This window comes from Amblyomma americanum, chromosome 10 (genome assembly GCF_052857255.1).
Source record: "Amblyomma americanum isolate KBUSLIRL-KWMA chromosome 10, ASM5285725v1, whole genome shotgun sequence".
NCBI lineage: Eukaryota > Metazoa > Arthropoda > Arachnida > Ixodida > Ixodidae > Amblyomma > Amblyomma americanum.
The window spans coordinates 27,892,555-28,180,912 of NC_135506.1; the positions used below are offsets into that span (position 1 = coordinate 27,892,555).

The window sequence follows — 288,358 nt, forward strand, 5'->3', positions numbered from 1 at the left end:
GCCCGTCGGCAGTCCTTTACACTGCTGTGCGCAAGGCGGAAGTTTTGAAGGCTATAGTTCCAGTCCCATGTGCATAGAATGAATGAAAGCTCATCGTCGAGTCACTGGAACAGGTGAATGTGTGGTCCAGCACGTAGCAGTCAATAGATGGATCGAAGTGGAAGATTAATAGCTGTTAATGGAGCCGAAAAGCATCAGGATAACATTTAAATATGAGCGCGCGTGCTAGCTGTTGACGACTCCAATCCTGTACTGCCACCCAGCAACTCTTTTTTACACTCCTGTGCATGCAGCGCGAATTTTTAAGCTCAAGTTCTGCAAGGTTGGTGTGCGTGTAATGAATGAAAACTCTGTGTCGCGTCGCTGAAGAACGTTTATGGCTGGGCCTGTCCCGAACGTTGGAATAGACGAATTGAAAGGCAAAGTTAACAGCTGTTACTTTGACTAGAAATCGGCTTTGATATTTCTGAGGAAATGAAGGGAAGGGCCGCTAAACTTCCGCGTACGTGCTGACGGAAGTGGTTAACAAATTGTGCTGCGGCCCATCGGCTGTCTATTTAGAATGTTGGGGGCGAGGCGCGAATTTTGAATGCGAAATTTTTGGAAGGTTGGCGAGGAAGTAATGTGCAAAAAGTCTACGTCGGGTCTAGTCGCTGAAAGAAAAACAAGTAAAACAATAATTTCTTGGCAAAAGATTATATCATCCTTGTTGTGCTGTGTGCTCTGTCTCCTAGTATTTTACTTTGAATGTTGATTCTGAAGCTAAGAAATAATAGAACTAGCAAGCTGTCACAAGACGGCAGACTAAATTGGACTGTACCCGCTTCTCTCTACCTTTGCTGCGATACACAGGGCGTCCCAGCTAATTTTAGCCACGGTTTAAAATTATAGCGAGGCAATCTGGGACGACACGACCATAAGCATGTTGTTGGCTATCCTATGAAGCAGTTAACATTATTTTTGTATTCTGCTTATTGCGAAATTAGTCAAGGTTAGCCATTACGGAATCAGGAAGGAGGGGGGTCTTATGTGAAAATACTGGAATATAGCTATAACGACCGCGCAACTACCATAGTCCTCCGTAAAGTCAGCAATGAAATTCCAATAGGGAAGGGTGTTAATCAAGGATACCTCAATAATCTACGATTCGCAGAGGACATTGCCTTGCTAAGTCACTCAGGAGATGAACTGGAAAGCATGATCAATGAGTTAAGAAGAGCAGAAGAGCGGGTCTAAAAATTAACATGCAGAAAACCAGAATCAGTTAGCAGCCTCGCAAGCGAACAGAAGTTCACAATTGGCAGCGAGGTGCTGGAAGTGGTAAATGAATACGTCTACTTAGGGCAGGTAGTGACAGCTGGTCCAGATCATCAGAGGGGATTAACTAGATGGATGAGAATGGGGTGGAGCGCATATGAAAGGTGCTCTAAATTATGAATAGCAGTATACCAGTATTCCTGAAAAGAAAAGTACACAACATCTGTATCTTACTGGTACTCACCTATATGGGATAGAAACGTGGAGGCTAACGAGAAGTTTCCGGCTTAAGTTAAGGGCAACGCAGTGAGCTATGGAAGGAAAGATGATAGGTGTAACCTAAAGAGACCGGAAGAGTGGGTGAGGGAACAAACGCGGGTTAATAACATCCTAGTCTGAAATCAAGAAGAAGAAATGGGCTTCAGCAATTAAGGCATGTAATGGAAAGGCAAGATAACCGCTGGTCCTTTAGGGTAACGGAGTGGATTCTAAGAGAAGGCAAGCGTAGCAGGGGGCGGAAGAAAGTTAGGTGGGCGGATGAGATTAAAAAGTCTGCGGAGATACAGTAGCCACAGCTGGCAAATGACAGGGTTAATTGGAGAGACATGGGAGAGGCCTTCGCGCGTAAGGGGTCAGACCCTTCTGCTAGGTCTCCCCCGGGTGCCCCCGTGATTGAATATAATAAGGCGCTTGTCTTCGGTGGCAAGAGTGCGAAATTAGGACGAAATCTGTCTCATGTATTGGCAGGAACTAGTTTTAAAACCTCAAAAACATAGATATGCCTAATAGCTGTCATGAATACCGGCATGGGAATCGTCCTCTTAACGCCAAGCCGTCATGAGCAAGATCAGTATCTTGAATTCCGACGGCAGTGTCTCACGACGATCTTAGCATAGGGCTGAGAGTGCTCTCTGTGCGTACGCAACGTGTTGGATGAAACCAGAGACGACAGGGGACCAGTGTAAATGATCACTGCGTCTCCGTTCTCACAGGGAGCAATAAATGCTGCAATCGAGTCAAGCACAGCCTGCTCTGCGCTGTGCCTTTGCATAAAGACAATCATGGTTGGTGTGTTTTGCCAAATCATAATCCTCTTAAAACGAGACACGTCGGTAGCGGCCCTAGTATCGACCGCAGCTTCGCTTACGAAAACACCGAAAAGCAGCGCGAAAAGAAAAGCTCGAAAAATTGCTGTGCATATCTAGCAGCCGTCCAAGTCGACACGACATGGGACCACTCCGCGGGCTTAGAAGCAAGTGACGGTGGAATCATCAGTGAAGCCTCAGTGTCCTCATACCAGGCGAGGGTTCCTTCTTGTCCCGTTTTTCTATGGAATCGATATTTCCTTCTGTCATAGGCTCTGATCGCGATGACATTACTAGTAAATATTTCAAGGACAAACTATGTGCGAAAGAAGCAGAGCAGAAAAGGAGGGTATAAGTGAAAGGTCATATACAAGGTGAGCTGGGCATCGCATTCCGTTCTTGCTTCATGCAGCTCGACAGACTTCTTCCCTACTTGCTCCAGATGACTAGAGTACAGGAATCTTCCTTATTCGCACCTTTATAGATTTGAGAACCAGAACGTTTATTTACACAGAAGATATTGCAAAAAATGCTGAGTAGCCATCTGGATCCTTAGGCGCTATGGCCGGTGATGAATCCGCATGTCCAGCATTCTCGGAAAATTTTTTTTTATAATTAGAAAATTGTAAGACAATCTTGTGGAAATATGGAATGCAACGGTCCATTCTTCTGATATGTAGCAAAATCTTTCTTTTAAAAAGTTTCCATCGATCGCAATGAACAGTTAAGACCCCCCTAGAGAACCAATGGGGAACGCTTTTGACTGCAGCAAAAACGTTAGTAGAAAAAAATATACAAGCCTACCGTGAAGTGATCTGTGGATATACGGATCGCTGTAGTGAAATCTTACATTATATGAAAAAAAAAGTGCTCTCATAAACGGTTTCCCGCTCAAAAACGCTTTTGTTCAGAATTGCTGAGTGAGTACGAACGTTATCAAGCACAAAACAGTCACTTCGTGGAGGATTGCTATGAACAACAACGACATGTATTTAATAGCAATTTGCCGCCATCAGTCAGTCTCCGTCTAAGGCGTCTTTCACGCTGTTCGCAGCGTCAGCAACTTTTCCCACAAGGTCGGCGCCCTTCTCCACCACTTGGACTCCTGTCTTGACCAAGTCAGGTATTCCTCGTTCTCCCTCCGCTGCAGTCCCTTCTACTGCAAGGGCGTCAGCGCAGCACCGCAGGCCTTCTGCATGGATTAGCATAATAGGGATTAGCATTAGCATATAGTTTCTTTTCACGGAGTGAGCTGCAGGAAGCAGTATCCCTGTCGCGTAAGTTCCGTCTCCAAATATCTTTCCCCCAACCCCAAGGGGACACCAGTCGTGGGACTGAAGTATAAGCTAGGGTATAGGCGCTGTGAGTGAATGTAGTTCCGAGTAAACCGTTATGTTCACAGAGTGCGTGCTTGTACGACATTCTTTTTCGTGAACGACTTTTTTTTTTACGGTGGTGTTACGTCCCTGGAGTTCAATAAACAGTTTTGAGCGAAGCGTGCTTTATTTTTTCTTTATGTTCGCACTGAGGAAGCCAAATTTTTTTGTTAGAAAAGCTGTTCTTACAACCACAATTTTTTGTTTATGTTCGTACTTGCGCTGTACTTCCATTGCCGTTGCGCGGCTCACTGGCTCTATTCTACTGCTTACTGGCTCTTACTTCCAACTTGGATTCGAAGAAAAAGCAGCTTGCATTAACCAGGCAAAGCTGCAATTGTTCTCCTACTGCCTAGAAGCTGTGGCGGTCAGCACTTGAGCCGCCATAAACGCGAGACAACATTTAGAAAGATTCGAGGTGGGAGTTTGGCCGATAAGATCAATTGCCAAGGTGTTTTTCACGTAGCGCAAAGCTCACACAGAACACGCGTGACTTCTGCGTAGTCCCAAACCTCGGCTTATTAGCGCAGAAAGGCTGCATGTGAAAACACCACAGTTCCAGCTAAAAATGCTTTATTCTCTCGCTAGGTGGTGCGTTGGGGCCTTGCGATTGACGCGGCAAACTTCATCTCAAGCTGCCTGCACCTCTCGCGCAGTTTTTTTTTTCCATAATGAAATCAGTGCAGGCTGCTGATATTTTACGTCCGATTCCCAATATGCGCACTCGTACCGCCAGGAATCGCCACAATGTCAAGAGGAAAGACGGTCCCGAGTCAGTGCAGAGAAAACAGGGTCGTGATTCCTCCTCAAGGAAAAGTTTCGATCGTGCTATCCCAAGCAGCAGAACTATTGGGCAAAATGTTGGAAATGGATGGTTTTTCCGGCATTTGCCAATATATAGGGCCGTCATTTGCCAATACATTTCCGATATTGGGCCGATTGCCTGTGCTGCTTGGGATACTCTCGCCTTTTGTGACACAATGTTAAAGTTTCCTGTGGTGTAACCTGGTGACAGCCAACCAGGTGAAGACAACAGAAAGAAATGTTTTACTGTCTGCCTGAATTGAGTCCTGTGGATTGTACGTCAGGCCTGGAGTCTCGCCATGAAATCACGGCATATATAAACAATACACACCGTATTAATAAGACCACAATATATAATGCATTGACTATTGGTGACCGCATATGACGTCTATATACGGGGTGTTTTCTTAACCTTTACAGATTATTTTAAAATGTGTTCGAGGTGTAATAAGGGAGTAATTACTGATTGGCATCCACCAAAGCGCAGCCATACAGCTACAAACGAAAGCTATGTAGCATTCTCAGGAACTTCGCAGTTGAAGAAAAATTCGTCCTGGTCCGGGTCCTGTAGCCGTATCGCTGCGCTTGGGTGGATGAAAATGAGTAATTACCCCTTTATTACAAATTTACTCCACCCTGGGTGCTTCCCCTAAACATCTGATGAACACTGTTAGAAGTCGGTTGGTGCGGTCTGTTGAGCTGGACTGTACAGGAAGGTTGACATTAGATCCCTCATATGAATAAATAAATAGACTACGAATAATTAACCTAAATTAACTAATTATTATGTTTAAGGACAACATTAAATTGCGAAATTAATGACCGTCAACATCGCGAAGGTGAGTGCAGTTCATAAATTTATTAATAGGCAATGCGGCTGGAATTGTCGAGCTTCGAAAATGCATTTGAAAGCTTGTTAAGTTCACTTTTTTGTATTACCTGATTATCAAATGGCGTCGCTGCGCGTTGTATCACCGCCGAAAGCAAGTTAAATTCTTCTACATCATCAAATACAGCAGCTTCTTCTGTATTTGATGCTTAAGAAATGTGAAAGAGGCCGATTTACAAATTTGCAATTCGTGAAAGCAAACTCAGGGAGCTCTGAAATGTGTATTTTTGATTGGGGTTTAACGTCCCAAAGCAACTCAGACTATGAGGGACGCCGTAGTGAAGGGATTCGGAAATTTCGACCACCTGTGGTTTTTTAACGTGCACTGACATCGCACAGTACACGGGCCTCTAGAATTTGACCTCCATCGAAATTCGACCGCCGCAGCCGGGATCGGAGCCGCGACTTTCGGGTCAGCAACCGAGCGCCATAACCACTGAGCCACCGCGGCGCCGTTTATCCGTTGTTTAATTAATTACTCGTTTAATTATTAATCAATATGAAGTATAGCCTCTCTCAAAAAGTATACAGCCCAATGAGTTTTCTTCTGAGGCCTGCAGCGCGGCTACTCTTGCATACACAGGGACCCTAATCTCGCGAAGCCAGGAGTAACTTAAGTCCTCAACCGTTCCAAGCTTAGGGCTGTCAGATGTGTTTAAGAGCCCTGCTGCACGCCTTGGAAGCAAACCCGTTGACCTGTATATATTTAACAAAGACTGTGCATAATGTACACCTTTCTGTACAATTCACCTCAACAGATCACGCCGACATATCGCTCAAAGTTTATAATTCAAAATTCTGTAAAGGTTCCAACAAAAAAATCAGGTATAATCGGGACTTCGTGAACTGTTATGAACTAGGGAGGTGAAGAAATAAAGGGGATATATACACTCTAAACACAAATACGCCTAAATGAGAGCAAGAAAGGGAGTAAACTCTCCTCTAGCGCACACCGTTTTATGAAAGATCGAGCGCTAGAGGACAGCTTACTTCCTTTTTTTACTACATTTACTGAAAAAGGTTTTGCGTGTTGTTCTAATTTTATGGTTCAAGACACGAAATAAGAGATGCACTCCATGAAAAAAAATGCCCAGACAAAATGGACTTCCTGCGGCCTTTTCTGCTGAAGAAAACACATTTTCCCCTTTCCATATGAGGTGAAGGAGTTTCCAAGCGCCTTTACGCATCCACGCAAACTGTCTCAACATTGGGGTATCAATACGAGATAGAAAGTAAGGTCTTACCGCAAGTCACCAAGGCAAAGAGGACAGCGACCACAACCGCTCTTCCCATCTTGCTCTGGTTTAAAAAGCGAAGCAAACATAAAAAAATTTGACCTAATAATAAAAAAATCGTTTTCCTCGTAGCATACAAACCGAAGCGGCAGTTGAAGCACCGAAAGCGATCAAGCTGAAATAATTCTCTGTTACTGCCTTAATCCTGGTCCACTAACATCAGTAACATCTTATAAGTACCTCGGCGTTATTCTGACATCGAACCTGACATGGAATGAACACATTATTTCTATTATCACAAATGCTAACCGCATGCTAGGCTATATTAAACGCAACTTTCCTATCACACCGTCATCTGTGAAACTATTTCCTAATAAAACACTTATTCGCTCTAAACTCTAATACGCGTCATCAGTATGGGACCCACATACCGACGAATTAACCAATGCCCTTGTAGCAATCCAAAATCGCTCCGCACGTTTTATTCTTGGTGACTATAGTCGTCTATCAAGCGTCACACTCATGAAAGAAACTTTATTAATAGCACCCTTGTCGATGCGCCGAAGAATTCCCAGTTTGTGCTTTTTCTTTAAAATTTACCACACCAATCCAATTCCAAAGAATGAACTGATCACGTCCCCCACATATGTATCGTCGCGCATCGATAATGCGTGCAAAGTAGGCATCCCCCACTTCCACTCTACATCCTGTCAATATTCATTCATTCCTAAAGCAGCAACAGAGTGGAATCGTCTGCCTGCCGCGCTGGTGATTAATAACAATATCGAGGTATTCAGGAAAAACCTATGCTTGCATTATAACGCATAAAAGTGTTCTTCTAACTCCTTTAGTTTCACCGTTTTTAGTTATATTGTTGTGTGTTTTATGTGGTTTCATGTTGTGTTCTACTCTCTTCGTTTCTAACGGCAAACATTTACGAGTGTTGCCACTTATTAGCCATGTTTACCATGCGATATTAGTGTTTTTTGTTACCTCGCCTTGCCGTGTGCTTTTCAAACGAGATTATTCCCCACTTCTCTCATGTATTCCAATTTGGCTGTTCTTTTCTTCTTTTTTTGTTGTTTTGTACTGTATCACTCTCCTCTATAATGCCCTCTAGGCCAAGAGGGTAACCGAAATAAATAAATTTTTCGAATATAAATAAGTGGAAGTTCCAGTGTCGGGTTCATGAACACTCGAGCCCATCAGTCGCACACGAAAACTCTCGGCAATGATGGACGCAACAAATAAAACAAAAATATCGCCACTGCCGTCATTTTCACTACTTCCTTGCATGCTTCAGCGCGCAACGCCAAAACATCGAACAACGCGAAGAAACAACGAAAATACGAAACATGCGCTAAGGTCTAGCTGCCTGCTTGACTGTCGCGCGGCTACTGCTATACGGTGGCATATATTATTTGCAGCTTGGCACCCCGGGGCTTGCTTAGTGCACCCCGCCACACGCTTAGGAACCGAGAAATTTACAAACATGCACAAAAAAGTATATAAAAGGATGCCTAATTTATGAATAAATTACTCAAGATTGTTTTTTGTTACTTTAAGTTTGTTAGATTCTCATCCGGAATTAGATTATCCGCACACTTCCGTTGAACACTCCTTGTTCCTTGTGCAAAGCGCCTACAGCGGTTGAACGCCAAGGTCACGTTACAGGTTCAATGCCGATGCTTCCACACACAAACATCGACCACTGAATTATTTCAGACTTCTCACTCACAGCTTCTTGATACACAGGGTCTAACTAACGTCCCATAGTCTACCTACTTCACTGTGCGAATATTGTTGACGTAAAATAAAGTTTTCCAAAAAAAATTTTTAAGCATTGCAAGAATTCACTTATTGTCTTCTGCGATAGCTTCATTTCATCGGTAATGCTGTAAATAACACACTCGTACACTTAGAGTGCAAATCAAAGCCGTACCTGGGCAGGTTCAGCCAGCGAAGCGTTTGTCTCACTCTCGTCCTGTGATCATCGCATAGGTACTGCGCAGCTTTTAAACCGCCACTTTCAATACCGGCGTAACGCGTCACAAGCTCCTGCACGCGTACTTAAAATTCGTTTGACTTTATTTCTTCGTTATTTTTTTTTCGTAATGAGCCCGCTGACGCACAACTAAGCCGGAGCGCTAGCAGGAAGTAAAGCAGCCAGATGGAAGTATTCGCGAACAGAGCAACGCGAGCTCGTGCGCACTCGCTTTTAGCGAAAACAGAGACACGTACCACCGCAAATGAGTTACAGTCAGTCACCTGCCCATCACACACGTGCCGCTTTTTTTTTTCCGGGGAAATATATCCGCACTTGAGGCCCAGTAGCAGTTCGCTTCCATAAAAACATTTTCTAACGTGAACACACTTAGACGGGCTGTGGCATAGACTTTTCGAACATAAACAGGCTGCTGCACTTTTTTTACATCTTGTTCAAACCACAAGGTCTTACAATTTCAGTTCTCTTCAGGCGGCCGGAATTTTAAAAATTATTGTTTTTTGTTTCTTCGAAATGAATATCGTCTCCCAGGGAGTAAATACATTGCTCTAGTGGTACAACGCAGCTGCTTAACCCGAGGCGAAAATAATATAGGCACCTTAGTTACATAATCATCATGAGCCTGACTATGCCCACTACACCACAAAGGCCTCTTCCATAACTCCACCCCGTGCCAGCTCCTGCGACCCTATCCCCGCAAATTTCTTAATCTCATTTGCATACCGAACTTTCTCCCGTCCCCTTCTATGCTTGCATTCTCTTCGAATCCAGTGCGTTGCTCTTGAAGACCACAGGTCCTCTTGCCTTTGCATTAAAAGCCCTGCCCAAGCCAATTTCTTTGTCTTGATTTCGATCTCATCTACAGCTGTCAGAAAAACAATGCGCCTGCTTCTTACAGCAAATATTACGGCTACCGCCTTCGTTGTTTACTTGCCTTCAAAGTGCAGTGTACCAGGAACCGAAAATGCAATTCTAAATTTCGCTTTCTGCATGATAATTTTGACGGTGTGAGAGAGATCCTTCGAGTTTAGAAACACGACCATATAGTTGGCTGGTGGTCAATGTTCACTTCGATCTTTAATTTGCCTAAGGAAACAGTTGGCTGTGTTTGGAAGCGTGCGCTGTTGAAACCCAGCGCTGAGTTGGAAATCAGTTACCGAGTACACACCGGTTTCCAAAAGGTAGAAATTCTTGTAAAATGGGTATTTGACCCCATCTTGCGTAGGCAAAAAAAAAAACACTTTCCAACATTCGTCATCATCGCCATCAGGATTCCACTTTGAAGACCGGTCAGCAGCTCAATGTGCAAAAGGGAAGAACTCAAACCCGATCCCATTATGACCTTTTCAAATTTTTCAAGTCGGCTTGACAGCCGGAGGAACAATTTTTTGGCGGAGCAATTTATTTATAGTTTTTCAAGCGTCGGGAATTAGGATGACGTCTCAGTTTGAGTTACTTGAGAATGACAAGATCTGCCCTTCACTCGACAACATACGTTTCTGCAGAATCCAACCGATTCAACCATTCTAGGAATAAAAACCACGTTTAAGTAGTGTTGTATAGGCTTGTAATGTTCGCTATGAAATTTAGCCTTTAATTTACGATATATGTTTACTTACCCAATACATAAGTTACACAAAAAGAAGCCAAAATCACCTTCAAGTCCTAAATACAGTTTCAGGCGAGAGGCCTGGGCGATTGGAGCGGGATGATTGCGTGAACGAAAGCTAAAAAAAGAGAGCCTCACCCAGCCGTATGTACAATACAGCGCGTAGCGGCTGCAAGTGCAGGTTTTTTTCTTGTTGGCTTTTTTGCATTAGTGCATTTCCTTGAGGAGATATTGTTGGGGTTTTGGCGATGAGTGCCAGTCAATAAGATTTAAGAGTTTTAGAAGCACATGGGGGCTTTATACGTTTATGAAGAAAGTACAAAATAACAACAAAAGAAAACGTTGAAGAGGGAATAAAAAATACCGGAATTCCTTCAAAATCATAACGAGACACAAAAAAAAACCTCGTAGAACTTTCAACAGTCTTGAGTCGGTAATAAGTGAATCAGCCAGTTGTAATGATGAAGTACTCGAGATATTCACAAACCTGATTCGAAGTATGATAATTTCGAGGTGTTTCGGTATATCGAGGAAAGTACTCCTCTGAAATGCGAACCGTCGGCAAGAGAGTGTCTAATGCTGTACGGGTTCCAATTCGGCGCATGGTGTTGTTGATGGGAATCGAGATCTGTATCAATACAGTTTAAGCGAGTTATTGAGCACCGCACAAGGTTTATCGACCTTTCACACTGCCTGCTCCGCGTGAACGGACATTTCAAGGGTATGTAAAGACGCAAATCAAGGAATAAATGTGGACGGCCACAATCTGTTAGCACACCGAAGCTCAGTATTCAAGCGTTCGTGAGCGCCAAACTGAACTTTGTCAGCTTCGTCTTCCGTCGGCTTTCTCTCCTTTGTCGGTACTGACCGCTGGGGCATCAAACCCCAATTGTCTGTCTTACAGGTATAATAAATACCTGTGAAATGTGACCATGCGAAGGGTAACGTATATAGGCAGGTGCTTGTGAGCAAGAAACCACGGCGCTCGTAGGCACCACTCCTTTTCTTAATGACACATGCAGGAATCTTCCTACGCGTTTAAATCACCCTGCATCAGTACACAATGGGCACAATGTATTTTAATGTAACGTTTCGTGTTTTTAAATAAAGTGCCTGACAAATTTCCCGTGATTGCTCGCTCACAACACTGATGCAGAATTTCTGCGTAATTGGGGCCTTTAACGCTATAGCGTTAATAAGGTTCATGGTTGAAGAAACGGTTACAAAAGTATACTGCGTTCGTCGACAGAATTATTTGTGAGTAGATCCCAGAGGCTAGGCTGTACTGCGATTCACTTCAAATGGGTGATGACAGGGTCCTTTAATGTGTAGACGTCACCTATTTGAATTCAGCGGGGGAAAGCCTTTGAACTCCGATTTTCTCAGCAAAGAATTGGTCTTTTGCTGCCGGTCAGATGTCAACATATTAAGAACAAGCCATAGAATGATGTTTACTGTGTAAGGAGGGCTGCTCCGAGACCCCGAAAATTTGAGGTCTGTTCAAGTAGTTTTCAGCTCAGGCAAGGAGCCCGCGCCTTCTACCTACACTCACCACCCCGCAGAAGCACCACTCACTACCCATCAGCCACCTCCTTCCCTCCACCCCCCACTTCCAACCTAGCGGGCTGTCCATCCAACCACTGCCATGTTCCCTCTCCAAAACCGTTTGTCGCGTGTGTAAAGCCTCAGCTGAGAGAAAAGCATTCAGTAGAGAATGAGCATCGAAGTTGTGACGGGTGGTAACTTCAGCTGTTAACGCCAATCTCTGAGCTGTCTTATCGCCCCGTAAATTTTTTCCTAAGATCCAAATCTCAATGGAGTTGTCCTTGGGTCCCTTCAACGTTTATCCTCGTGCGGCATTTTCGCTGTCAACATAGCGGCATTGCGGCTGAAAAGAGCGTTGATTTTTCGAAACACGCAACGGCTTTTTTTCTCAGATCGAAAGCACTCACGACTTGTGCATATGCTTGACATGCAATCACAGATAGGCCATTGTAAAAGCGTTTTTTTTTTCATTCCACGGAAACGAGGTCAAGCGCGATGTTTACTTTTACCCTACAGCAATGGCCGCAGTGGTTTGAATTTTTTTTTATATCAAAGACGGGCCTAACTCGAATCGGCTTTTCCGTCTTATCAGCTGATTGCACCAAAGTCATTGGTTATTCAAAATTTAAAATGGTAGACACCTGGGCTTATAGCTGCTTGAGACGAAGAAGCAGTTAGCGTGACCTTAAACTGGAAATGAGCGCTCTGTACGCGTGTCCTGTCTACAACGTTGAAATTTAGCTCGGTGCACGTGTCTATTCTCGGTCCCTATCTTGGCCGCACGTATTTATTCGGTCCTTATCACCATAGGAGAAGGGGGGGGGGGGTTGCAAAGTTTTTTCGGATCGGTACCTGAAATCAATAGGTTCCTCAAGCGTGCAGTGGAGTTCTCGGCAGTTTCTCACCCGAAAACAGACGCGGTCGCTCTTCACGTATTGCAGACACTACACGAATAGAGACATGCGTGTACAGGAGCTCTCGTCGGCTTCGGCTTGTATACCGTTTATCGCGCTGCTTAAAAAGCGGAACCACGTCAGTATATTTCGTTGAAGCTGAGTTCCCCGCGACGCCAGCCATTGTTAAGTCACCGTATTTGCTGCTAAGTCCTTCGTATTGATTTGCTAAGGAATGAAATTTGCTTTTTCAACGCACACTCTGTTCTTAAAATGAACCTAAAAGGCACGAAGAAAAACTGCGCAAAGCACAGCTGTAAAATATTGCCTTAAAGTTTGAAAGCTTCGAGACACAAATATGATAAGAGAGAAGCGAAAAATAGCCGCGAATAGATATTCTGTTCATAAAAGACAGTAATGCCGAACTGCTTAGTATTTAGTGACTATCTAGCATGGCGGTCATCATTCCACTTTTGGTGTCATCTTTTCGCCATCATTCCATCAGCTGGCTTAAATTCTAATATGCTAAGCGTTATGCAAGCATCAGAAGCCTCCAATGTGAGAACTGTCCTCACTTACACTCCGGATCACTTGCAAGAGCTCAAAGCAAGCCTGAATGACCTGCCCATTCCAGTGAAGTTCGTAAAGGCTTCGCGCCGAGACATAGCGTGCAAATTTGCACTCTTTCCGGAGAAATACGCCGAAGGATGCGACACAAAGGGCGAAAATGCAGTGTCTTTCACACTTCAGAAAAGGTTTGTATTTGCGCCTTGGTACTTCAGCCACAGCCTTGATGTACAGAACCTATCTTTGCGCTTGGTCGAAAAGCTGGTGCACGTGCATTGGTTTATTTCGACCGAATACCACAATCATGCTAAAATTCAATTTCCCAGTGGACTTTGCCAGATCACGGCCGTCACTGCCGAGTATATTAGCGTTCCGGCAGACCCGATCAAAAGATGTCGAGTTGGAGAGACAGTCGATGTCCCTCGGGTATTTGTTCGTCGTGGTGGACCAGATAACTAATTTCCGAAGGACAGCGAACTTTTCATAGGCACGGACGTTTTCGGCACAAAAATAGAAGACGCTTTGAAGGTACAGGAACCTGCTGCGCTTATAGACGCATACAGGACACTGAATAACACCCTGCAACACATCAGAACCTTGAGTTACAAAAAAATTAAAACCGGAAACGTAGACATTATGCTCCTTCCGGTTCACAGCTGCAGCCTTGAGGCTCGAACCGTGTTTAAAGACGCCCAGTATTCTCCTAGAGGACTGCGTTTTTTCAGTCGGCGTGGCACTGTTCTCCAAATGCCTTCATCGAATTATGGATTTCGTTTACCTGGTCTTTGATCAATTTAACATCTTTAGGGACTTCGGTTTCATTGGGCATGTGGGTAGCAGGAAGTTTTTTGTAAGGTAAGTTCACTTTTCCTTATCTGACATTTGCTTTTCTTTACTTTCTAGCCTCTTACGTAAGGGTCGGCCAAACACGCAGATGAAGTTCAGCTTTCTACTCGTTGTCTGGTCCTTTGGAGCATTCTTCCTTAGGAACTACATTCAGACCACCATCACTGCGATTCGAAGCTTCCCGGGCATTTCAAGGAGCATCGGAAGTGTAATAGACTTTAAACTCTTAATCGAGAAGGGTTCAGTGCGTCGTGTTGGAATATTGTGCCCGCGGAGCGCATCTTTATGGAGCATATGGCCATTGTCATGCACGATACGAATCCACTCAGATAAGTGCACTATTTTTGTCATGATATATCACGCGGCCACTCTGAATGTTCATAGCGGCTCCATAGCTTCCATAGATAAAGTGATAAAAACAAACATTAATAGTGTCGGTAAGGGTACACGATAACTTAAATACAATGCACCGCGTGTTTACAAAAGGTATTCATGGATCTGAATAGGACAGAACTCGTGATAAATGCTAATGGAAAATAGCATAGCAATCTGGCCTCGGCTGATCATATTTCCTTGCTGAGTTATTCAGGAGGCGATTTACAAAGCGTGATGGAGGACCTCTCTCGGTGACCTCGCTGACCGCTGCCGCTAAAATGTGATTAACTTATCTCAGTCTAATTGAATAGCCACGAGAGACTCAATGCGTCTGCCTTGTTGAGAACGCGAATGATTGTATATTTCGTCTTGCGCACGCTGCTTCCATCGTCGGCCTCCATCTCTTGTCGTCGGCAGGACCAAGGCTCTCATATCTCATGATCAGTTAAAGTTTTTAAAATGCAGGTTCTTGGTTTGCTAGATAGATGTCAGTTATATTCTTTTGTTATGTCAGAAAATATGTCAACGATACAGACCCATGCACGCCCTGAAGACGGCGGTCTCTCATTATTCTCTTTTTTTTTCTTACATCTTCTCTGAAACTGGTATTGAAATGCCCATGTTAAACTACACTAAAGCACCTTTGATATCTTGAGACTGTTGTCGAACTCGTCCTTGATTTTCGAGTACTTAAACCCTCGAGCATCCGTCGTTCAGAGAGTGCGTGTTCATGGTATGAGGCGAAAAGTGCTCGACTGTTCTCACTACTTGAAATTATGTTCTTTCAGAGAACAAAATAGGCAGTTTTCTTCTATCGGTGTGGTTCCGCAGGCCGAATCCTCCTAAACTAGTTCGCAGCCATACCGAAGTGTGGTGTTGATTTCGCGAAAAATCTCCACTCGAGCGTCAAGCGTAATTAGTCTGTCAATGAATGCACATCAGAGTGCGGATCAAATAGAATCAGGAAACAGATTTGCGCCTACATTAATCCGGTTAAGCACATCAGCCGCAAAGAGAAACAGCATTTTCAAACAAAAGAAGAATGAAAAAAGACAGTTTTGAGAGAGGGAACCTATCAAGGATGCTGCGTTAGTGTGCGCAGAAGGTGTATGCCTTGGTTCACCGGGTCCCAACGCAATAATAACAAGCTGCAGACACAGCGTTCAACTTGCGATTCTCGTATTCCGGGAACTGTACGAATATTATTCCGTGTCCACATTATCTTGCAAATGCAGGATTTATGTCCAACATTCTCGTGAAAAACTCTAACACCTCTTTGCACCGTTATGGGCGCGAAACAACTAGAGGCAGGCTCACATTCAAGCCTAGTCACACTAAACAAACTGCACCCTACGATATTCCCGGGCCAATATCCCGGATGCGACCAAAACCCCTCACTGTATCACATCACATGTGCCTGTCAAAAAATGCACTTGGTCCCCAAAATACAAAACCCGAGTGCGGAGCAATGGGCGACTGTGCTGTCCAGCGACCGCTGCGAAAACCAACAAGGTCTGGTAATGCGAGCTCCACGGGCGGCAGTGGCCAGCGGAGCACTGGACGGAGGGCAACCGACCATTGGTTAAAAGTTGACGAGGTCGAAAGAGAACTCTCCTGTGGATACAACCAAGGAGAGAGCACCTCTGAAGATGCCGAAAAACAGCAGAATAGAAAAAGCACTAGAGTACAATAAATTTTTCCTTCCTGCCTGCCTTCTCGCGAGCAGATGCCCGTTCTTCTCTGAAAACACTATCGACCGCTTCTCTTTCCTGCGTGGTGTTAAAGGACCACAAACAAAATCTTTCCATTAATTTTTTCCTCTTGGAAGTGATGCGCGTTAACCATTAGAATACATGGTTCACCATATGGACGAAGGAAACAGGTCAGGAGAGAAGGTTATGTCAATTTCTGAAGCCGGGCGTGAAGGCTCCCCCTGCTATTCCCCTTGGATTGCATAGTGCACAAAAAGGATGCAACCGGGCAAGAGCGCTCGTGTTGTGTCCCTTCCTTCCTTGTTGTGCGCTTTGCAACAGAATGTCCATTACTCACTTGCCCGATCCGTAACCCTTCTATGCTATTCCCCCGTATGCTATGCTATCCACGCTACCCCGCGCAAGCTGGGCAACCTTTTGTAACGACCTCAAGGGTACATTAAGCACTAAACGCACATGGTCCCTCCTAAGCGGTGTCTTACATCCAAAAACCACTAAATCTAAGAGAAAAGCAAGCGCACAACGTCTAATACAACTAGAGCTCCAAAAGGGCACAGGCGTAATTGGCCAACTACGGGACACTTACATACCCACATCCCTTCAGTCAGCGGATCCGCCCAATCTTTCTCCACCTAACCCGGAACTTGATGCCGACATCACCTTACACTATGTCCGCAGAACGCTCTTTAGTATTCGCCGTTCTACGGCGCCGGTGCCGGATGACATAACGTACAAGACACTATTCAGTCAGGACGAAGTCTCGCTCCAGGAACTCACAGAGCTCTTTAATAACCACTGGCACGCTGGGACACACCCATCAGTCTGGACCCATGCCAGCATGCGATTTATATCCAAACCGGGCAAAGCTTTGCGCCCCATCTCCTTAACGAGCTCTGTCGGCAAGCTCTTGGAGTTGTCATTTTCAATCCTCTACAACCGTTCCTGGAAACAATAGGCTTTCTCTCCAACGTTTAATTTGGTTTCCGTTGAAATATCTCGGCGCAAGGCGTACTTCTCGCCCTTAAGGAATCTATTTTTTACACTAAGCGCCGTACAGCCGCTACGGGAGCCATACAAGCCCTGCATATTTATTCATAAGGCTTCCAACACAATAAGCCATCACCACATCCAGACGACATCAGCCCCCACGGGCTGCGGCACTCGCATATTACAATATGTTCGGGCCTTTCTTCAGGGACGCACGGCAGAACTCCACTATAGGAATATCGCCTCCCAGCCTTTCTCCTTGCCTAACCCGAAAACCCCACAAGGGGCGGTCCTATCACCTTTACTTTTTAACATTGCCCTAGCGCCACTGGCAAAGGCACTTGCTGCTATACCAGGGCTCCACACAGCCATATACGCAGGAGATATACCCTCTGGACAACGAGAGGATTCTTTGGAACAGCCCACGATATCCTGCAATCTGCCATAGACATCACCACCACCATTTAGCAAACACAGGCCTCCGTTGCTATTCAAATAAATCGGAACTCTTACAGCTGAAACCCCTCCACAGTGACCCCCCTCCTCCCTCCCCCCATTGAGCTGCACATGTGCGGTAATCGAGTGCACATTGTGCCCCAGGTGAGGATTCTTGGTCTTCTCACTAAGAGCAAACTCGATGCAACCGCCACCCTTCAGCTCTTGCAAAGACAGACCAAACAGGTCGCTGCACTAATAAGGCGGGTGGCAGCACGCAACCATGGACTGTCTGAACATTGAGACCTTAAATATGAAAATTGCATTAATCATTAGTAATGATACCACCTCCTATACCACATACTCACTCAGCGCCAAACACACCAGGCAGACATCCTAATACGCACGGCTGTCACCTCCGCCCTACGTCTTCCGCGGACGGTTAGCACGAAACGTCTCCTGGCCACTGGCACCACAATACCATGATCGAATTAATAGAGGCTCAACGCACCAACCAATTAGTCCGCTTGAGTCGCACGGAAACAGGACAACGCCTACTGCAACATTTCTGTCTCAATCCACCCATTCCCACCTCAACGATTCCTTCACCTTACATGACTTCTCTGCGCACGCAGGATAACATATATCAGAAGCCCCTACCGCGAAATATGAGGGCTAGCCTCCACCAGGGTAGGCGGCAGGCTCGGGCGAGCTATTACACCGAAACATACTGCAACCGCTCCGATATCCTTTATGTCGACGCGGCAGAAAATTCTAAAGTAGGATTTTTCACTGCAGTCGCAGCCTATGAAGACGGCACAGTGGGGGCCGCCGCCACTATCCGAACTAATTCGCCCGCAGAGGTGGAAGGATCCCCCATCGCACTTGCCCTGGCCCACTCTACCATTAACAAAAAATGGCGGTGGTTTAGCACTGGCTAAACCTGGAGTGACGCGAGAGCTACAGCTGGCCGAGTGGAACTTGCTCAGTTGAATTGCAAAGTAAGCCTTTCACCGCTCCGTTTCGCCAGGCGTTACTTCTTCATCTTCGTCCCAGTTGACACGGCGCATGTGCACAGCTTTGGCAGCTCGGTTTCGCCGGCGCGCAGCGCCGCCGGCAGCAGCAGCTGCTCCGCACCACGTGGCTGATCGCGTGACCAACCACGTGATCAGCCACGGCGCCGTGCCGCCTGCAGCTGCCCTGCACCAAAGTGACCAACCGCGTGACAGCGTGGCGGCGCCGCCACCGCCACGCTGAAAGCTCGAAATGTTACCGCAAATTAGCTATCGTTACAAGAATAACCGAAATTTGCACAGATTCCCAGGCCTCATACCGCCACTACCTAAAGGGCACATCGACGCCGGACACACACCCTATTCTTGCCTCAGCCACCTCTCTCGACCGAACGGTTACTTTGTCGTGGATCCCTGGGCATGCCTCGATCCCCGGTAATGAGCGCGTTCATGCGCTGGCCCAAGATCTCTCCTCCCGGACCCCGGACGATCAGGCACCAACCCTGCGCAAGAGGCCCCATTTGTCCTTTATACATACCATCAGATCACCACATTCTACAAACTCAGCCGCATGACATTACCACCACTCCACAATACCTTGTCGCCCTTATCCAGCGCCAGATGGCGCAATTACAGACGGGCAGTTTTATTTCATCTCAGCGTCTCTAATGCCTTCACCCCACCTTTCCTCCTCATTGTAACACCTGCGGCGTGCCCAGATGCAGACTTTTCCACTACATTTGGGAATGTCCTTCCCCACAGACAGTACCCCGATCCTCAATCCCACTGATTATTTCTGAGAGGCTGCTTTACGGACCACTCAGCCCACCAGCCGGAAATTATTGGTGGATCGGGCTTAGTGTGAAGCCCGTGGACTCCTGTACCAGTAGGGGACCACCCTGGAAGATTTTTTTCGTCTAATAAAAGTTGTTTCCATTCATCCATCCGTCCGCCCGTCCGTCCGCCCGTCCGTCCGTCCGTCCCTCCATCCATCCATCCATCCATCCATCCATCCATCCATCCATCCATCCATCCATCCATCCATCCATCCATCCATCCATCCATCCATCCATCCAATTCAATTCAATTCAATTCAATTCAATTCAATTCAATTCAATTCAATTCAATCCAATCCAATCCAATCCAATCCAATCCAATCCATTCCATTCCATTCCATTCCATTCCATTCCATTCATCCATCCATCCATCCAATCCAATCCAATCCAATCCAATCCAATCCAATCCAATCCAATCCAATCCAATCCAATCCAATCCATCCATCCATCCATCCATCCATCCATCCATCCATCCATCCATCCATCCATCCATCCATCCATCCATCCATTCATTCATTCATTCATTCATTCATCCATCCATCCATCCATCCATCCATCCATCCATCCATCCATCCATCCATCCATCCATCCATCCATCCGGCCGTCCGTCCAACAGCTGTATCTTACCAGTACTCACATACTGGGCCAGAAACGTGAAGGCTAACGAAAAGGGTTCTGCTCAAGTTAAGATCAACGCAGCCAGCTATAGAAAGGAAAGAAAAATGATAGGCGTAATGTTAAGAGACCGAAAGCAGGCAGAGTTGGTGCGGGAGCAAGCACAAATGAGCGACATCCTTGTCGAAATGACGAGGAAGAAATGGGCTTGGGCTAGGCATCCAATATGAAGGCAAGATAACCTCTGGTTCTTAAGGGTTAAGGGTAACGGAGTGGATTCCAAGAGAAGGCAAGCGTAGCAGGGGGCGACAGAAAGTTAGGTGGGCAGATGGGATTAAGAAGTTTGCGGGCATTAGGTGGGCGCAAATGGCAAAAGACACGGTTAATTGGAGAGACATTTGCCCTACAGTGGGCGTGGTCAGGATGACTGTGATGATGTGTATGCACGCGAGCGGCGCCTTCTTCCTTTTGAAGTAAACGGTGAGTCAATGTGGTACGTCACGTGGCTGACACACACTTGGTAGAATGTACCGCGCCGATGACTTTGGCTCGGCGGGGCTAGCAAAGCTTTCACATTAGAAACTACGCTTTCACAGAGTGTTTTATAGAAAGCAATCCTACTCCACCAGCCATGTTTTTTCAGTTTGGTTGGCTCGTCGTGGCACCATTGTCTACAGACATGCTTGTACCAAGGCTAACGTCCTCGTTCTTTACATCCGCCTGACTAACCTCATTTGGGACACGTCACACCGTTGGGAACCAAGTGACATTGAAAACAAATGCTTCTCGCCTAGATGCGGACAACAAGTGAAATTTATACTTCGTACACGCTCCGTCATCGCTGCGGCCATGTCGGTGCAAAAAAAGGACATAACGAGGAGAGTGCGTAGAGTTTTCTTTGGAAAAACCCTTTCCAGTTCTGCTGCATCAATGATAAAAAAAATTGCTGGTGGTTTAGCTCTGGTTAACCCTGGTCGAAAGCGAAAAGCTGCATCTCCCTGGCTATGTTTGTGAACGAGCGACTGGCGGTACACCATTTCGGGTGTCCACTGAGATATGTAAGACAGGCGCAATTTTATTTCCTTAAAACCAACTTTCACTTCTTTTCTTCCCTTACAGCGCTTCGGGTGTCCACCGAGATATACGGGACAGGCGTAATTTCCTTTCCATAAAGCTACTTTATTTCACTTTCCTTCCATTACGGCGCGGTTCAGATGCCCACCGAGGTACAGGTGGCATTTCCTTGTTTCACCTCTAGCTACATTCAAGGTCGCACTTATGATCCCAATGACGGCTTTTCGCGTGGTTCGAGTGTCCACCGAGATATGCGACACAAGTGTAAATTTCCTTTCTTTAAAACAATCTTTCATTTCACTTTCCTTCCCTTACGGTACGGCTCTGGTGTCCACCGATATATGCGAAACAGGTGTAATTTCTCCTCGTTAAAACACTTTCATTTTACTTTCCTTCCCTAATTACGGCTCGGTTCGGGTGTCCACCTAGATTGGCGAGAAAGGCGTCATTTTCTTTCCTTAAAAAGCAATTTTCATTTCATTTTCCTTCCTTTTCGGACGCGGTTCGGGAGTCCACCGAAATATGCGAGGCAGGACTTCTGAAGTCAATGCCACCACCAGAAAGCGCATTCCAGTAGATAGGTATGAACCTCTTCGGCACTTTCCCAAAGCCGATATCAGAACAACAAAAGGATAATGCGAGGCCAAAGCAAGAGCCATACCAAAATGAACAGCAGCAGGGCGATAGCTTTCGCATAATGCATGCTGCTGTGACTGCGCTCCCGCAGTGCTCCTCACGGACAAGCCAATAGTGTTCACGGCAGAGCTGATGCAAGGTATCCTACGCTAAACTCAGCATAGGCCTCCATACAAATTTATATGAAGCTTCCAAGCTTATCGCAATACCCTATCCCCCCCCCCTTCCCAAGGAAAAAAATAATCGAGTAATGCGATAAGCGGCAGGTGGGCGAAAAATTGTGCAAAGCGTAATTCCAATTGGCTATTCTTGCTGCTGAGCGTAGATGTAGCCTTTAGCGATACGATATTCGGCAATTTTTTCACACGGTCGGGGTTGTATACGATTTCAACCTGCCTCAGCATAGGGTCAATTTAAGAGGGAAAAAGCATCAGGTCTAACTACACGCCATCATGGCAAACAGAAGAGTCATCGCAAGGAATCTTGCAAACATAACAGAGCAAACATAAAATTAGCTTAGAACGGTAACGAAGGAAAGTTTAAACTTAAGGAATACAGGTTGTACTATCTGTGCCGGCAATTGCGATCTAAAGGAAGCAGTTTCGAGCAGAAAAAAATTATGGGAGCACTTTGGCCATCTAAAGTGCGGCAAGGCGAAAGCCTTTGGCCTTGCCGTCTGCGATTCTAGCTTCGCAGGTTCCCATAGCAGTGGCACTCCCAAAGGCTTCTACCTTGCCACGCTTTCGATATAGACGACGTTGTTGGCACTTGCAGTCTGCTTTTCTGGCCTCTTTTTTCTGGCTTAGGGCTTCTCTGGTGGTGGCGTGCAGGTGGCGCCACCAGCGCGCGCGCCGTTACCATGGCGTTACGTGTGACGTCACCCTCTTCCGTCGCTGACTATCAACCTGCGAGGACGTCTCGCATGGGCATCTCAGTCCGTTACACCCTTACCTTCGCCTATCGCACATCCACTGCGTCGTTGCATGGGCACCGAACACCAGATCATCGAGCTGCTTCCCTCAAACGCAGTGACGCAATCTAATTTACTACCTGTTAATGTATACAATCCACCCAAAGACAAGGGCAAAAACATGCCAGGGGCCGCATTGCGGAACGATCCCAAATTTCGTCAAAAGTGGTTGAAAGTGACGTTAAAACGACGAAACGATGAGGCGTCGCCGCTTGATGCAACGAGGAATCAGCGAGGATTTATTTGCACGGCAAAGAACTGGACCGTCTGCTAAGTTTTTGTAAAAAGACAAGAAATATGCGACGATGAAAATAACCAATATTTTATTTTGTCTAAACTTTGCGTTTGGAGTCGGAAAACGTTAATCAAAACAAAAAAACATACGAAGTTGTGCTATTAGGTTTGCTGGTGGGTAGCTTTTGCTGCCGCGGGGATGCGCTGACGGCGCTAAGTCGTCAAGCTCCTTTGCACGAAAGCAGCAGATTCCACGCCGTGTTCTTGTTTTTTACGCGGCGTCTGAAATCAACTTGCTGTGCGGTTGTTTAAGTGCGCAGAAAAATTTGAACGAAGGCAGTGAAGGCTACGTGCCTGCCGAGCGAACTTGGAAGAAGCGCATGGAACAAAATCGACGAAGACAACTTGTCGGAGTCCGTGTTGTCCGGCCCTTTTGATCGCAGACAAAAACGTCAAAAGGTGAAGTGTTGCAGTGTGTGATGTGTGTTTTCTTTTTTTTTTTTCTCTAAGGAAACAGAAGACGACCGCGAAGTGCTATTTGCCGGGAAAAATAAAGTACTTTGCGAGCATAAGCCCGTTTTGTTATATTTATATGTAGCCGTGCACGGAAGTGACCGCGGGAGCTCACACTTTCTGCGTGTTAGCTTTGCAGATTGCCTCCAACACCTGCCGCAAGCATTTGGTTATCATCGGCTGTACGATGCCGATGTGCGCCTCGGTACCAACGCCAGGTTGAAAGCCGCCCGTGGCAAATAAACGCAGCGGCAAATAACCGCACCGACAACGCGCTCGCACGCGCACCTCAAAGTTTATCGGCGACTTCGTCGCCAGCCACTCAATGGTCTGCTTCTGCCCAGAACCCTTGCCTGATCCCTCCAAAGAAGCATTGGATGAGCTAAGATCCAGCGATGACCCCGACATTCAGTCCAAGGCTGTCGAATGGGCAGGCGTCACCAAAGGTCTCCATGGCCCGGCCTGCGCCACGCTAGCTCGTCCGGCAAGACAAATGCGTCTTCGTGCGCCCTCCTTCGCGGTTACTCGCGCCGGCGCACCCGTCTCAGTCTTATCGCCGCGTACACTGTTGCCATTTTCTGTCACAAACTTAACGGCCAAATTGTCCGCCTCGTGGCGATCACAAAAACTGTCTATTTGCGCCTTCATAATTAGGTGTGGAACGTCATAACTTCTGCCACATCCGTGACGTAATCTGCAGCCACACATGACAAAAAAAGAAAGATATTGCCGCCGGCCGCGACCAACCAATGGAAGTGGGGCTAATTGATCCATTATTGACAACTTTGCGATTTAATCGATCCGTATAATAGCCCCAGATCTCGTAGCGCGAGCCTCACACACTAAGCGTGTAAGGGGATTTTTTAAGCGATGTTTATTGCCTCAGGCAATTATGTAATGGTGGATGGCAAGGATCCTCAAATAAAGGGAAAAAAAGGTTCGCTGATCTAATGAAGCCAAGGAGTGAACGATGATGTGGTCCCGGCATTTAAGCGGTATGTGAATCAGGATTGTTCGGCGAGAGACCCGCTGCCGCAATGGGCCGAATTCTCGTCAGATTCAGCGCCGGGCAAACCCACAGCCGCTGGCGAATATCAACCTGATCATTTTTGTTCTTGCAGACTGAACAAGTGGGGCGGGGATATAAACCTTGAAATTGCGGCCACTTTCGTCTCGCGGCTGGAGTTAGGGCAATCGTGAGCAGAATCCTCCGAAGCGCAACCTCCTCTGCACAGGTATGACCGCGGGGGAAGATTACCGCGCACGGAGGGATTAGAGCACATGTGCGGCGCCTGAGGTGTCACTTTCTTGTTAAAAGGAGGGTGGTGTCATCCAGAGTGAGGACTCAGGGCAAAGACGAGGTTGGGGTCGCAAGGCGGGACGCAGAATCTGCACGGCTTTGTAGGCTCAGGTGGTCACGTGGGGCACACTCAATACGGATTGGCTGCGGGATGCGTTCGGCAAAACGATGGGTGTTTTTGCAAATTTTTTGGCGGCGACTGACGCGTCGTAGTAGACGCGTGACGTGAAGGGCATCGGTACGAATGAAAATGCGGGCCGAAGGTAGCATGGGAAAGGCAGCCACAGAGAAAAGTGCCTCTTGAACCACAAACATCTCCGCACGAGAGGAGGAAGGAGGTTCTGGGAGGTGAAACCTGGGGATCTCAACGCGGGGCACAGAGCTTGGCTCTACCCATCCAACGCCCTTAACGGAAATATTATCCAGAACACATTCTCATGACACGCACTATCTCTTGTGAAGGACACCACCGTGCACACCCAAATCGGCACAAGCATCACACGTGACACGACACCCGATCTGACGGCCGTCAGTCAGGCTGTGATCATGGCCTTGCACAAAGTATTGAGGGATAAGCTAGGCAGTGACCATAACATCACTTACACGCGGCTCACACGCGATACGAAAATATCCTCGCTCAAAAGACAAGCGATTAACAGTGACTGCAACGTTTTCCAGGTGGCGATGGCAGCTGCGGGATTGGTCCCGGCGACGATAGACGAATGGGCGGAATATCTTCGTAAGGCTGTACACGACACTATGACACACGTGCAAGACACTATAAATGCACCGCAGGTCGATCCGCAACTGTGCTCCACATGTGAGAGGCGAAACGCTCCCTTATCCGACGCTGGAAACGCCAGGGTTTGAACCGTAAACTTCGCCTTCGCATCGCTGTAATCACTCAAAGAACAGCTGACTACGCTGCGCAGCTCACCATGTCCAACAGGTCGAGCATGTGCAACACGTTACGCGGAACGCTGGGGACGAAGCGCACCTGGACCCACCTCAGGACACCGCCTCTGCAGTCCCCGACTCCGAACACGGACATAGACGTGGACATTAGGCCCACGGAATTCAGAAAGATCCTTTCTCACAGTGAGGTCCGGCGGTGGCGGTCCATCAGAGTATATTCAAGACGCTTCGAAACCTGCATGATATATACGCACCTCACGAAGCTGACCGGCTTGTTCAATGAGTACTGGAGGGCGGGTACGCTTCGCGGAGCCTGGAAACGCTCACCCATCAGTCAAATCCCAAAGGCGGCCAAGGCACTACAACTCGAGAACCTCTGACCCATCTCGCTTACGAGCCGAGTAGGTAAATTATTTGAACACGTTGTGCACCGCCGCCTGAAACCGCACCTCGAATTTGGGGGGTTCTTTGCCCCGACCAATCCGGTTTTCGACCAAAATTTTCGGTGCAGGACATCCTGTTTAAGCTAAAACAAACAATTCTCCACACGCGCAAGCGTGCGACAAATATCCAGGCCATATTGACATTAGATGTGCACAACTCCTTCGACAACGTCGGGCACGAGCATGTCCTACGCATATTCGCCAGCGCCAGATATGGCAGGCTAATCTTGAAAAAAAAAAACTAGCTGTGGCTTAACTACTGTTGAACTTGGTTAAGAGAGCGAAAGTTCTAGTGTGTCGGGCGACTATAGACGAGGCTTGGCGTCTGTAGCGTTGAATGTGCTCCGGACAACTGCTAGCACTGCAGCTCGTCGAAGCGAATACGTCTTCTTTCCCGTGATTGTAGCCGCCATCTGTGATGAGAGCAGCCTCGGTAGGCGCCTTTTCAACGCGCCGATTAACGTCTTGCTAAGTCGCATGACTTACATGGCGTTATGCCGCATGACATCGTCCGTTCATGCCGCGTTATTCCTACATGGCACTTGTAGTTATCTGTTGCTATTGCAACATAGATATCATTTGATTCTGCAGTATTGAACCTAATTAGTGTGAATTAAGCTAATCTACCTTTTTCCAATGATATAATACATGCGAACATTCTTGTGTTTGCATCCAATTATGGTAGTGACTATACTATGACGTCATCACGGTTAGCCTCATTAGCTTGTACGCGCCCATAAACTATACTGAAAAAAAAACTAGCTGTGGTTTAACTACGCAGACGCAGATGCTGTTGCTAGGGGTGCCGTTGCTAACCACCGGCAACAGGCAGCGATTCTTTGGTTCAGACTAGCATATTAAAGCTCTCGCTCAAATACGTGGACGCTTTGCCTCCATGCCGCACGGCACAATTCAACGTCGTCACCCCAACGTTCTTCCTTCGTAAAGCGAAGCACCCCGCAAGGAGCTGTAATTTCTACTTTGTTTTTACACTCGCAATGGTGCCGCTACCGCGGGTGCTGCGTGACATTCCCAGCCTGCATCATCCACTGTACGCTAACGACATCATCGTCTGGATCACAAGAGGGTCGGATCGGCGCGGCACAGGACGGCCTTCAAATCGCAGAGGCTCATGTGCGAGATGGGCCTGGGCTGCTCAACCCACAAATAAGAACTACTCGGCAGCAACCACATGATCCCCACATCGATATCACCGTCAACGGCCAACCCAATCCCTTGGTAAAGCGCCTCTCAGTGCTCGGACTCCACGTCAAATGTACCATGCACCTGGAGAAGATAGCACAAATAGTCAATATGATCAGCATGAAAAAAATGAAATTCAAAAATGGTTTTCGGGGAAAGGAAATGGCGCAGTATCTGTCTAATATATGGACGGACTCCCGAACGGTGCCCGCCGTAAGGGAAGGTATAAAAGGAGGGAGGTAAAGAAGGGAGAAAGAGGTGGCGTAGTGGAGGGCTGCCGAATAATTTCGACCACCTGGGGATCTTAATCGAGCACTCGCATCACACAGTGCACGGGCGCCTTCGTGTTTCGCCTCCGTCGAAGCGGGACCGCCTGCCGCGCAGCCTAAATCGGGACCTGCACCTGAGCAGAACTCGCTTGTCAATTTGGGAACCAGCAGGGTGTTTTTTACACGGACACGGCACTCCACCTTGATAGTGGGGTAGCCATCACTGCTTTGGCCTCCTCACACAATGCTGTGGCCTCCTCCCACACAGGAGTCCGCACAGGGCGCCGAATGAGGTAAGATCGGCCCTGCTCGAGAGCCCAGCCTGCGGGCAGCTCCGGACCAACTCTTATGCCTCATCGGTAATAGTGAGCCGCACGTACCCGGCCTGATACCCACTACTGCTCTGTTCTACCTTTAAGGCCCCATGCGGCCTACCTCTACATTATCTGCGAGCCTGCCCGAAACCGCGAGCCGACGGGCCCGTCCTGACCCCGTCTCGCCCGTCCTCAGAAGACGCTCTGATTGCTGCCGACCTGGAGAACAAGCGCAGACTGGTCATTCGGGCGAGGTGGAGGTTAGAGGGCTCCTTAGGAGTTAGGAGCCCTCCTAAGGCGCAAAAGGTGCGTTTTTTTAGTCTTCATTTATTTTTGAAAAAAAAAACAGTGTATGGCTCCTCCTGCTCCCTGCGGTTCAGTATCCCCAATACCGCGACCACGATGGCAATCACGGTGACCGATGCGATGCAGGAAAGCGCCACCCAGAACAAGGGGGACGCGAAGAAATCCGACTTCTGCTGTGTACTTTCCTTTGGTGCTTCGTCTGTGGTCGGGGGCCCTGTGGTGGTGGTGGTGGTGGCCATTGTTGTTGTAACAGGCGAAGGGTCGTAAAGAACTTCAACAACTGTCGAAATGTCGGACTTTAGCCCTTGGCTGTTAACTACTTGAGCTGCCAGGTAAGCTTGCCACTTCAGTGCACCATCTTGCCGGAGAGATGAAAAAGGGCGGGGAATGGATAAAGTGACATTGTGCCGACTACGAGATGGCTGTGGGTCCAGGTTGCCTTCGACCACGTCGGCTTCCGTGATCTTAGCCTGGTTTCCGAAGTCGACTTCGAGGCCAGCGTAGTGTTTGGACACTCGAATCTCCAGGCCGGAAGCTGCGAAAAAGTAACGTCGTTGAAGGGGAAACAGGACACCGTCCAGTGTGACGTCATCCTAAGCTGTGCCACTGATATGCGCTGAGATAAGCGCTGTGCTTTTGTTTTCCTCGCCCTGTTTCCACAAAAGCCATGCGACCGTTCTGGATCTATATATTTCACGATGGAACATTAAAAGGGGTCATTGCTGGTCAGGATGCCACGAGCGTCTGTCGGTCCCTGTGACATCTAGTAGTCGTGTTTGGTCAAAACGTGAAGTAACTATTAAAAAAGAGTTGGCTTAACATGAATTACATACTTATGTCGATGAAAAATATGCGCTGAATAGAGTGCCGAATATAGAGGGATGTGTTTCCTCACTCCTGTAACGTGAGCCAGATAACGCCTAGAAATATCACATGTTGAAACAACTGATTCGCAGAAGATTGAAACGATCATCTATACCGAGCTCGTTTACTCTGGCACCTTTTCCAATGATACGTCTGTTCTTATAAAACGGAAATAGTTGCGAAGTTAAAATTCTCTCCACTGTGCTAGCGATTTCGCACACCATGTCTGTCATAGCCTAAGGGTTCAACTCTTTTTTTTTTTTACTTTGCAACTTGTATATACCAGAAATGTAAAATTCCCGGGCACCGTTTCTTTATTCCTCGATGTTGGTTGCGTTTTTTATTGCAGCTAGGCTTGGTGTAAAAACGGTCTGAGAACGTAAGTACAAGTAATAATAACAATATTCCTTACGCTGCCGAAAACACAAGGCGCAGTACATCACAGCAATTTCCGGCATCCCGTAACTGCACACATATGCGCCTCGTTGTAGTGGCAGCTGGCTAGCTCAACGGAAACTTGTCTTTACTGGTAAGCTGCAGGCGAAATTTCGGATACATTGGGATATTTTATTTATTGTAGGTAGGGTGACATCAGGCGGTTTTCTGAGGAGCTCGCAACACAACCAAACGTTTTATTTGCTTCTTTAAATGTTCCTAAAGTTCCTAAAAATAAGTTAAATACTCCCAATAATCTGCGATTCGGTGATGACATTGCCTCAATGAGTCACTTGGCAGTTGAACTGCAAATCATGATAATTGAGTTAGGCAGAGCAGAACGGTGGGTCTAGAAATTAACACCCAGAAAACAAGCAATGTTGAACACTGTCTAGCAAGGGAACAGCAGCACACAATTGGCAGCGAGGTGTTGGAAGTGGTAAAGGAATACGTCTACTTTCGGCTCGTAGTGACAGCCTATCCGGATCATGAGATTGAAATACTAGAAGGATAAGAATGGGGTGGAGCGCATATGGCAGGTTCTCTAAGATCATAAAAGAGAGTTTACCAATATCCCTCAAAAGAAGTGTACAACAGCTGTATGTTACCGGTACTCACCTACGGGGCAGAAACGTGGAGGCAAACGAAAAGGGTTCAGCTAAAGTTAACGACAATGCAGCAAGCCATGGAAAGAAATATGATAGGTGCAACGTTAAGAGACCGGAAGCGGGCAGAGTGGGTGAGGGAACAAATGCAGGTTAATGACATCCTAGCCGAAATCAAGAAATGGTCTTGGGAAGGGCATGTAATGCGAAGGCAAGATAACCGCTGGTCCTTAAGGGTAGCGGAGTGGATTACAAGAAAAGGAAAGCGTAGCAGGGTAGGCGGAAATTTAGGTGGGCGGAGGAAATTTTGAGGTTTGCAGGCATAGGGTGGAATAAGCTGGCAAGCACAGTGTTAATTGCAGAGACATGGGGGCGGCCTTTTCCCTGCAGTGGGTGCAGTCAGGCTGATGATGATCATAATTATGATGAAAGTTTTCCACAGCACTACTCGATAACCATACTGTGGAGACAGTGGATAGCAATACTGTGGATAAAGCGGTGGGTGTATGTTAGCTTCAGTTAAGTAAAATTCACCATTATATTTATCTAAAAGAATACAACTGTGTTTAGAGAACGTGTATTTGCGGTGGGTAGTAATCTAACATAATGTAGCAAGCGCGGAAAGAAACCCAAATTTTACCGAGTATTCATGAATGCTACGTAAACATAGCGCGAACATTACCACAGCAATAGAAAAACCTTTAAAATGTATTCCCCTCCCTCTCGCATCTGCGGTCGTCACACCATCGATTGGACTGTCCCATGGTTCAATGCCAACTTGCCAGTTTTTCATACAGGATTTCTGCACCTAATAAGTGAATTATGCCCCTCTGAGCTCCACAGTACACGTCTCTTCTTGAAGTACTTACCCATTCCAGAAGTCAGATGAGCTCCTGGCCACGTCCACGTCAGCTCCACCAGGAGCTTGAGGTACTCTCCCGGACGCACATCCTCCACGGCCAGGTCCCAGATTCTTCCCGGAGGCACGTCCTCTTCCACAATATGTTCCGTGACCTGGAAGCACCCTCCGGACGCCACCCTCTGGAAATCGTCCACTCTATCGGCAGTGGTGTCTTCTGTGGTGCCGTCGATGATCTCGAACATGGAGACCTGGAACTTGGAAGCCGATTCAAAGCTCGTTCCCGTGGCAGCTTCTGCGTCAGGCACAGTCGGAAAAGTGGCATAAGAACGAGGAGGAGAATTCAGACGACCAATTAGTTCACAAGCGCATTACAAAAAATTACAAGGATGATTACGGAACTTTAAAATTTTAAATTTAAGCGCAGCACTGTACGTGTTTTGATTTTTCGATATGCTGAGGTAATGATTTTGAGAGATATCTTTATTTTCCACACACACTCTTTCTTGATGTGACACTCCTCTCCCAGTCTTTGACTGCCATGAAGGTGATTTTGCGGTCAGAGAAATGAATGAAGGTATGTTCAGCCTGTTGCGCCAATGCCTGGTTCATAAGCAGACGGATTACAATAGGAAGACAACGCTGTGAGCAGTTGGTGACGTGGACAGCAGCAAATCTGACAGCACTGCCCCATCACGGAGAGGAGCGTGCTGCCTTGTGCGCGTGGTGCGCGCACCGCCGAAGACACGGGAAGGGATTAAGAATGCGAGGACTGTCGAGGTACACAAAGGATTAAGGCAAGGCTGTCCTCTGCCATCGGTGCGGTTCATGCTTTATATGATAAGTATGGAAAGAAGGCCACAAGGAAGAAATCTAGGTTACACTCTGTCGTACAGATCAGGTGGAAAGGTTGCTCAGCAGCGACTACCTAATAAGTGGATTATGCCATGAAACTGGTTCTTTGCTGTGGAGACGAAGGGGACAGTCTAGGCTTCAGTTTTAGCGCAACTAAGTCAGGTGTGATGATTTTCAAAGATACAACTGATCAGTTGCTTACAATACAAGGCCATGAAATACCGCGAGTGGCCGAATAGAAATATCTGGGGGTATGGGTAAACGAAGGGCAGATGTACACGGTAAAGCATGAACAGTCTCTTATAGAAAAAGGGCGAAGAGATGGCACGATAATGAAACAGGGCATTATGGGGTTACAACAAATATGGAGTACTGGGAGGTATTTGGAAAGGATTAATGGTGCCGGAGCTTACTTTGGGGAATGCAGTTCTTTGCTTAAGAGCAGAAGTTCATTCGAGATGAGAAGTAAATCAGAGAGCTGTTGGAAGATTAGCGCTAGGTGCCCACGGAAAAACCACAAACGAGCCAGTACAGGGAATATGGGCTGGGCCTCGTTCGAAGCACGTGAAGTTCAGAGTAAAATACTATATGAAGAACGCCCGATGAAATTGGACGATAATAAGTGGGCAGCTAAGGTATTTAAATACCTATACAGAAAGAGCGTTGAATCACAGTGGCAGAAAAGAATTAGGAAACTAACCAGTAAGTATGCCAGGCACGAGGACAGAGAAAGATAGGGCATAAAACGACAGGTTAAAAACGCGGAAAGCAAAAATGGGATAAAGAAAATGGAAAATAAGCATAGCGTAGAACAACATTGATACTGGAAAAGGCAGATGAGGAAGGAAGCGTTTTATGATAACTGAAGAGTTAGTGCCCCACTCTTTGATGCTATGTCAGCGTGTCTTAGAACGCGTCGCTACAAAAAGAAATTTAACGAAGAAGATGACACATGTGCTGTGTGTGGTAAATCTGTATACACAATAGAACACCTCATACTAGAATGTGATGGAATCCATCCCGATGTCGATGCAGGCACAGTCACTCTTCCTGAGGTCGTGTTGTTTAGAGATAACGATGGCCATGTAAATCAATCTGCGGTGGAAATTAATAACAACTTATAACACAACAACAACAACTTACAACTGCCTTTCTCCCTTTTCAGAGGGGGCGCTCTTACCTTCCATCCATCCATACACCCATCCCCCCTTTCCATACCCACCCTATCTCCACACATGCAGCGGCCATGGACGACTGCGCGCTTGACGGCTTGAGGGGCGATACACTGCGCGTCACCTTGGAGCTACTTATGATGGAGCAGCGGTTTCGTTGCTTGGATTGGACTGTTTCGAGGGGAGCGCGCTCGAGGTCCCCTCGTTCTCCACCACCCATCTCGCTGCCCTTGTGCTCGGTTACAGCGTTCTAGAAGGCATTGTAGTGGCAAGAGATACGAGGTTTTGATATGAGGCACTGAAGCAAGAAAAAAAAAAGCGGTCGACCGCACACGGCGTTGTCGTCGAATACTGCAGGAGAAAAGCTAGCCGACTGCGTTGATGCGTCACTGAATTCAGCGAGTTTGGGAGTTGCCTCTGGAAAGAGGTGGCGGTTTAAGATCGTTGTGGTAATAAAAGTGGATAAGAGACATATAAATATGCAAAATGTTTACAAAACGCACTGCGAAGGCCTCATGCGTATGGTGCCACTCCACGCAGAGTTGACCACAAACACGTCTCCAGAGTGGAACACCCTGAGGATGCACTGCCAGCCAAAGGCACATAGAGCTAAAATTATTTGTGACGGGGAAAGTGCACAGCATAGAAAGTAGGTGGCCAGTGAACGGGGCGAAGTTGACAAGAAATTACATGAAAGAAGCAATGAAGCTCGAGAAGGAGGTGACCGAAGGATGACTTAAGTGAAGCGGAGGTGAAACCGCACGGGAAAAGCGCGAAACGAGGGAAAATCAAGAGAGAAAGGGTGCAGATGAAGAGTAAAAGGGACGAACGGAGGTGAGGGAAAAGTTAAGTGAACGGTTTTGTTCAGTTTTATGAGGTTTAACTTCTCAATGCGACTCAGGTTACGACCGAGCGGTGCTATAGCGGAGGGCTTATGATAATTTCTAGCACCTGGCGTTCTTTAATGTGCACTGACATCGCATAGTACGCAGACCTCTAGCCCTTCGCCTCCATCTAAATGCGACCACTGCGAAACACGCGTATTTCGGGTCAGCAACCGAGCACTAAATATAGAGAGCCACTGAGCAACTGGGCGGTGAAACTGGAGAGAAAAGTGAGAAAAAACATATTAAAAGAAGTGGTCATTAAACAGAAAAAAAAAGACAATAAATAAAATTATAGGAAGCGACAAACCTGACAACCATTGGTTCGCGGAAAGAACCGATCATTTCCGTTTCCGTAAAAATGAGAGAGGAAGTGCTGAATTTGAAAGGTTTTGTTATCTCTAGTAAGACATGGCCACAATTCATGATAGCTGAGCAGTTTCCAAAGAATGGCCGGCAGCCGAAATCCTTGCAGTGGATCCGCCACGATCCCTTAAATCCCTCTTACTATCGCTTGACCCCCAGTACAAAGTGAAAACGGGGGATTGTTTTCTACATATGTATAATGAGAACATAAGAGCTGTTATTTTATAAGAGATTTTGCCTGGTCATAGGGGTCAGTGTTTTTAAAATTTCAAAACTTTTCAAAACTTGCAGTTTGCATAGGTCATTCCTTTCAGGATTCAATGTACGTTCTCAGATAAGCCTTATCTGAGAATGTACGTCGAAGCCCAAGAGGAATGACCAATGCCAAGTAGAAGTTTGGAATACCTTTTGAAATTTTGAGAAACAGTGACCGTTAAGACGAGACAATCAAACGCAAATATAAGGTCCAAATTCTTAGTTAAAACCAAAGCTTTTAGAAGCCAGCAATAGAAGAAGCAGCAGCAGTATGGGTTGTACCACAATAATTAATGGCCTAAACCATTTTAGTGAAATCGAACAAGGAATGAGTGTTGAGACTGGGTAGAAATTGGCGCACTTGACGCGATTGTCGTGAATGTCCTTCATTTGGACAATATCATTGGTGTCGTACTCCGAGCTGATACTACACTCTCCACCAGCCATGAGATGTATAACTATATGGAAGTCTTGGTAGCTATAGAATCTCTTGTAGGAGCGTTAAATAACATTTTTGGGTGCATTATATTTTAATAGCATCATACACTTATCGCTAATAAAACTAAAATGCAAACGGTGGTGGATTAATATTGAAGAGCAAATTATCAAGAATCCGATGTACTGTGTGTGAGGTGTAGAAGTCGTCAGGGTATTTTTGAGTGTGGTGCGTCGACAGTGGTGCGTCGACGGTGGAGCGCTGCATGTGCCAGCCCAGCGTTGCGCGTGTGCACGTGCGAATGGTATGTGCGAGGCGACGGCGACAGGGAGCGTGCCGAGCACGACGAGCGGAAAGGAGACGTGTGAGGAAATCGAAGTATGATGGGAGACAGCGCAGCGTAAGTCGTGTCATTGAAGCGTGGAGGTGGCAGCCGTCGGACATTGGGTCCGTGCAGCCGTGGACCCCCTTCGGATCACTGACGCAAGCTTCCTGCGTCTCATTCACGCGTGGAGGTGGCAGCCGATCAACAGTGGGTGCGTGCTGCCGGGAGGCACCCCTTGGATCTCCAGCATTAAGCCTAGGGCGTTTCGTGACGCCGTCGATCCTTCTCCTGCTGCTGCCTCCTGCTGCTGCCAAGTTCCTTGGGCCGTTTTCGGGAGTCCACCGGTGTATTCCTGTCGTCCTCTCCGCTCCTGGTACCATCTGGATTCCTTCTGTCGCTTACTTCGGTGCAACGCCAGCGAAGCGTCGTAGTTCATCCACCCGCGTCCCCCTGTCTGCATGGCATCCCCGCTTTACTTGGGACGCTGACGATATGGTGAACGCTTTTCTTTAACCTGTAGTGTTGTGCACGTGTTGAGGTTCTTCACTCCATCTTCGAGCCATGGGAACGCGCACAGTATCGCTACCACGGCGAAATTAAAACAGCGCATCGAACCAAGATTGGTACCAAACGAAGCGGAACACTATCCGGATTGAATGGATACCTTTCGCTACCAGGCAAGTGGGTCTTTTGCTGAATTATCGACAGAACCATTTTTCGAACGCCGTGTTGGCAGCTAGGCATAGCTACGACTACGGCACCGACCGCGCCGGCTAGGCCTAACTGCCACGCCGGTTACGTGTACGATCACACATGACGATCCATGCCGTAGAACGCGAAGCTATAACGGACGCAGAGCTTCAGGATGACGGATGAATCCCCGCAGCCCTCGCCCCACAAAAGAAATAGAGGAAAAATAAGCAAGCCGCAGACGGAACGCCAGCCGTACATGCTGACGGGCCGGGGCGTCGCTCGGATTACAGCAAGGCGTCCAAGGATGGAAAACCTGTTACACACAGGGCGCACCCGCCGCCTCTATTTCGAGGCAACCCGCTGCCGAAACTCCCGCAAGACGACTACATAATCGTCGTACGACGGCGAACGCCAATCGATCTGGAGACGGCATCCAGATTGGAGATTGTCTAACCGATTTACACTGCGCTAAAACTGCCTCCAGCGTAGACAGTCAAGAATGATAGGTTCAGTGGGAATCTGTCGAACAACACTGACCATCTGCACGCCAAATATACAACGTCCCGAAGCTTAAATTTGCCTGACTTCTATCGCGATGGCGGGCCTATTTTTAGCAGCTACGCCGTATATACCAAAGCCAGAAGATTCCGTCAGAAGTATCGTCTTCAACGCTTACACTAGAGAATCGGACGAGGAGATCCTGGCGGAAGTTCGAGCCCGAAATCCTGACATGGACATCATACACGCGCGAAGAATGGGGCAGGCCAAGCTCTTCACCATATTTGCGTGGAATCAGCTCCCGAGTTCCACCAGATATCTGATGTTCGATGGTTTATCCCTTCCACGAAAGAGTGGAAGCTTGTTTCAACTGTAGGAAACTGGACACCGCATGGACTCCTGCCCGCCGCCATTCCGCGAACTCTGCCGCACGTGTGGAGTGAACCACGCTCAACCCAAGTAGGAAGAACAACATATGTGCAACTCCATTTGCATCATCTTAAGGGGCCATCACTTCACTGGCAGCCGCAACTACAATTTCCGCTTTCAAAAGAGGGCCAACAATAGCGAGGGCCAAAAAAAAACCGACGAGAGACAATCGCGATCCAGGAGCAACTATCCACCCGGGGGACGCTACCGCAGCGGATCGTCATCCTTCCCTCCCTCAAACAGCGGCGCCTCGTCGAGAAGATCCAGCAGATCCGCCAGCCGCGCGGCATCGCGACCGCCGCGAAAGCCTGGGACGCAAGAGTGTGACCTAGGACACATACCCCAATAAAGAAGCCCTTTAGAAACGGGTAAAGGAGCTTCGTAAACGTAACCAGAGCTTGCAGTCCCAAATAGACGAACTGAGGAAGCAGATAGGCAAGCATGCCGTCACTCCTTCTAATCCACCCAAATCTTACAAGGCGGTGTTGCAAATGTCCGCTACGACAGTATTGCACCTAAACCAAAATCACCCCCTCCCCCCCAAATATGCACCTCAGTCATCAAACAACCACCCCTACTTTTCTCAAGCAAAGAGAAGGTTATGGACGTGTAGGTGGCACCTAGACCTAAAAGGCCGGCCAATTCGTTGGCAGATACTGCCCTCGCACCCCCTCCCCTCCCCCGCAAAAAAAAACAGAAATGACGGTGGCAGATTTGCCCGAATGTGAACCTCAGATTTGCCGAAATGAAGGTAAAATGTCTAGTTGCCAAATTCGCGGCTACACTGGCAGAATTGAAAACCTTTATCATAGACGACGCTAATGAAATGGCCAACTTCTCAACCAGGAACCCGCCGTGGTTGCTCAGTGGTTAGGGCGCTCAGCTACTGATCCGGAGTTCCCGGGTTCGAACCTGACCGCGGCGGCTGCGTTTTTATGTAGGCAAAACCCTAAGGCTCTCCACTACGGCACCTCTTTCTTCCTTTCTTCTTTCACTCTCTCCTTTATCCCTTCCCTTACGGCGCGGTTCAGGTGTCTAACGATCTATGAGATAGATACTGCGCCATTTCCTTTCCCGAAAAACCAATTTTTATTGTCGAAACCAGGATAATTATGCACGGAGCGCAACCAGTTCACGGGAAATATGCCCCCCCCCCCCCCCCAACCGCAGGGAATTAGCGTATGGCAGTGGAACGGCATGCACCTCCAAAGAAGGATCACTTGCACCTTCTAATCTAGAATATTGAGGAAAATCCGGAAACGATAGCTCTCCAGGAGAATAGGGGACAAACGAAATTAGCGGGATTCATAAGCTTTATGCAGAAAGGCGCGCATAAATTAACCCTTTTTCTAGTACACAGAAACATTACGGCTATTCAGCACGATTTCAATGGCGCAACCGCGAATTTCATCCTGATAGAGGTTGTCCCTCAGGAAAGAGGATATAGAACTCTTTTCATACTGTGTACAGCTCTCGCCAAGATAAAGGGCTTGCCGTTCCAAATTTATTGCGTAAAACTCTGCACTTCACTAAAGGAGCGCAACTCCTCGTAGTCGAGGACTTTAACGCACACCATGCTGAATGGGGATACGTTAAATCCACCAAGAAAAGCCGGAAGTTATGGGAAACTTCACGTGATCTCGGCCTCACTTACTAAATAATCCGCACTCCAATACGCGGATAGGCAAAAGCATCAGCAGGGATACCAGACCCGACCTGACCTTCACCAAGAATAGGACTCTAGCCAAATGGCGTAACACCCGAAATACGGCACGCAGTGATCCCTGTATCATAACCATCTCGTTTCATACGTCCGCACTCAAGTCAATTGAAACAAGCACTACGCTCACGGATTGGGATAACTTAGAATGCTAAGTTCAGAGAAGAGACCGCTCCCGCTAACATGGAAAACTTGGACAGTTGGGTAGAGCAGCTTAAAAATGAAGCGCGCAAGACGACCAGGGAGGTGGAAGCGATGGAAGATCAGCCAACGGCTGACTCCAAGCTTCTAGATCTCTGGGATGCGCACAAAAGCATCCTCAATAGATGGCAAAAAACACAACAGGACACTTAAGCTAAAGGCATCCAGGCTACAGAGACAGATCGAAGCCCATATGTCCGAACTAGGGAGGCAACAATGGGGCCAGATATGCGACAACCTAAATGGTTAATTAGGCAACAAAAGGGCCTGGCTCTTCTTAAGACACCACTTAGATCCCACTCAAATAAAATATACTACCAGATCTCACATGAGCGAAATAATACACAGATTCCCCAAAACAGATGCGGAGTTCCTGGACGAACTTCGCGAGAGATACCTAAACACGTCTATAAGCGCTGCTCTAAACACCTACACTGGTGCTTCCAATCGCACATCAGCCGCGGGACCGGACGAAGTCACGAATAAGGTGTTGCGATATGTAGATCGTAAATATATCTCGGTAGTTACCGATTTAATGAAGGGATATTGGCGTAAAGGAGAACTTCCTCAGTCGTGGAAACACGCGAGAGTCACTTTTACTCTTAAACCAAACAAGAGGCACTGCATTGACAACCTCATACTCGTATCCCCTGGAGAAACAGAATAAACAGGTTACTCAGGCATGCTTATAAAGCTCGTCTAGGGCTTCGTACAAAAAAAAACAACCGCAGATAGATTTATATCCTTGGGTATACACAAGTCTGTAGAAGAACTTATCACTGCACACAAGGCAATGCACATCCAAAAACTGGAAAAGACTACAGCGGGAAGAGAGATTCCAGGTTGAATAGGCATAAACGCTGAACCCATGTCTAACCGACCAGGCCCTCCACTACGTAGAGTGTGCGCCAAACTAGTCATCAAACTGCTCCCCAAAATATGCTACAGGGCTTCCAGGAGGGCAGAAGGCGAGTCAGAGCACGGGCCCTGCATATAAAGTACCTCAATCATCCTGGAGCAGTATACACCGATGCAGCCGATTATGATTTCAACCAAAGGGCCTTCGCAATCTGTGCGCATCGAAATTCATAGCAGGAAGAAGCGAGTGAATCTCTGCGTCCTCGATATCAGTCAAATACTCGGATCAAGCAGAAGTGGCCATAGCCAATACTGACGCTGACATCATTGTCAGTGATTCTAAGACTGCCATACGCAACTTCTCGCGCAGTAGAATATCCCTAACTGCTAGAAAAATTCTCACACATATTAGACTAGAACAAGAGATAGAACTATAGTATGGACTCCTGACCATTCAGGGAACCCAGGGAACGAAGCAGCCCACCAACACGCTCTAGATTTTGTTGGCCGAGCGGTGGGCTCTCGTTCCGGGGGACCCGAGATGGAGGCAGTGATTTGGTACCACGTATGTTGCAGCCGCGGTGAGCGAAGCGGAGGCAGTATGACTTAGCAACATGTTTATCCGGCATGCTTGGCCGTACAGAAGACCGAGCGGTCTGCTCGCTCGCCTTTTTAACAAGAGAGCAACGCCCTCTCAGCATTGCATCCTTACACGTCACAGTCAATCGTGTAACACTACATTCCAGTCGGTCATAATGCGATCGTATGATACTTCAATTACCAAATTACCAATGCATCTTCGCACATCACAGTCGATCTTGCGACACTATTATTTATTATTTACAGATACTGCAGGCCCTTCTCGGGCCCATGCAGGAGTGGTTACAAGGAGGGAATATAAAACAAAGGGAATACGTAAAGTACAAGGGTACAAAAATAACATTTCATCGCTATAGTGGCACAGGGTACTAATGACGTCAAAGCCAGGAGAAGAAACTAGCGGGTTGAAAAGGAAACACATGTAATTGCAAAGAAAATACAAATGGAAATTGGGCGACATAGGTTCATCACGGTGGTACTGACAGTGATTCAACTCTGTTAACATGCTCTATGAATGATTCGATTGAGTTGCAGTTTACAGCAGCCGGTGGTAGTTTATTCCAGCAAAAAATAGCCGATGGGAATAAAGAATATTTATGAGCATTAATGTGGCTTATGGGTTGATGAAGTGCTTTTTCATGGTTATTTCTTGAAGAGTGACGGAATGGTTCCTGGAGGTATGTTTCTCTTGAGATGTTCAAATGACCGTAATAAAGTAAGTACAGAAATTTAAGCCTTGATGTTATTCTGCGCTGTGCTAAGGTGTGAAGATCTGCTTTGTGAAGTAGGTTTTTTCCAGTCGGGAAAAATGCGATCAATGACACTTGAATAATCTATCCTCCCTTGCACAAGTGACTCTCCAAATACCAAGAGGTGGCTTGGAGAAGTCTTCAAACCCATTCTTACCCGAACCAGTACATTTACACCCACATCTCCCCCGACCTCATAGACCCCACCTGCATGCACTGCGGCAGCACTGCCACTCTCCATCATATACTGCCTGGAGGATCCTCCTCCGGAAGCTCTTATAGAAGCTCCCTCGCCAGAATCCTGGGAAGAAGTGCTGCGTAGCTCGAACCCCGCTGTCCAAGCGGGAGCCATCGAGAGCGCCGAATAGGTCGCCGCCAGTTATCAGAAAACGGCCACCTGGCCCTTCTGCTAAGAATCCAGGAACACTTCTTTTCCGGCAAGTTTTTCTCTGTGTGTGTGTTGAGCGTGCGTGTTTTGAGTTTATTTCCATATTGGCTGTCTACCTTTAAATTGTAAACACGTCTTAGTTTTGTTTTGTTTGATCTGACTGTTGTATCGTACGCACCTGCACGAGAGAGTGTTCCCTTTCTGCAGTTGGGGACGCGTTATCAAATTCGCGACAATTAGCGTCTGCGACAGTACGAAGCCGTTTACCTTCCACTGCGGTTTTCTTTTCAAAGAATAAAAAAAAACCATGAACACGGCAGAGGGTTTAATTGAATATGCAAAGAGAAGGGGTTGAGAAATGCCGAGCTGCGTTTGTGGGTTGCCGCTGAATAGGAGAAGGAAAGCTCTGCACGTGCAGCCGAACGCGAGCATGCCAAGGCGCAAGCAGAGACTAAGGATCTTAAAGCAGAAGCTGAACGCGAGCATGCAAAGTCGCTAGCAGCGCAAGAGCGCAGATTAAACTCCAATTAAACTTCGCAGAAGCTGGTGGGGGCTATCTAGAACCCACACTGGGGCCCTCAGCAGCGGTTAACCCACATAAGTTGATCCCGCCTTTCGAAGATCGAAGGGATGACTTCGATGCATACCTCATACGTTTTGGATGTATCGCATAAGGGCACAGCTGGCCCAAGGAAAAACGGGCTACATCACTCAATATGTCTTTGACTGGGCAGGCTATCCGTGTGCTCGGTCGACTGTCTCCAACAGGTTCAGGGGATTCTAAGAGAAAGCTAGCCGTGCTCCGGCATTTTAGGTTCACATCAGAGGGTTGTCGTGAAAAGCATCGTGAAAGTAAGCCCCATGACAAAGAAACAGGGAAGCAATAGGTGGCACGCTTGCTCAGCCTTTGTGATCGATGGGTTAAGGTGTCGAGTACGGCCACAGCGTTCAATGATTTGCGCGACCTGGCGGTGGCTGAACTGTTCATGAGTAACTGTCATAGTCGTCCGGCAATTATCCTTCGTGAAAGAGAGTTCAAGACGCTGGATAAAATGGCTGATGCAGCAAACAGTTTTCTAGAAGCCCAGTGGCAAAGAAACTTGTTTTTGTTCAAAGAATCGTTCGAGGTGGGCATCCCAAGAGAGAAGGATGTTCCATCAAGCAGACAGCCAGGAAGGTGCCTCATTTGTAACCGACCAAAACAGCATTATCGTTTTTATAGTCGAAAAACAGGGCATGATGTAAGTTCCTGCTCAAGGAAGCACGAGAACCAGAAGCAATCATCCTGTTGTTTTCAGCCAGAGTATGTAGCGCGATAAATGGTGTTCACAATAGCAGGTAGGCTTGAACCAGCTGAGGACAAAGTGATGGTCGGACATGTCCGCAAAAAGCCTACAGACGCACAAAACATGCTGTCCTTAATGAGGAGCTCCGAGGCCTGCCCATGCGTGTTTTACGAAACACGGGGAGCAATACAGTGGTTTTGTGCGGAAAGCCCTAGTCCCTTACACAGCTCTCACCGGCTCGAGATCCACGGTGTTCCTTGTTGATGGCAGTAGTCGAAGTTCCCGACACAGAAGTCAATATAGCGTCCCCTTATTTCACTGGCACGGCCATGCTGAAATGCATGGAGACACTATTGCACGATGTCATATTTGGGAAAATACCGGATGCCCGTGAGCCGTCAAATGAAGATATTAATAGAAGAGACCTAAGTGCACTGCAAAATTATCTCCTAGCATAGACAACGACAAGTTTGCCAACGAAAATGGCAAAGATTAGGCCCCAACAGTGGTATTAGCTGGAAAAAAACTTTCCGATCGAACAGTGCACACGGTCACGACAAACTGCGCCAATTTTGCAGCCATTGCAACAAGCGCGCGAGCTAAGGAGCACTGCAGCGACAGCTAGAATCTACACCCACCAGAGGTCTACCACGTGCCCGCCATTGCTATGCGAAATCACCACAACAAAGATCTTAGCTCACGAAAGGTCTACCACGTGATGGACATTGCTGCTCAAAATCGCCAAACCTTCCTAGCAATCTATGGGCTTAAACATAGTCTCTCAGCCCAGGCATCCTGTTTGGCAGGGGCCCTTCGAACAGTGCACACGCTCACGACAAACTGCACCTTGTTTGCAGCCATTGGAAGAAGCGCGCGAGATCAGGAGCACTGTACCGAAAACAACGATCTGCGACCACCAAAGTTCTACCACTTGCCTTACAATGGGGCGGAAAATAATCGTACCATCCTGGCGATCAACGGTTTAAATACGCTCCCCTGAGCCCAGGTGTCCATCTCGGCAGCCGCACTTCGAACAGTGCAAGCGTTCACGAAAAACTTGAACTTTTTTGCAGCCATTGGAAGAAGCGCGCGAGATCAGGAGCACTGTACCGAAAGTAGTAGTATAGAAAACATTTATTCCAAAAAGGTAGGATAGAGAGGCGAAAACACAGATTTTCGGTGGAGTCCTTATTTCACGACCCCAATGTCGACTGCAGTTGCTCTTGCTTGGGATATCAGCTTTCGCTGCGACGCCAAGTCAGAGCTGAGCAGGGCAGACTCCCACTGTTCCTCGGAGTGATGTTGGTCTGGTTCGGGGGGCTTGGGACCGAAGCAGCCCCATGTTACATGGTATGTTGTTGGAATTCCGCCACACCAGGGGCAGATTCTGGCATATCCATCGGGGAAGATGATGTGGTACTTGTGTAGGTTAGGAAAGGTGTTCGTCTGTAGTTATCGCCATTCCCTCGCCTCTGCCGCCGTTAGCTTACTGTGTGGTGGGGGATAGACTTGTCTTTGTGTTCGGAGAAGGAGGAGGCGCTCGCCGTACGTAGAGGGGAGAGGGGTGAGGTCGGGGAGGTTAGTCGCTCGGTTAGTATATGCTCGAGCTAGACTGTCCGCGGCCTCGTTTCCCTCGAGCCCCTCGTGCCCAGTAGTCCAAGTGATTTTGTGCTTGCATGTGGAATTTTGAACTTGTGGGGTAGTCAGAATGGGAGCGACGGAGTGTGGAAGTCTGCCAGAGAGGAAGAGGCGACACGCGGACTGGCAGTCTGTAATAATTTTTAACTCATTTCCCGTAGCATCGCCGTGCTGGATTGCGAGGGCAATTACAGCAGTTTCTGCTACTGTGGGAGAGCAGTTTCGTAGGGAGGCGCTGGCGATTTCCTTGAAATTTGTGTCCAAGACGACCGCCACCGCCTTTGTTGAATCGGGGTACATGGCTACGTCGACGTATACAGCATTTTGTGCCTGTCGATGTGTGCGGCGCAGATAGTCCACTCGCACCTGTCGTCGTCCCTTTTGTGAGTCCGAGTGCATATTCTTCGGGAGTGGAGCTACATACACGCAAGTTCGCAGAGTTGAGCGTAGGTCTCGATTTTACTGGACGGCGCGTATGTGAGCCGGGGAACCCACTCTTTCAAAGATTGCGCATCCAGCTTTGGTGGTGAGGCGGCGTTCCTTTTGCGATGCTAGGACGGCTTCTCGAATTTCATCTATTGCGGTAGTCAGATCCAGGTCCTCGAGGTGGCAGCTGGCCGTGTACATCGGGAGGCCTAACGCATGTTTGTAGGCGGTACGGATGATGGCATCTGCTTTGTCTCGCTCATTCCCCAGAAGTGGTAGGAATGGGAGACCGTATGACAGGCGGCTCATAACTAGAGCCTGTATCAGTCGAATTGTATCCTCCTCTCTCATGCCTTTTCGGTTGCGGGTGATGCGCCGAATCATGCGGGAGATCTGGAGGGCAGTTGTCCGGAGACGCTGTAACGTGTGGTTGGCTTTCCTGTCGCTCTGAAGCCAAAGGCCCAGGATGCGGATGAGAGGGACTTCCTTTATTCTCGTGCCTTCGAGGTAAACCTCGATGTCGCCGGGATATTTCAAGGCATAGCCCTGAATGCGGATAATTTCGGATTTGTCGGGTGCGCAGCGGAGGCCGCAATTTGCTGCTCGTCTTTCTACGCAATTGACTGCCTCTTGTAGGGTGTTTTATTTGTCGGCAAGAGAACCCCAGGTTGACCAGATGGTAATATCATCGGCGTTGATGGTATAGCCGATGCCTTAAATAGCCTCGAGTGCTTTTGCCATACCGATCATAGCTATATTGAAGAGGAGAGGAGAGATGATAGAGCTTTGGCGAGTGCCTTTGTTGGGTGTCTGCTCTGTGCCAGAGCGGACATCTCCCATGTCAGTCGTGGCCGTGCGGTTACTGAGAAAGTTTTTGATGTAGTTGAAGGTCTTGGGTCCTCAATCGAGGGCGTTGAGCTCTTTCAAGATGGCGTCATGAGAAACATTGTCAAAAGCGCCTTTCAGATCAAGTGCCATAATTAGGTGCTCGCCGCCTCTCGGGATGTTACTGAGTACTTCTTCCTTGAGAAGGAGGAAAGCGCCTTGCGTCGAAAGACCTTTCCTGAAGCCAATCATAGTGGGTGGAAAGAGGTTGTCCTCTATGTAGTTTTGGAGGCGGGTCTGGATAACGCGCTCGTACAGTTTGCCCAGGCAAGAGGTGAGGGAGATGGGTCGTAATGCTTCCAGGCTTGGTGGTTTGCCTGGTTTTGGGATAGTAACGATTTCGGAGTGTTTCCACTCTGCAGGGAGTTCTCCCGCCTCCCATAATGTTTCATTTATGTAGGTAGTGAGGACCTCGATCTGCGACTTGCCAGGTTTCGAATCGTCCCATTTGTGATCTTGTCCGCGCCAGCTGCCGTGTTGCGTGTGGCAGATCGAGCCGCGGCGTAAACCTCGGCAGTGGTGATGGGGGCGTCCAGCCTCTCGTGGGCCTCCCGTATACGGATTGTGCTGGGAGGATGGGGGGTGCCTATGTATTTGGTTGTGAGGGCGGTGAGGAGGGCCGCGTCGTCTCCGGGGTACAGATGGGCGATTTTCTTGATTGTACGGTTAGTGGCAGACCGCAATTTTTGCGGATCGACATCGACGAGGCTGTGGAGGATCGCCCAGGTGCGGGAGGCCCCCGCGTGCCGCGTAGTGACTCGCAAAATTCCTGCCAATTATGTTGAGAGAGGTGTTGTGCATACTCTTGTGCTTCTGCCATGATCTATGATATGCGGAGTCTCAGGGGACGATTGATGCGTTGGCGTTTCCATCTGCGAACCAGAGTCCGTCGGTTTTGCCACCACTTCAGAAGCTGACGATCGACCGCCGGATTATCGGGTGTGCATTGTACTTCGGTGGTGGCCTCCTTGTGTGCTTTCCGAATCTGTTCACTCCATTCGCTGATTGATTGAATGGGGTCTTCCGGAACGAGCTGTGCTCGGTATTTAGTCCAGTCCGTGATTTTGGCTGTTCCCAGGGGGCGACGAATGTTTGCGGAGGTGATAGACGTGCTTACGATGTAGTGGTCGCTACCTAAGCTATCTCCGAGATTTGTCCACGTAGCGTTATGGATGTTCTTGACGATTGTAAGGTTAGGGCATGAATCGAGCGTGACGCTGTTTCCTTCGCAGGTTGGGTATAAAGGATCAGTAAGTATTTCCAGGCCCAGGGCATCTCGAGCTCGTACCACGCTCACACAACGCAGCGAGTTCGTTTTGTAGCCCCATTCCCTGTGGGGGGCGTTAAAGTCACCGAGTGCGATAAGCTGATGCGAAGCAGCCAGCTGATCTGCCTCTTGAAATATGTCAGAGAAATCGGCCTTGGTTGCTCGTGGGGAGTTATACACGTTCAGAACGAAGGTTCTCTTGCGGCCCCTCTTGCTGGGGATTGCCTACGCTGGCTGATTGCCTACGGCTACCTTCCCCGGGGACCAGGCCGCACCCGGACTGTCGTGTGCTTCCTCGCCGACAACTACCATCCACAGTCGTCTACTTACAGCACACGGTGGCAGGACGACGGAGGAGCGCGCTCCGGAACCCAGAGTAGGACTTTGGTGTTCCTCTTGTCGAACCCCTCTAGGTTGTTTTAAGTGCCCCGTAGTGTATGTGTGTGTGTGTGTGTGTGTGTGTGTGTGTGTGTGTGTGTGTGTGTGTGTGTGTGTGTGTGTGTGTGTGTGTGTGTGTGTGTGTGTGTGTGTGTGTGTGTGTGTGTGTGTGTGTGTGTGTGTGTGTGTGTGTGTGTGTGTGTGTGTGTGTGTGTGTGTGTGTGTGTGTGTGTGTGTGTGTGTGTGTGTGTGTGTGTGTGTGTGTGTGTGTGTGTGTGTGTGTGTGTGTGTGTGTGTGTGTGTGTGTGTGTGTGTGTGTGTGTGTGTGTGTGTGTGTGTGTGTGTGTGTGTGTGTGTGTGTGTGTGTGTGTGTGTGTGTGTGTGTGTGTGTGTGTGTGTGTGTGTGTGTGTGTGTGTGTGTGTGTGTGTGTGTGTGTGTGTGTGTGTGTGTGTGTGTGTGTGTGTGTGTGTGTGTGTGTGTGTGTGTGTGTGTGTGTGTGTGTGTGTGTGTGTGTGTGTGTGTGTGTGTGTGTGTGTGTGTGTGTGTGTTAGCGTGCTATAGCGGTCTACATGCGTCGAATTTTCTTCTTGTTGCTCAAGAAAACACTCTCGTGATGCTGAATGCGGCCTGTGTATTGCCCAGAGGTCTTGAACGGACCTGGGCCCATTAACTGCATCACAACTTGGAGAGAGGGCCAGGACAGCAGCGACAGGGCCGATGAACATACCAGTATTCACGCAGAGTGCGAAGCTTGAGCGACGATGAACAAAGTGTGTCTAGCCGCGTTGGGGGTGCGCCTGAATTTCTCGAGTGCACAGCTGAGGGAGTGGATAGACAATGAACGTGCAGCACAGAGGGCGGAACGGGCCACGGAAAGAGAGGAAAGTAGTGCGACCGCTGCGAGAGTGGAACCGATTCTGGAATTGAGAATGAATAAATGAATGAATGAAAAACTTTATTGTATAAGGGTTGTCTCTCGCAGCGCAGGTGGAGCCCTCAGTCCAGGGCCCCAGCGGCCTTTGCAGTCTTGCGAGCCCTGTCGATCAGCTTGAGCTGCTCTTCAGGCTTCGAGCTGGACAGCGCAGCCTCCCACTGCTCCGGTGTAGGTGTGTTGTTTATCGGCGCTGCCTGCATTTTCTGACAGGCCCATGTAACGTGGTAAAGCGTTGCGTGTTCACCGCATAGCGGGCATTTGTTTTCATAAGTGGATGGATAGATTTTGCTGAGTAAACTCAGATTGGGGTATGTATTAGTCTGTAGTTGTCTCCAGGCAACCGACTGCTGTTTACTAAGGTCTTTGTGGGGAGGCGGGTAGGTCCTCCGGAGGGCTCGTTGGTGTTCTAAGATGGCTCCATACCGTCTAGTGACTGCGTCCAGTTCCCCTTCGGTGCGCGCCTCCCGGTTGGCGTATGCTCGGGCATTGGCGTCCGCACATTGGTTCCCTTTGACAGCCTCATGGCCTGGTGTCCACGTGATGAAGCATCTCGTAAAAGTGATTGTCCTCGCCTTGAGTATGTGAATGGCTGCAGTGGATATGCGTCCACTGCTGTATCTTCTGCACGCCTCTTGCGAGTCTGTAATGATGTGTGCATGGGGCTCGTCACTCTGCTGGGTGATGGCGAGTGCAATAGCTGCTTCCTCAGCCTCGAGTATGTTGTTGGTTTTTATCGAAGCGCAGTTGATTTCCCTGAGCTGGTGATCCACCACGCTGGCTACCGAGCCATATCGGTGTCTGTATGTTGTTGCGTAAACATATAATACGTCTTTTGCCCCGGCGAAGCTTCTTTCATGGAATTCAGATCTTGCCTTTCTTATCGCCTTATGTATATCTGGATGCATGTTTTTTTGGAATCGGACTGATCTCAATGATCCTCCTGATTTCATTTGGAACGCTCGCTGTGCTATTGATTTCTTTCAAAGCCTCATGCCCAGCAACCGCAGCGTGTTTCTTCCTGTTGCGGACAGCATCAGTCTTGTTTTCTGCGCGATAAGGTGGGCCTCGATATGTTCTTGTACTGTGTTGTTTATGCCCAGTTTAAGGAATTTCTCCGTCGAAGTGCTGACCGGCAGTCCGAGAGCGCATTTGTATGCTTTTCTAAGAATTGCCTCCAACTGCTCCTTTTCTTGCTCGAGCGGTGTTTGGTAGGGGACGCCGTATAAGATCCTACTGACCACGAGGGCCTGTACTAGCCTACATGTGTCTTCCTCCTTCATACCTCTTCTTCTGTTGGAAATTCTTGCAATCATCCTGGTGATCTGTGCTGTGGTATTTGCTAGCTGTCTGATCGTGTGATCAATACGACGGTTGCTTTGGACCCACATGCCGAGGATCCTAACTTTCGATACTTCTGGAACCTTCGTTTCCCCTATGTAGATATCTATGGAGTTTTGCAGATCATACCCTTGTCTGTAGACTCTGAGCACCTCGGATTTTTCAGAGGAGCATGCAAGTCCACAGTGTCGGGCTTGAGACTCGGCGAGGAAAGTCGGTAGTCGGTAGACAGCGAAACAGTTAGCAGTCAGGATTCCTAATTACTTCTACCAGTGGATTGAAACGGCGATTGTTGCCGCGACTCTGAAGGCCTACGCGAACATGATTACTGGGCAGTTCCTCCGATGCTGCCATCCGAAGCTCGTTGTCTTCTTAAAAGAACAGGAGTGCAAAACACACTCTATTGAATGGCTGACTCAACTGATTGCTTCCTAAAAGCACAGAACTTTTCTAATTCCGGAAAAGTGCCTGATGTAGCAAAACAACCCTGCATGAACTCCGTCGACTCACTGAAGAGGGCAGAATTAAGGTGCATGCTCTGCAATCGTCCTGGGCATAGGGCTTTCAATTGTCACACCACCACTAAAGAGGCGCCCAGGTGCAATTCTTGCGGCAAGATCGGGCACAGGGCAGAGAATTGCAGAAGTCGACACCAAGAGAAAGAGCAGAGTGCCGTCTGTTATGTTACTTGCGCTTTTCTACCTGCTCCGCCTGCCACCACTAAGCATCTAAAACATGTACAACAAAACACTCCACTCCTAGCGGTCATGACCAAAACATGGGGAATGCGCTTCAGTCTACAGCGGGTGGTGCGAGTGGCTTTTTATTAAAAAATAGTAAAAAGGAAGGAAAAGATTTTTGCTAGCCCCGGCATCTGCCATCGATACTGAAGCACCTGAGCTGGGGCAGCGGAAATAAAGGATAGGGCAGCGGGAAGGATGCCAGTTGCGGAAGGATTATCAGCGGGAAAACCTGTTCGCGTTTTTTGAGACACTGGCAGTAATGCTGTCATTATCCGCCGGGGTTCGGTTTCTTAGAACCGCTTGACAGGACGCACAGGGACACTGTATATCCTGAATGGTACCGTCACCCATTTAGCCAAGGCAAGAGTGCAATGCATATGCCATACTTCTCTGGTGGCATGACGAAAATTTCCATGAAACACCCCTTGTACGATTTCGTATTCGGAAACATCCCTGCTGTCAGGAAGCCACATGGCCCTAAACCAGTTTGGATGAGCGCGCGTGTTAGGGAGCATGACATGGCACCAGTTCCCCAGGAACACCTCCCGCCCGGAAAATCGGGGCGTTGTGTTACCGCCTTGGCCGAGAGACAAGATGACAAGTCATCCCCGTTGCACGTGCCACCAATACAGTGCTGTTACGTCACAAAAGAGCAGTGTAATCCGGACCCCGCTTCTGAGGAGCGCGCAAGCGCCCGAGTGCAGGCGCGGATATCTGACATGTACATATATCTGTGCCCCGCTCGCGCCTGGTCGCACCTCGCGCGTGCGCAGACAGGCACCAGCGTATGCCCGTGTGTGTAGGCGCTTCGCCCGTACACATATAATGTGTTCATCGAGTTAGGGATCGATAGTACACGATGCGAGAGACGGCGTCCAACAGAACGTTCAGTCAGTGCTCAGAATGCATAGGAGTGTCTCACTACCGTCACAGAAAAACCTTGAATGCGCCGCTATTCGTTGTCGCGCCAGTGGATGTTAGATACGCTGAGTTCCGGATACGAAGTCCTTTATTTATTTATTTATTTCCTTATTGCAAGTGCAATCGTTCAGGGATAAAAGCGTGCCTTTAGAAAATCACCAACGGATATAACACCCTCAGGGAGGTTTATTCACAGGAAGCAAGGAACATAAAGAGCGCGAACAAGATAGTAAAGCAAACAGACGTGTAGCTACGTGGAATCGAGGAAACGAACTTCACTGTCATGCAGGCAAACCGACGGGCTGCTAACGCACAATCTAGTTTTTTTCTTTATGTAGAAAGCCTCCACAATCTCCCTAGTTAAACTGCGTTGGGTGACTGTCCAATACATCACTGTGATGAAAAGTAGGGATGGAAAGTCTGCAGTATTTAACATGCTCGACTAGATTAGAAGGTTTATTAGCCTCCAATGTACAACATGCTCAGTTAGGCGCGTGGTGTTAATACAACGACCAGTCTGGCCAATATACACTTGTCCGCAGGAAAAAGGAATTTTATAAACGACTCCTTCGGAGCATGGAACATACTTAGTTTCATGTTTAATTCCATGGATACTTTGGGATTCAGTTTGCTTTTCAGCCTGTCTTTTCACCATTGCACACTGCCTTTTAAGTCTTTTAGGAGCTGAAAAGACAACCCCTAATTTATACTTGTTCGCAACTCTCTTTAGGTTAGGCGAAAGGCGGTGTACGTATACGGGAGAACTGCAACATTACTCGTTTCCTTCACTCTGTCTGACCCAGGCAGAGCAGCCGAAGTCGAAGTTTTTTTGGCTATCTTGTTGCAGCCCAACAAGATGGCATCATTAGAGCAACCTGCTTCTTTTAATCTTAACCTGTTCGCTTAAGCTCTTATTAATCAAATGGTCAAAAGATTTAGACAAAGCAGAAAACAACGATGAGACAACAATGCCGGTTTTTACTGTTTTAGAATGATGTGGCTGTAGTTAAACAACGGCTTGCCGGCCCTTGGCAAGTATTCCCAACAAATATGCCCGTCTGAATTTGCAGGCTCAAATCTAAAAACTGCAGCTTGTTGTCGGCCGTGACCTCTGTGCTGAATTGCCGACCTTGAGCATTTTCTTGAAACACTTTCAGAACACCAGTCATATGTCTAGAAAAGTTATTTTTATCTACAAAGTTTAAGAAGTCGTCAAAGCAACGGAAAATCTGCGACGCTCAGGGGGACCATTTCAGTCGGTAATCGTCCTCGGAAAAAAAAAATTAGAAACGTTAGTTTGCGTCAAATATGGCACGAAACGATTATCGGGGGGACGAGTTCGACGCGTTTATGAAAACTGTACATAGCATTACGGCGATAAAGGAGCCGATTCCCTGATACGCCGCAAAGACAGGCGACAGCAAGTACAGAACCAAGACGGCACCTTGCAACTCTCCAAATGATTGTTGAGATAGACATTTTGGACGCTTTCATTGCGTTCGCCCAAAAAATTTGTCTCCAAGCATCCGGTATCCTTGCCTTCGACCTACTTGACTGATTGTTTGTTTTTTATAGACTTTAATTAAGCTTCTAATCACGAGTCTAATCCTGGAGTTTCTTCAGGTGCTACTTTGGGCTAGTTAGCATGAGAGCCAACAGATACGGCGCTGGAGAGACATGGCACAGAGTGTATCACCACGCCCTGTTATTCCCGGGATGTATCTTTCTTCTACCTTACAACTCGTCAAAAAGGAACACGGACTGCATTGTCGCATCCGTCTCAAGAGCCGCTGTCTTATCATCGTTTTCAATCGACACAGCTTCCTTGACTGCCCCTCCCACAACAAGCCATTACACCATCTTGCCTTTTCTGTCCCTTTTTCTCTTCTCACTGGGCGACTTTCTGAATATTCTACTACTGAACATGCCTTCCTCAGGCACACAGAAGGCTTCACGCCGCATTGATAGTTTTCTTTCGCCCACAAAAGCCCTTCCTGCTCCCCCCTCTTCCCGCAGTGTGGAAGCTAATCCGAACAATGGTTAACCCCACAGCCCAACACCGCCGCTGTGTGCCCTCCCGTCTGCCTGCGTGGAGCTATGCGAGGCAGGAAAAGAAAAAAAAAAGAAAAAAGGAGTTCAGGTTGAAGCGGCCCGCGGTGGCAGTTTGCATATCTAAACGGCCATGTCCCGTAAAGCTGGTTTTGTCACGAACTTGCTGGTTCGTGGCGGGATCGTTATGTGGTCGTCACATACGCTCAACTTTGGTCTGCGGAGCTCGGTGTTGGTGTCAACGGGTTGCTGGGCGGTAAAAGATAGCATGACTTCCCGAATTTCGATGACCGCACCATACCATTGAAGGAAATCCATGCCCAGAATAAGATCTTTTGAACAGTGACGTAATACGGCAAAGGGAACAGTCAAAGTAAGACCGCCGATCTGGATGCGGCAGGTGCACACGCCGATCGGCGTCATTACATGACTACCGGCAGTGCGGATCACGGGTCCACGCCAAGGCGTCAGACCCTGTTACGTTTCGCCTACGACGCGCGGTATAGCCGGCGCGGATGCAACGGACGCCGGGGCTTCGTTCAAAGTGGCGGTCATTTTGGCCCGTTCAGTGCTGCCGCAACGCCTCCCGCCAAGCGCGTCCAAAGCAGGTTTCAATGCCACGTGTCTTCGTGTGTGCGTGTGTGTGTGTGCATGTTGGTGCCCACGCTTGTCAAAGCGCGGCAGCCGGGGAGAGGAGCTCCCCAACTGGGAGGCGAGGAGGTCTGACCGGCGCCGGCCCGGCGGACGCGTCGCGTCACGTCTCAACATGTCCGTGCGTCGCCGTCTCGTGCGCCTCATCCCGAGCCGTTCCTTCTTGCCCTCGACTCCGAGGGTATAAAGGCAGCTGCCCCGGACGCCAAAGAGAGGCTTCGATTTCTTCCGTCGAGTAACGTGGTCGCCCTGACCGGCTGCTCTTCTGCGATGCTAAAATAAACAAGTTGTTCTGTTGGCAGTCGACTCATCCTTTGCCAGGACCTTAGGATGTTTCCAGCTGTGCCCCAGGCCGCCAGGCCAACGCCACCCTTGGGGCTTGCGACCCATTTGCAACAACTGGTTGCCAGCGGTGAGATCGCGACAACGGAGGCCAGCAGCGAAGATATGCGGTCAACTGTATCCTGAGCAGCACAACGACCATCCGGGAGCAGTGCAACCAGCCCTGTGTGATGACTGGTTGCCTGCAGCGGAACGACTGCGCTGAATTCTTGGCTGCGAGGTTTGGTGAGTGCGGGACTTTATTCTTCTGAGTTTTGCCAGGCTTTTGTTAGTGTCAGAAACAGAGCTGGTAATTGTGGTTGTCGTTGCTGCCGGGTTAGTTTGCGGCAAGACAATAGTAGGCAGTAGAGAAAGCAGCATTCGGAGCAGCCATGGATTTGAAGTCGTTGCGCAAACCGAAATTGCTGGAGCTTGCAAGAGAGTTGGGTCTGGATGTCTCAGACAAACTCAGAAAACCAGAACTGCTAAGGGCTATTCTTGAGTTGGAGGCTGAGGATGACGAGCTGTCGGAATGCCTTGAGACCATTGAGGAGAGGGAGCAAAAAGAGAAAGACGAGCGCAAACGTAAAGAGCAAAAAGAGAAAGACGAGCGCGAACGTAAAGAGCAAAAAGAGAAAGACGAGTGCGAACGTAAAGAGCAAAAAGAGAAATACGAGCGCGAACGTAAGAGCAAAAAGAGAAAGACGAGCGCGAACGTAAAGAACAAAAAGATAAAGAGAAAGAAGAGCGCGACCGTCAACACGCTTTGGAAATGAAGCGTCTCGAGGTAGAGATGGAACGCGCTCGTAATGGAAGTCAGGCACACGGTGCAGGAGAACGAGTATCGTTCAAAATGACTGACCTGATGCGGCCGTTTAAGCTTGGAGAGGACATTGGTTTGTTCCTGGTTAACTTTGAGCGAACGTGCGAGAAGCAGGGGTTCTCTCGGGAAACGTGGCCACAGCGCTTGCTCACTTTGTTACCCGGCGAGGCGGCCGACGTAGTCGCTCGCTTGAAGAGAGAGGAGGCAGAGGATTTCGACCAAGTGAAATCGAGTCTGCTAAAAAAGTACAGGCTGTCAGCGGAGGCGTTCCGTCGGAAGTTTCGGGAAAATGAAAAAGGCAGAAGTCTGTCATATACAGAGTTTGCCTACAGGCTTATGTCAAACATGCAGGAGTGGCTCAAAGAAGAGAAAGCATCTGGTGACCACGAGAAAATTCTGCAGTGTTTCGGGCTGGAACAGTTGTATAGTCGGTTACCTGAGAACGTGCGGTACTGTGTCTTGGATAGGCCAGACGTTAGTACAGTGGCTAAAGCCGCCGAGCTAGCCGAGGAGTTTGTGACGCGTCGGGCTCGCGGAGCTAATGACGGTCAAAAGGGTGAATTTGGCTCCAAGTCTGAGAGGCCGAAGTTCACACCCATGAGAGCAAGGGGGGACACACGTAGTGCGGATGCGAGTAAAAGCAGTCCGACCGAACGTAAGGAGACGGCGGCAGCCGAAGCCGACCGCAGAAAGCGGTTCGAGACGAGGCAAGCGCGCGTGTGCTATACGTGCCAGAAGCCGGGTCACTTTTCGGCGCAGTGTCCAGAAACAAAAACAAAAGTCGTGTTTTGTCATTATGCAGCACTGACGAGATAATGAAGCTTCTCGAGCCTTACATGCGAGACTTCCTCGTGAACGGGAAAGAGTGCCGCGTGCTTCGTGATTCCGCAGCTACAATGGATGTAGTTCACCCCTCTTACGTAGAACCCGATATGTTCACGGGCGAGTGTGCATGGATCAAGCAAGTCGTGGAAGCTCATAGCGCGTGTCTGCCCGTAGCAAAAGTGCTTATTGAAGGACCTTTCGGAGCAATTGAGACGGAGGCCGCAGTGTCATCTATGCTGCCCCCCCCAGTACCCGTACCTATTTTCGAACAGGTCCGATCACCTCCTGCGCGAGAAGGGGCTTTTGTTTGGTGAGGCTAGCGTTCAGGCCTTAACCAGATCGAGAGTTCGGGAGCTCGCTGCAAAGGCGGTAGTTGCGGGGCCGACGTTGTCGAACAATGAAAAAGGGTCTGAGGCGCAGCAAGCTGATATTCAGAGCACGTCCGAACTGAATAAAATTGAGCCTGTAGCGTTGAAGGCACCAGGTACTGGAGAGGAAACGCCCGACACGGGAAATTTAGAAGAGCTATCTGCAGATTTGCTCATCGCGCCTACGTAAGAAGGACTTAATAGGTTGCTAAAAGTCAGCCGGTCGGCTTTGATAGCCGAGCAAAAAAAGGATGGCAGCCTAGAAAACATGCGCTGCAATGTCAAGGAAGGTATCGCCAAGAAAAATGCTCGTTTTGTGGAAAGAGGTGGGGTCCTGTACCGGAAGTATCTAGACCGCAGGGGAGTGGAGTTCGATCAGCTGATCGTGCCTCAGTGCTACCGTCAGGATCTGTTGCGCTTGTCGCATGGCGGTTCGTGGTCCGGACACCTAGGAGTTAAGAAGACTAAGGACCGTCTCTTGCAAGAGTACTATTGGCCAGGGTGTTTTCGTGACGCAGAACACTTTGTGAGGACATGTGACACCTGTCAGCGGGTTGGCAAACCAGGGGACAAATCGAGGGCGCCGTTGAAGTTGGTACCTATCATTACGGAGCCTTTTAGACGGCTCGTTGTGGATACAGTGGGACCTCTGCCGGTAACAGCCACGGGGTACAGACACATTTTGACTGTGATCTGCCCAGCGACAAAGTTCCCTGAAGCAGTGCCGCTTAAATAACTCAGCTCAGTTGAGATAGTCAATGCACTACTGTCCTTATTTGCGCGAGTTGTTTTTCCTGCGGAAATCCAGTCAGATCAGGGCACAGTGTTTACTAGCGCTTTGACGACAGCCTTTCTCGAAAGGTGTGGGGTAAAGCTGTTACACAGCTCAGTGTACCACCCACAGTGGAATTCCGTTGAGAAGCTCCATTCCGTCATGAAGCGCGTGTTGAGAGCATTGTGTTTTGAACAACAAAGTGATTGGGAGCTGTGTCTGCCTGGGGTGATGTTTGCATTAAGGACCGCGCCGCATGCGGCTACGGGGTTTTCGCCAGCTGAGCTGGTGTACGGTCGCTCGCTGCGGTCTCCGCTTCGCATGCTTCGAGATTCGTGGGAAGGCAGGGGCGACGACCCAGTCGTGGTCGAGTACGTGCTTAGGCTCCTCGAACGCTTAAGAAGGGCACAGGAGTTGTCAGGTGAAGCAATGGAAAAGGCCCAGCAGAGGGCCAAGGTTTATTATGATCGGACAGCCAGGGCCCGTCGTGTTGAGGTGGGCGATGAGGTAATGATATTGCGCACATCGCTAAAAAACAAACTCGACGTGCAGTGGGAGGGCCCAGCACGGATTGTTCAAAAACTGTCGGACGTTAACCACGTGGTGAGTCTGCCAGGAAAACGGAAAGCACAGCAAGTTTACCACTGTAATCTGCTCAAACCCTATAGACAACGGGAAGCAGTGGTGTGTATGATGGTAAACGTTCCCGAAGAGCTTCCGGTCGAGCTTCCGGGACTAGGCTCAGTGAAGAACAGGGAAGACACCGATCAGGTCATTAGTGACTTACTCAGTAAAGCACCGCTGTCGCCTGAGCAGAAAGCCGAACTACACCAACTCTTACAAGAGTTTCAAGGTCAGTTCTCTGAGAGGCCGGGTAGGACTTCTGTCCTTACTCATGAAATAGAACTTACCTCCCCAGAGCCAGTACGATCCAAGGCGTACCGGGTGTCACCCCGCCAGCGCGATATTATGGAGGCTGAGGTAGAGAAAATGCTACAGCTCGGTGTTATTGAGGCGGGTGAGAGTGATTATACCTCCCCTTTGATTTTAGTTGAGGTACCGGGCAAGAAACCTCGTCCTTGCGTCGACTACCGCAGGCTTAATTCCATCACTAAGGAACCAATTTATCCGATCCCTAACATCGAGGAGCGCCTTGAGAAAGTTAGTAGCGCTCAGTTTATTTCCACCCTAGATCTTGTCAGGGGTTATTGGCAGGTTCCACTTACAGAAGAGGCTAGTAGGTATGCGGCGTTCATTTCACCAATGGTAACATTCCGTCCTAAAGTTTTGAGTTTTGGTTTGAAGAACGCGCCATACTGCTTTTCAAGCCTCATGGACAAAGTGTTGCGGGGACAGGAAGAATTTGCTTTACCGTATTTAGACAACGTAGCGATATTCTCCGCATCCTGGTCGGAGCATATGGCACACTTGAGGGCAGTGCTAACCCGCCTGCGCGAAGCGGGCTTGACAGTCAATGCTCCCAAGTGCCAATTAGCACAGGCCGAGGTTGTCTACCTCGGTCACGTGATTGACAGGGTCGCCGCCGCCCCTCTGAAATAAAGGTGGCCGCTGTGCGAGACTTCCCGCAACCGCGTACGAAGACCGATATTCGGTCGTTCTTAGGTGTCGCCGGCTACTATCAGAGGTACATCCCCAGGTACTCCGATATCGCGGCTCCCCTGACGGATGCTCTAAGAAAAACAGAGCCCCAAAACAGTCGTCTGGCGCGAGACAAAGGAAAGAGCTTTTAGCGCCCTAAAGAGCGCCCTAACAAGCCAGCCTGTGCTACGATCGCCAGACTACACAAAAGGGTTCGTTGTTCAGTGCGATGCTAGTGAGCGAGGCATGGGCATTGTACTGTGCCAACGGGAAAATGGAGAAGTGGAACACCCCGTCCTGTATGCTAGTCGTAAGCTGACCTGTCGTGAGCAGGCGTACAGCGCCACCGAGAAAGAGTGTGCGTGTATCGTGTGGGCCGTTCAGAAATTGTCATGCTACCTAGCCAGCTCGAGGTTTATCATTGAGACGGATCACTGCCCTCTCCAATGGCAGCAGACCATCTCTCCCAAAAATGGCCGCCTCCTGCGCTGGAGCCTCGCTTTGCAACAATATTCCTTTGAGGTGCGTTACAAAAAGGGGAGTCTCAACGGTAACGCCGATGGGTTAAGTCGAGGCCCCTAACGTAGGAATCCGCCTCAAAGTTGTTTGTTACTGATGTTTTCTTCCTGAGGCAGGATTTTTAACATATTGCTTTTGTTTAGTGTTTCAAAGTGATGACGTGCTTGCTAGTGCAATTTTCCCATTTGTGGACGCGTTCTGAGTGCTGCTTGACTACTGTAAGGAACTAGGCAGTAGGATAAAAGGGGAAAGAGCCTGGCAGAGCTTAGTGAGGGTTGTCTCGTGCTTGCTGACTGAGCGGTTGCGTTTCGGCGTAGTTCTAACGCTTGCTGGGTACGAGAACAAAAAATGGCCCCTCTCCCGAAGTCACTTTGCAGTGTCCTGTGTGAACCTGAACCTGAGAACGAGGCCTTCTCTGTGCGCTGCGCTCAAGCAACGCCGAGGGACGACCGATTTCGATTCCGAGCTTCATCGAGCTACATCCCTTCGGACAGCGGATGCAGTTCCCTGACCATCGGGATCTCCTTCTCCCGGCGGGGCGGTCTGTTACGTTTCGCCTACGACGCTCGGTATAGCCGGCGCGGATGCAACGGACGCCGGGGCTTCGTTCAAAGTGGCGGTCATTTTGGCCCGTTCAGTGCTGCCGCAACGCCTCCCGCCAAGCGCGTCCAAAGCAGGTTTCAATGCCACGTATCTTCGTGTGTGCGTGTGTGTGTGTGCATGTTGGTGCCCACGCTTGTCAAAGCACGGCAGCCGGGGAGAGGAGCTCCCCAACTAGGAGGCGAGGAGGTCTGACCGGCGCCGGCCCGGCGGACGCGTCGCGTCACGTCTCAACATGTCCGTGCGTCGCCGTCTCGTGCGCCTCATCACGAGCCGTTCCTTCTTGCCCTCGACTCCGAGGGTATAAAGGCAGCTGCCCCGGACGCCAAAGAGAGGCTTCGATTTCTTCCGTCGAGTAACGTGGTCGCCCTGACCGGCTGCTCTTCTGCGATGCTAAAATAAACAAGTTGTTCTGTTGGCCGTCGACTCATCCTTTGCCAGGACCTTCGGATGTTTCCAGCTGTGCCCCAGGCCGCCAGGCCAACGCTACCCTTGGGGCTTGCGACCCATTTGCAACAACCCCTACAGAGAATCGTGGCGAGCTGACTCCTCACCGCAGAAAAATCAGCGCCGGTATTGAGTGCGGTCACTTCATAACTGTCGGCGGTTACTAAAATTTCAGCGGACACCAGTCGTTCGCCGCACGTCGGCGAGGTCGCCGAATCGGGTCGTCGCTTCAAATCGTCGGGTGGAGGCTGCTGATTCTGTGCAGTGCCGGCGGCCCTACCACCGGAGGACGCCGTCTTCAACTTTCCCGGCGAGGGGACGTGACTCTGAACTGACCAGAGGATGAGGGCCGACTGAGCGAAGCAAAGAGCCTCGGAGATGGCGATCGCAATTGACACTGCTACGAGGTCGGGGCAGCACGTGAGCAGCCAGGTCTCCTCTATGTCCTGCGGTCTTTCACCATAGCGAGGTCGAGGTGCGTCCGGCGGGAATCCTCTGAAACCCATCCGCCTTTACGGGCAATTCCGCAGATTATTGCCCAGCTCCCTACACTGGTAGCAGAGCGGGCGATTGTTGGACGTTCGCCTCAAGTGCGTTTTGCTGAAAGGAGGGCACAGATTCTGCTGCTGCTCGACGAGGCGCAGGTAACGGTGGGGTGGTCGTGGCCCGGAAACCGGGGCGAAACGCTTGCGGCGCGTAGGCAGCTCGGTGCAGGGCATCGCTGTAAGGCATGACGTGCGGCTCCTGTAGTGGTGCTGGTGGTGGCTGCACCGCTCGCCGGATTTCATCGCGGAGGGCATCCCCTGTAGACTATATGCTTGCCCACGGAGCATCCAAGTCGAGATGTTGCAGTTCTTCGCGGACAATGCTCCGAACAAGCTCTCGCAGCGCTTCGTCCCCGTCGACTGGAAAGGACGCCCAGTAGTGAGCGGACGCTACATTTGCCTGACGGCCGTAGTGGGCACTCCGTTCCCGCAATGAACGTTCCATGCTCGTCGCTTCCTTCGCGAAGGCGGCGACGGTTCTCGGAGGGTCGCGCATCAGGCCAGCAAACAGCTGCTTCTTCACCGCACGCATAGAGTGCCGTACCATTGTGGCTTCTGGCATGGCAGGGTCGGCCCTATTGAAGAGGTGGGTCATGTCTTCTATAAACATGGCCACGCTCTCGTTGGACTGCTGTGACCTGGAAAAAAGGGCAATTTCAGCAGTCTCCCTTCACTCGCTCAAGCTAAATGTGGCCAGCAACTCACGGCGAAAAGCCGCCCAGTTGAAGGACGCCTCGTGGTTCTCAAACCACGTTTCCGCCGAGACTTGCAGTGCGAAATACATATTCATCAGCTTCCGCTCGTCGTCCCTTTGGTTGATCTGCGCCGTCAACTTAGAACGCGCCGGGTGTGGAACCATGTTGTGCATCCAGCGCCCGAGCACGCGCGGCTCTCCGGCCTTCGTGTGTGGGTGGAGCCATATTGTGTGGTACTGGTTCGACCCATAACCTGTGCCACCACAGCTCCGGGATGCGGAGTGCTTCCTCCGGGGCACAGGGTATGCTTATTTTGAGGCGACTTAGCACGCGGCGTTCTGGCCCCGTCTGCTGCAGTCTCGTGTACTGACTCCTGAGATGAACCTCTCGCAACTCCGAGTAGGTGCTAAGCACCCCCAGGGCCGTGTTGTGACTTTGAGGTGGTCCCGCAACGCTCGCCACCCGTTTTGTGACAGAGCGTTGCCAGCTCTCAGTCGGTAGCGAAGACTCCGAGTCAGGCGTCGATGAGAACGAAAGGGATGTTATACATTATGTACAGAGCATTATACAGGACGAGATCGGCACAGGGGCCGAGAGCTAGCAGCAAACGCGACTGTTTTCGCACGGTGACGTCCGGCGAGGCTCCAACGCGTCACACATCACACTCCACTCGGGAGCGGCACACTCAGCACGAGCTCGGAAGATCGGAGTCCGGAGGTCTCTCCAGGCGGCAGCGTTGGGGCTTATATAGCCTCGAGAAACGGTCGTCACACAAACGGACCAATAAAAATCCAGCACTTAACAGCCGTCCGAGAGGTCCAACCAGCGACCGCGCTGGCCACGCGCTTCAAGTTTGCCGCGCGCGGTGACTCCCAGGGCGAAAGGGTACCGGGGCCTGGCTGTCTAGCAATGCTGCAAACGTTTGGACATGTTGCTCGCCGATGCTTCTCCACAAGGCGGCGCTGTCCAGCGGCGCAGCATCATAGCTTGTCCAGGGGGTGTTAGGGCGCTCTTGCCTCGCGGCGCAGCACCGGGCTAGTCCAAGGGGCCTGTCCAAGGGCGTTGGCAGGAGAATTTGTGAAACTTGTAAATGTGGAATCCGGGCTGGTTGTCCGGGCAAAACAGCATCCCCGCCCTCAGATAAGGCGCCGGGAAGACGAGCTGCTTCCACGTGGCTCGGATGCCAGGCGCGCACGTTCGTCAGGCTCTTCGAAATTCACGTCCAGTGTCCGGACGCCAGTCTGCTTCACGTGCCCAGATCCCACTCGCCGGGCCAGGATCGCTGCTCACAGCGTTGTCGCCAAGGCACCTCGACCAGCTTCGCTCGGATTGTTCCGATGCCCTCTCTTCTCGCCACAGGTTGTGGTTGGTCATTCTGCAGCTTGCAAATCCGACCGGCAAAAGGCAACACCCAACACAAGCAAGTGCCCTCTGTCTCCTGTCAAACACCAGACAAGGCCATAATCCAAATCAACCTAACTAAATTGCTGTCCCCTTTTTGATCCCGCTGCAACAAGAGGCAGGTGTACGATCTGGTACACAAGGTTCAAACAACAATTTTGCAAAACAACAAAACGCCAAAATATTAGGAACCATCATAATCATGAATACTAATGAATATAGAATGATCCCCTTGAAATGACTTGGACCGAAAACACACTACTGAGGAAGCAAATGAGGTCATTCATTTTTGCCCCGATCTTCCTGCGAACATGACAGGTTGTCGCGAAGCGAAATAAGGTAAGTAACGAGGAGGTCACTGAAAGAAGCGAGGCCTAGAATGCACGACTTAGAGCATCTGCTTTCGCGTTCAACCTTCCCTTCTTATAACGGATGACGAGGTTGTGCTGCTGGAGGGTCATGCTCCACCTCAGCAAACGGCCACTTTTAGACATGTTACTTAACCAAGTGAGAGGGCAATGGTTCGTTTCCACAATAAACATAACAAGCCAGCTTCTGCACTGCCCACAGAACGCAGGCGCACTCTTTCTCAGAGGTACTGTATGCCTCTTCCCTACAACTTAGTTTGCGACTCAAATACAAAATTGGTCGTTCATGACCACTAGCATCTTCTTGGCATAGCACCGCTCCCATTCCGTGACCACTCGCGCCACATTGAATGATGAAACTTTTCGAAAAGTCTGGCGGCTCAATGCTCGCTTCAGCATTTGGAACGCATTTTGTTTCTTCGGGTCCCACGTCACCTTAACGGGCTCAGACTTCCGAAGCGCGTCCGTTAGCGGGCTGGCAAGGTCAGAGAAGTCTCTCACATAGTGTTGGTAATATCCAGCTAAACCTAAAAAGGCCCTTATATCCGTCTTAGTGGTTGGCCGGGGATAGTTCACAATAGCGGCTACTTTGATATCGGAAGGTCTACGACGGCCGCGCCCTACCACATGGCCCAAGTCAGTCACTTCACCTCAACCTAGGTGACATTTAGCTGGTTTCACCGTAAGGCCTGCCTCTTTCAACCTGCTCAATACGACACGCAAGTGCTCCAGATGTGCTTCCCAAGTGTCCGAAAATATGGCAATATCATCGAGGTACAGTAAGGCGAACTCGCCCAAACCATAAAGCACTCTGTCCATCAGGCTAGAAAAACAGTACGGCGCGTTTTTGAGTCCGAAGCTCAACATGAGTGGGCGGAACGTTCCAAACGGGGAAACGAACGCGGCGCAGCGGCTAGCCCGTTCCGTAAGGGGTACTTGCCAATAGCCTCGCACGAGGTCCAGGGTAGATATATAATTTTATTTCGACACCGTCTCTACCCTTTCTTTCAGGTTCGGTATCGGGTATGTCTGATCTCGGGTTATAGCGTTCAGACGCTGATAATCGACGCATGGCCTCGGATCTTTTCCCCGAACCTGGACGAGTATCAGGGGCGATGTGCAATCGCTCTCACTTGGGACAATAACCCCCAAGTCAGGCATGCGCTGAATCTCCTCAGCCATGATTTTTTTCTGCGCGGGTGAACAGCGATACGGTTTACTGCGGATCGGTTGCTCAGATGTTAACTCGATGTCGTGCTCTAGGACCGTGGCCCTTCCCGGACGGTTCGAAAAAACCTCCTTAAACTCTGCAACGATTCCCTTTAAGTCCTCCTTTTGGCCGACATTTAGACGCGCGTCCAACGTAAGGTGTTCCAACATTAGCTCTAAACCACATTCTTTCATGTCAGCCGTCGTCAGGATTTCGGCCCCTTCCTCATCGGCAGCATTTATCGTCATGCTTACAATCGAGTGACGCTGAATGTATGGTTTCATCAAATTGCTGTGATAAATTTTGTTGGGCCTTCTCCCTAATTTAATTTCGAAGTTGGTATCGGAAAGCTTCGATACAACCTTTGCGGGACCCTCCCAGTGAACCTCGAGCTTGTTTTTCTTCGACGGTCGCAGCAATATCACTTGGCTACCCACTTCAAAAGTGCGTTTTTTTGCTGACTTGTCGTAGTATTCCTTTGACAAGGTTTGCGCCGCCTTCATGTGGTTCTCTACAATATCTTTTGTTTTCCCGAGCCTCTGGAGGAGGTCGAGGATGTAGGAGACTACATTTGGGTCGTCGTCACTGCCCTCCCAAGACTCTCGTAGCATGCGCAGCGGAGTTCTTAGGCTCCAGCCATATACAAGCTCCGCGGGGCTAAAGCCTGTGCTCTCATGGGGAGCAGATCTCAAGGTGAACATAGCTGCGGGAATGCAGGCCTCCCAATCACAATGACGCTCAAAGCACAGGGCTCTCAATATTCGCTTCAGCACCGAGTGCATTCGCTCTAATGGGTTAGACTGTGGGTGATGGATAGAACTGTGCACCATTTTAATGCCGCATCTTTCCAGAAAAGTAGAAGTTAGGAAGCTGGTGAAGACGCTGCCGTTGTCGCACTGAATCTCGGAAGGGAACCCGATGCGTGCGAACATTGAGAGCAGAGCGTCTACGACCTGTGAGGAATTTAGCTCCTTAAGAGGTACTGCCTCTGGGAACTTTGTCGCGGCACACAGGGCGGTCAGAACATACCTACAACCGTTCGTTGACTCTGGCAGAGGACCTACAATGTCGATTACCAGTCGCCGAAAAGGTTGTTATGACTGGCAGCAATTTCATCGGTGCCTTCCACTTGTCAGTGGATTTGCCGACTCTCTGGCAGGTGTCGCAAGAGCGCACGAATTGTTCGATATCCTTCAAACAATACGGCCAATAAAACTCCTGAGCCATTCTAGCCTTGGTCTTTTTTAAGCCAAGGTGCCCGGCCCACGCATTTTCGTGCGCGAGTTCCAGTAACTGACGGCGATATTTCCGAGGAATCAGAAGCTGCTCATATTTGCGACCCGGCTTATCCGTGTATCAGCGGTACAATAAGCCAGATTTCTCGTAAAATGAAACCCTCTTTTTCTCCAGCCCCAGTCTGACGCTCTTCATCAGATCGGCTATGGAGCAATCTTCCTGCTGCTCGCGAATCAGAGTTGCCTTTTCAACTGCAGCTAGCTCCTGCCAGCTGGCGGAAACTGGAGCAAGTGTGGAGCCCGCGTCACCTAACTGCGGCGTCATGTCTACATCGCGACTAGCACTGCACGTGTCACTCCCAGTAACTTCCAGGCCACGCTCGCCCAGGCCAGCCTCCGAGCTCTGCATCTCCCGTGCCTGCTCGCCACTCAAATTACCTTGATCGCTCCGTGTGCCGCCCCGCTGTTCGCTCACCGCCGCCAAGTCAAGTTCCTTCGACAGCTGACGCGCTTTGAATCGCGTGAGGGCCATGTACGCCACGTCGGCGAAGAATGATTTGCCCTGATCCTTCAGCAGCTGCTCCCAGCTATTTGAGAAGAGGTAGGGAAAATGCTCCGGGAGGGCGGCAGACACAGCGGCTTCTGTGTTAAGTTTTCCGAACACTCCTTCAACGATAACTGTTGCGATCGGCAAACAGACACTCTCCTCCTCGGCCACTTGCCGTATCCAAGCGCATTCTCCCGTAAAATCACTCGAGGAGACGAAAGACGGGTGGACAACGTCCATAGTTGCTGCCGAGTCCCGAAGTACTGTGCACTTCTTGCCATTTACCATAATTTCCTGCATATATGGCTCCAATAGTCGCGTGTTTTTGTTTGTTTCCCGTATTGTTGCAAAAGCAATTTTCTCTTGGCAGTTCGCCGCGATGTGCCCTTGCTTTTGGCAGTTGTAGCAGGTTAACGGCTTCCGTTTTTCAAAAGAACGCGTCGCATCGTTTCGCTGCTTGGGACCATCGTTAGCCTTCTGAGATGCATTCTGTCCTTCCCTTACCGTTTCTTTGGTAAGGGACTCGTCTTTCCGAGACTCGCGACGGGTGATTTGCTTCCGTTCGTCGGACTTCCTGGAAAAACCATCTCTTCTATCTTTTTTTTTCTACTCGCACTGCCCTGCTGTGCAAGCTGCGGCGGGTGTAATACTCTTCCGCTAACTCTGCTGCCTTGCTTAGCTTAACCTCCTTTAGCCTATCTTGCAGCCAGAGCCTGGCATCCTCATCAATGGAACGGTAGAACTGCTCTAGCGTGATGCATTCGACGATTTTATCGCGGTCGTCGAAAACCTCTTCGCCCTTCAGCCATTCCACCAGGTCGGCTTTTAGACGAAACGCGAAGTCAACATTCGACTCCCTGCCCTTTTTTGCATACCGGAACCTCTGCCGGAAAGCTTCGGGCGACAATTTGTACTTCCGCAGTAGCGCTTCCTTGACGTCACTGTAGCTTTTGAACGCCTCTTTCGATAAGCAAGTTATTACGTCAGATGCCTCCCCAGGAAGCAAAGATAAGATTCTGTGCCCAGAGGGATCGCTCAATGCCATTCCGTTCGCAGACATGCTCAAATTTTACGAGGTATTTGGCCATATCGCCTCCGACGACAAAGGGTGGAAGTTGATCGCGTATTCTTGGACCGTTAGAAGCGAGACTAGGCGCCGGCGAGCTAATTCGGGCCTCCAACTCTTTCATTTTAAATTCGTGCTCGCGACGTTTTTCTTCCTTTTCCTCCTCGCGACGTTTTTCTTCCCTTTCCTCCTCGCGACGTTTTTCTTTCTCTTCCTCCTCGCGACGTTTTTCCTGCTGCTCCCATCGTTCATTGATATCCGCCCAGGCCTCTTCGGCTTCCTCAGCCGTTATGTCCCCAGTCCTCATGACCTCAAGGATCGCATTCTTTCTTTTTGCTGAGCCCAACTCAATGCCCAACTCCTCACAAATTTGGAGAAGTTCTTTGACCTTGTACTTCTCCATCGTTCACACTGTCCTCTTGCTGTTTACCCTTTTTGAATATACTTGCCGACGCTGCTATAACGTTACTAGTAAGACACGCGCAAGTATTTCACACACTGCCCTGTTTACACCCTCAGCATCTCTTGGTTTTCAAAACACTCTTACTAGGCTTGAAACAAACAAGGTTAACGCAATGCTACACCAAGTCCTTCTCTAAGCTACTATAACCTGTGTCAGAGAAAGTCTGGTGTTTGAGGTAAACTTCAGGCACTCACCGCGCCGAGGTAGCTGATGCCGGTCAATCCCGTAGCTGCCATCCAGTGTTGTGACTTTGAGGTGGTCCCGTAACGCTCGCCACCCGTTTTGGGACAGAGCGTTGCCAGCTCTCAGCCGGTAGCGAAGACTCCGAGTCAGTCGTCGATGAGAACGACGAAAGGGATTTTATACATTATGTACAGAGCATTATACAGGACGAGATCGGCACAGGGGCCGAGAGCTAGCAGCAAACGCGACTGTTCTCGCACGGTGACGTCCGGCGAGGCTCCAACGCGTCACACATCACACTCCACTCGGGAGCGGCACACTCAGCACGAGCTCGGAAGATCGGAATCCGGAGTTCTCTCCAGGCGGCAGCGTTGGGGCTTATATAGCCTCTAGAAACGGTCGTCACACAAACGGACCAATAAAAATCCAGCACTTAACAGCCGTCCGAGAGGTCCAACCAGCGACCGCGCTGGCCACGCGCTTCAAGTTTGCCGCGCGCGGTGACTCCCAGGGCGAAAGGGTACCGGGGCCTGGCCGTCTAGCAATGCTGCAACACGTTTGGACATGTTGCTCGCCGATGCTTCTCCACAAGCCGTTGCTGTTTAGCGGCGCAGCATCATAGCTTGTCCAGGGGGTGTTAGGGCGCTGTCGCTTCGCGGCGCAGCACCGGGCTAGTCCAAGGGGCCTGTCCAAGGGCGTTGGCAGGAGAATTTGTGAAACTTGTAAATGTGGAATCCGGGCTGGTTGTCCGGGCACAACAGCCGTGAGGCAGACCGTGGAGGTGGTAATCGGGAGGTCCAGAGCTCGTTTCACGATTGCGAATAATGACGTCCAACTGCTTTATGTTAGCTTCATTAAGGCGGAAGTACGGCGTGGAGTACATGATAAGACTAGTGACATATGCTTGAGCGAGGGGGAGCGCATCGCGTCCGCGCAAGCCACCGCACCGGTTAGACACGCGTCGTAGCATACGGCCTACCATTTCCCCCACGCGCTTGATTTTGGCGATGGTAGTGTCGGTCTTTAGCCACCGATGAATGCGTAATTCCAAGATTCTGATTTCTTCAATCTCGCGGACAGGACCCTCGCGGAGGGTAACGCACATTGGAGTCGATCTTCGATGAACGAATGTGCAGTAGCTCGGACTTGGCTGGGGCAAGAGCAAGCCCGCATGAGTTGGCGGAAGTCTCGACAATGGTCGTGGCTTGCTCGAGGTTTTCCTCCATTTCACTGACACTGCCTTGGATAACCCAAAGTATTACGACGTCGACATATACTGCGTGGTGCACCCTCCCAGCCCGCTGCAGGAAGGAAGGTAGTTCCATCATTGCGATGTTGAACAGCAAAGGCGAGAGCACAGCGCCCTGACGAGCGCCCCTAGCTCCCTTGCGGTAAGGTCCGTGCTCCTGATCATCGATCCGGAGCAGGGCCTGCCGCTGGGAGAGGAAGTCCTGAACATAGCTGAGCGCTTTTGCACCGCAATTTGTGCGGCTGAGGTTGGAAAGTATGCTGCCGTGCTTGACGTTATCGAAAGCACCCTTAAGGACTTATGCCAGAATAGCGCGGTCTCTGCGTGTGATCGTCCGAGGAGCGATGATGTCCTCACGGAATTGTAAGAGTACGTCTTGGGCCGACATGTGCGGGCGGAATCCGTACATAGTGCCTGGAGACAGATGCTTGGATTCGATATACTAGAAAGACAACCGGTATCGATCCATCGTATTCATGAGTTTCCCGAACGCATGAGGTTAGCGAAATGGGTCTCAAGTTGTCAAAGCGTACTGTCTTTCCGTTCTTAGGAATGAAAAATGTTAGGGATGTTATCTATGCCCTAGGGAGGGGAGTTGAAGATACGCCCGATCAGGCAGGTTCTCAAGCAGCGTAATTGTAATGCCACCACGACCCGGAGCCGTTCCCGTTCTCATTTTGTCTATGGCTGCCTTCAAGTCAGAGCGCAAAAGGAGCGTTCAGGTCCTTGTAGGGTTGCCCTGCATACTGGAACCCAGGACCTTTTGGGTCCTTTGTGTGGCATAGGTAGCGCTCACACAGATCCTCAGCTAGCTGTGCATTGGTGCCCGAGTAGCTGTGTAGAACCCTCTTTAGGTTGAGTTGTATTTCACCGCGCCTGTCGGACGGCTCGAAGAGAGCGCGAAAAAGGTGCCAGGTGCTCTGCGTACTGAGGTATGTGCGCATCTTGAGACGGCGGGCTTTCTAGTGTGTGCGCTTCCATCGACGGATCAGACCGCGGCGGGCCTCCCACAGATGGAGCAGGTGTTGTTCACCACCGGCCTGTCTTCCTTTAGAGGAAGGGTCTGAGTGTCATCGCACTGCATTGAAGTGATGTCTCTGGCCCAAACGTCGTACCCCTTCGTTAGTCAGGTGTTTGGGTCGGAGACGTGCGGAATTGGTGCCACTGTGTAAGTTGGGCTTGACCATATCGTTTACGGGACGCGTTTGTGCGACACGGAGTGTGCAGTGGTCGCTACCTAGATTATCATTAAATTCTCCCAAGTTGCGTGTGCAATGGATATGGTGAGGCTGAGTTCGGGGCATGTGTCTCGTGTTATGGACGTACCGAACCGAGTGGAGAAGGTGAGGTCCGTAAGGAGCGTGAGTTGCAGCCGGGAAATGAGTTCGGCCAAGCGTATACTTCTAGCGTCGTCCTCGCGGTAGTCCCACTGGATACTGTGGCCGTTGAAATCGCCCACAATAAAAAGTGGAGCCTTGCCTGCCGCCCGGATCGCCTTGACGATCTTGTCAAATGCGACCCAAGTCTGTCTGTGCTCGATGTACACGTTGAGCACGAACATGGAGAGGTCCTGGCGTCATAAAGGAAGGATTTCGACCAAAGAATATTCAATGTAGTCGTCTTTGATTTTGAGGCCGCGTGAAAATCCGGTGTGTGATTTGTGAAAGAAAATGCGTGCTCGGCTGTTTGTTTGGTACGCCCAGCACACCGAGAGACGGAATTCGTCGCCTGTTTCCTGAAGGGCGAGAACAGCCGGAGGTGCCCGTAGAGTGGCCAGAAAGGACTGGAGCGCACCTGACGGCCACCGCGGAAGAAAGTCCGAGTGGTCCACTGTGTTCAAACGGCTCCAGGGACCTCACGTTGTAGGCAGCAACTATTAGCCTTGGAGACCGTCCAGTATTGCGGTAAATAAAGAATTGAACTGCATTAATCTATAACGGCTCGGCTTGAAGGGAACGGTTATGTGTGCTGGAACTAGCTGCACCAGATCGGGCATTTTTTTCGTTGGAGTTTTATAACGGCGCCAGCAAACTACCCTTACCCTCACGCGAATACGCGTCCATATATAATCCTGCTATGTGTTTTCGTTTTATATCATCAGGGACACTGTATTCTCTTTGCATTCGATACCAACCTGGCTATCTGTTCGCTGCTGTCGTCGATAGCGCGCACCGCTCGACCTACTTGGCAGTGCATAAAATGCGCTCGACAGCCGCTATTATCGGCTAGCAGAGGTGTGTTGCAAGCTTGAGAACCTGTTGCATATATTAAGGAGCCTAAATTAAATTTTAAAGGATAATGGCGTGAAGAAGACGACGTGAATTAACCGAAGAATAAAGAAGAGGAAGAAGAAGCATTCGGTGAGGTGGAGAGAGATGATTGTTGGAGAAGCATTCGGCGAGGTGGAGAAAGATGATTGGTGGAGAAGAGAAAAAGACGACGACAACCCTTACGTGGACTAACAGCGAGGCTATAAAAGGGCGAGTGAGAGCGAGGCACTGGGGGGAACAGCAGAGAAGCGGAGGCTCCGGCGGGTCAGGGACACATCGGCTGGAAGAGAGCGACGCCGGCTACTGCTCCTTTGAGCTCGCGTTCTACGACATCGCATCGTGGACTTCCTGCCGTGCCTGAGCCCGTTCCGGGTAGTCAACAGAGAACGCTACCACCTGCTATGGCCAGGGGTGTCTCCAGCGCTGTTGCCACCCATCCGGGTGGTGCCCCGACGCCAACAACACCGGCATCACCTCCACGGGCGCTTGGACCGGGAGCTTGTACGACACAGCCAGCGACGCCGCCAGCGACGCCAGCCCAAGCACGCCGAACGCAGCCTCGACGCCGGTTACGGGATCCACACAACGCCGCAGCTACACCGAACCAACCGTGAGCACGAACGCCGACCGCTAATAGTAGAACACTAGTAGTAGACGCTAGTAGCAGTGTGCCCGGGTCGCGTGTATTTATAGTCTTTGTGCTTTGTGTTTTTTGTTAGTTTTGTGTTCTAGTGTGTGTGCCACGTAGGGTGTATTAAATGTGCGTTTGTGTGGGTACACCCGTCGCCTAGTCCATTCTTTCGGTCCGAGTGTTCTCCGGCCGTGACAAAGTTATACAAAAGCAAAAGAGTATATCAGGCATACATGAGGAAAGCTGCGCACCAACAGAACAAAGAGGCTGTCTCAAGCAGCTGAAAACGAAGTTATATGAATCGTGACTATATAAATGACGTGCTAAGCGTTATCAATGACCTGCTGTTTGCGAAAGGTGTCATGGTTTCCCTGCAGGGCGATGCAGTCCGGAAGATCGTTCCAGAGGCGGATGGCACATGGGAGTGACGAGAAGTTGAAAACATGAGTGCTGCCGTAAATGCGAGCATAGCTGTAGTTAATATGTAATCTATGTGACAAGTAGGAGGGACGTTGTAGATGTGCTGGCGGTGAATCAGTGGCATGGACGTATTTGTGAAAGATAGATAAAAGGGCAATGTCACGACGAATTTGTAACGGATGGAGCGAAATTTCGATCTTTAGTTGGGATACACTGGAATGATAATTGTAATTTTGCGAAATGAAACGACAAGCGGGTAAATGTGCCGAGAACACGGAAGCTCACCGCTCATCCCATGAAGGAAAGACGTAGTGAAGAAAGTACCCAAGCCACCCAACGGCTTGGCCAGGCGAGTCGTTTCCTGGGTAGAGACCACCGCCATGACGGTGTACCGACCCCTGCCGGTGAACTGGGTGAAATAGCCACTGTAGGTGCCGTCGTTTTTGCCAACGTCGGGCACTGGAAAAAAAGTTTAAGAAAGGCAGATGATGACAGAAAGGAGCAAGCAAGCAAGCAAGCAAGAAAGCAGAGGAAGGAAGGAAGGAAGGAAGGAAGGAAGGAAGAGTGGAGGGAGGAAGCAGTCAAAGAAAGAAAGAAGAAAAAAAAGCGATATAGTAGAAGGAAGAATGAGAAGGGGGGGGGGGGCAAAAAAGACGCGAACACAGGAAACATCCACATAACAGACGTAACTGTGTTACTGATGGATCAGAAGATTCAGTGCTTTTTGTTATGCGAAAAATCCGCATCATGTGCCTCGTGCTTTTCAGATACTATCATTAGATAATTGACAGAAACGTTGGGCACCTAAGGAAGGCATTCGATAATCTCGCATTCTTCCCTTATCGCGGTTTGTAATATTTCGCTTGTAAAATATTCCGCTACAATTATTGATAAAGATTTGGTCGAGCTGTTTGGCAATACCTTCAACTTCCTTCTGTGGCGCACCAGAAACAAGGATGACAAAAACATGCGCAGAAAAAGGCCTGAGCACAGCCCTTGTTTAAAAGGCAAGTCCAGCTTTTTCACTGTTTGTGATACCCTGCAGAAGAGCGTCGAATGTTTATTACCATACACTGGTTCTTACTTTCTGCGTCGTCATAAAGGGGGATATTTATCGCGTGCGGAGTATCCCCCGGGCGGTAAACAGTGGCGACGACCACGGCGTCTACAACCGGCTTCGACCCCTTGGTGACCTTGGCGTAGATGACCGCTTTGTCGAACTTGTCCACGATCAAGTAGCTCATCTCGCAGGAGACTCGTATCACCTCTTCGTCTTTTCCTCTGCGTTTGGTCTCTGCCCGGACGTTGACCTCCACTGGGGACGGGCTGGGACTCGTCAGGCGTAGTGTCCAGTTTCCAACCTTGTGGGCAGGAAAAAGTGTCAGTGAGCCTTGGTAATGCTCCGCCACTAGACAGCCGCCATTCACTGCATTCAGAAAGCAGCTACGCGCTTGAACCAGCACTTACAAAAGGAGCAGATGTGGCGTAACGGTAATCAGAGCGCTAAAAGTTGGATACTTCTCCCAGCATTGATTTAAAGGCTGCGATTTTTATTTTGAGAGTGGAGAGTGCATGACGGTGGTGTGCTCAGGTACAGCAAACAACTTCATGCTCTCTTCTATTTCCAAACTAATGCTAGTGTCGATTAAAAAAAGGCAATTTCTTTGTCAAATGGGCTCCGGGAGAATTAATTCTTTGGGTAATTTTAAACTTGGGAAGATTTTTATAACGGTGCTTTCATCTGGACCTTTCATCCGGCACATTAGGTTCTCCCCTCGACAGGGCTGACGAAGAAAACGCCACACTAGCGTCACGTGAGGAAACTAGACATAGAAATACAAGGAAAATTGGCGGACACCGCCATCGAAAACTGCAAGGGCGGACATTCCAGTGCGAGGCCAGTACTTGCGTGGGCAATGAACGTAAGGTAGGTCAAGCAGGCTTGGACAAGGACAGCTATTCACAGGTGGCAGCAAAGACGTCTAGAGACAATAGAGACGAAGGAAACAAAAGAAATCCCAGACAGGAGGTCGGAGTCAGAGCCAACAGGTGGAGAGAAAGCGCCTTGGCAGTGTCCGGCAATTTTTTTTTATTTCTACTGCTAGTTTTCTTAGCATTGTATTCTCACCTGAGGATGATGTGGCATTTTCTTCGTCAACCCTGTCGAGGCGAGAACGTAATGTGGAACCTTTCCGCAATAAACGAACTTAAGAATAAAATAAACGAAGAATGAGAAATTATTCTTAACTGGTTCACTAACAATCTCTCCGTCAACATTCAGAAAATAAATACGCTGAATTTCGTTAAAGGCGAAAAGGTTAAATTAGAAGGATATTGCCTTGTACTTAAATTGTGTGCCACCACAAAGAGTAAATAATTTCAAAAATCTTGCTGCACACTGACTCTGACATGCACTGGAAAAATCAAATAAAACAGGTTTCCATAAGGTTAGCTTATAGATGCCGTATTTTATTGCAAGCGCGAGAATGTTTCAATTTTTCAATGCTTCGCATGCTCTACTTCGATTTTATAGAGATTTTATATTCAAAATCACCTCACTCTAGCAAACCACTCTAAGTCAACCTGTATTATGCCTTTTCACTAAATATACACTTTAAAGGTAGCCCAGACTATTCACCAAATCTTAGAAACGCACCCACTTCCCCAGAGCATAAAGACCTAAAAGGGAAACTAGATCAGCTTGTGCCAAACATTTTAACTTACTAGTATGCCGCAATGCTTACAGACAAATACTAATAGAGTTCAGCGGTGTTTTGATTTGGAATAGTATACCGGATGACATTAAACTCAAAACAATATTTGTGCAATCATTCAAAACATTCATGATGAATAAATGAAGTTATGGTGTTTTGTTTGTTTTTCTGAGGTTGTGTGTATTGTGTTACGCGTACTTTTTTTTTGTCGCTAAACTGTTGAGAATCTGACTTTTATTTTATGAACGCAATGTGTCCACTTCGCGTGCTGCATTTATAATGTAGATTATTGGGATGGACCCGGAACTAGCCTTCGGTTCTGTGTCGAGTAGCAATGTGCATAATGTACACTTGTAAATTCTTCTTTAAAATAAAACAAACGCTCCCATAGGAAGCTATAACAGGCTGCGGAAACCTGAAGTTGGGAGGGAGGGAGAGTGCCCATCAGATAAGAAAGTCAAGCAGGAATAAAGATTTCCAAACGGACTAAATAAACAGCGAAGTGCGTGCAAACCGGCGTTGGCAGAGGATATGGACGCGACGGTAATTATTTCAGTGGATGGGTGGGAGCAGAGATCTGCTGGTGGGTCATGCAGTAGCTTTTTTAGGGCCTCCGCGGGGACTTTAGCTGGCGGCGAAGAAGTAAGCGTACAATGGAGGCTGTTCCCAATAAAGCAGCCATTCGGAGGTCAAGGAAGAAAACTCTAAAAGAAGTTTATCACCAGGATCAGTTTTATAAACATACTAAGGGGTAGAAAGAGAGCGAATAGGTTAGAAACAGCACAGTGCTTCGAGGACGATGAATAGGCGTGTATGCTCTATGCGCGACGCAACTGAGGGATCTGGAAAATCCTCCGCTTATCAGGGGATATGCCTTGGAAGGGTGCAACAGAAAAGCAACGATAAAAAGAGGTAGGGGTACGTATGCCGATGCATCGAGGAACAAATTGAGAGAGATTAAGATCAACTTTCAAAGAACATGTCTGTGTATCACGAATAATTGATGGTAAAAGAACATTGATCCATGTTCTTTATTTATGAACCGCAGGCAAATGCAGGGCAATGAAGCAATGCTCTAATTAAGTGTCTCAATGGCGATATTAAACAGTTTCAAGGCGGTGCAGTTATAATCCTATTTTGGGGACTGATGGTCAAATCGATGATTTGGATGGATACAGAAATCAAACGAGAAGTTAATGCTAGACCTCTGCAAGCAGCCCAAACTAGTTGTCTTAAAATGAGAAGCTAAATGAGAGGAACAAATTGCGTAGGAATTCCGGAACATGCAAACGACCGTTGAATACTGCCTTATGTTGCAGGGAAGCTGTAAGAAGCTCGCAAAAATGGAAACAAACAAGGCGAGGGAGCACAGTCCGGGAACTGATAATAAACGTATTAGTCTGCAGATGGGATCCCCGATGATTGCAAAAATGCATAAAACACAAAAAGGGAACGGAAAATAAACGACGAACAAACAGCTCTGGTAGCACCATGCTTTGAAGAACCAATAGAGAATCGCCTGATGCAAAATTGGGATTATAAGCAGTTAGAACATCTCGTCAGCACGAAAGTCAAACATGTAAAAGTCGCAAAATGCTGGAAAAGAAAAAGGGAGACACGATAGTTGTGAAATAAGGAAACCAATGAGGCCCTCGGACAAGGATGAGAGGATTGGTAGCAACACAGACGCAAAGAAGGCGCAGTTATCTCAAGAGGAAATAGAAGAAAATGAGTATCTATCGACAAAAAAAAATCTAGGAATACTGGCCCTCGTATAGGGAAAGGTAAAGCAGTCGACCGATCGCAGGATAGTTGAAGTTGGCGATGCAACTAAAGGTGGTTCAAGAAAATTCTGGAACCGTATGAGCTGTCTGGGTAAAAAGAGTCAAAGAAAAACAGGAATGATTTCAGAATACCGAGAGAAAATGCTTAGAGGAGAGGAAATGCTTTTAGGGTAACGATGGTTGTAACTAGATTTAATTAAATATAGCTTGGTCATTTAGGAGCGACAATACGCCATGAGCGCAGCCTGTAGGGTCGCCACTGAAATCCCTCTCGCGGCCGATGCTGACAACAGCGGCGGGGTCCGCCGGCCGCGCTCCCCCGCGTTGGCAGGCGCTTGCCGGCCTCGTTGCCTGCTTGTCGCGGGCACCGTGGTTCTGGTTAGATGCTGAGAATTTATCTTAGTTTTTCCAGCATCGATTTTCTTAACGAGCATCAGGCGATCATCAACCTGCGTTCCAAGCTCATCACGCTATCGCCGGACGAAGCCATCCCTTCGATGACAATCATAGAACAGCATGTTGTTCTGAGTGTCCTAGATGAATAACTGAGAGTCCTGCCACGTCCAAGCGTAACTGACGCAAGACATCCTGCGTGACAGGCAAACAAGCCACCGGAGGACAACTTCATATCATCCGTAGACCAACGGACTGACGGAGCAACGAAACCAAACCATTGCTGACATACTCGCCATATATGTCGATGGCGAACACGAGACTTGGGACGTTATCCTCCTTTACTTTTTCTTTGCCTACAACAACGCAGTGCAGGAGACCACCCAGATGACGCCGTTTAGGCTTGTTCATGGCAGTGAGGCCACGACCACACTGGACGCCATGTTGCCCAAAGTTACCGAAGAAGAAAACGTTGACGCCGCCGAAGCCCGAAGATTTTCTCTGTTACGGATCAACATCAGAGGCCACAACCTAGGAAGATGGAACGCGGAATGCAAGCAAGGAGACCAAATCCGGGTTTAGACGCCCATTGGTTGCCGCGGAGTGAAAAAATTCACCCACCCACCCAACCGTTCGCCTGTCCGTAGGGCAGTGACGTAAGGATACATGTTCGGGACTAAAAGAACTCGTCAAGCGTATAAATGCAATACTTTATATTTAAGGAAATATGGTAAATTTAGAGATAATACCGTTATGCTTGTCGGTACGAATGAACCCTGCAATTTCAGAGGAACCGAAGAAAACATACAGGCAGCTTTCACTCTGCCAGGCTAAGGGGTACGGACAGCCATGGTCGAAAGTTTACAGGATGTGAATTCGCAGATTGGATTGTTGTCAGGAAGGCGAACTTGTTCCGACCAAACATGCTAAACACGGCGGAGGCGGCCGAATGCTTATGGTTTGCAGTTCACATGACAAGTCGCAAAAAAATATTTAGTTTTTCTTTGTCTCGCTAGCCAGTCTGCTCATATGAGTTCTAGAATGTGGAGGATGCGTGTCTCTTTATGATTCTATGCATTTAATTGGCCCGCCTTGCTTGATCGCGCAGAAATAAATGTTCTTCAGCAAAACTGCTTCCAACAAACTTTAGCTCATGACTGCACATAATATTCTATATTCTTATCTGCTTGTTTTCTTCCGGCAGTAAAGGAGCACTAGTGAAATGACAATGACTCTAAGCTCATGTTAAAACCAAGCTTTCGCGTAGCAAAGTCGAGAGACGGCAGAAATAGTAACATACGCTTCTCAAAGTGCCGCTCGTTATACAGCTGCTGCAGTCTCAAATTCAGTTGCACGTGGCCGACGTCTCGTCTCATCGATGACAGGTCTTGCTTATCGCTTCAGGACGTCATTTACTTCCAAGACTTTCTTTTAGTCTAACTCCATAGACCGGCCACTTTTTACAATAGCACAGTGCGAAAGAAACTGTCGAGAAAGATGAATGCTGCAGCACGTGCCTTTTTCGATATCCACAGCGCGAGAGAAATTGTCGAGGAGGAAAAAAAAAACGGAGGACAACCGCTGTTAGAGGCAGCAAGCATCACGAAAAAAGCCCACTCAGACATAATCTGGTGCAGTACGAATGAGTATTTATTACACAGAGCTGCAGCACCATGCCTTTTGGAGGCGCGTCTCTCATAGCCTGAGTCGCTTTGGGACGTTAAGCCCTTAAAAACCAAACTAAACCAAAACCTTTTTGAGGCGCCGAATATAGTAACACTGGTTCTGTTCAAACATATCTCGGTAAAGTTGTGATCGCAATGTCAGGCGCCTCGTGAAGGTTTCGAGCTTTTCCTGATTAAATTTATCCCCCAATTATCACATGACTTGAGTTCAGAGAGCGGGAACGTGTTAACGCAATAAATTGAAGAGTTAGCGATCCTAGAAAAACGCGACGACAGAGCTGATAAGACAATGCTCTGTAGCATTTCCGTCCGTGCTGTGTTTACCGACGTCCTATTATGCAATGGACCCTTATTTTCGAAATGTCTTTATCGGCGCAAAAGGTAGGCATTGTCGTCTGCGGTTACTCTGTATAAAAGGCGCTAACCTAGCATTGTGGGCTGCGGGTAGGCATCTGAGAGGTTTTAATATAAGCAAGCTGTTCTGTTGTTTTATTTTTAAGCAGCTTAATTCACTTTGTGCAATGAGCAATCTAAGCCGGATGTGAGTCGCTGAGCCCCGGCAGTGATTTTTACACTAGAAAGAGAAGTGCTTTGGCAACCAGAAAGTGCGTGAGCTAGTTAGAGGTCAGTGTGCCTGGCAGTTCACTGGTTAATATCAAATTCGGTGCGGACAGTGGGGCAAGCAGTGTGATGGAAATTCCAGTGTGCAAGAAGGGTATACGATTCAGGCAGCGTTTGATTATCTGCTCAAATCCAGTCTTTTCCCTCCCCACATTAATGGTACAATAATACATGCGAAAATAAGCCGTACGCATTTTCGCTCTGTTCACTCTGATCAGCAAAGTTTCCATGTTAAAGCGTAAGTGCACTGAAAAAAGTTTTTTCCCCATGAATACTCCCAATAGCTTAAGTCCATATTAACGAATCCTGTACTAATGAGGAATGGCTGTACGTATGAAATTATGGTTAATTTTTAGTTCTGTTGACAGAAGCAATTAATCTGTGTTATTTTGACAATGTGACTAATGAACTATATTTATCTTGCAAATTATGAAGATGATTGGAAGGATGTGTTGTATGGCAAAGCAGTTTGTTGGTTGAAGAATAGCGATTGGCTCTACCTGTCACAACTTTAAATAGCACACTGCAAGATGAGCCCTGCGAAGCTGGAAAAGATATGTTAGGAACAAAGACGACGGAAAACAACACTGCACAGAGCAGCAATTCTTGCTCCGTTGTCCTCGTCCATTAGCGCAGTTTCAGCATGCAAACCTATTACCGGTTCACACGACAGTACACTCGTATCAAGTTTTGTGAAATTTGCGCAACCATCAACAGTACAGAAAGCACAGTGTATGCATATCTGGTGCGTACTGTGCAGATAGCTTTCTACCTCATCGTAGCTTCGCCCCTCTATGTTTGTTACCTATCATTACCCACCACCTATGGCCCTATTTATGCCATTACCATGTGCTGCAAATCACCAAACACATTATGTACTCTTGCCCTGCTAGATTGTTCTGGCCCATTAAGTTGTTTCATCTAAATTGGCAAGCTTTTAGAAAACATTCCCGCAATAGCCAACTTGCTCTTGTTCTTCACGACATGCACGTTGACTGCAATATCTCCCTCGATGCTTTATTTCGTCGCTTTGAAAAAGCATGTTATTCGCTTATTTATGTATTGCTTTTTTGCCATGCTATTCAATAGCTTTAAACTGGATGCAAGCTTAAACAGCCAACCGTCGGCAGATTTCCCTTGCCAATTCTTAAGCCTTTTCCTGCAACCTTGGACGCCCCCCAAAGCATTGCCCTTGGGTCTCAGCTTTTTATTACCTGAATTATGATTTTCCCTTCAGTGTTTGTTACATGCCTTCACGGATGGCTATATGAGGTCTGCCATCTTGCAATAAATACCCGTGTCTTAGGTCTCCAAAACAACATTTTGCATGCTCTAGAATGGCCTGTTTGCTAATGTTACTAAGAATGCACTGATATTTTTTTATTATCATCAAAACTACATTTTGCATACTTATAAGGCCTTATCGAGAAAGGTATAATCACTGTATACTGGTTCAAACCCTCAGTCATTCATATGGCTCGCAATGTAGCATGGTCTCACCTCATAATCCTTATACGCCCTCACACAACCTAGGATATTTACACCATAGCATGCACTTAGCATCGCCGTCTTCCAAGTTACTTGCGTTCAGACGCCCGGTGTGGCATCACCTTGGGAGTTCTAATGGCACATGACATAAAATGTAACTTAACTAAAATCCTAGACCCGCTGCGGTGGCTCAGTGGTTAGCGCGCTCGACTACTGATCCGGAGTTCCCGGGCTCGAATCCGACAGCGGCGGCTTCGTTTTTATGGAGGCAAAACGGTAAGGCGAACGTGTGATGTTCGATGTCTGTGCACGTTAAAGATCCCCAGGTGGACGAAATTATTCCGGAGCCCTCCACTATGGCAACTCTTTCTTCCTTTCTTCACTCGCTCCTTCATCCCTTCCCTTACGGCGCGGTTCAGGTGTCCGCCGATATATGAGAGATACTGCGCTATTTCGTTCCTAGAATGAGTTCTGACCTCAGCTCTTGTTTTATTTTCTCAGACTTTTGTTGAAGCTCCAGTGTCACAGCACCGAAGGTGAATCTTGAATGCCGTCACATAACCAAAAAATCTGTTCTGACTCTTGGTTCCTTCTGCACTAGCCGCATAAGTACTTTTGTGCCTCAGCTCATGCCACTCCAATTCAAGATTGATTTTTGTTTTGAATTTTTGTTTTTTTTTGCTGGAATGTCCTTCCACCTCACAAAGCTTACTAACCTCTTGACCTTTGAGCTGGTCAGTGCAGAAATCCACGCAGTAAAATGTTCATCCACTGATTAAACTAATCCCCCCAGGGTAGAGAGTATTTGTAATGAGGGAGTAATTACTCCTTAAAATCCAACCATGTGCAGCCATAAGGCAACAAAAAAGAGCTACAAAGCTTTCCTTTGTAGCTGTATGGCTGTGCTTGGATGCTAATGGTTAATTACTTCTTATTAGTAAATTACAAACTCATCAAGTTCCTACTTGACACATCATATCAAAGCTCACCAGTCAAGTATTGTCATTTAGTACTGTTGACGTATAATTAATGTTAAAATAAATTGTTCTTGAAGTGCTTAATTGCTTGCTCAGCTCGGCAAAACAATACAATGTTCTCTTATGCGTAAGAACTTTTCTCACAATCTATTTCAAGTAAGTTTTGTCGGACGGTATACAGGGGCATTTATGTTAACTTGCACACCGTGTACAAGCTAGGTCTAGCCAGCAGACCTCATGCACTTTAAAGCTAAGCATGCATTATTGTGCCTATCTATGTCAGATTTTTCTTGGTGTTTCTTCTTACCGTCTCTTCAGCTAAGCAACACACCGCCTTCATAATGTGGCTCATCACAACATAGCTCAGTGAGAATGCTACGAATGCATATTTATTGTGTGACTTTTATTTATTCAGGGTAGTGTTAACAGGGCCATTTGTTCATCTTAAACACAAAAGCCGTCAACTTCAAATTGCAGCCAAGGGACATCAGTAAAGACAAAAGCTATCACTGCTTTTCTGCTTTTTTTTCGGCATTCTTCGGCCTACTTTGAATTGGTCTTTTCAAAATTTCTGATACCTATCGATGCCTCGGTTAATATCGTTCTTTGAAAACCAGACTGTCAGTGAAGTAGGTATATTTTGCTGAAGATGTTGATAGTAAGCAACTAATAGCGCACTCTAAAACTGAAGACGTGTGGAGTGGTTTACACATCAGTTAATAGTTAGCAGTGTTCAATTTCACTGACCAGATTGGAAACTGGTCGCCTTTACATCCTGTCTGTCTGCGTTTTACTAATGAGTGAAAATAACTCTTAAACGTTGCTTTGAAGTTGTATCACAGAACATACGCATATATGCCTGTCACATACTTTAATGTCTGTTTTTATTTCATTTTATTGTGCGACATCATAGCTATTGTACTGTAAATCCATTGTTACAAATTCTGCTTGTGATGTTGGTGTTGGCTCGAAATAATCACATTATATGGTCATAGTCAGACAGGTTCTTCCTAACTCTTGCACGCTCCTCCCGACGAAGCCGGACCACCACAGAATGAACAATGCGGGAGAATTTACATTATTTACATTTTTGGGCCCTTTTCTGCCGTCGGGATGCGGCCTCTCGTCTCGGCAACCACGACCCGTCAGTCCCGTCCTTCTTGTTCGTCTCTCCTCTCTTCCCGGTCCTCCTTTCCAGCTTCCCCTCTCTCGTCCTTGCTTTCCCGCTGCTCCCTTCGGTCGGCTCCTTGTGAAGGCATCTTCAGCTGGTTCCCGGCGTTACGGAGGTGGCACGCAGACCTTGAAGTTATCGGGCAACACCCTTCTCCGGCGTATTTCGCAGGGGCCGGCATCTCGCCCCGCCTCACCCCCCCCCCCCCCCCTTACATCCCTTTATCCCTTCCCCTGGTCACCAAGAGTGATGCCCTAAGGGCCAACATACGTCGGGACCAGTACCCCCCCTCCCCTGAATAACCCATAGCATCAACCACCACCATCTCGCCCCGGCCGTCAACCGCGTAGTCGGCGCCAACTGCCGCCAACCTCGGTCAGTGCACGCGGCCATTTCTTGGGCGCGCGGATCGCCGGCGCGTACACGCACATAACCGGGGCGTCCTTGTGGCTGCCGTTCATCTTCGGGCCTTCGCCGTCCGCCAGGCTCCGGCTTCCGGCCCCCTTTCACGCCGCTCTGGGGTGTCTCCCATCCGTCGTCCGAGCCGCGCGAACCTCTACAAAAACCACCGCTTGTTTCACTCGCGTTCGGGGCGAGCCAGCACATGCCCGACAGTCATCGTATCCTGTTTCCCTGACTATACAAATTATTCTTTCCCAGCCTAAGCCAGGAGCCGTTGCCATGTAAACCCCCCAAATTGGTTCTTGCATTTCCTCTACCTTTAATCCAGTTTACTGGCTTCCATATCTCGTTGTGTTTACAGTAATGAGAAAGGCATGTGCAGACGTTTATGGAAGACAAAGGCACCGACTTTGTTTTGCATTCACAGCGACATTGAGAATGCTTTATAGTTGCACATAGTATATGCCAGCTTGTTTTGCACATGGCAACAATGACATGGTCTTCAGCAGAACTTCCCGTACTTGTTTTCAATGCTGTAGTCTGGCTTGTGCAACGGCAATATGAGCTCATGAAGGAATGCTAAATGACTACCTGATGGCCAGCTGGCACTGCAGGTGCAGAAGAAAGCCTTGCACTATAGCCAAGTGATGCACGCCTAAGCCCCTTTGCAGCCACACAGCGCTATTTATATTTTGGCCTTAATAATGGCCTGAAAAACAACAAAGAATAAGTGACTATTGTTTCATTGTCACTGTTATGTGAAATGCAGAACTGCTTTAATTACAACTGATTTTACCTTGTCCAGATGGCTAGAAACGTCATCATTTCCCATGTGCATTTGCATTTGTGTTTTACAGCAGTGTGCTAAAATGTGAATTTTAATGCATGCAAATCGTCGACCGTTGTGAAAACAAAGCGATCGAATTAATCGATTGCGATGTGATGCGTTTTTCGGTCTCTTGGGTAGAAATAGTCCACATGTCGTTTCCCACAGCATCACTTCAGATGATCAAGCTCTCCTGCGATGTTGCAAAGTTTTGTCACGAATCGGTTCGCGGCCGTTGGAGTCGGCCGCACCGGGATCCATGCCATATCGCAGCCGACCACGATTATACCTTCGACGAAAATCCCACAAAAAAAATTGTCGGTGGTTTAGCTCTGGTTAACCCAAGTCGAATTGCGGAAGCTTCGTTTTCTCGGCACGTCGTCTACGCAGCGTTTCATTCCGACGCTCTCGAGAATTCAAAGCGGTATCTTCCGCAGTTGAAGAGTCACTAAGGGAGGTGTCACTTCTAGCCGCATCTGTGTTACGACGCTTCTCGAGTCTTGCGGCGCGTTCTTCTGGCGTCTCTTGAGCGCGTTGTCTCTTGCTCGCTTCGTTCTGTCGTTGTTGAGTCTCTTTCGCGCTCTCCATAACGACTACAATATGCACGCCGTTTAGCTAAACGTTGTTCCCGGTCTTCATGCGTTTCTTCCGCACGCCGCCGCTTCTTAGCTGCAGCACATCGTTGCAGCTTCACCTTATACACATCATCCGACATACCGTGGAGAATTCGCTGGGACGACTGCGACGAGCCGATTAGGGGGGCCGCTTTTCCACAGCTGGTATGACGTCACACAGGTCACGCTAAAGGTAAATTCTGGATTCTCCGGGACGACGGCCAAGAGCGGAAACCTCGAGCAGTATTGCTTTCGCAATAAAAAAACGTTGACGCAACGGATGTCTCGAGTACGCCACAATTAATACGGCCATTTTCTGCTGCAATATATCTGCATGTTTTGCTGGAAGGATGCATGCCTGTCCCGCCGCACGTGATTAGACGACAGGCACTGCCGGGTGCGCCAATCGGAATGCTGGGACCATCCGCCTTGCTTGCACGCGCCAAAGTGATCCTACAACACATTTTCGCCCCACGTCCGCCTGGAGGCCGAGAACGGGCGGCCCGCTCGCCAAGCGGACCTGGCGGAAGCCGCTCAAAAACGATCGTACGACGGCCCTAAGCAGGCTCTTACCATTGCCGTACTCGGTATAGTGATGGTTATTTCTTTCCCTTTAGTCGTTTTCTGACAACCCTGGCACGGCTGATTCTCGGGGTCGATAAGGCTGGCATCGATTCGCAACTGTTCGGGGTGGTTTTGACTCACGTACACCACCGTCGAGTTACCAACTGTGGCATCCACATGGAACTTCGTTTCAAGCTCGTCCGTGAATTTTTCATCGGCAGCCAGCAGCTGTTACGGGAAAAGAAAGTTGCGAAGAATTAAATGAATGCAGTCAGTCTCAGCAGTGAAACTAGAACTCACGCATGACTGAAAAAAAACAAAGGAAAAGAAGATGCAGCGAAGATTTCGCTGCATTTCTTACAGGCAGATACGACAAAACCGTCTGTTAGAAGCTTAGATAAGATTCGTTCCTCGCGCCAGCTGAGAGAACAAAAAACTTTGAAAGGATTGGCTTCGTCTTTATCACCATGCTGGACCTCCTTTGCTTCGTAACCGCCAAATTTCTTTAAGGTCTTCGACATGTATAGCTGCAACAGGCGTTTGTTAAGGAACATGATACAGTCGAGCACTGAAAATTTGTGGCTGTGCAAGCCTCTACCAAGAAATTCTTAATTTCGCTAACGTTTCATCATCATCATCATCATCAACCATGTTCTTTGCCAGCTGCATCAACCCTTTGCCTGCAAACTTGTTAATCACATCCACCCACCTAACCTTCTGCCGCCCCTGCTACGCTTACTTTCCCTTGGAATCCACTCTGTTACCCGTAAGGGCCGGCCGTTATCTTGCCTTCGCAGTATATGCCCTGCCCAAGACCATTTCTTCCTCTTGATTTTGACTAAGATATCACTAACACGCGTTTGTTCCCTCACCCACTGTGCCCGCTTCCGGTCCCTTAACGTTACACCTATCATTTTCCTTTCCATGGCTCACTGTGCTGTCCTTAAGCTGAACGCCTTTCGTTAGCCTCCACGTTTCTGCCCCGTAGGCGAGTAGAGGTAATATACAGCTGCTGTACATTTTTATCTTGAGGGATATTGGTAACCTGCTATTCATGATCCGAGAGAACCCGCCATATGCGCTCCACCCAATTCTTATCTTTCTAGTTATTTCCCTCTAATGATCCGGATCAGCTGTCACTACATGCCTTAAGTGGATGCATTTCTTTACCACTTACACCACCTCGTGGCCAATTGTGAACTGCTGTATCCTTGATAGACTGTTGAACATCACTTTGGTTTTCTGAATGTTAATTTTTAGACCCACTGTACTGCTCTGTCTGTCTAACTCATTGATCATGATTTTCAGTTCATTTCCAGAGTGACTCAGCAAGATAATCTCATCAGCGAATCGCAGATGATTTAGGCGTTCTACATTAATTCTTATCTCCAACTGTTCCCAATTCAGGCCTAGGAATACCTTCTGTAAACAGGCGGTGAGCAGCATTACCGAGATCATGTCTCCTTGCTTGACGCGCTTCCTTTTTGTAATTTTATTGCTGACTTTATGGAGGACTATGGTTGCTGTACAGTTCCTATGTATATCTTCCAGTATTTTGACACAAGGCACATCTACACCCTGATTCCACAATGCCTGTATGGCTGCTGGGGTTTCGACTGAGTCAAATGCTTTCTAATAGTCAATGAAGGCTATATATTGGGGCTGGTTATATTCTGCGCAATTCGCTATCATCTGATAGTGTGAATATGATCTATTGTGGAATATCCTTTACGAAAGCATGCCTGACCATTTGGTTAATAAAAGTCTAAGGTTGCCTTGAGTCTATTAGCGATTACCTTAGTAAATACCTAGTAGGCAACGGACAGTAAACTGATCGGTCTGTAATTTTTCAAGTCTTTGGCATCTCCTTTTTTAAGAATTAAGATTATATTTGCGTTCTTCCAAGCTTCTGGTACGGTTGAAGTCATAAGTCATTGCGTATACAGGGTGGCTAGTTTTTCTAGCAGAATCTCCCCTCTGTTTTTCAACAGATCTGCTGTTACCTGATCCTCATCAGCTGCTTTTCTCCTTGCATTGCTCCTAAGGCTTTCTTTATTTCCTCTTTCGCTACTGGCGCAATGACGCATTGTGGTGATCTACTGTCTCTAGCATCAACGTTCTGATTACACTGTCTACTGTATAGATTGGTGTAGAACTCTTCGGCTACTTCAACTATCTTATCCATACTGCCAATGACATTGCCCTCCTTTTCTCTTAACGCATACATCTGGCTTTTACCTATGATAGTTTCCTCTTCACCGCTTTTAGGCTACCTCCGGTCTTTAGTGCGTGACCGATTCTCTCCGTATTAAACTTCCTGATGTCGGCTACCTTGCGCTTATTTATTAACTTCGATAGCTCTGCTAGTTCTATTCTGTCTGTAGGGTTAGACGCCCTCTTGTTTTGCCGTTTCTTAATCATACCTTTTGTCTCCTGAGATAGCTTGCCGGTATCGAACCACCCTACCACTTACTTCTACTGCGCACTTCGTAATGATAGCTGTCAGATCATCGTTCATTGTATTAAGATTGAGATCGCCTTCCTCAGTTAAAGCTGAATATCTGTTCTGCAGCGATATCCTGAATTCCTCAATTTCCTTTCTTACCGCTAGCTTATTAATGGACTAACTCGGCACTAGCTTCTTCCGTTCCCTCTTCGAGTTTAAGCTATTTTGAGAGCTTACCATTTATGGTCGCTACAACGCACCTTTCTGAGACCTCCACATACTGCACGATACCAGCGTGAGCGCATAGTATGAACTCAATTTCATTTTTAGTCTCACTATAGGGCTCTTATAGGTCCACTTCCTGTTCTCTCGCTTGCGGAAGAACGTATTCATGATGTGTAAATTATTTCTATCTGCGAACTCTATTCATAGCTCTCCCCTGCTATTCCTAGAACCTATCCCATAGTCGCCTACTGCCTGGCCGCCAGCTTGCTTCTTGTTCTGTGTTCATTGCAGATTCCACGTCTTCATAGAAGCATTCAACAGTCTAGTCATCGTGACTAGATGTAGGCGCGTAGGCCTGCGCCACCTTCAGCTTGTACCTCTTATTAAACCAAATTACGATAGCTGCCACCCTTTCGTTAATACTAAAGAACTCCTCTATGTTGGCAGCTATATACTGATTAATGAGGAATCCCACAGCTAGTTATCGTCTATCCGCTAATCCGCCATAGCACAGTATGTGCCCGTCTTTTAGTACTGTATACGCCTCACCTGTCCTCCTAACTTCACTGAGCTCTATGACATCTGATTTAATGCCTGTTAGTTCCTCAAACAACACTGCTAGGCTAGCCTCACTAGATAAGGTTCTAGCGTAAAATGTTGCCAGCTTCAGATTTCAATTGCGGCCTGTCCGGAGCGAGAGATTATTAGTACCCTCCACTACAAAAGACGAAAAAATAATTAATCTCTTCACAAAGATCTTATATTATTTGACGGTCCATGGGCATAAAAAGAGGAAACTAGTAAGGCAGAATAAGAAGGAGCAAATTGTGGAAAACAAATACAGTGAGCCACCTACATTGCTTATCTAAACACCCAAGCCAGAGCAAATAGCCTAATTGGTGTCGTGGACGCCTCGTGTAATTCCTAAGCTCTAGGCAACGAAAATTGTTGCTGTGCATCAAAAGCGCCCCAAGTACTAAAACACTTCAGCGCATCAATCTGCGGCCGTTCTGGCTACGCCTGTATGGCCTTGCGAGGCATACCGATCCTTGCTGCAGCTCTATCAGACGATAATTATAGTATAGTGAGCACTGCCACTGCTACCGCACGACGTTAGTGCGAACTCAGGCGGTTCGATGGCGCCACGTTTCCGCACGTGGCACAGGGGCGACCGCGGATGCGCACTGGAGACAGTAAGTGGTGAAGGCGGCGCCCTGTGTGCTTCGTTGCGCACAGAGGCACGTGATGCAACTCTGTGCATGTTCAAGCTGCATTGAATGGAATATATGGCTATTTCGATTGCTCAACAATTACGAGTTAGATCCTGATTTTTGTTCTTAAAGCATAAAAGGGCTAATATTGTGTCGCTTCGGCTTTTGTGTGCCCGATCCTTCTTGTCAACTCATCCGCGTCTACCCGGATTCGGAAAGCCCAAAAAAGGGCCAGCGTCCCTTATACACCTTGCGCTTGAATATATTGGCTTCGATGAGAGCTCGGATGAACAATACACGTCTAAGGTGCTATAGGCAAACAGCAGCAGCCATTTATTTGAAGCCCTAGCTGAGAGCTTCGTAGTATACACAGGCCCCTGCGTGAGCTCTCCTAAAGGAAATGCAAGAGGATGTATGCCCTATAACTTAAAGGGTTGCCCTATAGTTGATGAAGTGCAAGGGTTTACCGCGGAAAAGCTTTTGCAGTTGCATTTTTACAGGTACGTGATACCTTTGATCTCGTTTTAAGATCTAGGCAGAAGAAAAAATAAATTAGCTTTTTGTGGACATGAGCGAAATGTTCCCATATACACTAAGGGAACATTTACACATTTCCCGTATACACATACGGGAGCCGCTACACAGGTCCCAACTGCTGAGACCACGATAAAACTGTACCGGCCATCTTATGGAGCGTACCGTGTAGGTTCGAGCAATGTGGTCGGCCTGTGTCGTGGTTGAAGAAACGAAGGCTCTTTCGAGTTCGAGTCGCACATTTCCCCGGAGGTCGCTGATGGCGAACGCCTTTCCGCGCGTCAGTGTGGGGACAACCTCGAGCATGCTGGCGGCCTGGTCCCCCAGCGCCATGGTGCTGACGACCGCCTTGGACGCGACGATCTCTGGCACCATGTGTGCGATGAACGGGGCTCTATTCTCTTCCCCGTCAGTCAAGAGTGCGATGAAAGCGCCTTCTGGCGTTTCAGTACCGCTTCTTAGGAGCTGAAAATAAACAATAATCGGTGAATAACTTGCCAAAACTTTCTTTGACTGACGCCACCTGGTGTTGCTATGGTAAAAAGCGGAGTTCTGCAGCATTGCTTTTTATAGATGCTGTGCTAACGCTTGTGCTTAACTGGGTTGCTTTTTGTTAACTCGTTTTGATCTGACAGGTTTTTGTACATGTGGAGCTCATATGGCTCTCAGCAATATGCAATATCTTTTCACGCGTACTTCATCAATGCCTTGCTAATTTTGCTAAGATACACAATTTAAGAATCCTATATTACTAGTTCAAGTAAATGGTTTACGCAACTGCGGCAATATACGATTCGTCTAAGCACTGAGCAGGCAGTCTATTGCATTATAGCACTTTTTGTTCCAGGCGACTGCCGCAACCGCTTGAGGGCGCAATGAATTTGTTCACTGAAAACCCCCCCCCAAAAATGGGGGCAGTGCACTTGTTCCATAGAAAACTACTCGCTTGGTGGCGGTGGAGGCGCTTGTTTCCCCTTGCATCCATCTCGTGTATATCTTACACCGCTAGTTGCATCATGCCTGGGTACCCGACGTTTTGCACTGCTGTCATACAGTCCGCATGCCCGATCCCGGAGTTGGTATACAGCGTGTTCAAAATAGATTTTACTGATTAAAAAAAAATGTGAAACGCCGTACGCTAATGCCGCTTTTGCACATTGGTAATGCGGCCAGGCGGACCCCAGTTGGGGTAATAACTGTCCCCGTAAATTCAGTCATTAACTAAAATTCATTAATCAACTTTTCATTGGCTATTTATTAAATTAGCGTGCATGCTTATATTGAGAACTTAGAGGCACTTGCTTTGAGAGCTATTCCATTCCGTACAGTTTTAGTAACGCGCCTGTTTCCTGAGATATGCACGTCTAAAATTTCGTCCCAGATCGTCTAATTACTCATGTGAGACAGCGCCACTCAGCGTGAAGGACAAAAGCGGGCAGCGAGCGGCGACCCGCATGACTTTTCGTTCTGGACCAGCGTTTTCCTTCTTGGCGATCGAAACCGATGAACCACTGTTGAGTCAGCGATGAGGCAGAGTTATTTCTTTAAGCGATCGGATCTTCAGCCGGTAGTGAGACGCGATGCCGCTCGCTGACCACTCCTGCAAGACGGCGTGCCATACGCAATAGGCGCGTCACACGAGGGAGGTGCTTCACGCTGAGAGCCGCCGTCTCCCATGCGTAATTAGACGAAATGGGACGAAATTTTAGACGTGCGCATCACAGGACACAGGCGCGTGACTAAAATCGTACAAAATTGAATAGCCCTCGAAAGGGACTGCCTCCAAGTTCCCAATATACACATGCACGCTAACTTCAGCCCATAAATAGTTAAGAGCGGCATTAGCGTACGATGTTTCACATATTAAAAAAACAGTAAAATCTAACTTTGAACACGCTGTAGAATACTATACCCATACACGTATACATGAAGTTGCCGGCTCGGAGACACGGCCACTCTAGCTTGTTCCCTTCTCCACCGGCGACGGCAATCATGGCCAATCGAATTCGAACCGAAGACCCTAAACCTGATCGCGATGCAAAGTATCCTACCCTCAGCCGGGTATCCGCCCGCTCATCCGTGGGTACTGTGATTATTGCTTTTATACGCTTGAGTTCAATTGCAATCATATTTCTACCCTCCCATAAATTACACAATTGTCGTAGCGTCACGCGTGGCGTCATCATTGGGTTAATAATACCGCAAACTAGACAGCACCAATCACTTGATCTATCCTCAGGGCTACGACGAGTGACCAATGCTCAGTCATTTGTTGCGTCTTATGATCATGGCACGACGAGTGGTCATGGCTCGGTGCATAGCTTCGTCGCGGCGTCCGGTCACGAGAGCCACGAGGTATCAGTGCGGTCATTCCGTGTGTCCTGCGCTCACCTAATTCACTAATTCCCAAGGACTTCCGCCAAATAAGACAAAGCAGAAAACAGGGACCAGTTGTTGCAAGAAATATGGGCGCCTTTATATGAACTAACCGCTCTTCCACCATATCAACTACATTCGATGCATGTAACTGTATGCAAGGAAAGATGATATCCTTTCTCGGCGACGTAATAATGCACGTGATGCTACGCAGACTCTTAATTGCATTATGAACAGATTTCAACCAAACATTCAAAGCAATGCTTTTGAAGGAAAATAAAAAAAATGATTGAGAAAGAGATAGGAAAGATGGCCTTTAGTCAGTGCATTCTCCTGGCCACATCCGATCCTGGGGACTCCATCGTCGTAGAGCCGGACATACAAGTAATGATAATACCCTGCCACGGCCATGTAATCACGCAGGTCATGCAGGGTTGCGATACTTAATGGCGTTCTAAGTACAACCTGAGAAGACAAAAGAACATACACACGCAAAATAAAAATAAGAACCTGCCCCGAGAGCCGTTTCGAGACCGCATCCGATGCAGGTGGCTCCGGAAGCTTCAAAATTCTTGATAGCATTCACGAACTCTTGCTTGGTGTTCACATTTACAGTCTTCAGCGTGTGGACCACCGTGGATACGGAGCTGAATGTAACGATGGCAAGTCTTCGGGAGCCATCCGTGATGTCTGCTATGTACCGCTCTGTCGCTTCTTTCAAAAAGTCGATGCGGCTTCCCTGCGATGTGCGAAAAGTTTTCCTGAAAACTTTTGGCAAACGAGACCTCATCACATAACATCGTGTAGCTCACGGCAATTTTTCCACATAATTTAGTGTGCTTTTTGTTTGTCTAAGAGACTCTAACAGATAGCCGCAAGTGGTTCTGTGAATATTATTTTCTGTTAGAGTAACTAAACGGAACATTTTTATTTCAGCAAAGCGGAAATTTGGGCGAGTTGGTAAGTGTTCATTTTCGCTCTCAGCGCAACACGAACGGGACACAAGACGAAGGACTAGCACAAACAGCGCCTGTTTGTGCTAGTCCTTCGTCTTGTGTCCCGTTCGTGTTGCGCTGAGAGCGAAAATGAACATTTTTATTTTTCAACTTCGGTTCATATTAGATAACATTAGTTCGAAATATATAGCTTAATTTACGCTGCATTTTCAAGAATGGGAAAAATACGGCGACTGCCATATGCAAAACACAAATTTTTTTGTTGCGTGACAGGTTTTCGGTATGTGCTGAAGACATTAACAAACGTAAGCCTCATGTGCAAACACTTAGCAGCCGAACAGTGGATATGACGTCATAGGTAGAGCGGATATTAAGTAGAGCTGATATTTAGTAAGTCGTAAAAGAGCTCCAATACAATCGCTCGGCCCATATAATCGCTAGCCTCTTCCAGCTGTCGGAATGAAATGGAGTGAACTCACAGCTATTACACAGTTTTACTCACACGTACCAAAAAGGCTTTGCATTCGTAGAGCTCTTAAGGGTTAGCAGCGCGCAACCACAGAATGCAACGGGCCTGCGTGAGTCTCATGGACGTAGGCGAGATTCTGCAGCATATGTGTGTGCCTTGCGCACGAAGGGAGCTCTGCGGGATGATGTTGCACGTTCTCCAACAAGTAACAGTGCCAAATGCAAGACTACCGCTAGAACGCACTGATAGGGTGCGGTCGGCAGCTCCGTGTCCTCATATTCAAAACTTGCCGAATTAGCTTCGTTGCGACGCGTAAAGAAATGCAAACCCGCCGAGGCAGGCACGCGAGATGCAGTTGCGATGGACGGACATTGCAGTGTGCTTTTAAGAAATGAAATAGTGCTCAGCGCCCGCACTGTTCGCCACCGCACGGACCTGCTGCTCTGCTGGCCCAAGCGCATCGTTGGAGGACTTTGAGCGTCCGTTGGAGGTTGAGGCACTTGCAAGACACGCTGCATGAAGGCGTACGCGGGAGAGAGCCTCGGCACCAACAACGAATTAGGCGCAGAATGGCACCAAGAAATGATTACACGAGTCACCTCAAGCATAGCGGACCTTTGATCGGCACAAAAGCTGCATTTTTTTTTGGAAGCTCAAGCACCTCGGCTGGCTTGGCTTAAATACTCGCCTTGGATGACATTAGCCACTGCAGCGGCCATACTAGGCGAGACACAGCCAGAAATTCTAGACAAAAGCATTTTTGAGCTAAAAACCTTTGATAAATGCCATTTTTTCATAAAATTTAATTTCGCAATAACAATAAATGTACCCTACGATTACCCAACGGCAGTCTTACATTGTTGTAGCGATAGCTACATTACGGTAGCATTTCGAGCCTTCAGCGTGGCGGCGCCGCCACGCTGTCACGTGGTTGGTCACGAGGTGCGGAGCGGCTGCCGGCGGCCCGTAGCCGTTGCTGATCACATGGTTCGTCACGTAACCAGCCACGTGGTGCGGAGCAGGAGCAGCTGCTGCGGCCGGCGGCACGGCGCGCCGGCAAAACCGAGCTGCCACAGCTGTGCGCATGCGCCTTGCCAAGTGGGACGAAGATGACGAAGGAACGCCCAGCGAAACGGAGCAGCGAAAGACTGACTTTGCAATTCAACTGAGCAAGTTCCACTCGGCCAGCTGTTGCTATCGCGTCACTAAAGGTTTAACCAGAGGTAAACCAACGGCGATTTTTTTCTATTAACGTTTTTTCTATCGTCCAAAGCGTTCCCCATTGGTTTTCTATGGCAGTCGATGGAAACACTTTGAAAGAAAGATTGTGCTACCTATTTGAAGTATGGACCGTTACCTCCGATATTTCCATAACAGTATTATTACAAGTTTCCAATTTTCAAAATCTTTGCCCCAAAAAGTTGGACTTTGATGACACAGAGAAGCATACGCGAGAAGTACCAATTCAGTGCAATACGCCCACATGGCCGCGTTCGGTGTGCCTCACGTATGGTTAACTAAACGCGTCTTAGAGGACGTGCGCATAGCGCCCGTAAAGTCGTCACGTTTCCGGCGGTGAAGTCTCTACGAACGATTGCTAAACTGTACTATACTGTGATTCTTCATGGTATTGTGTGAAACCGTCTACTTCTGATGAACGTAACCGCCGTCTGCGTGGCGGAATCGAAGCGCAACTAAATTATACTTAGTCGTAAATCCTTTGTCAAGCGCAGCCTAATTTCACATCTCAGTGCATGACTACGGCTTTACGTGCTATTCCGAAGAAAGAACCCGGTACGAAAAATTTGCTTTGCAACGGTTCACTGAAATTATAAGCGAACTGAATGCTTACAGGGGGAGCTGTGGACGCACTGTCTTCGTTACAAGGGCGCCATGCATCTTTTGACACCCACGCAAATGACCGCCAAAAGATTTTGCTCACCTCCATGCTTGTTGAAGTGTCCAGCACCAGCACCACGCGCTCCGGGAGGTCTTTGTCCCTTTGTACTTCGTCGAAAGTCATCTCAATTCGCTTGGACATGTCTGGCCTTGGGAGGCTGGAATAAGAAAACAATTTGCATTCGTTCGTTCCTTCGTTCGCTAGCTCACTAGGTCATTCTATAATTTGCACAGATTCGGTATTCGTTAACCTAGAAAGAATAACAACAGCCGCAAAATTTGGGCAGGCATGTTTAATAGAAATAGGTTATCATAGCCATTGAACTCGCGTCTGGATTGGTACTTTCTTTCACACGTATTGCAGCCGTTTTTTAAATCTCCATGAATATCAATGACAAATCTGAAGGTACCAGCAATGGGCTACAAAACAAGTGGCGCCAAATAACTAAATTTGTTTTAATATCATCGAGAAATTTTCAAAATATTTAAACGAACACATATTAAGAAAAAATATTCTTCGAACAAACATTCGCGCACGCCGCTCGATTGTGCAGTTGGAGAAGAATACTTTACTACTTGATCTCGTCACATTAAAACCTACAACTTCACTCAGCTACCTCACTGAGATTTCACATTCTATCCGCTCTCTTAATGGCGCTCACAGCAGTTGGACCAATCAGACTGCCGCGTGCGCCACACATGAACACGTGTGGCCGTTCAGATCTTGAAAGTACACGCTCATCCAGCGAGAGTCCATTCGGGGGAGCGTTGAAGTAAAACGTTGAGTTAGAAGAGATGTGCCCTCGCCGGCTACCCTGACCCACAGAATAGCGTCGAAGTTAAGGCGCTAAGTGCCGCCAATTGGCACCGAAGTGGCACAATGCGAAGCAACAGCGCCTACAGCAGATACACAGAGTGGGCGGCACCAATGCGCTGCGAACGCCGAGTAAGAAGGGCGCCCAGAACAGACGCCCGCGAAACCAGAGTCGGCATCAGTCAGAACAAAATCACTGTGGGGTCGATGCCTACTATACACAGCACAGAACAAGTGGGGGGTTTACTGCAACGTGTGCGAAAAACATGCGTTTACGTCGGGCCTCACATGTGTACACGAACGGCACCAAACCGTACTCTTAATTACTTCGTGTTCAAAGTGAGTTGCGTCTTGAGGTCATGACTATAGCTCTCACGCTTCATAGACAAACAGCATATTGGTTTCTGCAACATTTGTATATTGCTCCGGCATGTGCATTCAACAAGCCTGCCTACCTGGGAGTCAAAAACATCTTGGGCAAAAGCAATACCTCACGAGGGCTAACCGGCTCCTCAAGTTTGTGTGAGGCTTGACCCTGAAGGTGACCTTGGCAAAGATATCATACAAAGACCCAATGGGTAAATAAAATGACAATGCCGCGACCGTGTTTCGAACCCGCGGCCATTGCGCGAGCGCACTATGCTATCGACGCCGCCGATGACGCCTCGCGTCAAACTGCAACACACTCTCGCGCTTCTTCTTCTTCTCTTTCGTAAACATGGCACATACCCACGCTGGGGGATTGGCCAAGGTTCTGTAGATAATCCCAATGAGGTATTTGCGCGGGGAAAAAAAGGCGTGAGAAGACTAAATCAACATAAATATTGAAACAGTCAAATGAATTAAAGAAATATGAATTACCAGGAATAGAATCAAGCATTTTTGGACATGGGACAAAATCTTGTATACAGCTAAAAAGGTAATCGATCAGTTGCCCTTATGTAATCATGAAGGTAGCCGCAGACACTGCTTAACAGGAATAACTTTACGCTCGTACCGAACTAAAGAAAAACCGGAAAAGACGGAGGGATTCCTAACGTCGGAAGAGGGACCTCCAAATACCGTTTTCTCTAAACTGCGAACTGCCGGCAAGAGAGGAGAAAAAGATCTATTGTTTCAACTTGCCCACATGATACGCAAAGGGTTGTCGCAGCGAACCCACATCTGCATAAGTACAAATTTAACTGAGGGATTCTGCATCGCAGAAGTGTCATTGACACCTCACAAAGTCATGATTTGCATCACCGGATATTACATGGGAACTTTAAGCGGCTAAAATCCACTGTATTGAGCAATGGATTACTCAGGTTGGCTGAAATATGTTGGAAGTGCTGGAAACGTGAAGTTTCTAACAGAATTAGGTGAGGGACGAGATAGATTACAGGAGCGCAAAGAGCTGACCTTGCCAGTAAATCAGCCACCTCATTAAAATAGACGCCCGAATGCCCAGGTACCCATACAAAGCGGATCTCACGCACTATGCGCGGAACAAAAAACCTAAGCGAACGATTCAATAAAGATTGTACGGAATTTTGGAGAGAGACAAGAACTGAAAGGCAGTCTGCAAGAATAAGAACCCGTGCTACATGCCTAGGTAGTTTGAGAAAAGCCAAACCAATGGCCAGAAACTCTGCGAAGAATTTAGGAGTATAATTTTGGATACGAACGGAATAGCTCCAAGCCAGCACCTGCTAATATATCCCAACCGCCGCCTTCTCACAGCTGCCGGAGGCATCAGTGGAGATAACAGTATGAAGAGAAAAATTCGGTAGGTGTTCTGAAAGGAGACCATTTAGGATATTTGCGGGCATATGTTTCGCATGGGACGGGAAAATATGGTCAGAATAGAAGACGGGGTCCGCCTGCATATCTGAAACTTGTTGCAAGGAGATCAGATGAACCTGAAGCGGGGCTAACAGATTCAGCGTGAACCTAACTTGCGGAAGCTGATAGCGTGGCCAATGATTAGTGAAAAACAGGTGTGGTTCGAATAGAAAAATGGGACCCCGGGGGCCTGGTCAAAGGACCTGAGGAAAGTGCGCAGTGTTATAAGTTGGAAGCGGGAAAAGAGATCAGGGATACGAGCTTCCAGATAAAGGACAGCGTTTGAAACAGATTTTGGGAGCCCGAGGCATAGCTTAGGGCACGCCTTTCCAGTAAAGCTAATGGTTGCAGCTTGTTTGCACTACCAGAGAACAAAACACAACCAAATTTCAGAATCGGTCTCATATAAGCCTTATAGAGAAACAGTAACGTGTCACGACTCATGCCAAACTTTTTATTGCCAACTCGTGACAACCGGCCCAGAGCACGTTCCCCTTTAATAACATTATTCTTAATATGGTGTCGCCAGTCCAAGCTTTGATCATAAGTAACGCCTAGGTATTTAACCGACTCCACCTGCGGAATTGGAGTGGAGCGGTATACTAGCGAAATGTTCAAGGAGTGTCGGGCGGAAATGCCAGCACGCCACATTTGCTGACATTAAGTGATAAATGAATTTGGTTCAACCAGACTTCAATAGCTGTCAGGTATGCCTGCAAACACTCGTATAGTGCATGAACATCATTAGCTGATGCGAAAAAAGCGATGTCATCTGCCTATACACAAACTGCAATGTTTGGATGAATGGGTATGTCCCGAACCAATATGTTGAAAAGCAGTGGAGACAAAACAGATCCTTGCGGCACACCTCTTGATTGAACATAGACATTAAAACAGAAAGATCCGTCTGTACAGAAGAAAAATCTATCTCTTAAAAATTCACAAATCCAAATATAGATGTAGTGCGGTGGATGTAGCTGAGCAAGATTGTTAATAAGGACCGTGTGTTCAACGCTGTCATAGGCTTTAGCAACATGAAGTGTCACCAAGGCCGCAACTTCTCTCTTGCGCATTGAGAGCCGTATTCGGCTCTCGAGATCCACATGCGCGGACCATATGGAACAACCGCGACGGAAGCCAATCTGTGCGGAGCTGAGGCCGTTAACGTGATGAACATGCTCTGTGAGGCGACTGTGTACTACTCTTTCTATTAGCTTTACTAAATTTGAGGTTAAATCAATCCTCCGCATATTGTCTAAATGAAATCCACTCTCTGCATCTTTCAAAAGTAAAAATATTTTCGCAATTATCCAACTGTAAGGAATCCAAGAGTTTTTCAATGATGCATTTACAATAACATTTACAGTAACCCCATCAGAGCCCGGGGCAGCAGACTGCATCAAGGAAACAATTGGGAGGAGTTCCGACACGTCCACCTCGGGATAGTACAAGCTGGGGGTGTGAGTGTGCAAAGGTTCCGTTTTCTGCACTTGGAAACGTAAAGCCAGCCCCTGAGCGATACGTTCAAGGTGTTGCTTAGCTTCCTGCGGAGACAATACCATTGACTTTATGCGGTTGGAGGCCGGAGAGTTGTTATTCTGCGCCATGAATCTATATAGAGCCTTCTTATTCTGAGGTTTAGAGAGATATGTGTTTAAATTTTGATTATAATCCTCCTTTGCTTTTTTAACAGTTATTTTGAAAGATGCAGAGTAGAACTTATGATTTCTCCAATTAGCTGGGCTCTGATTATAGGAAATGCTTTTCCATGCTACTTTTCTAAGGCGATAAGCTTTCTAACACTCCTCCGCCCACCAAGGAGACGGCTGTCTGGCAGGGGCAGTAGCGCACACAGAGAATACAGAGCTCTCAGCAGCATCTTGCAGAAAGGAAATTGTCCGCTGAACTCTATCTGCTCGACCTCAGCTTACTATGGAGGGAAGCGAGGCAGATATCAATTTTTTATACGTAATGTGATTTACAAATTTCATCGTTGCACCTCCTTTTCTGATAGGAGAAGACATAAGAGTAAAGGTTATTGGAAACTGGTCATTAGATTTGCCGAAAGTCTACTGTTGACCATGCAGATATTCCAACCCCACGAGATGCTAATGTTAAATCTATGACTGAACGAGAAACTCCACGCATAAAGGTTACTGGTCCAGAATTGCAGCAGCGCACTGCATTCATAGACGTCCATGACCAGAGAAACTGGCCGCAGGAGTCAGAGCGACTACCCCAGACACTGTGGTGCGAATTGAAATCAACTGCGATGTCTGTGTTGTTTGACCCGCTCAGTAAGGTAGCCAAACAGTCTGTCCAGTGAACACCTACAGGAAAGTAGACGTTAGCAATAATTTGTGGCGGACTGTTGAAGGGAGATTTTAACCGCCAACAACTCACAGTCAGCGAGCATAACTTCCTGCGAGATTGATGCCCGGTGACATATTTTTGTAGAGATCATAGTTATTAACCCACCACCCTGTCATTAATGCGGTCTACCCTGAAAACACGGAATTTTTTCATTGAAAATGATTTAAGTGGAGAGAGCTACGCTTTTTGCAAAATCACAATATCTGGATTATGTTTATGAACAAGTATTTCAATATCCGTGAGAGAAGAAAGTACGGAACGACAATTCCATTGCAGAACTCTTAGACCCGCCATGATTATTGACTGATGAAAGAGGCAGCAACAGCCTCCTTAAGCACGTCAGTCTGGGGGATTAGTTTGGGGGGTCCTTTCTTTGCATTTATTTGCGGAACAGCTGACTTCGAGGGTGAGGAAGACGCTCGACGCTTCTGGGAAGGACAGAGCACTTCAACATCCGTGCTACAGATATCTACGTGAGAGACACTGCCAGCAGCGCTGTTGGCAGACGGGACTTGGAATGCGTCAGGAGGCGACATGGAGTCACTCTTACTAGCAGCACAATTTAGGAGCGATGCAGGCGTCGCCGCCGAAACAGATGATTGAGAAGGCAGAGACAGGCCTGCAACAAGTTGAGATAAAGCCTCGGTGAAGATGCACAACATTCGCTCGAACACCACAGAAAGAGCCTGTTCTACTGAGGACACTATCGAAGTAGTCAAACTTGACTCTATATCTGCAACAGAGCTTCGCGCACGGCTGGTATATGTATTATTCTTCCGATCCAGAATTGCATACGCATCTGCTCTCGAGCATCGCTTCGCTTGAATTATATCTAGCAGGCTTTGTTCGTCAGCTCGCTTCGAGCAGTTAGCATCATCAGTTGAGTGGTTACACTTGCAGAGGCAACACTGGGGCTGATCAGAGGAGCAGCTGTCATACGAATGCCCTTCTCCAAAAACACGGCAGCGTGTCGCCGGTTTACACGCTTTACCACTGTGACCGAGCCGCCAAGAGTTGGTGCATTGAAGTGGACGGGGTTGCAGAGGATCCACACGATACACTATTGGCCACACCTTGAGCTCAGAAGGACAGGAGGAGTCAGCAAAAGTAGTTATAACTGGTTCTGTCGCTACACGCGCACCATTTAATTCTTTACTGCACCAGTAGACAGAAAGAACCCCAACACCTGCATCCTGAAACTCCTCCAATATTTCCTGTGGGGAAGATGCTGGGTCCACTCCACGAACAATACCTTTGGAGCGTGCGAGCTGTTCAGGGATGAATGCTTTCACCGCTAATGACTGAAAAATTTTGCACTGGAGCAGGTATCCGACCCAAGCAATGTCAGAGGACTTGAAAACAATGCCTCTACGGCCGAACGGTCGCACCTAAGAGATCTGTAGGTAGTGGGTAGTGAGAGACCTTAGCTCCTCCTGAAGAACTTTAGAGGTTTTCATCTTGATCCTTCTTTCACCGATCGGTACGACCGCCACAAGAATGACGTGAATTCCATTTTTACGAAAATTTTCTAGCGGAAAGCTTTGGGTGGGCAAGCTGGCAAACCAGATTGCCGACCCTCCACCCGGGGAGGTCAGCGACATACCTGAGCCAAACGCTCCCTCAAGTGCACTTTAACCGCGCCCACAGACTTAGCCTTACACCTGGCCAAATCCCCCACGCAAAACGGCCCCACCAGAGATGAGCACGCAGACACAACCAGGACACCACAGGCATCACAGGAAATAGCCGTTCAGCACCGTCCAGGTGGCTCGAAATCCGCTGTTCCGCTCTTCGACGACGGTTCTTTGTGGCGCGATGCTTCTTCCGTAAAAGTTATAAGAGGCGCTTCTTCGTGGTGTCTTCTTTCTTCTGGCTAACGTCCTTTCGCGCTTCTTCTTCTTCACCCCAGGTATATGGCACATACCCACACGGGGGGATTGGCCAAGGTGTAGTTGAATAAACAAAGAAGTTTCCATGGAAGATGACGACAAAATTGTAGCACCAATTGTGAATTTCGAAAAATCAATGAATAAAAACAACAGAACAATATCGACAGTTAAATAACAGACAGCATTTTGGTGAAAAGAGAAGAGCTCGTAGAACTATAAAAGAATTAGCACATCAACCTACCAGTTGCAATTATGTAATCGTGTAGAAACCCACAAATAGAACCCTATGCAAATCCCTTGGCGTTCGCACCAAACGATAATAATACTGGCAAAGATAAAGGGAGCCCTAACCTGGAGAGAGGGACCTCCAGGTAAATCTTTCTCTGAAGTGCGAACCTTGGGCAGTAGAGGAGAAAATGGTCTAAAGATTAAACTTTCCCACATGCGTCACATAGGTTCGTCGGTGTCAACCAACACCTGCATAGATATAAATTCAAACTTGAAATCCTGCACCGCAACCGCGTCATTGGTACCTCACACAGCCTGGATTTACACGAACGGACGTTCCAATTATAAGCTAAGTGCTGATAGTCAGTGGTATTTTGTAAGGGATCTCGTAACCTGGCTGATATATGTAGGAACCGCTGAAACCCGGAAATCGCCAGCAGGCTGAAATTCGGGACGGGATGTGTCACTGACCCGTCAAGAGCCGACCTTGCTAAGTAATCATGCAGCCACCTCATTTGAATGAATACCAGCATGACCAGGGACCCAGACAAAACGGACCACCTTCGAAGTGCATCGGACAAAAAATCGCAGGATACGGCGCAAAAAATCTTCTTGTGAAGTGTCCAGGGAGACTAATACCGACAATCAGCGAGAATAATAACATGAGACACATGGCATGAAATTTTGTGAAGGGCCATTCCAAGAGCCAAAAATTCCGCAAAGAATATAGGAATATAATCTGGGATGCGGACATAATAGCTCCATGCCAAATGCTGCGAAAAGGTGCCAACTGCAGCTTTTTGGCAGTTGACAGAGCATCGGTAGCAAGCACAATATGATGGGGGTATTCCTATATGTGATCCGAGAGAATACCGTTTAAAATGTTTGCGGGCATGGGTTTCGCATGAGATGGGAAGATGTGGTCGAAATGGAATTCCACTGCTGCCGGCGTGTCATCAACCCACTGCAAAGAACTGAGATCAACCTTTCACGCTGTGCGCAGCACATCGTCGTATTCACCGACTTCCACGAGTACAAGGGGGGGCGATCTTTGAAAAGGCAGTGCCGAAGACGTCTTTAGCTTTCACATCACCAAAGAAAACCTTGCCCTTGCTGCGGAATTAATGCAATATATTTGGGCATTTGAGCTACTAAAGCCGCTGCTGATTTCGAACAAATTTGGTCCGCTATCGATTTTCACTAGTGTCGCCAGCGTCGACCTTCAGGGATCAGGGAATGTCGCCTCAGTGGTTCGGCGCATCATGCGTGAGGAATCGATCTCTGAGCTGCAAGATGTCACATACAATCCCGCGTGGTACCCGGGCTCCCTGCTTCGGCCACATAAGGAGCAGCCCAACAACTGGCAATCGACGCGAGTATCAGGAGCCGCGCAACAGCTATGGGCAGGAGATAGGAGTCTCTCTTCCGAACCACGACTTCATCCTGGCCAGCTCCCACCAGGTGACCTGCCCGAGTCCATGCCTTCTGAAACACCTCGACGCCCAACTGCAGGGTATTTTCTGTCGGCGGTGCCTCCTGTCTACTCCCGCGATAAACGAGACGCGCTGGCTTTAGAATTGCAGCCGCAGCCGACACGTGTCCCGCTATTGTCCGCGCCGTCGATCTGTGCGTCCTTCCGATCGACGCCCTTCCGCTTCACTACGCCAGCCGCCTTTTCCCGACCGTGCCAAATCTCCCGCCTCCGAGCGCAGCAGCACAGTGCCTACACTGCGATCCGGCCGTTCCCTGCCACTCATCACCGTTCCACTCCTCGCCAAACGGAAACTAAAGCTGACACGACCGATGGAGGTAAGGTTCAAGGTCGGTCAACTTCGCCCATACCTCTTCCCAATCTCATGCTGCAGAAAAAAAGTGTCTGTTTGTGTGCGTGTGTGTGTGTGTGCGTGTGTATGTGTGTGTGTGTTTATTTATTTATTTATTTTATATGGGTTTAACGTCCCAATGCGACTCAGGCTATGAGAGACGCCGTAGTGGAGGGCTCCGGAAATTTCGACCACCTGGGGTTCTTTAACGTGCACTGACATCGCACAGTACACGGGCCTCTAGAATTTCGCCTCCATCGAAATTCGACCGCCGCGGCCGGGATCGAACCCGCGTATTTCGGGCCAGCAGCCGAGCGCCATAACCACTCAGCCACCGCGGCGGCCTGTGTGTGTGTGTGTGTGTGTGTGTGTGTGTGTGTGTGTGTGTGTGTGTGTGTGTGTGTGTGTGTGTGTGTGTGTGTGTGTGTGTGTGCGTGTGCGTGTGCGTGTGCGTGTGCGTGTGCGTGTGCGTGTGCGTGTGTGTGTGTGTGTGTGTGTGTGTGTGCGTGTGCGTGTGCGTGTGTGTGAACAATGATAGAAGAATTGCTTTGGTAGACACTGGTGCCGCTGTGTCTGTGATGATACGTTCGTGTATACATCGTCTTGGGAAAAAGTTGTTTGCTTGGAACCGAGCCACCACTTTGCCGGCTTAAGGGGTGAAAATTTACTCCCTGTCAGGCTTTGCACTGCGTCTGTAGCACTAAGTAGTGAAAGTTTCAGGACAGATTTTATTGTTTTCGAATGACAACGGATGATAAAATCCTGGGCATTGACATTCTGACTACTCGTGGATCCGCACTAAACAATGGAGCCGGCGAAATTTACGCGCGACGACACTTGCTGTGTGCATTAGGCAAAGATTCGGCCCGGAGTCGAGAAGATTTGCATTTCCTCACGCAAGACGGGGCCTCCAGCTCAGACAGCTGCTTTCGTCCCCGTTAAATTTCCGGCATTCGAATGGGACCTTCCCACATATTTAACCGGAGATATCCAGATATCCGGCCAGAACACTCATGGACCAGCGCTCATTACCCCATCGTCTCATCTAACGTGGCTGCAAACCCTTCACCTCTTTCTACATTCAACCATTTTCTAAGCACATAGTCATCTACATTGCCACGCATTGCTGACGCTCTGGAGGGTCTTAAACAGGCCTTATAGTTATCGTCATTTGGTCACCGATCTGGCTGCTGGAAATTACCATATGTATCCAACCGAGAAAAAACAGCCTTTATGACCCGCATGGCTTCTTCGAATTCAACGTAATACCATTCGGCTTGTGTAATGCGCCTGCGACCTTGGAGCGTTTTGTGGATACGGTCCTCCGTGTACTGAAATGGGATATATGCATGCGTATTTGGATGACGTCGTTATTTTTGGCAAGACCTATCAAAAGCGCAGTGATGCGCCTCGCCGTCGTTCTCAACTACATCGGCAAGGCTGGACTGTTCCTAAATTCCCCAAAGTGTCACTTCAGAGAGCGGCAAACTCTCGTTCGTTGATTCCTTGTGGGTAGAGGACAATGCAGTCTGATGCACGGAAGCTTGCTGCAGTTCGGCATTTTGAAAAAAAACCACACAAACCCTGTCCAGTTTCCTCGTACTGTCGTCATATTTCCGGCACTTTTTTTGTGGTTTAGCATACCTTGCTCACCAGCTGACTTCTCTTCCAAAAAAGGATTCGCAGTTTGCGTGGACATCCGAATGTGATTCGCCTTTTAACCAGCTGAAAATTGCAGTCACTTCGGAACCCCTTTTGCACCACTTTGATCCCACCACTCCCATCGAGATCCACACTGATGCCAGTCGTGTTGCTCTCGGAGCGGTGTATGTCCATATTCACACTGGTGACGGAGACGTTACTGTGAATGCCAGTCGCATCCTATATTTTTATGGGTTTAAGACCCATAAACCCGAATGCTTCTGGCTCACTCAGCCATAAACTCAGGCTATGAGGGAGGCCGTAGTGAAGGGCACCGCAAATATCGACAACCTGGGCTTGCACGGACATTGCACAGAATACGGGCCTCTAGAATTTCGCCTCCATCTAAATTCAGCCGCCGCGGCGGCGATGGAAGCCGCGTCTTTCGGGCCAGCAGCCGAGTGCCTTAATCACTATGCCACCGCCGCGACACATCGCATGTTAATAAAGTCCGAAAGCGATTGCACTGCAGCTGAATTGGAATGCTTGGCTGTTGTGTTCGCTGTTCGGAAGTTCCACCCGCACCTGTATCGATGTGCATTTACGATCGTGACCGATCATCATTTTCTACGATGGCTCATAGGCCTGCGCGATCCGTCTGGCGAGTTGGGCTCTACGCCTGCAGGAATACGACTTTTATCTCGCCTACAAAAGTGGTTGACACCCCACTGATGCAGATTGCGTCTATCCGTTGCCACCTACATGAAGCTGGGAGGAGGACTTCGAGGCGTGCTTTTCTTCGGTCTCCCCACCTTTCCAAAATAGAGAAGCTTTTTAACGAGAGGGACTGATCTACCTCGCATTGCAGCATTTTCTTGTTGAGGCCCACACGACAGCACAGTCTACGCCGTTCACCCTTGAAGACGGATTCGTGGGTTCTCCCGTACAGTGCACAGACCTCGTGAATGCTTCTACTGGTCCAGCATGTATAAGAACGCTAAGCAATATGTCGCAAGCTGTCCCCAATGTCAACGTCTAAAGCCAAACAGAGCCCCACCTGCAGGCCTTCTGCCAGTCAAGCCAACACCGGCGCCTTTTTAAGAAAAAACTGGCGTCGACCTGATTGACCCCTTTCCCCAGTCTTCAGATGGACGTCGCTGGGCCTCTGTGTCTCTGTGTCGACTCTTTGACAAGATACGTGAAAACTGTAGCGCTTGTGTCAGCGAATGCAAGAGATGTCTTTTCTGCAGTACTTTCTTATCCTACGTCATGTTTCACCCAGTGCTATCATCGGCGTCAGTGGACGACAGTTTAATGCTGACGTCATGGAAGAGCTACTTCGTCGTTGCGGATCTAACTGCCGCCACTCCACGCCCTGCCAACCATAGACCAACGTGTTTACAGAGCGCACAAACAGCGCCCTCACTAACGTGGCGTCCGTGGAAGTGGCATGAGATTATCGAAACTGGGACGCCATGGTACCGTTCGTGACTTACTCATACAACGCAGCGAAGCATGAAGTCGCGGGATATTCTCCTTTCTGCCAGCTCCACGTCAGGATGCCACGCGCGTTTCTGGACACCATCTTTTCCTTCTCGTTTCACGAAAACATTTACACGCACTAGTTATTATATCGCGCTTAAGAAGCTCAGAGAATAGACCGCTTGCGCACTTTGTCTTGTCCACTCGAATAGGAAGAACGCCATGACGAGTTTCACCTTGCGGCTACGTCCCACTCAGGAGATTTCGTTTAGCGCTCGACACCATTGCGCAAGCTTTGTCTGTGCCATAAGTTTTTGCTTGTGTATTCTGGCCCTTTCGTCGCTGTGAGTCGCTTGAGCTATGTAAACTACGTAACTGCCAAAGTTACCGCCAACCATCGCCGTTTCAGCAAGAACCAAGTAGCCCATTTGGCTGGTCTGAAGCGCTGCCAACGGGGAAATTGTCACTCGCCACCTCGTTATCACAGAAGCCACGCGGCCACCGTGTGAGAACTCCGGCCGAGAACAACTCATACTGTTAACTACTTCGACAAGCCCCGGTGATATTAGTTCTGACCGGCATCCTCTAGTGCCACCCTACTCACTTCTTGAAGTCCTCGTGCTTGCTGATAACGTCCCAAGTGGGCCGTCTATTGCAGTACTCGTTCTGCTTGTTCGGGGCGAACGTGTTGTGGGAGCGGCGTCCGTGCATGCCTTCACAGAACTGGCTGACCTGCAACGGCGGAGAATGCGTTGATGCACAGCAGCGTGGGTTGCGATGTTTCAAAGAAGGAAAGGGGGGGGGGGGGGGGGGAGGTAGAAACTTTATGACCCCGATTTGCCAGCCAGCGGATGGGAAGTTATGTACCTCACCAAGAAGCGATAACCACTGCGAGAGATTTAAAGATGAACAGGAATGTAGGCAGGTTAACAAGGAGGGTGCTCTCGTCGGCTAACTTGCGCTGAGGAAGAGAGACAATAAGAAAATCACCGAAGACGTATTTTGACCCCAGGGGCTTAGTCACTGGTACACGAAATCGGGGGAAAATTCTGTCCGCTATCGAGAGCACAGCTTGTGTGGCACACTGTTTTTCGAACAAGACAAACTGCAACAAAGACGGCAGACCTATCGACTGGTACTAGCTTTATATTTTGACAGCATGATCACGATATAGGCGCCTTAGCCACCGCCCCCTTACTTATCTTTGCTTCAGACACTAAACCAGTTTTTGCAACCTCTAAGCTCCTTCAAACGGAGCGGATGATGTCGCACTTGGGCACCAGAGGAAGTGAATACTTCTTACTTTGTCGACGTAGGGCATGAACATGATGGAAGACTCGACGGGGTCTCTTGTCGGCTGCTGGATAGTAATGTTGCAATTGCCTAGAATGTTGCAGCGTGTGTCTATCGTGCATGGTTTTCCGTTGTTCACCATTTCTAAGACGATTCGACTTGAGCATGCATTCAGCACAACCTGAGAAAAGAATTCGCACGCACATATACGAAGTAATGAACGCATCTGATACGTCAACAATGCAGCGCAAATAAAAAAAAAAACATTGGTACTCTACTTTAATTTCTGCTGCTTACTAACCATCACTAAACACTGTGAAGATCAGCCGTTACTGAATTGTCTGGGTGAGAACCCTGGTCAAAGAAATAGCTCAACTGATTTGATTGCTGGGTCTGTTTATTTCTCCCCTCACCATTAAATCTGATATGTTTACCAGCAAACACAACTTCCAGAATTTAAGTGCAACAAGTACAGCACATGGCAAGGAGAATGACGGGTCATGCGCTACTTGCAACACATTTATTCACTTCAGAATCAGGTGCTGAAATAGCCTAGGGTGAGGGTGGGAAACGACAGGTGATAGCTCATGAGCATGATCTCGAAGGCTGCAAAAAAAAGGGGGGGGGGGGCAGGTGTATCAGCGGAAACAACGCATATCTAAAGACTTAAAATTTCTTACACATCATGATAGAGGCGATGCTGGCAAAAGCACTCCCACTATTTCTATTTGGTGAGCCTCTATCAGTTCACGCACGATTCTGTCTTTGCTCTTCTTAACAACGCTGGTTTCTTCTAGCCTTGGCTCACAGGCCTTCAGTAAATTCAAAGATGGTTCTTAGCGTTTCTTCGGAGGTGCACAGGACCTCTCCAAACGTGAATTCGACGGTGTTGAAGGAGCAGACGATGATTGATGCCAGATGATGAAGGCAAAGAGAAAATATATTTACACGAAGTACAAGGGCAAACTGCGTTACAAGTTGAGTCACACAGACAATCAAACTTAAAAGAAAAGATCTCACAACACCTTACTCATCGACCCGAGGTTAGAGTCTAGGTCTGTACAATTACGTGCCACTGCACGGAGCCTCTAGCTCAACTAGACAAGACCACTCTCCAATGACTTTACATGCAATTTTAAAGCTTTTGCAAAGAAAGAAGTTAGGGCGGTCATATTTCGAGGCCCGCCTTAAGCTTCGATAACCAATGGAGGTAGCCACAGCCCCTGAATGTTGGACCCAACTTCGAGCCCGGGGCTTGGCTAAAAAAAAAAGAAACACATACAGAAAACATTCTGAAATCCTCTCCCGGGGGGAGTTCTCGCCCTTATTGCTTGATGCTTTCCCCTTCCCTGCCGCACCCGCGCGTCGCCTCTCGAAGGTTGAAAAGTTTCTTTTCAGCTAATTGGCGGGACCTCTAATCCACTGGCTCGCCGCAGAAATGTCAGACGGCGGAGAACCGCGACGCTTCGGTGCCATCGAAAATGCAAGAAAAAGAAAAAAAGGGGCCCATCGCGGAATGCGAGGTGGTTCGCATTTTGCCGCAGTGGGAATGCTGCCTAAGACCAAGCGGCCCCACGTGCTCGTTGTGCGCGCCTCGCATGGTTTCTTGGCGGCAGGTGTCTTCGGCCGTCACAGTCGTGCTGTCAAGCAGCCAGTGCCTCCGCTTTTGCCGCTGCTAGCGGGGGTGGGGCACGCGGGTAGGGGGGGGGGGGGGGACCGTAAACCGGAGGCCCACAGTGACCACAAGCTAAAGGAAAAAAAAAATGTACGCGTTGATGAAGCGCGGCCTTACACCTTCTTTTGTGATTTCCCACATTACTTACAGTGAAGCGGCAGGTTTAAACCAGTTACGTTCTTCATTGACAGTATGTGCTCTCTCAAGCGATCATTAATACAACGGCCTGTTTGTACGATGTAAATTTTTCCACACGTCAGTGGGATGCTCTACACAACACCGACCGCACGCTCCACAAAAGGATTAGCATGTTTTGTTTCGAAAACTTATTATCGATTCCCGAGCCAGTCAATCGGCACATTGAAGCGAGTTTCCTGGGGGCACAAAAAAAAACGACAGGGACTTTATTCTTGACTGCAACATATTTCAGATTTTGTGCCACTTTATGGGTGTACGGAACTACCACTGGTATAATTCTCTTTCTTGAGAATTTATCTTTATCACACTTTTTTTCCTCCACGTTCATCTTTCATCGCTTGTTGCACTTGAATTCTGGAAGATTTTACTGTGCTGAATGACTTCCAGAAACGACTAAACTCGTTCCTGCCTTGATTGCTAATTATCGTCCCATATCAATAACTTCGACATGTTGCAAACTTGCTGAGCATATCATAGCTAACTACATAACTACATTTCTAAACGATAACAAGGTACTTACCCCCCATCAGCACGCGTTTCGAAAAGGCTTTTCCACTGTCACTCAGCTAACTTCTGTCATTCATACTTTTGCAAGTGTACTAAATAGCGCTGGTCAAATGGATGTTATTTTTTTAGACTTCAGCAAAGCCTTTGATGTTATTTCTCATGCCAAACTATTTTACAAACTTGAACTTATTGGTCTTCCTAATTTCATAATTCGTTGGATTTCCTCATACCTTTCACACCGCACACAATTTGTTTGTATTGATGATTGCTATTCAAACCACCTGGCGGTCACTTCAGGTGTCCCACAGGGAAGCGTCCTCGGACCTCTCCTCTTTTTGATATATATCAATGACATTACTAACGTTATAACTACCCCTGTTCAAATTAGATTATTTGCAGATGACTGCGTTTTATTTCACCAAATTACTTGCCAAGATGATCAAGTTTTACTAAACTCCAATCTTCAGAACATACATACATGGTGTAATAAATGGGACATGAAGCTAAATTTAGAGAAAACAGTATACATGACGATAACTAACAAAAAGGCTTCCTTCTCATTTCCTTACAATATTTCATCTCACCTTCTGACCGAAGTCAGCGAGTACAAGTATCTAGGAGTTACAATAACGAAAAACCTTAGCTGGAATAAAGAAACGTATGCTCCTCCGCCTTTCGTAAACTCTGCTTTCTTAGACATAAACTAAAACTTGCCCCACCTGAACATAAAAAATTGACCTACTTTTCAATAATAAGGCCATCACTAGAATATGCGTGCACCGTCTGGGATCCCTACACTAAACGTAACATCGAGGCCCTTGAAATGATTCAACGCAAAGCCGTCCGTTTTATTTTTTCAAAGTATCGTGTAGCTGACTCACCAACGACCCTCATGCAAACTCACGGTATTGAAACATTACAGCTGCGCCGGAAAATTCAAAGACTGAAACTACTTTTCTTACTAAAAAACCATAAACTGTCTATGAATGCAGACCCCTTCCTCTTCCTCAAACCTAACACTACGCGCCAAACACGAAATCATCATACACAATCATTAACCCCTTACAGTGCTAGGATTAACGCCTTTAAATACTCATTTTTTCCACGCACCATTGAGGAGTGGAACAGGTGTTCGCCAGATCTCTTAACCAGAGCTGATTCTTTTGACTCAATGTTTTCTTCACAGCATTTAATTTGAAAGCCGTTTTTTTCGTTCACTTTTTGTATTTTGCATCTGAGCCTTGTATTTATTGCTGTATTTTGTGTTACAACTTGTATTTAATATTTTTTTCAATTTTGCTAAACCTGTTCTTTTTGCATATATTATGTACTCGCCCCTCCTGCTTGGGCCTACTGTACGCCTGCAGTATGTTCTAAATAAATGAAAAATAAACAATCATCCGTGAAGTGTTGTTAAGGCTGTTCTAAACTAACACACTTTGCGCTCGCCGCCTGCACTACCATCATCACTATCATCACCAGCAGTCTGAATAAGTCCTTTGCTGCTGCTGGTGCTAAAGCCAGGAGGAATTAAAAATTATTCTTTTGATATAGAGACTATAGCTGCATTGCAGATAGCAGATTCGAGCGCCCTTTTTCAAGGGATTATGCTCTGCTTCATGTCTCTAAGATTTTTCCTCCGTCTCCGCCTGGTCATAAAAATTAGCAGGAAGACTAGCTAAATGGACTTTTTTTCAACAGTTGCTGCTAAAGTGTACTAGAAGCATTCAAACTGAGTCATTCTAGGGAGCTATCGACTCACAAAATCTCGCTACTAACGAGGCGGCCTCGAGCACGTGCCGAAGCTCTTACACCTGTCGCAAATCTCTTCATCGCTCATACAGATTGCGGTGCTTCGAGCAGACGGCTAGTGTTCCTGCATACGCTTTGGAAACACTACGGAGCTCTAAAGCCAATGTTAGACAGCACGTCTCTGCCCCTCTTAGCGTTTAATTTATGGCGTTTAAATTTATTCCTGGCTAGTGGTCCAAAACCTGGAGCGACGTTTGTGACTGCCGAGAATAATGGCACGCCCACATCAACCACTACCGCATAAAGTGGGCAACTTCAAGCCGCATTACTACCTGTCACATGCAGCCAATGTTAGCAAGGTCTAAGACTTTGCCATAAAAGCTTTAAGTTGAGTCTCCAGTTCTCTATAGCTGTTAGCAGCGCGAACATCATTACGAAAGTATGTCTGGTTGGATTTGTAACAGTGATTGAGTCTCCGGAGAGAATTAAGCACCGGAAAACTAGACTCAATCTTCACGCATTAGCTCGGTTCTGCACAAAAATAACAATAACATCTGCTTGGAATAGGTGCCTTCTGTAAACATCCTACGTCAATGTTAGCCCCCTTTCAGGAATTCAATGACCGAGTTGGCCAAAACGCTGGCAATAAATTTCAACTATTGGTTGACGACAGAATCTCCTATGTGTATAATTGTTTTCCTACCTCCTCTTAATATCTATTTTTAATTGTTTTTTGTACAACTCTCTGCCGGCAAACGTGAATCACTCCCATTGTTTTTTTGTCTCATGCAATATTTACCGTGCGACTCCTATCCTCCCTGCGGCAGTAGGTGAAGGGGAACTTGCTGTCGTTGAGGCTGCCATACTCGTCGAACACGCCGTACCTGAAGTGGGCCCACTCGTGCACGAACACGTACGCTGCGAATGTGAGTGGGTTTCTTATTAGCACTTTGAAGCATTAAATGCTTTCAGCCCCCTCTGTCGGCGCCAAGGCTGACGTTGGCGCCAGAACGGAAGAGAACACAGAGCCGCACCTAAACTAGCTCTCGTGAAACTCATTTCACCCGCTCCTGGTGGCTACGTGCTGCGCTGTCACCGGAGCAGCGCATGCGTCAAAGGCAGCGTGGTAATTGCCCCTTGGTGTTAAAAGTAAGCGCGCGACGCGAAGGAACTTCTCCCCTACAGCCCAAGAAGCGCACCCGCAGTCCTGGTGGCACTTGAGGTGTGAGGAAAGCGGACTTGAGAGAAGCGCTGGTCGCAGCCCTTACGTAAGGCGCACGGCTGCGACAAGGGTACCCGTGGCGCCATCCATTAGCACTTCCAGTAATCAGTTCTGGTTAACGCGGGTCGCCATACGTAAAAATTTACAAATGATAGAAAAAAACTATCACGTTGTATCTCTAGAAGGAAAGCTGACTTCGGTGCCAGAACGAAGGAGAACACATATCGGCACCTAAATCAGCATTCGTGAAACTCTGTTCACCCGCTCCTGGTGCCTAAGTCCTGCGCTGCCGCCGGACAAGCGCATGCGTCAACAAGAGCGTGGCAATATTCCCTTGGTGGTAAAAGTGAGCGCGCGCCCGCAGTCCTGGTGACACTTGAGGTTCGAGGCAAGCGGACTTGAGAGAAGCGCTAGTCGCAGTCCTTACGTAAGGCACACAGCGGCGACACAGGTACCCGTGGCACCATCCCTTAGCCCGTCCAGTAATTAGTTCTGGTTACGTGGGTCGCCATATATAAAAAAATCACAAAAAATTGATAAAAAGCCTAACACGTTGTTTCTCAAGCAGAATTGACAGCTGAGCTAGTTGGTTTTTCATTTTCAAAAATTATATAAAGCGCACTTAGGACAACAGACAAGGGAGACCAAACAACACAAGCGCTTACTCGCAACTGCGCGTTTATTCGAGAAACACACAAAAGGAAGAACAATCACAAACAAAACAAAAGCCATCGCGCAGGCGTGACAGGAAAAGTGCTCATACAGGTGCGTGAAGATAACAAAACTCTCTTTCATGCAAAACCACCATAGGGTCGGCAACACGTGTGCTGATTCTTACGGATGTGATAGGCCTCTGAAATCTCTCTGGTTAGCTTATTAGGGTGTCGGAACAAGATTTTAGTTTGGTCAAGCAAAGGCTTGCAGCCGCTGCATTTTGAACAGTGCTTAGCGAGATTAGATGAAGGCGACTTATTCAATGACAAAAAATGCTCTTGCAAGCGCACATTAAGGCAGCGGACCGTTTGACCGATATAGGTCCGGCCACAAGAAAAGGGAATGTGATACACCACAGCTATCTAACTTTTAGTCTGTTCAGTTTGCAAAGTTTCTCTTCTTGGAACAGGAAAAGGCTCGCAATGCCCTCACCCTAATTATTGGCAATCACGGATGAAATTTCTTCAACGGAGTGTTGATGTGCTTTAACGTCTTGCCACTAGGTGGCGCTACTGTTTACGCGTGCGCCAGAGGGACGATAAGGCACCGCCAACTAAAAGTCGTGTTTTACACTATTCACAGGGTACGCAACGCTGTAAGGGATGCGTACGCAAGCTTACTGCGTACGCCCCTACTAAAGGCGTCTAATGCCAGCCGCATCGCCCACTTTGCAATTGGACCCGCGGGTACACCTCACTTCAGTTGGTGCGCTGCGGCGCTACCCAGAGGGTTGGACTGGTTGCGTCATGCTTGCCAACGGTCGTGCGGTGCTGGCGTTTTCTGTCCTACTCCCATACTACAGACCTACACCACGCGTCTGTCAGATTCCTGCTTCGTAGCCCTTCTTGCGTAGCTCTCGATTCATCCGCGGCGTAGCGCTTTTTCCAACGAAAATCGGCTGGAGCAGCAGCTTTGCTCGCCGTTTGCTGAGGTGGGCTCAGGCCTTCGCTCCGCCTATCGCTTGAGGATGCTGTTCTTTGCCAGACGAATAGACCTTTGCAAGTTGTTACGTTTGTTCGTTTCGTGGCACCATGAATAACGAAAAATTTTGTGCTCATAAATGGTGTGGTCCGCGACGCTGACGAGGTGTCCTCGCAGCAGCATTAAAATGGCGCCAGTTAATTACGGCAAGCACGGCTGCTGCTTTCAGTTTTCTGTGAACCTTGGGAAATTTTAAGCGCGTTTGTAGAAAAGAAGGGGACGTTCACGTGCATTTATTTACATATATTTCCAACTCTTAACAGCAATAGCATATACAATACTTTGCATGTGTCTGCTGCTATATACATTACCCCTCTGTGTTTATAGCCATTTACATTTCTAGAATTTCTGTATTTGCTTGTATTGACACTTATTTACAGACATAAGAAATATGCATTGTAGCGCAACCACATTTGTACGCTCGAGGAGGACAAAGCATCTCGTGCGCGATCGGAACAAAACCGTGAACGAAACAAAACACATCTAACGCCCGCCTGGACAACCGGTTTCTACGCCCTCGTGTGTTTGATCGCCCTCTCCTACGGCCTGAAGCGACAACGACGGTAGAATAAACGCTGATGCTGCACCGAAGAAACGCTGCCTTGTGGTTCGGCCTTTACGCTGACTGTGCCTGAAGACGTGCTCACGTGGACTTGATTTCGAGTTTCTCTGCCTTCTTTGCTTCAAGCGCTTTTTTTAGTTTTGCATCGTTTTATTAGCGCCTGGTTGTAGTCAAGACCAGGCAGAGCGTCCGAAATGCTTCGGCGTCAGCTGCTGCGCCGCGCATTTGCGACAGGAGTTCTTTTCGCTTCTTAAAACAATCGTAGCTGCAGCCTGCAGTCTGTGCGCATGTGGTTTCTCTTGTTAGTGTCGTTGTTTGCGCCGCCGTTCATTTAATCATGCATCAACTCGCCCCTCAGGCTTTTATTCTGCAGTCTGCCACGCACACAGAAAAATCTTTATGTAGTTGTCGTAACGATAACAGCTTTTCCTGCAAAAAGTAGAGATACAACTTGAAAGCTACTTCGACTTGGCAGTTACGAAAAATGCCTTCCCGGGAATATTCATTCCTTCTGTATTTCATTCTCCCATTTTCCTTATTCAACATGAGAGAATCGCAAATCAATGGAGTAAAAGGTATTACTAACTACCTTTAACCTCTGATTTCATATTTCTGCCAAGCAATTTCAGTACCTCTCCCGGAATTTTTCAGCGTTGTAGCTAAAAGATAAACATGATTTGAACAAGTCGCCACAGCGTTTCGTTACAATGCCAACGCCGCCGCACCGCACGCTCTGTGGCTCCTTTTAAAACCAGCACCTGCAGCGGCTCCACGGTGACCAGAGCCCCAAACGGCGCGCTCTATGACCCGTCAATACCTGATAGGCAGCGCAATTCCTATGAGTAGGGTGCCTGGATGCCCGCTCGCATCAGCTTTCAGGGTGGAGACACCCTTTGTACTATCCCGCGCCGTCGTTTCCTCTCGCAGGGGCATGTTGGGTCCCACGCGTCAGTTGCGTGCAGTGCGCTATACGTCTGGCACGGTTTCTGTGCGGCCGCGTGGCGACTGTAATAATGCTACTGATCTGAACATAGACAGCACATATTTCTTTCACTCGTGGCAGTAGTGTTTTGAGAGTTTTAAGAGTGTTTTATGCGTGACGCACTCGCTATGACTACACGCTTAACGAAAAAGTATGACAGACTGTGTTTCCCAGTCAACGGCAGTACTTTAAAATGACATCAGTTATTTGGTGTTCCTCGATAGTGATAACATGAACTATATTAAGGTCAACGAATTCCATAAAATTACGCTGCTTTTGTTGTTTTGAACGTAAAAACTCTTCACAAGGCTCCTAGTTTCTCTTATATACCAGCAGCGCGAAGCATGCATGACCTGCCAAATCTAATATTTTAAAACGAAAGCTTTATTACTACAGCCACAGAGCCATTTCGGCTCGTAACGCACTTAGCCGTAACCTCGTGACCTGACCTTGAGCCGCTGTTGCCTAGCAACGCAGCAGCCGCGCTTCAACAGATGGCGCGGCCGTCGACGCCGCTGACGTCGCCGCTCGCACCACCAGATGTGCTCCGCTGGGGTAGAGGGAGAGGAAGTGTCGCCTTCACGTATATATATATATATATATATATATATATATATATATATATATATATATATATATATATATATATATATATATATATATATATATATATATATACACTTATGAAGGGAGCCAACAGTCACCGAAACCAAGGTGCATAGGGTCATAGGGGAACGTTGTCTTTTTTTTAATGTATGGTGCTTATCAGTGGGATAATATTACTTAGATTAATAAATCGCTTAAAGAAAATTATTATAAAACAGCAGAAAAAACAACCATGCCGCCGGTGGGATCCGAACCCACGACCTCCGAATATCGCGTTCGGAACATTAGCAACACACACACACACACACACACACACACACACACACACACACACACACACACACACACACACACACACACACACATATATATATATATATATATATATATATATATATATATATATATATATATATGTGTGTGTTGCTAATGTTCCGAACGCGATATATAAATATATATATATATATATATATATATATATATATATATATATATATATATATATATATATATATATATATATATATATAATTGTCACCGACAAACAGGCGAAGCATTCAAACGTGGTTTAATTAGACGTGCTGGGAGAGCAAGACAGCAGGGAGCTCGAGCAAGGAAGAAGAAGAATCCCCTAGCCCCTCGAGTGCGCACGGCATGGCAAATCCCCACTAAAACAGTTCGGCCGCGGTATGGCGCCACTGGATTCCTTAGTATAGGGAGCCTACATACCTGCCGCCTGGCGGGAGGGGGCGCGACATGTAGGCTCCCTACCTTAGTACGGTGGCATTACTCCCCCTCTCTGAAGGGCAACGACTCGGCTCCGCAACAATGCGAAGCAGGAAGGCAAGGGACGGCAAATGTTCCGGCGAATGGTGTAGACACGCCTGAAGCGCTAGCGGGCGTGGTACGGCTTCATCCGTGCGACATGGACGACTTCGGGGGTCGGCCGTCTAGAGAAACGAACTGTTCCCTGGGGGAGAACATAGTTCACCTCACTGACTTGGCGGAGTACCTCGTAGGGGCCAAAATATTGGCGCAGAAGCTTTTCGGAGCGCCCACGCATGCGGACTGGGCTCCAAACCCAGACTTGTTCGCCGGGCTGGTAACTAACAGCTCGGTGGCGGAGGTTATAGCGGCGAGCGTCGAGGGCTTGCTGATGTCGGATGCGCTGTCGGGCGAGTTGGCGGGTAGCCTCGGCGTGACGAACGAATTGGGCAGCACTCATAAGAAATGAGGTACTACTAGTCGGAAGTAACATGGCGTCCAGTATGGTTGTGGCTTCGCGACCACGCACTAAACGAAATGGAGTGAAGCGTGTCGTTTCTTGTAGCGCAGTGTTATAGGCAAATAGTACGTAAGGGAGTATGGCGTCCCTGTTGCGGTGGTCTGCGACAACATACATAGAAATCATGTCGGCGATCGTCTTGTTGAGCCGTTCGGTGAGTCCGTTCGTTTGAGGGTGGTAAGCTGTTGTTTTGCGGTGACTTGTGCCGCTCAGGCGCATAACTTCCTGCGTAAGGGCCGAGATGAACGCCGTTCCCCTGTCAGTTACAACGATGATGGGTGCACCGTGACGAAGCACAATATTTTGAACGAAAAAGTTCGCAATTTCGTCAGCGGTACCACGAGGGAGAGCTTTAGTTTTACAGTACCGGCTGAGGTAATCGGTGGCGACCACAATGTAGCGGTTACCCAGCGAGGACACCGGAAATGGGCGGAGCAAGTCCATGCCGACTTGGTGGAAGGGGACCTGTGGCGGATCAATAGACTGCAGTAGTCTGGCTGGCTTAGTGGGCGGCGTCTTGCGACGTTGGCACTCGCGGCAAGTTCTGACGTAACGCTGGACAATTGCAGCAACCCTGGGCCAGTAGTAGTTTTGGCGTATCCGCGCCAAATTGCGGGAAAAACCCAGGTAACTAGAAGATGGGTCATCATGGCACGCCTGCAGGACTTCGTCGCACAAGGCCGCAGGCACGACGAGCAGATAGGCAGCTTCCGTCGGGTTGTAGTTTTTCTTATACAGAACGCCATCGCGCAAAAAGAATGACGACAGTCCTCGTGAGAAGATTCGCGGGGGCGACGCAGCGCTTCCTTCAAGACACTCAATGAGAGGCAATAGTTCACTGTCGTCCCTTTGGTGTTGAGTGAGGACGGACGTGGAGATGGCGCCGAGAAAAATAGAATCGTCGTCGGGATCAGCTCGGTTATCCTCGATAGGAGCACGAGACAGACAGTCGGCATCACAGTGCTTCCTACCGGACTTATAAACGATGGTGACATCGAACTCTTGAAGGCGAAGGCTCCAGCGTGCAAGCCGTCCCGAGGGATCTTTGAGGTTTTGAGGTTCGCCAGCCAATAAAGCGAATGGTAATCACTGACGACTCTAAAACGGCGGCCGTATAAACACGGGCGAAATTTGGTCACTGCCCACAGAATTGCCAGGCATTCTTCTTCAGTAGTGGAGTAGTTCGCCCCCGAGCGTGACAAGGTGCGGCTTGCGTATGCGATGACACGATCGATACCATCCTGCCACTGCACAAGGACTGCACCGAGGCCGATGTTGCTGGCGTCGATGTGCAGTTCAGTGTCGGCTGACTCATCGAAGTGGCCAAGGATGGGCGTGCTCTGGAGACGAGTGCGGAGGTCTTCGAAGGCCTGTTGTTACTCCTGGCCCCAGAGGAACGGTTCGGCATCTTTCGTGAGGCGGGTGAGGGGCTCATCGATCTGGGAGAATTTTGGCACAAAACGCCGATAATAGGCGCAGAGACCCAGAAAGCGGCGCACACTGCGCTTATCGGTTGGCAAGGGAAAAGCAGCGACGGCGGCTGTCTAGTCAGGGTCAGGGCTGACTCCTTTAGCGCTCACGATGTGGCCGGGAAACTTCAACTCCTGGAAGGCGAAGTGACACTTCTCGGGCTTGAGGGAAAGACCGGCTGACAGAATTGCTTCGAACACAGCGCGCAGGTTCCGAAACGCTAGGACAGGGGAGGTCAGCCTCCAGCAGCACGGGCTCCCTCCTCGCAGTCACGCCATTCTCCACTGCGGTGGCGGGCGGAGCTGTGAAATGTGCCATAGATAATCTTTTTTGCACACGCCGGTCGCTGCGTTGTCTTCCGCTATAAACCGGGAGGACGGACAAAGGAGTTAGCGGCTTCGAAGCAGACGCTAAGTGGCGCATTATAGAGGACCCCGGCGTTCGTGCCACCGAAACAGACAGAGCTGCGCTCAAATTTCGCATCGCGGGGTATAGTAATCACCTCAAAATTTCTTCTTTGAGGATTTGCCGCATAGACTCAACGAGGAGAGTGCACGCGCAGCCTTCAGCGTAACAAGGCGAAGGCTGTGTCTTGCACAGGTCATGTGACGAGTCCTCACTCGAAGTAAAACACGCTAATTCCTCGTGTTTGATAGTTTGCTATTACTGGTACTAAGCTAATATATCTCACCAAAAACAAGGCCGTCTATTTGATAATGTTCAGGGTGTTTGTGTCTTGTACTTCAAGAGCATATTGCACGCCCTGACAAATTGACTCGCACCTGGGTTATTGCAGAATATTATATATCAAATACCAGGAGTTCTGAAACAAAGCACTAATTTTTACTTCATCAAAAGAGTCCCGGTCCCTTGCCATATTATGCTAAGGAGCATCGCTGACACCTGATGGCCTGTAGGATGTGCTGCACACAGGTTTTAACAGAGCCACTCTCACAGCAAGCAAGCTCAGGAATATTCGAAATTTATTCCCGTGGGGCACTGCGCGCATTGCAGCCGCTTTGTGCTGTCCAGCTATAGAGCGTTGTTCCCGAGATTTACTGAAGCGTCGCAATCTAATCGTCTCGGTTGCTGCGCCTTTCCTATCGTCATTTAACAATAATTGAATTTGTGGAAAGGAAATGGCGCAGTACCTGTCTCATATATCGTTGAACACCTCAACCGCGCTGTAATAATAATAATAGTAATAATTGGTTTTTTGGGGAAAGGAAATGGCGCAGTATCTGTCTCATATATCTTTGGACACCTGAACCGCGCCGTAAGGGAAAGGATAAATGAGGGAGTGAAAAAAAGGAAGAAAGAGGTGCCGTAGTGGAGGGCTCCGGAATAATTTCGACCACCTGGGGATCTTTAACGTGCACTGACATCGCACAGCACACGGGCGCCTTAGCGTTTTGTCGCCATAAAAACGCAGCCGCCGCGGTCGGGTTCGAACCCGGGAGCTCCGGATCAGTATCCGAGCGCCCTAACCACTGAGCCACCGCGGCGGGTTCCTATCGTCATTTCGCTGGCCGCATCAGTTCACCGCTTTCTGAAGCTCCATCTGTTCGATCCAGTAGAGAAGGATAGCGCGCTTGCGAGTGAATTCTTCATTGCTGTGTAACACTCCTTTCGGCGGGATGACGGCTGTTTTCTGACGGCGGCTTCCTACACTGTCCTGACTGCACGTACACACGAGTGTGCTATGAGAAGCGTCCTAGCGACTCGCCTCATATCGGAGAATGTGGACGCTGGCCAAGGCCAACGCGACCACGTCATACTAAGCACATTGCGGTCCCGAGGTTGCAGGGAGTTTTAGAACTGATCGACGAATTAGGTAGCATTTTAAGGAAATAGCGGGCCGCCCCATGCGCACAACACAGAGCTATGGGGAAGTGACTGACTCTGCGCTATGAGTGCTCTGGGGTTTAGTGTTCTGCGCACGCGGCACGCCACCCGGTTTTTCTTGTCCCCCTACCCGACAGGGTTCCCCTGCTCTAAAATGCCCTGATGTAGCCACCCCATCGAGCGGTTCTATATGCGTCCTTGCCGCCTCCATATCAGTTTATGGTGCACTTACCTTCTTTTTCCTTCTAGTCTCTCCTGATTATCCCTGGCACCATGGCTGCATTGTTCTTACCCTTCTTTACGCCTCCCTCTCTGCATTCACACTAAAACAAAACGTTAATCACATGCTACCGGGAGTGTCGAGAAGACCAACCCGCTCTACGCCTCCATATCGCAAAACAAAGCCACTGGGAGACTGCGCTGCTCAGCTCTCAGCCGGAGGTTTAACTCCGGATTGTCTGTTGGGCCCTGGAGGTCGCCAAGAGAGGGCCCACGCGTTTGTCTAAACCTCAACCCTAACCACTACCCTCTACCCCTACCCTCTTTCTCATACGACCAATAGAAGTTTTTTCATCCCTCTCCCTTTCCCAAGTCCCGGATGCTGCTACGCGGAAAGAGGCGCCTCCGCTGGACTTCCTGTGTAGTTATGGCTGTCACCGTAAAATAATTAAAAACGAAAATATTGTGCAGGCAACTACTCGCTATACCTGGCTTAAGCCATCTCTTACCCGCAGACTTGTCAAGTGTGGCCAGAAATCTGGGAGTGAGGTGGATGAACCCTCCCGACTGACCGCATGACCTCATATGTGCTGTGAACGGCTTGTCTCCGTGCTGCTCCTCGGGCACGTCGCTCCTGTAGAAGGCGCTCGACGAAACTGCCCGTGCGCTCCTTCTCTTCGGCCACGTCATGGGTACCTCGATGGTGGCGTGTTTGAAGTACACACGCCCGTAGGTGGCTTTGTGAAGGAACTCGGAGGCGGATCGCAGCAGGGTCTGTGCATTTTAATCACCATTTTAAAAATTTGTACTCATTGCGTCCCAAAAAATTAAAATACACGGTCCGTTGTTGCTCAGCACATACGCTCGTAGTATCTCGCTTACTAAGAGCGTTGCGTGCACCGTGCCTCTACATATTCCTTATCTTTCCTTTGCTCCTGTTTCATGCATCTGGCGCATTTGTTCCTCGGTTGCCTGGCTTGTAACGTCTATTACCTCGACCAGTATCATTGAGTGACGTGCCCGACTTAATGCAGTTGTCGAGCAAGACTCTAACGGCTATTATTAACCACTGATGAGCAGTCTTTGGATATTAGTCTGATTTGCCTGATTACCCTGGTAGTCATAAAGGTAATTATTTATTTGCTCGCAATGCCTTATAAGCCTTTACACAAAACTGGAAAGAAGGTCTTACAAAACGTAAGAAAAAAAGCAATAACAATAGCGACACAAACACCTGTTTACGAGTAAAATTAACGCAAGAAGAAAAAAGAGCAGCGAATTCTGGAACAGCGCATGAAAATAGGAGGATCTGGGCAAATCAGATCAAACATCTAGATCTGTATCCGCCTACTTTATCGTCATGACCAAGGGTAGCTGAAAAATCAATTTTTGTTTTGGAACGCCAATTCTATTATATTAAATATCAGAAACATTTATGAACGTTAACTTTTTCCTCCCTCTAAAAGGCTGCCATTCAAATACTTGTTGGACTCTAGCATGCGTTAGCTTGCTGTAATTTCCTTACACATAGATAGCGGCTGCGTCTGATCTCTTCTAATATAGTTTTTCAACACTTGTTGGAGCGTTTCACGCTGTGCAAGTAACTTCCCAGTAGAGGACTAATTTATCTGCATTAAATACTGGGAATTTTAAGGGAACATCTCAGCATTACGACGAAGAAAAGGAAAACATTTTCCAAGACTTAGCAGAAACTTTCGCAACACCTAAATGCATTCCAGTTTTGAATGACCACGCCTAAAGGATTTTATTCAGTACCAGTTTTTTAATAAGCGCCAGTTTATATCGCAGGCATAGTGAGGTACGTGCTTTTCTGTTATTTTCACATGTACACTGTTTTCTGAAAGTTAGTTCCATAATCCACTGTTCGTGCAACTGGTGCACTGTATCAAGACCGTCCTGTAAAGGAAGTGGATATTGGCTATTTTCACTTCCCTATTAACAAAGAATCATCGGTGAATAATCAAACGCTAGAAGTAGTATTCTTCAGATATTATTATATACCCCAGAAAAAGCAGAATTAGCTCTATTTACAATTGAAAATTGGTATCTTAAATGTAAACATCCGAAGTCAATTATCCAACTTATTGTTAATATGTACACAAATGAAAGAAAGAGCCATGGTCCACCGCATCAAAAGCGTAGGAATGCGAAAATTATGATGCTCTACCGAAGGCTTCAGGTATAGCCGCGGGCAGAATAAAATGCGCCACGCTTCCGCGTTCAATCTGCACGGTAACTTTGCATATCTGAAATAGAAGTGATTGCAGGTTTTCTATGCAAAAAACAATAAATTTCACTACAATACGCGTCAACCATTCGTTAAGTATTCGTAGGTAATGCGTCATAAGACTTTAACCTCCAAAGCGTGGCTCATATTCTTCTGAGCGAGACTGAGCTTAGTAAACAAACTCGGCTTTTTAAGATGCGCTATGCGCGAAGCCATGCTCGGTTGCATTTACGGAAGAATTCGCCTTGAGCAAATCGTACTAAGTCATTTCGTTCTTGAAGGCGATTTTTTTTTCCTGACGCTGGGAAGATAGCAGCCTCTGCACAACCATGCATACATGTGCGTCATATTTGTTCGCAGACTGCTTTATACGCTGTATAGGTGCACTTCCAGACTTCAGGAACCAGAAACAATAAATGTCACGGACGACCATTGCGACTCACGCCGCAGACTACGCGTTAGCATTAGTGAGCCAATCTGACGGCGGCGGGTGACAATCACATTGGAAAACTCCTTACCCCGACCACGCGGTTTGCCTGTCGGCTTCCATTGACTTGCCTTCTCTCCACATAGCCCGCCCCCTCCCTTTTCTGCTTCCCTCTCCCTATCTCCGTCTTGCCTCCTCTCAACAGGCAGCACACGCCGCAGTCAATACCGATAACTTTTTCCGATAATGGAGATTTTAATGCTTACGGATTAAAAAGAAAGCTGGAAGGTCGTAACGGTCGCCGTAAAAACTTCCGAGCCTACAAAATTAACCTGACCAGCAGAGCGTGTCAAAGATTGAAACTGCGACGCCGCCGTGAAGAGCTCTTAAACTGAGGCGCCGTAGTGAATAATAATAATTATAATTAGTTTTGGGGGAAAGGAAATGGCGCAGTATCTGTCTCACATATCTTTGGAAACCTGAACCGCGCGGTAAAGGAAGGTGTAAAGGAGGGAGAGAAAGAAGAAAGGAAGAAAGAGGTGCCGTATTGGAGGGCTCCGGAATAATTTCGTGCACTGACATCGCACAGGACAAGGGCGCTTTAGCGTTTTGCCTCCATAAAATCACAGGTCGGGTTCGAACCCTGCAACTCCGGATCAGTAGTCGAGCAGTGGGCCTTCTGCGGCCCAGGTTACTCTTTCCTAATGAGAGCTCATTAGTTGAGCAGCCACCTGCCACTGTGGGAAGCTTGCTGATAACCCGGTGGGGAAGTTGTGACGACGCCGCAAGGTCACGTGACTTAGGTGGCCCTCTTGCTGTCTATGTTTCTCTCTGGGCATCACTTGGCAGAGTTATACTCTTGATTTCTCGCTCGCAACGTCGACAAAGGCGACGCCGACAACTCCGACTCCGGATTTTCAGGGAAACGGACCTTTAGCGCTAATGCGTTAAAACATAGGCGGCGCTTAACCTACCCTTGCGAGGACAATGCGAAGCCATTAGAGATCCTTCCCGTGCAAGTATTTTTCCTTTTCGCAATTTCACAGAACGCGGGCAGTCCTCGTACCGCTACTGGCTCAGTGCATGGTAAAGCGGTTGACCGATGCGCCACAGCCCCGGCAGGTGGCTCTATAAAACAGCCACCGGTGGGGCTTTCGGGGCTCAGGTTTGTCTTTGCGAGCTCCCGTCAGGCTTAATTTTGCACAGAGAGCTCTTCTCGACGCAGTCTACCCTTCGACCAATGACCTAATGCGCAGTGGCAGGCTGTTGAAATAATCTCCTTGCCACCTGTCATGGTGGGCAGCTTACCCACAGCCCACTGGGCTGGATGCTTTCAGACGGCTGAATATAGATGAGTTGAACACATGTTGACAGCCTGGCCGACCTGCACTCTTGACTTGGTTGGACGGACGGCAGCCTTTTCTGTGAACGGGACCTCTAATGGTATCGCAATATTATGATTATCACAAAAAGTCGAACCATGCTGCGTATTGAAGGATAACGAGCCGACAAAAATTTACTGAAACACGCATATGTAATTCAAAAGCGCGCTATAAGAACTTCTACAGAGGACTCGCCGCAGGACACCTGAGAGAGGTGTGGTAGAGAAATAGCAGGGAGGTTGACCTGAAGGATGTTCCGGTCGCTAAGCTGCACTGGAGGTGAGAGATGAGGGTGAAGAAAGAGAACAGGAAGTAGAGAATTGCGAATCGTAGCAAGCACACGAGACAATGACGCACACGATAAATTTCACAGAACGCCACTGCTGTATCCTGGACACCACAACGGCTGCCGAGCGCTATGAACTCAGTAGAACAAATGACCGCATTTCATTCCTCAACACGGGGCAGTCACGCCGCGCAGGTGTTCCACCATGAAGAAACGCTGCTTGCCATTACGGTTGATGATGTGGATGACAAAGTGAGATATCCACACTTCTCGCAGCGATGAGACTGGAAAAGCTATTGTGGCAGCTGCTGGAGAGCTGCGAGGACTCAGCTAAAGATATCAAGCACCTGCAGTGCATTTTGTGCAGCTGTAGCGTAACGTCTCAAAAGCAGTCGACGCAAGGTGTTGACGGAAGTTTTCAGCACTGCACTCATGTTCGACTTGCATTGGTGCCTGGCCTAGTGCTCGTCCATCAGTAGGCTCAGCACGCTGCGACTGTTCCATAACAGAGTGAGCACTGCTTCAGGAGGGGTGGCCAAGTAACTTGCTGGTCGCGCCCTCGGACCAGACTTGGGCATTGTGCTTCCAGTGATAGACTCGGGACTTTTGGCGGCGCAATGCCTGCTTGGTGTCTGCCGATGTGCGTAGCTCCGGCAGGAATAGCCCAGGCCCATCTGCCACCAATGTCCCTGCATAGGCGGCCAGTTATATGGCTCTCGTTTTTAAGAGTGCTATACGGAGGAGAGGTCAAGTTGAAGAAATTCTCGGACCATAATTCCCTACGGCCATGCACTCTTAGAAGACCCTTGACGAGGGTGACGATGTCGTCGCTCTTTAGCAGCGGCCTCTTCGGGTGTGCAATTGTGTCTTGTCATATGTTTAAGCATCGTGCCTTCCCTTTTCAGGCGAGGACAATATTTTGAGGCGCCGCATGACCACCGCGCCATTTGGCACACTTCAGCACTATTGCCAGGCAATCAATAGAGCTGTGTCGCCGAGAACAGTGTGGGCACACGATCGAGAAATTGCACACACTACTCACGTTTCCGAAGATCATGCCTTTACGGCACTGGAGAATCATCGGGATGAAAGGCCTAAACACGTGCCGGAAGTTCCCAGAGTTCACGTACGTTTGAATGCAGTTCGCTTGGAAAGTGAACTTGACGCACTTTGTCCTCAGCGCTGATCGAGCTAGCACTATTGGTGCGCCGTCGGTATCTAGTCGGATCACAATGGGCAGGTTAGAGTAGCATATGACGACGTCGAAGTCCTAAATGACGCCTGCCGTGGTGCCGCTGCGCTGAACAACACGGGAACGAACGCTGTTGGCGCCCAGAGTTTTGGTCTCGCTCAGATATTTTAGCGCTTTCCGCTTCGTGACGTCATTGCTATAACGGTTGATCCTGCGTGTTTAATTGTTGAAAGGACACGAGTGTCTGGGAACACTGACGTACGTGGCTTGCGTGTTCATGTGGATGAGATTGTCGGAAGGAGTGCCAGGCATAAACATTACAGTATGTAAGGACGATCCTCGCTGCGTGGTGATCGTGGACGAACTCGACGACGGAGATTCCTCACCCCTGCGCAGTCTTCGTTTAACCTTCTTGCTTATAAAAAACTGCACATCTCCAGCCAAAAATTTTAACTTTAACCCAACGTTTCGAAGCCGACTCGGCTCCTTCATCAGGGGTGACTGAGGGCAGTAGCTAGCGTCTTTTAAGTATGGAGGGCAGGGGGTGGGGGGGGGGGGGGGGTCAAAGGAACGAGAGCTGTGATGCGAAAGGCGTGGGGGAGAGGAAGGGGGCTTTAGGCTGTTAGTCACGCTGGCGCACTGGAGAGAGAGGTGGTGATTGGCGACATTTTTTCGTTGCGTTGAAGAGCGAAGTCCCTGGGCATATACTGGGGGCAGGTTTCCTTCCGAGCTGTTGATGTTGTTCGGGTGGTTTGGATGTGCCAGGATTCCAGTAAGAGCCTTTTCAGGTAATTTGGTTTGGTTCCTAGAATTCGGATTTCTTCGAAGTTGATTCTATAATCGGAGTCCTCGGAATGTTCGGCTACTGGATTGCGCTCTCTTGCGAATTAGTGGATGTCGGTTTTATGTTATCGAATTCTTTCTTTGAAATTTTTGGTTTCGCCTATGTAGCTTGCGTCGCAGTCGGCGCATGGAATTTTGTAGACAATGCCTTGGGTTTTTTCTCTCCGCGGCTGATCTTTGGGAACAGGTAGGCAAAGCGCAACTTGTTTGTGGGCTTGTGCGCAATCTGGAGACCCGCTTTTTTCAGGATTCGGGCGATGGTTTCACTGACACCTACGACATAAGGTAAAGTGACGTATTTTGGTGGTGACGTTGGTCTTTGTGCGTTGATTTCTTTGCGAATGTTGTGCTTTTGACGTCGAATAGTTTTTTAATAAAGTCTTTCGGGTAGCTGTTCATGATGAGTTCTTTGAATATCGTGCGTTTGTCTTCTTTTCCGTCAAGTTCTGTTCTGCAGTGTGTCTCAACCCTTCTGAACAGCGTCTTCACCACTGATGCTTCTAAGAAAAGTAGAGATACCGGCTTGAGCGAGTTGGTTTGCGGTATACGGAAAATTGAAGGGCACTGTGGTTTCGGGACACGAGGACGTCCAAAAACGGCAGGGAGTTTTCTTGTTCCACCTCTAGCGTGGACTGAATGCCAGGTTCTACGGAGTTTAAATGACGAAGGAAATTTTGAGTCTCAGATCTTTTGATGACGGCGAAGCAGCCGTCCACATACCTGAGGAAAATCTTTGGTTTCAGGTGTTTCAGGTGAGGTGTTGCAGGACTGCTCAGAAAGGTGGATATTATCTCTTCGTAGTCCCGTCGTCCAGAACGACTCTTGTGTTGCCCTTGTCCGCTGGGAGGATCACTATGTTGGTGTCTGTCTTGAGGTGTTGCAGGGCTTGCCTTTCATCCGGTGGTAGGTGTGATTGTTTTCGATGTGCTTGCACTGAATTGAGCACACCTATTGTTTTGAGCCTGACCTCTTCTCGTACACCAGGTTCCAGTTGCCGGATACCGACTTCAAGCGCAGATACGATTGCTGTAAGGGAAGGGGTCTGTTCACCTGGAGGTTGAATTTGTGTCCCTTCGCAAGGATTGACGTTTCGGCGGTTGTGGGCTTCCTGGGGAGAAGTTGGCGACCAGGAGAGGATGGTCCGGCGGGGATTGTTCGGGCTGGCGTCGAAGTTTCGACAACTTCTCTGTCTGCTTGGTGCGGTGTTTGTCGGCTTCTGATGATGCGGTTCCTTTGGGAAATGCCTCGATTGACGCCACTAGGTTGGACATCTTGTGCTAGAGTTGTCGGCGGGCGAAGAAGGCGTCGATTTCTTTCTTCCTAATCACGCTACGGCACCTATGTACCCGTTCTATCATTAGGTGCTGTTCTGACTTGTTGATGATGCTTCGTCCTTCCGGTGTTGGGACCAGGCGTCGTAGTCGTAGGCTCTGCGGTACAACCTTGGTTTCCTTGCATTTCTTGGTGAATTCCAGGGGTTGAGCACCGAGATGCCTTGCATGGTCTTGATGTACTTCTTGGCAAGCTGCATAGCTTCTAGCCCGAAGCCAGCATGAATAGATAGAAAACTAAACATTCCACCCTAAACCAAAGATTTTCCTCAGCTATGTCCACGACCGCTTCGCCGTTATCAAAAGATCTAAGATTCAAAATTTCCTTTGTCATTTAAACTTCGTAGAACCTGACATTTATTTCATGCTAGAGGTGGAACAAGAAAACCCCCTGCCGTTTTTGGACGTCCTCGTGTCACGAAACCACAATACCCTTCCATTCTCCGTATACCGCAAACCAAACCACTCAGGCCGGTATCTCCACTTCTCTTCGAACCACCCGACAGTACATAAAGCATCAGTGGCGAAGAGGTGAAGACGCTGTTCAGAAAAGTTGAGACACACTGCAGCACAGAAGTTGTCAGAAAAAAAGAACAACGCACGATATTCAATGAACTCATCATGAACGGCTACCCAAAAGACTTTATGCAAAAACCATTCGACTTCAAAAACAACATTCGTCAAGAAATCAACACACAAAGACCAACGCCACCACCAAAATACGTCACTTTACCTTATGGCGGAGGTGTCAGTGAAACCGTCGGCCGAATCCTAAAAAAAAGCGGGTCTCCTGGTTGCGCACAAGCCCACAAACACTGTTGCGCTTTACCTACCTGTTCTCAATGACCAGCCGCGGAGAGAAAGAGACCAAGGCATTGTCTACAAAATTCCATGCGCCGACTGCGACGCAAGCTACATCGGCGAAACCAAAAAATTCAAGAAAGAATTTCGAAACATAAAAACGACGTCCGCAAATTGGCAAAAGAACGCAATCCAGTAGCAGAGCATTCCGAGGATTGCGACCATAGAATAAACTTCGGAGAAACACGCATCCTAGGAACCGAAACAAATTACCACAAGAGGCTCCTTCCGGAATCCTGGCAGATCCAAACCACCCCGAACAACATCAAGAGCACGAAAGGAAGTCTGCCCCCAGTATATATATGTCCAGGGACTTCGCTCTTCAACGCAACAAAAAAAGTCGCCAATCGCCACCTCCCTGCAATGTGCCAGCGTGACTAACAGCCTTAAGCACCCCCCCCCCCTTCCTTGCTCTCGCCCACGCCTTTCGCATCAGAGCTGTCGTTCATTTGACCCCCACCTCCCCTCCATACTTAAAAGACGCTAGCTACTGCCCTCAGTCACCCCTAATGAAGGAGCCGTGTCGGCTTCGAAACGTTGGGTTAAAGTTAAAATTTTTGTTTGGAGATATGCAGTTAATTATGCCTTCAAGCCCAACCAGACAGGCAAATCTGCCAAAATGTTAAGTTTTCAAGCCTTCTTGCTGAAGACTCTCATGAAGCGGTCATCAGCTGAAGATATCAAAATAGCGGCTGAGCACAGCACGGTGGTGTGGCTGCTTGCGTCACTCGGGAATCCGAGAAGTTTACTATGGCCGGCAGCACCTGACCCACGGTGTTCCTCAGGAGGTCTGGCTGTGTTCACTTCCATCACCGTCACCAAAAAGGGAACAGTGTCTCCAGGACTGCAATATAAACTAGGATAAAAACCAAAGGGGCGAAGGGACGGCGTTGTTGTGTAGCACTAGTTCGTCGCCTCCATCCCACGCTTCTCTTATAATGCATTCTGCCTTCACTTGTGCCTTTTATCGGCCCTTGACAATTGTTGTGTTTACTCGTTAGCCCAAGACAAAAACAAAGGGCTGTACAAAACAGGAACACATGACAGGGGGCGGGAGGGGGGGGGAGAGGGAACGCTGCTTACCTTGATGTTAGCAATGATGGTGTCGTCGTGAGGCACGTTCTCGCTGATGGATACTCGTAGATCGTTGTAGCCTCCATCCGACTCATCCAGCTCGACACATGCCCCAGTCGTTAGCACGAGCAGCAGAACCGCCGTAAAACAGAACATCCCGCTCATTTTGACGTCGGTCTTAGTGGGTCTGGGAAGCATTGAAAAGAAATTAATGAAGATGGAAGAACCGCAGCCGTCCTGGTGGAACTCGGTAGCTAATATTGTAAGAATGGGGAGAGCTCTTAATTCTTCTGTGTTGTTAACTGGTGTGACAAACTGACATCCTTTGTGCTCTGTTCTCCTGCTATGAAGATAAAAAGAAATGGCAATGCTGAAAAAAAGCTGAATAATGTTTCTCCTCAATTTATTTCTCTGGTATAAGATCGAAGCTTAGTTTCCACTGTTTGTGCTCATGGCTTCCTAGGTAGCACTTGCATCAAACCTATGCATGAAACACTTCACTAACAAAAGTGTGAGGGCTCCGAGCTTTGTATATTGATGCCATCCTCTGAATTCACCAATTTATCGATCGTTTTTCTCTTTACCGTTTTTTTCTATCTGCAGGGAATAAGAGTAAGTGATTCGGTCAGAAAAATTCTTTACCGGGGATTAACCTTCCTTATCAAATTTAAGGCAGATATCTTTTACAACACAAGCCGTCAGATGGGCAAACTTTGAAATACCTGCTTCCGCTATCCTATTTAAAGACTGCAGGATGCTATCCTGCATTCTAGCTAATTTTCAGAGAGCTTCGGAAAACATTTTTTCGTTATATCAGCCACTAAGCACTTAGCAGGCAAATATGCAGGTCTGAGTCGACAACAGGTACTATTTTTAATGGTCACCTTTCGAAAACTATTGCCCTTATCTGGGTGACTGCTGCATACAAACGGTGGATTCAGGATTTCTATTCCAGATTACCGTGGCTATTGAGTTTCAAAGACTAGTGGCGTTATAAATTTATGTGTGCTCTGCCAAAAGATTATACATGACGTTTAATGTGGCTACTTAATGTTACAACCATAAAACGTACAATTAAACGTGGTACCTCGCGGTCTGATTGGCCCGAAATTTGGAAGTTAGGTGTTGCTCCTCCTGTGGGCTGTAAAATATCTCGTGTACCGTTAAAACTGACATGGATGATAACCATAGTGCCACATGAAAAAAAGATCAGTGAAACAGATGCGGGCACAAAAATTCAGAAATACAATATGCCGACAAAACTTTAAGCTAAGGAATAAATGCATATGCGCTGTTTTTAGGCACTGACACCGAACTGCTAGAGTTTTTTGCCTGCTGCTCCTTATAGCTGGCTCATCAGTCAGCTCATTTCTGCTAAATCTGGTGAATTTAAAACACGAAGCTCGAAGTAAATCGATGAAATCACAAACAATTTACGTTGATACAGAAAGAGAACTTAGGAAATTAATCCAGGATATGATAAAGTGTAACAATTGGGCTGAAAGGTTGAAGAGCAGCAGTTTTCAAGTTTAATCTTTGATGTCTATATTCTATCATTAGCCGAAAGCAAATGAGATTTACAAACTGTAGTTAATATTTTCGGAGACAAAAGAGACGCCCTACGCTTCGCTTTCAGCGCAAATAGTTTGAGCTTGACAAATGTCAAATGTGCCACTGACAAGGGGCTCACAAGAATTTCAATGCCATAAGGTGCCCAGGCTGGTAAGTTGCAAATATCTCAAGTTATGGGCAGATGAAGGACACAATTACGTGGGAAAGCACGAAGGTAGTACTACAGAGGCGAAATAGCAGAGATGCCCTATAATGAAGCATGTATAATTATCGGCGAACAAGAGACATGGTGCCAGGCCATACTTTTCAGAACGCAGTATTGTGTCTGATGGCAGGTCAGTAGAAGTATAGAAATAAACAAGAAAACGTTTGGAAAACTAGCATCAGAGGTCCTCAGCAAAATCACAAATGAGGCGGAAGAGGGGTCACGAGCTCAGCATTGTTCGAAGAGCGGAAAATACGGAGTAAAATATTGTGATAAGTCCGCAGGACTTATTAGATGCAAACCAACTGGCACCTAGTGCGTTTGAGAAATCGTTGACTCACTTTAGCGGCAAAGGCATTGAAAACTTGCAGGTAGTTATGCAAGAACCCATAAGCCGGAAATAAAGACCTTTTAAACGCCGTGTCTACAAAGCGGAGATTCAGGACTGCATTGATTCAGGATTGATTGATTGAAAAACGACAAGACACTGGGCCTGCATAAAAATGCGAAAAAAGCAAGTCAGGAAGGAATCGTGCCATGATAATTAGAGAGGAAGGGCTCTGCTATTTGAAGGTAAATTCCGTTGGCTTATATCACAGCCACATGGCCGCTTTAAACCGTATTGAGCTGAGTTGAGAGTGCTCGAAATTATCAATCGCTATCGAACTCGAAGGAGCTGTGTCACTGCTAAACAAAGAAACCGATTACCGCCCGGTACCTTCCCGATTTCACTCCACGGTGTTATGGCGCCACCGACGCCGCCAATAATTTGCAGTCATGTAAGCAATCAGCATGCAGGAGTGGAAGTAAATCAGACCTGGAATGGTTAAAACGAAGTGTTCATATGTTACTGTGATATTTTTTACTCTTCAGATTTCTTCCGTTCTTTCGGGCAAGCTGTGCACTAGGATTCTTGATCTGATGAAGAAATTGGAGCTGGTTATTTTAGTTTCGTTGGTAGCTAGCAAATCACGTTCTGCTTGTTGCAGTTTTATGTATGCCGGCCTCTCTTATTTTCTCAAAAAGAAGTTCTAAATTTTGATGTTTCCAATTCTTCAAACATGATACTGCTACGATTCGTTTCCCAGTGCCTCACTGAGTGCTGCTCTGCGTCCGCGAATGCCCAATCAGGCTGCTCGAAGGCCTTCGAGATCCCGATAGAGTTCAAGAGCGGTCCGTTGACGCGACAGACTGCTAACCCGGTGACCGTCGGAGCCGCCCTTGCAGCAGCGCTCGGTTGGCATTTGAGGTGACAGACTATCCTTTCGAGGGCATTCGAAATGATCCTGTGATAGGGGGTTCACAATGCGAACCTACCATTAGAAATTTATTCAGGTTGATAGCGCATGTGGACTGCGTGGTAAATAAGCTGTAGCTATAATGGGGCAACATATATCCACATGATGCAGGCACAGTCCCTGTCCCGAGGTCAGTGCTTAAGGAGGGTAATGGCAATATATATTTGCTGCAGATGGTAAACAGTGATCGAGGGAGTGGTGCCTTAAAAGGAGGGCAGATACTTAATGATAGAAGTTCGCGACTTTGAATTGGCCAAGCGTGGATGTGAAAAATTTTTAGAAATAAATGTTATCATTCCTATTTTTGAATATGCCAGATTAAGTAGAGATATGTTAATAAAGCAATAACGTGCATGGCATTCCCCGCCACTGCCTTGTTTCAAAAGCGACACTCCTTACTTCAATCCAACCCCATGCTGCGCGACGTGACCACAAGGAATAGCCAGGTTTTCCAATAAGAGGTTATTGACTGGTTTTGTCAAAGAGCTCTTGGTCATTTATCCACAGCGCGGGAGGCCTTCAGCGGTGATGTGCACCGGACAATCCGTGTAGGAAACAACGCTGCAAAAATTTCGTCCACCTGCGTTTCATTTGAAATCCCGATAGAGGGCATTTCTTTTGTTGCTATTAATCGTTTCTAAAATGCGGTTGTTGCCTAAAAAATATCGAAGGGCGATTTCAAAAAGCAACGCACGAGCATGGCAGCGCATGGCATGGGAGTCATTTCTTCTCTCAATGAAACTTCAAATAGCGGAAAGCACATTCCTATTGCTGGCCCCAGAGGTAAAAGCCCCAAGAGACAGACACAACCTCGAAAGACAAACTTACACCGTGCTGTCGCAACACGTTCTGTAGCAGGCGCCTCCGTACAAAGGAGAAATAGTGGCAGGTCACCAAGAAATGATCGATCGTTCCGGGTTAAGTGCACAGCGGGCGCAGTGGGGAGACCACCAGACCAGACCTACGCGGGTAGAACACATGTAGCAAGTACGTAAGCGACAACGCCGACGCATGAAAGAAACGTCAATATTCCGCGATCGCCAATCTTTTACTACACCACGTAAAGAGAAGGTGCGGGAAATCGGGATAGGAGGTAAGTGTTGAGGCTAACAATTCCTTCAACAGCAGACACCTGCGAACCTGGCTGCTGTAATACATGCGCAACGCGGAAGCATAGTCATGACTGGGCCCTGATGAGGGGCCCTCGCCAAGGTATCAATAAACACACGGAGGGTACCAAAATTTTGAGCGAGCGGTGTGCCTGTGCCTCTGCAGACGCAGTTAGAGAAGAACACAGGGGCAATGAATTCGTCAAAATTACAGCAGAAGAAATAAAAGCTGTGCAACTTACGCAAAACCAGGACTACTGCTAAATATTCACCCAAATAAATGGGGAAGTTGGGAGGCGGGAGTGAGAAAGACAAATCGAGGAAGAGAAAAATACGGACACCGGTCTTTTGCAAGCAGTAAGACATCTCCGCAATGAGAACATTAGAGTGACAGGTCTAGATTTGGAGGCATTGGCACTACGGCTAAAGCTCCATTAATTACGGCACTGTAGACGCCCAGATGTGAACCAATCAGCGAGAAAGACCAATGGCCACAACTCGGCTCCAGATTGGCAAGTGGGCCCCATAAACGCGTCGATGAATATGTTGGTGGGCGTGTCCCTCCTGTCCTCTACGCGACTGCAGCGGTGAATGGCAATTCAAAGTTAGTTTCCCTAGCGTCTCGGACGGCCTCAGTCGTGGGTCTACAGCGCGGACTAACCCTTCTGAACGCGCTAGATGAGGAGTTACAAACGCGCTCACCGGGTGATTGGCGAAGGAGGCAGACGTGAGTGAGGCGGCACACATGCCTAGTCTGGTGGTCTGCAAACTATTCCGCGAGTGCCGATCTGTCATCCATCAGTGCGCCTCATGTAGGGCGGGGTAGTGGATCTCAGAGCTGCCTGTACCGCATCCAAGTAATTTCCCCGGAGACAAAAGCAACGGGGATGCAGCTTACTGCGCGACCCAAGAAGCAGCCAAGTAACAACTGATCAGGGCAAAGATGACGACCAGGGGGAGCTCCCGTGGCCAGGAGACCTTGTGGTCACCAGCCGATGTTCACGCTTTCAGCCACCCCGGAAAACAAGAAGAGAATGCAGGAAACGTACCAGAAATTGAAGAGCTAGCGTAGCAGTACCCGGTAGTCAGCCGGAAGCAACGGGCGCACCGAGATCGCAGGGCAGCTCGAGAGTCAGCACGCGTTCGAAGCGCAGGGAGACGGGTAACGGTTGTTGTCACTTCATCTACGTCTTCCCTCCTCCTGCTGGCCACGGGAGACTGGCAGAAGCACGCGCTCTGTCGGATTTGTGCTACGTAGAAGACGAAGATTCACGGGCAGTGCCGTGGGAGGAAGCAGATGGAAATATGTTGAGGAACGCGACGCTCTGCAATGCACGGCGCGAGATTGTGGTTCAGCTTAACTCAAGGCTGAGGACATCAACATCATCATCTGCGGCGATAGCGTAGTCTATTTTTGAAGCTGATACTTAAGAGTAACCCTTTCAAATGTTCGGACGGCCTGTGTACGAACTCACACCAATCGTGCTTTATTTGCACTACGACACCGCAGCGGTGGCCAAGTGGTTGAGCATCCGCCTCGTATGCGGGAGGTGCGGGGTTCGATCCCCAGTGCCGCCGGGTACCCACCGGTGATACAATGGGTACAAGCTTTCCCCTGGTCTGGTGCTCGGCTTATTTAGGGTGAAATGCTTGGGAAATGGGTCTTTGACCCCACCTTGAGAAAAAGAAAAAAATACCTTGTGACATGGCGCTCTTTGGCCATAGCTGCCCTTGCGCCATAAAAATCCATCATCATCATCATTATTTGCACTACGAGGTGCCGCCACGTGGCTGCCAAACGAGTCTCTCAGCTTTATTCTGGAGGCGTGCTGGTCAAGTACAGATGTAATAGTTAATGAGTTTTCAAATCACTACCCCGTTTTTTCTCCCACTGCAAGCAAGGTTGATGGTGTTCATGTTGCACGCTGGATGTGCCATTAATTTTTTTTCTGTTTTGAATCAAGTTGATAATGGTTCAGTTTTCTTCTGGGATGCGTCTTTGTTACAGAAACGGTTCCACACGCTTTGTTGTAAATGGCTGTCTCTCACAACCAGTCAGCATGAGTCATGTGTGAAACACGGCTGCCCACTGCCCCCGCTCTTCTGCGCAGTTTACTTGGAGCCACTTTGCTTTAATGTTATCAAGAGTAGAGCCGTCAGCGGTTTCCGTATTATGGGTCACGAACTGAAGGTATTAGCTTTTTCGGTGACCTCGCGTTCTTTGCACTGATAAGCCAAGCATTGATGTGGTTATTAGTTTATCGGAGAAGTTTGGTTCAGTGTCACGGGAGCTCACATTATTCCCGCTAAAAGTTGAGATCTCTTGTTTGGAATTCGGGGGTATACACCTGTTGATTATGCAGCGCTATGCTCAAATTTGTCCCCCATGGTCTCTCAATTTTGTGCAGAGCGATGCATGTAATCCGTTTCTCTCTACTCAACTTCATTACGCACTTGAAATTATTCATTGCACAAGAGTCTATATCCAGCGTTTTCACATGATTTTAGCCTCTTTTGTGTGGGATTCGTCTTTTGAACCTTTGAGACGTGATAACATATTCCAACCTGTAAGTTCTGGCGGCCTTGGTTTAGTGTACCAACTGATGTTCTTCTTTGACAGTATACACCAAATAGTCTGGGCATTGTTGCAAGTTAATTTCGGTCATGGTTCGCCGACCCGCATTGCATCTCTTATGTGTCTGATCCGCCGTGTTTGTATCGTTTCATGCATGAGATGTATTTGCCTGTCAATTTCCTGCGTGTTCGTTTATCCTAAAGTTCCTGTTTTCAGTGTCGAAGGAACGGTTGTACAGATTATAAACCGTATGCTGTTCTCTCCACCCATCTACCGTTCTATGTATTTTGGCATACCGGGACATCACTTACTATAGAGGGTGCGTGAAATACCTCGCCTGCTCCACACGGCAAGATTTCCTTAAAAGCTCTCAAGCGAGACATTGCTCGTTAGAACAGGGTTAGAAAAAGGGGGCTTTTTTGTGACCTCGGTTAATTCCCGCTTTTGTGATGCTCTAGCAACGACTGACCATTGTTTAATTGATTGCAAAGATGCAGTGCACTTCTGGGATATTTCGCCATGGACTTTGCAAAAAAAGAAGAACCTGACACCGATTTCTGCGCGGTATCACACTGCACTGCCATTTGTTGGTGAACCATAAATTTCTGCGCTCTGTGTGTGTACGTGTTTTCTTGCATTTGTCTCTGTTTCTTTCGCGCAGTTTAATCATGAACGAGAAGCACCAACTAGCCCGCCAGAAAACACTTCATAATGCATGTTCTTTCAGATTGGACTACACGGCCTCTGAAAAATGCGCACGATTGACCGACAGTATGAACCTGTTTTTTCTGCAAGAAACGACTTCAGCAGAATGACTGTTCAGCTAAAAGAATTGTATGCCCAGACTGAATTTTAACCAGAGTAGCAACCACTCCTAGTGCTGTGGTCTTCTCTAGCTTGTTTGTAGAGCCCCGTTGCTTAGGTATATGTCGTATTATGATGCTATGGTGATATGCCCTGAGTCCCGACTTTTCAGTGCTTAATTGTTTAGGTGAGTCCTTTTAAGCAATGCATTTGTTTGCAGTTTTTTTTTTCATGGTTTGAACATCGTTCATGTTTAAAAAAAAAGTGGCGATAGCCCAGTGGTTTTGCGCAGCGGCCTTTGAAGATGACTTTTTCGCGCCATCGCGGGTTTGACTCCCGGTCATGGATATTGATGTTGTTTCATTTTCTACAGCAGGACGGCGCACCCCTCCGCATATACACGCACAATGGACACCAGAGACGATTTTTTCCCTGGTTGTGAACGTTCTGATTGGTACTTTCACTCTAACAGGAAACGAAGAAGGTATATGACCCTTTGTTAATGTTGTAAGGACTTCCACTGACGAAATTCTATACAACAAGCATAGGCTAGAGTTGCCGCCTAGCCCCGAGTGAGAAAGGCGATTTAAGCAATACCGTTGCTTGTTTCGGCCTATATCTCTATCCCTTACAGAAGATTTTTACCTAGCACACAAGCTGTACATCTGCATGCACTCACAAGCCGATAAAATCAATGAAGTTTTGTGTGACAATTTGGCATATGCTTGAAGGGTTATAGACATTAAATTTTTAATGATGCATTAGACGTTGGCGTAAATGCAATAACCCGTGGTATTCGCCTATAAGAAAAAATTTCTATTATAGAATTTCTACTTGATACTCTCTCTGTATTATTTTGAGCAGCCGAACGACGGCTATGACCTGTAGATGGTGTCTAGATGACGTGAGGCTTGAAAAAACATCGCACAGCACACGGGCGCCTTAACGTTGCGCCTCCATAAAAATGCAGCCGCTGTGTTCGGGTTCGAACCCGGGAACTCCGCATCTGTAGCCGAGCACTCTAACCACTGGGCCACCGCGGCGGGTCATTTCCACACCTCACAGCCATCATTCGATTGATGAAACCGAAACTGAAACCGAGAAGAGATTCGGGTATACATTGTTTAGTGTTCACATGCGAATACCCTGCGCTGAGTCGGTGAGGAACGAAAGCCCAAAAGAGGCTTTCGCTATCCGAGATGGGCGATAAAAAGTGTGTCTGATGTCAAGCGCTTTCGCGAGCAATGCTCTGAGTCTTAGGTCGACAGAGCGACCAATAGTAACGCTGGGCACTGCGGCGTCGGCTGCTTCAATGTCTGCTGCGCATGTGCAGCTGCGCTGAGATGGCGAAAAAGTAAAGAGGCGTGGGGGTGATAGCGTATGAGGGTTAGAGTTCGTGCAAGTGTGTAATCAACATGTGGTTGCATAGCGCACAATAGGGAAAAGAGACAACACGAGTGTTCGAGTTGTGTTCTTTCCTTGATGTGAACAATTCAACCAAAGGGAGATAGCAAGGGGGATAGAAATCGGGATAGCATTGGCATCTTCAGAGATATTCTCTCATTCGTTGTGTCTCTGTCGGCTGCGTCTAATTCCAATCAATGGTAGGTTGCCATCAGTTCAGGGCTCCGATCGCCACTGCCGCCGTGTGAGCTCGCTGTACCAAATCTTGTTGGTCTTCACAACGGTCGCTGGACAGCAAGTCTCCCACTGCTCGGCAATCGGGTTTTGTGCAGGTATATTGGGGACCACGTCTATGGTTTGAAACGCCCACGTGGTTGGTATAGCTTCTGTACGAACTTGTCTGCAGTTCTTTGGTGCGCGCTTTCGTGCAAAAATTTTAATTTTTTTTCAAGAATGTTGGACGTGGAGCTTCCACTTGTAAGATAGTGTGGACACAACGACATTCGTCCTGTTTCCTAAATAGCAGAATTAGCAGTTGAGCGCTGCGTCCGTAGTTGGTTAATATTGCGTTTGGAGACGGTGAATCCGGTCATATAGCCGCTGGGCGCACTTATGCAGCATTCTCGCAGCGTTCCCTTTGTCAACAGTCTCTTTTTCTTATTTTCCTTTCCTTTGAGAATGCTGTCTCTCTTCGCGGCTGACGTGCCTAATCGGAATGTTTTTCGTGCAGATCTGTCTCTTTATTCTCTTTGATCCACACCCTGATGTACATTCGTTCACAGACTAATCAGGCTGGACGCTCTAGTGGAGAATTTCGCGAAATCGACACCACGCTTCTGTGCGGCCGCGAACCAGTTCAAGATCGGCGCGCGAAACCGCACTGCTTACTGCGTTGCGTGCATGGTTTGTCGGCAGACCGAGGCGTTGTCTGAATTTTGAAGCCTCAGGTTTTCTTGGCACATGACCGGCGTCGACGGAAGCTGTAGACGGAAGCTGTAGATGGAAGTTGTCCGCAAAAGTGCCCGCACGAACTTCCATATTTGTAATAAACAGAAGAAAAAGTAAATAGTAAAATCTGTAAAAGATTGTAATAATGATATCTACTAATAGTGGCAGTGCTAGAGATAGTGATAGTGATAGTTGGAAATATCGGTGATGATAGCGAGGTAGAAATAATTAAAAATAAAACAAAAAAGACAAAACTAAAAGCACAAATTAAAAGCAAATGCACAGAGCAATAAACAATATAAATAAAAATAAAAATGCAAAAATAATTGTAAAGATAAAGGAATACAAATAAAAGAAAAAGAGAGCAAGAATGGAGGGCGTCAGAGACGAAATGGAGACGCTTTTCCATTTCCGCTCTTAAGCAGACTTCAGTGCATAGCTCTATTGAATTATTTGCTTAAACATATAGCTTACGGATAAGGAGAACGCTGCAAGCTGACGAGTTAAAAGGGGTGGTAAATGTTAATGCGCTTCTTTTCAGTTCCTGGCAATCTTCAGCGAGAATGGGGCCTGGAAGCTTGCATCCTCTGCAGTGGAGCGCTTTCAGGACCTTGATTGTGAAAGGAACACCGTCTTAATATTTGATGAAGGGAAGGGCGTAAACCTATATGTGTAAATACAGGGACCTATGAGTTAATAATCATTGCTCAGCACACATGACTAACGCAAAGCATGCCCCTGTAATCGCAGGCCTCGTTACGGATTGACTGGACAGTTATGTTATATACAAAAATAATGAGGGGAGTTGTGGGGAGGGGAGAGGGGCAATGGTGTCATATAATGGTTTCGTCAAGCTCAATTTCGCAATTTTTCGCCGTGCACTTCGTTGTAAACTCATGCCTATGCCGTGACTGGATGTATGACCTCAAAAAGGGGCGTATGGTAAGCATAGATTAGATTACGCCGATACGATTGTATCATTGTGGGCTTTGATTCATTACTTTCCTTCCATCGGCTGCTTACGAAACAAGTTTGAAGCTCTGTTATCTTGGATTATACCCCAGCCACATGGGCGCTTTGAAAGTCTATTGAACGGAGCTCACAGTGCTTGAACTCATCAATCGCTGTCGAACTCGAAGGTCCTCTGTCACTGCTAAACAAAGAAACCGATTACCGCCCGGAACCTTCGTCATCTCACACCACGGCGTTCCGGCGCCATCGACGCCGCCAATAATTTGCAGACATGTAAGCAATCAGCATGGTTACAAACGAAGTGTTCATTTGTTACTGTAATATTCTTCTCTTCAAATTGCTCCTGTTCTTTCTGACGAGCTGTGCACTAGGATTCTTGATCTGATGAAGAAATTGGTGCTGGTTATTTTAGTTTCGTTGGTAGCAATCACGTTCTGCTTGTTCAAGTGTTATGTTTGCCGGGCTGTCTTATTTTCTCAAAAACAAGTTCTAGATAGATATTTTCAATTCTTCAAACATGATACTGCTGCGATTAGTTTCCCAGTGCCTCGCCGAGTATGGCTCTGCGTCCGGGAATGCTCAATAGGCTGCTCAAAGGCCTTCGAAATCACGATAGAGTTCCAGGGCGGTCGGTTGACGGGACAGACTGCTAACCCGGTGACCGTCGGAGCCGCCCTTGCAGCCGCACTCGGTTGGCCTTTGGTTCGACAGACTATCCTTTCTAGGGCATTCGAAATGATCCTGTGACAGGGGCACCACAATGCGAAGCTCCCATAACAAATTTATTCAGGTTGATAGCGCACGTGGACTGCGTGGTAAATTAGTAGTAGCTATAATGGGGCAACATCTATCCGCATGATGCACGCGCAGTCCCTGTCCCGAGGTCAGTGCTTAAGGAGGGTAATGGCAATATATATTTGCTGCAGATGGTAAACAGTGGTCGAGGGAGTGGTGCCTTAAAAGGAGGGGAGATACTTAATGATACAAGTTCGCGACTCTGAATTGGCAAAGCGTGGACGTGAAAGCATTTTTATAAATAAATGTTATCCTTCCTATTTTTGAATATGCCAGATTAAGTAGAGATATGTTAATAAAGCAATAACGTGCATGACATTGCCCACCACCGCCTTGTTTCAAAAGCGACACTCCTTACTTCAATCGAACCCCATGCTGCGCGATGCGACCACAAGGAATAGCCAGGTTTTAAAATAAGAGGTTATTGACTGGTTTGTCAAAGAGCTCTTGGTCATTTATCCACAGCGCGGGAGGCCTTCAGCGGTGATGTGCACCGGACAATCCGTGTAAGAAACAAAGCTGCAATAATTTCGACCTCCTACGTTTTATTTGAAATATCGATAAAGTGCCTTTTTTCCTGTGCATCCTGGGAACATACCAGATTTTAAGCAGGAAATTGCGAAAAAAATATCTGTGATAATTGTACGGCAAGCTCTTTGTTTTTTGAGACCAGGACGGGAGTGACTAAGACACAGAGTCAGGTTCCACGAGATAGACACGTTGGGCGTTGCGCGCGGAGAGGAAGAGGAAACGGTTGAACACTTGATACTTTTCTGTAAAGAGCTTCACCCTACAGTGGAAAGCAGTGGGGCTGATTTATCCAAGGCATTGGTGTCTATAAGCACTGCGCACAATACTGGAAAGACAGCGCGCCAACTCTTCACCGCTATGCTCACACATTTCTCCCACATTTTCCTTCAATTTTGTGCAGAGCGATGCATATAATCCGTTTCTCGCTATTCAACTTCATTACCCACTACAAATTATTCATTAGAGAAAAGTCTATATCCGGCGTTTTCACAGCGTTTTCGCCGCTTTCCTGTGGGATTCGTTTTTTTGAATCTACGAGGCGTGATAACATTTTCCAACCTGTAAATGCTGACGCCCTTGGTTTAGTGCACCTTTACGTCCTGCAAATAGTTTCGCCTTTGTTGCTTTTCCGCGAGAGTATACACGGCGAATAGAGCGGGTATTCTCACAATTTAGTTCATGTTTTACCGAACGCCACTGTGTCTTTTAGTGCTTATGATCGACAATGTTTGTATGGCTTCAAGCATGAGATGTATTGGGCCTGTTCGTTTCCTGCCTGTTCGTTTTTCCACAAAGTTCCTGTTTTTAGTGTTGAGGAAACGGTTGTACAAAAGCGTAAACTGTATGTTGTTCCCTCCACCCACGTTCTGTTCTATGTATTCTGTTTTACCAGGACATGAGGCACTCAAAAGAGAGCGTAAAATGCCCCGCCCACCGTGCACCACGACATTTTCCTCTAGGCCGCATAGCGAGACATTGCCTGTTAGAACATGGTTAGAAAGGGGCAATTTTTGTGACCACAGCTTATCTCCGAATTTGTGATGCTCCACAAACGAGTGAGGACTGTTTCATCGATTGCAAAGATGAAGTGCACTTTAGGGATATCTCGCAATGGACCGAGAAAAAAAAAACAATTAATTTGACACCGCATTCTGTGAGCTATCTCTCTGCACTGCCATTTGTTGGCGAATCTTTAGACATGATCTTTCTGATTGGACTACATAGCCCGTGGAAAACGCGCATGACGGACCGACATTGTGAACCTGTTTTTTTCTACCAGAAACCACTTCAGCAGAATGACTGATCAACTAAAGGAATTGCATGCCCAGACTGAATTTGAACCAGAGTCGCAACCACGCCTAGTGCTGTGCTCTTCATTACCTTCTTTTTAGTGCCCCGTTGCTTAGGTATATGTCGTATTTTGATGTAATGGTGATATAGCCTGAGTCACGAATTTCACGTGCTTAATTACTTAGGTGATTCCTATTAGGCTTTCTGTTGGTTTGCACCTGTTTTCTTCATGGTTTGTACATAGTTCGTGTTTAAAAAAAAATGGCGATAGCCCAGTGGTTTCGCGCAGCGGCCTTTTGAAGATGACCTGTTCGCGCCATCGCGGGTTTGACTCCTGGTCATGGATATTGATGTGGTTTCATTTTATACCGCGGGACGGCGCGCCCCTACGCACATACAGGCCCAATACACACCAGAGACGATTTTGCCCTGGTAGTGGACGTCCGGATTAGTACTTTCGATCTGACACGAAAAGAGGATGGTATGCACCCCTGTGTTAGTGTTGTTTTTGTCACGACGCGCACTGACCAAGGTCTATGCTACAAGCGTGCGTTAGAACTGGCGTCTACCTCCGACATAGAGACAAAGGAGAATTCCGCAATGCCGCTGCTTGTTTCGGCTCCACGTATGCAAAAGCTCTACCTAGCACAAATTCTGTACATCTGCATGCACTCACAACCAGATAAACTCAATAGAGCCGTATGGTCATTGGCAGATGCTTAAAAGATTACAGACATCAACTTTTTGTTGACACATTTACCCCTTTAAAATGATGGATTAGGCGTTGGTATACATGCAACAACGCGTGACATTAGCCTATGTCCGGAAAATAATTTATGATAGAATTTCTTCTTTATGCCCAGTTGGAATGCTTTTGAGCAGCCGAACGACGGTTATGACCTGTAGTTGGTGTTTCGATCACCTGAAGCACGCAAAAAATGACAATATACATTGTTTATTGTTACTGCAGCTCTAGAAGCGAGATGGCATAAGTGTTGTAGTGAATTAAACCTGCGTGTATGGGATTAACATTTAGATTTTCGTGCCTAACGTGAATTGAAATAGCTGTGTCGAGCTACACGTCACAGCAATTGTGCGGTTGATCAAACGGAAACTGAAACACGAGAATAGATTCAGTTACACACTGTTCGGTACTCGCAGGCGAGTATCACGTGCGGGATCAATGAGCAACGAAAGCTCTTGAGAGGCTCTCGCTATCCGAGATGCACGCCAAAAAGTGTGTCAAATGTCAAGCGCTTTCGGAAGCACTACTCGGAGTCTTTTGCCGACGGCGCAGACAATAGAAAGCTAGGCCCAGCGGCATTCGCTGGTTCAATCTCTGCTGCGCATGTCCAACCGCGCAGACAATGCGGCTGAGGAAGGCGAAATGGGAAGGGGATAGCAGAGACGGGTTATGGTTCGAGCCAGAGGGCTATCGACCTGAGGTTGCAAAGCGCACGACAAGGAAGGGGCGCAACACGATCGCTTTTGCTCTGTTGCTTCCCTTTTGAGCACTATGCACTCCAAGAGAGATAGCAAGGGGAACCTTCATGAACGGCTACAGAAACTGTGACATAACCACCTCTCCTGAGTTGTTTCCTTCGTCCATATTGGGAACCATGTATTTTAATGGTTAAAGCGCATCACTGGCAAGAGGAAAATATTAATGTAAAGTTTATGTTAGTGGTCCTTTCACACCACGCTGGAAAGAGAAGCGGTCGATAGTGTTTTCAGAGAAGAACGGGAATCTGCTCGCGAAAAGGCAGGCAAGAAGAAAAACTTTATTGTACTCTAGTGCTTCTTCTTTTCTTCGGTTTTTCGGCATCTTCAGAGGTGTTCTCTCCTTGGTTGTATCTCCAGGAGTCTTCTCTGTCGACATCGTCCACTTCCAACCAATGGTCGGTTGCTCTCAGCACAGGGCTCCGATGGCCACTGCCGCCCGTGGAGCTCACTGTACCAGATTTTGTTGGCTCTCGCAGCGGTCGCTGGACAGCACAGTCGCCCACTGCTCAGCACTCAGGTTTTGTATTTTGGGGGCCAAGTGTGCTCTTTGACAGGCCCATGTGATGATATAGTGAGGATTTTTGGTCGCATTCGGGATATTTGCCCGGGAATATAGTAGGGTGCAGTTTGTTTAGTGTGACTAGTCTTGAAAGTGAACCTGCCTCTAGTTCTTTCGTGCCCATTGCGGTGCAAAGAGGTGTAAGATTTTTTCACGAGAATGTTGGACATTAATCCTGCATTTGTAAGATAATGTGGGCACGGAATAATATTCGTCCAGTTCCCGGAATACCTGAATCGCAAGTTGAACGCTGCGTCTGCAGCTGGTTATTATCGCGTTGGGACCCGGTGAACCAGGGCATACACGCTCTGCGCACACTTCTGCAGCATTCTTGATTGATTCCCTCTCTCAACAGTCTCTTTTTCTCATTTACTTTTCGTTTGAAAATGCTGTCTCTTCGAGGCTGATGTGTTTAACCGGAATGATGTAATCGCAAATCTGTTTCTTGATTCTATTTGATCCACACTCTGATGAGCACTGACTAATTACGCTGGACGCTGGAGTGGAGATTTTTCGCGAAATCAACACCGCACTTCGGTGAGGCCGAACTAGTTTTTTAGGGTTCGGCCTGCGGAACCGCATTGATAGCTGCGTAGCGGGAATGGTTTCGCCGACACAACGAGGCGTTGTCTGAGTTGTCAGGCGTAATTATTTATTGGCTGACGAGCGGCGTGGACGGAAGTTGGAGACGGAAGCTGTAGATGGAAGTTGTCCGCAAAAATGTCTGCACTCACCATCAACCATAAGTTGAGTGGTGATTGAAATATAATGTAAAACTTGACAGTAATCATAGTAGTGACAGTAAATTGTTATATAGTGATAGATATTGATGTAGCTACTGAAAGCGACAGTGCTAGAGATAGTGATAGTGCTGGTAATGATAGTAACAGATACCTGCTGATAGTGATAATGAAAGCTACTGATAGTGAGAGCAAGTGATAGAGATAGTGATAGTGACGATGACAGTGATCATGACAGCGAATGTGGTAGTTCGTGATAGCGATGGAGAAATAATTAAAAATAAAACAAAAGAAAAAATTAAAAGTTTTAAGGTAGAAAGTCAACTCAAAATAAAAATGAAATATTAAAATAGAATTGAAATAAAAATATCTAAATAAAGATCAACAAAAACGAATCAAAATAAAAGAAAAATAGATTAGAAATGGATGGATTCGGAGAGGAAATGGAATCGCTTGAGCGTTTCCGCTTTTAAGCAGACTTAAGTGCAATGCTGTATTGTATTACTTCCTTGAAAATATACCTTACGAGCTCTGTTAGGTGCATGCATGCATGCTGACGAGATATAAGGGGTGGTAAAGGTTATTGCGCAGGTTTTTAGATGCCAGCAATAATGAGAGATCGTGGGGGCTGGAAGCTTTCATGATGTGCAGTGGAGAGCTTTCAAAGCCTTGAATGCGCAGTTATAACCAAGCCCCACGCCTTTATATCTGAAGAAATGATGGGCGTGAACCTATATATGTAAATGCAGGGCGTCATGTGTTAACAACTACGGCTGGGTGCACACGACTAACGCAAAGCGTGATGACTTTTATGTATGTATGTATGCCCCTGTAATCTCAGGCCTCATTGGAGCTTGCGAGTACACTGATTTTCCTACCTAGGATAATGGAGGTTGGGAGTAACGGGGGCATACTGAATTACAAGGAGTGATATATTGATTTGCTCATACCTTTACTGAGAAAACGGTGCGTGGTAATCATCGATTAGAACGAGACGACAAGATTGCATCATCGTGGCCTTAGATTCATTAGTTTCCTTCCATCGGCTCCTTACGAAAAATTTAGAGATCACTGCGGCTGCCCGCATTGGAAGACTGCGAAAGCGTTCACGCCTCCTGGACACTGGTCGCCTTTCAAATTTTGAGCCATGCTTGTTTTCTCGTTCTCTTGATTGATTGGTTATTGATTTATCCTGATTACACCCTCGTTTCGTTTTTAACGAGCCTCATGCAGAATGGGGCTACTCAAATATAGCAGTAGAACGGGAACCAACCTCTGAGAAAGCTCGGGCGCTAGGGCACACATTACTTACTCATCGACCCTGACAAACCTACGCGCTTTGGTAACACTGTAACGAGGGGTACGTTACCTTTGCAAGAAATATCACCGATGTGAGAGGGGAGAATCTCAACTTTAACGCAGGGGGCGATCACCATGTGCTGTTGTCCACTTTCCGAAACACGCATTACAGAACGCGTCTCCTGGAAGTGAAGCACACGAATTGGGACGCCTTCAGATTTCTCCGCTCGCAACGACCGGCGGAGGGCATAGCAGGTTTACGACAGTTGACGGAGCGTTTGCCTCAAGACACCGCCAACACCTCGAAAACTGTGACGCAGCAGGAAAGCGGTCCCAGTCCGGACGGTAAGGTTGTACGCATGATGGAAGCACAACGAAGTATACACGCTCGATGGAGTAAAAACAAGCCTAACGGGCGCTTAAAAATACGACTAACCCGACTTGAAGAAGATGCCGTGACATACACGTCGGAGCTTTGCCGACAGCAGTAGCATCAGGCTGGCGGCCGCCTTCATGGGCAAGTGCGCAATAAGAACACATGGTTTCTACCCAAGCATTTACTCGATTCAACGAAAACTAAGACCGAATCTCACAAGACCCTGCAGAGGATCGCGCAAGCTTTCCAGGGCAGCGACGAAGAGCTCATGACCACATTCAAAAATCAGTACCTAAGCACCTCCAATAATATATCCACGCCAGGTGGGCATTCAGTGTCGCATAATGCTCACATGGATATGGTCTTTACCGCAGCGGAGGTCAGAGCTGCTCCTAATCAAATTAACACCACCTCAGCAGCCGGGGATGAACGCATCACCAATAAGATGTTGCGAAATTAGAGGACAAGTTAGTAGGGGTCCTTACGAACCTCCTCAACAGATACTGGACAGAGGGCAGCATCCCCGACGAATGGAAGCACGCTAAAATCATTCTCATTCCTCAACCGGGAAAAGGACTCGACATTGGGAACAACCACCTAATTTCACTAACATCGTGTCTAAGAAAAGCAATGAAGCACATTAGCTTAAACGGGCTCCAAATGCACGCCGACACGGAATACACGTTTCCCTTGTCCATGATTAGGTTTCGAGCAGGTGTCTCGACTGAGGAAAACATGTGGCAGGTACACGGCAAGACGTTCTAGATCTAAATCGCATAAGAGCCACGCGTGCAATCGTCGGACTCGATGTGAGTAAGGCGTTTGACAATGTATCACACATTTCCATCCTCTCACACGTGTCACTGACGAACGTAGACTAACGAACATACGACTACATCGCCACCTTTCTCAGCGAGGACACGGCTACGCTGAATTCCGGGGACAAAAGTAGCGATGAAATTACACTAGCCACCAGAGGAACCACGCAAGGCGCTGCACTTCCCCATTTTCTCTACAACATTACTATAAGTAGCCTCCCGCGTCTGTTAGACGCTATCCCAATATACATCATTCTATATACGCCGACGACGTCACCATATGGACCGACTCCGGATCCGGTGGAGAGATTGCCTAGTCATTGCAACTAGCCATCGGCACGGTACACTTTTTCGTGCAGGGAACGGCCTTGCCTGCTCGTCGGATAAATCGGAACTCTTAGTATTCAGGAACAAACAACCCTCTCTGGCAGCACCCTCGGTACCCCATCAAGTTGCACACTGACAACCATCCAATACCTCCCGTAGCCACGATCAGGGTGCCTGGCATTTTGATTGAGAATAATACAACACGGAAGCGATCCGCCGGCTACGCGTCACGGCGCACCAGTTAGGCAGGCTGGTGAGGCGCATTGCCACCCGTTGCAGGGGCATTAAAGAATACGACCTATGCAGGTTCATGGAATCATTCATGATAAGTCAAAAAATGCGCCTACCCGTTTTATCATCTGCATCACAAGGACGGAGATGAACATAATAGCATTATTAGAACAGCATACAAATCGCCCCATAGTCTGCCGGCATACAGCAACTCAGATCTACTGATGCAGTTTGAAATTTTTAACACGCCCTCTGAGCTAATCGAAACCCGTAAGACGCCAAAATTGACCCGCTTGTCACGCATTGTTGCGAGACGCGTAATTCTCGACAAACTCCACATCCACACCGTAAATGAAGTATGTGCATCATCACATTTTCAGCTCGACATTACTGCTAGACTATTTGTTAACCTAGTACCCAAGAACATGTTGCCGAAGGCGCTTGAGAAGCAGTAAGAGAACGAACCACGAGCAGTGCACGTCGATGCAGCTCAACACGTCAAAGGCGGAACATACGTGGCCACCCTGGACTTGCCCCATCCTTAGCTAATCCCTTCATTTTGTGGCCCTGGTTAACGCCACCACCTTCAAATTTGAACAGCGCAATAAAACAACGGAACACAACGAACACGCTAGCTCTATACGCGTCGGAGAAGAAGTAGCTATAGCATTGGCCATCGCGGATCCCCGCACCAAAACTATTTTAAGCGATTCTAAGAGCGCCAATCAAAATTTCGCCAAAACTCGGTGAGCGCGCTGGCAATGCGAATTGTGCGCAACTGAACTCTCGATCACAACATTCATCTCGTACGCAATAGATTTTTTATATTTACTTATTTTTAAAGGAAATTCTAAGACTCCTCCTCTTCCTCGCGCTTCAGTATCACCGACACTGCGACTGCGATGACGATCACGATCGCCGCTGCGATACAGGAAAGTCCAACCCAGAATAACGGGGACGCGACGAAATCCGACTCCCGAATACTTTCCTTTGCTGCATCCTCAGCTTGCGTTGTCACGACAGGTTGCGTTGTCACGACAGCTTGCGTTGTCGTGACCTTTGAGGTCGGGGCCCTTGTCGCTGTGGCTTTCGTGGTGGCAGCTACTGTAGTTGTATCAAGCGGAGGGCCGCAGTCCACAGGCGGAGGGCCGCAGTCCGCTGGTACCAAGTTTGAAGTGCTGGTTAGCCCATCACTGTTAGATACTTGAACTGCCAGCCAAAAGTGCCAGTACAATGGGTTATCTGGCTCACACAAGCAGAAGGTGAGGGGCATTGACAGAGTGACGTTGTGCTGGGCACCCGATGGTTTTGGGTCCAGGTTGCCTTCGACGACATTGGCTTCCGTGATCTCAGCCTGGTTTTCAAAGTCGTTCTGTAGGTCTTGGTAGGATGCGGCGGCTCGAATAACCGCGGCAGAAACTGGGAAAAAATAACGCCATTGAGGGGGAATCAGGTAACCATCCTTTGTAACGTCGTCCTAAGCTGTGCCAACTATTTGCGCTGATATTCTTTAGTTTCCCTCACCAAGTTCATGTGACCGTTCTGGAGGTATATGTGTTGCACGACGGAACATTAAAAGGGGTCGATCGTGTTCGGGATGCCACGGGCGTCTGCCTGACCCTCTATAGTATCAAGTAGTAGTGATGGGCAAAGACGTGAGCTAACTAAAAACCCACAAATAAAGTAAAAGACCACAATGAGGAAGTGTTAAGGGGTAAGTATCTTTAATTAGCACACTGGTAGGTGGTAACTATTGGCTTTATTTCAGTTGCACGCAATGGTCGTAAATTCCGCCCTCGTTTACGTTCGCACATTTTCCAGCGATAAGTCTGTTCTGATGGGTGCAAATAGTTGCGAAGCTATAATTCTCTCCGCTGTGCTAGCAGTTTTTCCCGCCATGTCTGTTATAGTCTAAAGGTTCAATTCAATTAAGTTAACTTACTTTCCTACATGTATATACAAAAAGTGTGAAATTCCTAGGGAACCTTTTCGTTACCTCTGGATTTTCCTTGCGCTTTTTATTCAAGAATGATTGATGTAAAAACGGTCTGCAAACTTAATATTAATAAATACCTACAGCAATACTGTGAAGCTGTCGGGGCCAGTTGCTGTATGTCTTCGTTATAATGTCGACAACGCAAGGCGCAGTACATCAAGAGCCATTTCCACCCCATAACTGCACACATATGCGCCTGTTTGACATGGCAGCTGACCAGCTCAGGGGAAACTTGTCTTTATTCGTAAATTACACGTGACATTTGGGATTCACTATGATATTCATGTCTGTAGGTTTATATGAGACGGTTCTCTGCCGACCCCGGAAGGCAACCACCGGTTCTGAAAGCTTCTTTAAATGTTTTTACGTTTTCCACAGCACTACTGAATATTCGTACTGTGGAGGCAGCGGATAGCAATACTGTGGATAAAGCGGTGTGTGTGTTAGCCTCAGTTATGTAAAATGCACCATCAGATTTATTTAAAGAAATACAATTGCATTTATGTAACATGTTTCTAGGCGCATAGAAATATTCAGCATCATGCAGAACGCGTGGGATGAAACTCGATTTTATGGAGCAATCATGAATGCTACGGCAACATAGCGCGAACTGTGCCACGACAATAAAATCTTTACAAATGCTCCCCTCAGTCTTTCATCTGATGTAGTCACGCCTTCGATGAGACTGTCCCATAAATCGTTGCCAACTTGCGCAGTTTTTCATCCTTGAATACTGCACCTAATAAGTGGATTAAGCGCCTGTAAGCCCCGAACACATAACAAAACATGTCTGTTATTTAGTGCTTACCCTTTCCATACGACAAGCGAGCTCCAGGCCACGTCCAAGTTAGCTGCACCAGGAGAGTGTTTTTCTTTCCCGGAGTCGTGTCCACATCAATGGACCAGATCGTTCCGGGTGGGACGTGGTTTATGGTAATATTTTTCGTGACATTAAAACTACCACAGTCGGCGACTCTCCGGTAATCTTCTATAGTCTCCGCGGCTGTGCCGGTGGTGTGGTCGGTGGTGTCGTCGGAGGGGTCGTCGATAATCTCGAACATATAGATCGGGTACCCGGTCGCCAGTTCGGGAAAATCGGACGGTGGTTCGAAGCTGGTTCCCGGGGCTGCTCCTGCGTGAGTCGCAGTTGGAAAAGGGGCATAAGAAGAACGAAGAGGAGATCTCAGACGACAAATGAGTTCGCAAGCTGATTACAAAAATTATAAGGACGATGCGCTCCTGCCTTTAGACCGAGCCACGCAACTTGGGCGACAACTTCCACCATTTTTTCAACTGTGCTCTGTAGGTGTTTTGAGTCTCCGGTATATAGATTTAAAGAAATTGAGAGATACGTGTATGCGCGTACAGTTATAAAGCTCTCTGTTCTCCACACCAATGCCGGACTCATAAGCAGACGGTTTTTACACCAGGAAGACAACGCCGTGAGTGGCGGCTGATGACCACAGTCTGTCGCACGCAGCACAGCTCACAGCACCGCCGCCAGCGGAGAGGAGCGTGGCGCTACTGCCAGGGGAAAGCCGACAAACCCCCTCCCCCTGCCAGGCCGCTGTACGATCGCTTTTTTTCCGCATGCGCCCGCGTCGTTGCGGCAGTGCGCAAAGGCTGCGGAAGGGCCGGACCATAGTCGAACAATGGGGCGCATGAACGCATCCGCCTGTGCGCACGAAGTTCATCAACTTCAACTTTTTGCCGAGAAACGCATAATACTGGGCGCATGTAACTATGATGAGTGTTGTCAGCGACTTCGAGCTTCACAGTGTGCTACAGCGGCAAGCGGCAGTTTCCCCCAAGTTGTTTTGTCGCCGTCTACACTGCGTTGACCGAGCGGCCTTCAAACCTACGCTGTCTACGCAAGACGTATACCGTGCCGGTGTCGCGAAGTGCTTATTTGGAACCGTTTGTTATAGCTACAAGTGTTCTTTATTCACATGAGGATCTTAACGAATAGCGGCGATAAGCAGCTCCCCAGGGTGAATTTCCTTCACAGCGCAGTGACAAGTGTCAATGTAGTGAAAGTGATTGCAGACGGAACGAGTGATTTTGAGTCAGTGATATCGACTGCAAGTATAATTGCGTTAGAAAAGCTTACCACGCACGCCTTGTTATCTGAATGCTGAAATAAACTTACAGCTGTACAGCAGGTCGTAGTTCGGGTGCACGCATATGTCCCGAGTTTGAGAGCAGCCGTGAGTGCGACACGACTAAATGAACTTCGTGCTATGCAGCGAGTCGCATTCGTTGCAGTGGTTAAGTGATCGCTAGCACAAGTCGCTGTGCTACAACGTAGCCATCATCGATATCTAACGTAGTTCGTGTGTACTGTGTTTTGACAACCGCCGTGAGTGTGACGAGACCATTCTGAAACTTGTGTTTTGCGTATGCGAAACGACCTCGCCTGCACGGTCGTTGGGCGGTTTTCTGCCAGGACTAACAAAGTGTCGCCGAAATTATCCGGCATTGTGCTCCATAAAATGCAATTTGAAACTATGACGCCGCGTTACGATGGTATGCCGGAGGCACTGTGAAAGCTGTGTGAAAACACCGGTGTGCAGGCTCACTCTCACATTTGTGGTGTCCTTTTTAACTTCCTGTCGGCTGAGCAGGCCCATATCTGCAATAATTAGTGTTAAGCTTGGGTTGTAACATGTTATCACCAGATCGGGAACGTTGATGAAGGAACAAAAACCATTGTCGCAACTTATTCACCGTTGTTTGGCAATGCAGAAGTCTCTAATACGGGCCCACTGGCGACGCTCTTTCTCATGAGAATTTCATTTTATCTGATGCAAAAAAAGAAAAAAAGACCAGAGCAGATGCTTACGCTTCTCAAAGCAAGCAAACCATAGCCTATAAAATTGTGCCGTATTAATATAGTCACCGACAAAGGTAGCAGGAATCGGGAAACACAGCCCTTTACTGGAGCGCGGCTTTGTCTCATTCGAGACAAAGACGACGTTTGGGCAAGCGCTGGGAGACAGGTTCGGCCACCAGGTTCGGCCACTCCACTCGACTGTGACGAAGTTGCTGGCTCTCGGAGGGATTGTTTATGTGGTCGTCACATACGCGCAAGATTACCCTGCTAGGTTCGGTGTTGGCGTCAACGGCTCGCTGGGCGGAAAAAGATACTATGAGCTCCCGAAGGTCGATGACCGCACCATACTCTTGAAGGAAATTCATGCCCAGAATGAGATCTTTAGAACAGTCACATAATTCGGCAAAAGTGCCAGTGAAAGTAAGACTGGGGATCTGGATGCGGCTGGTGCACACACCGATCGGCGTCACTACATGGCCACTGGTGGTGCGGATCACGGCTCCACACCAAAGAGTCAGAGCCTTGCGGAGAGTCGTGGCGAGCTACCTGCTCATCACAGAAAAATCAGCTCCGGTATCGACGAGTTCGGTCACTACATGACTGTCGGCGGTTACTAAAATTTCAGCAGAAACTAATCGCTTGCAGCACGTCGGTGCGGTCGTCGAATCGGGTCGTCGCCGCTCGGGCCTTCGCATCAAATCTTCGGGTGGAGGCTATTGACACTGTGTAGTGGCGGCGGCCCTACCCCCGGAGGACGCCGTCTTCAGTTTTCTCGGTGAGGGCACGTGCCTCTGAACTGACCAGAGGATGAGGGCAGACCGGGAGAAGCAAAGCGCCCCGGGAATGGCGATCGCGATTGGCGCCGCTGTGAGGTCGGGGGCAGCACCGGAACGGCCAGGTACTCCTCTATGTACACTTTCTGGTACACTTCTTAAATCATATCTTAATCATCGCAAGCTGTGTGTTGTAATTAATGAATGGCGTTCTAGTGTACTGAATATTACAGCAGGGGTACCACAGGGCAGCGTATTGGGACCGATACTATTTAACATCTATAAAAATGATATAAGAAATATTAGCAGACATGCATATTTCTTTATATATGCAGATGACACTAGCCTTTTCTTCCAGTCGAATGACTTAACGATTTAAAGATTTCCATAAATACAACACTAATGAAATTGCTTCAGTGGACTAAAGAAAACGGTGTAGAAATCAGTACTAGCAAAACAAAAGCTCTGTTATTTGCGCCTGCGCAAAAAATTTAGGGACTTCAACATGCAGCTTGGATCAGAAGAAATAAAACTAGCAAGTGAAGTTAACAGCTTAGAGGTAATCTTTAATCAAATCTTAAGTTGGAATACGCACGTGGACCATGTGGCAGGAAAGCTAGCGAAAGCTACGGGTTTGCTTTCTCGCTTCCGGCACATGCTTCCAGTGAAAATTAAACTTATGCTTTATAATTCTTTGTTTCTCGCCCATATCAATTATTGTAGCCTTATCTGGGCTGACACAAGCCAACGCAACATAAACAAATTGCGCCTGCTGCAGAAGAAAGCCATTCGTCACGTAGCAAATGCTCCCTATGATGCCATACACAAGTACTATTTTCCTCCTTTAATGTGCTTCCTTTACAGCGTGTCCACCAATTTAACCTCATTATGAAATACAAAGAAGCCATAAAAGATGACAGCGTCACTTTTATAAAGCTCTGTAATCTCAGGAAAAATCCAGAAGCACCCTATCCCATTAGAAAAAGAGAATTCTGGTCAATTCCCGTTTCACGCACAAATTATGGCCTACAAAGACTACAGTACCACATACCGAAGTACCTTAATCTATTGGAAGCAAATATTATTCACATATGTAACATCTCAAAGAAAAAATGGAAAGAATACCTCATACCACAAAGCATGTAACTCTACTATTTTTTTTATGATTCCGGAGTGGCAAGGACTGTTTTTGACACAAATTTGCATTTGAATGTTCTATCCTTTTTATGTGTTCTGTCGTATTGTTGTTGTTAATCTGACCTGTAAATGACTTTTGCGATGTTGTGTTTGAGCGCGTGTATGATTATGGCGTTATTTATGTTTTGTACATAAGTGCCTGTTGTCTGCTACCCATGCCAAGACCGGGGCAGGAACCCCATCAAACTACTAGGATAGTAGCTTTTTGTTCCTGTCCCAGTGTTTTTTTCCTGGCTTATTATGGAAAAAAATGCTGAATAAAAGGATTTGATTTGATTTGATATGTCCTGCGGCCTTTCACCCTAGCGCGGCCGAGGCGCGTGAGGTGGGAATCCTCTAAACCCCTCCGTTGGTACGGGAAATTCCCCAGATTATGGCCGGGCTCCCCCGAAGTGGTAGCAGAGCGGGCGATTGTTGGACGTTCGCCAAACGTGCGCTTTGCTGAAAGGAGGGCACAGGTCCTGCTGCTGCTCGACGTTACGCAGGTAACGACGGGGTGGTCGTGGTCCGGCAACATGGCGAAACGGTTACGGCTCGGGACATATCGGCGCAGGGCATCGCTGTAAGACATGACGTGCGGCTCCGATAGTGGTACATGTGGTGGCTGCGCCCCTCGCCGGATTTCGTCACGGAGGACAGCGCCTTTAGAAGGTATGCTTACCGACGGAGCATCCAAGTGGAGGTTTCGCCGTTCTTCGCGGACAATGCTCCGCACAAGCTCTCGAAGCGCCTCATCCCTGGGGACTGGCAAGGACCTGCTATATTTGCTTCACGGCCGTATTGGGCACTCTGTTCCCGCAATGAACGTTCCATGCCAGTAGCTTCCTTGGCAAAGGCGGTGACAGTTCTCGAAGGGTCGCGCATGAGGCCAGCAAACAGCTGTCCTTTACACCTGGCATAAGGTGCCGTACCTTTGTAGTTTCGGGCATCGCCGGGACGGCCGGTCTGAAGGGGAGGGTCATGTACTCAATAAACATGGCCACGCTCTGGTTGGACTGCTGTGAACTGGAGAAAACTGCAATTTCAGCATTTTCCTTTCGCTCACTCGAGCTGGATGTGGCGAGCAACTCACGGCGAAAAGCTGCCCATTTGAAGAACGACGCCTCGAACCACGTTTTCGCGGAGGCTTGCAGTGCGAAATACACATTCATCAGCTTCCTCTCGTCGTCCCTTTGGTTGAATGCAGCAACATGGTCAAAACTGGCCAACCAACCTTCAACATCCTGGAACCGGTCGTCATGGAAGGATGGTGGCGACAGGGGTGCGAGAAAGACGAACGGCGGGGCACTGCCGGAGTACTGACCTGTCTGGGTGCCAGTGGTGGAAGTCATAGCTCGTATAGGCCTTGTCCGTGGCTGAGGCCTCGCAGGCGATGTCTCGCTGTGTGGACAGGTGTGGCCTCCGCGCGTCGGGGAGAAGCGTTAACGATATCGTCGAGGTCAGCCTACGTAGGATAGCACCCAGCACCTCCACCTAATGTCACCGACAAAGGTAGCAGAAAGCGGGAAGCAGAGCCGTTTACTATGGCGAGGCTTTGCCGAACAGCCGCGCTCATTCGAGACAAAGAAGAGGCTAGGCTACGGGCTTTGAGACAGGTTAGTCCACCAAATGGCGGTGGCAGAGTGTCAGCAGTGTAGCAGTACGAACACTTTGGTTCTGGATCAGAACTGTACGTACAGAGTTTTCCGTAATAGCGAGCAGAGTTTAAAAATTAAAAGCATTTTCAGTAAACTGCTGTGATTACAATGTGTGTTTTGCTTAGCAGCATGGAGTCAAGTTGGATTTTAGACAGATGGTTGCAATATTAAGTGCATTATCATGGTTGCCATGGCTATTAGTAAAGTGCAGTGATCTTGAAGTGCTCCTTGAGCCATGAAAATTGGGATAGAGACTGTACTCTTTGAATCAGCACCTGATTCCATATTTATTGTTGCTTTCATTACGCTGCTGTCGCCGAGGTGCTCTACAACTTGGCTTTATTGGTGTCGAGCTGTTGTTAGCCAGCGTTTCCTAAGTAAGCAGTACCAGCTTGTGTAAGACATTCTCGAAGCCTTTAGAAGGATATGTCATCAATGCACATGCACACATGCATATTCTGCGTTCATTTACCTGTGACTACCGGCAATTTACATTATTTGTCTGCTGGATGAAGGCGGTGGTCCGCCGATGAGAATGTAATTGTCAGAAATGCAAAACGCTTTCTAGATTTCCTATGCCTTCTTTCAATTGCCGCATTTCTAAATTTGTTTGCTTGAATGTATATGCTTGATATGCGCTATTGCACTGTGGTTGGCCCTGCAACGCTGACGTTGTGCCGTTTCTGAAAGTCCTACAGTGTCGGTGCAGCCATCGAGCTATCGAGGCTGTAACCACATTTAGTTTCAACCCATTTTCTTACTGCTTGATTCTTGTTTGGAGATTCTCTGCTTTGCACATGCCGAGTTCTCCCCGTGCCCGAGACGCTTTAATTGGAGTAGATTTTTTTTTCTTTGTGCCGTGCGCTGTGTTAAAAAAACATCAAATTAGTATTGCAATTAAACATCTGTGAGATTATAACAAAAACGTTATACAGCTAGCGAGCGGCTTAATTATTTATTTGTGCAGTGAACAAAAGTGCGCCAGAAAATGAGTCGCCGAGCCTTTCAGTGCCAATGATTTTGACACTAGGAAGAAAAGTGCTTTGTCAGTCAGAAAGTGCAAGCGGAGAGAGTTGGCTTGCATGGCAGTTCAAGGTTTAACGAAAACTGCAGGCTCTGCTACAAGTGGTATCAGAGCAATTCCAGGGTGCAACAGCCATATTATTGAGTCTATTTGTCGCCACTTCTAACAGTCCTTGCACTCTGTTGTATTATCTGATTACCACAGTCCAGACGTTCGCAATGATGTCCATATTACACGACAAAAATATGCGAGTCCCAGTGGGCTTTGTGCATTCAAACCCTGTCAGTTTTCCTAACAGAATGCTTCCATGTTAAGGCATGCATGCTATGATAAAGTTTCATCCCCAGAAAAACTGTCCATAATTCAAGCCATCATATTACAGGGTGGATACTAACGAGGCAAGGCTGCCTACAGCAGAATGTGGAATTTTTTTTAGTTCTGATAATTTATCAAGCAACAAATCATAGCGCCATTTCTATGATTATCATGGGTTCCTAAGCGTGACAAACACTGTGTACTAGTATCACACTGCTAAATTGTTGTGGCCAATAAAATCGTTCTTTCGAAATCGGTACGCTTTTTGAAAAGCATTCCCGCGATAGCCAACTTTTCGTTCTTCGTGACATACACTTGCACCTTAGTTCCTTTCAGAAAAAATGCGACAAAATCCTTTATAAAATAATGCCTTGCATCGTATTATTCTGAGCGGGATTTAAGTGATCATAGCCGGCCAACAGCAGTTGGTCAATGCAAACGCTTTCTCAGCCTGCCTTTGTTTTTTCGTAATCTCGGGCAACTCCAATGGTATTGTACTTGGCCCTTCACTTTTTCTTACATTCAATAATTGCCTTCCTTTCACTGTTTCATTTAACTAGTCTTCATTGATTGCTATATGGTCAGCCATCCCACTATCAATATCAACATTCCTACCCTCCGGAATAACCGTCTGCGTGCTTGAGAATGGCCTATTTGCCAATGTTGATAGGACTGCATTAATAGTTTTTATACTGTCAGCCATAGGCGTCTCCATTACGAGCTGATATGTGTCAGTGTTTCCTTCGTACTTGTATAGTACTATGTTTACGCATGTGGTTACCATGTACGTCGAAGATAATAATAATAATAATAATTTGTTTTTTGGCAAAGGAAATGGCGCAGTATCTGTCTCATATATCGTTGGACACCTGAACCGCACCGTAAGGGAGGGGATAAAGGAGGGAGTGAAATAAGAAAGCAAGAAGAGGTGCCGTAGTGGAGGGCTCCGGAATAAATTCGACCACCTGGGGATCTTTTAACGTGCACTGACATCACACAGCACACGGGTGCCTTAGCGTTTTTCCTCCAGACATGACGCGGCTTTTCCGACGAGCTGACCCAGCCATGTTGAAGCCAAAAAGCTGCGCCACCTAATGTGCGGTGTTAAAGAAAATCTTTTTGCCGGCCTCGTGCGCAGTACTCCAAGCACTGTTGTCTAGATTCTAGCGGAGGCAGTCACGATGGAGCAGGTCCTCCGGCAGCGTTCCACCGCGTACGACCGGCCAGCCTTTGCTGGTTCTGCTACTGAGTCCCTCACGGCTTTCAACAACAATACCGAGTTTCTCCGTGACTTGATCCGTGCTTTTTTCTGTGAGGAGCTAGAGAAGATTTGTGGTAAGTCGCAGCCAGCGGCCAGCTCCTTTATGAGCGTTATCCGCGAAGAGGTGCAGCAAGATATCAGGTCTCCTTTACTACGCGCCGAACCACAGCCAATCCAGACAGACTACTGCCGCCCGACATTCGCTGAATCTCTGCGAAGCCCTGCCCAAATCCACCGGCATTTACACCGCCCAAGAAGACAGACTACTGCCACATGACCTGCGCTGACGCTCTGCGACGCCCTGCCCTAAATCCAGCGCCAGTTAATTTTTAACATTGCGACGTCTTGGTATCCTCTGTGCAGCCAGGGCAGCACCGCATCCCGAGTGATCGAGAATCCCTGCGCAGAGCGGACGTCTGGCGTGGCCCTGAGCGCCGGCGTTTGTGCTTCCACTGCTGGGTGCCCGGTCACCTGTACCGCCGGTGCCATATCTAGAGCTTGGCCTGCAGGCTTTTTGCTCCGATACTCCCAAGCCCCGGTTTGGCAAAAAGCCTCATGGAGTTGAAGAGTACCTGACCCAGCAACCTCAGTGGTCCATGGCGCGCCGTCAGCCCCGATCGCCGTCCCCTCGCCGTCCATCGTTTTCACCGAATTTGCAGAACTCCTCGCGAGCGACGGCGGACCGCTCGCCCAGCCCTCGCCTGGAAAACTGAGGACAGCGCCCTCCGGAGGCGTGGTCGCTGGATATCGACGCTGTGAAAACCCCGTGACGATGCAGACGACGCAGACATCCGATGATAGAGCTTTGACGATGTCGACGACAGCAGCTGAACTTAAGGACCGCTTTTCCTTCGACATACCTGTGCTTCTCGATGGTCACAGCATTAGCACGTTGGTGGACACAGGAGCGTAGTTTTCAATTATCAGTGGCAAATTGGCAGCGCTTCTAAAGAAAGTTACAACCCCTTGCTCCGGTGTGCAGATCCAGACGACGGGGGGCCACTTGGGCAGTGCACGGCTAGAGTCCAGATCAGCGACTCGACGTTCATAGTTAGCTGCCTGGTTCTCCGCGACTGTTCTCGTCACCTGATTTTGGGCGTAGATTTTCTCCGTGAAATTGGTGCTATTATTGACCTGCGGCACAGAACTGTTACGTTTTCTATAGCGAAAGCCGAAGACACTTCCGACGTTTGTCAACGCAGCTCCGCCCTTCTCAGCGCACGAACCCCGCTGAGTGTAAGTGATGTGTGCCGCCTCCTGGAGTTGTGCCCATCAAACACATACTTGTCGTCAAGCGGGGAATTATACCGACAAGTGAAAGGAACACCAGTGGGAGCATCCATATCTGTCGTCACGGCCAATTTAACTATGGAACAGATCGAACAACTAGCCCTCAACTCATTCTACCAGAAACCCAAGATTTTCCTCAGGTATGTCGATGACTGCTTCGCCTTCATCAAAAGATCTCAGATTCAAAATTTCCTTCGCCATTAAAACTCCGTAGAACCTGGCATTCAGTCCACGCTAGAGGTGGAACAAGAAAACTACCTGCCGTTTTTGGACGTCCTCGTGTCCCGAAACCACAGTACCCTTCAATTCTCTGTATACCGCAAACCAACTCACTCAGGCCGGTATATCCAATTCTATTCGAACCATCCGACAGTCCTTAAGGCATCAGTGGTGAAGGCGATTTCAGAAGAGTTGAGACACACTGCAGCACAGAACGTGACAGAAAAAAAGAACAACGCACGATATTCAAAGAACTCATCAGGAACGGCTGCCCAAAAGACTTTATTTAAAAAACAATTCTACGTCAAAATCACAACATTCGCTAAAAAATCAACGCACAAAGACCAGCGCCACCACCAAAATACGTCACTATACCTTATGTCGGAGGTGTCAGCGAAACCATCGCCCGAATCCTGAAAAAAGCGGGCCTCCAGGTAGCGCACAAGCCCACAAACACTCTTGCGCTTTGCCTACCTGTTCCCAAAGAGTGGACGCCGAGAGAAAGCGCCCAAGGCATTGTCTACAAAATTCCATGCGCCGACTGCGACGCAAGCTACATCGGCGAAACCAAAAATTTCAAAGAAAGAATTCGGCAACATAAGAACGACATCCGCAAATTCGTAAGAGAGCGCAATTCAGTAGCCGAACATTCCGAGGACGGCGACCATAGAATCAACTTCGAAGACACCCGCATCCTCCGAACCGAAACAAATTACCACAAAAGGCACCTTCTGGAATCCTGGCACATACAAACCACCCCAAACAACTTCAACAGCACTAAAGGAAACCTGCCTACAGTATATGCCCAGGGACTTCACTCTTCAACGCAACGAAAAAAAGTCGCCAATCACTACCTCTATGCAGTGCACCAGCGTGACTAACAGCCTAAATCCCCCTCCCCCACGCCTTTCGCTTCACAGCTGTCCTTCCTTTGACCCCCTCCTCCCCTCCATACTTAAATGGCACTAGCTGCTGCCCTCAGTCACCCCTGGTGAAGGAGCCGAGTTGGCTTCGAAACGTTGGGCTAAATTTAAAATGTTTCGTTGGGGATGTACAGTTTATTAAGTCTTCAAACCCAACCAGACAGGCAAATCTGTCAAAATGTTTAGTTCTTAAACCACTTTAACTGGAACCAAACAGTCCAAGTTAGAAATTTTCACCAGGCCATTTGATTTATGACACTTTTCAGAAGTGGTCTCCCTCAAAAGGTAAAACTTGTCTTATTATGCACTGTTTCACTAACATTTGAACTACTGTATGTCCATTAATGTAGGGCGCCTCTACACACATAACTCTAAAAACCAGCTGTTGTTGAAAGACGAGCTCTCAGATTTGTTTATGACCGGCCAAATAGACACTCCACTAAAAATTTGTTTTCCAGGAATAAGCTAATCATCGTTTAAAATATTCATGCTTATTGACTGCTGCGCAACTTTAAGATAGAGCAGCGAAAATGAACAGGCAATATATCGGACTTAGCCAACACTGAGCAATTTCATTGTATATTTCGAGCCGTTTACCACCTATGCTGGCTATTACCGCTCACGAAAACACACCACGGATCAAAATGGTTTCATTTCAACCTCCTTTCGTACTTAATAATACTATCTGATACAAATATAAGCAGAAAGCATTAGCTACACAAACCTCCTAGACTTCTTTATCCCGGCAATTTTCCTTCCTTAGAGTTTTCAAGATGCATGTGTAAACGTTCCAATGCAGTAATACCCTCTTGGGGGAAAGCTGGTGCATGTTTTTTTTTTCAAAATCATGCACCAACCATGCACCATCAAGCCGCAAGATGAGCTTCTACCGCACTAGGCGGATGTATGGTTGCTTGACCGCGGAACTTATCTCTGGTCCGTCAAGGGAACGATTTGCTCCAAGATATATTTCCCAAGCGTCTCACCCCAAAAGAGCTGAGCACCAGGCCGGAGGAAACCTTGCACTCAATAAGAAAACCCGTTGGTCCCCGGCGGCACGGCGGATAGAACCCAGCACCTGCCGAATGCGAGGTGGGTGCTCTACCACAAGACCATGCTAAGTGTTTTAGAAGCGTGGTTTCAGATGCCATTATTGTTGTTGTTTTGATGTATCTTTTCCTCAGCGAACAGTTTTCTGTTGCTTACGATCAAGTCAACTTTGCCTGTTTATTTTTTTTACATTCTTTTTTGAAATCGTGATAGAAGTGCGGTAGCATGGGATTGCTCATTTGCTGTGAAAGGAGTGGAAACATCGTCAGGCGTTAATTGCTTTTCCCTCCCCCTCCACCAACGTCCGGTAACGGAAATATAATTATTATTACAAAGAAGCTTAAATGTTTTACTGCCAGAGATTGAAACCAAGAATTGGAAAGCGTGTCTTCTTCTTATGCGGTCAGCATAATGCACACCTGATTTGCAGGACATACCTAAAGGAAGGCACTGGGACATTGAACTTCTTCGTGCTTTCTTCGTTCAGAAAACTTTGGTGGGAACCTCTACGCAATGTGCAGTGACGTTCTTCGACCTAAAGTCACTCATTTGCATTCGGAGAATTTTTGCGGTATGTGTTTCATGAAAGTGGAGTTTATGGCAAGTTCATGAATGCCATAGCAGCTGCGCCAGAATGGGTATTTGAGGGGCGCTGCAGGTACGTAAGCAAGAAGGCACGAATGCAACGAAATAATTGTTGCGGGTACGTAGGAATTTACGCCCTAATGCGACACATGGTTTATATCAGCGAAGTCGCAGTGGAGGGTAAAATAATAAATTATGCCACGTGGGGTTTTTTAACACGCCGTCACACCGCACAGTACACAGGCCTTTACGCATTTTGCCTCCTTCGAAATGCAGCCGCTTCGGCCGAGGTTCGATTTGGCCATCTTGGGATCAGAAGCCGAACACAAAAACCTCTGAGCCTCCGCGGTGCATTAAACCGGCCGAAGACATCGAACTCAAATTACCTGTTACAAAATTGTGCCTTCAAAAAAATTTCAGGAGCTGCATTAGTAACAGCCCATTTGGCAGTTGGCGATATCGCGGTATTATTCCACTTTGATTTTTACATGTGCACAGGTGCGTCATCGCAACCCAGGCACCCACTGCAACTGCGCACTCTTGCGCACACACCTACTACGTATGCGAAATACGACAGGTGAAATATGCGCCGCTGAAAGGCTGCATAATCGTCAGTGTACTGCGAATCAGGAATTGTGATTGAAAAGATTCCTGTTAATCAAATTCATTTATAAAACAGGGAAAATCAAACACGCCTCGACACTGGTCACGTTTGGACACCCCTGCCATTCGGCATGCTTACTAACGAAGACATGACCATCATAACGAGGCGAATTTAATCCAAATTATTTTGAATGTTCCCGCCACTCGACATACGCTCAATCAGCGACACTCCCCTGCTATTAATGTAACCAGCCTTTCGTCGACGTGGGGAATAAGGACTGAATATAGTTGAAGGAAAAGCGGCGTTACATTACCCCCCTCCCCCTTGTAGTCCCAATTTCACTCCCCCCCCCCCCCCCCAGCTTTGCATTCGAACATCACCAATATCGGCATTCGCTCGTAATTGCATTGTGCTCGCATGACGGCGATTCTCCATTGCCTTTACTCATAAGCGCGTTCTTTTTCTTATATTTATTGCGCTTGGTGGTTCTGCGATTGCCTGAGAGGTAAATGAGCCGAGTACATGGAAACTCACCCGTCGTCGCATGAAGAAATGACGTAGTGAGGAAGGAATCCCAGCCACTCAATGCGTAGGCCAGGCGAGTGGATTTCTGGTTAGAGACTTCCACCATGACGGTGTATCGTCCCTTCCCTATGAAGTCGACGAAGAAGCCGCCGTACCATCCATCATTTTTTTGATGATCGGGGTCTGGGAAAAAGTTCAGGAAAGGCACATGATGACAGAAAGCGAGAGAGCGGAAGGAAGTAGGATTGAAAGAAAGCGAGACAGTGGATGAAAAATGGAGGGAGAGAAAGCGAGAGAGTTGAAGAAAAAGAAGGCAGAGAGAGCAAAAGGGAAAGGAAAAAAAAGATGAGAGGCTGAAAGACACCAGCACAGGAAACACTAATGTAACACCCGTAACAGTGTGTTTTTAATGGATCAGAAGATTCACTGACCATGGTTACGTGAAACATCCGCGTCATGTGGTCCTCCAGCTTTCCATAATCAATTATCATTAGACTATTAACAGAAACGCTGAACATCAAAAGAATAAATTCAACAGTCCGACATTCACTCTTAATCGCGCTTTTAATGCTTCGATAGTAAGATATTCCCCTAGACGTCTTGATTTAGGGTAGGTTCAGGTGTTTGGTAAACCGTTCAGATTTCTTGTGTTGCTCACCACAAACAAGGGAGACAAAAAGACTCTGGAGAACGTCCGAGCACAACATTTGTTTGATAGTGTTAGACTGCGGAAGAGGGCCGAATGTCTATTACCACACCTAGCACTGGCTCTTACATTCTCCGTCGTCATGAAGTGGGAACTTTATCGGCAGCGGATCCTTCTCCGGGCGGTAAACTCTGGCGAGGACGACGGCGTCTAGAACCGACTTCGTACCCTTGGTGACCTTGGCGAAGACGACCGCTCGGTCGGACTTGTCCACGATCAAGTAGGGCATCTTGCAGGTGACTAGTATCGGCTCGTAGTCTTTTGCTCTGGGTTCGGACTCCACCCGGACGCTGACCTTCACTGGGGTCGAGGTGAGACTCGTCATATGAAGTGTCCTGTTTCCAACCTTGTGGGCAGGAAAAAGTGTCAGTGAGCCCTGGTAATGCTCAGCCACTAGACAGCCGCCTTTCAGTGCATTCAGGAAGCAGCGACGCGCTTGCACCAGCACTTGCAAGGTGACTGCGCGGACTAGCAGAAGTGGTGTAACGACAAGAGAGCGCTAAAGGATGGATACTTGTCCCAGGATTGATTTAAAGGATATGCACTTAATTTCATTGCCCATTTTTTCATGTCAAATGATGCGTTGTACATTAGAGTACACGAATTACCGGGTGGTATTTGCCTAAGTATTTTACAATTGCAATTTTTTTTCTCATATTGTTTCGGTTTCGGTTTCATCGACCGAACGAAGACTGTGACGGCAAGTTTGTTTTGGTTACATTATAAACAAGAAAAACTGAAATTAATTACAGATATGTAGTTTTAAATCACTCTAACATTTAATCCGGCCTCTTCCAAGATCTAGAAATACAAAAAATGACCCGTGAAGAATTACATAGCCGATTTTTTATGCCTTATGTGACCTAAACACCAACCACATGTTACAGTCATCGTTACGCTGATTAATCCCAAAACCTAAACGGTGTCAATTATATTCCGTTATATTTAATTATAAATTATTTAGCGGTTGTTTTTATTATTATTGAACTATTATATTGAAATATAGACTTTTTCAGTTAGGAGAGCGATTTTATCGACATAGCATTGTGAGCAGTACAGTACCTTATAATAAAGCTAAGACGTGCAAGATAGCAGGCTGGTTAACTAATGTTGAATGATTAACTCAACTATTTCTCTTATGCTTCTTAATTTTTGAGACGCGTGTAGCCTACCGTAAGTAGTATCCATTTATGTTTCTGGAAATTCAAGAAAGCGGTTACTTTCGGCGCTGTGACGCGAGAAATTTTGGCTACATCGCGGCAGAATGCACGCGCTTTTGAAAAGCTTGCGGGCAAAGCAACTTCTTTAGTTCAGGTTACTCGTCGAAGTATTGAAAATTTGTTGAGCCAAAGCGCTGAGGGTATCTGCCTTTTCGAAATTCTAAAAACAGATAGGGATATTATTTTCTGTAATTCAGGAGCCTAACTTCTATAGTTAGATATTTAACTGTTGAATATTAGTTAATTAGCCTGCTAACTAGCACGTACTATTTGTATCTTGATGTAGTACACCACTGAGAATGGTAAATCCAAAAAGCCTTCTAAATCATTAAGCCGATTTTTAAAATTTGTGTAAAGTGTTAGATGAAACACCCTCTATTATAATGCAGGTAAAAAGAGGCAGGCGAGTACCAGTCGCCATCTTCAAAGAGAGGACAATGAAGGCGATGCACAGCAATACAAAAAGTAAACTGTCGCAGAATGTGGCAGTTACCGTGGTAATCGTAGCAGCGGGACTGAACAGTGACGCTGCACATCTGGTGGAAAGATTAGCTCAAAGAGTTCACGATAGAAAAGCAATAGGACAGCAACGGCTGATTGAGGGGTGGACACTGCAGGCTCAAACGGTGCGCAGAGGTTGGCAGGGATGTGGCGATTGAAAATCGGGAAATTAGGAAGTCAAGCCTGGATAAAGGTTTGCACGTGGAAGAAACAACAAGGGTGTGTGGAACACGGTTGGGCAGAGGGTTTGCACGAGACGGCATCCACCAGTTGAAGAGTGGGAGCAGAGATCGGCTAGCAGGCCATGCATTGGCTTTTTTAGGGACTCCGCAGGGACCCTGGACGTAGGACTAGCTGGCGGCGAAGCAGGAAGCATAGTAATGTAGGTTGTGCCCAATAAAGTGGCCGCTTAGAGTTCAAGGAAGAAAAATATAAAAATAAGTTTATCACAAGGATCAGATATACAAACCTAGTAAGGGGTAGAAAGAGAGCGAACAGGTTAGAAACAGCACAGCACTTCGAGGACGATGAATAGGCGTGTACGCTCTATGCGCGACGCATCTGAGGGATCTGGAAAATCCTCCGCTTATCAGGGGCTATGTCTTGGAAGGGTACAACAGAAAAGGAGCGGGGAAAAAGCGGCGGCTGCGTTTTTATGGAGGAAAAACGCTAAGGCACCCGTGTGCTGTGCGATGTCAGTACACGTTAAAGATCCCCAGGTGGTCGAAATTATTCCGGAGCCCTCCACTACGGCACCTCCTTCTTCCTTCTTTCTTTCACTCCCTCCTTTATCCCTTCCCTCACAGCGCGGTTCGGGTGTCCAACGATATATGAGACAGATACTGCGTCATTTCCTTTCCCCAAAAACCAATTATTATTATTATTATTATTAATATTATTAAAAAGAGGGAGGGGAAGGGGTAGGAATCCTGATTCATCAAGGACCAAATTGGCGCAGATTAAATCAACTTGCAAAACAAGTCTGGGTAACAGGATTAATTACCTGCAAAAGGACATTGTTACGGGTTGTTCATTTATGGACCTGTGGCAATGGTAGGCAAAAAAAACAGGTTCTAGTTAAGTGTCCCAATAACGATATGAAACAGTTGCGAGGTGCTACAGTTGTAATTGTATTCGGCGCGTCAATGGTCACGTTGATGATCTGGATGGGTGCGCAGATTATAGCGGGAAGTTAATGCAAGACCTCTGCGAGCAGCGGGAATTAGCTATTATAAATGGAGAAGCTATACGTGATAGACAGATCATCTAAGAATTACGGAACATGCAGGCGACCTTTACTACGGCCTTATCTCGCAAAGAATTTGTAGCAAGCTCACAAAAATAGAAATAGGCGATGAAGGGGAGTAGTGTCTTGGAAGTGATAATAAGCGTATTAATCTGCAGATTGGCGCCAGGATCAGTACAGGAACGCAGAAAATACAAAAAGGGAGCGAGAAATGAAACGAACAAAGAGTGCTGATAGCACCAAGCGTTGAGGAACCAATACAGAAATGCCTAATGAAAAATTGGTATGGTAATCAATTAGAACAACTCATGAGTACGACAATCAAACAAGTGAAAGCGGCAACCCACTAAAAATGAAAGAGCATGCCACAAAGCTGGTGAAAAAGTAAAGCAAGGAGGCCAAAGAAATGCCTAATGAAAAATTGGTATGGTAATCAATTAGAACAACTCATGAGTACGACAATCAAACAAGTGAAAGCGGCAACCCACTAAAAATGAAAGAGCATGCCACAAAGCTGGTGAAAAAGTAAAGCAAGGAGGCCAAAGAAATGCCTAATGAAAAATTGGTATGGTAATCAATTAGAACAACTCATGAGTACGACAATCAAACAAGTGAAAGCGGCAACCCACTAAAAATGAAAGAGCATGCCACAAAGCTGGTGAAAAAGTAAAGCAAGGAGGCCAAAGGAGAAAAACGGCCAAACTGATCGCAACACAGAGTTTATGGTTTATGGGGGTTTAACATCCCAAAGCGACTCCGGCTATGAGGGACGCCGTAGTGAAGGGCTCCGGAAATTTCGACCACCTGGGGTTCTTTTACGTGCACTGATATCGCACAGTACACGGACCTCTAGAATTTCGCCTCCATCGAAATTCGACCGCCCCGGTCGGGATCGAACCCACGTCTTTCGGGCCGGCAGCCGAGCGCCATAACCACTCAGCCACAGCGGCGGCTCGCAACACCGAGTGGCGAAAAAGCCGGAGTTATCAAAAGATGAAAGGGAGAATAATGGGAATCTTATATACAAAAGAACGTGAGAATGCTGGCGCTCGCCAAGGGCAATGTAAAGCAGTCGACCGATCGTTGAATGGCTGAAGTTGGCGATTCAATTAGAGGTGGTGAAGAAAATTCTGGAACCGTACAAGTTGTCTGGGTAAAAAGAATGAGAGATAGGAAGAATGGATTCAGGATACCGAGGGAAAATGCTTAGATGAGAGAAAATGCTTAGAGGAGTACAATGCTGGTGGTAAGTATATTACATCAATTATCGCTGAGTCATTTAGGAGCGAGGATAGGGTGGTCTCTCCGAACGAAGGAGGAAAGCAGGACTGCACGCTAGAAAGAACTTAGAACTGATTAATTTTTAAGTGGAAAATGGCTGAAGCAAATAATCTTAAATGCGTATCCTCAGAGGTGTACAAAATTATTATCAAGCCGATTAATGAACTCGGTTTTAGGAGCAAGAAAACTTTGTTAAATGCTATTCAAAATAGTAAACACAAACAAGAAAATTCTGGACAGCAGGTGACAGCAAACGCAATTTGATTTATGAAGGAAAACGACACAGGATCAACATAAAATTCCTTCAGACCGATTACGACAGCATCAGTTATTTACAGGCTGGCAATACAGGTGGTGAGATTAAAAATTCAGACATGAATAGAAACTAATATTAAACTCAGAAACACACAATGGGTGCAGGCGGAATAGGCGCTTAGATGATAGCCAGTTTCTGCTTACTGAAATAGCTAGTGCGGAAAGGAGACGTATGTATTTAGCCTTCCTGCACATAAGCGGTGGATACGTCAACGTGAACAGGGAGCTCCTGTGAAATAGAACAAGATGAAGGCATCGGTCATGAGATAATTGATTTCGAGCCGGAAATGTGGTGAGATATTGAAGTTGAAAGTGCGTTTGAAGCAATAACAACATTAACCTTTGAGGTACACAAATGATTAAGGCAGGGTTGCCTTCAGTCACTGCTGCTGATCATGCTTCATGCGGTAAGTATCAAAGTGAGGCTACAAGAAAGCCATCTAGGTTGTAATCTGTCGTACAGATTAAGCGAAAATGCCATAGAGTAGCGGCTCATGGGTTTACTGTGTGCGGACAATACTGTACTATTAGCAGATGCGCGGAGGATTTGCAAACCCTGGTTAAATCTTGTGGAGAAAAAAGAGACGCTTTAGGGCTCACAATTAGCGCAAATATCCAGTTCTGCTGATTTTTAACGATTGAACTGACCAGGTGCTTGCAGAAAAACGGCATGAAATAAAAAGATTTGAAGAAAACCAATATTTCAGGGTACGGGAAAGGAATGATGGCTCCAGGGCATAGTTTCAGGAATGTGGTTTTTTGCGTAAAGGCAGAAGTACGACCCACTGTAGAGATTAATCACAGAGCCCTAAGAACATTAGTACTGGGTGCAACGTCATGAGTAAAAACATGGCAGTACAGGGGGCAAAAAAGAATTATTTTTCAAAAGGAGTAAATTAAGTGACTCATTAGTTTCATTGAAAGTACCAATGTAGATAGATTACATTCCTAATTATTGCTCGCAAAAAGTGATGGAATCGCGTGAAATTAGTGCCGCAAAGAAATGGAATTACTTTGAATTTACCCTTTAGTTCTCGGGCATAAGAAGCAAACAAAACCGAGCAGAAGAAACTGCGACGTCTCTCGAAGAAGACATTCGTTGGCCTACACGCCAAATACCGTCCCAATCAATTATTGCCGCATCCTTTAGGGCCGGCCATTACAAAGATGAGGTGACGGCAACAAAACAATTGAAACAAGCAGAGATGAACACTCGTTAACTCATCTTGCTAACCTGAGCTCTCTCCAGAAGCGTAGCCAGCCATTATTGCGCCCGTAAGCAACATAACCTTTTGAGCTTGACATTTGGGAGTGCGGCACTCGCAATTGCAGCGGGACGCCATAAAGCCTGCCAGACTTCACGTACTTTCGAAAGGAATCCTGGGAGTGTTTGGCCGACAAAACAGCCAGTAGTAACGCTCGGCACTGCGTCGTCGTCTGCTGCATTGTCTGCTGCGCATGCGCAAGTGCTCTAAAGCGGCCGCCAACTAGCAAGTAAGAGATGTCACGTCCGGCTTCAGAAAATTTGACATAACAGTTTCTAAGTTTTTCTTTCCTCCGTGTTTCGGGAGAAAGCTTCACAAAGCACTTGCGGTAGGCATAAGGGCACGCATCACGTCCGCTAATATTGCTGTGTGCGGCGGTGAAGAACACCCTCAATGTTAGCCTACTCTTAAATAAATACCTCCAAAGTAGAAGGCGCGACATGTGCCCATTTCATTCAGCTAGTAGAGCATCGTTCTCTACTTGCGGAGGTAATGGGGAACGAGTCGTTGCGGCAACATATGGTTGTTCTTTCTTTCATGTTCTTGCAATTACTCTAGCATTTAAAAACTATTAGAGAAATATTTTACCGGCATAAATTAAACCAGTAACAACAGACAAGCGTTTGCGTTCCCAGCTTTTGTACGCGGCCTGAAATATTACTACTTCCAGGTATTCAGCGTAAGCAGTGTTTGAATAGAGTATGGTATTAAGAATAATACAGAATGAAAATATTGGAGGACGCCACAGCGCCGTTTTGAGTATGAATGCTCATAGCATTCATCCATCCATTGCCACATATACGCAGCAGTGATGGGAAGCTTGCTCTAATTAATGGCGCCTTCTACCAAATGTCAAACTGGTCAAGAGCGCACTGAATTAAGCGGCCAATTACCATTCCCGGACTCGGTATGGCGACGGTTGTTTCGTCCGCGTTCGCACTTTCCTGGCAACCCTGGCACGGCTGCCCGCTGGGGTCGTTGAGGCTGATCTGCATTCGCATGTTGCTAGGGCTGTTTTGCTTCACTTGCACCACCGTCGAGTTTCCTACGGCCAAGTCCACTTGGTAGTTACTGTCAAGCGAGCTCGTGAACTCTTCGTCGGCATCCAACTGCTGTTATGGGACGAGATTGTCGCGAAGAATTAACTGAATTCAGTCAATCTCAGCAGTGTAAATAGAACTTATGCAAAAGTGAAGAAAAAATAAAGAAGGAAAAGAAGGTGCAGCGAAGGTTGGCATGTATTCATTCTGTACACGTGGACACGAGAAAACAGTCTCTTAGAAGCTGGGGTAAAATTTTGCCCTTTGACCTTCGAGAGAAGAAAAAACTTACAAATGGCGAGCTGTATGCTCGGCATACTGCTCCTTGGCTACAGCTGTAGAAAACAATCATTATAGTATAGCGAGCTCTACCACTGCTACAGAGACACATCAGTGCCAGCGCAGGCGGTTCGATGGCGCCAGGTTTCCACAGGTGGCGCAGGGGAGACCGCGCATGCGCACCGGCGGCAGTAAGCGGTAGGTTCTGTTAACTTTATTTTCTTGCAGACCAACAGAACAGAACCTTTTTTTCCAGTTAGGTTCATCTTAGATTTTGAAAAATTCGAAATTTCTCGCTTAATTCACACTGCATTTTTAAGGAAACGAAAAATATGGCGGCATCCATAAGCAGGAAACCAAATTTCTGTTGCATGTTATGCTTTCGGAATGTACTCAAGACATTAGCAAACGACGGCCAGCATATTGAATTCGGCTGCGAGCAACTCATCTCCACTAGGATGCTGCATGGTGCAACGGGCGCCCCAAAGTGAGGCTACCGGAAGTAAGCAGCCTCATCACGGAAGTCAGCCTTTGAAAGTGCACGAAACCGGACCTCAGCATTGTCTTTCGGATTCATTTTTAGTTTCATTCATTTATTCATTTATTTAATCCTTAAAGGCCCGACAGCATTACATAAGGAAGGGGTTTACAAATGGTTTTGCATAAATGCACTCATGATGAAAACAAGTGCAATGAACCCAACACTGCAACTCTAAAAACACTTAAGAAATAAAATAAGGAGGATCAAGTGCTTACAAACAGAGCAAGCAAAAAAGCGCAGAAATAAAAATTATAGGAAAAAGTACAGGGCAACAAATGGTTCACGTGTTGAGTTTCACTGCGTAGTTTCGCGCGAAACGATTTCCGATCGTTGCATGAAACTATATCGTTGGGCAGGGCATTCTAACGGGTCATTGCGCCAAGAAGACAACTGCTCATTGCTGTAGTACGGCTCTTGATGCTGGCTTCGGAAAAGTCTTCGGAAAAGACGTTAACAAAAATAACGATCCATTGCATCGCCATGGGACGACGGTAGCAGACGACAGGACGCCGCTACACACAGCACGTACGGAGCATGGTGAGCTCTGTGTCAAGCAGGTGCGTAAACGTTGCAAACTCTGCTTTTGATATTGACGCACGTTTTCGCTCTCTAATCCCAAGTTATACCACCAATAGGGATGAATTTAAGAAAGAATGGGTGGAAACCTTCGCCACGCAGCCGCTGTCGCAGTGACCTCGCATTTTACTGAATTATGCTTAGACTGAACTGGACTGAGGGCGAGGCTACTAACTGGAGAGGTGCCGACCGTGTTCTGCTGGTTTACATTAGCGCCTGAAAAAGTTAAGGCACTGCTTTTTCGACGGAGGGTATCATGTACTCTTTAGTACATGATACCCTCATGCGTGAATGGGCATTTACTCGTGACGCTTAATGCAGTCAACTTCTAACAGCGCGTGTCACCCGCCTTGCAGCCTTCGTATTTCTCCTGAGTCGTTTCTCTCACGCTGTGCAGCTGAAACGTGGACTGTGCTATGGAGTTTGGTTAAAAGTACGTCTGGAAGATAAACAAACCTGCCATAGCTGAGAAGACACATCGTCCGCCACTGACTGGAAACTGAAACTGCGGCAGCTCTAAAACGAGTGGCTCTTCGAGTGTCAGAATTTCCGCGCCATCGACCGGTTTTTCTTTGCTACAATAAAATTTGGTTTTAAGACTACCTAACCTCATCGTCACTCCGCTACTTCTTTTTTACGCTCTGAAGACAAACAGATAAGAACATTGTGTTCAATGCACGCCCCATTCTTCGATCAAGGGAGCTGGCAAAAGTGTCGTTGGAGGGGTTTGCTGGCAGGCTCCCACAAAATTTGGCCGTGGATGGTGTGCGTTCAGTCAGCGCAGTGCGGGCATGCAGGGACACGCTCATTATTTGTGATTAAACATAATCAGTAGGGGTTAAGGATTGTCTTTGTTTGTAGGTGTCTCAGTCGTGTCTCGCGTCCTTTCCAGGTCGGGATGAGGTCGGAAAGCGGGAATGCGGCATCCAGCCACCTAGTGGAGGCCAGTGGTGCGAGCAGCGGAACGGTCGCTTTACATCACGTGTAGAGCTCATACTAAGTGAGGCGTACAAGAGCTCCAGTATAATCGCTCCCTTTCCATGCAGGCGCTATAGCCGGTTCCAGCAGCCGGAATGAAAGTGAGTGAATGAGCAGCTATTGAACAGTTTTACTCACGCGTACCAAAAAGGCTTTGTGCGCGTGGAACTCTTACGAGTTAGGAGTTCGCAAGGGCAGTGCGCAACGGGTCTACGTGGGTCTCTTGGACGTAGGTGGGATTTCGTATCTTGCGAGTGTGCCTTGCACGCGTAGAGGGCTCTGCGCGCAATGATCTTGCATGATATCTAACAAGAAAGAGCTTTAAATGCAAGACGAAAGCCGAAAGCCGCTGATAGGTTGCGTTCTGCAGCTCCGTGTATTGATATTCAGAACATGCCGAATTGGCTTCGTTGCGACCCGTAAAGGAATGCAATGCAAACCCGCCGAGGAAGGCACGCGAGATGCAGTTGAGGTGGACGGACATTGCAGTGCGCTTTTAAGAAATGAAATAGTGTTCATGATCCGCACGCACCGCACGGACCTGCAACTCTTCTGGACGAAGCGCATCGTTGGAGGACTAGGAGTGTACGTTGGAGGTTGAGGCACTTTGCAAGACACGCTGCACGAAGGTGTACGCGGAAGAGAGCTTCGGCAGCACAGCCGAAATAGGCGCAGAATAACGCCAGATAACGATCACACGAGTCACGAGGCGAGACATGTCCAGAAATTCTGAACAAAAGCATTTTTGAGCGGGAAATCTTTGATGAACGGAATTGCTTCATAAGATGCAAGATTTCTCTATAACAATCAATATACCCGGAGATCACCCGACGGCGGTCTTACATTTTTCTATATAAATGTTTCTGCTATTTTCAAAAGAGTACCTCATTGGTTTTCTCGCGCAGTCAGATGGAAGCACTTTGAAAGAAAGATTTCGTATAGTATCCGAAGAATGGACTGTTTCCTCCGATATTTTCATAACAGTATCTTACAATTGTCCAGTTTTGAGAAATTTTTTCCAGACATTTCGACGCTGATGGCACGGCTCAACGTACGCTAGCAGTACATATTGAGCAGAATACGTCCACATAATCGCTTTTTGTGTACGTCGCGTATGTGTGACTAAAAGCGTTTCAGAGGACGTGCGGATTCCGCCCGCAGAGTTCTCCCGTTTGCGTCGGTGAAGTCTCCACGAACGTTTACTACAACTGCTTTGCACTGTGATTCTTCATGGTCTTGCTTGAAACCCTCTACTTGTGACGGACGTAGCCGCCGTTCGTCTTGTCTGGCGAAATCGAAGCCACAATGGAATTAAATTTAATCCTAAATCGTTTGCCAAGCGCAGCCTTATTTCACATCTCAGTGCATGGCTAGTGCTTTACGCACCATTCCGAGGAAATAACCCGGCACGAAAAATTTCCTCTAGGTTCACGTTTAAGGGAGAAAAAGAGCGAGTTGCTTTGGTAGAATGCACGAGGTTTTTGAAAGGGTCAATGACCGCCAAAAGGTTTTGCTCACCCTCGTGCTTCTTGAAACGTTCAGCTCAAGCGCCACGCGCTGCTGTAGGTCTTTGTCTTCCTGTGCTTCGTCGAAGGTCACCTCGATTCGCTTGGACATGTCCGGCATGGGCAGGCTGGAATAAGAAAACAATTCGCATTCGTTCTTTCCTTTCTCTTGCACAGGTCGCACAATAATATGTGCAGATTCTATATTCATTAACCTCCAAAGAATAAAAACAGCCACAAATTTCTGTTAGGCACGTTTAATAAATAGGTTGTAATAGCCATCGAACTCGCGTCTGAATTGGTAGTTTCTTTCGCACTGCAGGCTCTTTTTTTAACTTTCCGCGAATATTTATTGCATATCTGCAGGTAGTGCTAGGAAACGGGTATCGCTGAATAAAGAAATTTGTTTTTATCGGCGCTGAATTTTCAAACCACTTAAGGCATCATGATGCAAGAAAAAGTTTACTTAGAGAGATATTTGCCGTACGCCGCTCGATTGCGTTGGTGGGCAAAAATAGGCTACAGATTAGAAGAGAAAACTTAACTCAGCTATGTCACTCAGATTTCGTGTTGTATCCGACCTCTTAATGGAGCTCTCTCGCCGATGCGCGGCCAGTCGTTGCGGCGCCGCGCGCTCACAGCAGCTGGACCAATCGGAAAGCCACGTGCGGCGCGCGTGCTCACATTTGCCTGTTCAGATCATCGGCTTCCAAGTGCTTGCTCACCGAGCGACAGTATATTGGGGCCAGCGCTGCTATTCCGAAGTTAAGTAAAAGGCCGAGTCCGAAGAGACGCGCCCTGGCTGGCTACCATACCCACAGAGTAGCGTCGACGTTCAGGCGCTAAGTGCCGCCGATTCTCACCGAAGCGGGACGGCGCGAAACAACAGCGCCTACAGCAGGTACACAGAGAGGGCGGCATCGATGCGCAGCGAAGGCTGAGTAAGAAGGGCGCCTAGAAGAGATGCGGAAGTCGCTCGACAATGCCGTGGTCGCGAAACCACCGATCAACACGAGGGTGGGCTCGAAGAGAGGCGTGAGGTCAGGCGTCGGCATGTGTCAGGAGAATCATTACAGTGGTGTCGATGCCTGCTATGCACAGCACTTCACGCAGAACGAGTTCGGAGTTTATTACAGCGTGTGCGAAATATGGCGTTTACGTCGGGCCTCAGTTGTGTCCACGGTCTGTGCGAAGAGAAACTCTCACTATGCCGTGTTCAAAATGAGTCGCTTCATGAAGTAATGAACAAAGGTACGACTCTTCATCAAATCTTATCATAGCCAGTGTTCATGCAGCTTCTCCTCCCACAGGACGATAGAGCTACGTTATCGCAGCAGCCGATCCCGCCTCTTGCGGAACTGCGACACACTCGCGCTGTGCGTTGCACGTCATTGTTCACCAAATTCCATCTGCGGCGCGAACAGATCAGACCAGCTTATAACCCCGATCAGAGCTCAACCAGAATCTATTATCGACGTCGGGTGTTCCGACGACCCACCAAAGCAAAATCTTGAGCCAAGCAGGCTAAACACGCGCTTTCGCACGAATGCTCGGTTTAGCTGCAGGATAAAATCCTAACACTTTTTATTGCCGAAGTCATGAGCTTAAAATGACAGTGAGGATGCGTGGAATTTGGTATGTATCTTTGTACCAATCAACGCGTTCAAAAGCCAAACATGCTATTCACTTAAAGCAAGATAAACAAGGCCCAAAAGTTTTTCACATACCACAATATTGGCAAATAAACTGCGGTTCATCGACAGAGTTTTATGGGTGCGAATAGAATTGGGCTACGTTACATCGCGATTCATTCCAAAATCCCTTTAAAACTGTGCTCATGGAGTCCTTTGTGCGCAGACGTCATAGTCAAGAAAATTCTAAAGGAAATTTTTGACGAATAAACACGTCTTTCGCAACAGGATAAATATCAAAAATTCAAGAAAGAGGCATAAAGGCGGTTTTTACTAAGGATCAATCAGGACGGAATTGCTGTTAATGCTATTTAAGGTCCCAGACTAGCAATGTTGAAACTTGTTTCGATGTTCCTTGCTTCAGCCAAATGTTTCGGACGAGCAGTCTTAGTGAAGGCACTAAATTAGTGGTGTAAGTGGCTCCGAGCGGTATTTAACTACGCGCTCATATACTCTCCAAATTCTTTGTTGTTGTTAGTTGCACACTATAGTAGGATACAACTTAAAAAAACTGCAGTGGTTAACACTCAGCTTTGTCTGCGGCGTACTGTATTACTCGCCAGCCAGAAGTTTCGAAAACGGACGACGCTTTATCGTGGAGGAATATTGTGCGCTGGTGCTAAATGTGGGCGGAGCTTCACTGCAGACTTACGTTTTATCCGACTATAGGAACGCAGTTTAAAAGTCTTGTTTTCCCATGAGGCTGTTTATTCCTGCTTTGTTTTGTTAATCAGAATACTTGCTGATTCTCAACATTGTCAAAAGTTGCACTGCTTCGGTCAGGAGTCCGTATGTTGTTAAACATTGAATTTGTTTTTAAGGAAAGGAAATTGCGCGGTATCTCTCTCACATCTTGGCCCCCAACGAAACTGCGCCACCCTAATAATAATAATAATAATAATAATAATAATAATAATAATAATAATAATAATAATAATAATAATAATAATAATAATAATAATAATAATAATAATAATAATAATAATAATATTAATAATAATAATAATAATAATAATAATAATAATAATAATAATAATAATAATAATAATAATAATAATAATAATAATTGGTTTTTGGGGAAAGGAAATGGCGCAGTATCTGTCTCATATCTTTGGACACCTGAACCGCGCCGTAAGGGAAGGGATAAAGGAAGGAGTGAAAGAAGAAAGGAAGAGAGAGGTGCCGTAGTGGAGGGCTCCGGAATAATTTCGACCACCTTGGGATCTTTAACGTGCACTGACATCGCACAGCACACGGGCACCTTAGCGTTTTTCCTCCATAAAAACGCAGCCGCCGCGGTCGGGTTCGAACCCGGGAACTCCGGATCAGTAGTCGCCGCCCTAAGGAAAGGGACAAAAGAGGGACTGAGAGAACAAAGGAAGAAAGATGTGCCCTTGTGGAGGGCTCCGGAATAATTTCGACCACCTGGGGATCTTTGTGCGAATCTTTGCGCTCATACATTTTTCAATCATTTGTGTTAGTCAGTTACACTCCAGGAGTGCAATTTAACAGCCTTGTCTTCCCTTGAGGTTGTTTTACACTATAGCTTTGTTTTGTTAATCAGCTTACTTGCTGACTGTCAACACGATGTGAACTTGCGCTGTTCCGGCCATGAGTCCCCATGTCTCCCTTGATTCGTTTCGTTTTCGAATCGCCACGAATGTCTTACATGCCGAGTTGTCACCGCAGTAGTTTAGAAATAACCCTACTCTCCCTACCATGTTTTTAAGATGCTTTGTCGTTTACTCCAGGTATTGGCTTTTGTACACCAAAGCATGTAGGTATTTCTCAACCACAAACTAGTCTGTAGAAAAGAAAAAATATTCTGAAGCTATTCGCACACTATTAAAATTATTAAACGATATTAAAACTATTAATTATAAATATGTGTTAAAAGCTATTAAATTATAAAAACTATCAAAAGCTCAAGAAAATTCTTTGACAACATAGCGAACAGGCGGCAACGCCAGCACACTCGGTCTTTAAACCCAAAGCGCACAAAAACTTATTCTATTGGGAAACACGCCATGCGGTAATTTAGTGCGCGAATGAATTCGGAAACTCTTTATTTCTCCTCTAGGTGATGTTGTCATTTAAACATTTCTCAGTCTATTTGAACTTGTTTAAAGCTCTGAAACGTGTGTTCAGTAAGTTTTACACCTGGGTGACTTTTATAATTAAAAACATTGATTTTAATACAAGCAAAGATATAAACATTATAAATAAGTTTTTCTTTTTATAGGAATAACCCATCCTGGCTCTTTCTGAATTACGGTGGGAATGTTGGAAGCAGGTGAGGATATTATTGCTATTATTCAAATAGTTCACTACTACGACAAGTCCCAGTGATATTACTTATAAGCTGCAGCTGCTAGGACTATCCCACTCACTTCATGAAGTCATCGTGTTTGCTGATAACATCCCAAGTCGAACGTTGATCGCAGTACTGGTTCTGCTTGTTCGGGGCGTACGGGATGTGGGGGCAAGGTCCGTTCCGGCTGTCACTGAACTGGCTAACCTGCAACCGCGGAGAATGCGTTGATGCACAGCAGTGTGGGGTGCGATGTTTCAAAGGAGAGGAGGAGGAGGAGCAGGTAGAACTTTATGGCCCCGAGGACTCGGGCAGCGGAATTGAACCTTATTTATTTAACAGCTGTAAGTGATAATAGCCAAGAGATAAAGACAAACACGGAAAGAAATGTAGGTAGGTTAACATGTAAAAGAGCAAGAGGCTAAGGAGGTGCGTGTGGCATATTCACAATTTATCAGGCAGGCCAGACTCCCTCAGGAATCGATACAGTATTTTGCATCACTGGCATGCCATCAATAAGAAAGTACAAACAGACACCTAATTCCATTATGAGTAAGCAGCTTTTGGTGCCTTTACCGGAAGTGCCACAATATCTGTCATGCTGACGTCACTTCCAGTCTGGTAAGAAACATTTTTGCTTTGTCCTCATCTGCAGTGCTCTTAGTTTTTAACACGTCTAACTTTCCTTCCAGCCATTGGGAAGTCCTCCGTCCGGAGACGTCCCATCCCTCGAGGCAATAGGCGAATTTAATGACTGAAAACGCATTCCTGCGCCTTGGGCTTCACTAATATCACTAATATATGAATTCGGGCGGGAGTTCATTTCACTGTCATAATACAGGTTGCCTGGCACAAACTGCAGTTCGATCCCGAATAAATGCAACAAGAATGGCAGACCTACCGCCTGGTACTATATGTATGTTTTGACATCATAATCACCCTTTTCTTGAAAGTAACAGGCGCTGCATATTTAGACGAATACACATAAAGGCATGACAGGACGGGGCGGTGTATTCGTCTAAATATGCAGTGATGTTTATTTCAAGAAAAGAAAAATCAATCACCAACTAGCCGTGCGAATAGTTTTATTAAATGGTTAACCAGTAGGCCTCTTAGCCGCTGGCCCCTGGCTTGCTCTGCTTCACACACTAAACCAGCTTTTGTTAACTCTCAGCCCCTTCAAACCGTCCGGGTGATCCCGCACTTCTTCACCAGAGTAAGCGAATACTTCTTACATTGGTGAAGTAGGGCATAAACATGATGGAAGACTGGATGGGGTCATATTCCAACTGCTTGATGATGACTTTGCAGTTGCGATGTAAGCGGCACTTTTTGTTAATTGAGCACAGTCTTCCTTCTGCGGTTCTCGGGCTGAAGACAATTCGGCTCGAGCAGGCGTTCATCCGTACCTGAGGAAATAATTCGCGCGCACATTTACGAAGTGATGAGCACATCTGGTACGTCAACGATTCAATGCAAATAAAAACATTGGTGTTGTGGGTCTTTTTGCTATTCCCCTTATTAGCCATCAATAAAATAATGTACAGCTCTGCTGATACTGATTTCGTTAGAACGGCTACATGCCCAAATAGTCCGCTAAACTCTTTCGATTGTTGGCAGGGTTTATTTTCATTAGATTGTATTCAACCCACACAGTTGATATCCCGCGTTTATGGCTATGCCATATATTCTATTAAGTTTTACTGATCTGACTTACAACTGAACTCGTTCTTCACTGCGACTAAACATCCGTGAACTGTTTTCGTGGCCGTTATCAACAACCCCATTTCGAGCTTGCCAGCTGCACTGCCATCATCATTATCATCAGCAGTAACCTGAATACGCCCTGTGCTGCTGCTAGCGTTAAAGCTAAGAGGTCTTAGAAATGATTCTTTCAATATAGACTATATTTGCATTCCATAGAATAGATTCGAACGCCCTTTCTCAAGGCATTATGCGTTGCTTCATGTCACAAGCTTTTTTCCCCTGACTCACGTCTCGAGAAAACGTTGCAAGAAAACTTGCCAAGTGCACTTTTCATCACCGTTGCTGCTAAAGGGTACTAGAAGCACTCAAACTGAGTCATTATAGGGAGCTATCGATGCAAAAATTCTCGCTCCTTGAGTGGCGGCCACGAGGGCCGACGCCCCGGTGCTCTTGAAACTCTTGCAAACCTCTTGATCCGCTAATACAGATTGCGGTACTTCAAGCGAACGAGTAATGCTCCTGTATATGCTATAGAAACGCTAGAGAGCTTTAAAGCTTTTGTTAGACAGGACTTCTCTAAGCGTCGTTGGGTTTTATTTACGGCGTTAAAACTTATCCCTGGCTTGCGATCCGAAACACGAAGCGATGGTTGTGACAACCGACGAAACCTGCACGCCGACATCATCAAATGTGCCATCGAGGGCTGAAATTCCAGCCGCACTACGACCTGTAACATGCAGCAGGTGTTAGCAAGGTCTAAGCGTTGGCTACTAAATGTTTAGGCTGAGTCTCAAGTGCTCTATAGCTGTTGTGAACGCGATCATCTTTAAATAAAGTTTGTCTGGTTCGGTTCGTAACATTCAAGGTTCGTAATAATGAAGGCGCCATTCGAGCACCAAAACCTAGATCCAACTCTTAGGGATTAGCTTCGTCCTTCGCAAAAGAAATCATGAACATACACTAGGGACCTCTGCTCTTCACATACGTAAAACGCCTAAGTCAAGCCACGGAGAAAAATGGCCGTCTGCTGCCTGCTAGGTGCGGGCAATTTTAGCCGCCTTTCAAGAATTAAAGAACGGAGTACGTCACAGAACATTGGGTTTTTATTTCGACTCTTGGTAGACCGCACTGTCTCCTTGTATATGCATAGTTATTTTCTAGATACTCTTAATATCTCCTTGTAATGTGTTTTTTTAAAAACTGTCTGCCGGAAACTGTCCATCCCTCCCATCTTTTCTCGTGTCGTGCAATGTTTCCCGTGTGGCTCACCGTGTTGTTGTAGCAGAAGGTCAGGGGGTATCTGCTGTCGTTGAGGCTGCCGTAGTCGTCGAACACGCCGTACCTGAAGTGGGCCCACTCGTGCACGAACACGTACGCTGGGAAGGTGGGTCTTTATTAAACGCACTTTTAAGCGTGAAATGCCTTTAGCATCCCGCTGTCTGCGCCGCGGGTGGCATTGGTGCCAGAATAGAGCAGAACACAGAGCCGAACCTAAACTAATGCCGGTGTTACCTCTTTCATTTCACTTCTTCAAACGGCCCGCTCTCCTTTATTTCCGGTGCCAAAACTCAGGTGCCGCCGCCGTAGTCATGGCATATGCAGGGGTTAGCAAAAATCTTTTACCTTCCTTTTTGTTTTTATTTTACATTAGGAACTAATACTACTACTACACCGGCGAAACTGTCGGTTCACGCGCCCCTGGTGCCTACGTGCTGCACGGCCACGGGAGCTGCGCATGCGTCAACAACAGCGTCGTTATTGTCTCTTGAGGCTAAAAGCCAGCGTCGGCCCGGAGGAAGTTCTGCCCTGCAGTCCGATAGGCGCGCGCGCAATCCTTGTGGCAACTGCTGAACGAGGCACGCGGCTGCGAGTGGGGCGGCAGTCCCTGGAGAGTTTCCGTCATTACGCAATGCGTGCGCATGCGTCATGGATAACTGTGGCGCCATTAATTAGCACGGCCAGTAATCAGCTTGGATTAATCAGGTCCCCTTGCATAAGCCAATTTTTAACAAGTTTTCTTCATGAGAAAAATTCTCGCTTCCTTGCCGTATTCTGGAGAGTAAAAGAGACGACACCTGATGGCCTGCAGGCTGTGCTGCACACTCTCATAGCACACATCCTGTAGCACTATTCGAAATATTTCACGGTGGGGCATTGCACCCGCTGCAGCAGCCTCGTGCTTTCCAGCTACTTTCCGTTGTGCTTTATATTGAGTGGCGCGTCGCACTCTGTCTCGGCAACTTCACCGTTCCTTTCGCCACATCGCTCCGCGCATCAATTCGCCGTTTTCTGCTGTTCTGTTTGCTCCGCCCAGCGCTTCTTTTTTTTCCAGCCCGTTTGCAAGCGAACTGTTCCTCACAGTGTAGCACTCGTTCCGGCGGCATGACGGCTGTATCCCGACAGCAGCTTCCTACTCTGTCCAACTGCACGAACACAAGAGCGCGCCCCGAGAAACGCATCGGCGACCCGCCTCCTGTCAGCAGAGCTGTACGCTGGCCAAGGCCAACGCGACAAAGGCAGACCCGCACAATGCGCGAACCTTTCTCCATCCTCGTGTTCCTTAAATCCCGACGGTCTCAAGGTCGTAGGGAGCTTTAGAATAGAGGGATAGTTAATGGAAGAAGGGAAATAGAGGGGCGCCAATACGCATGCCAGAACACTCAACCTAGGCAGTAGGCCGACTCTTGGTTAGTGCTCTTGGCGGGGGGGTTGCACTCGGCGCACAAGTACTGGCGCCCCACTTTTGCCTATCCCTCTTACCAAGGTGGTTAAGGGGATAGGGAAGCACCCTGATATAGCCACTTTTGCCATCTGTTCTAAATGCCTCCTTGCCAGATCCGTAGGAGCATATTCTGCTCTTGCCTTATTGTTTTCTCTGCAGACTCTCTCCTCTTTCTCCCAACCACCATGGTAACGTCGTTTTCACTCTTCCTTCTTCAAACCTGTTCCTCTCGCAAGCCCCGGATGCTGCGAAGGCGATCATACGTGCTTCCGCTGGTCTTCCTCGGTAATAAAAGCTATCGCCGTAAAGAACTTAAAGCGAAATTATCGTGCAGAAAACAACTTCATTTACCTGGGTTAATAAACCTCTTAGCCGTAGAGTTGGTAAATGTGGCCAGAAATCCGGGAGTGAGGTGGATGAACTCCCCCGGCTCGCCGCACGGCTTCACCTGTGTTGTGAACGGCCTGTCTTCGTACGGTGGCGTGGGCATGTCGATAAGCACGTCGCTCTTTTCGGAGGCGTTGGACGACGGTGCCCAGGAGCTATTTCTCTTCGGCCACGTCTTGGGAACCTCAATGATGACGTGTTTGAAGTACACTCGTCCATTGGTAGCCTTGTGAAGGAACTCTGTTGACGATCGGAACAGTGCCTGCACATATTCATCGTTCGCACAATCTGCACTCATTGCGCCACAAGAAATTCAACTTTAGGTTGTCCGCTGTTGCTAGGCATATAGTCTCTTAGTGTGTTTCGCTTTATTGGGGCGAGGCATGTGCACCTGCCTCTGCCTAATCCTTATCGCTGCTCCTTTTTATCTATCACTCGCTTTTTATCGTAGGTTGCCTGGCTTGTAACACATTACCTGCACCAATATTCTTGAGGACGTTACAACCCGCTAGTCACGTTGACTTCGGGAGGCTGAATACAGAGGAGCTGTGCACAGGTTGACATGGTGGACCTGCCCCCGTGATATGCATGGGCGGAGGTCGCCTCTTCTCGTTATCGGGACATCGAATGCTATCCGATTAATAGTATTTTTATGAAAACATGAACGCATCACGCCTTGACGCGAAACGAGCATGCCAAAAAGAACTGAACACGAATAAACAAATAATTTCAATAACGGAGAGCTTCCTGACTAAAAAAAGCGCGCTAGAACGTAAACACGAGAACCGACGTAGAACGCTTCTCTGAGAGAGAGAAAGGAATGATAGAGGAAGCGCAGGGAGGTTAACTGCAAGGGTGTTCCAGTTGACTACTTTGCAATGGGGGAAATGGATAAAAGGGGCATAAAAGGACAAGATAAAGTAAAGAAATGCGGTCCGTAGCAAGAACATCAAACAATGCACTGAAAGTCGGAGGGTGCTGCAACCGTAGCCTGCACACCATGAAGGTTGTCGAGCGCTTCGACCCCAATAAAACACGTTCACCGTCTTTCATTGCTCAGCACTGCGCCGTAACGCAGCGCAGACGTTCCACCGGGAAGAAAGGCTGCTTGCTGTTGCGGTTTATAATGTAGATGACTAAGTGATATATCCCGACTTGTCGGAAAGATGAGGCTGGAGGCTCCATTGTGCCAGCTACTGGAAAGCTGCAGCGACTAGATTGAGCATATCCACACCCGTAGTGCCTTTAGTGCAGCTGTCGTGTGAACGCTGTAAAGCAGCGCACGCATGGTGTTGACGAAAGTCCTCAGCTTTGCAATTACCTGTGCGTGTCGAACTTGCACTGGTGCCAGAGCTAGGGTTCAAACAACAGCAGGCTCAGCCCACTAGGTGCGTACGACTGTTTCATCACTAAGGATGTGCACTATTTGGGGAGGGACAGCCAGATAACCTGCCGATCCCGACCTTGGACCAGAGTTGGTCCTTGTGCTTGATTAGCGACTGACTAGGTACTTTGAATGCGCAATACCTGTTCGTTCACGGTGGGCGTGGGTGGCTCCGGCCAAGACCCGTCTGCGACAACCGTCCCTGCATCACTACTCACATGGCCCCCGTTATTTAGGGAGGTATGCAGAGGGCGAGGACAAGTTGCACGAATTCCTGGACCATCTTTCTCAATGGCCACTACACTTCTAGAAGACCTTTTACGTGATTGACGACTTCGCCGCAACTTAGCAGCGTCCCCTCTGGGTGTGGAATCGTGTCTTGTCATTTCTTGTGTCGCTCGCTCCTTTCAGGCTCAGTAATCACCGCCGCGGCAAATGGCTCTTTTGGACTTCCGCCAGGCAAGCATCGCCTTTGTGTGGCTGAGAATACAGAGGTTACTTTGGACTAAAGAACAACATCTGCCCTGCCGGCGTGGCCGAGAATGCAAAAAACATTGTACGACCATAAAAAGAAAGAAATATAAAGGAGAATGCAGTGGGCACATTGGAAGGCAGTCCCCTTGGAAAGTCAACGTGATGCACATTGTCTCCCCAAGGATATGAGGTTGCAATAGTAACCCGAAGTCGGTAGCTCCTCGAAATAAAATTTTCAGGTTAGCCACATATGGTGTTGGCGGCTGCGCCTCAATCCCACCCCTTCCGCCAGTGTCGTAGACGGAGGGGTCCTTGCGAGTTCTGACTGGTTCATTTCCGCAGGTCCCGGCTCCGAAGGACGATGTCGGACTCCGTTAAGAAGCAAACTGTACCGTAGTTTATTTTTACATATTTACAGTCGATAAAGGAGTGTGTCGATAACTAACCAGCACCCTGTTAAATAGCCTTAGCATTACCCAGATCCCTGACTTGTGGAATAAGGTTAGGAGAATGATCTCCAATCAAGTGAACAGATGTAAGACGAAAAGCGGGAAAAGAACACACGGACGCAGAAAAAGACAAAGGACAAGCGCTAGCTTCCAACTCTTTGTCTTTCTTTGCGTATGTTTTTTTTTCGCGCTTTTCGTCTTACATCGATACACTTGTTTGGACATCATTCTCCTAACCTTATTCCACCAACTAGCCCGCACCCACACCTTACTAAGTGAACAGATGAAGACACTGGTGGTGCCGCCCGGGGCAGGTGGCGGTTCTGATGGCTTTCTCGCAGCTCGGTTGATAGAAAGTTGAAAACAAAGTCCTCGATCAGTGTCGTGCTGTTGTCACCACAGCTACAAGGTCATTGCCTTCGTGAGAAAAGAATGGCAGGCCGATTCCCAGCAGATGGACAGGGACAAAGACGGATCGAACACTGGGATGCGATCTTCACCATTGTGGAGGGTTTGGTGTCACAGTGGAAAAGTAATGTCCAGACCTTTCCCAGCAGGTGCATTAACGACCTTGTAATCCGCCGCCTGTGGTACGAAACGCGGGAACTCAGTCGAGATGCCCAGTGTGACCGTTGCAAGAACCACTCCGTCCGGACACCAGAGGACAGAATCGCCCACCTGACGCCGCCACTGTCACCGCTGCTTCCGTGAATGCCAGACCTCACAGCTGCATTTCATCCCAATGGCTCATGCGAGTTCACGTTGGTTTTGTAGCAACACTCCCCAGGCACGAATTCACCGATCTTGACAACGGCAATTTCGACGTCGAAAATGGTGCCTGCCGTAGAGCAGCTGCCCAGGAGGACATGCCATGAACGGACACTGATGCCGCCGACCATTTAGATGATGCTCAACCTTTCAAGCACGATACGTTCCGTGACATCAATGGCAACGGCATTCCCATAACGATTCACCCTCACGTCTTTGATTGACCCCGGGAACGAGCCTCTAGGAACCTAAACGTGGCTTGCCTGTTGATGTGGTTAATATTGTCGGTGGGGGTCTCTGGCACAATTAGAGCAGTATGTGCCGATTTTACTCGCTTCGGGATGATTAGGGACTCACTCGACACCGAAGAGTCCTCACCTTAATGCAGTCTCCGTTTTGCCTTCTTGCTAAGGACTCGGATAAAGCCGTCGTCAGGTCAAGAGTCATCGCCAACAACAGAGCACAACGCAGTGTCCTGGCTGCTTGAATCAGTCGTGAGGCTGCGACGCATCCTCTGGTCAGCAGCGGCTGACCCACGGGGCTCCACAGGAGGTCCGAAAGAGTTCACTTCCATCACCGTCACCAAAAAGAGAACAGTATCTCCACGATATTACGGTAAACTGGCAAGAAACTTAGGCACGAAGGGATGGTGTATCATCCTGTTTCTGGTTTCTCGAGTATATCTCCTCTACTCAGCCCAGTCTCTGTGCAGAGTGTTTTCTTTTTCGCCTAGGATTTGTTGAACATATATTACCCTAGATCTCCTGCGTCCTTTATGCAGGTTGTGATCCATGTTTTCGGTATCGAGACTATGTTGAGTGTGTTGCGATATTCGTCAGGTATTCGCTCTGTTCTTTTTCTTTCTTGTAGAGCACCTTCGTAGCCGCATCTATTTTGGAGCGCTATCCGCGCTTCGGTTTGTTTTAGCCTTCGTATCTGCGCCGCATGTTGGGCTTCTCTCAGCTCTTCAAAAGTGTTATGCAAACAAAGGGCTAGGAGTCTTTACGTTGAGGTTGCTTGCGGTAGGTGGAGTGCTGTCTTATATGCTTTCCTTATTACTGTGTCTGATTGAATCATTTCTCCCTCAGTACAGTTGTAGTATGGGAGCCTTTATGTTATTTTGTTTACTACGAGGCTGCTGACGAATATTAAAGTGTCAACTTCCCGCATGCCTTGCCTCCTTCTAGAGACCCTAGTTATCATGCGGGCCACTGGCGTCGCCGAAGCTTTGATTAAGTTTAGGGCATGTATGCATCTTTGATTCGATTGGATCCACATTCCTTGTATTCCAATCACCGTTTTTTACGGTATAGGTTGTCCTTCTAGATAGACGTTTATCCGGAGTTCCTCCTCATCCGGTACTTTATGACTTTTGTCTGCTTCTCCAGATTCTTAAGAGTTCTGACTTTTCTGTTGAGCAGGCAAGGCCTCTATCTCTGACGTAGTTCTCTACGCATGCGGCTGCTTCCTCTAGCTTTCCCTCTTTCTCACCGAGCGAGCCCTCCTTGACCCACACTGTGATGTCGTCGGCATATATTGCGTGCCGCACGCCTTCTATGTTTTAGAACTGCTTTGCTAAGCCAATCATCGACATGCTGAAGAGGATGGGGGAGATTACTGATCCCTGCGCGTTCCTTTATTGGAAGTGTGGAAACACTAGGAGCGAATTTCACCGATTCCTATCGTTGCTGTTAGGTTTGTTAGAAAAGCCTTGACATACCAGCATATTTTCTTGCCGCAATCAACGTTATTTAGGCCCGTTAATATTGCTTCATTGCTGACGTTGTCGAACGCCCTTTCATGTCTTGCGCAATGATTACGTGCTCTCCTCGTGTCGCGACGTTAGTGAAAAACTCGTCTCTGATTTGGGGTAGCACGTTTTATGTTGATAATTTGCTTTAAAGCCAAACATGCTGTGGGGGTATAGCTCGTTGTCTTCCATAAGGTATTGTAGGCGTCTCGTTATTATCCTTTCATATAGTTTGCCTAGCCACGATGTAAGGGATATCGGTCTGAGATTTTCGAGCAGCAACTTTCTCCCTGGTTTTGGGATCATTACTATCTCTGCGTGTAAGGGATGGTGTTCTCGCGTAAAACCACTTTATCGTCTTCATCTGAGGCCCTCTGACAATGAATTCTGCCTTTTACCGGCACACGACACTTATTCTGTTCGCTGTTTAGAGCAATGCCAAAACCAATGCGCCGTAAAAAAAAAAAAAGCTCCGACATGCCATGGGGAAGGGGGAGAGAAAATAAAAGCTTACTTTGATGTTACCAATGATGGACTCGTCAGGAGTCACGCTGTTGCTGATGGATACCCGCAGTTCCGTATAGCCTCCATCCGACGTGTCGAGTTGCACTGACGCGGCAGTGCTTAAGAAAAGCAGCAGAACGGCCGTAAACACGAACATCCCGCTCATTGTGATGTCACCAACAGTAGGCCTGGGAAACATTGAAAAGAAATATTTAAAGGCGAAACGACCGCAGCTGTTCGGTCAGAACTATGTAACAATGTTGTAAGATTATAAGAATAGAGTCCAGAATTCTGGGTTTGCTCTGGACAAGTGCGAGGAATCATGTTCTTTGGTGTTCAATACAAGAACTGGCGCTCCGTAGCAAAGTATCGAAGTTTAGTTTCCAGTCTCTGTGCTCATCGCTTCCTAGGCGTAGCTTGCAGCAAAGCTGTGGATGAAAACACTTAACTGACGAAAGTGTGAAGGTCCCGAGAAGTCCATATTATTGCCACCGTCAGAACACCCGCAATAATCGAGAGTTATAAATTACATCCGTAGAATTGTTCTTTTCTTTGGGGGAATAAGGGTAACTGATCGGTCGCAAATTTTATTTACCGGGTCCTTACCTTGCACATGAGAATTAGTGTAAGTACATTTTGCAAAACAACCCGTCGGATGGACAGAGTAAATGACCAGCTTCCGCTGAGTTAAGTAAAGCCTGTCTAATACAGCCATGAATTTTAGCAACCTTTGGACAGGCATAGAAATTTTGTATCCTTAAATTTCAGCCACTAGGCATCTCACAGGCAAATATACAGGTTTGTGAAGCTAACGCCAACATTCTTTCATGATCGTCTGCGTACAAAATTGTCGACGCCTGCAGTGTTATTGCTGTCAGCTCAGTATCCAAAAAGAGGATTCCGGTTTGCCGCTGCAAGCTTCCATGGCAACTGATTTCCGACGCTGATTTGCTTTAAAAATCACTGTCAACTACAAAAGAAAAAAAAAACCTTACACGACTCTTAATGTCGCTGCCTAAATTTACAATCCTAGACCGCAGAATCTGACGCGGTAGTCCTTGTAAGTACAATGAATGCGTAACAGAATACATGACATAATAATAACCAGTACGAAAGATCTTAACCTTACTGTTTCCTTCTTTGCAACTTCCTTTCCGTATAGTAAACCTAGACTTCCAGGTTTTCTTTAGTACAGCAAAATTAAGTTCATCAACAAATATTTTTGTTCTTTCCAATTGTGGAACTCCCTTTAGGATGTTTAGTTTAGGAAGGGCGATTGTCGGACTGGTCATCATGGGAGAGGTCATACACCCCCTATACTTATATCTGGCGGTCTGATTGCCCGAAATTTAGAAGTTACGTGTTCCAATGTACTGCTTGGACTTATTAATTGACATGATTGACAACGCTGACGGCACCTGGCAATAAAATTACAGAAACAGATGTAGGTACCAAGATCCTTAAATATAATAGTTCGACAAGCAAATTACAAGTCGAAAGATGCCAAATATAAATGGTTTCGAAGTAAAGACAACGAACTGCAATAGTTTTTGATTTGCCACTCATTATGCTAACTTCCTGCTAAATCTGCTGAATTTCGGTCTCACTCTAGATCTCAATCCACGATATGACACATTTGTTATATTTGTATAGAAAGATGGCTTAAGAAAGTACTCCAACAATATTCTCCTGTATAAAGTAGTCTGAATGGTCGTGCGGCTTCCTAGTTTAATCAATAGCGACTGAATTGTACAATTGGCTTATGGCGGAGAAGATTCGCAGAATCTTGTCAATTTTTCCGGAGCCGAAGCATACGCTCTACGCTTTGCTGCCGGCACAGATATGATAAGCTCGGTGTGTTTCAAAGACAGCACAGATTGCCAGCTAGGGTGCTTAAGCACTTGTTCAGAAAGATCTTTGACTCATATTGGTGAAAAACTACTAAAAAACCAGCCAGTAAATATATAAGAAACAGCAATAGGAAATCGCCCGAATCGAAGCGCCCGTGCTCGTCTTGTCTGTATCTCGTCCCGTCCTTTGCGCTAAAAAAATATGCCTGTAAAATCAAAAAACTTTACAAAACGACGGATCGAAAAGGTACAGCTTCAATACTGGATAAATTGAAGAGAACCAAAAGCAGAATCTGGGCCTGCATAAATGGAAAGAAAAGAACAAAGCAGGGAGAAATTTTTGCTTGATAATTCTAGAGGAAGCGCTGTGCTGTTTGAAGTCAGAATAGGTTGGCTTCTACCACCGCCACGCGGCCGTTTTGAAAGCCCATTCAGTTGAGACTCTTCGATAACACCAAACTCTGTCGAAGTGGAAAGAGCTGTGTCACTCCTACAAAGCAAACTCGATTGCCGTAGAGAACTTTCATCATCTCACACAGAGGTGTCATGGCGCCACCGTCGACACCTATAGTATTGCAGGCGTGTCAGTAATCATTTTGTAGGCACCCAGGCAAGTCTGAGCTGCAAAGGTTAAAAGAAAATGTCTATTCATTACAGTAATACTATTCACTCTTGGAAATTTATTTTTTTCATTCGGCACAAGCTGTACAATAGCATTCATGCACTGTTGAGGAAGGTGGTGTTGGTTGCGTTTGTTTTGCTGGTAGCAATCGTTTTATGCTTGCTGCACTGTTTTGTGCACCTCCAAGTCTTATTTTCTGGAAAGCTAATTGTATATTCTGACTCTTCAATATTTTCAATCAAGATATCGTTGCGATTTTATTTTCCAGTGCCTTGCGCGTCCGGATCGGCATCCGAGATTGCGCAATCACGCTGCTGGAAGGCCCTCGAGATATCGATAGACTCGATATCAATATCAAAATCGATATAGTTCTACGGTGCTGCGTCGACGCGACAGACATTTAACCCAATGGCCATCGAGGCCGCCCGTGTTGCAGCTCTCAGTTGGCCTTTGAGTCGACAGAATATCTGTACCGAGTGCCTTTCGAAATGTCCCTGCGACAGGGGTATCACAACGCGAAGATACCACCAGATATTTAACGAGGTTGACAACGCATGTGCACTGCGCGGTAAATCAGTAGAGCTAATTGAAAATCTTCAGCTAGAATGGGGCAGCATCTATCCACATGATGCAGGCCCAGTCGGTGCCCCGAGGTCCAGTGTTTATTGAAGGTAATGGTAATATATTTGCGGGAGAGTAACAGCGGTCGAGTAATTGGTGCCTTAAATGCAGGGCAGAGACTTATGGATTCAAGTTCGGGAATCCGGACTGGCAAAGCGTAGACATGAATAAACTTTACGTATCAATAAAGAAATTGAGCACTTCTAACTTTGATGGTCTGGTTTATTTTGGTTTATGGCGTTTTTAACGTCCTGAAGCGACTCAGGCTGTTAACCACGATGCGAGCCAGGGCTCCGAAAATTTCAACCACCTGGGGTTTTTTAACGTGCACCGGCATTGCACAGTACGCGGGCCTCTAGAATTTCAGATTTTGAGTTTGGTAGATTAGGTAGAGAACTGTTTATGAAACAATACCGTGAATGGCAGTACTTTCCACTACTCAGTCTCAGAGGGGACGCTAATTACTTCTATCCAACCCCATGCTGCGCGAAGCGACCGAAAAGAAAAGTCGGGTTTTTCAACAAGCCAGGTTTTCCCGTTTGAAATCTCTATACAGGGTATATTTGGTTTCGTTTTACCTCTACTAATCTGTGGCTGTAGCCTTTAAGCCATCGAAGAGCGAATCGAAAAAAGAAAACGGGCAACCCTTTTTCTTACTCCACACCAAAGAGAAAGGACATCTAGCAATCTTGTAATAAACTGTTGAGCAAACGAAGAGGGAAAATTTCGCATTGTTTGAAAAGTTGCCATCAAAGCCAAAAGATGGACGCAGAATTGGCACACACCGGAAGATTTTCCAAATTCGTGACGTTTAAGGAGTGAAAAAGAGACCAGCTTTCATTTGGGGCATGAAGCGACAAATCAAACATTTCTGCAAAATTTTGGACAGTTAAGGGTTAAAGTCTGCATGGTGATGATGAATCGGCACTTATAGGTAGGTAACACAAATAGCCACAAACGTTTAGAGGCCCTGACAGGCACAGCACCTCCGGCTACAAGAGAAGAAGGTTATGGTTTAGCGGGGTTTAACGTCCCAAAGCGACTCCGGCTATCAGGGATGCCGTAGTGAAGGGCTCCGGAAATTTAGACCACTGGCATTCTTTATCGTGCACTGACCTCGCACAGTACACGGACCTCTAGAATATCGCCTCCATAGAAATTAGACTCACGCGCCTGGAATCGAATCAGCGTCGCAGTGGTGACGCAGTGGTTATAGCGGTCGACTACTGACCCCTCTTACAAAAATTTTTATAGACAGTCTAAAGACTCCATACACTTCCGCCTATAAATTCTATAGACACACTGTACAGGGCAATCTACACGCAATACAATCCCTACAGAAAGTCTATAGGCAACCTATAAAATTATGGGCATACACTTGGTGGACTTTTTTCTATTGACAGTATATAGACTTTGAATAGATAAAAAGAAATATCTATATCAAGGCAACAGTCTATAAGAAGTCTATACACTGTCTATAGGGCATTTTTTAAGGGCCAAAAGAAGGAGGGGACGAAGCTTATCCCTAGTAGCTGCGGTGAACAAGGCATGCTGCAGAGCCGAATTTTATAGCTGGTTGGGAATACAAATTCTAAATCATCAGAAGTGAGCGCCTTCTCGTTACGGAACGCATGTTGCTTCGCCTGCTCAGCATGCTGATCGCTCAGGCTCCTTCCGCAGTAATCTCTTCTCTATGGGCCCGATGAATTTGATTGCTTGCACTTGATGAATTACATGATAGCGATAAACAATAGAGGTATCAAGTTTATAAGAGAACCGGAAAACTAATAAAACGCATACATTATCAATAATAGAGAGCTAAATATCGTCTAAACACTCCTCCAAGACATTGAGGTAAGACTGTAAGGACTGATGCTCAGAGTGTCCATCATTCCAGGAAGCAAAAAAAAAACGCAATTTCATCTGCCTACGCACAGGTTATCACATAATGGCTGCACGAAACACAGCAAAATCAAACGTTGAAAAGAACAGGCGAGGGGACCGCACGTTGGGGCACTCCACTCGTCTATCGAAATCTGTCAGAAAGAAACACCATTCTGGAAACAATAAATTTCCTCCGTCAGCCAAAAATTCAAAAATTCGTGCTGCAGAATACTCGGAAGCCCTGCTGCCTGCCAACTTTGCAACAACCTCCAGTGCTCAACGCTGTCATAAGCCTTAGACACATTTAGTGTAACAAGCGCGGCATATTGCTTTCGGCGACGAGCTAACTGCATGCGGCTCTTCAGTCGGGTATGAGTGTACCATATAGAGTATCTTGGCCTTAAACCTATTTTTCAAGGATTCAGTAACCCATTATCTGAAATGATTGACAAGATTTCGCCACGCAACACAAGTTCAATTAACGAGATTCTTAATTAAAGCAATCGTTGTTACATTGTCTAACACTTAACCTTATCCCTCCTTTTTTGGCAAAGGGAGAACATTCGCTTGACGCTACTTGTTTGAGATCCATGTACCTTAAAGAGAGTAATTTTTAAGTGCCAGTAAGCCGTAAGAAGTGATACCGTCAGTGCCAGGGACCGCCGGTGGAAGGCGGGACACAGTTCGCGAGACCTCACCGAGGGAGACCTCCCCAAAATCCACAAATTTGCTGACAATTCTCGAAAATGTCATCCGTTGTCTGAACTAGGGAGACTGATTCATTGCGGTCGTGGTCAGCTTCCTTTTGGTTAGGAAATCAAATAGCGCTCGCAGATTAGCTGATATAGAAAGAAATTGAGAGGATTGTGTATCATACACCTTTCCTGCGCGAGATATGGTGCTCTTCAATATAGGCGCAATGAAATTATAATCGACTCCTGTCTTTGGGGCATTGGTTACGTAGATTTTTTTCATGCAACCTTGCGGCGCCTATAGTGCCATGTGCAATCCACAATCCACCAAAAGCATGGCGAGGTGCCTGTAATGACCTGGACCAAAAAGTTTTTTCAAGCTCCGTCCAAAATTAAACAAATGTGGAAGGCCTTGTCCCCACTGTCTGAATTAGACAATGCTTCAAGATCTGATCCGAAGATGTCTTTAAAGCTGTTGTATTTAAAGGAGGTGTGCCGGTGGCTGTTGGGATGATCAACGGGCACGCAATCTGGCCGCTGATCGGTACGTAATCCCTATTGGAAGCACAGTCAACTCGAGCCCAAGAAGAAAAATCCATCCGAGGGGTGGAAGACTTTAGGTCTAATGCAGAGCAAGACTGGCCTCGGAGGAATTTGGGGAGAACAGAATTTAGGTTGCGAGTTTATCGTAGCAATCTGTTCTATACTCCCACGGAACATGATGCGAGTTAAAGACACCGAGAATTCAAACTTGTGGCCTGCAACTCGATAAAAACAAGTGTAGAGGACGAATATCATGCACACCTGTTGGAAAATGTACATTAGCTAAGGTGATAGTTGGTATCCAGGACATTCAGATCCACAGCCTGTATTTCGCACTGACTGTCCACATATTGAAATGACACATGTGCCCTGTGGAAACATTTTGAGGGTACGAAGCATTCAAAACCACCACCTTTTGATGTACGATAAAGCGTGGAAGAGGTATAACTTTGTTTGGATTGTATCTGTAATCTTGAGTAAGCCACATTTCCAGAAAGTGGAATTACATCTTGATTTAGACTATTTCTTGAACAAACTAAATCTTGTGAAGCGGAGAGAATTGACAGGCGGTTCCACTGAGACACTGTGAGCGACTCTTTTTTTGGTAGTGCCGCAGCGGATACCACCTCTTCCAAAATACCAACTTTAGTTTAGAGCGACCATTTTTTTGTGTACATAAGAGGAAAAGCCGTACCAGCAAGAGCTAATGAATTCCCGCTGTTGTTTTGAGCTCTAATGTCACTCTTGATGTTAACGCACTGGCTGACACTTCCGCAAGATTGTGATTCGGATATCTTGTTGAAGAAGTAGACAGCTAATGGATTGGTAGACAATGAAACACAGGATTGGGAAGGTGCAGTGAAAGCTGATGCCACTGCGCCACAACGAGGAATAGAGGAGGCTTGCAAGAAATTCGACAGATGAGATGTCATCACCTGCGAGACGAACACAGATTCGCTACTATGAGATCCATGGCACTCGCAATTGCGTTTCACACCGCAAAGCTAGCGTTTGCGACAAGGTGGAATCCACAACAGTTGCATGCCTGCTGCCTACTTGGATAGGCAGGTGAATTATTCATTATAGCTGCTAGAATCTCTCGTCTAGTACACCTACGATTGTTGACGGTAGCACCTCAACTTCTGCGGCCCCCGCTTAATAGTCCGAGTGGCTTGCTGAGTGGCCACCACCAGCACGCAAACAGCGCATCTACTCAGAACAACCATTGGGTTCGTGGCTCTCTCCGCACCCGCATCAACCTGGTCCTGATATACAGGTCTTGCCACCATGCCTAAAACTCCCTTATTTACGGCACTGTGGAGGCCCAGATGTGAACTGATCAACGAGAGAGACCAATGGCCACACCTTGACTTCAAACGGGCAAGTGGGCCCCGTAAATGTAGCTATGACTATGTCGTTGGGTGTCTGCGTCCTATCCGCGACGCGACTACATTGGTGAATAGTTTCTCTACCGTCTCGAAGGCACTCAGTCATGGGTCTATGCCGCGGACTAACCCTTCTGAAGGCGCCAGCGGAGGAGGTACAAAAGCGCTCACCGGGTGATTGGCGAAGGAGGCGAGTGTGAGCAAGACTGCCACACATGCCGGTATGGCGGTCTGCAAACTACTCCAAGAGGGCCGAACTGCCGTCCATCAGTGGTCCCCTGTAGTGCGGGGTGGTGCATCTCAGAGCTGTTTGTACCGCCTCCAAGTAATTTCCCCGGTGACGAAAGCAACGGGGATGCAGCTTACTGCGCGACCCAAGAAGCAGCCAAGTAACAACTCATCAGGGGAAAGAGGCCGACCAGGTGAAGCTCCCGTGGCCAGGAGAACTTGTGGACACCAGCCGATGTTCACGCTCTCAGCTAACCCGGAAAACAAGAAGAGAATGCAGGAAACTTACTAGAAATTGAAAAGCTAGTGCAGCAGCACCGTGTACTGAGCCGGAACCGACGGGCGCGCCGAGATCGCAGAGCAGCTCGAGAGTCAGCACGCGTTCGAAGCGCAGGAAGACTGGCAACGGTTGCGCTCACTTCATCTTCGTCTTCCCTCCACCTGGTGGCCACGAGCGACTGACAGAAGCACGCGCTCTCTCGGTTTTGTGCTACGTAGAAAACGACGATGCGCGGGCAATGCCGTGGGACGGAGCAGATGGAATTATGTTGAGGAAGGCGACGTTCTGAAATGCACGGCGCGAGAGTGTGGTGTAGCTTGACACAAGGCTGAGGACATCAACATCATGTGCGGCGATAGCCTAGTCAAATTTTTGAAGCTGTTCAAATGTTCGGGTGGCCCGTGTACGAACTCACACCAATCGAGCTTTATTTGCACTATGAGGTGTTGCCACGTGGCTACCAAGCGGGTCTCTCAGCTGTACTCTGGTGGCGTCCTGGTCAAGTACAGATGCGATAGTTAATGAGATTGCAAATCAGTACTCCTTTTTTTCTCCCACTTCAAGGCAGGTAGATGGCGTTTATGTTGCGCGGTGGTTGTCAACCGCTATTCCACTTTCTGAATATGATTGCGCCTCAGTAATAGGTCAGTAAAGCTTGGGCGAATAAGATGTAATTGACCGATTGCAACCTTCGAAAACCCCGGTACCTGACGGGCGCTCAGGCCAATTATATAATATAAATATATTTCATTTCCTATTCTCCTAAAAACTTGTTGAAACCAGTGTTGATGGGGACGGAATTAGAGGGCAAAACCAATCTTAATGACCGCCGCCTTGGATTCGAGAAACCGAAACTATGCCCTCATTTAGTCGCCTGACGCCATACTCACATAGATCCACATCTATGCAAAAAGTCGTCGCGACAGTAATAGCCTCAGGCTATAAGGAGATAGCTTGCGCGTCGGCACGAGACTGCACGGTAACCGGGGGAGAGGAAATGGCTATTGCTCTAGCGGCCGCGGAGGGTTATCGCGCGAATAAGTCCTTAACAATCCTAACAGATTCGAAAGAGGCATGCCGTAACTACATTAACGGCAGAATAGGTGATAAAGCGCTCCAAATCCTCCTACGCGCCGGCTTACCCAAAGATCACGTTAGACACACCATTTTCTGGATACCGGGACACACCGAGATAGAAGGCAACCAAAGGGTCGATAGAGTCGCTCGCGAGTACACTAACCCAGCACTCTTGAACGAATACCCGGAGGACTTCTTGAGGGTAATCTCGACGTTCTCCGACATTCTATATTATTACAGAGGGACGAGACTTAAGTATCCTCCTCCTCACAAACCAATTAAATCAACAAGAAGCAGTTTACTGGCGGAAGCTGCAAACTGGAACCTTCCCCAATTTACACATCCTTAGCAAAATGTTCCCGCACCATTACAGGGACTTCTGCCCACGGTGCCGTGCAACACCCACCCTATACAATATTACTTGGGATTGTGACAGAAATAAAGCATTCCATGGCTCAGTTATTCCGAGTGCGGAGCAGTGGGAGTGTGTGCTGTCCAGCGGCCTCCAAATCCTCCAAGATGATAGGTCATCCATGGCCAGCGAGCGGTCAAACTCAGCGGTGCCCTGGAATAGGAGCGCCGACCTCTGCAAGACGGAGAGGGACATCTGCTTGAAGAGGAAGACCTCTGACTGACCGAAAGACCTTGTTAGAGCATTAAGGCGTACCCTATCCTATCCTCTCGTATCCACCTCAATCCACCATATTGGACCGCGACGTCAGCAATGCAACGTGGCAAAAGTCTGTTTCTATAATGCTATTTTAGACGGCGCTACAAGTCTCAATGTGAGATGCGCTGCTTTCTAGATGCAGCCACAGATGGCGCTTTGATCTTAGGGTGGTAGGAAACCTCACGAAATCTCGAAACTTGATGAGTAGTTGCTGCCACAGATGGCGTTGTGATCAAGGGTTGTTGCAGACCCCACGAAATCTCGAAACGGGAAGGTTAAGAGCTAATGCTCTTAAAAATGACAATATACATCGCTTATTGTCACTCCAGCTCTTGAAGCGGCATGAGATAAGTGTAGTAGTTAATTAAACCCGGTGTGTCTGCGATTCAGTTTTAGATTTTCGTGCCTAGCATGATTTAACCATCAGCTACACCTCACAGCCATCATTCGGTTTGTGAAACCGAAACTGAGAAACCAGAAGAGATTCGATTACAGATTGTTTAGCGTTCACGGGCGAATACCATGCGCTGAATCACTCAGGAATGAAAGCTCAGGGGGGGGGGGGGGGGGTCTCGCTATCCGAGAAACGCGCCAAAAAGTGTGTCTGATGTTAAGCGCTTTCGCAAGCAATACTCAAAATATTTAGCCGACATTGCGTGCATGGTTTGTCGGCACACGAGGCGTTGTCTGAGCTTTAAAGCGTTAGTTTTTTTTTGGCACATGACCGGAGTCGACGGATGTTGTAGACGGAATCTGTAGATGGATGTTGTCTGCAAAAGAGTCCACACGAACTTCCATATTTTTAATAAATAGTAGGGATAGTAAATAGTAAAAACAGCGACAGATAGTGATATTGTTTGCTACTAATAGTGGAAGTGTTAGAGATAGTGATAGTGAACATGATAGCTGCTGATAGTGAGAGTTAGTGCTAGAGATAGATATTGATTGTGATGATGACGGCGATAGTGATAGTTGGAGAGAGCGGTAACGAAAGCGATGTAGAAACAACTTAAAATAAAACTAAAAGGTAAAACTAAAAACATAAATTAAAAACGAATCTAAAAGGAAATAAACACTAGAAATAAAAATAAAAATGTATAAATAATTGTACAGAAAAACGAATAAATATAAAAGAAAAAGCAAAAATGTAGGGAGTCAGAGACGAAAGAGAAACGCTTTCGCATTGCCGCTCTTAAGCAGACTTAAGTGCATAGCTGTATTGAATTATTTCCTTAAAGATATACCTTACGGACTTCAAAAACTGTTGCAAAGTTACGAGTTAAGCGGGTGGTAAATGTTATTGCCAATGTTTTAGTTGCCAGCAATATTGAGCGAGCATGCCAGCTACAATCTTGCATCCTCTGCAGTGGATCGCTTTCAGGACCTTGAAAGTGAAAGGAGCACCGCCTTCATATTTGGTGAAATGAAGGGCGTAACCGTATGTATGTAAACGCTGGGACCTATGTGTTAATAACCATTGCTCAGCACACACTACTAACGCAAAGCGCGATACTTATATACGTGTATGCTCCTGTAATCGCATGCTTCATTACGGATTGAGTGCAAAGTGATTTTCTATCAAGAAGAATGTGGAGAGGGTGGGGAGGGGGTGAGGGGGCAAGGGGGTCATATAATGAATTCGTTAAGATCAATTTCGCAATGTTTCTCTGTGCACTTCATTGTAATCTCATGCGTTTGCCGTGACTGGAAGTATGACCTCAGAAAGGGGCGCATGGTAACCATAGATTAGATTACGACGATAAGGTTGTATCATTGTGGGCTTTCATTCATTACTTTCCTTCCATCGGCTGTTTACGAAGCAAGTTTCAAGCTCTATTAGCTTGGCTTATAACCCCAGTCACATGGCCGCTTTGAAAGTCTATTGAACTGAGCTCACACTGCTTGAAATTATCGATCGCTATCGGACTCGAATGAGCTGTGTCACTGCTAAAAAAAGAACCCGATTACCGCCCGGAACCTTCTTCATCTCACACCACGGCGTTACGGCGCCACCGACGCCGCCAATAATTTACAGACATGTAAGCAATCATCATGTAACAATGGAAGTAAGTCAGACCTGGAATGGTTAAAAACGAAATGTTCAGTTTTTACTGTATTATTATTCACTCTTCAAATTGCTCCTGTTCTTTCGGACAAGATGTGCACAACGATTCTTGATCAGATGGAGAAATTGGTGTTGGTTATTTTAGTTTCCTTGGTAGCAAACCACGTTCTCCTGGTTCCAGTGTTATGTATGCCGGTCTGTCTTGTTTTCTCAAAAAGAAGTTCTAGATTTTGATGTTTCCAATTCTTCAAACATGATACTGCTGCGATTCGTTTCCCAGTGCCTCGCTGAGTGTGGCTCTGCTTCCGGTAATGCTCAATAGGCTGCTCGAAGGCCTTCGAAATCACGATAGAGTTCCAGGTCGGTCCGTTGACGCGACAGATTGCTAACCCGGTGACCGTCGGAGCCGCCCTTGCAGCAGCGCTGGGTTGGCATTTGAGGTGACAGACTATCCTTTAGAGGGCATTCGAAATGATCCTGTGATAGGCGGTTCACAATGCGAAGCTACCGTAAGAAATTTATTCAGGTTGATAGCGCATGTGGACTGCGTCGTAAATCAGATGTAGCTATAAAGGGGCAACATATATCCACATGATGCTGGCACAGTCTCTGTCCCGAGGTCAGTGCTTAAGGAGGGTAATGGCAATATATATTTGCTGCAGATTGTAAACAGCGGTCGAGGAAGTGGTACCTTACAAGGAGGGCAAAGACTTAATGATAGAAGTTTGCGACTTTGAATTGGCAAAGGGTAGATGTGAAAGAATGTTTAGAAATAAAATTGATTATTCCTATTTTTGAATTTCGCAGATTAAGTACAGAAATTTTAATAAAGAAATAACTTGCATGGCAGTGCAAGCCACTGCCCTGTTTCAAAGGCGACGCTCCTTATTTCATTCCGACCCCATTATACGTGAAGAGACCACAAGGAATAGCCATGTTTTCCAAGAAGAGGTTCTTAACTGAATTTGTCAAAGAGCTCTTGGTCATTTATCCAAAGCGCGGGAGGCCTCCAGCGGTGATGTGCAGCGGGCAATCCGTTTAAGAAACAACGGTGGAATAATTTCGACCACCCACGTTTCATTTCAAATCTCGATAGAGGGCATTTTATTTGCTGTGTTTAACCCCTTCTAAAATGCGGCTACGGCCTCAAAGCAATCGAAGAGTGGTTTAAGAAAGCAATGCACAGGCCTTTTTTCTTACGCACGCTACAGCACAGGACAAGGCACAAAGTTCGGAACAAAACTGCTGCAACATGAGACAACACGGGACAAGTCCGTGTGTTATGCTCATTGTTTTTTTCTGACGACATCTTAGTGAAGCTTTCATAATACGCATAACTGGCACATAAGTTTCAGATTGCCATTTTACGATGTGCTCACAGATTCTCCAAACTTCATCGTTGTAAAATTATTTCAGAACTACAGACAACATGTGTACTACATTAAAATCAGTGTGAAATCACGCATTTTGTTGTTGCCTCAAGGGGATAATGGAGCGTACCCACTTGGCCAAGACACAAAGAGCGCCTGAAATGTGCCCAAAAACTGTTAAAAAATGAACGCTGATCTGGCGATTTAATTTATGAACAAGTGAAAAACTATATGATTCGTGACTGAAACTGAGATTGTGCCCGCACTTGTAGCCGTTAAAAAACTTTTGGTTGTGAATTATGAAGAACTGTAGCCGGATGACGGAATTCGGAAAACAACGTTCATGGCATGGCAGCAATTTTATGTCTCAACGAAACTATAAATGGCGGAGAGCACATACCTGCTGCTGGTCGCAGAGGTAGAAGCACCAAGAGAGAGAAACAACCACGAAAGAGAAACTTACATCGTGCTGTCTCAACAGGTGCTGTAGCAGGCGCCTCCGTATAGAGGAGAAAAAGTGGCAGGTCACCAGGAAATGATCGGTCGTTCCGGGATAAGCACACAGGGGCAGCAGTGGATATACCGCCAGACCAGACCTACGCGGGTAGAACACAGGTAGCAGGTACGTACGCGACAACGCAGACGAGTGAAGAAACCTCAATATTGCGTGATTGCCAATGTTTACTGCACCACAAAGAGAAGGTGCGGGAAATCGGGATTGGAGGTAACTGTTGAGGCTAAAAAATCCTTCAACAGCAGACACCTGCTAACCTGGCTGCTGTAATATATGCGCAACGCGGAAGCATTGTCATGACTGGGCCTTTACGACGGGCCTTCGCCATGGTATCAGCATCGTCATTTAAATTAATTCCTCTGTGTGCACGCATCAGGTCCAACTACAATGAACACACGTCGGGTGGTTGCAAAACATTCAGCGAGCAGTGTTCCAGTGCCTCCGTAGACGCAGTCAGAGAGGAACACAGGGGCAACGAATCCGTAGTAAATACGGCAGAAGAAAGAAGAGCTGCGCAACTTACGCAAAACCTGGACTACTGCTAAATATTCGCCAGTATAAATTGAGAAATCGGAAGGGCGGAGTGAGAAAGACATATCGAGGAAGAGAAAAATACGGACAGTGAGACGTCTTTCGCAATGAGAGCATTAGAGTGAGAGGTCTATATTTGCAGGTACTGGCACTATGGCTAAAGCTCCATTATTACGGCACTGTAGACGCTCAGATGTGAACTGATCAGCGAGAAAGACCAATGGCCACACCTTGCGTCCAGGTGGGCAAGTGGGCCCCGTAAACGCATCGATGACTATGTTGGTGGGTGTGTCCCTCCTATCCTCTACTCGACTGCATCAGTGAATGGCAATTCAAAGTTAGTTTGCTTAGCGCCTCAGACGGCCTCAGTCGTGGGTCTACACCACGGACTAACCCTTCTGAACGCTCCAGATGAGGAGTTACAAACGCGCTCACCGGGTGATTGGCGAAGGAGGCAGACGTGAGTGAGGCGGCCACACATGCCTGGTCTGGCGATCTGCAAACTATTCCGCGAGTGCCGAACTGCCGTCGATCAGTGGTTCCCATGTAGTTCGGGGTGGAGGATCTCATAGCTGCCCGTACTGCCTCGTGGTAATTTAGTCTCATGAAGCTCCCATCCCCGGAGACGAAAGCAACGGGGATGCAGCTTGCTGCGCGGCGCAAGAAGCAGCCAAGTAACAACTGATCAGGGGAAAGAGGCCGACCAGTGGGAGCTCCCGTGGCCAGGTGAATTTATGGTCATAAGCCGATGTTCACGCTTCCAGCTACCCCGGAAAACAAGAAGAGAATGCAGGAAACGTACCAGAAATTGAAGAGCAAGCGCAGATGCACCGGGTAGTCAGACGGAACCAACGGGTGCACCGAGATCGCAGAGCAGCTCGAGAGTCAGCACGCGTTCGAAGCGCAGGGAGACGGGCAACGGTCGTGCTCACTTCATCTATGTCTTCCCTCCACCTGGTGGCCACGAGCGACTGGCAGAAGCACGCGCTCTCTCGGTTTTGTGCTACGTAGAAAACGACGATGCGAGGGCAGTGCCGTGGGACGGAGCAGATAGAGTTATGTTGAGGCAGGCGACGGTCTGCAATGCACGACACGAGAGGTGGTGCAGCATAACACAAGGCTTAGGACATCAACATCATCATCTGCGGCGATAGCGTGGCCGAATTCTGCAGCTGATACTTGATAGTATCACTTTCAAAAGTTCGGGCGGCCCGTGTACGAACTCACACCAATCGTGCTTTATTTGCACTATGAGGTGTCGCCCCGTGGTTGCCAAGATGGTCTCTCAGCTCAACTCTGGTGGTGTCCTGGCCAAGTACAGATGCAATAGTTAATGAGTTTGCAAATCAATACACCTTTTTTCTACCACTGCAAGCAAGGTTGATGGTGTTCATGTTGCGTGCGCGCTGAGTGTCAATCAGTACTCCACTTTGTGAATATCAATGCACCGGAGTAAATGGTCATTAAACCTTTGGCGAATAAGATGGAACTGACAGATTGAAACCTTCGAAAACTCCGGGACCTGACGGGCTCTCAGGACAATTTTATAAGATAAAGATATTTTATTTCCTATTCTCCTAAAAATTGCTCAAACCAGTATTGATGAGGGACTTTTGCTGCCGATGTTTACCAAAATCTATAATGTCTCAATACCAAAAACTGATGATAAGGGAAAAACTACGATTTCTATATGGCTGCGGACCGATATGGTTTTCTAATGTTGATTATAAAATTTCCGCTTAAACACTCTCAAATAGGCTACAGCTTGCAATCTCTACTTTTATTGAACTTCATCAAACATCTGGCTTGAGGGGACGGTCAGTATAGCCTAATTTACATGTTGCGCACCCTTTTTTGCAGTGTTGCTGTGGCGCTCAAGAACAACTAACACTGCTACAGATTTACCTGGAAAAGTCGTTTGATTGAGTATGCAATGAAGTTTTTTTTCTCTTTAGAATCACGTTGATAATTGTTCAGTTGTTTCCTCTGGGAGGCACACTTGTTACAAGAACGGTTCCAAACGCTTTATTGTATTCATGCAATTACACAGGCCACCGACGTATCTTGGAGTATATTTGAGTGTCTGTAAGCACTGTACACAATACTGGAAAGACAGCGCACCAGCTCTTCACCGCTATGCTCTCACATTTGTCCCCCATGGTCGCTGAATTTTGTGCAGAGTGATGCATTATAATAAACTGCACATCTCCAACCAAAATTTTAAATTTAACCCAAATTTGCCAATCCGACTCGGCTCCTTCATCAGGGGTGACTGAGGGCAGTAGCTAGCCTCTTTTAAGTATGGAGGGGGGGGGGGGTGAAAAGAACGACAGCTGTGTTGCGAAAGGCGCGGGGTAGGGGGAGGGGGGTTTAGGCTGTTAGTCACGCTGGCGCACTGCAGGGAGATGCTGAATGGAGACTTTTTTTTCGCTGAAAAGCAAAGTCCCTTGGCATATACTGGGGGAAGGTTTCCTTTTGTGCGGTTGATATTTTTCGGCGTGGTTTGAATATGCCAGGATTCCAGAAGGAACCTCTTGTGGTAATTTGTTTCGGTTCCGAGGATGCGGGTTTCTTCAAAGTTGATTCTATGGTCGGAGTCCTCGGAATGTTCGGCTACTGGATTGCGCTCTCTTGCGAATTTGCGGACGCGTTCTTATGTTGCCGAATTCTTTATTTGAAATTTTTGGTTTCGCCGATGTAGCTTGCGTCGCAGTCGGTGCATGGAATTTGGTAGACAATGCCTTTGGCTCTTTCTCTCGGCGGCCGGTCTTTGGGAACAGATAGACAAAGCGCAACAGTGTTTGTGGGCTTTTGCGCAACCTGGAGACCCGATTTTTTCAGGATTAGGGCGATGGTGTCGCTGACACCAACGACGTAAGGTTAAGTGACGAATTTTGGTGGTAGCGTTGGTCTTTGTGCGTTGATTTCTTGACGAATGTTGTGTTTGTGAAGTCGAATGGTTTTTCAATAAAGTCTTTTGGGTAGCTGTTCATGATGAGTTCTTTTTATATCGTGCGTTGTTCTTTTTTTCTGACAAGTTATGTGCTGCAGTGTGTCAGCTCTTCTGAACAGCGTCTTCACCACTGTTGCTTTATGGACTGTCGGGTGGTTCGAAGAGAAGTGGAGGTACCGGCCTGAGTGGGTTGGTTTGCGGTATACGGAGAATGGAAGGGTATTGTGGTTTCGGGACACGAGGCCGTCCAAAAAGGGCAGGGAGTTTTCTTGTTCCACCGCTAGCGTGAATTGAATGTCAGGTTCCACGGAGGTTAAATGACGAAGGAAATTTTGAGTCTCAGATATTTTGATGACGGAGAAGCAGCCGTCGACATACCTGAGGAAAATCTTTGGTTTCAGGTGGAATGAGTTGAGTGCTGATTGTTCGACGTGTTCCATGGTTAAACTGGCCGTCACGACAGAGATGGATGCTCCCATTGGTGTTCCTTTCACTTGTAGGTAAAATTCCCCGTTTGTCGAGAAGTATGTGTTTGATAGTCACAACTCCAGGAGGCGGCACACATCATTTACACTCAACGGGGTTCGTGCGCTGAGTGTGTCGTCGCGTTGTAGGGCGTCTCGGGTAGCGGTCACCGCAAGCTTCACGGGGATGTTTTGTGAAAAGGGACGCCACTTCGAAGCAGACAAGGCATTCGTCGGCCTCAAGGGTGGCTTGGGATACCACTTCGATGAAGTGACTGGAAGGACGAATTTGGGTCGCTGTTTTTCCTGCGATTAGGGATATGAGTTCGTGAAGGTATTCTGACAACGAGCGAAGAGGGGAACACCGGAAGTCGACAATCGAGCGCAAAGTGATCCCCGGATTGTGGACTTTGGGTAGGCCGTAGAATGCTGGTGCCGATCCGTTGGTGCTCAATAACTTAAGGTAGAGGTTTCGGAAAGTGGGGTGTTTTTGGAATGCTTCTTTCAATGTTTTGTTTAGCATTGCTTGGTAGTGGTTGTGGGGTCCTCCTTCAGTTTTTCATATTCATGACTGCTGAGTAAGGTGGATATTTTCTCTGCGCAGTCACGTCTGTCCAGAACGACTGTTGTGTTGCCCTTGTCCGCTGGGAGGATCAGTATGTTGGTGTCGGTCTTGAGGCCTTGCAGGGCTTGCCTTTCGTCCGGTGTTAGGTTTGATTCTTTTGGGAGTGCTTGCACTGAATTCAGTACACCTATTGTTTTGAGTCTGACCTCTTCTCGTACACTCTGTTCCAGTTGCCGGACACCGACTTCAAGCGAAGATACGATTGCTGGAAGGGGGGGTCTGTTCACCTGGAGGTTGAATTTGTGTCCCTTGGATAGGATTGACGTTTCGGCGGTTCTGAGCTTCCTGGAAGAGAAGTTGGCGACCAGGTCAGTACGGTCCGGTGGGGGTTGTTCGGGCCGGCGTTGAAGTTTCGGCATTGAAGCCGGGTTGATGTTTCAAAAACACAACATTCGTCAAGAAATCAACGCACAAAGACCAACGCCACCGCCAAAATACGTCACTTTACCTTATAAAAGGTAAAAAGGTCACTTTACCATCGCCCAAATGCTAAAAAATCGGGTCTCCAGGTGGCGCACAAGCCCGCGAACACTGTTGCGCTTTGCCTACCTGTTCCCAAAGACCGGCCGCAGAGAGAAAGAGCCCAAGGCATTGTCTTCAAAATTCCATTCGTCGACTGCGACGCAAACTACATCGGCGAAACCGAAAAATTTCAACGAAAGAATTGGGCAACATATAAATGACGTCCGCAAATTTGCAAGAGAGCGCAATTCAGTAGCCGAAGATTCCGAGGACTCCGACCATAGAATCAACTTCGAAGAATCCCGCATCCTCGGAACAGAAAAAAATTACCACAAGAGGCTCCTTCTGGAATCCTGGCATATCTAAACCACCCCGAACAATATCAACCGCACAAAAGGAAACCTGCCCCCCGTATATGCCCAGGGACTTCGCTCTTCAACGAAACGAAAAAAAAGTCGCCATTCAGCACCTCCATGCAGTGCGCCAGCGTGACTAACAGCCTAAACCCCCCTCCATATTTAAAGAGGCTAGCTACTGCCCTCAGTCACCCCTGATCAAGGAGCCGAGTCGGCTTCGAAACTTGGGGTTAAACTTAAGATTTTGGTTGGAGATGTGCAGTTTATTATAAGTCTTCAAACCCACCAGACAGGCAAATCTGTCAAAATGTTTAGTTTTCAGAGTGATGCATGTAATCTGTTTCTCGCTACTCAACTTCATTACCCACTAGAAGTTATTCATCCCAAAAAAGTCTATATCCAGCGTTTTCGCCGCTTTTCTGTAGGAATCGTTTTTTGAATCTATGAGGCCTGATAACTTTTTTAACCTGTAAATGCTGACGCCCTTGGTTTAGTGCACCTTTACGTCCGGCAAATAGTTTCGCCTTTGTTGTTTTTCCTCGAGAGTATACACGGCGAATAGAACGGGTATTCTCACAATTTAGTTCATGTTTTACCGAACCTCACTGTGTCTTTTAGTGCTTATGATCGATAGTGTTTGTATGGCTTCAGGCATGAGATGTATTGGGCCTGTTCGTTTCCTGCCTGTTCGTTTTTCCACAAAGTGCCTGTTTTCAGTGTTGAGGAAACGGTTGTACAAAAACGTAAAATTTATGTTGTTCCCTCCACCCATGTTCTGTTCTATGTATTCTGTTTTACCAGGACATGAGGCACTCAAAAGAGAGCGTAAAATGCCCCGCCCACCGTGCACCACGACATTTTCCTCTAGGCCGCATAGCGAGACATTGCCTGTTAGAACATGGTTAGAAAGGGGCAATTTTTGTGACCACAGCTTATCTCCGACTTTGTGATGCTCCACAAACGAGTGAGGACTGTTTCATCGATTGCAAAGAAGAAGTGCACTTTTGGGATATCTCGCTACGGACCGAGAAAAAAAAAACAATTTGACACCGCATTCTGTGAGCTATCTCTCTGTTGGCGAATTTTTAGACATGATCTTTCTGATTGGACTACATAGCCCGTGGAAAACGCGCATGACGGACCTACATTGTGAACCTGTTTTTTCTGCCAGAAACCACTTCAGCAGAATGACTGTTCAGCAAAAGGAATTGTATGCCCAGAATGAATTTGAACCAGAGTCGCAACCACTCCTAGCACTGTGCTCTTCATTTCCTTGTTTCTAGTGCCCCGTTGCTTAGGTATATGTCGTATTTTGATGTTATGTTGATATGGCCTGAGTCACGACTTTTCACGTGCTTAATTGTTTAGGTGATTCCTTTTAGGCATTCTGTTGGTTTGTGCCTTTTTTCTTCATTATTTGTACATAGTTCATGCTTTAAAAAAAATGGCGATACCCCAGTGGTTTCGCGCAGCGGCCTATTGAAGATGACCTGTTCGCGCCATCGCTGTTTAATCACGCTCATGGATATTGATGCGGTTTCATTTTCTACCGCAGGACGGCACGCCTCTAGGCACATACAGGCACAATACACACCAGAGACGATTTTGCCCTGCTTTTGAACGTCCGGATTAGTACTTTCGCTCTGACACGAAAAGAGTATGGTATGCACCCCTGTGTTAGCGTTATTTTTTGTCACGACGTGTACTGACCAAGGTCTATGCTACAAGCGTGCGTTAGAACTGGCGCCTACTTCCGGCATAGAGACCAAGGCAATTTCTGCAATACCGCAGCTTGTTTCTGTTCTGTCACGTAGACAAAAGTTCTAACTAGCACTAATTTTCTACACCTGAGGTACTCACAACCAGATAAAATCAATAGAGTCGTATGGCCATTGGCAGATGCTTAATAGATTACAGACATCAACTTTTTGTTTACATATTGTCTTCTTTCAAATGGTGGATTATGCGTTGGTATACATGCAACAACGCATGATATTCGCCTATGTACCAAAGATAATTTATGATACAATTTCTTCTTGATGCTCGCTTGGGGTAGTTTTGAGCAGCCGAACTATGGGTATGACCTGTAGTTGGTGTTTAGATCACCTGAAGCACGAAACCTTCGTGTATGGGATTAACATTTAGATTTTCGTGCCTAACGTGACTTACCCACGAATTACACGTTACCGCCATTGTGCGGTTGATGAAACCGAAACTGAAACACCAGAAGAGATTCAGTTACACACTGTTTGAGTACCACGTCCTGAATCAATGAGCAACGAAAGCTCTTGAGAGGCCCTCGCAATCCGAGATGCACGCCAAAAAGTGTGTCAAATGTCAAGCGCGTTCGGGAGCACTACTCGGAGTTTTTGGCCGACGGCGCAGACAATAGAAAAGCTAGGCCCATCGGCATTGGCTGGTTCAATCTCTGCTGCGCATGTGCAACCGCGCAGACAACGCGGCTGAGGAAGGCGAAATGGGAAGGGCACAGCAGAGACGGGTTATGGTTCGAGCTAGAGGGCTATCGACATGGGGTTGCAAAGCGCACGACAAGGAAGGGGCGCAACACGATCGCTTTTGCTCAGTCGCTTCCCTTTTGAGCACTATCCACTCCTAGAGAGATAGCAGGGGGAACCTTCATGAACGGCTACAGAAACTGTGACATAACCACCTCTCTTGAGTTGTTTCCTTCGTCCATATTGGGAACCATGTATTTTAATGGTTAACGTGCATCACTGGCAAGAAGAAAATATTAATGTAAAGTTTATGTTAGTGGTCCTATAACACCAAGCCGGAAAGAGAAGCGGTCGATAGTGTTTTCAAAAAAGCACGGGAATCTGCTCGCGAGAAGGCAGACAAGAAGAAAAAAAACTTTATTGTACTCTAGTGCTTCTTTTCAGCGGTTTTTTGGCATCTTCAGAGGTGTTCTCTCCTTGGTTGCATCTCCAGTAGTCTTCTCTGTCGACCTCGTCCACTTCCAACCAATGGTCGGTTGCTCTCAGCCCAGGGCTCCGATGGCCACTGCCGCCCGTGGAGCTCGCTGTACCAGATTTTGTTGGCTCTCGCTGCGGTCGCTGGACAGCACAGTCGCCCACTGCTCTGCACTCAGGTTTTGTATTTTGGGGGCCAAGTGTGCTCTTTGACAGGCCCATGTTATGATATAGTGAGGATTTTTGGTCGCATTCGGGATATTTGCCCGGGAATATAGTAGGTTGCAGTTTGTTTAGTGTGACTAGTCTTGAAAGTGAAGCTGCCTCTAGTTCTTTCGTGCCCATTGCGGTGCAAAGAGGTGTAAGATTTTTTCACGAGAATGTTGGACATGAATCCTGCATTTGTAAGATAATGTGGGCACGGAATATTATTCGTCCAGTTCCCGGAATACCAGAATCGCAAGTTGAACGCTGCGTCTGCAGCTGGTTATTATTGCGTTGGGACCCGGTGAACCAGGGCATACACGCTCTGCGCACACTTCTGCAGCATTCTTGATTGATTCCCTCTCTCAACAGTCTCTTTTTCTCATTTCCTTTTCGTTTGAAAATGCTGTCTCTCTTGGCGGCTGATGTGTTTAACCGGAATGATGTAGGCGCAAATCTGCTTCTTGATTCTATTTGATCCACACTCTGATGTGCACAGACTAATTACGCTGGACTCTGGAGTGGAGATTTTTCGCGAAATCAACACCGCACTTCGGTGAGGCCACGTACTCGATTTGGAGGGTTCGGCCTGCGGAACCGCATCGATAGCTGCGTGGCGTGAATGGTTTCGCCGACACAACGAGGCGTTGTCTGAGTTGTCAGGCGTAATTCTTCATTGGCTGACGAGAGGCGTGGACGGAAGCTGGAGACGGAAGCTGTAGATGGAAGTTGTCTGCAAAAATGTCTGCACTCACCATCAACCATAAGTTGAGTGGTGATTGAAATATAATGAAAACTTGACTGTAATCACAGTAGTGACAGTAATTTGTTATATAGTGATAGATATTGATGTAGCTACTGATAGTTACAGCGAAAGTGCTAGAGATGGTGGTAGTGGTGGTAATGATAGTAACAGATACCTGCTGATAGTGATAATGAAAGCTACTGATAGTGAGAGCAAGTGATAGTGATAGTGACGATGACAGTGATCATGACAGCGAATGTGATAGTTCGTGATAGCGATGGAGAAATATTTAAAATAAAACAAAAGAAAAATTTAAAAGTATTAAGGTAGAAAGTCAACTCAAAATAAAAATGAAATATTAAAATAAAATTGAAATAAAAATATCGAAATAAAAATCAACAAAAACGAATGAAAATAAAAGAAAAATAAATTAGAAATGGATGGATACGGAGGAAAAATAGAATCGCTTGAGCGTTTCCGCTCTTAAGCAGACTTAAGTGCAATGCTGTACTGTAATACTTCCTTGAAAATATACCTTACGAGCCCTGTTAGGTGCATGCATGCATGCTGACGAGATATAAGGGGTGGCAAAGGTTATTGCGCAAGTTTTTAGATGCCAGCAATAATGAGAGAGCGTGGGGCTGGAAGGTTTCATGATGTGCAGTGGAGAGCTTTCAAAGCCTTGAATGCGCAGTTATAACCAGGCCCCACGCCTTTATATCTGAAGAAATGATGGGCATACGAATTACAAGAAGTGATATATTGATTTGCTCTTGCCTTTACTCAGAAAACGGTGCGTGGTAATCATCGATTAGAATGAAACGACAAGATTGCATCATCGTGGCCTTAGATTCATTAGTTTCCTTCCATCGGCTGCTTACGAAAAATTTAGAGATCACTGCGGCTGCCCGCATTGGAAGACTGCGAAAGCGTTCACGCCTCCTGGACACTGGTCGCGTTTCAAATTTTGGGTCATGCTTGTTTTCTCGTTCACTTGATTGATTGGTTATTGATGAACCCTGATTACACCCTCGTTTCGTTTTTAACGCGCCCCATGCAGAATGGGGCTACTCAAATATAGCAGTAGAACGGGAACCAACCTCTGAGAAAGCTCGGGCGCTAGGGCACACATTACTCGTCGACCCTGACAAACCTACGCGCTTTGGTAACACTGTAACCAGGGGTACGTGCCCCGATATTACCTTTGCAAGAAATATCACCGATGTGAGAGGGGAGAATCTCAACATTAACACAGGGGGGCGATCACCATGTGCTGTTGTCCACTTTCCGAAACACGCATTGCAGAATGCGTCTCCTGGAAGTGAAGCACACGAATTGGGACGCCTTCAGATTTCTCCGCTCGCAACGACCGGTGGAGGGCATAGCAGGTTTACGACAGTAGACGGAGCGGTTGCCTCAAGACACCGCCAACACCTCGAAAACTGTGACGCAGCAGGAAAGCGGTCCCAGTCCGGACGGTAAGGTTGTACGCATGATGGAAGCACAACGAAGTATACACGCTCGATGGCGTAAAAACAAGCCTAACGGGCGCTTAAAAATTCGACTAACCCGACTTGAGGATGATGTTGTGACATACACGTCGGAGCTTTGCCGTCAGCAGTAGCATCAGGCTGGCGGCCGCCTTCATGGGCAACTGCGCAATAGGAACACATGGTTTCTACCCAAGCAATTACTCGATTCTACGAAAACTAAGACCGAATCTCACAAGACCCTGCAGAGGATCGCGCAAGCTTTCCAGGGCAGCGACGAAGAGCTCATGACCACATTCAAAAATCAGTACCTAAGCACCTCCAATAATATATCCACGCCAGGTGGGTATTCAGTATCGCATAATGCTCACATGGATATGGTCTTTACCGCAGCGGAGGTCAGAGCTGCTCCTAATCAAATTAACACCACCTCAGCAGCCGGGGATGAACGCATCACCAATAAGATGTTGCGAAATTAGAGGACAAGTCAGTAGGGGTCCTACGAACCTCCTCAAGAGATTCTGGACAGAAGGCAGCATCCCCGACGAATGGAAGCACGATAAAATCATTCTCATTCCTCAACCGGGAAAAGGACTCGACATTGGGAACAACCACCTAATAACACTAACATCATGTCTAAGAAAAGCAATGAAGCACATTCGCTTAAACGGGCTCGAAATGCACGCCGACGCGGAAGACACGTTTTCCTTGTCCATGATTAGGTTTCGAGCAGGTGTCTCGACTGAGGAAAACATGTGGCAGGTACACGGCAAGATGTTCTAGATCTAAATCGCATAAGAGCCACGCGTACAATCGTCGGACTCGATGTGAGTAAGGCCTTTTACAATGTGTCACACGTTTCCATCCTCTCTCACGTGTCACTGACGAACGTGGGCAAACGAACATACGACTACATCGGCACCTTTCTCAGCGAGGACACGGCTACGCTGAATTCCGGGGACAAAAGTAGCGATGAAATTACACTAGCCACCAGAGGAACCACGCAAGGCGCTGCACTTTCCCATTTTCTCTACAACATTACTATAAGTAGCCTCCCGCGTCTGTTAGACGCTAACCCACATATACATCATTCTATATACGCCGACGACGTCACCATCTGGACCAACTCCGGATCCGGTGGAGAGACTGCCTAGTCATTGCAACGAGCCATCGGCGCGGTACACTTTTTCGCTCAGGGGAACGGCCTTGCCTGTTCACCGGATAAATCGGAACACTTATCAGGAGCAAACAACCCTAACAAGCAGCACCCTCGGGAACCCATCGAGTTGCACACTGACAACCATCCAATACCTCCCGCAGCCACGATCAGGGTGCCTGGAAATTTGATTCAAAATAATACAGCACGGAAGCGATCCGCCGGCTACGCGCCACGGCGCACCAGATAGGTGGGCTGGTGAGGCGCATTGCCACCCGTTGCAGGGGTATAAAAAGAATCCGACCTATGCAGGATTATGGAATCATTCATGATAAGTAAAAAAATACGCCTACCCGTTTTATCATCTGCATCACAAGGACGAAGATGAACTTAATAGCATTATTAGAACAGTATACAAATCGCCCCATGGTCTGCCGGCATATGCCAATTCAGATCGACTGATGCAGTTGGAATTTTTTAACACGCCCTCTGAGCTAATCGAAGCCCGTAAGACGCCACAAGTGACCCGCTTGTCGCGCATTGTTGCGGGACGCGTAATTGTCGTCAAACTCCACATCCACCCCGTAAATGAGGTATGAGCATCATCACATTTTAAGCTCGACATTACTGCTAGACTATTTGTTAACCTAGTATGCAAGAACATGCAGCCGCCGGCGCTTGAGAAGTAGTAAGAGAACGAACCACGAGCAGTGCACGTCGATGCAGCTCAACACGTCAAAGGCGGAACATACGTGGCGTGTGTGGCCACTCCAAAGTCCGCCCTGGTTAACGCAACGACCTTCATATTTGAACGGCGCAATAAAACAACGGAACACAACGAACACGCTAGCTCTATACGCGAGGCAGAGGAAGTCGCTATCGCATTGGCCATCGCAGATACCCGCACAAAAACTATTCTAAGTGACTCTAAGAGCGTCAATCAAAATTTCGCCAAAACTCGGTGAGCGCGCTTGCAATGCGAATTGTGCGCAACCGAACTCTCGATCACAATATTAATCTCTTACGGGTTCCGGCTTACGCGGGTAACTCCGGAAAGAAGGGGTCGACCGTTTAGCTCAAGTTTTAACAAACCGGGGGGCGGGAGATCTCTGGGGAACGGACGCCCCCGCCAACGCGCCTCGCTCGTAAGCAGAGATTACAAACTGCTGTCGCGAGCTACCATGCACGTAACCCGCCCCTCACACCGATCTGGACAGGGCGCAAGCCACGACACTCAGACGCCTATAAACAAAGGCCACTCTTATCCCCTGCCGATTATATTTTATCACTAACGGTGAATATTACCCTGCGTGCCCGCACTGCAGTGACGGGACGCACTCCACTCAAGACCATTATTATGGGAATGTGTTAACAAACCCCCTCCGACGGCACACTTGCCAGCTCCCTCGGTGGAGGAATGGGACAAACTCTTGGCCAGTTCAAGAAAAACAACGGAGCTGGCCCTCATCAAGCGAACTCAAGAGCTCCTCCCCGACCGGAGGCCACCCTGGAATCGCCCCAGCCTCAGCTAATCCCTTCCATTATGAGTCAGTAAAGTTGTAACCACCCCCACCAGCCTCATTTCATCCCGACAATCAAATCAGGTTTTCAAATTTTCCGCCACGCTTCGTTGCCGCTCACTCTCTATATACCTGCCCAGTCTATTTACCCATCTTTTACCTTTTCTCTTCTCATTATCTAATTGCCTCTAATTTATCATCATTTTTTTCTATCTCCTGGTTACGTATCGATCACTTATCACTGGTCACGTGATTGCCCATTTCGAGTGTTCAAACTTAGCGCCACTCTTTGGCTCCGTCCGCACTTCTGGTGTTTCAAATTTGTGGCTACGCTATAGCTACGCCTATCTCCGGCGTTTTCTAATTTCGCGGCACTTTTGCTCTGGCGCCGCTCAATTTTTGGACATTTTTGACTCTAATTAACTACTCATCTGATCTCGAAATTTCTTTTCCGGCAACATCCTCGCATCCTCTTTCGATTACAACCCATCGTTCAAAGCTCCCTCTTCTGAGTCGCGCACAACTGCTGCCGAGAAGTTTTGCGGACGCGATACTCGCCGACATACCCTAGTTAAGCTTTATAGTTTAACGTGTGAAAATGCAAGGCGCGGTTGTTCGCAGAAAATATTGCACGAAGTATGGCGGGGCTGTACGGACATTTTTACTAATAAGTGCTCACGTGAACAGAGACTGACTCTGTCACACGGCCTCGCGTTCCTATTCAACGGTCGTCTTGTCTTGGACACACTTTAGACAGTTTAAATCAACCTGGACTGCGAACTTTTGGAAAGCAGTGAGCAGAACGCAGAGGGAAAAAATTTGACAGTTGATTTTTGGGGAAAGAAAATGGCGCAGCAACTGTCTCACATATCAGTGGCCACTTGAAATGCTGCGGAAGGCAAGAGATAAAGGACAGAGTGAAAGAAAAAATAATGAAAGATGTGCTTAGCGGAGGGCTCCACAATACTTTCGAACACCTCGGGATCTTTAACGATCACTGAAATCGCACAGCACACAGGCGCCTTTTGCCTTTCACCTCCGACCTTTATTTCGACACCGCATCCACTGACCATCTCTACTCCGCAAACATTAATTGGGAACAAAACTTTTGAATGCTCCCACACCGTTCTAGAGCATGCAGTGCGATTTTCTTTAAAGCGAGGTGTTTAAGTGCCTCTTTATTTTGCGTTTCTTTTCAGGCGTGGGTGAAATTATCGAACAAACGGCGAAGCAGAGAAGCACATAATGACCATCCCCGCCAGGGTGGCACGAGCACTGAAACGTGGCAAATCTCGCGATTCAGCTGCGCGAACGGTGGATTACGCCGTTGATCTAGGTAGCAGCGACTACTGAGCATGCTGCCCTATCAGCGGAGTTACTTCAAAAGGTAATGAAGACCTGAGGGATAAGCCAAGAATATCGTGACGCCATTGTACAAATACTCTATAGACTTGAAAAACACTTATGCAGTCTATTGCAACCCGATACATATTTCATTTTGTCTAAAATTAGTCTATAGACAAAAAATTTACTAAATATGTTCGCCCATGAAGTTATAGATCGTCTTTGGAATCCCTACAGATTTAGTGGAAAAATCTGTGGATGTTCTCTACGTTCAGTGAGAATGTTTTTGTTATGGTTATGTTATAATGCACGAATGCATTTAACATCTAAATTTTCGGACCTCCACCACGACAAAGCTCGAGCAAATAACACACACTCGAAAAGCTACAGGTTTGAGTGGTATTAGTGCACGAAGCTTTTAGACACAGTTATGGGCAGAGGAAGAGCTGTGTGGTGTGCGCCGATGCAAGCGGACGGCGCTGTTGCTCCTGTGACCTAAGCAAGAGAGAGGAGGAAAGTGCGCGTGCCTGTCGGTAAGCTTCCTACTAGGCCATTAACACTAACGATTTCTGACTAACGTTGAGAAAACAGAAAGCACCTTTGTACGTCGTACACGTTATCTCATCGATGTGGCCACGTCGGTGCTTAGAAGGAACGTAAGGAGAAAAATGCATGAAGTTTTCTTCGGTCACAACCTTTCCGCTGTTGCACCTTGTGTATGGATGACAAACACGTTCCTTCAGTGAGTAATCTAAACGCAGCGCGGATTAGCAAACAATTTGTTCGCATTTCCATGGCTTGCGCAGCGAAGGGATCGGCCGACTGTTTTGCCCAATGTCTTGCCAAAATATTAAGCTTCAAATAATTTTTCCTAGCCAAGGGATTATACGACCAAGATGTATGATACTTAAGAAACGTTCGCAGTTGGATTAGAAGTTATTCGGTTTCTATAAACTTTATTCTTTTTACAAGGACACATTTTTGCGAGTTTTGCTCAGTTTTCGTCTAATACGCTACATTTCGTCAACAAAGTTTTACTATAAAAGTGTAATGCTTTAACGAAGATTTTGTCCCAGAAATGTGTTTAACTGGCTGCATTTGCGAGTACTGTAATAAAGTGTAAGCATCATAGAGTTTGAACTAAGAATAATAACTAGGGGCTTTTAGCACGGATTACACTTATGCAGTCTATTGCATCCTGATACATATTTCATTTTGCCTAAACTTAGTCTGAATTAGTCTATATGTACAGTCAAAATTTGAAAATGGGCGTAAATCTTTCAGTTGCGAATACAGTAAGGACCACAGGCTTCAGATGGAATGAAGCGGCGGCAGTAGTTGTGTCAAGCACAACAGTCTTGCGCTAGTCGCACATCACCACAACCGACATCATCACTACCGCCGTGCAAAGGCTGATCACGGAAAGAACAGCTGCCCAAAATCACTACCTGGCTGTGGAACTGCAGGGGGCACAGGAAAAAGCAAAGCTCCCTTGCGACATGCCTTGAGCACACTTCATCCCCCCCCCCCCCCCCCCCCACCCTGACTTCATCGCAGCAAAGGAGACGAGTATCTCCAATCGGGCTCTGCCTAGCTATCAACCAGTGGCGACGTGACTTAATTCGCACGGCCATCCCAATCCGTAGCACGCTTACCTTTGCCTATATCCACCATTCACCGCGTCAAGGTGCACCTAACATAAGATCATAGAACTGCTTCCTTCAAACGCAGCGATGCAATCTAATTTGCTGACAGTGAATGTATACAGTCCACCCAAAGCCAAGCGAAAAAACATATTGCCATATCTCGTAGCGCGAGCGTCGCACACTCATTGCATAACTGACGAGGATTTCAACGCTGGACACAGTGCTTGGCTCTAGCAGTCCAACACCCCTAAAGGAAACACGATCAGTTCGTGGAACACCTTTAGACATCTTCTAATCATAACTGAAAAATCGAAAACAATCTGTCTATATCGGCAATCATCACTTTTCTTTTCTGGCGGTACGAAATGGTGTGCCTCAAGGCAGCATTCTGGGCCCGTTGCTTTTTAACATCTATACAAATGACATCGTGCATATTCACGATAAAGCGAAATTTATTAAATGCGCCGATGATAGCAGTACACTTATCTCTGGTCACGACATAAAAAAGTAAACAGAACAGTGCAGCGTAATCCTTGCCAAACTAGAGAACTGGTCCTCTTCTAATTGCCCCCAAATTAACCCTACAAACAGAAATGTAATAATCTTCCGTGCAAGGAACAAACCAGTCGACTACAAAGCGCTCCTAAATACGTAGGTTAGGAAATTCAAATTGTCAACAACCACAATATCCTTGGGGCTACTTTCTCGTCGCATCTCAGCTGGGATCGGCATGTGGAAAATATTTATAAAAAGCTCTCTTCATAAGCAGGTGTTGTATCACGATATCGATGGCTTCTCACTCACGAGAAAACGCAATTTTATCATACTCTTTCCGGTTCAGTTTTGAATTATTGTAACTGTTCGGGCAGCCATCACAAAAACAAAATAATAAAAATACAGGTTCTGCGGAAGAAAATGATCCCCTTTCATCTCTCTAGAATGTAACTTGCATTCTGGATTAAAAAAAACGAAAAGAAATGAAATGAAACATATCCGCACGACGTGCACTATATCTCGTGACGGACCCCACCTTGCACACCCCAACTGGCACAAGCATCACACGTGACACACCATTCCAGACGGCTGTGAGCCAGGCTGTGATCATGGCCTTGAGCAAAGTATTGCCGGATACGCTGGGTTATGACTACTGAGCCAGAGGTCCTGGCTAGAACCCGCCGCGGCGGCCGCGTTTTGATGAAGGCGAAACTCAAAGACGCCCTTGTACTCAGCGATGTCAGTGCACGCTAAAGTGGCTGTGAAACCGGGTCTCAACAAAGGTGCAATGTGCCTAGGACGCTAAAGGAGGCCGCTTCACAAAAATCCTCCAGCAAAAATGTTTTAGATGCGCTTCGTAGAAGCTAAGTTATATGCATAGTCAAAATTTGAATGTCGGCGTCTTCGCGCTTTTCCCTCTCCTCTCGTCACTTTTTGCACGTTAAATTATCGGCGCTCCTCCGTCGGCCCCTCGTACTAGACCCCTCCGCCGGCTGCCGACGCGCGCGAACCAGAGCTAGCAGTCCGCTGCTGACGTGACGAGTGCTATATGACGTAACGAGCGCGGATTCGTTGGCCGAGCCACGATGGGAACTGTAAAGTGCGCTAGGCGCGGAAGCGGGCATTTTTAAAAGTTGTATCGTAAATTATCGGGTCGCTTTTGAGAACTTGTACGTGGCATGAACGCTTGTTGGCCTGTACTCTACACAATGCGACATTTTATAGACAACCTCAAACTACCTTTTAGGGTCCCTTTAATGATCCCCAGGTGGTCGAAATTGGTCCGGAGAGACCCACTACGGCATCTCTTCTTTCCCTCCCACCTTCCTAACTTCCATCACGGCCTGGTTCGCGTGTCCACCTAAATACGGAGAGAGAGAGAGAAACGTACTGAAACATTTGCTGCGCAAACGCGTACGTCTCGCCAGTAATAGTGAGCCGCAAGCACCCGGCCTGATACCCACCTCAGGCTCCAGAAGCCGACCTCTCTGCGTTCCTGCCCGAAACCACGGGCCGCAGGGCCTGTGCTGAGTCCATCTCGCTCTTCCTGGGAGGACGATCTGCTTTCCGCCGACCAAATGAACAGGAGCCCACACTAGTCATTCGGTGAGATGGAGCCCAAAGAGCTCCTGGTCATTTAGGAGCCCTGACAGGATGCAACTGATTTTTTATTTTTACTTATTTAAAGAAAATTCTAAGACTCCTCCACTTCCTCGCGGTTCAGTATCGCCGACACCGCGACCGCGATGACAATGACGATCGCCGCTGCGATGCAGCAAACCGCAACCCAGAAGAAGGGGGACGCGACTAAATCAGACCCCTGAATGCTTTCTTTTGCTGCACCATCAGCTTGCGTTGTGGTGACCTTTGATGTCGGGGCCCTGGTAGTCGTTGCTTTCGTGGTGGCAGCCACTGTTGTTGTAACTGGCCGAGGGTAGTAGAACACTGGAACCACCCTCGAAGTTGTGGACTTCAACCCGTCAGTGTTAACTACTCGAGCTCCCACGTAAACCTGGCAGTTAAATTCGCCATCTTGCCGTAGCGAGGAGAAGGTGGTGGGAAGTGACAGAGTGACGTTGTGCTGGTCACCAGGTGGTTTTGGGTCCAGGTTGCCTTCGGCGACATTGGCTTCCGTGATCTCAACTTGGTTTTCAAAGTCATAAATTAGGTCCCAGCTGTTTTTTGCGACTCGAATTTCCAGAGCGGAAGCTGCGCAAAAGGAACGCCATTGAACGGGAATCAGGGCATCATCCTTAGTAAAGTCATCCTAAGCTGTGCCACTTAAATGCGCCGATATTCTTTAGTTTCCCTCGTCAATTCATGTGACCCTTCTGGCTGCATATATTGCGTGACAGAACGTTAAAAGGGGTCATTCTTGGTAAGAATGCCGCGAGCGTCTGGCTGACCATCTGTACAATCAAGTAGTCGTGATGGGTCGAAACGCGAGTTAACTTTTTCGAGAATAGTTAGCCTAACAAGAGTTACATACGTATGTCGATGAAAGATACTGTGCTTTAACAGCGTGCCGAACACCGAATTATGTGTTTTTTTATTTCTATTAAGGAATGAGATAAGGCTTATAATTGTCGCATGTTGAAACAACTCATTCTGAGAAGCACGCAATGATCGTCAATACCGACCTCGTATACGCTCGCACCTTTTCTAACGATAAGTCTGTTCTGATGAGTGCAAACAGTTGCGAAGTTATAATTCTTTCAGCTGTGCTATGCTAGAAGTTTCTCACACTCTGTCTGTCATAGTCTAAAGGTTCAATTCAATTCAATTTCCGTACTTTGCAACATGTACGTGTGCAATTCCCAGGGAACCGTTTCGTTATCTCTGGATGTTCCTTCCCCTTTACCTTCAATAAAGGATTGATGTAAAAACTGTCTGCGAACTTAATAATAATAAATACCTGCAGTAATATTGTGAAGCTGTCGGGGTCAGTTGCTCCGTGTCTTCGTTATAATGCCGAAAACACAAGGCACAGAACATCAAGAGCCATTTCCACCCCATAACTGCACACATATGCGCCTATTTGCTATGGCAGCTGACTAGCTCAGTGGGAACTTGTCTTTATTCGTAAATTACACGTGGCATTTTTGGATTCACTGGGATATTAAATTTAAAGTGTATAGGTTTATATGAGCTAGATGGTTCTCTGAGTGGCCCAAAAGGCAGCCACCCGTTGTAATTGCTTTTTAAATGTCCTAACGCTCTCCACAACACTACTGGATAACACTACTATGAAGACAGTGGATAGCAATAGTGTGGATAAAGTGATGTGTGCATGTTAGCCTCAGTTATGTAAAATGCACCATTAGGTTTATTTAAAGGAATACAATTGCATTTAGAGAACATGTTTTCCCGCGCCTAGAAATCCTCATAACTAGCCCACACTTGTGGGATGAAACTCGATTTTATGGAGCAGTCATGAATGCTGCGGCAACTCAGCGCGAACTGCGCCATTGAAAAAAAGAAAAACATTACAAATGCTTCCCTTCCTCTTTCATCTGCTGCCGTCCCGCCTTCGATGAGACTGTCTCATAAATCGTTGCCAACTTGCGCAGTTTTTCATCCATCAATACTGCACCTAAAAAGAGGATTAAGCGCCTGGAAGCCCCGAACACTTAACAAAACACGTCTTTTCTTTAGTGCTTACCCTTTCCAGACTTTATATGAGCTCCTGGCCACGTCCAAGTTAGCTGCACCAGGCAACTGTTTCTCTTTCCCGGGCGTACGTCCTTCACAGCGAAGTCCAGGATTTTTCCTGGAGGCACTTGCTTTATCGTAATGTCTTTCGTGACGTTCAAATGACCACAGGAAGCCGCTCTCTGGAAATCTTCCATAGTCTCCGCTGTTGTGCTCTTCTCTTCGGGGAACTCGTCAACAATTTCAAGCATTTCGAGTGGGTACTCGTACTGAAATTCGGGAAAATCGGACACCGGATCCCAGCTGGTTCCCGCGTCTGCTCCTGCGTGATTCGCAGTTGGAAAAGGGGCATAAGAAGAACGAGGAGGAGATTCAGGCGAGCAGTGAGTTCGCAAGCTGATCACAAAAATTATAAGGACGAATACGCTACTCCCTTAATGTGAAATCTAAGCTTAGCTCTGTAGGTGTTTTGATTTTGCGATATAAAGCTTTGCGCATTTTTATCATGGAAACTTAATTTTCCCGCCTCAACCGCTGGCTAATTTGAGGTGAAACTGCACACAGAGCTTGCGTATTATGGTAACTTCTGTATCGTAGCAGGTTTTACAAGAGCGCTTACTTATTTGAGCCGTGCATGATGCAAAAACGTAATCGCCTGCGTCGAAATCGGCGAGCCGAAACCCGTAAACACCGTTTTTTCCCTGACGCGCGGCAGTGTCGCCACCTGTTTCTGCTGCCACCCTCCGATGCTTTCGGAGAGTCACGAAAGCAGACGATACGAGCTGAATTAGATATAGTCACTTCACAGAAAAAGATATCAAGTAATATTTTTTCGGTTCCCCGCTCTCGGCGCAGGCGATTACGTTTTTGCATCATGCACGGCTCAACTAAGTAAGTACCCTTGTCAAATTTGCTACGATGCAAAAGTTACCATAATACGCAAACTCTGTGTGCAATTCAACCGCAAACGAGCCAGTCGTTGAGGCGGGGAAATTTTTGAAAGTCTTCTATAAAAAAATACACAATACTGTACAGAGGTAAAGAAAGTGAAAGAGATGTGTGTATGTGTTCAGTTACAAAGCTATTTTTCTTTTCCACACACACTCTTGATGTAACACTTCTCTTTGATTTCCATGAAGGTAAGTGGGAGAAATGTATGGAAATTCGTTCAACCTGCTGCACTGATGTCGGATTCATAAGCAAAAGGTTTATACACCAGGAAGACAACGCTGCGAGTGGCGGCTGATGCCCAGTCTGTCGCACGCTGCACACCTGCACAGCACCGCCTCCAGCGGAGAGGAGCAGGGCGCTACTGCCAGGGTAAAGCGCGTGTGTGCGCGTGCCGCTGAAGGCAGACCCTCTCCCCTTCCTTAGATCCCCAATCTCGGCACATGCAGTGGCCATGGACAACGGCGCGCACCACTCTGCCGCCATCTATGAGCGTGCGGCGATAGCTTCGTTCGCTCGATATGGCCGGTATCGAAGGAAATGGACTCGAACTCTCCTCGCTGTCTTTCTCTCCCCTTGATATCCTTTTGCGCTCAGTTGCACCTCTGATGGCGTCGCGGCTCAGCCCGCAAACGGTCGCTTCAGCCGCGCTCTAATAAGTGTCGAATTACAACAAGCAGACATTGGGCTGCTGGACCGTAGTCCTTTATACGACATATGATAACAGGAAACTGCAGCACCGTGTGCAGCACCACTGCAACCCGGCACCGCTACCACCCGTGGTAATGTGCACACGCAGATGGCTCCGACCAGTTATAGGGGCAGAGCAGATCCATGCGCACCTGCCCTCTTTGGACCATCTGCGCATCCGCAATGCGCGCAGCTTGCACAGAAGTGGCAATATAGGCTGCGTTTTTCTTCGAGTTTACAGGCACACACACAAGTTTCCCTAGTATAGAAATCACGTTTGGCAGTGGCGAGCAACGGACGCACGCGCCTTGCATACCATTTTTTCGCACTTTTTTTCAGGACATATCATCCGCTGTCAGGTTGCTCCAACAACCAAGCGCTGCTTCTACCGTCAGCGGTAATCGGCAACGCCCCCCGCACTCGACAGTAGCAGTGTCGAGCGACGGCACCGCCCTTGACGGCTTGCACTTCCTTGCGCACTTTTTCCGGGTTGGTGGATTCTTGCTTCCTGCGTTAGCTTCTGCGTATCGACTCTGCTGCTGGCAAACTTTAAGTAAAGTGGTTTCTGTACGAAATTGTTCTCGATGGGAGATACAGATTAAGAAGTTTGCGCTGCTTGCAAGAGAGCAACTGACACTCCTGAGAGCCTAATCACATGTGAAGAATGTCAGTACTCATAACATGTAGAAGGCTGTTCAGGAATTCCTCAGTCGGGCATGCCAGTCAGTCATGGTTCTCACAGAGCATTCCACTGTCCAACGGGCAAAACTGGTTCATCTCGCAGTGGAAAAATGTCACCCGCAGCCAAGGTTCCTGCTTGTTGCATTGGCTCTGCATTCCTTCAGCTGTCAAAAACTAAACAGTTTAATATTACTGATAGAAAAATTTGATAACATTGAGCAGTCCGTTCAGACAATGTCTGGCCACTTTTATGAAATCATGAAACGTCTGGATAATGAAGACAAGGAAATCGCGCACCTGCTAAAAAAAATAGCACAGGTTGAGAAAGCGCGCTACGATGAACAACTCTTTCAGCTCACCCTTGATTTGGACAAGCTGGAGTATAGAAACAGAAAAAAGTACATACAAATTCATGGTGTTTCTGAAACTGAGCTTCAGAATCTCCTAGGCACAGTTAACGATGTGGCTAAACAAATAATGATGCCAATATTAGTAAAATGAGCGATATTGAGGCATGCTACCGGCTTCCGGCAAACGCGAACAATATCAGCCATTATTGTGCGCGTCCAGCGACCAGCTAAACGAAACCAATGACTTCGAAACAAGAAAGATTTCGTAGAGATGGGTCAACGCGTGTACCTGTGTGAAAACTTTACCCAAAGAACAAAATCGTTTTCAGTTTTGTTTGGTGCTAAAGGTGCTTGTTCGCCGAAGGAAAGATGACACGGCTCAATTATACATATTTAAGTTTTCATTTAATTTCTCAATCAGCCAGGAAAAATTCGAGATCACTGCGGTAACCACCTTTGGATTAATGCGAGAGCATTGATGCCTCCTTGGCACTCGTCGCCTCTTTGCTTCATTATTTTCTTTGCCCCTCTGGGCACTGACGGCTTAGACATACGCCCACACAACGCGCAGTTAAGCAGTACGGCCTCAGCGCGCGAACACAGCATCGGCAAGCGGCATCAGCGAGAGAGCGACTGGCGTACAAGCGATGCGCCGAAGCGGAATGGGCTGTATGCTAATTTCAAGTTTTTTTTTTTTTGGTGCGCCGTCGCTCTCTGTTTCTCACATGATCGTGACGTCACTTCAGCAAACCGCCAATGGTGTAGGAGCGACGGCCTTCATTACTCATTACTTTCATTACTCTTTAACTAACTGACTGCGTTTCGATTAACTGCGCAGTTTCCCTCGTTTCATCTGAGTATTCATTTCGTGTGTTCAAATTTTGCGCCACTCTTGCCCCAGCCCTGCCTACATTTTCGAAATTTTCGGGTCTAATTAAGTATTCAGCCGATTTCAAAAATTTTTGTTCGTGCAGCATCCTCACATCATCACTTTCGATTACAACCCCTCCTTTAGCGCTTCCTCCTCTGAGTTCCCACAAATGCGGCGGACACGAAATTTTCAAGATTGCCTAGTAAAGCTTTCGCTATAATATGCGCTATGAATTATCTATCTTGTAAACAGCTTTGGTTTTGTAGCGAAAGCTACACTACGCTAGTCGGAGCGATTTCGCCCGTCTTGGCCATCTGCTCCTACTGCGCAAGCGCGAATTTCGAAGCAGGTGTGCCGCGTGTGACGTCACTGCTGCGCCGCCGCTACGACCGCCGCCGATTCCGCCGCCTCGCGCCCTCACCCGCTGCTCGTTGACGCCAAGAGTAGCTATGCGCACGGCCGTCGGTTGCAAGCCATGTTAGAACAGAAGGCTTGCTCGTTGTGGCAACTTTCGATACGTATAATAGGCCTAGCAGAGTTAAGCCACAGCAAATTCTTCTTTTGATGCAGTTATGATTCAGAGACTTGGCTGATTGACAGCGATAATATGTTGTGTTGGGTTTAATGTCACCTAGGCAGCTAAGGCCATCATGCGCCAAGCACGAGGTATACAAGTTTACTGCAGAATTGTGTAAAAAATGTGAAAAGTCATCACTGGTGTAAATGGCCTAAAGTGTCGGTTTTACTACCTAGTGATGCCAAACAAAAGACTTTTTTTTAAATGGACATTAGTGAAAGCTGTACACAATTGTCGGGTAACCTCTGCAGCCATCCTTGCCTGCGCAAGGATGTCGAGGCTCCCAACAAACCGATTAAAACTAGACCTCTGCCGCCTACTCAGGAATGAGAAATTGGCTGAGGTGTGGTTAAAAAATTGTTATAAAATGGCTACTTCAAAATGACTCCAATTTCTTTAAGAGTTGGTGGCAAACAGCGCAACGACGCGGACAGAGTGGAAGAAAATGCAGGACAAGCGCTGACTCACAACTGAAATTTATTTACGGAAAGCAGTACATTTTATAGAAAAAGTGGCCTACTTATCAGCTAGTACATCGACAAACCCAAGTTTCTACGTGGCATCGAAGAATGCAGCCTCACTGTCATATAATGAAATAGATGGCTTACTGACACATAACCTTGTTTTTTTCTTCATGTGATATGCTTCCATAATCTCACGTGTTAATCGGGACGGGTGTTTGTAGAGGATATCACAGTAAGGCAATGAAGGAAAACAAAATTGGCAGCCTCGAACATGGTCAACTAGATGATTAGATTTGTTAGCTTCAAGATTATTTGCATGTTCTTTCAAACGCGTATTGATGCAACGCCCCGTCTGCCCGATATATATTTGTCCGCATGACATTGGGATTTTGTACACAACCTCTTCTGCGCATGGCACATACATTGTTTCATGCTTAACCCCACAAGTTGTTTCAGATTCTTTTCGTTGCTCATCCTTTCTTTCCAAAACAGCACAAACCCTTTTAAGTTTCTTGGGTGCTGAAAAAAACCACCCCTACGCCATACCTTTTTGCCACATTTTTAAGATTATGTGACATGCGGTGTACGTATGGGAGGATGGCAAACTTTTTCATTTCCTTCTCTTTTCCCGGACTAGGGACCAAGGATGGATTCCTAAGCTTTTTGGCTAACTTGTTACAGCCCAATAACATAACACCATCCGGGTATCCAGCTTCCTTCAACCTTTTAATTTGTTCGTTGAAGCTGTTGGTTGCCATATGGATACAAGATTTTGATAATGAGGACAAAAGAGATGAGACCACAATTTCTGTTTTAACTGTTTTGGAATGATGCGATTTATAATTTAACAGCGGTTTTCCCATCCTTGGACGATATTCCCAACAGACGTGCCGCGTCGCAACCTTCAAACTCAGATCTAAAAATTGTAGCTTACTACCGACCGTGACCTCAGTGATGAACTCTAGACCTAAAGCATTTTCTTTAAATACTTCTAGTACATCAGTCATGCGCCTTGAAAAGTTAGTTTTTCCTACAAAAATCAAGAAGTCATCGACGTAACAAAAGATGCGTGACGCCATTCCCGAAAGATTTTCCTGGATACCACGATCAACAAAGGACAAAAATATATCGCTAATCACTGGTGCCACCCTAGATCCAATGCAAACACCCGCTTTTTGGGTATACAGTTTACTGTCCCATTCAACGAACATTGACTTTAAATAAAAAGACAGCAGCTCAAGAAAGCTAGCCACACAAATGCCACACCCTCTAATAAACTGTTCTTCATCATTGTCAATTGTTACACACTTTGAAACCGCGTTCATCAATTCATTGTGAGGGAGGGAATAGAACAGATCGACCACGTCAATACTGAAAACTGTACATGAGCCTGGGTTTTCATGCCGCTGAAAATCTACCACACGTTTAGAGTTGCTAACTATGAATGGGTCCTTAATAGCCCAAGTAGCCAAGAATTTCTGTAGATATCCTGAAATTTCATATTGCCAAGTGCTCCTCTCAGTTACAATAGCCCGAAATGGCATGCCCTCTTTGTGCGACTTCGCTGAGAAAAAAATTTTTAAACTAAGTCCTTTAGCCTTATTGACACTTGGTTTAAGCCGGTCCAGGTTCATACCCTCCAGCAAGCGCATAGCTCTGGCTTTTACTTTTCCTGGTTTTGTCGAAACCGGGACGAAGTTCTTCGGCACAGCCTCCATCGCTTTCAACGAAAACATTGTTTTCGGAAGGACCACAAAACATCCTTCCTTATCAGCTGTCAATAGCCTCAAATTATATGAATGCAGGAAATTGACTAGAGAACCGTATCCCTCTCTATATTTGTCAGTCTGTGTTCTTGACAAAACCGCGGTACACTCCTCAAGAACACAGACTGACAAATATAGAGAGGGATACGGTTCTCTAGTCAATTTCCTGCATTCATATAATTTGAGGCTATTGACAGCTGATAAGGAAGGATGTTTTGTGGTCCTTCTGAAAACAATGTTTTCTTTGAAAGCGATGGAGGCTGTGCAGAAAAACTTCGTCCCGGTTTCGACAAAACCAGGAAAAGTAAAAGCCAGAGCTCTGCGCTTGCTGGAGGGTATGAACCTGGACCGGCTTAAAGCAAGTGTCAATAAGGCTAAAGGACTTAGTTCAAAGATTTTTTTCTCAGCGAAGTCGCACAAAGATGGCATGCCATTTCGGGCTATTGTAACTGAGAGGAGCACTTGGCAATATGAAATTTCAGGGTATCTACAGAAATTCTTGGCTACTTTGGCTATTAAGGACCCATTCAGAGTTCGCAACTCTAAATGTGTGGTAGATTTTCGGCGACATGAAAACCCAGGCTCATGTACAGTTTTCAGTATTGACGTAGTCGATTTGTTCTATTCCCTCCCTCACAATGAATTGATGAACGCGGTTTCAAAGTGTGTAACAATTGACAATGATGAAGAACAGTTTATTAGAGGGTGTGGCATTTCTGTGGCTAGCTTTCTTGAGCTGCTGTCTTTTTATTTAAAGTCAATGTTCGTTGAATGGGACAGTAAACTGTATACCCAAAAAGCGGGTGTTTGCATTGGATCTAGGGTGCCACCAGTGATTAGCGATATATTTTTGTCCTGTGTTGATCGTGGTATCCAGGAAAATCTTTCGGGAATGGCGTCACGCATCTTTCGTTACGTCGATGACTTCTTGATTTTTGTAGGATAAACTAACTTTTCAAGGCGCATGACTGATGTACTAAAGGTATTTAAAGAAAATGCTTTAGGTCTAGAGTTCACCACTGAGGTCACAGTCGGTAGTAAGCTACAATTTTTAGATCTGAGTTTGAAGGTTGCGACGGGGCACGTCTGTTGGGAATATCGTCCAAGGATGGGAAAACCGCTGTTAAATTATAAATCGCATCAATCCAAAACGGTTAAAACAGGAATTATGGTCTCATCTCTTTTGTCCTCATTATCAAAATCTTGTATCCATATGGCAACCAACAGCTTCAACGAACAAATTAAAAGGTTGAAGGAAGCTGGATACCCGGATGGTGTTATGGTATTGGGCTGTAACAAGGTAGCCAAAAAGCTTAGGAATCCATCCTTGGTCCCTAGTCCGGGAAAACAGAAGGAAAGGAAAAAGTTTGCCATCCTCCCATACGTACACTGCATGTCACATAATCTTAAAAATGTGGCAAAAAGGTATGGCGTAGGGGTGGTTTTTTCAGCACCCAAGAAACTTAAAAAGGGTTTGTGCTGTTTTGGAAAGAAAGGATGAGCAACGAAAAGAATCTGAAACAACTTGTGGGGTTAAGCATGAAACAATGTATGTGCCATGCGCAGAAGAGGTTGTGTACAAAATCCCAATGTCATGCGGACAGATATATATCGAGCAGACGGGGCGTTGCATCAATACACGTTTGAAAGAACATGCAAATAATCTTGAAGCTAACAAATCTAATCATCTAGTTGACCATGTTCGAGACTGCCAATTTTGTTTTCCTTCATTTCCTTACTGTGATATCCTCTACAAACACCCGTCCCGATTAACACGTGAGATTATGGAAGCATATCACATGAAGAAAAAAACAAGGTTATGTGTCAGTAAGCCATCTATTTCATTATATGACAGTGAGGTTGCATTCTTCGATGCCACGTAGAAACTTGGGTTTGTCGATGTACTAGCTGATAAGTTGGCCACTTTTTCTATAAAATGTACTGCTTTCCTTAAATAAATTTCAGTTGTGTGTCAGCGCTTGTCCTGTATTTTCTTCCATTCTGTCCGCGTCGTTGCGCTGTTTGCCACCAATATGTACCACCAACTCGCCCGTTTGGCTATTGTGCTGTTCTTTAAGAGGCCTGCTCTCTTTAAAAACTTAAAAACCCAAGAGTAATGTGGGATGGAATGGTGTGTTCGTTGTAAAAACTGCAAAATGTTTTTTTTCTCCAGTGTTACGAGTTTTCAGTATGAAAATAGACATGGTTTATTGTTAGCTCATCTTTGCATAATGCGCATTGGGGCTTCTCTTGTTTTGTCAATAGGAAGTTACGTGTGAGGTGTGCATGTGCTCTAAGAATACGGCAGATAATCACTTCCTTGAAATGTTCTTGGCGGGTGCAGGACTTTTATTCTCCTAAAACTGGTTTTACAAAGTGTATTTTTTTGTTTGCTTCATTGTCCCATCCGGACTGCCGTTTTTCCTTATTTCACAATGTACCAATTTCATGCAATCTATAAATAGAATAGTTACTTTTTCAATTCGCTTGCCACGAGCCTTCGCAACGCAGAGGTCTGCTCTCTCGTTTCCCCTAATTCCAGTATCACTCGGCATTCGGAAAAGTTTTATATTTTTCCTTGAGCTACGACTTCTGTTATGTTGTTGTGTATGCTGTCACCGAACATGGGAGTAGTTGCATTTCCAGAATGTAGAGCTGTAAATAAGCTGAGGGAGTGTGTGTAAATAATACTGCCCTTGAGATTCTCATTTGATATTTTTCTTACGGCTAGGCATAAAACATGACGCTAAGCTGTAAAAATATTCCTGCACTGTGGAAGTCTGAATGTTTCCGTTTCATGTACACGCGCTACTGCGCTTCCTACGTAGGCATCCGTTTTTGAACCATATGTAAAAAAGTCCGTGAAACCATAGTATTTTTCCTCGAATGCTAGAAATTCTTGCAGTAGATGTTGTTGCGGAGTATATCATTTGTGAAACGGCGTAAGGGTGAAATCGCATATCACAGGAAAATTGTACCATGGAGGCAGTGGATCTCGTCTATGTGCAACGCTAGGTAACATACCTAGTGCGCCGAGATTGTGGCACGTCTCTTCAAAACGCAAGAATAGTGGTACGGTAGTTTGTGGTTTGTTGTTAAAGAGCGCTCTAAATGGGTACTTTGTAACCATTTCGTAATATGTTTTGGTAGGAAACGGATTTTTAGAATGTATCAGCATTAAGACAACATAAAGACTGTTTATGGGGGACGTCCTGCATGCGCCAGTGGAAAGACGCAAACCCAAATTATGCTCTGGATCTAGTCGTTTCAAGTAGGACGGCCTTGCTTAACCATACGCTATGCAGCTATAGTCTAAGCAGGATCGTGCCACAGAGCGATAAATTTGTAGAACGCATACCCGATCGGAGCCCCAGTGTTTGCGTGCGAGGACTTTCAGTGTGTTCAAATACTCTGACGCTTTCTTTTTCAGCGCATTTATGTGAGGCAAGAAACTAAGTATTTTTGTAGAAAATTACGCCTAGGAATTTATGTTCATTTTTTACAAGTAGTTCAGTATTGTTTAGGTCTAATGTAGGATCAGTTTGTAGGCCCTGTTTTAGAGAGAAAAGTAAGACCACTGATTTCTGTCGAGAAAAATGGGGGCCATTTCTTTCTGCCCATGTTGCCAGTTTATTTATTGTAAGCTGTATTTGTCTTTCGCGTGTAGATATGCTGGATGATGTGCATGCAATCTGAAGATCGTCAACATAGACAGAATACATAAAGGATATCGGGACTATTTTCCTAATAGAATTCATTTTTACTACGAAAAGTATAGTAATTAAAATACATCCTTGAGGTACTCTATTCTCCTGTAGAAAATTCTTTGAAAGGGTTGAACCTAGGCGCACATGGAATGAAAGGTTGGATAAGATGTCTTCTCAGCAATTCAACATTCTGCCTCGGATGCCAAGCTCGGCAAGCTCTTGGAGAATTCCGAACCTCCAGGTTGTGTCATATGCCTTTACTAAGTAAAAAATACATCAAGACAGCGTTGTTTGTCTATAAAAGCATTTCAAAGATATGTTCTAGACGAACCAAGTGAAATTTAGTGGAGGATTTCCTTTTAAAACCACAGTGGTTGATTTTAGGAACTTCACAAGAATGAATGACAAATGCTAATCTGATTTTCACATCACTTTCAAAAGCTTTGCGAGGCAACTGGTAAGAGCTATGTGTCTCTAACTGCTGGGGGAGGTTGCTTCTTTCCCAGGTTTAAGAAATGGTACAATATGAGCTTTTTCCCGGCTACGGGTAGTTTCCCTGATACCCAAAACTTGTTAAAAAATCTAAGTGTCTCTACTGCTGACTAAGAAAGATGGGCCAGCATTTCGTAGTGTATGTGACCGGGTCCAGGAGCGGTTTTTTTGCCGGCAGATAGTAAGTACTCTATTGATTAACGGGAGGGTAAATAATGTATTCTATTGTTCAATAGGACCTCCACTTGTTGGGGGTCTGTTTTTCGGCCATGTTTTTGTATTTTAGAAATGATTGGGTGTAATGTGACGAGCTAGAAACTGCAGCAAAGTGCTCCCCTAATATATCTGCCTGTTCCCCTATAATTGTTTGCATACCAGGTTTTGTCAAAAGCGGAAATGTGTACGGTGCGAAGCTGCCATTCAATTTCCTTACCTGTTCCCACATTTTTTTTAAAAGTGATTTGACTATTTATGGACGACCCATACTCTGCCATGATGTTTACTCGGCACTGCGACGGCCGTACCGAGCTTTAGCTCTAGCCTTTCTAATATTTACTAGGTTTTCGTGTGTGGGGTTCCGGCGAAAAGTACCCCAAGCTCTATTCTGTCGTTTTTTTGCATCCTTGCAGTCTTATGTGCAACAAACTACGATTTTTCCATATCGATTCCCGAAGACTTAGGAATAGCCAATTGTGCGGCAGCTACGATACAATCAGTGAACTTTTGATTTATATCATCAATGGCAATGTCTTCAAAAACTTTTTTCTAAACTGGCGTCTGATCTGAAAATTTGCCAGTCAGCTAAAGCGAGCTTCCCGCGGTGCGGTTTTGTCGGCGTGGTTTCATGTGCTGATGTTACTGATTTTTATGGGGAGGTGATCGCTACCATATGAGTTGTCTATGGCATCCTATTTAAAATTGTTAAAAACAGATGAACTAAAAGCCAAATCTAAACAGCTTATTTTCCGGGACGCTGGAGAGCAGTATGTAGTTTTATCAGAGCTCAGCAAACAAATACAATTTTGTCCGCAAAGTTTCGAGACTTAGTCCATTAAAAAAATGCGTTTAATATTGAAATCATTTGTGCTGTACTACTTCGAAATAGTATCCCTTGCAGTCGATACACAACTTCCAATGCTTCTTGAGTTATTAGAAACAGTTTGAAATCGCTTCTTTGGCAGGGCTCTCAGTTCCTTTGTTGTGGCGTTTTGAATGGCTCCCCATCCAGCGACCTTTTAGGGCTCCTTCACACGTGAAAATGGAAAAAATCGCATTTTTGTGGCGTTTTGAATGGCTCCCCATCCAGCGACCTTTTAGGGCTCCTTCACACGTGAAAATGGGAAAAAATCGCATCAGGAGAGGTCAGGAGAGTATGGCGCATGGGGAAGTACAGTAATGCGGCGTTTGGCGAGAAATTTTGCCACGATGAGAGCAGCGTGCGGCTTTGCGTTATCGCGGAGAAGGCTCTATTGCCCAGATGCCCATAACTCAGGGCGACGGCGTCGCGGCTCAGGTGAAAATGTCCAAATTAAATTCTTTATAGTCCAAGCTCAAAACGTTTCTCCGCCCATTAGCTGTAGCTGCTGGCCCCAATAGCTGTTGGACCATCAGCTACTTGGCCCGGTTACTGCATGCTGATAGCAGGGACATTTATTTGCATAAAGCATACGTGTAATATGTCCACAGATTTCTAACCTTTCTCACAAGTTACAAAATATTTTTAAAAGGTGCTTAATGATAATAAGCACACTCCAAAAATTCAGGAAAATACTGAAATGAGTCACCATGCAGAACCATTCAGATCTGCCTATAGTGAGAACACGCAACTTTAATCGTAGCAAGCGCCAACAGCACAAGAACAGAGCACTGTAATACACATAACCTATGTGAGAAACACATACTCACTTTAATACAAACTGTTATTATATGAGGTCATACTATATACTCCCTCACAGAGAGCATCCGACAGCTGTTAGTGGGGACCAGTTAGTTTTCTCACTAAACTTTAGCTCTATTTTTGCAATTTATAGCAGAAAAACTCTAATAGATTAAGGTTAAAAATTTTGTTAATTGAGGTATACCATTACAACATAAACAACAAAAAGTTGTCAATCGAACAACAAAAAGCTCTCTGTAGGAGCCAGTAGACGCCACTTCAGAACCAGAAGCTTCCAGCAGGGACTAGAAGGGGCTCCTTAATTACAGGGACCATTTAAACGAGCAGCAAACCAGATGGCTTCCTTCTCGGACCAGTATACAGCACAAAACCAGAAGGCTTCCTTCTGGGACCAGTAGACCCCAGAACAAAACCAGAATGCATTCCTTCTGGGACCCGTAGATTCAAGCAAAAAACCAGTTGGTACCCTATCGGGACCATTTCAAACAGCGGCAAATCAGAAGGCTTCCTTCTGAAACCAGATGAAACCATTCGAAATTAGCAGAATCCCATTAACAAATTTTCACATTGAAGTGCATCACGCACGTGTTGGATCACGCTGATATAAATCTCCTGATTCACCGTCGACCCTTGTAGGACGAACTCGTGGTGTATGGCACCTCTGGCATCGAAAAAAATCTCAGCATCGTCTTTATTTTGGTCTTCTGTCGCCGCACCTTTCTCGACGCCGGAGAGCTTGTAAACCGCCATTCGCCGCTCTACCTCTTTGTTGTAGGATCTTATTGAAAACACCATATTTCGTCTTCAGAAATGATGCTGTCGGCGAATGCAGCATCTTTCTCTGCCGTGGAGAGGAAATAAGCGCTTAGTCATGCCCGCGTGTCCTTCTGGTCCTGTGTGTGGCAGTGTGGCACAACTCTGGCATTCAGCTTTCGTTTCCTCACGTTCTCACACACAATATGGTGCCATGTTGTCTTACTAATGCTGAGCATCTGATATCATGCGGTCATCTTGCACTATTTCCCTGATCCGAGCCACGTTGTTTTCATTCCGTGAGGTTGAGTGGTGCCCCTGCCTTGTGTCGTCTTCCACCGACTTTCTCCACGAGAGGAACCTTTTGTGCCACTCGAAAACTCGCGCCCGCGATAATGTTTCGTTGCCGTAAGCATCACGAAGGAGCTCATACATCTGTGTGGCTGTTTTGCCAAGCTTCACACAGAATTTTGTTTACACTCTGTTCGAAGTGTACATCCATCTCTCCACATTCACTCACAGTATAATGCGCAGACGACTAGTGACAACGTAATTTTCTACGCGTTGTGCCCACTAGCGGCTGCCATATCAATTACCATAAATAGCTCAGGTTAGCCTGAAAAATGGCGCTACACATACGCGCCAACGTTTGTTTTGGGGAATCATTTCTAGAGAAGAAAATGAATCAATCTCGGAACTTTACGGCCAATCGTTGTATTGCTGCTGAGAATAATTTCCTCTATAATTTGACCTCTACTATCTGTTTTTTCACTTCCCCATAAAGAAGAATGCCCGTTAAAATCCCCAAGTAACAGATAAGGCTCTGGTAGTTGTGCTAAATGTTTTCTGAATCTATGTGGGTCACTTTCAGGTTTGGCTCTAAATATGAAGAACACACTGAGAGTGTTTTATAAGTGAGCAGAGTGGCTACCCCTCAAGATAGCCTTGTTTGCATGCTCTTCGTCATGGCGGAATATAAATATTTTAGTACCTTTGTATTGTGTTGACCTAGGTTAGTTTTCTGCAAGCACAGGGCCATTGGAGAGAATGAAGATAAGATATCCTTTTTGTCGCTGAAATTTTTTTTATTGTCCTCTGCAATTCCAGTGTATTATGGATTCCATCTTCTGGGTTTAGAAACTACATTTAGGTTGGCCCCTGGATTTGGGTCTTTTCTATTTTTTTCGATCCAGTGAGTTCTGCCGTACGTGTGACGTCGACGGTACGGAGCTATCCTGGCTCGTGTCCATCACCTCCTCATAGTGCTGGAAGATCGTGCTGACTGCACGTGGGTCTTTGTGGGAGACCTCACCTCCTGGGCAGAGGCCTTGAGGCCCGCTGCCTCGAGAGGCAGCACGACCTGCTTTGGAGGTTGTGGAGTAGTGTTAATAATTTGCCATTTTTATACGTCTTCTCGCCTCTGAAGGAAACGTCCTCTTTAGTTTTCAAAGTAATAACTTCTTTTTCCGTCTATCACGATGGGCAAGGCCTGGAGTAGGCTGGGTGCTCGCCTTCACAGTTGGGGCAGCAGAATGCTGCTTCGCAGTTTCCGGCGGTGTGTTCTTTCGAAGCGCCCTTTCCGCAGGTTTTTCGTCCTCGGCAACTCAGGGAACCATGTCCATATCTTTGGCAATTGAAACAACGTCTGGGTTGTAATCTCTATGTAGCTCACTTCAATGAAGTTTGGGAGTATGCAAGAAGTGAAAGTAAGTGTAAGGTGTTTCATAGAGATTTCTTTGTCATCAATTCTTATTTTGATTCTTTGGACTTTTGTTACATGTTGATCGTCGAGGCCTTCCAGCATTTCCACTTCGGTGAGACCCACAAAATCAACTCCAGAGGTCACACAGCGAACTGTGTTTAATGACCTGTTTGGTGTGACAGAGACTTTAATCTCGTCAAATGACAGAATCTTGGAAAGTTTCGGAACTAGAGCTTTTTCACGGATCTCAAGGAGCAAGTCTCCACGAGCTAGCTAGTTTGGTCACCTTGTAACCGGGGCGCAAGGCTTGTTTCAGGCATCTCGCAGCTATGAATGGGGATATTTTCTTTGCTGGTTTTTCAGGATCATGAATGCGGGCCACGTGATATTTCGTAAAGGCTTCATTGGTTTTTGAAAAAATTGTCTGGTTGCAACGTTACGCCCTCTCTTGATTGGGCGACCATTTCGTGAAGGGGACAGAGCCATGGAATAGGTGTGTTGTTCGGCCGTGGTGCCAGCCGCCCACCATGGAGGCCAACAAAGGGACGGGACAGGAACTAGCAAGCAAGACCTGTCCACGCCAGCTGTAGACCTCAACTATAACCAAATATGGCGAAACCGAGGGTAGTTCATCACACAAGGTTAACCCTAGCCGCCAGGAAAAAAGGGTAAACCAAGATGGAGACGGGAGAGATGTGAGAAAGAAGATAGGAAAGTAAAAGATGGAGAGGACAGGAAAGGGCTACTGCCGATTTCCTCCGGTCGGGTCAGGCCGGAGGTGCCGTCTACAGGCAGCTGGGACCAAAGTGGTGTGTTGCCTCCGCTGAGGGGCATAAAAGTCCGAACTCTCGCCATCAGCTCAACCACCATGATCCCCTTTTCTCCGGACACGGTGATGCCACGCACGGCTAGGCGCGGGTGCTCCAGTCCGTGGTGATGCACATTTCACCATCATCCCCCTGCGGGGATGTCCCTGCGGATGCTCGGGAACCCATGGTGTCGCCACTCACCAACGCCTGCAAGCTGCAGACACCCCCTGCGGGGAGATTGACTGCGATAGCTTCGAGTTGCCCTCGTTTTCAACAATTTCTTGAAATCGGAAAGCCTCTCGTGGAGGTCGCGTATGCATGCTTGTTGGAGCACGATTTGTGAAATTTTTCTCTAATTGTGTTACTTTCGGGATGATGTTGAAATTCTGTCAGTTATATCAGGAAACGCTTTAATGTCTGTTGTTTACAGGCAAATTGAGCTCATTTATTGAGACGATGGAATCTTATTTAAGTCTTGCAACTAGGAATAATTATGATGTCATCATTGGTGGTGACTTCAACAGGTTATGTGCAGCTGTGAGCTGTGCATATTTCGATGTTTTACTCAAATGTTTTCGTGTTACGAATATACTTTCGAATCGAACACGGAAAAAAAATTCCGGAAGGCACTTTGATTACATAAAGTGCGGTGAGGCGAAATCCCTTAGCCCGGTGTTGGTGCTTGTTCGACTGATGTGCGGTTAAGATGTTAGTTAGGTACTTGCATTTGGCCGCATTCTGAGACTCCATTGAAGCAAGCGCTAGGAAGGAGGTCGCGCGGCGCTCGACTTGCTTGACAGCTGCGAGGCGTCTGGCGCGGTGCGCGCGTCTGTGGCGCCACCTCGTGCATCCGCAGTGAACTACCAGTGCGGGTGATCGAAGGGCGGACGGACGGGTGCAGCATGAGCCGCGCCATTAAAGACTTTCGCCTTAAAAGCCCCGCCTTTAAAACATGCATTCATATATTCTTAAATGACATCAACTCCTCACTCATTCACTCAGAAGTTGCATGCTGGGACATGATTGATCATACGGGTATTTGTTTTGCAAGAAGAAAGTTCCGAAGCGTTGCCTTCGTGAGAAAGTTGTATTCCAAAATGTAACAGCAGGTTCTCTACAAAGATTTTGTTCGAATGCTCTTGGTGCTGACTGGTCAGAAATATATAAAGAATGTTGTGTGGAGAGCTCTTATGAGTCATTTCTTGGAAAGTTTACTCTTATCAATAAAATGCATTTTTCTCCAAAGTTAAACAGGGTATCTGAGACAAAACCAAGCCGTGGAGATCGCGTAAATTGTACAAGCATATGGAAGAAAAGCACGCCTTTTATCAGCTATTTATTCACACCAGAGATGTTCTTCTTTTTAAGTGCTTCAAGAAGTATAGGAATAAATCGAATTCAGACATGACACGCTAAGGACAGATATTACTTTCAATCTGTATCGAATCAGCCTGATAAACGTAGCGTAATATTCGGTCACTCGACTCTGCCGTCTCGCTGTTTAGAAGCCCCCGTAAGAAAACTAACAATGGCATAGAATATTGAAGTAATCATCTGGCTGAAGACTTTGACAAATTTTTTACCTATTCATCGAATTCCTCAGCCCATTTATCTCGCCTAGGCATTGATAGATGGCCTCCTCCTTTTATTGTAGAACCTGTTGCTTTGCATGAAATTTTCTCAAAGTTTAGAGACTTGAACAGCTGCTCGTGTGATGCGGAAAATATCCAGATACGTTCAGTTAAGCTCGTCATCGACAATGTAGCTGCGCCATCAGAACGCATTTATAACTCGTGTATTGAAACCACCCCCTCCCCTTCGAAAATACAGGTTGCTAGAGTAGGAGTATATATACAAACAGGTGATAAAGAAAATTTTGGGAACTATCGACTAATAAGTAGTTTCCTATCTTATCAAAAATATTAGAGAACGTTATTCCTAATCGAGTTTAAAGCTTTTTAAATAAACACAGAATAATCTCCGACTGTCAATAGGGCTACAACAAAAACCGTTCAACAAAAACTTGCTGTTGCACACGTTAAGAAATATATATTATAAACAACATTGAAAGTAGGAAACCTGTCTTGCGAATTTCTTTTTAGGTTACAGCAAAGCATTTCACTGCATAAATCATAGCATCTTGTTTCAACAGCTTGGTTCTTGTGGAATAAGAGCAAAAGCATTACTTGTAATTAAACCTTATTTGGCAATTAAAAAACAATTTCTATACAAATGAATATAAGTCAGTTCCGAGAATAGTCTCCAGCGGGGTTCCCCAAAGGAGTATCCTGTGACCATCGCTATTTAATCGGTACATTAAAGATGCAATAATTGTGGCTACCAATTCTCGGTTCATAGTTTGCGCTGATGCTACCAGTTTGTTTTTATCTGGCGATACTAATAACAATTCAATAAGCAGCGCGAACATGCTCTTGTAGAAAATACAGATATGGTGCTGTAAAAAATCTCTCTGTAAATACTAGTTCATCCAAAAAACAAAAAAAGTGCAGTGAGCTCAAACTACTATATATTTTATAACAATGAACAGGTTGAAATATTAAGGTTATTTAGGCTGCTTGGCGTAATATTCACCAAAACAATGTTGTGGCCTGACCACATTACCAATGTAGCTTGAAAAGCCTCCAGAGCCATTGGATTTATGACGTGTTTCATAAGTTGTCTCTAGCAAAAGGCAAAACATGCTTTATTAGGCATTATTTCGTTTGCATTTGAACTACTTCCCATTACTTCAAGGCACCGCTACACACATAAAGGTTGAAAACTAGCTGTTGAAAGACAAGCTCTCAGATTTGTTAATGACCTGCCAGATAGACACTCCACTAAAGATTTGTTTTCCAGGAATAAGCTGATCATCGTTGAAAATATTCATGTTTATAGACTCCGGCACAGCATTAATATAGAACAGCTATAATGCACATGCAATATATTGGACTTAGCCAATATTCAGCTATTGCATAGTAACTTTCGACTCGTTTACAATCTACACTGGCTGTTAGCGCTCACGAAAACACACCACGGGTGCCAAATGCTTTGATTTCAACTTCCATTACTACTTAATAATACTAACTGATGCAAAAATAAGCAGAGAGCATTAGCTGCACTAACCTCCTCGCATTATTTATCCTCGAAACTCAACGTGTGGTATGCACGAAACATGCACCATGAAGAGCACACGATGAGCTTATACCGCACGAGGTGGATTTATGGTTGCTTGACAGCGGAACTCATCTCTGGTCCGTCAAGGCAACTGTTTGGTCCAAGACCTTTTTCCCGATCGTCTTACCCCAGAAGAGCCGAGCATCAGGCCGGGGGAAACCTTCTACCCTTTAGAAACTCGGTGGGCCCCCGGCGGCACTGGTGATCAATCCCGGCACCTGCCGAATGCGAGGTGGGTGCGCTACCTCAAGATCATGCTAAATGTTTTAGAAGCGTGGTTTCAGATGCCATTATTGTTGCTGTTTTGATGTGTCTTCTTTTCCTGAGCGAACAGCTTTCTGTTGCTTACGATCAAGTCAACTTTGCCTGTTTATTTTTTGTTTACTTATTTCTTTGAAATTTTGACAGAAGTGATAAAAGTGATAGAAGACACGCTTTCCAAGAAGTGGAAAGCGTGTCTTCTTCTTATGCGGTCAGCATAATGCACACCTGAATTGCATTTGCAGGACATAACTAAAGAAAGGAATTGGGAAATTGAACTTCTTCGTGCTTTCTTCGTTCAGAAAACTTTGGTGGGAACCTCTACGCAATGTGCAGTGAAGGAACGGGGAAAGTTTCTTCTTGGATTTTCTTCGACCTAAAGGCGCTCAGTTGCATTCGGAGAAGATTTGCGGTACGTGTTTCATGAAAGTGGAGCTGATGGCAAGTTCATGAATGCCATAGCACCTGCGCCAGATTGGGTATGTGAGGGGCGCTTCAGGTACGTAAGCAAGTAGGCACGAATGCAACGAAATAATTGTTGCAGGTACGTAAGAATTTACACCCTAATGCGACACATGGTTTATATCAGCGAAGCCGCTGTGGAGGGTAAAGTAATAAGTTATACCATGTGGTTTTTTTTTAACACGCCGGCACACCGCACAGTACACAGGCCTTTTCGCATTTTGCCTCCTTCGAAATGCCGCCGCTTCGGCAGAGTTTCGATTTGGCCATCATGGGATCAGTAGCCGAACACGGAAACCTCTTAGCCTCCGCGGTGCATTCAACCGCCCGAAGTCATCGAACTAAAATTACCTGTTAAAAACTTGTGCCTTCAAAAAAATTTCAGGAGCTGCATTAGTAACAGCCCATTTGGCAGTTGGCAATATCGCGGTATTATTCCACTTTGATTTTTACATGTGCGCAGGTGCGTCATCGCAACCCAGGCACCCCCGGCAACTGCGCACACATCTACTACGTATGCGAAATGCGACAGGTGAAATATGCGCCGCTGACAGGATGCATAATCGTCAGTGTTACTGCGAATCAAGAATTGTGATTGAAAAGATTTTTTTTAATCAAATTCATTTATAAAATAGCGAAGATCAAACACGCCTCGACACTGGTCACGTTTGGACACCGCTGCCATTCTGCACGCTTACTAACGAAGACATGACCACGATAACGAGGCGAATTTAATCCAAATCTATTTTGAATGTTCCCGCCACTCGACATTAGCTCAATCAGCGACACTCCCCTGCTATTAATGTAACCAGCCTTTTGTCAAAGCGGGGAATAAGGACTCAATATATTTGAAAGAAAAGCGGCGTTACATTACACCAGCCTTGTAGTCCCAATTTCCTCAACACATTTGCATTCTAGCGTCAGAATTGTCGGTGTTCACTCGGAATTGTAGTGTGCTTGCATCGTAGCACTTCTCCATTGCCTTTAATCATAAGTGTTTACTTTACTTATAATTAGTGCGGCTGGAGGTTCTGGGATTGCCTGCGAGGTAAATGGGCCGAGTACATGGAAACTCACCCATCGTATCTTGAAGCATCGACGTGGTAATGAAGGAATCCGAGTCACTGAACGGGTAGTCCAGGCGAGTGGCATTCTGGTTAGAGACCTCCACCTTGACGGGGTATATTCCCTTGCCTATGAAGTCGATGAAGTATTCGCTGTACACGCCATCATTTTCCTGAACATCGGGGTCTGGGAAAAAAGATCAGGAAAGGCACATGATGATAGAAAGCGAGAGAGGGGAAGGAAGAAGGATGCAAAGAAAGGGAGACATGGGAAGGAAGAAGGATGGAAAGAAAGCGATAGAGCGGCAAAAGGATGAAAAGGTAGTTAATGGAAGGAAGAAGGATGGAAAGGGATAGAGAGAGTGGAAGGAAGAAGGATGGGAAGAAAGCGAGACATGGGAAGGAAGAAGGATGGAAAGAAAGCGACAGGGCGGCAAGAAAAAGGATGAAAAGGTAGTTAGACAGTGGAAGGAAGAAGGATGGAAAGGGATAGAGAGAGCGGAAGGAAGAAGGATGGAAAGAAAGAGAGACAGTGGGAAGGAAGATGGATAGAGTGAAAGGGAGAGAGTTGAAGAAAAAAGACAGAGAACAAGAAGGAAAGGAAAAAAGAAGAAGAAAGGCAGGAAGTAGCCAACACAGGAAATACTTAACACGCGTAGTAGTGTGTTTTTGATGGGTCAGGTGATTCACTGACTTTGGTTATGTGAAAAGTCCGCATCATACGTGCCGCCAGTTTTCCAGAATCAAGAATTAATACACAATTAACAGAAACTTTGGACTTAAAAGAAGAAATTTGATACTCTGACATCCACTTTAATCGCACTTTTTAGTGTTTTTGTAGTAAGATATTCCCCTAGAAGTCTTGATTTAGGGTAGGTTGAGGTGTTTGGTAAACCGTTCAAATTGCTTGTGTGGCTCATCACAAACAAGGGACAAAAAAAGAGTCTGGAGAACGTCCGAGCACAACCTTTGTTTTATAGTGTTAGACAGAGGAAGAGGGTCGAATGTTCATTACCGTACCTAGCAACGGCTCTTACCAAGTCCGTCGTCATGAAGTGCGATCGTTATCGCCTGCGGATTCTTCTCCGGGCGGTGAACTGTGGCGAGGACGACGGCGTCCAGAACCACCTTCTTGCCCTTTTTGATCTCGGCTAAGATGACCGACTCGTCGAACTTGTTCACGTGCTGGCGCATCCCCCTACAGGACACTTCTAACATCTGTTCGTCTTTTGTTCTGGGTTCGGACTCCACCCGGACGCTGACCTTCACTGGGGTCGAGGTGGGACTCGTCATATGAAGTGTCCAGGTTCCATCCTTGTAGGCAGGAAAAAAGTGTCAGTGAGCCTTTGTAATGCTCAGCCACTAGACAGCCGCCATTCAGTGCATTCAGAAAGCAGCTACGCGCTTGCACCAGCACTTGCAAGGTAACTGCGCGCACTAGAAGAAGTGGTGCAACGGCAAGCAGAGCGCTAAAGGTTGTACACTTGACCCAAAATTGATCTAATGAACTACAGACACCAAATCGCGTGTTTTCTTCTGGGAAACGATGCCTTATACACCAGAATAGCTAAATTACCGGGTGGTATTTGTCCAAGTACTTTACAATTGGATTTTTCTCTCATATTGTTTCGGTTTCGGTTTCATTGACCGAGCGAAGCCTGCGACTTCAAGTTCATGTTTTAGTCACATTATCCACTAAAACTAATACACAGAAAAACTAATAATATAATCACAGATATGTAGTTTTAACTCACTCTAACATTTATTCCGGCATGTTCCAATACCTGGAATTACGAAAAATAACCTGTCAACAATTACCTAGCCGATTTTTTAGGCCTTATGTGACCTAAGCACCAACCACACGTTACAATCATAGTTCCGCTGATTAATCGGAAACCTAAACAGAAACAATGTCAAGAAGAAATTAAATTATAAATCATTTACTGCTCGTACACGAATACCATAGGGTGCTCCATGTGCACGCATGTATAACGCGTGGTTTGAAAGAAGAAATCACGCAAGCCACAGTTTGGTGTCTGTAGTACTAAAAGACTGCTTTTTTTATTTTCAAACTGGGCAGTGCAAGACGGTAGTATAATCTGGTACTGCAAAATACTTCATGCTTTAACCTATTTCCAAACTCAAATAAGGGTCGAATAAAAACAGCAATTTCTTTGTAAAATGGGTTCCGGGAGAATAAATTATATGGTAATTTTTCCCCTCGAGATATTTTTCTGCCTAGAGAGCTCTTTTTCACTGACATTTCATCCGGGGACCTTTTTTCCGGGGAGCTTATCTTGCATATTAAGCGCTCACCTTGACAGACTTAACGAAGAAAACGCCGCATTAGCGCCACGTGCAAATACCATACAAAGAAAACTAGACGTCGAAATGGAAAATAAAAAATGCGCACACTGCCATCGGAAACCGCAATGGCTGACTGAGCCAAGCGGATGGGGCCTGCACTTAGGTGGGCAGCCAACGTAAAGTAGGTCAAGCATGCTTGGACAGGGACAGCTATCACAGGTGGCAGCACAGAAGCCAGGAGGCTACGGAGAGGAAGGGAACAAGCTGCATCTCAGGAAAGAGGTGGCAGTCATAGTCAACAGCTGGACAGAAAGAATGCCCCTCAGTGATAACCCGGGCAAGAAACCTGATGATGGGAGGTAGAGAGATTACCCAGGTGCCTACCCTTGGTGGCTCAAACATGAAGACGTGGTCAGGATATAGAGGGTACTTCGCGTTAAGGTTTACGCAATTTTTCAGATATAGTCTACTTGAGATAGAAGAGCTATATCTCCACACAGGATTGTGGGCGGTATATTACTTATAATAAAGCTAAGACGTGCTAACTTGCAACATGGTTAACTAATGTTGAATAACTATTACTAATAACTCCAAGAAAACCAATTATTACTGTTAGGATTCTTAATTAATGAGACGCGTGCAGCCAGCTGTAACATCCACTTAAGTTTTTAGAATTTCAAGAAAGCGGTTACCGTCGGCGCTGTGACGCAGCAAATTTTGGCTACATCGCGTCGAAATACATGCGCTTCTGATAAGCTTGCAGGCAAAGGAACGTTTACAGTTGAGGTAACTCGTCTAAATAGACAAAAGTTTGTTGAGACAAAGCGATGAGGTTTTCTGCATTTTCGGAATTATAAAAACTGATATGGATATTACTTACGCTTGGGTACATGCCTTTTTCTAATAAAGGAGCCCCACAGCAATAGTTTGCAAGTTAACTATTGAATATTAGTTAATGGGCCTTCTAATTAGCATGTCCTAGCTGTACTTTGAAGTACTATCGCGATAGAAAGAAGCGCGAACAACACTGCGCCTACTCGCACTGCTGTTCGCATTTCTATCTTAGTGGTAAGAAAGAAAAAAGGTTATCGTCGTCCTAGACTGCATAATGAATGATTCTAGCGTACTTTAAGCTACCATCGAAGTAAGAGCGTGATAACTAAGTAAGCGCTAATTAAGAGCGGGGCGCCCAAGCTGCGCTCTGTTCGCCTCTCTCTCAATCGCCACTGTACTACGCCCCTGACTATAGTAAATCGACAAATGCGTTCTTCTAACTCATAAAGCCGATTTTTAAAAGTGGTGTAAAGTCTTATGTGAAACACCCTCTGTTATAAAGCAGGTAAAAAGAGCAAGGCGAGTACCAGTCGCGATCCCCAAAGAAAGGGCAATGAAGGCGGTGCTAACGATGCGAAAAGCAAACTGTCGCAGAATGTGGCAGTTACCGTGGTAATCGTAGCAGAGGGACTGAACAGCGACGCTGCGCATCTGGTGGAAAGATTAGCTCGAAGAGTTCACGATAAAAGGGCAATAGGACAGCAACGGCTGATTGAGGGGTGGACACTGCATGCTAGGACGGTGCGCAGAGGTTGACTGGGATGGGGCGATTGAGAATCGGGAAGTTAGGAAGTCAAGAATGGATAAACGTTTGCACGTGGAATAAACAACAGCGGTGTGTGTGGAACAGGCTTTGGCAGAATGTTTGCACGAGACGGCATCCACCAGTTGAAGAGTGGGAGAAGGGATCGGCTAGCAGGCCATGCATTAGCATTTTAGGTGCTCTGCGGGTACCCTGGACGTAGGATTAGTCGCAGTTATCTCAAGAAGTCGCGGTTACGCGAAGGAGAAATGGGAGAATAATAAAAATCTTATTGAAAAAAGAAAGGAGAAATACTGGCCCTCACCTTGGGCAAAGTAAAGCAGTCGACGGATCGCTGGATGGCATAAATTGGCGGTTCAATTATAAGTGGTCATAAAATTACTGAAACCGTACAAGCTGCCTGGGTAAAAAGAATTAAATAAAAGAATGGATTCAGGATACCGAGGGAAAATGCTTAGAGGGGAGAAAATGCTTAGAGGAATAGGATTCTGGTAACAGTGGTAAGTACATTACATCAATTATGATCAAGTCATTTATGAGCGACGATAGCGTGATGTCCCCGAACGAAGGAGGAATACAGGACAGCACGCTAGAAAGAAGCTCAGAAGTGTTTACTTTTACCTGAATAAAGGCTGCAGCAAATAATCCTAAATGCAGATACTCAGGGGTCTGCGAAATTATCATCAAACCGAATAATGAACTCAATTTTAGAAGCAAGGAAACTTCGTTAAAAGCATTTGAAATAGTAAATACGAATAATAAAATTCTGCAAAGCATGTGACAGAGCAAAATCAATTTGATTTATGAAATAAAACGACACAGGGTCCACATAAAATTCTTCACACCGATTACAATAGCGCCCCGCCGCGGTGGCTCAGTGGTTAGGGCGCTCGACTACTGATCCGGAGTTCCCGGGTTCGAACCCGACCGCGGCGGCTGCGCTTTTATGGAGGAAAAACGCTGAGGCGCCCGTGTGCTGTGCGATGTCGGTGCACGTTAAAGATCCCCAGGTGGTCGAAATTATTCCGGAGCCCTCCACTACGGCACCTATTCTTCCTTTCTTCTTTCACTCCCTCCTTTACCCCTTCCCTTACGGCGCGGTTCAGGTGTCCAACGATATATGAGACAGATACTGCGCCATTTCCTTTCCCCCCAAAACCAATTATTATTATTATTATTACAATAGCATAAGTTATATACAGGCTGGCAATACAGACGGTGAAATAAAATATGCAGATATAGATAGAAACTAATAAGATATTCAGATAACTACACAACGGGTCCAGACGGGACAGGCGCTTGAAATAGCTAGGGCGGAATAGAGACCTGTGTATTTAGCCTTCGTGCCCATAAGCCCGGCATACGAGAACATGAACTTGGGAACTCCTGTGAAATAGAGAAATATAAAGAAATCCGTCATGAAATCTTTAGCTAGAAATTTAGGAAGATATTGAAGTTGAAAGTGCATTTGAAGGAATAAGAACATTACCTTTTGAGGTACGCAAATGATTAAGGCAGGTTTGTTCTCAGTCACTGCTGCTGTTTATTATTTATGTGATAAATATGAAAATAAGGCTAGAAGAAAGACATCCAGGTTATAATCTATCGTACAGATTACGCGCAAGTGTCATAGAGCAGCGGCTGCCCGGTTCATTGTATGCGAACAATACTGTATTATTAGCAGATAGCACCAATGTAATTGAATTACATTCGCAATTATTGCCCGCAAAAAGTAACATAACTGCGTTAAATTTGTCCCGCAAAGATATGGACTTATTTTAAATTTGCCCTTTCGTTCTCATGCATAAGAAAGCAAACTAAACCGAGCAGAAGCTGCAACGTCTCTCGAAGCAGACATTCCTTGACTTTTGCGCGAAATACCGTCCCAATCCATTATTGCCGCATCCTTTAGGACCGGCAATTACAACGATGAGGTGACGACAACAAAATAAATGAAACAAGCACCGATGAACACTCGTCACTCTCGGTGCGCTCAAGACCCGAGCGGTGAACTCATCTTGCTATCCGAAGCTCTCTCCAGAAGCGTAGCCAGCCATTATTGTGCCCTTAAGCAACATAACCTTGTGGGTGTGACACTTGGGAGTGCGGCCCTCGCCATAAAGCCTGCCAGACGTCACGTGCTTTCGAAAGGAATGCTGGGAGTGTTTGGCCGACAAAACAGCCAATAGTAACGCTCGGCACTGTGGCGTCGACTGCTGCATTGTCTGCTGCGCATGCGCAAGTGCTCTAAAGCGGCCGCCAACTAGCAAGGAGGAGATATGTCATGTCCGGCGTCAGGAAATGCGTGATAACAGTTTCTAAGGTTTTCCATCGTTTATATTTCGGGAGAAAGTTTCACAAAGCACTTGCGATAGGAATAAGGGCACGCATCACGTCCGCTAAGATTGCTCTGAGCGGCGGTGGTGAACAACCTTAAGGTTAGCCTACTTTTAAATAAATACCTCCAAAGTAGAAGTTGCGACATTTGCCCCTTTCGCTCAGCTGGTAGAGCATCGTTCTCGACATGCGGAGATAGTGAGGAACGAGTCGTTGCGCCAGCATGTGGTGGTTCTTAATATTATGTTCTTGCAATTGCTCTTGCATTTAAAAATTATTCCATAAATATTTTACTGGCATAAATTTAACCAGTAACAACAGAAGTCGCTTGCATTCCCAGCTTTTGTATGCGGCCTGAAAGAATACTGCTTCTAGATATAAAGCGTAAGCAGTGTTTGAATACAGCATAGTGTTGAGAATATTATAGAATGAAAATATTGGAAGACCTCACAACGCCGTTTTGAGAAAGAATGCTCATAGCATTCATCCATCCTTTGGCACATATACAGATAAGTGATGGGAAGCTTGCTCTAATTAAGGGCTATCAAATGTCAAACCGGTCAAGAGCGTACTGAATTAAGTGGCCACTTACCATTGCCGGGCTCGGTATGGCGATGGCTGTTTTGTCCCCGTTCGCACTTTCATGGCAACCCTGGCAAGGCTGCCCGCTGGGGTCGATGAGGCTGGCCTGGATTCGCATGTTGCTGGGGCTTTTTTGCTTCACGTGCACCACCGTCGAGTTTCCCACGGCGGAGTCCACTTGGAACTTATTCTCAAGTGAGCTCGTAAACTCTTCTTCGGCATCCAGCAGCTGTTACGGGAAGAGATTGTCGCGAAGAATTAACTGAATGCAGTCAGTCTCAGCAGTGCAAGCAGAACTTACGCATAAGTGAAGAAAAAATAAAGAAGGAAAAGAAGGTTTAGCGAAGGTTGGCATGTATTCATTCTGTACACGTGGACACGAGAAAACGGCCTCTTAGAAGCTGGGGTAAAATTTCCCCTTCGGCCATCGAGAGAACCAAAAACTTTCAAATTCCGGCATACAGCTCCTTGGCTACACCTCTCATAAATATGGTATAGCGAGCAATGCCACTGCTACAGCGCGGCGTAAGTGCCAACGCAGGCGGACCGATGGCGTCAGGATTCCGCACGTGGTGTGGGGGCGACGGCGCATGCGCACTGGAGAAAGTAAGCGGTAGAGTTGGCGCCCTCTGCGCTTTGTTGCGCACAGAGGCACGCGAACTCAATACGTACTTGTACAAGCTGCATTGAAGGGAATATTTTGTTATTTCGATTGCAACTTAAAAGGGTTGCCCTATAGTTGACGAACAGCAAGGATTTTCCGCGGAAAACCGTTTGCACTAGTATTTTTAAAATAGCGTGGTACCTTTGACGGTGTTTCAAGGCTAAACATTCTCTTTGCGTGCTAAATTTTGCCTTTTACACTGCTCGCCGCTGAACAAGTCGCCGTCTGCTCAGACCACGACCAAACGTACGGGCCACCTGATCGAGCGTACCGTCTGTGTCGGCGCAGTGGTCTGGGCATGTGTAGTCGAAGAAAAGAAGGCGGTCTTGAGTTGGAGTGGCACGTTTCCCCGGAAATCGCTGATGTTGAACGCCTTTCCGTGAGTCTTTGTGGCGATAGTCTCTAGCTTGTTGCCAGCCGTGACTCCCAGCGCCAAGGTGCAGACGACGGCCTTTGACGCGACGATCTTTGGCAGCACGTCGTGGATGTATGGGGCTTTATTCTCTTCCCCTTGAGTCATGAGTAAAATGAATGCGCCTTTCGGCGTTTCAGCGCTGTTTCTTAGGAGCTGAAAATAAAAAAAAAATTGGCAGTGGCTTAACTCGGCTACGCCAGGACTAGGGTAGCGAAAACTAAGGAATAGCTTGGTTAGCCTTGGTTAATCTTGATTGCATGTCCAGATTACTCTGGTTGTCTGGCTAGCTGTGGTCACATTGCTCGTCAAGCGGTTGGTCACGTGACCAGTCGTGTGGCTGGTCACGTAGTGCGGTGCGACCGCGGGTGGAATGCGAGCACGGTGGGAATGCGAGCCCGGCGGACAACTTCCGAAAACGTGCTATGACTGACGCCAACGGATGATGCTATTCTGAAAGATGGAGTTCTGATGCATTGCTTTTATTAGATGCTCTGCTAACGTACGTATCTGCTTAACGAGATTTGCTTCTTGGAGTTAATTCTTCTGAGACACTTTTTACACATGCGGAACTCGTATGGTGCTGAGCTGCAAAGCAAGGCATGCATCGCTGCTTAAACGCTCTCGGTTCAGCAATCCGCTTTCTTGCTACAGGGCCTCCGAGAGCCCAAACTGTTATAGAAGATGCCGGTATGTTCAGCTCAGCCTTCAGACCGCAGCCAACCATGGGGCCTCCGTTGTCGTAGAGCCCGACATGCTGATACCTGCCACGTCCATGTTATCACGCAGGCCTTGCAGTGTTGCGACGCTTAACGGCACTGCAGGCATAATTTGAGAACACGTAAGAACCTGCACGAGCAAAATAAAAAGAGGAACCTGCCTTGAGAGCCGCTTTGAGACCGCATCCGATGCAGGTGTCTCCTTGGGCGCCAAGCTTCCTAAAAGCATTCAGGAACCCTTGCCTGGTGTTCATGTTGACAGTCTTCAGTGTGTGGACCACCGTAGAGTTCGAGCTGAATGTAACGATGGCCAGTCTTCGGGAGCCATCCTCAATATGTTCTATGTACTGCTCTGCTACTTCTTTCAAAAGGCCGATGCGGCTTCCCTGCGATTAGCAAAAAGAGTTCCTGAAATCGTTGGAGAAACGAGGCCTCAACACTTAACGCCGTGCAGCTCGTGGCAATGTTTCACCATAACTTAGTGACCTTTCTGTTTGTCTAAGAGACTGTAACAGATAGCCCCAAGAGGCCCCATTAACTTTTTTTTTTCTGTCAGAGCAACACAACAACATTTTTTTTCCACTTAGGTTCATCTTAGATTTCATTCATTCGGAATTTCTCGCTTAATTCACACTGCACTAAAACAAAAATGAAAAATATGGCGGCATCCATAAGCGGGACCCATATTTTTTGTTGCATGTTACGTTTTCGGAAAGTGCTGAAGACGGTTGCAAACGTCAGCCAGCGTATGGAATTCGGCTGCCGGTGCGAGCAACTGATCTCCGCTAGGGTGCTGGATGGTGCAACGGGCGCCTGACAGTGAGGCCACCGGAAGTAAGCGCCCTCGTCCCGGAAGTCAGCCTTTGGAAGTGCACGGAATCAGATCTCAGCATGGTTTTTCAGATACAGTTTTCGTTTCATTCATTTATTTATTTCATCCTTGAAGGCCCGAGGGCATCACATAAGGAGGGCCTTACAAATGGTTTTGCATAAATGCACTCATGATGAAAACATAGGCACAATGAACGCAACAGTGCGAGTCTAAAAACGCTAAAGCAATAAAATAAGCAGAATCAAGTGGTTAAAAACAGAGTAAGCAAAAAAGCACAAAAATACAGGGAAAAATACAGGAAAAAGTACTGGGCAACAAAAAGTTCACGTGTTCGGAAAATAACTTGTGAGTTTCGCGTGAAACGATTTCCGGTCGTTGGATGAAACAATATCGTTGGGCAGGCCATTCCAATGGGTTATCGCGTCAGGAAAAAAGGAACTGCTCATTGCTGAAGTACGGCTCTTGATGCTGCCTATGGGGTGGCTGTGGCTGAGGCGACTGGAAATTGGGATCGGTGGTTTCAGCAGGGGGTTCTTTGACGTGGGATAGCAGAGAGTGAAGTAGGCAAAGGCGTGAACTGATGCGGCTTGACTCAAGTCTGGGGAGGGAGATTGAGTGCAGTGATGCTACTCTCTTGTGTGTATTCAGAGGTGAAAAAAACGGGTTGCGCTGTCTTGATTGGCCTCAAGTTCAGCGGTGATGTAGGGTTGAACGGGATGGGTGATGCAAATTCAAGTTTGGGACGAACATATGTTAGGTAGGCAAGCATTTCGTTTTTTCGCCGTTCTCATCTTTTTACACGACAATGCCTGCCCGTTGCGCCGTCAACTGCATGAGGAGAGGAGCAAAGTAAGTCTTCAGAAAAGACGTTAAAAAAATAACCATCCATCGCATCGCCATGGGACGACGGTAGCAGACGACAGGACGACGCTACACACAGCGCGAACGGAGCCTCGTGTGCTCAGCTATGTGTCAAGCAGTTGCGCTAGCGTTCCAAACTCTTCTCTTGATTGTGATGCACGTTGTTGCGCTCTAATCCCAAGTTATACCCCCAATGTGGGATAAATCTAAGAAACAATGGGTGGAAACCTTCACCAGGCCGTCACAGTTACCTTGCATTTTGCCGAATTATGTTTAGACCGAACTGGACTGAGGGCGAGTCTTCTAACTGGAGAGGTGCCGACGGTGTTCTGCTCGTTCACATTAGAGCCTCAAAAATGTATGGCATTGCTTTTTCGACGGAGTGTATGATGCACTCGTTCGTAATGTAACACTTTATGCGTGAATGGGCTTTTACTCGTGATGCTTGGTGCAGTTAACTTCTAACAGCGCGTGTCACCCGCCTTGCAGCATTCGTATTTCTCTTCAGTCGTTTCTCTCACGCTGTGCAGCTGAAACGTGACTGTGCTATGGAGTTAGGTTAAAAGTACGTCTGGAAGGTTAATGACCCCTTAAATTGGAGAAAAACATACCAGATGTCGATGAGAAGACGCATCATCTGCCACTGACTCGAAACTGAAACGGCGGCAGGTGTAAAACGAGCGGCTCTTCGAGTGCCAGAATTTCCGCGCCATCGACCACCTTTTCTTTGCTACTCTACAATTCTCTTCTAAGATTACCTAGCCTCATCGTCATTCCGCTACTTCTCCTTTACTCTCGGAAGACGAACAGATAAGAACATAGTGTTCAATGCACATACTGATTTTTTTTTCATTTCTTCGGTTTCTCTGAAATCACAAGGTTCCCAAACAATCCTCACATATCGTGCGTTGAGCTTGCTTATTTCCTGGAAATTATACCGTAGACCTTACGCGAGAACAACTCGAAAAACTAAAGACGGAAGGGCGAAACACGCGACTTTTTGCAATGAAACACACAGGCAGACATCGGCCTTCCTGGACATGCCGCAAAGCTTCCGGTGGCTGCCTTATCGCCCACATCGGGTTGTGGTTACAACTTTTCTGCCACAAACTGAAAGGGATCGGATGGGGCTAGGACAAATCCAGGGTAGCCTCCAGTTGGGGGCGACCTCTTGAGGTCGCTTGATGAGGGCCAGTTGCGTTGTTTTTCTTGAACTGTCCAAGAGCTTGTCCCATCCCACCGTCAAGGGAGCTGACAAGAATATCGTCGGAGGGGTTTGCTGGCGCGTTCCCACAAAATGTGGCCGTGGGTGGCGTGCGTCCAGTAACCGCAGTGCGGGCATGCAGGGACATACTCACCATTTGTGATTGAACATAATCAGTAGGCTCTAAGAATTGCCTTTGTAGGTGTCTCAGTCGCGTCTCGCGCCCTTTCCAGATCGGGATGAGGTCGGAAAGCGGGAATGCTGCATCCAGCCACCTATTGGAGGCCAGTGGTGCGAGCAGCGGAACTGTCGCTTTTCATAACGAGTAGAGCTGATACTAAGTGAGGCGTACAAGAGCTCCGGTATAATCGCTCCCTTTCCATGTGGTCGCCATAGCCGGTTCCAGCAGCCGGAAAGAAAGTGAGTGAATGAACAGCTTTTGAACAGTTTTACTCACGCGTACCAAAAAGGCTTTAAGCGCGTGTAACTCTTACGAGTAAGGAGTTCGCAAGCGCAGTGCGCAGCGGGTCTACGTGGGTCCCTTGGACGTAGGTGAAATGTCGAATCTTGCGAGTGTGCCTTGCACACTCGCTAAATGCAAGACAGCAGCCGAAACGCGCTGATAGGATGCGTTCGGCAGCTCCGTGTCTTGATGTTCAAAACATGCCGAATAGGGTTCGTTGCGACGCGTAAAGGAATGCAAACCCGCGGAGGCAGGCTCGCGAGATGCAGTTGCGGTGGACGTACAGTGCAGTGCGCTTTTAAGAAATGAAATAGTGTTCAGCGCCCGCGCTGTTCGCGACCACACGGACCTGCTGCTCTGTTGGCAGAAGCGCATCGTTAGAGGACTTGAAACGCACGTCCGTTGGAGGTTGAGGCACTTTGCAAGACACGCTGCACGAAGGCGTACGCAGGAGAGAGCTTCGGCAGCAGAGCCGAATTAGGCCCAGAACGACGCCAGGTAACGATTATACGAGTCACGAGGCGAGACATGCACAACAAAGCATTTTTGAGCGCGAAAGTTGTGATGAATGCAGTTTTTTCAAAAAATGCAAGATTTCTCCATAACAATCAATATATCCGCAGATCACCCGATGGTGGTCTTACATGTTTTTTTCTGCAAACGTTTTTGCTATCATCAAAAGAGTTCCCCATTGGTTTTCTCAGCCAGTCTGAAGTTTTCAGTGCGATTGTTGGAAACACTTTGAAAGAAGGATGTTGCTACGCATTCGAAGAACGGACTGTTACCTCCAATATTTTCTTAACAGTATCTTACAATTGTCCAACTTTCAAAAATTTTCCCGAGACATTTGGACACTGGTGGCACAGAGAAACGTACTCGAACAGTACATATTGAGCAGAATACGTCCACATAGTCTTTTGTTTTGGGTACATCACGTATGTGTAACTAAAAGCGTTTCAGAGCACGTGCGCATTGCGCCGCAGAGTTCTCCCGTTTGCGGTGAAGTCTCTACGAACGTTTACTACAACTGCTTTGCGCTGTGATTCTTCATGGTCTTGCGTGAAACACTCTGCTTGTGACCGACATAGCCACCCTTTGCCTGGAGAAATCGAAGCGACAATGGAATTAAATTTAATGTAAATCATTTGTGAAGCGCAGCCTTATTTCACATCTCAGTGCATGGATTCTGCTTTACGCACCATTCCGAGGAAATAACCCGGCACAAAAAATATCCTGTCGGTTCACGTTTAAGGGAGAAACAGAGCGAGTTTCTTTGGGAGAATGCACAAGGTTTTTGAAAGGGTTCGCTGTAAATATAATCGAACTGAATCCTTACGGTGGGATGCGTGGGCGCACTGCCAACGTTACAAGGGCACCGTGCATCTCTTGACGCCAACGTAAATGATCACCAAAAGGTTTTGCTCACTCTCATGCTTTTTGAAACGTCCAGTACAAGCACCACGCGCTGCGGAAGGTCTTGGTCCTCCTGTGCTTCGTCGAAGGTCAACTCGATTCGCTTGGACATGTCCGGCCTTGGGAGGCTAGAATAAGAAAACAATTTGCATTCGTTCCTTCCTTCGTTGTCTTGCTCAGGTCGCTCAATAATTTGTACATATTCGGTATTCATTAACCTCCAAAGCATAAAAAACAGCCGCAAATTTTGGGCAGGCACATTTAATAAATATTTTGTAAGCTCCATTGAACAAGCGTCTGGGTTGGTAGTTTCTATTGCACTGCAGCTTTTTTTTAACTTTCCGCGAATATCGATTGCAAGTGTGAGGGTAGTGTTAGGAAACAAGTATTGCTAAATAAAGAAATTTGTTTTGATATCGGGGCAGAATTTTTAAACTACTTACGCGATCATCATCCAAGAAAACGTTTACTTAGAGAGATCTTTGGCGTACGCCGCTCGATTGTGTTGGTGGTGAAAAATAGGTTATGTCTTATTCGAGACAACTTCACTCAGCTATGTCATTCAGATTTCGTGTTGTATCCGATCTCTTAATGGAGCTCAATCGCCGAGTGCGCAGCCAGTCGTTGCGGCGCCGCGCGCTCACATGTGGCCGTTCAGATCATCGGCTTGCAGGTGCTTTCTCGCCGAGCGACAGTCCATTGGGGCCAGCGCTGCTATTCCGAAGTTAAGTAAAAGGCCGAGTCCGAAGACACGCGCCCTCGCTGGCTACCATACCCACAGATTAGCGTCGACGTTCAGGCGCTAAGTGCCGCCGATTCGCACCGAAGCGGGACGGCGCGAAACAACAGCGCCTACAGCAGGTACACAGAGAGGGCGGCATCGATGCGCAGCGAAGGCTGAGTAAGAAGGGCGCCTAGAAGAGATGCGGAAGTCGCTCGACAATGCCGTGGTCGCGAAACCACCCATCAACACGAGGGTGGGCTCGAAGAGAGGCGTGAGGTCAGGCGTCGACATGCGTCAGGAGAATCATTACAGTGGTGTCGATGCCTGCTATGCACAGCACTTCACGCAGAACGAGTTCGGAGTTTATTACAGCGTGTGCGAAAGATGGCGTTTACGTCGAGCCTCAGTTGTGTCCACGGTCTGTGCGAAGAGATACTCTCACTATGCCGTGTTCAAAATGAGTCGCTTCATGAGGTCATGAACAAAGCTATGACTCTTCATCAAATCTTATCATAGCCAGTGTGCATGCAGCTTCTCCGGCCACAGCACGATAGAGCAACGTTATCGCAGCAGCTGATCCCGCCTCACCTTCAACTGCGACACACTCTCGCTCTGTGCATTGCACGTCATTGTTCACCAAATTCCATCTGCGGCGCGAACAGATCAGACCAGCTTAAAACCCCGAATAGAGCTCAACCAGAATCTATTACCGACGTAGGCTGTGCCGACGACCCAGCAAAGCAAAACCTTGAGCCAACCAGGCTAAACACGCGCTTTCGCACGAATGCTCCGTTTAGCTACAGGTTAAAACCCTAATACTTTTTCTTGCCGAAGTCATGAGCTGAAAACGACAGTGGGGACGCACGGAATTTGGTCTGTAAGAGTGTATTAATTACTGCGTTCAAAAACCAAACATGCAATTCACTTCAAGTAAGCGAATCAAGGCCCAAAAGTGTTTGACATACCACAAAATTGGTAAGTAAACCGCGGCTCATCGACAGAGTTTTATTGGTGCGAATACCATTGGGCTCAGGTACATCGTGATTCATTTCAAAATCCCTTCAAAACCGTGTTTCTGCAGTCATTTGGCGCCCAGACGTCATCGTCGGAAAAAATTTTAAAGCAAATTTTTACCAATAAACACGCCTTACGCAACAGGATCAATATCAAAATAGCAGAAAGGAGACATTAAAGCGATTTATACTAAGGATCAATCTAAACAGAATTGCTCTTACTGCTATGTTAAGGTCTTAGACTACCAATGTTAAATTTGTTTCGACGTTCCATGCTTCAGCCAAATGTCTCCAGACGACCACTCCTAGTGAAGGCACTATATTAGTGGTGTAAGTGTCTTCCAGCGTTGTTTAACTACGCGCTCATATATTCTTCGAATTGTTTGTTGTAGTTAGTGGCACTCTATAGTTGGATACAACAAGAAACTGCAGTTGTTAACAATGAGCTTGCTCCGCGGCGCACTGTATTACTCGCCAGCCGGTCACAAAATTAAACGAAATCATCTTTTAATGTTTGAGTTTATTAAACAAGCCAAATGTCAAAATTGCAAACATTACAAGTTTTTTCTCCTGAATAGCTTCTTGTTAAGGTGACAAAAGAGGTTCCGAAAACGGATTACGTTTTTATAGTGGAGGAATATTTTGCCCCGGTGCTAAATGTGGGCGGAGCTTCACTGCAGACTTACGGTGTATCCTACTATAGGAGTGCAATTTAACAGTCTTGTCTTCATATGAGGCTGTTTATTCAAGATTTGCTTTGTTGATCAGCATACTTGCTGATTCCCAACGTGGTCTGAACTTGCACTGCTTCGGTCACGAGTTCATATGTCTTGAAAAATTGAAAATTTGTTTTTAAGGAAAGGGAACGGCGCAGTATCTCTCTCACATCTTGGCCCCTAACTAAACGGCGTCGCCGTAAGGGAAGGGATAAAGGAGGAACTGAGAGAAGAAGGAAGAAAGAGGTGCCCTAGTAGAGGGTTCCCGAATAATTTCGAGCACCTGGGGATCTTTGTGGGGATCTTTGTGCTCATATATTTTTTTATTGCTAGTTGTCAGTTACATACTAGGAATGCAATTCAACAGTCTTTTCTTTCCCTAAGGATGTTTTACTCTATAGCTTTGTTTTGTTAATCAACATACTCGCTGGTTGTTAACACGTCGTCAACTTGCGCTGTTCCGGACACGAGTCCCCGTGTCTTCCTACATCTAGGTGAGTTTTATTTTTGTAAACTTTGACTTTAATAAAACAAAAATTACAAGAAATATAAATAAGTATTCCTTTTTTTATAGAAATAACGTCGCTGGAATGAAACACTGCGTAATCATCCATACTGTGGTTTCCGTGCCAGTCACCACGTTTCTAAATTTTACAACTACCCTTGACACCTTCCACAATACGTGCGGTAAAGTGCACAATGCTTCTGCAGACCCATCATGGCTGTTTCTGAATCACGGTAGGAATGTTGGAAGAAGGTGTGAATATTATTGCTATTATTCAGATAGTTCACTACAACGACAAGTCACAGTGATATATCTAACAGGTTGCAGCTGCTAGGACTATCCCACTCACTTCTTGAAGTCCTCGTGTTTGCTGATAACATCCCAGGTCGACCGTTGATCGCAGTACTCGTTCTGCTTGTTCGGGGCGTCAGGGTTGTGGGGACAGGGTCCTTTCCGGCTGTCACTGAACTGGCTAACCTGCAACGGCTGAGAAAATGCGTTGGTGCACAGCAGCGTGGGTTGCGATGTTTCAAAGGAGAGGAGGAGGAGGAGGAGCAGGTAAAACTTTATGGCCTCGAGGACTCGGGCAGGAAGCGAAACTTATTGATCAAACAGCGGGAAGCGATAATCGCCGAGAGATAAAGACAAAGAGGGAAAGAAAATTAGGTAGGTTAACATGCAAAAGAGCAAGAGGATGAGGAGGTGCGTGTGGCACACTCACAATTTGTCAAGCCGGCCAGATTCCATCAGGAATCGAAACAGTCTTTTGTATCACTGGCATGGCAACAATAAGAAAATTCTAATAGATAACCTAATTCCATTAACAGTAAGCAGCTATTAGTGCCTTTACAGAAAGTGCAACAATTTCCGTCGTGCTGACGTCACTTCCTGTCTCGTACGAAACGTTTTTTCATTGTCCTCATCTGCAGCGCTTTTCGTTTTATCCCAACTTCCTTTCCTTCCAGCCATTGGGAAGTCCTCTTTCCGGAGACTTCCCATACCTCCAGACAATAGGCGAATTTTATGACTGAGAACGCATTTCGGCCCCTTGGGCTTAATCACTAAGATATTAATTGGGCGACAGTTCTGTCCATTGTCATAAATACAGGTTGCCTGGCACAAACTGCAGTTCGATCACGAATAAATGCAAGAAAAATGGCAGATCTACCGCTCGGTACTATATGTATATTTTGACATCATAATCACACTTTTCTTGAAAGTAACCAGCGCTGCATATTTACACGAATACACATAGAGACATGACAGGATGGGCGCTTTGTATTCGTGTAAATATGTTGCGATGTTTAATTTCAAGAAAACAAAAACAATTACCAACTAACCCTGCAAGGGGTTTTATTAAATGATCAACCCGTAGGCCGCTTAGCCGCTGGCCCCTGGCTTGCTCTGCTTCACACACTAAACCAGCTTTTGTTAACTCTCAGCCCCTTCAAACCGTCCGGGTGATGCCGCACTTCCGCACCAGAGTAAGCGAATACTTCTTACATTGGCGACGTAGGGCATAAACATGATGGAAGACTGGACGGGGTCATGTTCCAGCTGCTTGATGATGACTTTGCAGTTGCGACGTAAGCGGCACTTTTCGTTGATTGAGCACAGTCTTCCTTCTGCGGTTCTCGGGCTGAAGACGAGTCGGCTCGAGCAGGCGTTAAGCCGTACCTGAGAAATTAATTCGCGCGCACATATAAGAAGTGGTGAGCACACCTGGTACGTCAACGATGCAATGCAAATAAAATGATTGGTGTTGTGTTTTTTTTTGCTATTCCCCTTATTAGCCATCAACAAATAATGTACAGCTCTGCTGATACTGGGTTCGTTAGAAGGTGTCCAAGGCCAAAAAATCGCTAAAGTGATTCGATTGTTGAGAGGGTTTATTTCCATTAGATTGTATTCAACCCATACAGTTGATATCCCGCGTTTATTTCTAAGCCATATAGGCTATTAACTTTTGCTGAGCTGACTGACTTCCAGAAGCAACTAAACTCGTTCTTCGCTGCGACAAAACATCCGTGAACTGTCTTCGTGGCCGTTATCAACGACCCCACTTCGAACTTGCCAGCTGCACTGCCATGATCATTATCATCAGCAGTAACCTCAATACGCCCTGTGCTGCTGCTAGTGTTAAAGCTAAGAGGGATTAGAAATTATTCTTTTCACATAGACTATACTTGCATTCCATAGAGTAGATTCGAAAGCCCTTTCTCAGGGCATTATGCGTTGCTTCATGTCACAAGCTTTTTCCCCTGACTCACGTCTGGAGAAAACGTTGCAAGAAAACTTGCGAAGTGCACTTTTCATCACCGCTGCTGCTAAAGGGTGCTAGAAGCAGTCAAAATGAGTAATTATAGGGAGGTATCGACGCAAAAATTCTCGCTCCTTGAGTGGCGGCCACAAGCGCCGATGTCTCGGTGCTCTTGAAACTCTTGCAAGCCTCTTGATCTCCTAATACAGATTGCGGTGCTTCAAGGTTACGACTAATGCTCCTGTATATGCTATAGAAACGCTAGAGAGCTCTACAGATCTTGCTATACAGCGCTTCTCTGAGCGTCCTTGCATTTTATTCACGGCGTTAAAACTTATCCCTGGCAGCGATCCGAAACACGAAGCGACGCTTGTGACAGCCGACGAGACCTGCACGCGCACATCATATGTGGCATCGAGTGCTTAAATTTCATGTGCACTACAACCTGTTACATGCAGCCGGTGTTAGCAAGGTCTAAGCGTTAGCTACTAAACGTTTAGGCTGAGTGAGTCTCAAGTGCTCTATAGTTGTTTTGAACGCGAACATCTTTAACTAAAGTTTGTATAGTTTGGTTCGTAACATTGAAGGCGCCAGTCAAGCACCGAAACCTACATCCAACCTTTAGGTATTAGCTTCGTCCTTCACAAAAGAAATCATGAACATACGCTACGGACCTCTGCTCTTCCCGTACGTAAAACGCCTAAGTCAAGCCACAGAGAAAAATGGTGGTCTGCTGCCTGCTAGGTGCGGGCAATTTTAGCCGCCTTTCAAGAACTAAGGAACTGAGTTCGTCACAAAACATTAGGATTTCGATTTCGACTCTTGATAGGCCGCACAGTCTCCTTGTATATATATAGTTGTTTTCCTAGCTGCTCTTAATATATCCTTGTGATCTGTTTTTTCTTTTTACAACTCTCTGCCGGAAACTGTGCACCCCTCCCATCGTTGTTCGTGTCGTGCAATGTTTCCGTGTGACTCACCGTGCTGTTGTAGCAGAAGGTCAGGGGGTGCCTGCTGTCGTTGAGGCTGCCGTAGTTGTCGAACACGCCGTACCTGAAGTGGGCCCACTCGTGCACGAACACGTACGCTGTGAAGGTGGGTCTTTATTAAACGCACTTTTTAGCGTGAAATGCCTTTAGCATCCCGCTGTCTGTGCCGCGGGTGGCCTTGGTGCCAGAATAGAGCAGAACACAGAGCCGAACCTCAACTAATGCCGGTGTTACCTCTTTCATTTCACTTCTTCAAACGACTTGCTATCCTTTATTTCCGCTGCCCAAGCTCAGGTGCCACCGCAGTAGTGATGGTGGATTTCGGGGTTAGAAAAAACCACTTACCTTTATTTTTGCTTTTATTTTACATTAGTCACTTAATACTACTACTACACTGGCGAAACTGTCAGTTCACCCGCCCCAGGTGCCTACGTGCTGCGCGGCCACCGGAGCTTCACATGCGTCAACAACAGCGTCGTCATTGTCTCTTGGTGCTAAAAGTCAGCGTCGGCCCGGAGGAAGTTCTGCCCTGCAGACCGATAGGCGCACGCGCAATCCTGGTGGCAATTGATGAACGAGGCGAGAGGCTGCGAGTGAGGCGGCAGTCCCTCGAGAGTTGCCGTCATTACGCAATGCGTGCGCATGCGTCACGGATACCCGTGGCGCATTAATTAGCAGGGCCAGTAATCAGCTGTGGTTAATCAGGTCCAGTTATATAAGCCAATTTTTAACAAATTTTCTTTATGAGAAAAATTCTCGCTTCCTTGTCGTATTCTGGACAGGAAAAGAGAGGACACCTGATGGCCTGCAGGCTGTGCTGCACACTCTCATAGCACACATCCTGTAGCACAATTCGAAATATTTCACGGTTGGGCATTGCACCCGCTGCAGCAGCCTCGTGCTTTCCAGCTACTTTCCGTTGTGCTTTATATTGAGTGCCGCGTCGCACTCTGTCTCGGAAACTTCACCATTCCTTTCGCCGCATCGCTTCGCGCATCCATTCACCGTTTTCTGCTGTTCTGTTTGCTCCGCCCAGCGCTTTTTTTTTCCAGCCCGTTTGCTAGCGAACTGTTCCTCGCATTGTAGCACTCGTTCCGGCGACATGACGGCTGAATCCCGACAGCAGCTTCCTACTCTGACCGACTGCGTGAACACAAGAGCGCCCCACGAGAAACGCATCGGCGACCCGCCTCCTGTCAGCAGAGCTGTACGCTGGCCAAGGCCAACGCGACAAAGGCAGACCCGCATAATGCGCGAACCTTTCTCCATCCTCGTGTCCCTAAAATCACGACGTTGTAGGGAAATGTAGGGAGCTTTAGAATAGAGGGATAGTTAATGGAAGGGAAATAGAGGGGCGTCAATACGCATGCGCAGAACACTCAACCTAGGCAGTAGGCGGACTCTTGGTTAGTGCTCTTGGCGGGGGGGTTGCACTCTGCGCACAAGTACTGGCGTCCCACTTTTCCCTATCCCTCTTACCAAGGGGGTTAAGGGTATAGGGAAGCACCCTGATATAGCCACTTTTGCCATCTGTTCTGAATGCCTCCTTGCCACATCCGTAGGAGCATATTGTGCTCTTGCCTTATTGTTTTCTCTGCAGACTCTCTCCCCTTTCTCCCTACCACCATGGTAACGTCGTTTTCACTCTTCCTTCTTCAAACCTGTCCCTCTCGCAAGCCCCGGATGCTGCGAAGGCGGACATACGCGCTTCCGCTGGTCTTCCTCGGTAATAAAAGTTATCGCCGTAAAGAACTTAAAACGAAATTATCGTGCAGAAAACAACTTCATTTACCTGGGTTAATAAACCTCTTAGCCGTAGAGTTGGTAAGTGTGGCCAGAAATCCGGGAGTGAGGTGGATGAACTCCCCTGGCTCGCCGCACGGCTTCACCTGTGTTGTGAACGGCCTGTCGTCGTACGGCGGCGTGGGCATGTCGATAAGCACGTCGCTCTTTTCGTAGGCGTTGGACGACGGTGCCCAGGAGCTATTTCTCTTCGGCCACGTCTTGGGAACCTCGATGATGACGTGTTTGAAGTACACTCGTCCATTGGTAGCCTTGTGAAGGAACTCTGTTGACGATCGGAACAGCGCCTGCACATTTTCATCGTTCGCACAATCTGTACTCATTGCGCCGCAAGGAATTCAACTTTAGGTTGTCCGCTGTTGCTAAGCATATAGCCTGTTAGTGCGTTTCGCTTTATTGGGGCGAGGCATGTGCACCTGCCTCTGAATAATCCTTATCTTTGCTCCTTTTTTTTATCTATCACTCGCTTTTGATCCTAGGTTGCCTGGATTGTAACGCATATTACCTTGACCAGTATTCTTGAGGACTTGACAACCCGCTGGTCACGTTGACTTCGGGAGGCTTAATACAGATGAGGTGTGCACAAGTTGACAGGGTGGACCTGCCCCCGTGATATGCATGGGTGGAGGCCGCCTCTTCTCATTAACGGGACATCGAATGCTATCCGATTAATAATATTTTTACAAAAACATGAAAGCATCACGCCTTGACGCGAATGGAGCATGCCAGAAAGAACTGAAGACGAATAAACAAATAATTTCAATAACGGAGAGCTTCCTGACTAAAAAAAGTGCGCTAGAACTTAAACACAAGAACCGCTGTAGAACGCTTCTCTGAGAGAGAGAGAGAATTGATAGAGGATGCGCAGGGAGGTTAATTGCAAGGGTGTTCCAGTTGACTACTCTGCAATGGGGGAAAGGGATGAAGAGGGCATAAAAGGACACGATAAAATAAATCAAAGCGGTCCGTAGCCCGAACATCAAGCAATGACACACGCACTGAAAGTCGCAGGCTGCCGTAACCGTAGCCTGCACACCATGAGGGTTGTCGAGCACTTCGACCTCAATAAAACACATCCACCGTCTTTCACTGCCCAGCACTGCACCGTCACGCAGCGCAGAGGTTCCACCGGAAAGAAAGGCTGCTTGCTCTTGCGGTTTATTATGTAGTTGACAAAGTGATATATCCCGACTTCTCCGAACGCTGAGGCTGGAGGTGCCATTGTGCCAGCTACTGGAGAGCTGCTGCGGCTGGAGTGAGCCTATCCACACCCGAAGTGCCTTTTGTGCAGCTGTCGTGTGAACGCTGTAAAGCAGCGCACGCAAAGTGTTGACGAAAGTGATCAGCATTGCAATTACTTGCACGTGTCCAACTTGCAATGGTGCCTGGACTAGGGTTCCAACAGCAGCAGGCTCAGCCCACTGGGTGCGTACGACTGTTTCATCACTAATGGTGTGCGCTATTTCAGGTGCGACAGCCAAATAGCCTGCCGGTCCCGACTTTGGGCCAGAGTTGGTCCTTGTGCTTGATTAGAGATAGGCCAGGGACTGAGTGCGCAATACCTGTTCGTTCACGGTGTGCGCGGGTGGCTACGTCAGAGATGGCCAAGACCCGTCTGCGAAAACAGTCCCTGCATCACTGCTCACATGGCCCCCGTTGTTTAGAGAGGTATGCAGAGGGCGAGGACAAGATGCACAAATTCCTGGACGAATCTTCTCAATGGCGACTACACTCCTAGAAGACCTTTGACGAGAGTGACGACGTAGCTTCAACTTAGCAGCGTCCCCTCTGGGTGCGGAATCGTGTCTTGTCATTTCTTGTGTCGCTCGTTCTTTTCAGTCTCAGTAATGACCGCCGCGGCAAATGGCAGACTTTTGGACTTTCGCCAGGCAAGCATCGACGCTGTGTGGCTGAGAACACAGAGGTTAGGTTGGGCTAAAGAACAACATTTGCCCTGCCCGCGTGGCCGAGAATGCAAAAAAACATTGTACGACCATTAAAAGAAATAAAAATAAAGGAGAATGCAGTGGGCACATTGGAATGCAGTCCCCTTGGAAAGTCAACGTGATGCACATTGTCTCCCCAAAGATATGAGGTTGCAATATTGATGCGCAGTGGGTAGCTCGTCCCTATAAAGTTTTCAGGTTAGTCGCATATGGTGCTGGCGGCTGGGCTTCAATCCCACCCCTTCCAGCAGTCTTGTAGACGGGGGGGGGGGCCTTTGGGTTGTCGGACTCGTTCAGCACTGCAGGTCCCGGCTACGAAGGACGATGTCGGACTCCGCTAAGAAGGAGACTGTACCGTAGGTTATTTTTACATATTTACAATGGAGAAAGTAGTGTGTCGATAACAAACCAGCACCTTGTTAAATAGCCTTCGCATTACCCAGATCCCTGGCTGTAGAATAAGGTTAGGAGAATGATGTACAATCAAGTGAACAGATGTAAGACGAAAAACGCGAAAAGAACACACGGACGCAGAGAAAGACCAAGGACAAGCGCTAGCTTCCAACTCCTTGTCTTTCTTTGCGTCCGTGTGTGCTTTTTTTCGCGCTTTTTATATTACATCGGTTCACTTGATTGGACATCATTCTCGTAACCTCATTCCACCAACTAGCCCGCACCCACACCTTTTCAAGTGAACGGATGAAAACACTGGTGGTGCCATCCGGGGCAGGTGGCTGTGCTGATGCTTTCTCGCAGCTCGGTCGATAGAAAATTGAAAACAAAGTCCTTGTCGTGTCGTGGTCACCACAGCTACAAGGTCGCGGCCTTCTTGAGAAAAGAATGGCAGGCCGATTCCCAGCAGGTGGACAGGGACAAAGACGGATCGAACACTGAGGTGCGATCTTCACCATTGTGGCGGGTTTGGTGTCATGGTGGAAAAGGAATGTCAAGACTGTTCCCAGAAGGTGCATTAACGACCTTGTACTTTCCCACCTGTGTTCCGAAACGCGGGAACTCCGTCGATATGCCCACTGTGACAGTTGCAAGCACCACTCCGTCTGGCGACCAGAGGACAGACTCGGCCACCTGACGCCGCCACTGTCGCCGCTGCTTCCGTGAACGCCAGACCTCAGAGCTGCGTTTCATCCTCATGACTCATCCGAGTTTACGTTGGTTTTCTAGCAACACTCCCCAGGTCTGAATTCACCGATCTTGACAATGGCAATGTCGACGTCGAAAATGATGCATACGGTAGCGCAGCTTCCCAGGGTAACATGCCGTGAACGGACACTGATGCGCCGACCATTTTGATGATGCTCGAACTTTCAAGCACGATTCGGTCCGTGACACCAATGGCAACAGCATTCCCATAACGATTCACCCTCACGTCTTTGAGCCCGGGACGCGAGCCTCTAGGAACCTACACGTGGCTTGCCTGTTGATGTGGTTAATATTGTCGGTGGGGGTCTCTGGCACAATTAGAACAGTATGTGACGATTTTACTCGCTTCGGTGTGATTAGGGACTCACTCGACACCGAAGAGTCCTCACCTTAATGCAGTCTCTGTTTTGCCTTCTTGCTAAGGACTCGGATAAAGCTGTCGTCAGGTTAAGAGTCATTGCCAACAACAGAGCACAACGCAGTGACCTGGCTGCCTTAATCAGTCGTGAGGCCGCGACGCATCCTCTGGTCAGCAGCGGCTGACCCACGGGGCTCCACAGGAGGTGCGAAAGAGTTCACTTTTATCACCGTCACCAAAAAGAGAACAGTATCTCCACGATATTACGGTAAACTTGCAAGAAACTGAGACACGAAGGGATGGTGTATCATACTGCTTCTGGTTTTTCGAGTATCTCTCCTGTACTCAGCCGAGTCTTTGTGCAGAGTGTTTTCCTTCTCGCCTAGGATTTGTTGATAATATATTGCCCAAGTTTACCTGCGTCCTTTATGCAGGTTAGAATCCATGTTTTCGGCATCGGGACTATCTAGAGTGTGTTGCGATATTCGTTAGGTGTTCGCTCTGTTCTTTTTCTTTCTTGTAGCGCACCTTCGTAGCCGCATCTATTCAGGAGCGCTTTCCCAGCTTTGGTTTGTTTTAGTCTTTGTGGCTGAGCCGCAAGATGGGCTTCTCACAGCTCTTCAAAAGCGTTATGCAAACCCAGGGCTAGGACTCTTTCCGTTGAGGTTGCTTGCGGTAGGTTGAGCGCTATCTTATATGCTTACCTTATTATTGTGTCTGATGGAATCATTTCTCCCTCAGTACAGTAGTAGTATGGGAGCCTGTATGTTATTCTGCTTACTACGAGGCTGCTGACGAATTTTAAAGTGTCAACTTCCCGCATGCCTTGCCTCCTTCTAGAGGCTCTAGTTATCATTCGGGCCACTTGCGTCATCGAAGCTTTGATTAAGTTTAGGGCGTGTGTGCATCTTTGGTTCGATTGGATTGACATTCCTTGTATTCCAATCACCGTTTTTTACGGTATTGGTTGTTCTTCTAGATAGACGTTTATCCTGAGTTCCTCCTCATCCGGTACTTTCTGACTTTTGTCTGCTTCTCCAGATTCTTAAGAGTTCTGACTTTTCTGTTGAGCAGGCAAGGCCTCTATCTCTGACGTAGTTCTCTACGCATGCGGCTGCTTCCTGTAGCTTTCCCTCTTTCTCCCCGTGCGAGCCCTCTTTGACCAAAACTGTGATGTGGTCGGCATATATTGCGTGCCGTGCGGCTTCTATGTTTTCCAACTGCTTTGCTAAGCCAATCATCGACATGTTGAAGAGGATGGGGGATATTACTGACCCCTGCGCGTTCCTTTATTGGGCGTGCGGAAACACTAGGAGCGAATTTCACCGATTCCTATCGTTGCTGTTCGGTTCGTTAGAAATGCCTTGACATACCCGCATATTTTCTTGCCGCAATCCAAGTTGCTTAGGCCCGTTAGTATTGCTTCATGGCTGACGTTGTCGAACGCCCCTTTAATGTCTTGCGCCATGAATACGTGCTCCCCTCGTGTCGGAACGTTGGTTAAAAAATCGTCTCTGTTTTGGAGTAGCACGTCTTGTGTTGATAATTTGCTTCTAAAGCCAAACATGCTGTGGGGGTATAGCTCGTTATCTTTCATAAGGTCTTGAAGGCGTCTCGTTATTATCCTTTCATATAGTTTGCCTAGGCACGATGTAAGGGATATCGGTCTGAGATTTTCGAGCAGCAACTTTCTCCCTGGTTTTGGGATCATTACTATCTCTGCGTGTAAGGGATGGTGTTTTCGAGTAAAACCAATTGATCGTCTTCATCTGAGGCCCCTCTGACAATGCATTCTGCCTTTTACCGGCCCACGACACTTATTCTGATCGCTGTTTACATATGAGCCAAAACCAATGCGCCGTAAAAAAAAAAGCTCCGACATGCCATGAGGAAGGAGAGAGAGAAAATAAAAGCTGCTTACTTTGATGTTACCAATGATGGATTCTTCAGGAGTAACGCTGTTGCTGATGGATACCCGCAGTTCCGTGTAGCCTCCATCCGACGTGTCGAGTTGCACTGACGCGCCAGTGCTTAAGAAAAGCAGCAGAACGGCCGCAAACACGAACATTCCGCTCATTTTGATGTCACCAACAGTGGGCCTGGGAAACATTGAAAAGACTTATTTCAAGGCGGAACGAGCACAGCTGTCCGGTTAAAACTGTGTAGCAGTGTTTTAAGATTAGAGAGAGTCCTGAATTCTGGGTTTCTTTTGGACAGGTGCGAGTAATTATGTTATTTGGTGTTCAATACTAGAACTGGCACTCCGTAGCGAAGAATCGAAGTTTAGTTTCCAGTCTTTGTGCTCATCGCTTCCTAGGCGTAGCTTGCAGCAAAGCTGTGGATGAAAACACTTAACTGACGAAAGTGTGAAGGTCCCGAGAAGTCCATATTATTGCCACCGTCAGAACACCCGCAATAATCGAGAGTTATAAATTACATCCGTAGAATTGTTCTTTTCTTTGGGGGAATAAGGGTAACTGATCGGTCGCAAATTTTATTTACCGGGTCCTTACCTTGCACATGAGAACTAGTGTAAGTACATTTTGCAAAAGAACCCGTCGGATGGACAGAGTAAATGACCGGCTTCCGCTAACTTAAGTAAAGCCTGTCTAATACAGCCATGAATTTTAGCAACCTTTGGACAGGCCCAGAATTTTTTTTCCTTAAATTTCAGCCACTAGGCATCGCACAGGCAAATATACAGGTTTGTGAAGCTAACGCCAACATTCTTTCATGATCGTCTGCGTACAATCTTGTCGACGCCTGCAGTGTTATTGCTGTCAGCTCAGTATCCAGAAGGTGGATTCCGGTTTGCCGCTGCAAGCTTCCATGGCAACTGATTTCCGACGCTGATTTTGCTTTATAAGTCACTGTCAACTGCAATAAAAAAATCATACACGACTCTTAATGTAGCTGCCTAACGTTAAAACCCTAGACCGCAGATTGTGCCGCGGTAGTCCTTGTAAGTACAATGAATGCGAAAAATACATGACATAACAAAAAACCGTTACGAAAGATCTTAACCATACTGTTTCCTTCTTTGCAACTTCCTTTCCGTAGAGTAAACCTAAACTTCTAGGTTTTTTTAATGCAGCAAAATGAACGTCATCAACAGATATTTTTGATCATTTCATTAGTGGAACTCCCTGTAGGTTGTGCAGAGGAGAAAAATGCTTAAGTTTAGGGAGGGAGATTGTGGGACTGGTCGTCATGGGAGTGGTCTCCAGTTACTATACACCCCACGTACTTATATCTGGTGGTCTGAGTGCCCGAAATTTGGAAGTTACATGTTGCAATGTACTCCGTAGACTTGCTAATTGAGATGCTTGATAACGGTGGTGGCACCTAGCAATAAAATCACTGAAACAGATGCAGGTACCAACATTCAAAATATAATAGTTCGACAAGCAAATTAGAAGTTGAAAGATGCCATATAGAGACGGTTTCGAAGTAGAGACAACGGACTGCAGTAGTTTTTGATTTGCCGCTTATTATACTAACTTCCTGCTAAATCTGCTGACTTTCAGTCTCACCCTCGATCTCAATCCACGATATGACACATGGGTTATATTAGTATAGAAAGATGTATTAAGAAAGTAATCCAGCATTATTCTCCTGTATTCTCCTGAATTGTCGTGCGGATTCCTAGTTTAATCAATAGCGACTGAATTGTATAATTGGCTGATGGCAAAGAAAATTCGCAGACTAGCTCTTGTCAATTTTTTCGGAGCCGAAGCACATGCTCTAGCGTTTGCTGCCTGCAAAGATAAGATAAGCTTTGTGAGTTTCAAAGACAGCATCTATTGCCAGCTAGGGTGCTTAAGCCCTTGTTCAGAAAGATCGGCAACTCATATTGGCGGAAAACGACTAGAAAACGAGCAAGTAAATATAAAGGAAACTGTAACAGGGAAACAAAAAACTTTACAACACGCCGGATTGAAAAGGTACAGCGTCAGTACTGGATTAATTTAAGAGAACCAAAAGCAGGCTCCGGGTCTTCATAAGTGAAAAGAAAAGAACAAAGCGGGGAGAAATTTTGCCTTGATAATTCTAGAGGAAGCGCTGTGCTGTTTGAAGTCAGAATAGGTTGGCTTCTACCACAGCCACGCGGCCGTTTTGAAAGCCCATTCACTTGATACTCTTCGATATTACCAGTCTCTCTCGCACTGCAAAGAGCTGTGCCCCTCCTACACGGCAAACTCGATTGCCGTAGAGAACATTCATCATCTCACACAGAGGTGTCATGGCGCAGCCGTCGCCACCAAAAGTATTGCAGGCGTGTCAGTAATCTGTTTGTAGGCACCAAGGCAAGTCTGAGCTGCAAATGTTAAAAACAAAATGTCTATTCATTACAGTAGTACTATTCACTCTTGGAAGTTTATTTTGTTCTTTCGGCACAAGCTGTGCAATAGCATTCATGCACTGTTGAGGAAGATGCTGTTGGTTACGTTTGTTTTGCTGGTAACAATCGTTTTATGCTTGCTGAACTGGTTTGTACACCGCCCAGTCTTATTTTCTGGAAAGGTAATTGTATATTCTGACTCTTCAAAATATTCAATCAAGATACCGTTGTGATTTTATTTTCTAGTGCCTTGCTGCGTCCGGCTCGGGATCCGAGATTAAGTAATCATGCTGCTAGAAGGACCTCGAGATATCGACAGTTTCGATATCGAAATCGAGATAGCTCCAAGCTGCTGGGTTGACGCGACAGACCTTTAACCCCATGGCCATCGGGGCGCCCGTGTAGCAGCTCTCGGTTGGCCTTTGAGTCGACAGAATATCTGTACCGAGTGCCTTCCGAAATGTCCCTGCGAGAGGGGTATCACAACGCGAAGATACCACCAGATATCTAACGCGGTTGACAACGCATGTGCACTGCGCGGTAAATCAGTAGACCTAATTGAAAATCTTCGGCTAGAATGGGGCAGCATCTATCCACATGATGCAGGCCCAGTCGGTGCCCCGAGGTCCAGTGCTTATTGAAGGCAATGTTACTATATCGGAGGGAGACTGTAACAACGGTCGATGAATTGGTGCCTTAAATGCAGTGCAGAGACTTATGGATGCCTTCGGGAATCCGGACTGGCAAAGCGTAGACATCAATAAAATTTACATATCAATAAAGAAATGTAGCACTTCTAACTTTGACGGTTTGGTTTAGTTTGTTTTAATGGCGTTTTTAGCGACCCAAAGCGACTCAGGCTGTGACCCACGATGTGAGGCAGGGCTTCGGAAATTTCAACCACCTGGGGTTTTTTAACGTGCACCGGCATTGCACAGTACACGGGCCTCTAAAATTTCAGATTTTGAGTTTGGTTGATTAGGTGAACTGTTTATAAAATAATACCGTGCATGGTAGAACTTTCCACTACCCAGTTTCAGAGGGGACGCTCATTACTTCCATCCAACCCCATGCTGCGCGAAGCGACCGAAAGAAAAAGCCTGGTTTTTCAACAAGCCAGGTTTTTCCGTTTGAAATCTCGATACAGGGTATATTTGGTTTCGTTTTACCTCTACTAAACTGTGGCTGTAGCCTTTAAGCCATCAAAGAGCGGATTAAAAAAAGAAAACGTACAACCCTTTTTCTTACTCCACACCAAAGCGAAAGGACATCAAGCAATCTTGTAATAAACTCTTGACCAAATGAAGAGGGAAAATTTCGCATTGTTTGAAAAGATGCCATCAAAGCCAAAAGATGGACACAGAATTGTCGCACACCGGAAGATTTTCAACATTCCTGACGTTTAAGGGGTGAAAAAGAGACCAGCTTTCATTGAAAGGCTTAAAAAGAGAGATGAAATTTGGGGCATGAAGCGACAAATTAGACATTTCTACAAAATTTTGGACAGTTAAGAGTTAAAATATTCATGGCGATGATGGAATCGGCACTTATAGGTAGCTAATACAATTAGCCACAAATTTTGAGAGGCCCAGACAAGCACAGCGCCTCCGGCTACAAGAGAAGAAGGTTATGGTTTATGGGGGTTTAATGTCCCAAAGGGACTCCGGCTATGAGGGGTGCCATAGTGAAGGGCTCCGGAAATTTAGACCACCTGGCATTCTTTATCGTACACTGACCTCGCAGAGTACACGAACCTATAGAATTTCGCCTCCATAGAAATTAGATTCACGCGTTCGGAATCGAACTAGCGTCGCAGTGGTGTCGCAGTGGTTATAGCGCTCGGCTACTGACCCCTCATAAAAAAAGTTTTATATAGACAGTATAAAGACTGTCCATAAACTTCCGTCTAGAAATTCTATAGACACACTCTACAGAACAATCTGCACGCAATACAATCCCTATAGACAGTCTATAGACAACCTATAGAATTATGAGCATACACTTAATAGACTTTTGTTTATAGACAGTATATAGACTTTGAATAGATAAAATGAAATGTCTATATCAAGGCCATAGTCTATAAGAAGTCTGTAGACTGTCTACAGAGCATTCTTCAAGGGCCAAAAGAAGGAGAGAACAAAGCTTATCCGTAGTAGCTGCGGTGAACAAGGCATGCTGCAGAGCCGAACTTTAATAATGCTGGTCGGGCATACAATTTCTAAATCATCAGAAGTGAGCGCCTTCTCGTGCCGGAACGCATGTTGCTTCGCCTGCTCAGCATGCTGATCGCTCAGGCTCCTTCCGCATTGATCTTCTCTCTACGGGCCCGCCATTAATGTGAAGCGCTGCTTATCATAAATTGCCCCGAGGAATTTGATTGCTTGCACTTGATGAATTACATGATAGCGATAAACAATAGAGATATTAACTTTATAAGAGAGCTGGAAAACTAATAAAATGCATACATTTATCATTAAGGGAGAGCTAAATATCGTCTAACCACGGCTCCAGGACATTGAGGTAAGACTCTATACGGACTGATGCACAGAGTGTCGATCATTCCACGAAGCAAAACAAAAACGCAATTTCATCTGCCTACGCATAGGTTATAACTTTATGACTGCACGAAATACAGCCACATCAAACGTTGAAAAGAACAGGCGAGGGGATCGCACGTTGGGGCACTCCTCTCGTCTGTCGAAATCTCTCAGAAAAAATACCATTCTGGAAACAATAAATTTCCTCCGTCAGCCAGAAATTCCAAAATTCATGCTGCAGAATACTCGGAAGCCCTGCTGCCGGCCAACTTTGCAACAACCTCCAGTGCTCAACGCTGTCATAAGCCTTAGACACATTTAGTGTAAAAAGCACGGCATATTGCTTTCGGCGACGAGCTAACTGCATGCGGCTCTCCGGTCGGGTATGAGTGTACCATATAGAGCATCTTGGCCTTAAACCTATTTTTCAAGGATTCAGTAACCCATTATCTGAAATGATTGACAAGATTTCGCCACGCAACACCTGTTCAATTAACTTAACGAGATTCTTAATTAAAGCAATCGTTGTTACATTGTCTAACACTTAACCTTATCCCTCCTTTTTTGGCAAAGGGAGAACATTCGCTTGACGCTACTTGTTTGAGATCCATGTACCTTAAAGAGAGTAATTTTTAAGTGCCAGTAAGCCGTAAGAAGTGAAACGGTCAGTGCCAGGGACCGCCGGTGGAAGGCGGGACACAGTTTGCGAGACCACACTGAGGGACACCTCCCCCAAATCTACCAATGTGCGTTGAATTCTCGAAAATTTCATCCGTTTTCTGAACTAGGGAGACTGCGTTTATTGCGGTCGTGGTCAGCTTCCTTTTGGTTAGGAAATTAAATAACGCTCGCAGACTTTGCTGATATAGAAAGAAATTCAGAGCATTCCTGCGCGAGATATGGTGCTCTTCAATATAGGCGCAATGAAATTATAATCGATCCTTTCTTTGGGGCATTGATTAAGTAGAAGTTTTTTTCCATGCAACCTTCCGGCGCCTATAGTGCCATGTGCAACCCACATTCCCCCAAAAGCATGGCGCGGTGGCTGTAATGACCTATACGAAAAATTTTTTTCAAGCTCCGTCCAAAATAAAACAAATGCGGAAGGCCTTGTCCCCACTGTCCAAATTAGAAAATGCTTCAAGATCTTACCCGAAGATGTCTTTAAAGCTGTTGTATTTTAAGGATGTGTGCCGTTGGCTGTTAGGATGATGAGCGGGCACGCAATCTGGAAGCTGATCGGTAGGTAATCCCTATTGGAAGCACAGTCAACTGGAGCCCAAGGAGAAAAATCCATCCGAGAGGAGGAAGACTTTAGGTCTAATGCAGAGCAAGACTAGCCTCGGAGGAATTTGGGGAGCCCAGAATTTAGGTTGCGAGGTTATCGTAGCAATCTGTTCTATACTCCCATGGAACGTGATGCGAGTTAAATCACCGAGAATTCAAACTTGTGGCCTGCAACACGATAAAAACGAGTGGTGAGGACGAATGTCATGCACACCTGTTAGAAAATGTACATTAGCTAAGGTGATAGTTGGTATTCAGGACGTTCAGATCCACAGCCTGTATTTTGCACTGACTGTCCACATATTAAAATGATACATGTGCCCTGTGGCAACATTTTGAGGGCACGAACCATTAAAAACCGCCAACTCTTGATGCACGATAAAGTGTGGAAGAGGTATAATTTCGTTTGGATTGTATGTGTAATCTTGAGTAAGCCACATTTCCAGAAAGTGCAAGTACATCTTGAGTTAGACTATTGGTTTAACAAACTAAATTTTGTGAAGCGGAGAGAATTGACAGGTGGTTCCACTGCGACAATGTGAGGGACTCGGTTTTTTCGGTAGTGCCGCAGCGGATTCCACCTCTTCCAAAATACCGACTTTAGGTTAGAGCAACCATTTATTTTGTCCACTTCAGAGGACAAGCCGTACCAGCAACAGCTAATGAATTCCCGCAGTTGTTTTGAGCTCTAATGTCACTCTTCATGTCAACGCACTGGCTGGCACTTCCGCCAGATTGTGATTCGGATATCTTGTTGAAGAAGTAGACAAAGCTAATGGATTGGTAGCCAATGGCACAGGATTGGGAAGGTGCATTGAAAGCTGATGCCAATGCGCCAAAACGAGATCCATGGCACTCGCAATTGCGTTTTCCACCACAAAGCTATCGTTTGCGACAAGGTGGAAGCCACAACAGTTGCATGCCTGCTGCCCACTTGGATAGCCAGGTGCCTTATTCTTTATATCTGCTAGAGTCTCTCGTCTAGTACACATCCGCTTGTTAACGGTAGCACCTGAACTTCTGCGGCCCCCGCTTAATAGTCAAAGTGGCTTGCTGACTGGCCACCACCAGCACACAAAGAGCGCATCTACTCAGTACAACCATTTTGTTCGTGGCTCTCTCCGCACCCGCAGCAACCAGGTCCCGATATACAGGTTTCATACCATAGCTAAAACTCCATTAATTACGGCACTGTGGAGGCCCAGATGTGAACTGATCAACGAGAGAGACCAATGCCCACACCTTGACTTCAGATGGGTAAGTGGGCCCCGTAAATGTAGCTATGACTATGTCGTTGGGTATCTGCGTCCTATCCGTGACGCGACTACATCGGAAAGTAGTTTCTCTACCGTCTCGAAGGCACTCAGTCATGGGTCTCAAACGCGAACTAACCCATCTGAAGGCGCCAGTGGAGGAGTTACAAACGCGCTCACCGGGTGATTGGCGAAGGAGGCGGCGTGAGCAAGACTGCCACACATGCCGGTATGGCGGTCTGCAAACTACTCCGCGAGCGCCGAACGGCCATCCATCAGTGGTCCCCTATAGTGCGGTGTGGTGGATCTCTGAGCTGCCTGTACCGCATACAAGTAATTTCCCCAGAGACGAAAGCAACGGGGATGCAGCTTACTGCGCGACTCAAGAAGCAGCCAAGCAACAACTAATCAGGGGAGAAAGGCCGACCAGGTGAAGCTCCCGTGGCCAGGAGAACTTGTGGACACCAGCCGATGTTCACGCTTTCAGCTACGCCGGACAACAAGAAGAGAATGCAGTAAGCGTACCAGAAATTGGAGAACTAGCGCAGAAACACCGGGTACTCAGCCGGAACCAACGGGCGCACCGAGATCGCAGGGCAGCTCGAGAGTCAGCACGCGTTCAAAGCGCAGGGAGACGGGCAACGGTTGTGCTCACTTCATCTACATCTTCTCTCCACCTGGTGGCCACGAGAGACTGGCAGAAGCACGCGCTCTCTCGGTTTTGTGCTACGTAGAAAACGACGATGCGCAGGCAATGCCGTGGGACGGAGCAGATGGAATTCTTCTTCTTCTTCTTCTTCTTCTTCTTCTTCTTTTTCTTCTTCTTCTTCTTCTTCTTCTTCTTCTTCTTCTTCTTCTTCTTCTTCTTCTTCTTCTTCTTCTTCTTCTTCTTCTTTTCCTTCTTTTTCTTCTTTTTCTTCTTTCTCTTCTTCTTCTTCTTCTTCTTCTTCTTTCTCAAGTACTATGGCGCATACCCACGTGGGGGGGATTGGCCAAGGTATAGAGTAGAATGCCAATGAACCATTTGCGCGGGGAAGGAAACGTCAGAAGACTGAATCAAGATAAAAAATTGGGAAAATAAAATAAATTCAAGAGGTATGAGTCATCCGGAATAGAATCAATCTAGCCTTTTTGGACATGCGAAAGAATTTTGTATATAGCTAACAAGATAATCGATTAGTTGCACTTATGTAATCGTGAAGGCGGCCGCATACACTGCTTAACGGGAATCCTTTGGCGCTCGCACCGAACGATAGAAGAACTTGCAGAGACAGAGGCAGTCCTAGTCGCGAAAGAGGAACCTCCAGATATTGCTTTCTCTGAACCGCGAACCGCCGGCAAGAGAGGAGAAAATGATCGATTGATTCAACTTGCCCACATGATACACAAAGGTTTGTCGCAGCGAACCCACACCTGCATAAGTACAAGTTTAAGTGAGGGATTCTACATCGTAGGAGCGTCATGGACACTTCAAAAAGCCTTAACTTACACCACACACTAAACAATTTCTCACCCTTTAGGGTGTAAATCAGCTGTCCCCAGACAAACACCCTTTTCCAATTGTTCGGTGCTAAAAAAGGGTGCAGAGATCAGCACCCTTAATGAAGGGTGTACTTAATGATGCTTTAGAGGATGTAATGGTTGCACCCTCATTAAAGGGTACTATTTTTCCATAACACCTCTACGAATGCATGATTGAAGGGTGCTCCACATCGACTCACCCATGAAGCAAAAGCATTGGATTGATGCGCGCCATCGAAACTTTCATGTTTTGCACCCTTCCTGAAGGGTGCTGATCTTTGCACCCTTTTTAGCACTCAAAGGGGTGTTCGTCTGGGGACAGCTGATTTACACCCTTAAGGGTGAGAATTTGTTTAGTGTGCACCGGACATTCCATGGGTAGTTTAGGTGCTGAATGTCCACGGTATTGAGCAACGGATCACTCAAAGTGGCTGAAATATGTTGGAACCGCTGGAAACGTGAAGCTGCTAACAGAATGAGGTGAGGGACGGGATATATTACAGGTGCGCTGAGAGCTGACCTTGCCAATAAATCAGCCACCTCGTTAAAATAGACGCCTGAATGCCCAGGTACCCAGACCAAACGGATCTCGCGCACTGTGCTCGGAACAAAAAACCTAAGTGAACGAGTCAAGAAAGATTTTTCCGAATTTTGGAGAGAGACAATAACTTAAAGGCAGTCTGTAAGAATAAGAACCCGTGCGACATGTCTGGGAATTTTGAGAAGAGCCAAACCAATGGCCAAAAACTCTGCGAAGAATATAGGAGTATAATCAGGGATACGAACGGAGTAGCTCCAAGCTAGATCCTGCGAATATATGCCAATCGCCGCCTTCTCACAGCTGCCGGAGGCATCAGTGGAGAGAACAGTATGATGTGGAAAATTCTGTAGGTGTTCAGAAAGAAGACCATTTAGGGTATGTGCGGGCATATGCTTCGCATGGGACGGGAAAATAAAGTCGTAATAGAAGACGGGATCAGCCTGCGTGTCAGCAACTCGTTGCAAGGAGATCAGATCTACCTGAAGCGGAGCTAACAGATTCTGCGTGAACCTAACTTGCGGAAGCTGATAACGTGGCCAGTGAGTAGTCAAAAAAAGGTGTGGTTGGGATACAAAAATTGGAATACTAACGCCTGGGGCCGGGACGAAAGACTTAAGGAAAGTACGCACTGTTAGAAGTTGGAAGCGGGAATAGAGGTTGGGGTTACGGGCTTCCAGATAAAGGACAGGGTTGGAAGCTGATTTTGGGAACCCGAGGCATAGCCGTAGGGCACGCCTTTCCAGTAAGGCTAATGGCTGAAGCTTGTAGTTCGCGCTACCAGAGAACAACGGGCAACCAAATTCCAGAATCGGTCTCATATAAGCCTTATAGAGCAACAGTAGCGTGCCACGACGCATGCCAAAGTTTTTATTGCCAACTCGGGTCAAACGGCCCAGTGCACGTTCCCCTTTAATAACATTATTCTTAATATGGTGTCGCCAGTCCAAATTTTGGTCATAAGTAACACCTAGGTATTTAACCGACTCCACCTGCGGAATTGGAGTGGAGCGGTAGGCTAGCGAGAAGTACATAGGAGCGTCGGGTGGAAATACCAGCACGCCACATTTGCTGACATTAAGTGATAAATTGATTTGGTCCAACCAGACTTCAAGAGCATTCAGATATGCCTGCAAATACCCGTAAAGCACATGAATATCCTTTGCTGATGCGAACAAAGCTATATCATCTGCGTATACATAAACTGTAACGTTAGGATGAATGGGGACGTCCCGAACTAATATGTTGAAAAGCAGCGGAGAAAGAACAGAGCCTTGCGGCACACCTCTTGATTGACCATAGGTATTAGAACAAAAAGATCCGTCGGTACAGAAGAAAAATCTATCTTTTAGAAATTCACAAATCCAGGCGTAGAGGTAATGCGGTGGTTGTAGTTGAGCAAGATTGTTAATGAGGACTGTGTGCTCCACGCTGTCATAGGCCTTCGCAACGTCAAGCGTCACCAAGGCCGAAACTTCTCTCTGGCGCATTGAGAGTCGTATTCGGCTCTCGAGATCCACATTCGCGGACCATATGGAACAACCGCGACGAAAGCCAATCTGTGCGGGGCTGAGGCCGTTAATATGATGAACATGCTTTGTGAGGCGACTGTGTACTACTCTTTCTATTAGCTTTACTAAATTTGAGGTTAAAGCAATCGGCCGAATATTGTCTAATTGAAATCCATTGTCTGCATTTTTTAAAAGTAAAATTATTTTCGCAATTTTCCAACTGTGAGGAATCCAAGAGGTTTCCAATGACGCATTTACAATATCTAGAAGGTGAGTTGGAAAGTCGTGCGCTAAAATCTTTAACATGCCCACAGTAATCCCGTCAGATCCCGGAGCAGCAGATTGCATCGAGGAAACAATTTGCAGGAGCTCCGACACGTCGACCTCAGGATAGTCCGAGCTGGAGGAGAGAGTGTGCAAAGGTTCTGCTTTCTGTGCCTGGAAACGTAAGGCCAGCCCCTGCGCGATGCGTTCAAGGTTTTGCTTAGCCTCCTGCGGAGACATCACCATTGACCTTATGCGATTGGAGGCCGGAGAGCTGTTATTCTGCGCCTATAGAGAGCCTTCTTATTCTGGGGTTTTGAGAGATAAGTGTTTAAATTTTGATTATAATCCTCCTTTGCCTTTTTAACAGTTCTTTTGAAACATGCAGAGAACTTATAATTTATCCAATTAGCTGGGCTCTGATTATAGGAAAGGCTTTTCCAGGCTGCTTTTCTACGACGATAAGCTTTCTCACACTCCTCCGTCCACCAAGGAGACGGCTGTCTAGCAGGAGCAGTAGTGCACACCGAGAATACAGAGCTCTCAGCAGCATCTTGCAGAAAGGTAATTGTCCGCTGAGCTCTTTGTGCTCGACCTGAACTAACTATGGAGGGGAGTGAGGCAGAAATCAATTTTTGTACATAATGCGGTTTACAAATTTCAAGGTTGCACCACCTTTTCTGATAGGCGAGGTTATAATAGAAAGGGTTATTGGAAAGTGGTCACTAGATGTACCTGAGTCTTCAGTTGACCATACAGATACGCTAACCCCACGAGATGCTAATGTTAAATCTATGATTGAACGGGATCCTCCTCGCATAAAGGTTACTGCTCCGGAATTACAGTAGCGCACTGCATTCATTGACATCCAGGACCACACAAGCTGGCCGCAGGAGTCAGAGCGACTATCCCAGACACTGTGGTGCGAATTAAAATCTCCTGCGATGACTGTGCTGTTTGCGCAGCTCAGTAAGGTATCCAAACAGTCTGTCCTGTGAACACCGATTGGGAAGTAGACGTTAGCAATAGTGACTTTGGCGCACTGTGGAAGGGAGATTTCAACCGCCAACAACTCATAGTCAGGGCGAATAACTGT

The 288,358-nt window shown here is 47.0% G+C and overlaps 6 protein-coding genes, 1 long non-coding RNA gene and 1 pseudogene across 7 annotated transcripts; all 8 read right to left on the reverse strand.

The window, feature by feature from the left end:
- Positions 1 to 2,927: 2,927 nt before the first annotated feature.
- On the reverse strand, positions 2,928 to 8,718 carry LOC144106275 (uncharacterized). The gene is made up of 3 exons (XR_013308958.1): positions 8,589 to 8,718; positions 6,656 to 6,710; positions 2,928 to 3,534 (listed from the first exon to the last, which is right to left on the reverse strand). It is a non-coding gene; the product is annotated as an uncharacterized LOC144106275 (long non-coding RNA).
- A 19,560-nt stretch (positions 8,719 to 28,278) lies between these two features.
- On the reverse strand, positions 28,279 to 209,347 carry LOC144108096 (calcium-activated chloride channel regulator 3A-1-like). Its single transcript, XM_077641377.1, has 15 exons — positions 209,234 to 209,347; positions 136,815 to 136,947; positions 132,921 to 133,098; positions 123,777 to 124,041; positions 114,181 to 114,299; positions 109,260 to 109,430; positions 108,561 to 108,688; positions 95,926 to 96,040; positions 93,073 to 93,297; positions 90,348 to 90,647; positions 85,776 to 85,994; positions 73,612 to 73,888; positions 72,813 to 72,986; positions 31,035 to 31,319; positions 28,279 to 28,796 (listed from the first exon to the last, which is right to left on the reverse strand). The coding sequence occupies exons 3-15, from the start codon at positions 133,074 to 133,076 to the stop codon at positions 28,279 to 28,281; spliced, it is 2,952 nt and encodes a 983-aa protein (XP_077497503.1). The 5' UTR covers positions 133,077 to 133,098; positions 136,815 to 136,947; positions 209,234 to 209,347.
- On the reverse strand, positions 61,055 to 67,714 carry LOC144107220 (uncharacterized; annotated as a pseudogene).
- Positions 153,118 to 168,676, reverse strand: LOC144108097 (uncharacterized). The gene is made up of 3 exons (XM_077641378.1): positions 168,509 to 168,676; positions 155,072 to 155,395; positions 153,118 to 153,686 (listed from the first exon to the last, which is right to left on the reverse strand). Exons 1-3 carry the CDS (start codon positions 168,603 to 168,605, stop codon positions 153,118 to 153,120), a joined length of 990 nt encoding a protein of 329 aa, XP_077497504.1. The 5' UTR covers positions 168,606 to 168,676.
- LOC144106665 (uncharacterized) lies at positions 169,191 to 180,074 on the reverse strand. The gene is made up of 3 exons (XM_077639503.1): positions 179,966 to 180,074; positions 175,927 to 176,145; positions 169,191 to 169,551 (listed from the first exon to the last, which is right to left on the reverse strand). Exons 1-3 carry the CDS (start codon positions 180,071 to 180,073, stop codon positions 169,258 to 169,260), a joined length of 621 nt encoding a protein of 206 aa, XP_077495629.1. The 5' UTR covers position 180,074; the 3' UTR covers positions 169,191 to 169,257.
- On the reverse strand, positions 184,030 to 194,281 carry LOC144108098 (calcium-activated chloride channel regulator 1-like). Its single transcript, XM_077641379.1, has 4 exons — positions 194,110 to 194,281; positions 188,735 to 189,032; positions 186,910 to 187,037; positions 184,030 to 184,161 (listed from the first exon to the last, which is right to left on the reverse strand). The coding sequence occupies exons 1-4, from the start codon at positions 194,263 to 194,265 to the stop codon at positions 184,030 to 184,032; spliced, it is 714 nt and encodes a 237-aa protein (XP_077497505.1). The 5' UTR covers positions 194,266 to 194,281.
- Positions 209,348 to 226,514: 17,167 nt separating the features above from the next.
- LOC144108099 (calcium-activated chloride channel regulator 1-like) lies at positions 226,515 to 257,194 on the reverse strand. The gene is made up of 6 exons (XM_077641381.1): positions 256,902 to 257,194; positions 255,977 to 256,195; positions 250,181 to 250,457; positions 249,157 to 249,330; positions 228,483 to 228,794; positions 226,515 to 227,029 (listed from the first exon to the last, which is right to left on the reverse strand). Exons 1-6 carry the CDS (start codon positions 257,148 to 257,150, stop codon positions 226,515 to 226,517), a joined length of 1,746 nt encoding a protein of 581 aa, XP_077497507.1. The 5' UTR covers positions 257,151 to 257,194.
- A 629-nt stretch (positions 257,195 to 257,823) lies between these two features.
- On the reverse strand, positions 257,824 to 283,653 carry LOC144108100 (calcium-activated chloride channel regulator 1-like). The gene is made up of 8 exons (XM_077641382.1): positions 283,568 to 283,653; positions 275,931 to 276,108; positions 270,534 to 270,831; positions 268,733 to 268,839; positions 266,996 to 267,169; positions 265,842 to 265,978; positions 262,548 to 262,662; positions 257,824 to 258,147 (listed from the first exon to the last, which is right to left on the reverse strand). The coding sequence occupies exons 1-8, from the start codon at positions 283,651 to 283,653 to the stop codon at positions 257,824 to 257,826; spliced, it is 1,419 nt and encodes a 472-aa protein (XP_077497508.1).
- Positions 283,654 to 288,358: the final 4,705 nt, after the last annotated feature.

Excerpts from the sequence above, each read along its gene's own strand:
- LOC144108096 (XM_077641377.1), bottom strand. The coding sequence starts at position 133,076 with ATGAGCGGGATGTTCTGTTTTACGGCGGTTCTGCTGCTCGTGCTAACG. Across the intron at positions 114,300-123,776 it reads CACACTTGACAAGTCTGCGG|CGTACGTGTTCGTGCACGAG; the intron begins GTAAGAGATGGC and ends TCACATTCGCAG. Across the intron at positions 108,689-109,259 it reads TCATGCCCTACGTCGACAAA|GTCAGCCAGTTCTGTGAAGG; the intron begins GTAAGAAGTATT and ends CCGCCGTTGCAG.
- LOC144108097 (XM_077641378.1), bottom strand. The coding sequence starts at position 168,605 with ATGGTGGAAGTCTCTAACCAGAAATCCACTCGCCTGGCCTACGCATTG. Across the intron at positions 155,396-168,508 it reads ATTTCTTCATGCGACGACGG|GAGCAGCCCCGGGAACCAGC; the intron begins GTGAGTTTCCAT and ends CGACTCACGCAG. Across the intron at positions 153,687-155,071 it reads TCGCTTGTCGTATGGAAAGG|TTTCTGCCGCGGTTATTCGA; the intron begins GTAAGCACTAAA and ends ATTTTTTCCCAG.
- LOC144106665 (XM_077639503.1), bottom strand. The coding sequence starts at position 180,073 with ATGCCGGACATGTCCAAGCGAATCGAGGTGACCTTCGACGAAGCACAG. Across the intron at positions 176,146-179,965 it reads ACGTTTCAAGAAGCACGAGG|CAGTTGGATGCCGACGAAGA; the intron begins GTGAGCAAAACC and ends GTCCCATAACAG. Across the intron at positions 169,552-175,926 it reads CCATACCGAGTCCGGGAATG|GTTGGAAACAGGACACTTCA; the intron begins GTAATTGGCCGC and ends CCTGCCCACAAG.
- LOC144108098 (XM_077641379.1), bottom strand. The coding sequence starts at position 194,265 with ATGAGCGGGATGTTCGTGTTTACGGCCGTTCTGCTGCTTTTCTTAAGC. Across the intron at positions 189,033-194,109 it reads CCATCATTGGTAACATCAAA|GCACTGTTCCGATCGTCAAC; the intron begins GTAAGCTTTTAT and ends GAATATGTGCAG. Across the intron at positions 184,162-186,909 it reads TGAGCCACACGGGAAACATT|GTTAGCCAGTTCAGTGACAG; the intron begins GCACGACACGAG and ends CCGCGGTTGCAG.
- LOC144108099 (XM_077641381.1), bottom strand. The coding sequence starts at position 257,150 with ATGACTCAAGGGGAAGAGAATAAAGCCCCATACATCCACGACGTGCTG. Across the intron at positions 249,331-250,180 it reads ACTTCATGACGACGGACTTG|ACCCCGATGTTCAGGAAAAT; the intron begins GTAAGAGCCGTT and ends CTTTTTTCCCAG. Across the intron at positions 228,795-249,156 it reads GATGCTTCAAGATACGATGG|GAGCAGACGCGGGAACCAGC; the intron begins GTGAGTTTCCAT and ends CGAATCACGCAG.
- LOC144108100 (XM_077641382.1), bottom strand. The coding sequence starts at position 283,653 with ATGTGTGGCAGTCTTGCTCACGCCGCCTCCTTCGCCAATCACCCGGTG. Across the intron at positions 270,832-275,930 it reads CCATCATTGGTAACATCAAA|GCGCTGTTCCGATCGTCAAC; the intron begins GTAAGCAGCTTT and ends GAAAATGTGCAG. Across the intron at positions 268,840-270,533 it reads TAAGAGGTTTATTAACCCAG|CGTACGTGTTCGTGCACGAG; the intron begins GTAAATGAAGTT and ends CCACCTTCACAG.